The 277,044-nt window shown below is 56.8% G+C and overlaps 10 protein-coding genes across 15 annotated transcripts; 6 read left to right on the top strand and 4 right to left on the bottom strand.

The window, feature by feature from the left end:
* Positions 1–10: 10 nt before the first annotated feature.
* OTOP2 (otopetrin 2) lies at positions 11–8,026 on the bottom strand. The gene is made up of 6 exons (XM_075559448.1): positions 7,714–8,026; positions 7,043–7,179; positions 5,887–5,945; positions 5,370–5,503; positions 2,102–2,955; positions 11–181 (listed from the first exon to the last, which is right to left on the bottom strand). The coding sequence occupies exons 1-6, from the start codon at positions 8,024–8,026 to the stop codon at positions 11–13; spliced, it is 1,668 nt and encodes a 555-aa protein (XP_075415563.1).
* Positions 8,027–9,419: 1,393 nt separating this feature from the next.
* USH1G (USH1 protein network component sans) lies at positions 9,420–12,663 on the top strand. Its single transcript, XM_075559447.1, has 2 exons — positions 9,420–9,583; positions 11,439–12,663. The coding sequence occupies exons 1-2, from the start codon at positions 9,420–9,422 to the stop codon at positions 12,661–12,663; spliced, it is 1,389 nt and encodes a 462-aa protein (XP_075415562.1).
* A 14,142-nt stretch (positions 12,664–26,805) lies between these two features.
* Positions 26,806–48,058, top strand: FADS6 (fatty acid desaturase 6). Its single transcript, XM_075559691.1, has 8 exons — positions 26,806–26,911; positions 27,849–27,976; positions 30,413–30,686; positions 31,760–31,926; positions 43,250–43,430; positions 44,028–44,215; positions 47,416–47,595; positions 47,909–48,058. Exons 1-8 carry the CDS (start codon positions 26,806–26,808, stop codon positions 48,056–48,058), a joined length of 1,374 nt encoding a protein of 457 aa, XP_075415806.1.
* A 4,675-nt stretch (positions 48,059–52,733) lies between these two features.
* FDXR (ferredoxin reductase) lies at positions 52,734–61,784 on the top strand. Its single transcript, XM_075562183.1, has 12 exons — positions 52,734–52,868; positions 53,698–53,795; positions 57,057–57,152; positions 57,272–57,394; positions 57,623–57,736; positions 58,029–58,130; positions 59,228–59,335; positions 59,519–59,603; positions 59,714–59,913; positions 59,999–60,170; positions 61,117–61,287; positions 61,387–61,784. Exons 1-12 carry the CDS (start codon positions 52,796–52,798, stop codon positions 61,515–61,517), a joined length of 1,473 nt encoding a protein of 490 aa, XP_075418298.1. The 5' UTR covers positions 52,734–52,795; the 3' UTR covers positions 61,518–61,784.
* Positions 61,785–68,711: 6,927 nt separating this feature from the next.
* On the top strand, positions 68,712–80,078 carry GRIN2C (glutamate ionotropic receptor NMDA type subunit 2C). 2 transcript variants are annotated; one of them, XM_075559446.1, is made up of 13 exons: positions 68,712–69,104; positions 71,620–72,221; positions 72,494–72,608; positions 73,862–74,073; positions 74,245–74,407; positions 74,627–74,780; positions 75,644–75,769; positions 76,133–76,362; positions 76,721–76,881; positions 77,155–77,342; positions 78,503–78,735; positions 79,023–79,559; positions 79,641–80,078. In XM_075559446.1, exons 1-13 carry the CDS (start codon positions 68,712–68,714, stop codon positions 80,076–80,078), a joined length of 3,552 nt encoding a protein of 1,183 aa, XP_075415561.1. The 2 variants fall into 2 exon arrangements, with proteins under 2 accessions (XP_075415561.1, XP_075415560.1); XM_075559445.1 differs by having other exon boundaries at positions 79,023–80,078.
* Positions 80,079–82,604: 2,526 nt separating this feature from the next.
* Positions 82,605–132,993, bottom strand: SLC38A12 (solute carrier family 38 member 12). The gene is made up of 10 exons (XM_075562181.1): positions 132,872–132,993; positions 132,144–132,264; positions 122,248–122,369; positions 120,171–120,252; positions 119,576–119,672; positions 118,988–119,068; positions 114,829–114,928; positions 114,431–114,536; positions 96,243–96,336; positions 82,605–85,657 (listed from the first exon to the last, which is right to left on the bottom strand). The coding sequence occupies exons 1-10, from the start codon at positions 132,985–132,987 to the stop codon at positions 84,897–84,899; spliced, it is 1,680 nt and encodes a 559-aa protein (XP_075418296.1). The 5' UTR covers positions 132,988–132,993; the 3' UTR covers positions 82,605–84,896.
* Positions 132,994–133,105: 112 nt separating this feature from the next.
* NAT9 (N-acetyltransferase 9) lies at positions 133,106–138,080 on the top strand. Of its 3 annotated transcripts, none has more exons than XM_075559443.1 (7): positions 133,106–133,220; positions 133,803–133,888; positions 135,577–135,686; positions 136,083–136,226; positions 136,916–136,975; positions 137,127–137,218; positions 137,296–138,080. In XM_075559443.1, the coding sequence occupies exons 2-7, from the start codon at positions 133,812–133,814 to the stop codon at positions 137,428–137,430; spliced, it is 618 nt and encodes a 205-aa protein (XP_075415558.1). In that variant the 5' UTR covers positions 133,106–133,220; positions 133,803–133,811; the 3' UTR covers positions 137,431–138,080. The 3 variants fall into 3 exon arrangements, with proteins under 3 accessions (XP_075415558.1, XP_075415557.1, XP_075415559.1); XM_075559442.1 differs by having other exon boundaries at positions 137,124–137,218; XM_075559444.1 differs by lacking the exon at positions 137,127–137,218 and having other exon boundaries at positions 137,219–137,357.
* Positions 138,081–140,212: 2,132 nt separating this feature from the next.
* On the bottom strand, positions 140,213–157,142 carry NHERF1 (NHERF family PDZ scaffold protein 1). Its single transcript, XM_075562180.1, has 6 exons — positions 156,464–157,142; positions 145,343–145,504; positions 144,168–144,321; positions 142,100–142,140; positions 141,272–141,385; positions 140,213–141,066 (listed from the first exon to the last, which is right to left on the bottom strand). The coding sequence occupies exons 1-6, from the start codon at positions 156,890–156,892 to the stop codon at positions 140,860–140,862; spliced, it is 1,107 nt and encodes a 368-aa protein (XP_075418295.1). The 5' UTR covers positions 156,893–157,142; the 3' UTR covers positions 140,213–140,859.
* A 2,503-nt stretch (positions 157,143–159,645) lies between these two features.
* Positions 159,646–229,895, bottom strand: RAB37 (RAB37, member RAS oncogene family). 3 transcript variants are annotated; one of them, XM_075559440.1, is made up of 9 exons: positions 229,824–229,895; positions 174,720–174,830; positions 163,100–163,141; positions 162,569–162,635; positions 162,415–162,467; positions 161,416–161,481; positions 160,762–160,818; positions 160,605–160,681; positions 159,646–160,433 (listed from the first exon to the last, which is right to left on the bottom strand). In XM_075559440.1, the coding sequence occupies exons 1-9, from the start codon at positions 229,893–229,895 to the stop codon at positions 160,328–160,330; spliced, it is 651 nt and encodes a 216-aa protein (XP_075415555.1). In that variant the 3' UTR covers positions 159,646–160,327. The 3 variants fall into 3 exon arrangements, with proteins under 3 accessions (XP_075415555.1, XP_075415553.1, XP_075415556.1); XM_075559438.1 differs by lacking the exons at positions 174,720–174,830; positions 229,824–229,895 and adding exons at positions 164,132–164,242; positions 167,219–167,311; XM_075559441.1 differs by lacking the exons at positions 174,720–174,830; positions 229,824–229,895 and adding an exon at positions 167,219–167,311.
* On the top strand, positions 196,166–202,795 carry CD300LF (CD300 molecule like family member f). The gene is made up of 6 exons (XM_075562460.1): positions 196,166–196,484; positions 198,695–198,806; positions 200,119–200,231; positions 201,656–201,672; positions 202,217–202,345; positions 202,640–202,795. Exons 1-6 carry the CDS (start codon positions 196,166–196,168, stop codon positions 202,793–202,795), a joined length of 846 nt encoding a protein of 281 aa, XP_075418575.1.
* Positions 229,896–277,044: the final 47,149 nt, after the last annotated feature.

Raw genomic sequence — 277,044 nt, 5'->3', positions numbered from 1 at the left:
GCCTGCTGGCTCAGGACAGCACATAGACCTCCAGCAGGCTGGAGACAGCATGCATGCGGTAGAAGATGCCGAAGGGTAGGCAGATGTTGACAATGGCCGCCCAGAGTCCATAGCCGTAGAAGTCCACTTCCAATGTGTTGCTGAAGTGAGGGCGGGCGCCGAAGGCAGGTATGATCCACAGCTGTGTGGAGAGATGGGGCATCAGGGGCAGGCTGCTGGTGCCCCGGGGTCATTCCCGTGGGTTTTCTATGTGGGCCTGCTGGTGCCCGGGTACGGTGAGCTGGGGGTTACTGGGTGGGAGGGGGGCTTCAATGTCTGGGACAGGGCCTAGCACTCTATAAGGAGCTTGGGAAGCTGTGCCCCACGGAGCTTGCTCATCCCTGTCTCGGGCTCTTCCACCCTCTGAACATGGCCCGCTCATGGGGTTTCGTGGGGAGGGGGGAGGAGAGGGTTTGAGTCCAGAAGGAGTGAGGTTGGCTATGAATGACTGGACCTGCAGCTTTGTCCTAGAGAGAGGGGCACGACCAGCAGGGACGGCCCAGGGGAGCCGGTTCTGGGTTCTCATTTCTCTCTACCCCTTCCATGCGCTCTGCCTCTCCCCATTGGGCCAGGCGGGTGCTGCAGCTGGATCATCAGGCCTCATCTTGGGGGCAGAAGGCAAACTGTGTGCCCTTGGGCACCTCACTACCCTCTCTGAGCCTCAGTTTCTGTCCTCCAAAACGAAGGGCCTGGATTTTCCCGAAGGCGTCCCAGACCCCTAGATCAGAAAAAGTCTCCTGAATGGCAAACTGGCCCCGCATGATGGGGTTCCAAACCTGCCTGCTTCTGGTGATTGGGTCCCATGCGTGACTACTCATTTTTTAGTTTTTTAATTTTAGGGACGCCGACCTTGTTGGGAGGCCCCTGTCAGGAGGGCTGCTGGCACATTTTCTCAGGACTGTTCAGGGATGGCTTGACTCTGGGCACCTTGTTCAAGGCTGGGGCGTGCTCATAGTCAGGTTGCTTCAATTCTAGGGGGTCTCCGTCTAAAGACCAAACCAAACTCACGGCCAGCCCCAGGCGATGTCAGCTCATAGCGACCCTGGGGGAGGGTCCAAATGTGACTGTTTTTACACAGGACCACAGCCACTTTCTAGTTCACTTCAACCCCATGGGGCAGAGCAAACTGCCCCTTTGGGTGCTCCGGGCTGTGTGTCTTTATGGGAGCAGCCAGCCTCTCCTTTCTCCCAAGGAGCTGCTGGAGCAATGAGTAATGAGCCTGGGGTATGCTCCGTACCCCACTGTACTGGGAGCAACCGAAACAGAACCCACTGTGCAGCCAGGCTTCCTTCCATGAGGGGTCCAGAGTTCGTGGGGAGACTGGATGGAAAGAGGATGTCGTGTCCCCGTCCCCAAGCTCGTGCAGGGAGTTGGATTGCCATTAGAAGTATGCTCTGGACTTGGACTGTGTCCACTGTGCCCACTGAGTCCATGTTCTTGTCTTAGGGACCTTCCTGGGAGCAGGGGAGGGGAGAGGGGCGGACTCCCTACATGGGGCCTTTCTCTATTGGGATGCTTTGCTATTGGGGCGCCTTCACAAAGAGCAGGCTTTTGCTCTAGGAAGCCGCTCTGGGCTGTCAGCCTACGCGGGCTCACACTTACACTGGGCCTGTTACTTCCTGAGGCTGCTCCCATTATTCTGAGAAGCAGGCAGGTCACAAGTTCCCAATAGCAGTCACACCTCCCACAGGGCAGGAGGGTGGGGGGGATGCAGAGGGAGCCCTTGTCCTCCACATCAGCTCTCCCAGCTCTCTCCCACTTCTGCTGAGGCCCCCCTCTCCCAATAGCATTTCCTGGGACACCCCACCACCACCACCACCACGCCAGATGCCACCTAGATGCCACATGCTGGGATTTCATTCCCTCTGTGGATGCTGGAGGCTGGTGCCTGGCCCACTATGAACCTGCTCCCCCTCCCCAGAGAACTGTTAGGCTCCCCAGCAGGTTGGGGGTCAGGCCAAGAAGCCCCAATAGCCAGGCCTCAAAGAATGCCCAACCTTGGCCTTCCTGCTGCCCCACCGCACCCCGCCACCCACCCCACTGCCCACCACCCCCTACTCACGATGACATTACAGAGCAGGAGGAACAAAGCAATGTCCTTCAGGCACCGGCGCCTCCACTGGCCCTGGGGAGCCAGGATGATGGCCTCTGACTCCTGAGGGCCGGTGGGACTGGGGCCCACCACTCTGGGAGTGGTTGGACAGGCAGGCAAGGCGTCCAGGTGGGTGAAGGCCAGGCCATGGCAGGGCCCCCCATGAGGCTCTTCCATGGGTGGCCCACGGTGGAGGCTCTCGATGATGAACACGTTCTGGAAGGTGTGCTGGGCAATGAGGAGCAGGGCGTGGGCCAGGTTGAGGGCCCCCAGCAGGTCCTTGGGCAGACCCACCACCACGGCCACGATGGAGTAGTAGGAGATGGCGTACTGGCCCAGGGCGGCCCCCATCAGCAGGGCTGCGTCGAGCGTGCGTGTGGGGTTCTTGTGCTGGTCCATGGTCCGGCGGTCTAAGCGGTTGATGACCAGGCCGCTCAGGCTAACCAGGGTCATGAGTCCCAGACAGATAATGTTGAAGCTGTAGTACATGACCAGGGCCTGCTGGATCTGGCTGCCCTCGCCGTTCACCTGGACCTCATAGATGATGAAGACCGCCAGCCCCACCATGAAGAGAAACAGTCCCAGGACGGGGCCCAAGAAAAACGTCTCCCGGAAGAGGCTGACCCGGAAGGGGATGTGGCTGTGGCTATAGGAGGGCACCAACAGCCGGCCCACGTTCTTCCACATGATGTAGAGCATGGTGGAGGCGAAGAGGCTGTACTCGATGTTGAAGGGGTACAGGTAGAAGTAGCCCTGTTGGAACACCTGGCAGATGACCGTGTTACAGGGGCACGGCTCTCCTCCAGCCTGGCTGGCTGAACGGTCTGTTGGGGACAGAGGGACACACACACTGAGCGGTCCTCCCGCCCATCTGAAGGGCCTCCCTTCGCTAGACTATAACCTTCCTAAGAACAGCTGGGCAGAGGGTGGGGGGCGAGGGTCACCACACCCCAAACTCCAACCCCCCTGCTGTCCAGTGGATGCCGACTCAGAGTGGTCTTATGAGGCAGGGTAGAACTGCCTCTGTGTGTTTCTGAGGCTGTCACTCTTTAGAGGCGCAGGAAGCCTCATTTCACCCCCCACCCCAGGGCCTGCTGGTGGTATCGAACTGTCAACCTTGTGCGTAGCAGCCCAACATGTAAACCCACTGGGCTATCAGGGTGCTAAGTTGGCTCTCTCGTTGCTGTCCAGTTGGTTCTGACTCATAGCGACCCTACAAGAACAGGGTAGCCCTGCCCCTGTGGGTTTCTAAGGCTGGGATTCTTCCTGGGAGCAAACAGCCTCATCTTTTTCTGGCAGAGCGGCCGCTAGGTTCAAACTGCTGCCCTTGTGGCTAGCAGTTCAGTGTGTAGTCCATGACACCACCAAGGCCCCTCTCCCATATTCACCAGTGTCCCCCACGTACCCAACGCCTATCTGGCATGCTCATTCACTCCAACCATGTGCCAGAGGCGGTGGGGCCAATAGCCAGTGTCCATTAAAAAACAAAAAAGCTGACCTACAGAAGTGCACGCGCACACACACGCACACACACACACACACACACACACACTCCTGCCCTTCAGAAACAGCCTCAGTCTGCCCCCTTAGTCACGACCTAAGACAGATAAGATCGCGTCTTATGGGAAGGTGACCGTCTTGGGAACACCTCAAGTTCCCCCTTCCTCGAAGCTCTTCACTCCAGACCCTAATCCACCACCCTCCCACCTGAAAGTGAGCCATCATGACCAGGTCCCTCCTGTGACCTCCTGTCCCCCCGGTTTGTTCCACGCCGATAAACATCTTATCTGATATCTGGAGAAAGCCTTATCGAATACCTCGGGCCCTGACAACCAGCCCATGGGATCCCCAGGGCCTTCCCAGCAGTTCTGTCAGGCAGAGAAACTGAGGCTCAAGGAAGCAAGATTGCTGGAGTGGCAGAGCTAGGCACACAACCTCCTGGTAGCCCTGAGGCGGTCCCTTCTCCACAGCCCCTCAGCCCCGCCATGTGAAGCTGACTGTCCCCAGGAATCCTCTGTAGGTGAGGCCCATGGGCCTTTCTCTGCCCTGCTCCACTGGGTCTCCCCGAGAGCCTGGCTCCTACATACTGGGAGGGAGGTATCTTCAGCAAGGTTCAGGCAAAATTCATCATCTACCCTGATCCTGGCTAGTGGAGGGTCTTCAACAAAGACCAGTGGACCATGACTGTGAACCCCATCCTCTCAATATATAAAAACACCCCAAGCCTGCTGTCCTCGGTTCGTACAGGGACCCTGGAGGGCACGGTAGAGCAGCCCCACAGGGTCTCCAAGCTATTACCCACATGGAAGTGCACTGCCAGCCACATCGCTCCCCCACAGAGCCGCGCCAGCAGCGGGTGGGTTGAAACTGCTGACCTTCTAGTGAGCTGAGCGCATCACCACTCCCCCATTTCAAGCCCTGTGACCAGAAGCAAGTGGCTGCCACTCCCTAGGCCAGTGGTTCTCCACCTTCCTAATGCCACAGTGACTCCGTCATCCTAAATCAAAACTCACTGCCGGCAAGTGAGTCCTTTCTGACTCCTGGCGCCCCTAGAGGAGATGGTAGAGCTGCCCGTGTGGGTTCCTGAGACGAACTCTCTCCAGGAGGAGAGGGCGGCTGGTGCTTTCAAACCGCTGACCTTGCTGTTAGCAGTCCAACGGGTAACCACTCCGCCACCAGGGCTCCCTCTATAGGGCAGCTAGGGCTCAGGAAATGTTCCTTATCACCACAATTGCTATTGTTTCTGCCCAGGTGGTGCTGTTGGTCGGGTGAGCCTTGGGCTGCTCACTTCTAGGTCGGAGGTTCAAACCCACTAGCTGCTGCAAGGAGAAAGATGAGGCTGGCTGCTCCCATAATGACTGACGGCCTTGGAAACCCTGTGTAGGGTCGCTAAGGGTCGAAACCAACTTGACAGCAGTGGGCTTGGGCATCTCCTCCCCCAGACCGTCCCCAGGCTTTCACCACTGCACTGCACTGCCCTGCCTTCCCACCCACCCCGCCAGGCTTGATCTCCCTGGGCCTTTCACTCCTGGGTGGGCTGGAGCATGGAGCCAGGCTGCACCCTCAAGGAGAAGGACGATGCTCCCGGATACCCCACTTCCTGGATCATCTACACCTAGACATCTTCAGAGATGGAGCCTCAAGCGGGAGGAGGTCCTGCTTCCCCTTGTGAGACCAACTCTACAAACCCACAAAGCCAAGCCTCCGGCTGCCAGGGTTGGGCCAGGGCGGGACTCACAGTTGGGGCCCAGGTGGTTGTGGGTCACGTTGTTGTGAGAGCTGCTGTAGGATTGAGCCTGGTGCACCGATTCGTCCACCACGGCCGCCATCCAGATGGCCAGGTTGGTAGTCAATGTAAACATGAGACCACACCTGATGAAGAGACAGAGGGTCTTTGGCTCTCGGCTGGACCCTGAAGCGGTGGGAGCTGGGGAGCTATCCTGGGAGGTGGCATTTGGGATTCCAGAAGGCACAGACCCCTGTTGTGACAGGGCAGCTGGGTTTGGAATGAGCCAGGGGATGTCCAAGGACCCAGGTCACTGCAGCTACCTCCCCCCTGGTGGGGAAAGCACATGGCACACTGCACGACACCCCGAAAATGTCCATGTACATGCACACAGGGCATATAGAGGTGGAGCTTAGCTAGCAAAACAGGGGGACCTCGGGTTGGTCCCCCATTCAGCAGCTCCCACAGTGTAGCCTGGCCTTGCAGGGGCCCAAGCACTCAGCTGCGGGCCAGGCGGGCGGGCACTCACCGGGTCAGATCCAGGTGGATGTGAATGCAGTCTTTAGCAGAGACCCACAGAAAGTATGTCTGTATGGGAGAGAATGAAGCCATTGACTCTGTACAAAGACTAACTCCAGACAGCCCACAGCCACGGGCAGCCTTGAGGACTCTCTCCCCCAAAGCCTTTGTGCTAACTGACTGCGTTCCATTGCTTTAGGACACAGGGCAGGGAGTAGCCTCGCTAGACTGCGGGACAGTGCTATAGCATGCGGACTCTCTATTCTTTAAAGGTTTGCCAACCCACCCCCCCACCCGCTAAAACTCGCTGGCCCTTGGTTTTATTTTTATTTGGGGGAGGCAGCAGGGAGAGGGCGAGTCGAGTTTTGACTAGGGAATTCTCTCTTCCTGGGAGCAAGGTCACCCTGATGCAGGGTCCTGTCTCCCGCCCCGCCTCCTCCTCTGTCCCCTGCAAGGTCCAGCTTCCCCGGGCTGCCATTGTGTCCCTTTGGTGTTTGCTGATGCCGGTTGACATCTGTTTTCCTTTTAAGTGCAATTTCAACTCAAAATTTGATTCAGTGAGAACCGGGAGCCTCATTCAAACCCCTAAAATACAATGCAGGAACACGATGCACATACCACTGTCTAAGTGTGTTGACGGACAGTGGTGGGGCAGCTGGAAGTGGGGGGTTGTCTCAGGGGAGGGACCTCACATGGATCATGCTGGGCTGTGAGCTCCTCTGGCCACAAGGCCAGTGATGCCCCAGTTGCATCAGAAGATCTTTCAAGGTGGTGTTTAGACATCAAATCATAGGTATATTGCATATATGTATTTGAACTTTAGAAAATCCCATCTGCAGAATGCCCTCCTCCCTGAGATGGGTGTGCTCTATGGCAGCCAAAGAGGGCACCCTAGGTTCTAAGAGACAGAGGTGGCTGTCACACCTCACACCTGCTCTGTAGGTGTTAACTGTCAGCACTGCTTAGGTTCAAATAAAATCGCAGGTCCCCAAAAGTAGGAGCTCACGCTTGCGATATTACTTCATGACCAAGTGCTTCTGGGGGATGGGCTCGTATGATCCCAGTCCCAGTTCCATGCCCACTGGAGCTGCTTAGAATGGACATGGGGTGTGGCACCTGCGTCCCCAGACCTTGTGGCAAGTACTGGTTCCCTTCTACCCACCCACCTGAACAATGACAAACACGGCCTGGATGACGGGGTGCAGGATCTTGATGACCGACTGGCACTCGATGAAACTGGAGTAGTAGCCAGTCTTGAAGGCGTCCATGACAAGTGTGCAGACACCAAATAGCACCAGCCCTCCTGTGATTCAGTGGGGAGAACAGAGAGGCAGGGTGAAAGGCTTACTGTGTGCCAGCCCTTCCTGGGTGGCCCGAGGGTGGCCAGATGGGTGGACGGAGGAGTGAATGGTTGGCTGGCTGGGCGAATGAATGGAGTGGTGAATGGATATGTGGATGGGTGCAAATAGATGGGTTGATTTGTGGATGGGTGGGTGGGTGTATGATTGGATGGGTGGGTGAGTATTCTGAGAACTCCCATCTCTGCCTTGGGAATACATGGATCAGGGGGATGTTCCTGGCTAGACTCACTCAGTAGCTATCATCTTGTTCCTTCTCTGTTCTCCTCCCAGAGCTCGCTAGTGCCCACTCTTGTCTAATCTTTAGCCATGCACAAAGTGCCTCTCCAACTCCCTCTTCACCCGGGTCCTAGGAGCCCTCTCTTCCTCTTCTGAACTCACCTGGCATCTGCCTCATCCAACCCTCCCGAGGGAACTTCTGACCCCTCCACATCCATGTGCACCCTCTCTCCAGCGCCCGCTGCCCCTGGGACCTGCACCTCGGAGCCAGATGGGGCCAGCATGCACGTCGCGGTAGGGGACGGCGTCGGGGCGCCGCGCCGAGTACAGCAGGTAGAACAGGAGCCAGAGCAAGGAGAGGAGCATCATGGTGGTGAGCAGCGCGAAGACATCCTTGTCATAGACGGCCACCTTGTTGAAGGCGCCGCCCGTGATGAGCGTGCACGCCAGCAGCATCACGTTGAAGGCGATGAGCACCGAGAGCAGGCGCCCCCCCTTCTTCCACACCTCGATGGAGCTATGGCGGGGCGCGGGCAGGACCGTCTTGGGTCCCGAGGCCGGTTCCTCCGACATGGTTGGCGTGACTGGAGACGGTTGGGGTGTCACTGTAAGGGGAGAAGCAGGCACCCCAGGTCACCCTCAGGGTCCTCTGGAGCCCTGCTGCCCAGAGTTGAGAACCAGGGAGTTCCTAGTCAGAGTGGGAACAGAGGGGGGCCATGGTGGAAACCGGGCATGGGGGGGCGGGGGAAGCCAGAGCCTGAACTGGCCCCATTCCAAGTCGGCCATCCCCCCCACCCCCACCCCACACACACTGGCACCCACCTGGCTGGCCGGGGAGCCGGGACTGAGCAGGGGGCCCGGCGCTGGCGAAGGTCTCCTCTTTCCCACGCGGGCCTGGCCGGATACTTTATACCCGGGGGGACTCGGTGATTTACAGCCGGGGGCGGGCAGGCAGCTCGGCTCCATAAACCGCTCAACCCCGCTCACATGATCCATCTTCTCTCCGGGCTGAATTTGGGGAAGTACGCGAGGGAGCCAGATAAGGCGGATTATATTGTATGATATGTATCCGTCAAGGGGCGTCTCCACCCCTAGTCCGGGCACCCAGAGAGCACCCCGCCCTGGCTCCCCGAAGGCTGATGATGCCCTGGAGTCGCCGGGCACCCAAGACACCCTCCCAGTCCCAGCGCGCCGGGGACCTCCTCTGGGCCACGGCCTTGCAGGCCGGACCGCATCCCTCTTCCCCCGACGGCCCTCCTCTTCCTCTCGGGCTGCTGTCCACGGGGTGCAGCGCGCAGCGCGCGGGGCTCCCTGCGTCCGCGCCGCGCGGGGCCGCACCTGCCCTCTGGCGTCGCATGCTGGAACGCAGCTGCCCTACCCCGCGCGAGGTCAGCGACCCGCTGGCCGCGTCCTACCGGCTGCCTGGAGGGGTGCGCACGCCCAGCTCCAGCCCACTGCCCTGGGGTTTGGGCTGCCTGCCCCCACCCCTCGCCAGCCCGCTCCTAGGCACCCCTCCCCAGCCATTGGTTGCTCCTTGGACGGCTGGGCTGGAGAAATCGGGGACATCCTCGGCACCAGGACTCTGGAGGGACTGTCCCAGGCTGTCCCTGATGGACCCTAGGATGTACTGGTGCTGGGCACTTTTGGAGGACGGACAGGACCTCCAGTGGTCTCTCTGCAAGCCGCGCCCCGGGGGTTTAGGACCCAGGGGAAGCCGGGGGCGGCGCCCTGAGCGCCGGAGCATTCCACTCCCCCCTCTCCGCTCCCAAGTCTGGTACTCGGCTCAAATGTCCCTTAGCCGTGGCTCTGGCGCTCTGCATCCTCCGTCTGCGGCATCGGGGCCTGGCGGCCCCGGCCCCGGCCCGGCCCCCAACCCCAGCCCCATGCCCCGACCCTGACCCCAACGTCCTCCCTAGCTGGGGGGCGAGCCCCGAGCCCCTGGCCCGCCCCGTCCACATCGGGCATCATGAACGACCAATACCATCGCGCGGCCCGAGACGGCTATCTGGAGCTGCTCAGAGAGGCCACCAGGAAGGAACTGAACGCCCCCGACGAGGATGGCATGACCCCCACCCTCTGGGCCGCCTACCACGGCAACCTGGAGTCTTTGCGCCTCATTGTGAGCCGCGGGTGAGTGCCCCTCACCCCCGCCGCCTGTGAGAGAGGGAAAGGGGTTCCAGGCGCCCCAGGCCAGGGAGACACAGTCCCCGCCAGACTCCCAGAAGCTTCCCCTTCCCCCCTCCCCCACAGACTCTAGCTGGGACCTTGTGCTTGGTAGGTGTGAGGGGGAAGACTTTGAACTTGAGAGCTGGCTGTGGAGCTAGGAGGGGAAGGAGTGGGATTGGGGAATTCCAGGATTTGGGGGTCACCTGAAGGCAAGAGTGAAGTTGGGTACATGGGCTCAAAGGGCAGGTGGGGCTAGGAAGATGGAGCCCCCAGCGGGGCCTCCCACCCCTCTCTCCCATAGCCTGTCTGCCCACTGCTGGGATTTATGGTCACTTTCTAAAGGTCATGGGCTCAGCCACCCAGGGAGTGCTTTCTGGGCCCCTCCCTCCACTGCAGGCCGCACTGATCCTTGAAGAGGGATTTCTCCCTGCCCTATCCCTTTGGGGTTGTCCTGCAAGAAGGGGTGGTCAGGACCCCAGGAGTGGCTCCCTGGGGTTGTAAAGCTCCCTAGGAACAACTCTGCTGGAAGCTTTGCAGAGACCTGGGGCTGGGGCGGCCTGGGGTGGAAAGGGGTTGGAAGACACGGACAAGTCTGGAGGATAGGGCTGGCCCTGGGGGCAGGCGCTGGGGGCAGGCTCTGGCCTAAGTTTGTGGGGGCTGAGGACCCTTCTTGCCCCTCCCCTCACTCTCCTGGGCCCTGCCCACCTAAGACAGCTGGGCCAGTCAGTTTTCCAGAGGCCTGAGTTGCCTCCACCCCCCACCCCCAGGGCTCACTGTGACCCCTGACCTCCTGACTCCCCTCCCTCAGAGACTCACCAGAGGAGGAGAGGGTTTCCCTTGGTGCCCCCCACCCCAGAGGGCAAGGGCTGGCCTTTGATGGAATATGGGCCAGAGGCCAGCCCGCCCTCCCCACATCAGAGTGTAGGTCTCAGAACCCAGGAGGGCAGCTGAGGGGGCGAGGGAGCTGCTGAAACAAGGAAGTGTTTCTTCCTGGTCTTTGTGACCTCATTAGTGTGGGCAGGGGTTGCCCAGCTCTTGAGGGCAAACTGGGAAGGAACCAGCGCCCAGGTTCCCGCCAGCATGCAACAGACCCAGGGGACAGTTCCTTTGGAGGGGTGTTAGAGGGAGCTGAGTGGGGACACCTGGGCAGTTCACATAGCCTCAGGTAGCCGCCAGGATAGAGCAGATCTGGGCGGAGGGGAGGCTAGCCCTGCTGGGCACTGTGCTTCCACCTCCTCCCTCCCATCCTGGCTGCCCCCACACTCCCCTCCTGGCCCAGGCCAAGGCCCGACACCTTCTTTCACACACCGGCTTGCCAAGCCTGGCCCCGATCCCTGCCGACCTGGCCGGGCCACGACCTGCCCGCGCAGGCCCTGCCGCACTCGGCGGCGGAGCGGCGGCCCAGCACACACCACCTGTCCTGGGCCGGCCCACTCAGCGGGCACACACAGCCGCACTCACCACAAGCCAGCCTGAGACCCAGCCTCGGCCCTGTCCCACCACCTCCCTGGGCCAGCTGCCCGCAGAGCCCCATGAATAATTCACTCCTTTCTCTCGGGGCATCAAATATTTATCCTCTGAGATTCCCAGCCCTCATTCGCTGGCGAAAGCCCCGCCCCAGCCCCGCCCCTTCTGGAGCCCCGCCCCGTAGGTGCCTGGGGCCAGTGGGAGTGGGGGGTTCGTCCCCGCCCTCATTTGACCACACACCTGCACATCCCTGGAATCGGAATTGAGGTCTCAGCCCCATGGGTCTGTAGCGCCCTGGGGTAGCTACGTGGCTCACCTCACTGACCCTCCGCTCCACGTGTCCTCCCCGCAGGGGTGACCCGGACAAGTGTGACATCTGGGGCAATACACCCCTGCACCTGGCAGCCTCCAATGGCCACCTGCACTGCCTGTCCTTCCTGGTGTCCTTCGGGGCCAACATCTGGTGCTTGGACAATGACTACCACACGCCGCTGGACATGGCCGCCATGAAGGGCCACATGGAGTGTGTGCGCTACCTGGACTCCATCGCCGCCAAGCAGAGCGGCCTCAACCCCAAGCTGGTGGGCAAGCTCAAGGACAAGGCTTTCCGCGAGGCGGAGCGGCGCATCCGCGACTGCGCCAAGATGCAGCGCAAGCACCACGAGCGCATGGAGCGGCGGTACCGGCGCGAGCTGGCCGAGCGCTCAGACGCGCTCAGCTTCTCCAGCCTCACCTCCAGCACCCTGAGCCGCCGGCTGCAGCACCTGGCGCTGGGCAGCCACCTGCCCTACTCGCAGGCCACGCTGCACGGCACCGCCCGCGGCAAGACCAAAATCCAGCGCAAGCTGGAGCGGCGCAAACAGGGCGGGGAGGGCACCTTCAAGATCTCCGAGGACGGCCGCAAGAGCGTGCGCTCGCTCTCGGGGCTGCAGCTGGGCAGCGACGTGATGTTCGTGCGTCAGGGTACCTACGCCAACCCCAAGGAGTGGGGCCGCTCCCCGCTCCGGGACATGTTCCCCTCCGACGGGGACAGCCTCTCCCGTGCCACGCTGCTGGCGGCTGAGCCAGCCCACTCGGAGGTCAGCACCGACTCGGGCCACGACTCCCTGTTCACGCGGCCGGGCCTGGGCACCATGGTGTTCCGCCGGAACTACCTGAGCAGCGGGCTGCAGGGCCTGGGCCGTGAGGACGGGGGCCTGGACGGGGCTGGCACTCCGCGGGCTCGGCTGCAGAGCCCCGCCAGCCTGGACAATGACAGCCTGGGCAGTGCCAACAGCCTGCGGGAGCGCAGCTGCCCCGAGGAGCTGCCCTGGGACGAAGTGGACTTGGGCCTGGACGAGGACCTGGAGCCGGAGACCAGCCCTCTGGAGACCTTCCTGGCCTCCCTGCACATGGAGGACTTCACTGCCCTTCTGCACCAGGAGAAGATCGACTTGGAGGCGTTGACGCTCTGCTCCGAACTGGACCTGCGCAGCATCAGCATCCCGCTGGGCCCGCGCAAGAAGATCCTGGGGGCTCTGCGTAGGCGGAGACAGGCGCTGGAGCGCCCACCCGCTCTGGACGACACGGAGCTGTGAGTGCCGTGTGTGAGAACCTCTAACTCCCAGCGACCCCACAGGACAGAGTAGAACTGTCCAGTGGGTTTCTGAGACTGCCACTCGACAGCCCGGCTCTCTCCCACCCAGCGCCTGGTGGTTTCCAACTACCGGCCTGGCAGTTAGCGGTCCAGTGTAACCACCCGGCACCAGGCCTCCTTTACAGCCTCAGGACCCGTGGAGGGTCGGGGTGTTAAGAAAGCCCCATGCAGTAACTCAACGGACTAGTACATAAAATGGGGGCTCTCAAAATTGGTGGCAACCTGAGTTTTATGAAATACGGTATTATGAAGAAAAAAACCCCGGTGTTATGCCCTGCTCCTTCTGCCACAGATAACAAAGTCCCAAGGAGCCTTGGTGGTACAGTTGTGAAGGCATTGGGCTGCTAACCGAAAGGTCAGCTGTTTGAAGCCACCACCAGCTGGCCGCCGAGTGAGACAAAAGATGAGGCTTTCTATTCTCATAAAGAGTTACAATCTCAGAAACCCACAGGGGACAGGTGTACCCTGTTGTATCAGGTACTGACTTGACTTGATGGGCATGAGTTTGGATTTTTTGAGGCTGTAAATCTTTATAGGAGCAGACGGCTCGCTCGCTCTCACAGCAGATGGCCAATGCGCTCTGATGCTTACCTGGTAGCAACACCAGGTGAAAGTAAAAAAGTAACAAACTCACTGCCATTGAGTCAAAGCCGACTGATGGTGACCCTACGGGACAGGGTAGAAGCGCCCCCTGTGGGTTTCTGAGACCGTCGCTCTTTAGGAGGAGAGCAGGAGACCTTGTCTTTCTCCCAGGGAGTGGCTGGTGGTTTCAAACTACTGAAGTTGCAGTTAGCAGCCCAGTGAATAGCCACTGGGATGAACGTAAAACCAAAATGTGGGGGAAGGGCACCATGGTTTCCATGAGATGTTGTCACCCTGGGAACGGCCCCAGAATGATTCTGAGCCCTGCCACCACCCCCACCCTGGGCGCTGAGCTAGCCCTGCAGTGTGAGTGAACTACCCCAATCCCATTAGACAGATGGCAAAGTGGAGACTTGGAGGGTGCAGCGGCTCACCCCAACCTCTTAGCCTGCTCAGGGCTGGCCCCTGGCCTGTGTAGCTCTTAAGCCTGGGACAAGGCACCTCCCCTGGGATGTGGGCAAGGCAGCCAGTAGGCCACTCCAAGTGGCCTAGCCTGCAAGGCAGAGGTCTTACCAGCCAGCCAGAGGCGGAAGCCAAGGCCCCAGCAAGGCCAACAGAGGCAGAGATGTCTCATTCAAAAGCCACCAAAGGTGATCCAGAGAGGACACAGGCCATGTTGTTGGCTCATTCCCTGCCCCAATCCTTGGACATCAGCTATGTGCTGGCAGGTCCCTCCCTTATGGCACCCCCAGCGGGGCCTGCTCCCACCTTGATATCTGTGGCCCTGACTCTGGAGCACTGGGCGTGGGGAGGCAGTCGGGGTTCAAGTTTGGGACACGAGCACCTCTTGCCTGCAGGGAGGTGAGGTGAAGCAGTCAATGCCCCGCCCGAGGGCGGACATTGCGGTCTTCCCAGGACTTCGCTGAGCTCTGTCTCTCTTCCTCCACAGATGACGGGGGCTCCAGACCAAACCAATCGTGAGTTGCCACATCCCGTGGTGGGGCTGCCAGGGCCCCCCACTGCCAGTCCCACAACCCCACCTTCCTTGAGACCAAGGAGCACCGGGTCACCACCCTCAAGAGCCTGCCACACCTGCAGCCGAGGGGAGGCCTGCGGGCACCTGGAGGTCCAGAATGCCGGTCCCAGGGCTCCCGGAGGGCCTGAAGGGGCGAGTGCCCTCTGACAGGGCTTGGAGCCACCCCCAACTGAGCGGCCAAAAGGGACACCTGGCTTTGTGGGGTGGCTGTCCCCATGCACCTCTGTCCCTCTACACCACCCTCCAGCCACTCCCCTCTGCAGGCAGGCTGGTGCCTTATCTCTGTGGACTGTCTCCCATTTCCTCCCCACACAAATGTACCTAGAGGTGGTGACACCAGACTCTTCAGCCAAATGTCCCTTCCTGTCCCTTCCATCCCCCCTATCCAAGAGCTTGGTCGCCTCTTCTCTTTTACCCTCTGGCCACGGCGGGAGCTGGAGTGCCAGGTGGGGTGAGAGGTGACAGGTACCCTGCCCAGCTCACCCTCCCACCTTGCCCTGGCCTCCAGGTACCCCAGGGGGTTGGAGTCACAGTCTGCAGTATTAATGTCCCCAGGCCTGGTGCCCAAGGAAAGACCTTTACCAAATGCCTCCGTGTCACCTGGCTCTGGACACGCAGGGGCTGGGTGGGGCTGGGCATCAGGCAAGTCCAGCAGGTGGACATGGGAGTGGCCTGAAGTCGTGGCTCATCTTGGCTCTTGATCCTCCCCAGGTCCCCAGGGGTGTGTGTGTGTCTCTGGGTAGCGAAGATTGGCTCATTTACCTCATGGTGAGGAAGGGGCCGGGCTGCTGTGTCAGTCTGTGAGCACAGGGTCATGCATGGGCTCACCATGACTCCCACCTCTGTGGTGTGGGGACACCAAGGGAGAGGAATGGGTGTTGAGTTACACTGAGGCAGGGGAACCACTCAGGCCGCCCCCACCATGAATACCATACCTACACCCAGACTAGCCCATCTTTGCTCATTCCAAAGCATCCCCAATCCCTTACCTTCCTGGGCCCCTTCAGGGGGACAGGTAGAGAGACACCTCCCACCCAGGGAATCTCTCAGGCTTCCCTCTGACCTGTCTTGGGAAGCACTCTGGGACACACCTATAGTGGGAATGCGCCCTCCTGAATACCCCCCAGAGCTGGGGTGTAAGGAGCAGAGCCCAGCTTTCTACCACAGGGCACTCAGGGCTTAACTGCCTGCCACTGCCACCACTACGGGAGACTCCCCAGCCCTCCCTCCCCCTGGGCCTGGGGCCACCCCAAGTGCCGATCTTTTCTCTGGCCCCAGGTCCGGCCCCTTCTTCCTGCTCAGCCCCACGCAGGTCACCCCCCTGGGATGGGAGGTCCTGCCATCCCTGCCAAGGCTCAGCCCCTCCCACATTCCCATTATAACTTCAGAGAGAATGTTCTCCATCCTTGTGTCGGTGTCTCTTCCTTTAGTCTCTTGGGGCAGGAAGGGGAGGGGGATGGGGAAGTCCTCTTAGGGCCAGGAGGTCTGCCCCTCTCAGGGAGACCTAGAGTCTTGGACAACCACTGGGCTGGGGCCTCCTCCCATTGCTGTCTCTGCATGGTCCCCCCTCATCCCGGGGCAACCGGGAACTGGCTGGGAGGTCAGCCAGCCCAGGGCAGACCACACCCACGAGAAGATCCACCAGTGGTTCCTGGGGTGTCTGAGGAGAGGGAGTAGCAGACCCCCAGCCCTCACAGTGCAGAATTAGGAGTTGATGGAGGGAGGACTAAGAACTGGGATAATTGTCCCCAGCAGCTGAGCCACAAGGGTGGCCCAGGTTCCAGCTTTATTCCTGGGCCGGCAGTATTTTCTCCATTCCCACTCAGGGCCGGCCTGCCTGGGCTTCTCCAGGGGTGGACACATGCTCCAGGCCTGCCACTCTGTCATTCAGGCCCCGTGCCCATGGCCCTGTCCTCTGGGCCCTGACCTACCCTTGAGAAGACTTCCCGAGTCTTCATCAGTGCCCTGCCCTTGGGGGCAGCCAGATTCAGAAGCCAATCTCTCTCAAGGCAGACTCCTGGGCAGCACCGTGATGAAATACGTGACTGTTAGCCAGAAGGTGGGCGGTTTGAACCGACGGGCCACACGGTGGGAGACAGATGTGGTCGTCCACTTGTGCAAAGATGACCACCAGCAGACCCTCAGGGGCAACTCCAGTCTGACCTACAGAGTCATCAGGACCCAAAAAGTCCTGGGCAGCCATAAGCTTGGTGTTTTTTCCCCCCACCCCCAGGGCGGAGGACCCTCAGCTGGTGGACTTTGCTCGGTGGCGTCCAAGAAAGGCCTGGGGTCATTTTGTTCCCAGGATGATACACCAAGGGCCTCCACCACCAGATGTTCAAGACGGCCCTCCACAACCCCCACGTGACCTGAGCGTCCATCTGAAGGGTGGCTCAGCAACTGTCTCCTGCTCTTAGGGGGCACTGCCCTCCACTTTACAGATGGACACACCGAGGCCTGCAGGAGGGAAGGGGCTGGTGCAAAGTGCTCCTACTGCGGCCACACTTTCCTCATCTCCCGGCGACCCCTGCCGGCCATCTCGGTTACTGCACCCATCTCACGAGGGACCCACTGGTCCCTTGAGGACATGGGGATGAGGAAGCCAAGGACAAGTCTGAGAGTGGGTGGGCGCTTTGGCCCGGAGGCGGAGACTGAGCGGGGACAGCAGAGGCAGGGTCTCCGATGGCTGCAGGAGTCGCACCATTGAAAGCAGGAGGGGACTTATGGACATAAACAGAAGGAGGGACACTTTTACACAGCAGGGCCTCAACCTGCTCCACTAGAGATTTACGGTCAAAGCCAGGGAGCTCCTACCAGTTTAGAATCATTCCTGCTGCTTCGCCTAACCCAAACTAAGCCCACTGCCCTGGAGTCACTTTGGACTCATGGTCACCCTGCACGGCAGGACCCACTGCTCCCATGGTGACCCTCCCCCCGCCCCAGCTCGTCTGTGCCACCCTCGCCAAGGTAAGTCAGGGTTGTATGGGAGGTGACAGGGCCCAGGGGGCAGTCAGGCCTGGGCAGTAACAGCAGTTCCATTTCTTCCCAGCCCTGTGCCTGGGCTGTTATGCAGCCCCTCGGAATCTCCGTCCCCATCTGTAATTGGGTATTCTAATAAAAACATTCGCCTCATACCAGAAGTTGAGTCTATGCTGACTCACAGCGACCCTGTAGGACAGGGCGGATCTGCCCCTGGGGGGTTTTGAGCTCTGTAGGGTCCGGGAGTAGAAAGCGCTTTCTCCCGTAGAGCTGCTCGTGTTTCAAACTGCTGACCTTACGGACGGCAATCCAACACGCAACCGCTAGACCACGAGGGCTCCTTAGTAAGCCGATAGATTATTTTAAAAAACAAGCAAACCCAACCCGACTGTCATCCAGTCGATTCTGATTCATAAGGGCCCTCTAGGGCCGATTAGAACTGCTTCCTGGGGTGTCCAAGGCCGAAAATCTTCACGGAAGCACACTGCCCGGTGGTTAGCAGGCCTGCCCTTAACCCTTCCTGGACCGGGAGGAGTGTGGAGGGATAGGCATCTAAATCGCTCAGCACACTCCCGGAACCTCAGCACAGCAGCTCGCGCTGATCATGGAGCTGGTTGGTCCTGGGACACGGCAGGGGCAGTTGGCCCCCGCCCCAGAGGTGAGTCCCAGTCCCCTGAGAAGGGCTCGCCCTCTCCCTCTTGCAGCCTCCACTGGGTGCACCCCTTTCTGAGCAGCAGGGGGCACTGACAACCCAGCCGGGGGCCAAGGAACGGACGCATGGGGTCAGCTAACCAAGGCTGGACTGCTAGCCCGTGGGAGGGCCCCAAGGGGGGCTGAGCGGTTCTTGGGTTGTCCAAGGAGGGGGAGTAGCAGACCCTCTGGGCCCCATTCACAGCACCCTAATGTTAGATTTCTGTCAACACACTCCCGTCCTCCTCTGAGGTCCAGCGCTGAGGGCAGGTGAGGTCCTCTGGCCAATGAAGGGTCAGAATCAGAGAGAGCTTACATGGCTGCCCTAAGGGCCCACAACCAGCAAGTAAGGGGCCCTTGGGGCTTTCAGTCACACTCCCTGGCCTGGGTCCCTTGGGCTACCCTTCTCTTCACAGGTGAGCTCTCTAGTACTTTCTACTGATGTGCTGCGAGCTTCCAAGGAGGCAGGCTCGCAGTCTTTAACGAACTGCACACGCAGCTGGGTCACCTGGGTCCCGTCTCACAGGCAGAAAGTGGAGGCTCCAGGCAGTGATCTGCCCCACTCCCATCACAGAACTTGTAGGCAGATGAGCCAAGTTTCAAACCCAAATCTCCGTGATGCCAGGCCCCCGTGTGCCTGCTGGTACCGCCTGGCATCCTTCAGTGACCTCTTGGCTGCCCTTGATCTGAGCGAGTACCATGGTCATTCTCAGGGTGGTGGGGGCCTGCTGACAGCATCCCAGTCCAAGCACAGTGACCGTCGGCCCCCACCCGCAGGCCACTGGGGAGAATATGGGTGGGGGCAAGCTGGCGGGCTGCCGGGTCAGAGGTTGTGTGTGTATGTGTGTTCATCCTGACCAGGAGGAGCTTTCCCCTGCCTCCCTCCATGTCACTCTCTGTCCCTGACTCTGGCTCTCCCAGTGGGCATCTCTGGCCGTCTGTCCCTGCCTCCAGGGAGCTCTCAGTCCTTGGGCACACCGTGTGAAAACCCTGAAGATGGGGGCACCGGGACTCTGTGAAGAACGTGGCGTCTGAAAAGGTGGCTTAGCTCCCGTGGTGGCGGCCACTTCTTGGTCAGGTTAGTTCCTTTTCCATGAAATGGAAACTCAGCCGCCTGCCCTGCAGGGTCACTTGCTGGGCGCAGGACAGGCATGAGGACACGTCAGACCTCCCCAGCCGCCCATCATCATAGCGGTGCTGGTCAAATGAAGAAACTGAGGCACGGAGCTGTCTACGCCATGCCCAAGAGCAGGGGTAGGTAGGGCCAGAACCCAAATCCAGACAGGCCGGCTCCGCACCATGTCCCGCCTCCCTGTGACGGAGCCGGGCTGCCGTGCACAGCCAAACTTCACATGTGTGGTTTCAGTTCATGGTTCCCGCCGGCCCAGCAGCGGGGTGGGGGTTCATCCCACTTGACAGAGGAGGAAACTGAGGCCGGAGGAGAATGCTAGCTGGTGGCCCAGGCCCTCACAGCAGCCTTCCACCCGTGGTGACACCACGCACGCAGCTGCGTCCTGTCAGCCTGCTCTTGCCTTCACGGGTTGGTTCTCCCGGGCTTTATTGCTTAGTGACTAAGCCTCATGGGGTTGGAGCCCGAGGCGGGGAAACTTCTGGAAGCCCATTCAGAGCCCCCGGCTCTGATCTAGAGGAAGCTTGTGGTTTCTCATTCCCTCGGTGGCTCTATTCCACCTGGCCCCGAGGGGTCTCACAGACCAGGGTGCTGTGGCCGTGACCAGTGGGGACACCCCCTCTGGGGAAATTGGTGATGTGAAATGATGGGGGAGGGGGGTGTCTTGGAGTTGGTGAGGGAGTGGAGACAAGAGCAGTGGGGGCATTCACACCCACCTACCCCTCCTTCCCCCGCCCCATGGGGCTCTCAGAATCCAAACCACCCTGAGCCTCAGGGCGTGGTCATGTGAGGTGATCCTGACCAGGAAGGCACTGTTGACCCGACCCTTTTTAAGTCACTGTAGCTGAGGTGTCCAGTGCCGGAGGGTCGGCTTGGGGGCTGGGCAGGGGGGCAGGTGTCTGCTGTCCATCCTCCCAGCTGCTCCCTGCTGTCAGCTTCCCAGGACATGGGCCCAGCACCTTCTACACCCCCACAGCCCCCCCACCCTGGCAAAAGCTTCCCTCAGTAAGGGGACCAGAGGGAGAGTGGGGGTTGGGAGAAGGGGCTCAGGCAGTGAAGTAATCTCTCCATGGCCCCCCGCCACTGAAACACCATGCTTGTGGGACTGAAATCTAGGTTTGCAATGCCTGGCAGTCCCCGCTGACCCCACAGGCTTTGCTGAGCCACTGCCCGAGGCCCTCACCTGACCACAGGTACCTCCTCCCCTGAGCCCACCCTCCCCAGGTCAGGAGCGGAGGCTCCGTGGTAGGAAGTGGGGAGATGGGACACGCAGTCAGAGTCCTCCATGGATGTGTGCACCCAGGACTCTGTGTACAGGTGTGTGTGTGTGCTCACACCCATGTGCAGGGGTGTGTGTACCTGTGCATCTGTGTACAGGTGTGTGAACCCATGTATCTTCGTGTGTTTGTGTGTGTGTACATGAGCTGCGGACTCGGCACCTGGCCAGGGATGCTGATGTGTATCTGTGTGAGCGGAGGGCTGGGCTGGGTGGGCCCCAGACTGTTCTGGAAGGCTGTGTCACCGTGAGCTGAGTGTGTCTGTGTTTTATTCTCTTGCCTTGTCCTCAATGCTCTGGGTTTCCCAGACGACGGTGTGTGTGCGTGCGTGTGCATGTGTGTGTGAGTGTGTGCCCGTGGAGAGCTCTGTGACTTTGTCAGGTGTCTATTTTTGGACTCCTCCTCTTGCCTTTTATCTATTCTTAGGACCCCAGTTCCTTGCAACTGAAGGATAGCACTCCAGGCCACCCTGCCTCCGCCACCCCCCCAGTCTGGACTGGCCATGCCCACAGGCATGCCCCTGCCCTTCTCTGTGGTCCGGGTGGCTCCTGAGAGCGGGCATGAGCTGGAGGAGGGGCAGCCCAGAGCTCCAGAAGCCAGGGGGGCACGAGTTGAGGCAACTCTCAGATTCCAAGCACTCAGGGTGCCAAGAGGCCTGGGTGGGCCTGTCCCAGACGGGTGATCCCTTTGAGCTCAGCTCCGCCCCTCACGGAGAAGATGAATTTGCCTGTCCACACCTCCACGGAACATCTGTGACCGGGGGCATTTGCAAGGATTCAAGTGAAGGACTAGGTCGGGCCGGGAACCAAGCAGGTGGCAAAGCAGCGATGGGCAGGAGTCAGGGCAGAGGGAGGGCTCCTGGGCATCCCTGAGGCAGGGACAAAATGACACCCTGCCTGCCCCCGAACACCCCCACCCTTCGCCTGACCAGTAATGCCATGCTGATGACTGGGGAGCCAGCTGGACCCTGTCCTTCCCCTCAGCCTTCAACAGGGAACACGCAGGCACCCCTGCACCCATGGACTGACTCGGGCAAGAAGGGGGGCGGGGAGATCAGGCGAGTGAGCATTTCGACCCTTTCTCACTGGGGGCAGAAGCCCCTCCTGCTGACCAGGGTCACGACCCGTCCACAATGATGGAGCAGTATCAGCCAGGCCACACAATAACAGCACAACTGCCACGCACGGCCTGATGCTCCTGAAGACCACGTCCCGGCGGTGGCGCCCTGAGAGCCACGGGGCAGAGGCTACCTCACCCACTCTCTGCAGAGCGCCCGCGCGGGAGGTGACATCTCTCCCATCCTCTCCATCTCACCCCTTTGAGAAACAGAGGCTCAGAAAGGTGAATCTTCCTGAGGTCACACAGCAAGGACCGGGCCCACGTGTGTCTGAGTCCAGAGCGCAGGGGGCCTCCGCACGGTGTGAAAATCATGGCCCTGCCTCCCCTCCAGCCTGACCCACACCTTCTAGCCTAATCCCCAGGCCCTGGTCTGTGGTGCTGGCAGTCAAAGGGACTGTCCAGGGGACCCCAGCAGAGACCAAGGACCTAAAGAGCTATGAAGCCAGAGCAATGGAGTCGTGGTCACCAGCTGGACTGCCAACTACAAGGCCAGCAGTTGTAATCCACCAGCTGCCGCTCAAGAGAAAGACGAGGCTTTCTACTGCCGTCAAGAGTTCCAACTGTCCCGTCAAGTCCTGTGGGCTCTGAAGCCCTGGACAGCTTTGCTCTCCGTTGGAATCAGCATCATGACGGTGGCATCGGGATTCATGTGGAGAGGCACCCTGAGCCTGAGCCGGCTTTCATTGAGTTTGTTCCCCCCCCATCCCCCCGCAGGGCAGAGAGATGCCACAGAGCCCCACTGATCTTGAGCCAAGTCCCTTTCCCTCCTCCTCCTCCTCCTCCTCCTCCTCGCCACCACTCACCTCACTGCATCCCTGCGGAGCCACGGCCTGAGCCACTGGAGGGCAGGGGTCAGTCTTCAAAGGTGAGACACCAGCAGGTGTGGCCTTGCCCGGTGAGACCAGGGGCTCTCGGGGTACCAGTCCACCCTCTGCTGGCCAGGATCTGAGTCACCACTGGTCAGGCCTCTGCTCTCGAAGCGCCCACAGCCCCACCCCTGGGAATAATGCCAATTGCCTCATGAGCAGGATGGAGCTGGGGCTTTGAAGATTGGGGGTGGAGGCGGGGTGGTGGTGGTGGTACAGCACATACAGGAGGGAGGCAGAAGAGCGAAGGACCCAGCCGGCTCAGCTTGGGGCATGGAGATGGTTACTGTCACAGGGGGTGCCTCCCCAGCCGGCCCTCAGACTTCCAACATCTGCCCTCCACATCCTCGCTGGCTCCTGGGGTTCCCCTCTTGGCCCTGGGCCAGGGCAGGGCTCCTTCCTACCCCACCCCAACCACAACAACAATTAACCCTTGCGAGCCCCAGCAAATAAAGATCAGCATCGCAGGAGGGTGGAAGCCTGCCGCCCTTGGGTGAAGAACCCCAGGGAGTCCAGGAAGACGGAGCCAAGATCACCTCCACACACGGGTCCTTGGGTGGGTGAGGGGGACCCTGCTTGCTGAGGCCTAGGGGCAGGGCACACCTTTAGGTCCAGGTATAGTGTGAGTTGAGGTGACGAAATATTTGCTGGGGCTCGGTACCATCAGGGAGCCCTGGTGGCATAGTGGGTTGTCTACCCATTGGGCTGCTCACCACAAGGTCAGCAGCTCAAAACCACCAGCCGCTCCATGGGAGAAAGACGAGGCTTTCTGTTCCCAGAAAGAGTCACAATCATGGGAACCCCCAAGGGCAGTTCTGTTGTGTGCTTGAGACTCACTCTGAGTCAGAATCCACTCAATAGCGGGGCGTGGGTACGCCCAAGTTGGGTTCAACTTTTAGTGACCCTGTGACAGAAAGAAAGGCCCGCTGGCCTTGTGCTATCACCCCAGCGGGCTGGGGCTGCGTCATTGTATGGCAGTGTGCATTTGTGTGACAGTGTCGGGATGGAATTCAACCTGTCACTCAGGTCACAGCCTGATGTTGCCTCATTGAGGCTGTGGTCTTCTGATAAGGCGAGAAACCGAGAATGTCTCTCTCTGCCCCTTGCCTTCCTGCCTGCTGGGATTCTGCCTGCCTCTAGAGGTGGCCCCATGGGGGCCACCCAACCCTGACAGCTGTTGGCACCCTGCTGTGTTTCCACTCACCTGGGACCCACTGCACTCTGCACCCACCAGCCTAGGATCTTCCTGTCGCCTGCTTCACCTTTCTGGGTCACTGCCCTGCAGCTACGTGAGTCTGAAGAGGGACTTAGGGACGGGCACCGAACTCACAGACTTACGTTAGACTGGCCAGGGATGACTTCTTGATACGGGATTACGTCTGGAGAGCCAGCTCTTGCTTGCACACAGAGGAGTGTCCCTGCATTGGCTTCTCTAGACAACTTGGTCCAGCACAAGGTCTTCTTTCTCTACTGACTTTCCCCAGAGATAAAAGGTAGAGAATAAACATTGACCATTCTGACCGGTTTTTTTAATTACTTTGTTTTTTAAATTGAAGATGAAAAGTTTTACCGTGGATTGGATCAAGCTGTGGATGAACCATTAGAACATCTTTAAATCGCAGTATCTACGGGCAAATGAGATCATGCTCATGTTCACAGCCCTTTCGATGTCTGTCTCCAGTGCCAGTGAAATGCCTGGTGCTTCTTCAGTCTTCCTTACTCTGACTGATTTCCATCGGGCACTTCAGCGGTTTCCCGAACATTCTCAGGCCCCTCACCTGCAGCATTTTTTACAGAATGCTTTTCTCACCCTAAAAAAAAAAAAAAAGCGTCCTCTGCTTTGTGCAGTCCCTCTCGCTTGGTGGCCGCTCTTCAGCTCTCTGTCCCTGAATTCGTCTAGTCTGGGCCCTCGTCTGAGTGGAGTCGGGCACCGTCTGTCCCCGTGTGCCTGGCCTTTCCCTCAGCCCAGTGTTCTCAAGGCTCAGCCAGGCTGTCGGGTGTATTACAAACCCGTTCCTCTCGATGGCTGGCTAGGGGTCCATGATGTGGGGGGTCTGCATTCTGTGTATCCCCTCATTTGTTGATGGGCAACCTGGATGGCTGCCCCCTTTTAGCTCTTTTGCATTAAGCTGCATTGAACATTGTGTGGTAGTCTAGGTAGACTAGAGAAACAAATTCATAGACACTCATATGTATATAAGAAAGATATATACATATATTATATATGTGAATATTTGCTCTATTTTATTTTTAAAATAATTTTATTGGGGGCTCATACAACTCTTATCACAATTCATTTGCTATAGTTTATTGTGCCAGCCTGGCCGATAAACACAAGTAGGATTAACTGAAGGGCAGAGGGATAAATGGCTCGGTGAGCCTCACCTTGGTTGTTCTGTGCCTCAGTTTAAAGGGGTACACTACCTGTGGGATGCCTAGCCTGTGGACTGTGTCACTGTAAGTTGAGGTCCCTGTAAGCCCACACGATTGGAATGTTCCTCTCTGGAGCTGGGGACTGACAGTTGATGACAGTTGGGGACCTGCCTTGCTGTTTGCTGCCTGGGTATATATAGCCCAGCTCCCTCTACAGAAGGGGACTGGCAACTGGCGGCTCTCAAGCCTTAAAGGACTGCTAGTGTCTCACTGCTTTATAATTTAACTGTTAATTTCTTGTATTATCTATCTGTATATAATTTAACGGTTCATTTCTTGTATTATATATCTATCTTTATAAATATATTTATATATAATTATTAGCAATCTGGTTTGTCTCTCTAGAGAACCCTGTCCAACACACCATTATACATCCATTGTGTCAAGCACATTTGTACATTTGTTGACCTCATCATTCAAAAGAGGTTTATATACAAGAACAACTGAATATTGAGAAAACGTCCCAGCCCAGTTCAGATCAAGTCCATAAGTCCGATATTAGCTCATACGTCCGATACCAATCTATAAAGTCCTCTTCAGACTCATGAAACACATGCAATGACGCCAAATGCAGGAGGATCACAAGCCAGTGGGTTGGAGGTCTTGTAGATCCAGTGGCGTAAGCATCTCAGCACTGGCAGGGGTCTCTGTGTGGCTTCTTCAGTTCCAGAGGTCTGGTTGCATCAGGGTAGGTCCATGTGGCTTCTCCACCTCAAGCCTTTGTGGGCTTCCACCTAAGAGTAAAGTTGCTAGGTCAGAGGCTAATCTTCTGGCTCATTGTTTTAGGGGCCGTTGAACTGTTGTCCACAGCCACTAGGACATCATCTCATCTTCCCAGCAGCAAAGCCAAACTCACTCCCATGGAGTCTATCCTGACTCATCACATGACCTGACAGGACAGGGGAGAACTGTCCCTGTGGGTTTCTCGGACTGTGACCCTCTACGGGAGCAGGAAGCCTCATCTTTCTCCCCAGGAGCAGCTGGTGGATTTGAACTGCTGGCCTTGTGGTGAGCAGCCCTGCACATCACCAGTACCTTGTGCACAGTTGTGATTTTCATTCTTTTTTCAATGACCGTCATGTTCTTTCCACTCCCTTCAATCATCGCCTTTTCCTTTCAAGGCCTCGGGATTCAGTGATGTTCACAGAGGAATAAGGGCCTGTCTCTCCCCTAACTGCCCTCCTCCTCCTCCTGCCGGACTCCCAGCAGATGGTAAATGACTGTGGGGCACTGACTGACCAGGCACGGGGCCGGGCCTCTTGGGTCTGTGGTTGCATTGGGAGGGCGGGTTGGGAGGCAGGGGAGGTTGAGAGAAAGCTAAGGAAAGTGGTACGGGGGTCCTTGCTCCCCACCCCGCTGCCCCCAGGGAGCTCACGGTGCAGCTGGCCAGGGGCCAGTGGGCACACAGGAAGACAAGCTGCCTTCCCAGTGTCCACATGGAGGAAGGTCACCCACCCGCCTTACCGGATGCTGAGTCCGTTCCCGACCCACAGGGGCTCTGTGCACAGCCAAAGGTGACACCGCCCGGCCCTGGGCCATGCTCACGAGGCTGCTTCTGTTGGATGCCAGGGTCGCAGCCACTGTGTCCATCCCTCTAGTCGAGGGTCTTCCTCTTTGCTGACCTCTGGCTCCAAGGACCAGCACCACCACTGGTCTGTCGGTGTGTCACACCAGAGCGGCTTGTGTGTTGCTTTGATGCTGGGAGCGCGTCCCTGGGATTTCAGATGCCGGCAGGGTCACCCACAGCGGGCAGGTTTCAGCCGAGCGCCCAGACTGAGCACAAGGAATTGGCTGTCCACTTCAGAAGAAGGAGGCACTGAATGCCTTTTGCGTAGCCTGTACTAAGAGCCAGAAACAAACCCACCTTGTGTGTAACCACCGAGAAGCTGGGGCAACTTGCTCCATCGGCTGGTGCTGTTTATCCTGACGGATACTGGCAGACAATGCAGGCCCTGGGATCCCACGAGCCACCATGGCTACATCAGTGCCTGACATTGCTGAGGCCAGGCAGTTCACGCTGGCTGGGAGTGGCCTGAGGCCAGAGGAAGAGCAGGAGCCTGAGAGCCAGAGTGACCAGCGTAACAGCAGGTGGTCAGTAAAACGGGTTGAATGAAGTAGGGGCATGAAAATAGCTTTTGCAAGCGTTGTTGAAGTTTCCAGAACCCGTGGGGTGAGTAGGGATTGGATGGGGGATGAAAGAAATTATGCTGAGAAGGAAGACATAGCAGTGAGACAGGGCAACACCGGTCTATGGGTCAGAGGTCAGTGAGTAGTTCACGCAGGAGAGAAGGTTCTGGAAGATGCCAGGTTGCACCAGTTAGGACTGAGGACTTAGGCTGAAGATTGACTGCTCGTCTCCAAAGTGGCACGACAACCCCTTTGGGGCACGGGAAGAATCCAGCACTCCTCTCACCCCTTCAATGGCTGTGCTTGACTGCCTGAGTGAAAGTCCCTGTGACCCAGAGAGGTTGAGCAACTTCCCCAAGGCTGCACAGCTTCTAAGTTGGTGTGACTCCAGAGCCCAGCTGTGCTTCTTGCCTGCGCCGTCTTGCGCAGATAGGTGAGGGGTTAGGGGTGGGTGGAGGGAGGTAGGCATAGGGAGGGCGACTGCCAAATATTGCAGCACAGCAGTGCCTGCTGTGGGCAGAGATCAAGCAGCCTGCCCAGATCTGCTCCCTGGGCCCTCCACGCACTGTCAGATGATCCAACAAGCAAGGTAAGCACGGGCGTCCTTGTGCTTTCTTTCTAAGCTGTAATGAACAATTTTGCCTTTCTCACCACATTTAGCACGAACAGCAACGTGGTGCTGAAAGGTTGTGTGCCCACATGCACGGGCCTGAGTGCCACCCCCCACGCTGTGACCCAACTTCCCCTCATTCCCTTCACCGTGAGATCTGCTTTGAGCAGCCAGGCAGTGGAAAGGGGGTGTCGGGGTGTGGCCCGCCTCCAGAGTGTCACCTATGTTCCAGCGTAGCTCTGGATCCTGCACCCAGGGCACCACCACCTGACCTCCAGGGATTCGCCAGCCTCTGCGGCTGGTGGAGAAGACCCTCAGCAGGGTGGGCAGACCCAGTGGCTGCAAGGATGGCCTTTGGCATCGGGATGACCAGGAGCAGGCCATGCTTGGCTCTGTCGTCCAAGAGGTTGCTATGGGCTATGGGGACAGCCTCCTGTGAGCCAGCAGCCTGCCCCTCTGAGCTGTCCATTTTTGGTTGGTCAGCCCCTGCAGCTACCCAGGTCAGGAGATGCCTCCCGCCTGACACCTGACCTATAGACTAGAATTTGTCTGTCTATATCTGCAGGAGCCGCTTTCTCGAGAGAAATTCCTATCATCCATCTGTTATCTGTCTATCTACCCATCCATCCATCTATTAAAGCCCAGGGTTACATGTTGGAATGTGAACCGCAAGGTCGGCAGTTTGACACCTCCAGCCACGCTGCAGGAGAAAGAAAGAGGAGGCTTTCTGCTCCTGTAAGATTTTCAGCCTCAGAAACCAAAGGGGCGTCAAGGCACTGTCCTGTAAGGTCACTAGGTGATGGAATTGTCTCCGTGACAGTAAAAACTACATATCTGACATCACTCGAGTCAGAATGGACTCAATGGCAGTATACAGATGCCAGATTGCACCTCACAGATCTCCAGGGTCGGAAATACTCAGAGAGCAGTTGGTCTTATCCTCCTTCCATGGAGTAACTGGCTGGTTTGAATCAGACCTAGTGGTTAGTGGTCCATCACTTACCTGACAGAGTCGCCTGGCAGATAGATCGATAGACAGACTGATCGATAGATATAGATATGGCTTCCAAAAGTTCATGGAAAACAATATGAAAGGCTAATTGCACCCTTATACTTCAAAGCGTATGCATATAAATACATGATTGATATGTGTATGCTGAAAAGTACACGCCTAACCTTTGCCTAATTGAATGGCACAGCCTGAACACGCCCCAGCTGACCAGCACCTGGATCAAGACACAAAACATCTGCCAGCCCCCGAGGCCCTCCAGTCATTACCCCTGATTTGTCACCATCTTCTCCGATGCGTCTGGCCTGCTTTGGAACTGGATGTGAACGGCACCAGAACTCGGTGAGCTTTTGCCTCTGGTCGTTTGGCACAGTGTTGGGTGTGGACCGTCCGGTATTCCCAGCATGCACATCCCCAGCTGATTCATTCTACCGTTGGGGACATTTGAGCGGTTCCCAGTTTTGTCGGTTGTGAACACTGCTGATCTGATGGGAAGGCTTCTTTCTGTGTGTTTCCTGACGTGTACGCGCAGGTATACACCCAGGACGCGCCCATGTCCAGCTTTGACAACCTTTCCATCTTAAAGGAAAGCATTCCGGGCTCTTCTGTTTTCGCTTTAATCAGCCCTTTTCGTCCAGTGGGATTTCAATCACCCCTTTTGATAGGACTGCCAATCTCAAGATTCGTTTTCCCCAGTAGACTCCTTGGAAGAAAGGGGTCATGGGTCACACATTGAACTGCTAACAAGGTCAATGATTCAAAACCGCTCATGAAGATTTTAGTCTTTCAGATCTAGGGAAGTGGCTCCCCTCTGTCTATGGGGAACCACAAGTCAGGATCGGCTGGATGGCGGTGGTTTTGGTTTCCTGGGATGTGTGTGAGGGATAAGAAGCCAGGTGCGTGAGTGCATGACCTTTTCCAACTCTGGGTGCAGTCTTACCTTTCATTTGTTATCGGTGCAAACTATCCGGGACTTCCTTCTCCTCCAGGCTTCTGCCCTGCACAGCTTAAAGAACTCATGAAGAGAAAGAAGCCCTCCCCAGAAGAGCGTTTCTCTCGGCAGTCGGTGCACTTTCACCGTTCGTCACCAACACCATAAGCCAAATGCGTGCACGTTTCTCTGATCGGCCATAATCAATGTTCGGCTCTCACGCTTGGCTTAGGTGCACCTCTCTCTGTCCCTGTCTCCTCCCTCCCCAGCATCTGCAAGGCAAACAAGAAGGGCCCAGGAGGAGGAAAGGGAGGGGGTGGTGGCTTGTCTTCTGAGGACCAAGGTCAGGGCTGAGCAGAGGAGGCTCCACAGACACTGCCTCCCAGGCTGCGAGGTGGAGCAGGCGGGATCCCAGCCAGACTGTCTGCCCACCTGGATGGGGGACAAGGATGGAAACTTGTCCTTTGCCCAAAGTCATCCAGGCAACACGAGACTGGGGAGCCATCTCCCCATGGGAGTCAGAAGAGACCCCCCTGACTTTCTGTGGGGACTTTCTTGAACGTTCTGCTAACCAAACGGGGTCCCTGCGAGCCCCTGGCGTCAGCTCTCTGGGCAGACACAGAGGACCGCTCTTCTGTCGCTATTCGGTCCACCGACTGCTAAATGCTACTAAGCCAACACTTAGGCAGAGATGTGAGACTACAGCAAACCCAAGTGGGGTGCAGGGGCCCCGAGGGCCGGTATCCCAGGTAGGATGGTCCCCCAGGTGGTCTGCCTACCCACCTCCACCCTGCTCATACCTCCCCTACCCCGCGTATCGGCCCCCTGCGGCCGGGGTCACCCTGGCGCTCGCAGGAGTCGCTTGGGCGCGGGCACCGTGACGCCGGGCGGGGTGTCCCTAGGCGGGCGCTGGCTCCGCCCCGCCCGCCCCCGAGCCGAGCCGAGCCGCCGACGCTCCGGGCTGGGCTCCAGCGGAGCCGCAGAGCCCGCAGAGCGCGGAGCCCATGGAGGCGGCGGAGCCCGTGGAGCCCAAGGGGCGCGGGCGCGGCGGGGTGGAGCCCCTGCCCGGCGAGCTGGAGGCGCTGGTGCGGGACGTGGTGCAGCGCAGCTCGTGGTGGGAGCGGCACGGCGTGGACGGCGCCATCCTCGCGCTCAGCCTCCTCGCCGTGCCGGCCGGTGAGGGCGCGGGGACAGGGCGACAGGCCGGGGTGCGGGGGTGGGGGGGAGGGCCGGGCTGCGGGCTGGGACCTTGGCGGTTCGGACGCCGCGGCAGCGGCCGGTGGCGGCCGCAGAGGGTGGAGCGGATGGGTACCCGGGAGGGAGGAAGGTCGCGCCCTAAACTCCAAAGTCTGGATTCGGGGTGTCCTGCTCCGAGCTCCCAGAGGATCAGGGAAAGGGACTGATGGGAGCAGGGCGCTAGAAGGAAGGGTCGGCGGACTGGGGAGGGCTGGGCGGAGCGGGTCTGAGGGCGGGGCGCGAGCGGGGTGGGGGTGCAGGTCGGGGTGGGGGGAGCGGAGAGGAGTCCGGGCAAAGAAAGGGGGGTTTCTGCCGGCCCCCTCCTGGTCTGCACCCAACACATCCGACCCCCTCCCTGCGCCCAGTGAAGGCACCCCGTGGAGTGCAGACTCCCGGCAGAGGTCCGTGGTGAGCCCTGGGCTCTGTCCCCATCCCAGGGAGAGAGCCTCCAGCCAGAGCCCCCTGCTCAGCGTCTTCAGAAGTAATTTAGGGACAGAACCCTCCAGCACCTATCCTGTTTATATCCATGTGCCAAAGACTGCCACCGACTGAACTCCCACCCAGAGCTCCCTATCGAGCTAGGGTTTCTGCGATTGTAACAGCCTCGCCTTTTCTCCTGCAGAGGGGCTGCTGGCTTTGAACTGCCCGCCTTGGGGTCAGCAGCCTAATGAGTCACTCACAGCGCAGGTAGAGCCTTTTTTTCATGTGAAGGCTGATCATATTGTTTATTTTCTGTTTTTACTTGCTTCTGAGAAATAAAACAGTTTTACCTTTGAGGTTTGCCGTTTTAACCTCTATTGGCCCCAGAGGGAAAGGCAATAAATACAAAGGAATAATTAAATCCAAAACTTAACAGAGTGAGTTAAATCCAGACTTAAAACACACCAATCATTAAAATCTTGCGGGGGGGGGGGTGCTGGTGCCTATCTCCCTGGGGCAGTCCCTGGGCCCAGCTGAGATAGGAGCTGGAAGAAATGATCCTGACGCCCACTTCTGCCCTCCCGGCCTCACAGGGTTCCTGTGTCTGCGGTTTGAGAACGTCCTGGTCTTTGGCCTGGGCATCGTCATCCTGGGGGTGTGCCACTATACACTCACGGTCAAGGGCAGCCACCTGGCCACGCATGGGGCCCTCACTGAGTCCAAGACCTGGAGCAGGATCTGGGAACTTTTCTTTGTGGAGGTGAGCTGGGGAGCCGGCGGTGGAGGCAAGCGTGTGTGGTACATGGGTGTGCTGTGTGCGTGTTCAGGGGTCAGCGACTGCAGCACTCAGCATGTGTCCCCAGATGTGCAGGAGACACTGCCAGGTGTGTGTGTGTGTGCGTGTGAGCATGTGTACCCCCCAGGCCTGCAGAAAGGAGCTGCATGTCACGGGGTACTGAGCTGCATAATGGGTCTGGGCATACACAGCTCCCCTGCACTTGCCACCGGCCCCAGGGCAGCACCAGAGACACCTTGACTGGCAGATCCTGGCCAGAGGCTGCCCTACCCTCTGGTTGCAATCCTCTTTGTTTTCCAATCAGGGTTTAAAATGTGAACTTCAGACAGAGGGGTGGGGAGCAGGGGCCAGTGACACTGCGTCCTAGGTCTGGAGCTTGCCCCTCTGATACCCGGCCATGGCTGGACGCGCCTGAGTGGCTCTGGAAAGGCCCCTCCTCCTGACCCCTGCCACCCAGCTCTCCCTCTTTCTTCCCCTCCACCCCTCCTGCCTGCACCTTCTCACAGTGGACGACCTGGGAATGTGGTGCTTCTCTGAGCTGGTCTCCAGGTCTCTCCCCCTCTCCTTTCCACTTGTGAACCCTCACTGGAGTTGCCACGGTCCCTTCAGAGCGAATTCGGAAGTCAGTTCCAAAAACGGTCCTCTCTGGCAGGGGCTGGTGACCCAGACATTCCCGCAAAGCCAGGTGCCTTGGGGCTGAGCGCAGCTGCTGGTGGCCCCGTGCGGGTGGGAGTTAGCACTGCTGTCCACGGGGCTGTCTCCGAAGATCGCCAGGACTCTCTTCCTCAGTGCCTCTGAGTGGACTGACACCTTTGACTTCTCAGTCAGTCAACAAGTGTGGGAACCTTTCCCACTTTCGGGGGCCATTACCACTCTTAGGGAAGAAGTCTTTTAGTAAGTTTGACAAGATTTTTCAGTAAGTTTGATAAAATTAATTTCTAGAAAGATTCAACCACAGCAGTTGGACAGGAAAAAGTGTCTTACCTCCAACTGTCCATTTTGTCCGTGATCCCTGTCTCGCCCCACCAGCTCACACTTCTCAGCCCTCGTGGTAGAGTGGGCTATGTGATAGGCTGCTCACTGAAAGGTCAGCAGTTCAAAACCACCACCAGCTCTGAAGGATAAAGATGAGGCTTCCTATTTCCGTCAAGACTTACAACCTGGGAAACCCACAGGGGCAGTTCCACCCTGTCCCCTAAGGTCGCCTTGAGTCGGCCTGGACTCGATGGCAGTGAGTTAAAGGTAAGAGGAATCACGGTGTGGTGATCCTCAGGGTCCCTTTCTAGAAACATCCCTGCCCAGGGACCCCTAGCTGTTGGTCCCAGCCAGTCTCCAGCACCTGCCTGGATCGGGGTTACACCAGGTTTGTGACAGGCAGGGCAAGGCATGGGAAGAGCCAGACTGTGCCGGCTGCATGGGCAGCCCCCCTCCCCCCATCGGTGATGCTGCGCCACCAGGGGGGAATCAGATCTGCTTGGATTGTCCCGAGCTGTACTGAGAGGCAGTTGAGGATGAGCAGGTGTTTGGGGTTTTCAGCTGTTTGCCCTCATTAACGCTGCAGCGATTTGATTTTGGGTCCTCACATTTGTGTGTTCTCCCCAGGACCAGGTTCAGAAGGGCTAGACATGGGGAGGGCCGACAGCAGAGGCCGGGGAAGCATTGGGAGAGGGAGGAGATGCTGGGGGTGTCTGTCAATGAGCACCCACTGTGTGTGGAGCGTTGACTGGCAAACCCATCTCTTGGCAAACCTTCGTCCCAGTCGTGAGAAAATGAAAGAAAGAAACAAACAGTAAAACCTCCGGCAGGTAACAGGTTGACCTGGAGACTCCGGCTTGTTAAAGATGGAAAAGTCTCCGGGTGCTGCCCAGTGACTCTGATACCTGGGGTTTGGGAACCCCGGGCTAGAATTGTCTCAGGGCCTGGGGGATCAGGTGTGCTGTGCAGAGACAGGGGGCCAAGACCACTTCTTCCGGGAAACTTTTCCAGATGACTCAGCGGGAGGGTCCCGAGAACCACAGCACATGAGCCCCGTGGGCCCCAGGGAGCCCCTGGGCTGGGTCCTGCCTGCTGCACCCTCCCCTTCATCCTGACCTGGCCTCCTGGGTCTTCCCCTCCTGGCCAGCACTGAGTGCTTTTTGGCTTTATTTGTTGCTGAAAATCCATCAGATAAGTTGGGCAAGTGCTGCGGATTCGAATAAACGACAGCCACAATGAAGTCTTGATAATTTAGGAGAGTCTTTATTTGGTTATAACGGACTGCTAGAATCTAACAGCGATTCTTTGATTGCAGTCCCGAGTCCACATTTCAGTCCATCTTTTAAAGGCAGGAAAACTCATTTGTCCTTTGTCTAAGACTTAAGCAGAAAGCAACATCAGTGTTACCATTCTTTAGGGTTAGGGAGCATTAAGGGTACAGCATTGACTATAACATTCTGATAACTTCAAGAAAGAGCAAGCCTGCATACGAGGTGCATTCCTTGTCACAAAAGAAACAAGACCCAAGGGCCCTTGTCACCGTGGTCTGAGCCCAGTGGGCATGAATGCTTTATGAGGACATAGTCACGGGGCTGGAATGGGTGCACAGGGAGGCTGCTTGCTCGTGGCTGGGGTCCTGCCTTCCTCAAGAATTTGTGGAATTGTGCTGGACAATCTGTCAGGTTCGCAGGGACTTAAAGCCAATCATGAGTATGAATCTCTGCCGGCAGGTATCCTTGGAACAGTCAAGGGGTCGCTGTTGGATCAACGTGATGCCCCTTACACAACTTTTTAGCCACATGCCAATTTCAAAACAAGAACAGTAGTTCTAACAAATTAAAACTAAAATATGTAGTTTGAAGTGTGCCAGTCTTCTTTAAACATAATAGTTTATAAGTGAACAAAACAAAAAATATTTTATATTTTTATCTATGAACGTTTGTAAGCCAGTTACCTTATGCCTTTATTCCCCTCCCCAATTTTGGGCATCCAATTTCTATACTACCTACTTATGTTAACCTCGTGCTTTGAGGAGACAAGCAAGTTCTCTGATGGGAGGAATCTTCATTCCAATTGGAACCTTGTGAGTCCGCATCCATCAGCAAAGTCAAATCAGGACAGGCCGTCCACAAAGTCAGCAACAATATGCACCAGTCCACAGGCTCAAAAATCTTTTCATCTGGACGGGTTTGGGTTAGCTCAATGTGGGTTGCTTCACTTGGCTCCACCAGGGTGCCCATTGGTCTCCTTGCCTTTCACCATGGTCTAGTCACAGTTTATTTTTAAAACAACGTTAGCCTCCTCGGGCTAGGCCATGAGCTTCAGCCAACCCGCTCTCATCTTCTTTAGTTCCTGTGAGCCAGGTGCTCAGGTGTTAGTGACCAGACTGAACCTGTTTCCTTGTTGCTACATTTCTTTCCACTGCCACACAACAAGTGGACCCACGCAGACACCTAGCAAGCATTTCAGGCTGCTTACAGGCTCCTTTTAACGGTCCTAGAGAAGAGTTTCTTTGTGGATTTAATTGGTTTTTTTCCAGCCTTAGGCACAAGCCACTAGTTGAAAGTTTTTTAAAAAACCCAAACAGCCATCTTCACCAGTGTCTGCAAACGTCCAGAGCCCTCCGAGCACTGGGAGGCTGACCCTTCCAGAGCCTTCTTTAAAGATTCAGATCGATGGCTGAAAGCAAATGGGCTTACAAACGTTCTATTCTTTTACTGTTCAACGATCATTTTTATCAACGACTGTATTAATACAGAACTCCCGTGGTCCCGGAGTTCAACGAGTGTCGTTGGTGGAAACCACAGGTCTTGGCAAATGTTACTTAATAATCTGTCTGAGGATGTAACCCAGTCAGGGTGATGTGCACGTAGTTTCGATGAAAGAACACGCACTGCCAGCTTGGCCAGGCCCGTGCACTCAGGAGTCTCAGCAGAAATGACTAGGGCTCTGCCTGAGACTGTCCTTGCAGACAACCTGCTTAAGGTAGACGCACCAAAGAGAATTTATACATTTTTCTAATATGCTGAACTGCAAACACAACTTTTCCCTTGATTGAGCAAAGGTTCTAATATTTTATTGTTATTATTATTAATGCTGTTCTTCTTCCTAAATGTGCATTGATTCCTTCCTAAGGATCACCTGTTCTGAATCAGAACTCTGGTTTTATAAGCTTTAGTGGGGTATGACCTGCTTCTTTTTTATTTTTAATTTTATTAATCAATTAATTTTTACCACTATATGGGTTTTTAAAAAAAATCATTATATTAGGGGCTCATACAACTCTTATCACAATCATACATACATCAGTGTATAAAGCACATCTGTACATTCATTGCCCTCATCATTCTCAGACCTTCTTTTAAGGCCACAACTACAGTCCAGGCTACAGCCCTCTTGCTTGTTTCTCCAGGCATTATAAACCTTTTTAGCAATTCTTAAAAAAAAAAAAAATTAGATTAGTTTTTATTTCCTTTCATGTCCCAGCCCTGCTGAAGCTCAACCCAGCTTTTTTGGGGCCTCGTAGCGAGTGCGGCTGGGACCCTTTGACGGGAAAAGCACCATCGTTATTTGCTGGCAGTCATTTCACGTGGGCGATCAGTTTAGAAAAAACCAAACCAGGGCCTTCCCAGAGTTCTGCAGAGCTGGGGGCGGGGGCGGGACTGGGCGGGGCGGTGGGGACTTTGCCCAAGAAGCCAAAGTAGATGAGCAGGGCTTGGAGCTGCTGCAGAGAATTTTTCATTTTACAAAGAGATTTTGGAGGACAGGTGGAACCAGGGGTGTTACCTAGAACACCCTGAGCTGCCGAGTGCAGAGAGCGATTTGCATCGGCAGAAAGCTCTTGTCCAGAGTGTTGAAGACACTGAGCAGCCAAAGAGTGTGCCCCCAAAAATGACATGCGCATTAACCAAAGATGAATGAGACGGCATTCCATGGGGAAGGAGGAGACAGGCACTTTAGAGTATGGTTATTTGAGCTGGTTTTTAACCCTCTCGGTGCAATGCAGACACGTAGGAGGGGAGCTCCGTTTAAAGTGAACCCACTCAGGTGCTCGCCTGACCTGCAGGTTCTAGCTTTAATTAGATGCAAACACACACCGACATCTATATTTTATATATATTAATTTATGCTAATTAAAAGCCACTAATTCCCTTCCGAAGCTGAGAAAATATAAACAGACAGTTGCCAGAAAAAAATAAACAAAGAAAAACTCCTTTTATAAGCTGAACTTACATTTCTTGGAAGCAAAGAGTAATTACCCATTGAAAGACACCTTCCGGTTCCCAAACCTCTGGGTGAAACTGCTTCAAGTCCTTCCACAAAGACACAGAGCTGGACAGGTTGTCTGTTTTGACCGCACTGCAAAGCAGGTAAAACCTTAGAAAGGCAAAATGCCTTGGAGGCCCCATGAAAAGGACAGCACAAGGTAGTAAACCAGGGAACTGAAAGCCGAACCAGACCTTTTTGTGCATAAGCTGTTTAAAACGTTTATTTGTTTTCACAATAAAAACAAAGGCCAAACGCAAAGAAACCTGCTTCCCAAGGCTTAACCTTTTGCCAAGCGCCCGGCAGGCAGGAGTCAGCTTTATCCAGGCTGCCCCAACCCCAGGTTTGCGGGCAAAACCATTCCAGGCTCTTTAAAAATACCACACAAAGGTTTACCTTTGTGAAACAAAAATCGCTTGGTCCTGATTAAAATTCACTTGCTTTTAGCCAACAATGTAAGCCTGCCCAGAGAAAGCACAAAAATACAACCGAAAGAAACGTTTTGGTCTGTTTGTTGGTTTGTCCAGATGTCCGTCAGTCAGGCCTGTGACTGCGAGGCTGACAGCCGCAACCCAGTCACTGGGAGGGAGGAAAGGAGAAAAGAAATGTGTATATATATATATATATATATTATATACACACACACACATAACTTGCCAGCTCAGCAAGTTACCAGACGCCTCAGCCAGGGTGCTGGTGAGACGGCGTCCAGTCCCCTTGCCAAGTCAAACCAAAAGACCGGTCCCACAGTGGAACTTACCTCCGGAGGAACAAGACTCGGCCAGAATTCCAAAACTCCAGCCTCCCCAGGCAGCCGCTCCACTGGGAAGGTAGGAGTCTGGGGTCCTGGTGGAACCAGGGGGCACTTCCCCTAGGGGTCCCCACTTCCAGGAGCAGCTGCCTGACGGAGGTATCAAGAAACATGGCTTTCCTGGTCAGGGAAGCAATGTTGCGGATTTGAATGAATGATAGCTAGTATATTGTCTTGATAATTTAGGAGAGTCTTTATTCAGTTATAACGGACTGCTAGAATCTAACAGTGATTCTTTGATTGCAGGCCGGAGTCCACATTTCAGTTCATCTTTTAAAGGCAGGAAAACTCATTTATCCTTTGTCTAAGACTTAAGCAGAAAGCAACATCATTGTTACTGTTCATTAGGGTGAGGGAGCATTAAGGGTACAGCATTGACTATAACATGCTGGTAACTTCAAGAAGAGCAAGCCTGTATTACAAGGTACATTCCGTATCAAAACAAACAAGACCAAAGTGGACTAGCTCATCCTGGTTCCCACAACAAGATTAACTACACTATTCCGATTACAACACCCAAGGGAACGATATTGAATCAGAACAAACCATAAAGAGGATAATCGAAACCAATTGTAGTGTCCAGAACCTGGGGACATGGGAGTACATTCTAAAATTAATCCCTGGCGGAGAATTTCCCATAAGGACCGGGAGAATGGGCAGGTCAACTAGCAGGCAGCTTTCTGAGGTGGGAGAGGGGAAGGGGCAAGCTACTTAGCAGCTGACAAAAAAGGAGTTTCTTTTGCTAGTCTGCCTTCCAGGGAAGTACCGGAGCTGGAGAGGTCCGATCCCAGAGGTCTGTGAGCCTCTGGGTGCCTGGATGAAGGGTGTGGGAGCTGGGACGGCAGACCTGGTTCCAACCAGTGGAAGTACCCAAATCGGTGGAAGAAAAGAGCTTCATCACCCACATTCTGAAAACCTCCAGGGGAGGCTCCATGCCTGACCCACAGGGCGTGGGGGGGAGGGCCAGGTCCCAGGAGTGGGAAGGGGATGGAGTGTCTGCGTCTCCTGGGTGGCCTCAGCCGGGCTCGTGGTGTCCTGGCAAGGAGTCAGACGTGGCCAGGCGGGGTGAAGCTAGGTGAAGGGCCCAGCCCAGCTCAGCCCAGCCCCTTGGCTGCCTGACCTTGGGCAAGACAGTCACATCTAAGTGCGAGTTTCCTCATCTACGAAATGGGAGCGATCACATCAGCTCCCTTGTGCTGTTGCTATTGTGGGTCACCATGGAGTCAGTGCGCCCACCCGGCGGCCCGTGGGCGCTCTTTGCTCCCTACGAAACGTGCCGGAGGCGCCAGGGCCATGGCTAGCCGTGGCAGGTTGGTTGCTTTTGTTGCTAGTGGTTTGTTCCTGTTTTTGTTGACTGAGAGGTAGGCTTAGTTGGGCAAAGCTCTACTGAGGTGTGTGTTGGCTCAGCCACCTTGTTCTCTGTATTGTGCAAAGCCTCAGCTTCCTGCCTGGGGCTCTCCAGCATCCTTGCCAACCCCCCACCCCTTCTCCTCTCTGGTTGGGTTCACCCTCTAATGGTGAACCTCAGGAGACACCAGCCTCATCACAGGACGGTCTCGTCCTCACCCCCAGGCTCCTGTGGGTGTTTGGCAAACGCTGCAACCCCCCAGTGACAGCATTGGTCGTCCTAGGCCTTTAGCTGCCAGCCAGGGGAAGGGGGCCTCACCTCTCTGACCCTTTGGGCCTGGGAGGGAGACGGGAAGATGGAGCGGGAGGCATCCACCCCAAGGGGCCCTTATATCTCTCCCAAAGTATCCCAAATCATGCCTGCCTCCCCACCTGGACTGAGTTTTCTGAAGACCCAGGCCCTTTAAGACATACTTTATTCTGTGGGTGGGGAACCTGTGCACTAAAATGCACTTTTACTCGCACACTTGTGTCCACGACAAACCGTGGAACCACGGTCCTGACCATCCCCCAGGGTTTCCTCCCCATGGTCGTAGACTGCCCCGCTTCTTACTCAAGTTTTCCAGTGGCCGCGCTCCGTTGGTGAAGGCCCATCTCCAGGCCGCGGGAGAACGTTCTATCCTCCCTGGTAAGCCCCGGCCTGATGCTTTGAGAACATCTGTCCCCTCCTCCATCCCTGGTCCTTCGTGATGCCCCACACTCAGAGGTCGGGGCAAGGATTGGGTGGGGAGGGCCACCTTGACGCAAGTACACCCACCCCTCACAGGTTCCAAAGGCCAAAGTGTTATGGGGAAAACTGGTGTGGGAAAATGGAGGCTGATCATATCATGACACATGTGCCGGTCCACTTAGAACCATGGCCCAGCACACAGCCCTAACGGTCACGGTCAGCCTTGGTTACTCCTGCCTCACCCCTTGGCATTCAGTACCGCTGGACATGCATGGTGAGTGAGCAAACTGGTCCCGTAGTTGACTTTTCCTATGATCAGAAATGGGAAATGTTGGAAAGCAAGGTAGTCGCTAATGGAGGAGTAGTTGTGTTGAACTTGAGAAGGATTTACTCCCGGGAGGAGAGAGCGTTGGGGCTCTCCCTGGTCGTCTTTCTCCAACACGGAGCTTCCAGATTGACATGGAGCTTCGGCCCTGCTGGCTCCTCGGCTTGATAACGCATCTCATCTCGGACTCTCCTTCTGGACCGGGCCTGCTCTGTGCCGGGAGGCCAGAGTCACGGGCGGGTAGGCAGGAGCCGGCACCCACTGGACTCCAGACTAGGGATGCCATCGCCTTCCCTCTGCTCCCGCGTGGTGGTGGAAACAGAGCCAAGAGCCTGCAGCCTCATGGGAGTACTTAGGGGTCCTCCCCCTAGGCTGGTGCAGTGGGCCATCCATCATCTCTGGAGCCACCTCCCAGACCTCCCACCCAAACCCCGCAGCGTGGTGGTTTCGCAACAGTTCAGCTGTGAGTGGTTTTTAGGTTTGCAATTTGTCTAGAGGGCCAACTCAGCTGGGCCGTACAAAGCAGTCTTTTTACAAAGGCGTCTCCTATTGGGGATGATGCTCCAAAACCCCAAACCAAACTCGCCACCATCAAGTCCCACAGTCAAAGGTCGCTACCTCAGTTGGTGGCCTCAAAGCGAATGTCGTGTAACGTCTGGAGTGGTGCTATAGTTCAAGTTCAACGCATCTTCAGTGACAAGTCTCCTCCCCAGCCCACCCACAGCTGCCCACAGCCCTTCCGGAGGTGATGGAATTGACAGTCTCTGATGTGCCTGCTAATATTTTATTGTACTTTACTGTGGAGCAGGCTTATTAGCCAGGGAGAGAGCGACAGGTGGGAGCCGGAGAGGAGACAGGTGGGTGGGGGCGGGAGGAGGTGAGAAGAGTGAGCAGTCAAGGACAACCACAAGGTCTGGCACTGGCTCGCAGCTGGGCCCTGGAGGAGTCCCTCCTGAGGTGGGAACGAGACAGGAGTGGCGCAAGGGCACCGTGTGCTCTGGGAACAGGCCCTGCAGAGCACTTGTGCCCGCTGCCAAGGCTGCTGGGACTCTTTCTAAACTGCCTGGTGGCCTGGGCACCCTGGGTCCAATGGGCACCTGTTGCTGAGCCGCAGGCCACCGTCAGGTCAGGCGGGGCCGGAGGCCATGCCCTGTACGGGGACAGGCGTTCTGCAGCCTGCCGCGTGCTCTGTCCCTCTGCCAGGCTGCATTGCACCTTCAGAGGTCAGAGGGCTCGTCCCTGTGTCCTCGGCGCCACACGAACGCAGGTGCTGGAGGAGAATTTCCCTGCATGACCCGGCCTCCAGGACTGGACACCTCCTGGGCCGTTTGATAACCTCGGTTCCAGGGCTGCGCTGCTGCCCTTTCTAGAGAGTGCCTCCTCCTCCTGGGTCCCTCCCTGCTGCCGGGTCTGTGCTCAACTCAGCACCGTAGGCACAGAAGCAGGGCCTGGGATCCAGTCCTGGCCTTGGGGCTGACGAGCCGGGTGGCCCGGGGTTAGTCACATGCTCTCATCGGAGCTCAGTTTCTCTACTGGAAACTTGGAATAACACGCCTGCCCCACGACCCAGAGTGCAACTGCACTGTCACGGCAGCCCCTCGTGGCTGAGCTGAGACCTCTGAGGAAGCAGGCCGCTGGCTTTCTGCCTCAGCACACGGAGTCAGGTTAGCCACGCAGAAGTAAGATCATGGCCACTGAGTGCCATGTGGGTCCCTTACAACCCTGGAGCTCAGGGTAGAACTGCTCCCGAGGGGTCTCTTAACGGGAGTAGAGAACCTCGTCTTTCTCCCGCAGAGTGGCTGGTGGTTTCAAACTGCTGATTTTCTGCCATGGGGTTCCTGCGTGAGCTGTTTGTGCCACCTGGGCCCCCGGCTTGGCAAGCCTCTGTAAAGTGGGAAGCACTGAGCCTGGCACTCTGTAGGCACTTGGGGAAGGCTCCCTCTGCCATCTTTGAGAGGTTCGTTCATTAACCGCCAAACCCACCTCCATCCGTCTGCCTGCCTCTTCAGGACCCGATGCTTTATACAATTGATGTATGTATATGTATGGAGTGTGATAAGAGTTGTATGAGCCCCTAATAAATTGTTTAAAAAAAAAAAAAAAAAGAACTGCTCCCTATGGTGGTTTCCAAGACTGCGAATCTGTACAGGAGCAGACAGCCTCGTCCTTGCTCCCAAGGAGCAGCTAGTGGATCTGAACTGCTGACTCGCGGTTAGTACCTACCCCATAGCACCACGAGGGCTCCTTAAAATGCCAAAGTGGGATGCCCTTCACCTCCTTCTGGAAACCCACAGGAAGTAGCTGCACTCAGACATTTAAAAATCCTCTGACCTGGATAAAATAGGACAGGAGGTTTTCATGGGCATGATCATTTGCATACATCTGCATAAGAAACACCTTTCCGCCTCCTTTGCATTCCAATAAGAGTCACCCACCCCCAGAGAGAAGTTAACCTCAGTCTCATGCCTGGCAACCCCCTCCAGGTGCCCCCTTGCCAACTGTCCCCTGAGCCTCCCTTAGTCTCCAGCCTCTGCCCCTCCTGCCCTGCTGTGGGCTCAGAATGCCCAGTGGCCTTGAGAAGACATTCCCCAGAGCAGTGCTGGGGGCTCGGAGCCTGGAGCTCGCTGCCAGCAGTGCAGGGAGCCCTGGGCAGCCCTCAAGCCTTCGCAAGGCTCAACAGACCACAGGGTCTGACTGACTGCCACGGCTCCGCAGTCACGGATTCCTGAGAGGGGATCCAAACTGCCTGCCTCAGGAGTCAGGCAGGGTCTGAGGCTCCCACGGTCCTGCCTTGGTGGGCTGTGCTGACCCCATCCCACCCCTCCCCCACCAGGTCTGCACATCCTTCACAGCAGAGCACACCAAGCTGGGCCATGTGAAATTGCACCACGGCTACACCAACGTCATTGGCCTGGGCGACTCCAGCACCTGGAGGCTGCCCTTCCTCAACCGCTACGTCTACATGTTCCTGGCTCCTTTCCTGATCCCCGTCCTCACTCCGCTGGTGGCTCTGGGTGAGTGCTACAGGGTGGGGTGGGGGAGGCACCTTTCCCTCCTCCCCTGGATCCTGGTAACCCAGTTAGACTGGGTTCAGACTGGACAGAGACTTTCTGAGGCAGCTCGATGAGGTGGAATGAGCTCCGGACACCAAGCCCTGGGCCGAGTTTGAGTTGGCCACCTACTGACTGGTGGTGACCACGGGCAGGTGACGCCCCCTGCCTGGACCTCAGCTTCCCTACCTGCTCAAGGTGGTACGGAAGTACAAATGAGGTCATATGGGGAAAGGGCCCTGTGGGTTTCCAACCCAGCCCCCACAGGCACCAGCTGCTTGGCATTCTCTCCACTGGGTGACGGTTCCCTGTGTGTCACGTGGGTTCATGAGGCACACCTGGGCTCCAGCTCCCAGAGGGCCAGCTCTCACTGGACTCAGACTGGGTGCCCTCTTGGCGGTAACCTGCAAACAGCAAGAAGCTGCCGTGGTGACCATTCAAAGACACTGATGGCACCCACCACGCTGCATCAACTTTCAATGGCCTCAAACAGAAATCCAGACCCCTCCCCAGCCCCTGCCCCAGCCCTGGTGACAGTGTTTGTGTCCTGCCCCTCTGCAGAGCGTTTGAGGGAGGTGGCCCTCGGGACGGCTCTACGGACGCTGAGCTTGATCTCCCTGGGTCTGTACTCTCACTACTGGCTGCTGCTGAACGTGTCAGGCTTTAGGACCCCCAGCACCGCCCTGGCCTGCATGTTTGTCACCAGATCCCTGCTGGCCCACCCATACCTTCACGTCAATATCTTCCAGGTGAGGCCTCCTGCCTGGGAGCCAGGGAGAGGTGGGCAAATTGGGTGCTCTCCAGGGTTCTGAAAACGCATGGTTTTCAGGGATAGAGGCCACGGGAGGGTGCGTTACCACACGTGCATTCATACACACACACACACACACATTCTCACACTTGCACTCACACTTACATACACTCACAAGCTCACATAGTCACACTCACACTCACTCTGACTTCTATGGGCCAGTAGGGAGAACTCAGGTCTCTGGTAAGGAATTTGCTTCTCTTCTACGTGGGCAGCCCCTCACACGTGGAGCAAAACTCGAGCAGGGACCTCCTCACTCCTGGGGACCCTATGCACAATGGCACACACACTGCCTGACCCTGTACTACCCTCACGCCTCGTTTCCACATCAGACCCTTGTACCCACCCCATAGGGCTCCATGACTGACTTATGAAAGGAGATGGCCAGACCTTTCTTCCTAGTCTCTCCCAGGCAGGAGCTCCACTGACTTTCTGTTCAGCACCACCACATGGAAGCCTCCACTGACAGGCAGGTGGTAGCTGAGCAGGAGGTGCATTGGCCAAGAACTGAACTTGGGTCTTCTGCATAGAAGAAGCCCTGGTGTTGTGGCTACACATGAGGCTGCTAACTGAAAGGTCAGCAGTTCTAAACCAGCAGCCACTCCATGGGAAAGGGATGAGGATTTCTATTCCCGTAAAGAATTAGAGTCTCAAGGGTGGGCTGGAAAGGGGGAGCCGATTACAGGGATCTACATGTGACCTCCTCCCTGGGGGACGGACAACAGAAAAGTGAGTGAAGGGAGACGTCAGAAAGTGAAAGACAGAGTGGGGAGCGGGGAGGGAGGGGAAAATAAAAAGAGGACCTGATGCAAAGGGCTTAAGTGGAGAGCAAATGCTTTGAAAATGATTAGGGCAAAGAATATACAGATGTGCTTTATACAATTGATGTATATGTATATGTATGGATTGTGATAAGAGTTGTATGAGCCCCTAATAAAATGTTTTAAAAAAAAGAAAGTGAAAGACGTGACAAAATAATAATAATTTATAAATTATCAAGGGTTCATGAGGGAGGGGGGAGCAGGGAAGGAGGGGAAAAATGAGCTGATGCCAGGGGCTTAAGTGGAAAGCAAATGTTTTGAGAATGATGAGGGCAATGAATGTACAAATGTGCTTTACACAATTGATATATGTATGGATTGTAATGAGTTATATGAACCCCTAATAAAATTATTTTTAAAAAAGAATTAGGGTCTCAGAAACTCATAGGGGCAGTTCTACCCTGTTCCTAAAGACTCGCTGAGTCGGAATCCATTCGATGGCAGTGAGTTTAGAGTCTGCTGCATGGAAGGGGAGGAATCAGACCATTAGCCCTCCAGTGGCCCCTGCTTCCTTCTTTAAGAACGTTGGGAACACAGGTGATTAGGACCAAAGCCCCTGGGTGCTTACAGGGAGAGACCCAAGTGAACTAAAGGTCACCGCAGAGTCCAGAGGGAAGGGCCCTGATGCTGTCAGACCAAGAAGCTGGAGGCCTGTATGGAGACCTGGGGGACAGGGCTGGGAGTTCCCACTTGGGACACCTCCTGCTCCCTGGACCCGGTCTTGCCAGTGCCTACCACACCACCACTAAGCAGTCAGTCTGGACTTGTGTCCCAGCCTGCCGGAAGGGGAGCTCCGGGACAGCGTGCAGCAGGGAGACACTTACACAAACCATGGACCAAGACAAGAGGATGTGCAAGCTGGACCTTGTTTTGTAAGGCAAACGTTAAGACCTGCCCTTCAGCCAGCAATTCTCCACAGGAAGTTATTCTCCCCAAGCCTTCAGAAGGGTTACAAGGTGACCTTCTTGTGACAAATCTAACACCTGGCATTTCAGCATTTGTTACAATCACAACTCAGCGACACTCATTATTTTCCCCACCTGGTCCAACATCACCCCTCTCCGTTTCTACATTTCCCCACCGTCCCTAACGGAAGTGGGGACCATGTAGTATTCGTCCTGTAGTGACTGACATATTTCTCTCAGCATCAAGCAGTCAAGGTTCGCCCGTGACGATGCTGTCAGATAAGCATTGGACTGCAAAGTTGGCAGTTCAAAACCCCAAGCTGCTCCTTGGGAGGTAGACAGGCTGTCTGCTCCCATAAAGTTTCACAGCCTTGGAAACTCTGTATGGGGTTGCTGTGAGTTGGAATCGACTCCATGTTTATTTATTTTTTTTGGGGGGAGAATGATCTTCAGGTGTACCGTTGTGTGGCGTGAATGACAGTTACAATGGCGTGAATGACAGTTACAATGTTGTAAGCCATCACATAAACTGATTTATGTCCAAATCTTTTTCATCACCCCACACAGAAACTTCATACCTATCCAGCAGACAATCCCCCCCTTCTCTAATAGACTGTCTCTGTGGCATCGCCTCATGTGGCGCCCCTGGTGGTGAGAATGGCTCATGCGCCCGGCAGAGCACTAGTGGTGGAGTGAGTTCCCCACGGAGCTAGCTGCATACCGTAAGGTCAGCAGTTCAAAACCACCGGCCTCTCGGTGGGAGAACAAGGTTGTCTGCTCCTGTAGAGAGGTACAGGCTCAGAGACCACAGGGGGCCAATTCTACCCTGTCCGATAGGGTCACTATGAGTCAGAATTGACTGGAAGGCAGTACATTTGTTGTGAACTGGAAGGTTGGCAGTTCAGGCTACCCAGAGGCACCTCAGAAGAAAGGCCTGGAGACCTGTTGCTGAGAGAGCAGCCCAGGGAGGCACGGTCATAGTGATGTGGGAGGGGAACTAGTGTACCCCAGTATCCGAGGGATGCCTGGGAAAGGCCTTCATTATGCACACACGGGGCGAGGGAGGCTAGAGATGGGCCAAGGTCCCAGCCTCACACACAGCCACTCACTCACTGACTCACTCACACTCACTTGCATTCACTCACACACTTTCATTTATACACTCACTCACATGCTCACTCACTTTCACTCACCCACACACACACACATTCACACACGCACTCATCCATATACTCAGTCACTCACACACTCACTCACACTCATCACACACACACACACTCTCTCTTTCTCTCTCTCTCACATCACCCACTCACCCTATCCTGCTGCCAGGGAGGGCTGGGGGGGACCCTTGGTGGGGGTGGGGTGGTCAGGGCTGCTCGGGCCCCGCCCCAGGCCATGCCTGTGTCTTCCAGCACATTGGGCTGCCCATGTTCTCCCGGGACAAGAAGCCCTCCCGAGTGCAAATGATGAGCCTGGGCGTGCTGAACCTGCCGCGGCTGCCTGTGCTGGACTGGGCCTTCGGCCACTCCATCATCAGCTGCCATGTGGAGCACCACTTCTTCCCCCGGCTCTCGGACAACATGTGCCTGAAGGTAAAGGAGGGGCCGGGGTGCGTCCCAAGCCTCAGTTTCCCCGTCTGCGAGGAGGGCGGGAGTCAGTTTCTCTGGACAGTTTTGGGGCGGTCTGAAGAGAAGTGCCGGGGGCGTGCATGGTACAGGGGAGCTGCCTGCCTCCCCTCCCCACCCCTGTGCCTAGGACAGTTGGCACAGGGCTTGGGGGCCCGGAGGAGGCCTGGCCGGAATCCTGCAACCGCCTGAGGGAGGCGGGCCTGCGGGCGTGGGCCTGAGTCAGCAGCAGCCCCGCTCAGCGGCCTCTCCAGTCCGTCCGTCCGTCGTCTCCCTTCAGGTGAAACCTGTCCTCTCCCGGTTCCTGCGAGAGAAGCAGCTGCCCTACCACCAGGACTCGTACCGGGCTCGCTTCTGGCTCTTCCTCAGTCGCTACGAGGAGCTCATGGTGCACGCCCCGCCCATCACCGAGCTGGTGGGACTGCAGTGAGGGCGGGGCGGGCCTGCCGGCCATCCCTGCCCGTGCCCACCTCCCCTGCTGCTCCCGGCTGGGCCAGGTTAGGGCTTGCTGGTCTGGGTTTCAAGGGTGCCTGGGAAAAGGCATTCCGACCAGGCTGCCAACTTGATCTCAGGGTCAAAGAGCTGCATCTGTGCCCACTGCTAGGGCAGAGTCGGGGTGGGCAGAGTCGGGGTGGTGGTGGGAGTGGTGTGTGTGTGTAAAGGGATGGGGGAGAAGAGCCCCTCCCCACCATGCAGGGGGCACTGACAGGAGGGTCAGCCCTGGGCCCAGAGAGTCCCCCCTTGTCGCTGACCACTCCTCTTCTGGTGTCCTGTGAGGCGTCTCCTTAGGAGCCTTTCCCCAGGCCCCACAGGGGGAGTTGTTCAGTCTGACACTGGCCTCCCTAACCCCCCCCCACACACCCCCACCCCACTGCTGGGCTGGGTTCCATCCTGTTTGGAAGAACTGAGGATGTGAGAGGACAAACGATGACCATGACCGGGAGGGGTCAGGGTCTGGAGGGCAGTGGCCTTATAGAAGAGAGGATACAGGAAGGGGGTGAGGGACGAGGAGGAGGGCTTGACCCCGAGGGTTGGCTTGGCTGGGCAGGGGTGGTCTGCAGCAGCATGCGGCCCAGAGAAGCCAGGCACTAAGGAGCACCATTGAGACTCAGCCCAGTCGGGACTGGGAGGCTGGGCTGAGGGCATGCAAGGAAGTGGAGGGTCCTTCTGGAAGCTGAGGGCGGGCCGGGAGGAGGCCAGAGCGGTTCTCCGGGTGTGGCTCTCGGCCCCTTGGCCCAGCTGGCGTCCTGTGTATGTTTGGTAGCACCCCTGGCCTCTCCCCACTAGACACCTAGCGCCGACATCACCACTGAAAATGTCTCGACGTGGCCAAAGGTCCCTGAAGCAGGGCTGGGAACAAAACTGCCCCCCCCATTGAGAACCTTTGGATTTAAAATATGCAAGTCATGTTCTCAGCAGCAAATCGCCATGCTTTTCAGCTAAGTCTGTGGATGGAGGGCAGGCATATGCTGACCATGAAGGGGGAGAAGGTAACGGCCAGCAAATGTGGGTCCGGGGACGGGTGGGTGGAGTCGAGTGGGGGGCAGAGGGACTCTCTAAATCCTGTCCTTCTGGAGCCTCAATCTCCAGTGTGGCCTTAGGTGGCATGGTTGGGACCGTACCATTTGCACACACATGCACATTCACACTCACTCCCCCCCCCCTTATAGCTAGAGCTCTCACTTGCCCCCTCCTTTGCTCCTACAGGACCTGGCGGGTCAGGGCCCCAGCTGTTGCTAGCCCAGGGTGCTGCAGCCTCCCTTACTGCCTTCCCCTGACCCCGCTCACACTTCTGGAGAATGTCCCCTCATTTAACTCTCTTCAGCTGCCCCCTTTGAGCTGCCATCTGTTTCCTGCGGGGAGACTGACTGCTGGAGCAGAGTTGGGATCCAAGTAGCGCTGTTGGGATGGGAGGGCCTGGCAGCCTCTTGCTCGGCGCTGTGAGGGCGCTGCTCTTTTGAGACGCAGTTCATCAAGCTGCTAATTCTCCCATGACAAATGCACTGTCAGGAGGGCCCCAGTGCCTCAGTCCTGGCTCTCATTAAAAACACCCAGATACTTAACCAATGACTCATGGTTATTGATGGGGGCCTGATGAGGAGTGGGCAGCAGCTAGAGTCCCCGGTACCAGGCTTGGTGGTACCACAGGTACCTGGAACCAAGTCACTTCATTGCTTCAAGGCTTGGCTTTCAGGGATCCTGAGGGTGGGGTGGGAACACACAGCGCTTGAGCAGCCCGGCAAGGAGACAAGGTTCTTGGGGGCTTTCTAGGGCTTCAGGGAGGTCTAAGGTCTGATAAAGGGCTATGACCAGTGAAAATAAAAATGACAACAGTCATGAGCTCACATTTACTCTGCACTAGTGGCAGGGGTTTTTACCGACACCATCCACCTCATTTTCATCTTCACAAGTTGGTACTTTTTGTCCTCCTATGTTAAGAAGACAGTAAGGCTCAGAGAGCTTCCATTCCTCAGGGTCATAGGGCTAAGAAGATGTCCGAGAGGGATTCCGACCAGTGTACCCATCTCCAACACCCAGGTTCTTAATCACCAGACTTACTGCCTCCAGGTGGAGAGCCCTGCCTGGTTTCTGGGGTGTCTGACTCTGACCCTCCACGTCCTCTTCCCAAGGGAAGGGACAACCAGTGACCTCATCCTTAAGACACACTTTTTTAAAGCATCCATTACATGTCAGGCACTGTCCAAAGTTCTGGGGAGAAGAGATGAATAAGAGGAGACACCCCACTGCCCACCTTCATGGAATTTACAGACCCTTGTATGAATCGGCAAACCTTCTGTGTACAGAGCCAAATGGTCTCTGTCACAATGACTCAACTCTACTGTCACAGTGCAAACACAGCCATGACAAAATACAGAGACAGCAATGAGCAGGGCTGGGTTTCAGTAAAACTTAGAAATACTCAACATTGAATTATGTGGACATTACATGTGCCATTTTATTACAAAGTTTCTCCCCCGTTAAAAAAAATAGTAAAACAATGCTTAGCCCATTCAAAGTCTCACGCAAAACAACTCACTGCCATCAAGTTCATCCTGGCACATAATGCTCCTATCGGACAGACCAGCACTGTTCCTGTGGGTACCCAAGGCTGCAGGCCTTTCAAGGAGCAGTTCCGCTGGTGGGCTCATTACTGACCTTGCAGTAAACAGCCCAGCACATGACGGACAACATTATCATGTCTCCCTCCAGAGGTTCAAACGCAGATGGGAAGGATTTTCTATATCGATTCGTTTGCCTCATAGGCTGGGCATTAAGCAAAATGACTTGCTGGAGGGAAATTGGAACAGGACTTACTACTCAGTGGGAAGAAAAGGAGGAGGCATATGGACTCCTGAGCTTCTGGCTGAGTTTAATTTCTGGATCTGGAGCGTGATTATGTGAGATAATACATCAAGCTGCTCACATATGATCTGTATGCTTCAATAAAAAGCAATCATTGGGAAAAAAGACAGGGTGCTAAGTAATGATGGGGCAATATAAGGGTGTTGTAGGGACAAGACAGGAACTCTGGTGGCCTGGTGGGTTATGTATTTGGGTTGCTAATGACAAGGTCCGCATTTTGAAACCACCTGCTGCTCTGCAGGAGAAAAATGAGGCTTTCTACTCCCATAAAGATTTATGGTCTTGTATAGCACTGATGAAACACACAACTTTCCTCAAGTTCTTTAATGCTTCTTCCCCCGCACTATTATGATCCCAATTCTACCTTACAGCTAGACCAGAGAATGTACACTGGTACAGATCAGAGCTGGAAACAGGGAATCCAGCACAGATAAACCCCTCAGGGCCAATAGTGAGTAAGCAATACCAGGAGGGTGGGGGAAAGTGAGGGACAAATAGGGGAACCAATCACAATGATCTGCATAGAACTCCCTCCCTGGGGGACGGACAACAGAAAAGTGGGTGAAGGGACAGTGTAAGACATGAAAAAAAAGTGCAAGTTATCAAGGATTCCTGAGGGAGGAAGGGAGGGAGAAAAAATGAGGAGCTGATACCAAGGGTTCAAGTAGAAAGCAAAAGTTTGAGAATGATGATGGCAACAAATGTACAAATGTGCTTGACACCATGGATGTATGTATGGATTGTGATTAAAGTTGTATGAAACCACAATAAAATGATTTATAAAAAATGAAATATAAAAAAGATTGACGGTCTCGGAAACCCTCAACTCATACGCTGTCCTACGAGTTGGAATCGACTCAATGGCAGGGAGAGTCTGGGCGGGAAAAAGTGGGAGCCCTGCCTAGCCTGGGAGTGGAGGGGTACGAGAAGGCTTGTCCATGCAAGTAGGGTTCCACGAGAGGAGGGTGAGGGGTAAGGAACGGGCATCAGGTGTATCTGGTCGGGCGGACGCACGACAACATTCAACATTTTGTTCATCGTGGATTTCTTGCATTACTTTAATTTCATACAAACAATTGCATTAAATTAGGATTTACCGTGATGACTGGAGTTAGTTGGTTCCACGCGCGAGGCGAGGTCCGGCCTCAGTGGAGTGCTTGGCCCTGTGGGCATCACGTCGAGGGTCCCGGCTCTGTTCTCTGGACGTGGACAGACGTCTTCCCTAGCCCCATCCTGTCTCCTCACCTCCGTACCGTAGGACGGCGGGCGGGATAAGACAACCTCACAGGGCTAATATTCTCCCTGACGGAACTGGGCGGATTACGCCGGGGAAAAGCTGACCAGGGTCGCGCCGGGAGTCCCATTTTCCGGGACGGAACTGGACTCCTGATTGGCTGGGATGAAATCCAGCTCCGCCTGTAGGCGACGCCATCAAAAGGGGCGTGCGTGTACGTCATCAGCGAGCGACTAGAGCTTCTTAAAAAGAAAGCGACTAAAATAAGACCCTTCCTAATTGGCTCTCTCCCTTGGAGAGAGGACCCCGATTGGGTAAGAATTTGTGATGTCACGGACGGCCCGGAAGTCCTCAGAGGCGGAGCTTCAACGGTGGGAGGCGGACCCGAGGGCGGGATTTATTCGGGGAGGAGCCGAAACGCGGCGCTCTCTCAGCGCGCGGAAGGCGGGGCTTGGGGTGGGGGCGCGCCCGTGGGCGGGGTCCGGGAAGGCTGGGGGCGGGGCCGGCGCCGGCGCGAGCAGCGAGGCGGCCCCCGCGGTCAGATTGACTTCCAGGCTGCAGTTCCCCGCCATGGCTCCGCGCTGCTGGAGGCACTGGCCGGCGTGGCTTCGCACCCGACCGCCTCTCGCCAGGAACCTCCCGAGTAAGACCAGGCCATCTTCGGGCTGACAGGGAGCGCGGGAGGCCTGCTCAGTGTAGGGGTCGAGGCAGCTCAGGGGCAAGGCTGGGGCGGGGGGCGGGGGAGACTGGGGGTCTTCTGAGGGCGAGTGGGGGAGGGGGTCGGGGTAGGTCTACGCGGGGAGGTGGGAGGCCGCTAGCGGAGAAGGGGACCGTGCGGTCCACAGGTGGGAGGTAGAGGTGACAGAGAGGGCTGAGGGAAGGCAGGGGTTATGCGGGACGACATGGACCAGGTCCGGTTTAGTGGAGAGAGATTAGGAGAGGTAAGAGGGGGCAATGTGGGAGACCCCTCAGATGAGATTGGGGTGCTGTGGGGTTCTCCTGAAGAGGCGTTGCTGGTGGTGTGCCCTGTTGAATGGATTCCGACACAAAATGACCCTGGGGGATCGAGTAGGGCTGCCCCATGGGGCTCCCAAGGCTTAGGGAGCAGACTGCCCCACGTTCCTTCAGCGGAGGACAGAGTACTGTAACCATTGAGCTACCAGGGCTCATGTGCTACCCAGGGAGGAAGGAACCCCAGGAGAAAATGATCAACTCCTGCCCGGGGATGCTCCAGGGGTGGTGAGGGCTGTCGGGCAGACCCTGGTCAGTGGCGTGGTGAGTCCCGAGAGGTGGGGCACTCTGGGTAACGGAGCAGATACAGTAAGGAGCCCTGAGGAGGCCAAAGCCTAGGGGACCGGAAGAGGGGGGCGCAGGTGAGGGAGACGTTTGGAGAGCCCCCCTTTCTGGCGGACACGGAAGTTGGTTTGGGTTTGAAGAGACATAGTTGATCTAACTTTTGCTCCCCTCCCCAGGCTCTCGGCGGCCGTTCTCCACACAAGAGCAGATCCCCCAGATCTGTGTGGTGGGTAGTGGCCCTGCTGGCTTCTATACAGCCCAGCACCTGCTCAAGGTAAACTGCCTGTGGGTGGGCCTATGTGTGGGGCGCTCCACTCGAGCCTCTGCCTTGGGGGAGCGTGTTTGCATCATGGCAGGGTCGGTAGTCAGGGGTTGGTATTGACTGGTGGGCTCCTTGACCATGCACTCTGGGGAGCTGTTACAGGCTACAGGAGCACTTTCCTGGGCCCCCATCTCCCCGCCCCCCTCCGTGTCTCTTCTCTGTCCCTGGGACCCTCTTCCTGACTGCCCTCCCTTTCCTAGCTTTCTGTCGTCTTAGCCCCCTCTTAGCCCCCTCGCTTTGTCCTGTTTCTGCCTGCTTCTCCACTTTCTGCCTGCCTCCCCTCACCAAGGCCAAGGTCTCCGCATTCCAGTCATGGCCTTGCCAGGAAGGGCCCCAAGGCTCTTGGTTGCCCTTGAGACTCCACGTCAGATCTCAGGGAGGGGACACCTCAGCTGATCGAGACAGGAAGTGATGGCCTTGCTTTGAAGAGACAGGAGAATAAACTGATTAGACACTTAAAAGTAGGATGACTACTATCAGTGTGTGCAGGACTCTGGGGTTTCTGGAACCTTTAGTACTAAACCCGGGGCGTCTGGGTGACCAGGGTGAGTGGGTGATCAGTGCGCTGAAAAGTGAGCAGAGCACCTTTTAAGCAGCGGATGTGTTACTTTGGGGGCCATCAAGGTGATGCCAACTCAGCCCGAGCCTGTGTGATGGGAGAACCGCCCGGAAGGGTTTCACCAGGCTGCCATCCCTCCGGGTGCGGATGGCCAGGTCTTTGTCCTGCGCAAGGACAGCCAAGCGCCTGAAGAGCTCACAGATAAGGCTCTGTACGCGGTGAGGTGGGTGAGAGAGCACGTTGCAATGACACACAGGGAGCCAATCCAATAAGGCCGTCAGACTGCTTCCTGGAGGCCATGAGCTGCGCTGTAACACATGGCCTTGGGAGGAATGCAAGGCCACAAGTGATTGGCCGAGGGGGAGGAGGGCGTGGCCTTGATTCAGGGAGCTCCTGGTGACCCAGGAGGGCTTGTGTAAGGAGCACTGTCAGCTGAGCTGGACATTCTGCGTGGGGAGGCCTTTCAGGCAGATGCTTTTGCCAGATGGGTGGCCCTGGGACTGGCCACTGAGGTCCCTTACAATCTGGTCCTTGACACTGGGAGCACCCAAACTAGGGTGCGTGCAGGGCAGGTTTGGAGCAGCAGGGTCACATGGAGTCAGGCACTGTTCATACTTTGTCCATCTCTGGCCCTCAGGAGGACCTGGGAGGCAGGTGTGGCCACCTTTTCACTGAGGAGGCCCCGGGGCTGAGCAAGATAGTTCAGAGTCTCACCAAGTCTGAGCACAGGCAGACGGATATCCGGGGCCCCCCTCTCTAGCAGCCTGCTGGCCCACCCATTGTTTGGAAGACCCTCGGAGAGTGCCCTTGTGATGGGAGGCCACAGGGCAATAGCAATTCAGCAACAGAATTCTTCCCTTCCAGGGTTGATTCCCAGCCAGGCTGTTGGTGGAGGCTTGCGTGTTGCTAGGCTGCCGACTTGATTTCAGCAGAGCTTCCCAACTAAGACAGACTTGAAAGAGGATTCCCGTTCTCTTTAGGCTGAGCTGTAGTCTTTGACCTTCCTCACTGCTGGCTTCCAGTCCACTTGAGTCGAGGCTTGTTAATAAGCCTTCCTCCAACCCTATACCCCTTTCTTCCTGTCCCCCAGCTTCTCTGATGATGGGCCCCCAAACAGATGGAGTAAGTGGGGTGAAGGGATGCAACCCTGCCTCCCACCTTTCCAGATGGTAAACCATGTTCTGTGGGCACCACTGCCTCTTGGTCCACATACAGCGTCCGCAGGAGCACGAGGACGTGCTCTGGAAGTCCCGTTCTTCGAACTGTTATCCACAGTTTGTTATGATCCCCCCTGGCCGGGGCCTTGGCCCAGCGCACACATCGCAAGTGAGCATCTTTCTGAGATTCTCTGCTTGCAGCAAGGGCCACCGGCATCAGCAGCAATCGGCCCTCGTGCCGCATTCTCTTCCGAATCTGCCTGGCAGTTGCCTGGCTGTGTACCGCTTCAGCCGTTTTTGAGTTCTGTCCAGCTTTGTTTACCTGCCTGCGGAACTCATGGGGTTGGTTGGTAATCTCCGCATTCCGTTGGGTCACCTTTCTTTGGAGCAAGCAGGCGCTTCTCTGGAGCTCCTCCAGGCAGTTGGCCAGGCGGTGCCTTCCAGGTTCCCGGGGATGGATGCAGGGGCAGCCACGCTCTGCGTCTGATTGCAGATAGCTTTCTGTTGATGGCCCATCAGAGACTGGAGCCTAGTGTTTTGCCAGGGCCTCCGGTGCAGCCTGGGAAACCCCTAAGGGGCCAGTTCTACTCTAAGGAGGCTCTGAGCCTGAAGAGGAGCCTTGGTGGGGTCATGGTTTCACACTGGCCTGCTAACTGCAAGGTTAGCAGTTTGAAACTACCAGCCGCTCCATGGGAGGCAGACGGGACTTTCTGCTCCCAGAAAGAGCCGCACTCTTGGGAACCCGCAGGGGCAGTTGTGCCCTGCAGTAAAGGGTCGTTCTGCGTCCTCACCAGCTCGAGGGCAGTGAGTTTTGGGGTTTGAGTCTGAATTGACTCCGTAGCAGGGACACCAGTAAGAGCCTAGGCAGCCCCACCCAACAACCCTGAGAGGGAAGTGTGTGCATCAGTTTGCAGAGTGAGATGGAGGCCCAGTGGGAGCCTGGGACTTGCTGGTGTTCTGCCCCTGGTGGATGGCAGAGCCAGGGCGGACTTGCCCTCCTGACTCTAGGCCTGCACGGCACCAGACATGGACGGGACCAATGACTGGTGGACCCAGGGAGGTGGTCTTCCAAGGCCGGCCCTCCTTGTCCCCTCCCCAACAGAGCAGTCTTGAAGAGGGGAGCTAAGGCAGGAAGGAATTTCAAGGTGGCTTTTTCTAGCTCATCAGACTGGGCATTCCTAGAAGCATCTAGAGTTCGGGGCAGGGTTGGCCCCACTGGATAGGAGGGCTTTCTCCGGTACCGCTCCAGGGAGGACATGCTGCGGTCTTCCTTTGTGGCCACATTCCTCACAATCTCGAGGGGCCACCAGTCCTCCTTGAGCTCTGACCTCAGTTTCCCTCCCTGCTTAAGGCACTCTGCTCCCTAGTCTGGCTCTCTGGGCCTCTGCCTCCCCCTGCAGAGGGCAGAAGCCTGCTGGGCCTTCTGCCACCAAGCCAAGCACTCCCACTCTGCCTGGGAGAGGGAGACCACTCGCCAGCTGCCCCCTCTCCCCACAGCACCACCCCCGGCTGCACGTGGACATCTTTGAGAAACACCTGGTGCCCTTCGGCCTGGTGCGCTTTGGCGTGGCGCCTGACCACCCTGAGGTGAAGGTGCGTTTCTCTGGACATGGGGCGGGCATTGGGTGCTCCTCCAGCTGTCCCTGAAACGGCATGGGCATGGTCTCCGATCCTCCACCTCTAATCCCCTCCCTTGGGGGTTGGGGCGGCAGAATGTCATCCACACCTTCACCCAGACGGCCCACTCTGACCGCTGTGCCTTCTGGGGCAACGTGATGGTGGGCAGGGACGTGTCTGTGCCGGAGCTGCAAGCGGCCTACCACGCTTTGGTGCTGGTGAGTGGGGACGGGGGGGTGGGTTGTGGCAGGTTCATGTCCTGGGGCCGAGCAGCAGCAGAGGGTGGGGACTGAAGGGTGGAAGGTGGCAGTGGGGAGGGGTGGGGGTCCTAGCTGCTGGACATAGCTAGGATGGAAGCTCTGGAGGAGGAGCTTGGAGGAGGGTGTCCCTGGCCCTACCCCACTGGCATTGAGGGCTCCGGGCCTGGGCTGGCCATCCCCCTGCAGAGCTATGGGGCCGAGGACCACCAGGCCCTGGGAATCCCTGGGGAGGAGCTGCCTGGGGTGTTCTCAGCGCGGGCCTTTGTAGGCTGGTACAATGGGCTTCCTGAGAACCGAGAGGTGAGTACAGAGGGGCGGGGTTCCTGTTGCCCCTTCCTCCCACCCCAAGTCAGGCCAGGGGCAGTTGTGGCTGGGGGCGGAGGGGCTGATATGAAATAGGAGCCGTTGGGCTGACCAGGGAGGGAGGTCCATTTTGGAGGGTGGTGGAGGGACTGAGCTGAGGCTCCCTGTCGGGGGCGGGGGGCGCTTCCTGGAAGTGTGGAGAGTCAAAGGGGCCTGCTGGGGAACAGCGCAGGACGCTGGGTTCCCGTTAGCTCTGCTGGGGCCGCCCTGTTGAGACCTCTCCCTCCAGCTGGCGCCGGACCTGAGCTGTGACACGGCCGTGATTCTAGGGCAAGGGAACGTGGCCCTGGATGTGGCCCGGGTCCTGCTAACCTGTCCTCAGTACCTGGAGGTGAGTGACACAGCAGGGCCTTGGGGGAGACCTCAGAGAGCCGTCTGTGAGCAGCATCACCCCCAGGCCCCCTGCCCTCCTGCACTGTACTCTGCCCCAGCCGGCATGCTCCGCTCACCACAGGGTCTTTGCACGTGCCCTCCTGCCACCATGGCTTGGGAACCGTCCCCACTAGCCTTTGCCCCAGGCAGCTCTCCTCCACTCCTGTCTTAGTCGCTGTAGCTGGTCCTTCCTCCAGGGAGCCTTCTGGGCCCTTCCGCTCCCTTGTGACCATCCCCACATACCTGCCTCTCCTGCCCCCTGGCACCTCCCTGATGGGTGTTTGGTGAGCGCCTGCCTCTGACCACCAGCAGCTCTGTGAAGGCAGCACCTCACCACCTGCACAAGGAGCCTGGTGGCTCTGGCTAAGCACTCAGCTGCCAACGCAACGGGCAGTGGTGCCAACCCACCGGCACCTCTGCAGGAGAAGGCTGTGGCCGCTTGCCTCCCTAAAGACGTCAAAACCCCATTGTCCAGTCGAACCCGACTTGGATACCCACTGCCCCACGGGGTTCCTAAGGTCACCACTTTATGGAAGGAAGCCAGCGGCGACAGCTTTCTCTCAGGCAGTGGCTGGTGGGTTTGAACTACCGGCCTTTTAAGGTTAGCAGCCAGGTGCTTCACCGCTGTGCCACCGGGGCACAGGCCTCGCAGACCCTTTGGGGCACTTTGACTCTGTCTTGTAGGGTCACTATTGGCTAGCAGTTATGCACTGGGCTGCTAACCTCAGCGTCAGCAGTACACAAGCGCTGGCCACTCGACAAGAGAAAGATGAGACCTGGTGCACCCATAAAGAGTTAGTCTCGGAAACCCTCCGGGGCAGGTCTGCCCCGTCCTAGGGGGCCGCTAAGAGTTGGCATGGCTCCCCGGCAAGGGTTGTGCTTTGGGTGTGGTAGTCCAGTGCTATTAGAAGGATTGGCAGCAATTCTCCATCTGGTCACCAGAGGGAGCAGTGAGGCCACTTGACAATCCTCCCCTCTGGGTTGGACCCCCTAGGGACTCCCCTCCCCTCCCCCTGGTCAATGTCCAGTGGCTTCAAGGCCATCCTTTTGTGTCAGCAAACAGACATCACAGAGGCCTCCCTGGGGGCACTGAGGCAGAGCCAGGTGAAGATGGTGTGGATAGTTGGCCGGCGTGGACCCCTGCAAGTGGCCTTCACCATTAAGGTGCTGGGGGTGAAGGGGGAGCAGCCGGGGATCCCACGGAGATGGGCTCCCCTGGTGGGGGGTGCAGGGTAGAACCTCTGGGAATAGCTGCTCCCTCTGGTGGGCAGTGGGGGGCCAGGTGGAGGAGGGGCGGACTCCAGTGGGCAGCACTCTGGCTCTGACTTTGCCCCCACCCCACCCAAGGAGCTGCGGGAAATGGTTCAGTTACCCGGAAGCCGGCCTGTTTTGGAACCTGCGGATTTCTTGGGCCTCCAGGACAGAATCAAGGGTGAGGGGCCCTGGTCTAGCCCCCCCAGCTCACGAGGGAGGGGATGGTCTAGGCCAGAGAGGGGGTGGAGACCCAGGGGACCACTTGGATGTGCTCTGCACTGCCGATAGATGCCCCCCGGCCGAGGCGGCGGCTGACAGAACTGCTGCTCCGAACGGCCACTGAGATGCCAGGCCTGGAGGAGGCGGCCTACTGGGCATCTGCCCCCCGTGCCTGGGGCCTCCGCTTTTTCCGAAGTCCCCAGCAGGTGCTGCCCTCACCAGATGGGCAACGGACAGCGGGCATCCGGTTGGCAGTCACCAAACTGGAGGTGAGCCTCATGTGAGTAAAGTCCAGCCCCCACCTGTGCGGGCCACCCCCATCCTAGCCTTGCGCTGCCCACTCTCCACCAACAGGGTGTCGGCGAAGATGCTCGGGCAGTGCCCACAGGAGACGTGGAGGACCTGCCCTGTGGGTTGGTGGTGAGCAGCGTGGGGTACAAGAGCCGCCCCATCGACCCCAGCATACCCTTTGACCCCAGACGTGGAATCATCCCCAATAAGGAGGGCCGGGTTGTGGGTGTGCCAGGTGAGAGGGAGGGACGAGACTGGACATTGATTTATGGGTTTGGGGGTGGTGGTGTGGTTATTTCCTGGAACTCATTCATTCACTCATTCAGTCGTTCATCCAGTGGTGCACCCTGGAAATGAGTCTACCCCTGTCCGCCCTCTTCCTGACCCCAGGGAATGCTCCCAGTCCAGCTGAGATGACCGCCTATACATGGTCATTAAGCCATTCAAACATTGCCTGAAGCCTGCTCTGGGCTGGGCATGGGGCAGGGAGTGAAGGTTGGCCAGGCAGCTCCTGTGACTTAAATAACCCCGGTCCACGTCTAGGTCTCGGGGTCTGCCGGAACTAGCCCTGGGCACTCCGAGCCCCTCAAAAGCCCCAGACCAAACAGTACCAACACTGCCATCCCTCCCAGTCGGCTCCTGGGCACATGATGAGGCAGAGCAGGACAGCTGCCCAGGGTCTCCACAGCTGTAAGCCCCACAGGAGCCGGCTGCCACGTCTTTCTCCGAAGGAGTGGCTGCTGGGTTCAAGCCTTGGACCTTTTGGTTAGTAGCAGAGTGACTGAAAAGGAGCCTGGCCACGTAGTGGTTGTGCGTTGGGCTCCAAGGTCAGCAGTTCAAGACCACCAGGCACTCCACTGGAAAAGGACGGGGCTTTCCCCTCCCGCAAGAGTTAGTCGGAAACCCTGTCCTACAGGGTCACTGAGTCAATGTTGACTGGATGGCAGTGAGTTTGGTTTGGGTTAGAGTGCTTGAACCACTGCATCACCGAACCTAATAAGACAGGCATGGAGCAAACAAGCTGAAAGCCTCTTGCTCTTGGAAGGTGGCCCAACTGCCACAGTGGTCCTAGGACTTTGGGGAGGACCTGGAGGGGAGAGAGGATGGTCACATGTGCATGTACTGGGGTGCAGGCTTGCCAGGAACATCCCCAGCACCCCCTTTCCTTTGTTTTCCCACAGGCCTCTACTGCAGCGGCTGGGTGAAGCGGGGACCCACAGGTGTCATCGGCACGACCATGAACGACAGTTTCCTCACTGGTCAGGCGCTGATACAGGACCTTCAGGCGGGGCTGCTGCCCTCGGAACCCCGGCCTGGCTACACCACCATTGAAGCTCTGCTTAGCAGCCGAGGTCAGGCCCCAGGCCTTTCTCTCCTTTGTGGATGAGTGCTGGGTCGGCCTGGAGCGGGGAGGATGAGGGGGTGCCATTGCTGTCTACCTTCTGCCACAGGGGTCCAGCCCGTCTCCTTCTCTGACTGGGAAAAGCTGGACGCTGAGGAGGTATCCCGTGGCCAGCGCGCTGGGAAGCCCCGGGAGAAGCTGACGGACCCGCAGGAGATGCTGCGGCTGCTGGGGCGCTGAGCCCAGCCCTAGGCCCCTTGGGGGAGGGGCCGAGGGCATCGGAGCAGGGTGGCACCTGACACAGGGGTCCCTTGTCCGTGCGGAGGCCTCAACTCTTCCTCCAGTGAGGTTGACCTTACCCGGGTGAGCTTAGCTCCCTACACGAGGCTTAGCCCCTGTGTGGAATGGGCAGGGGTACACGCCAACCTTACTTCCTCCCGCCTCTCCTGCTGGACTGTAGTGGGTCCCTGAGTCTAAATCCAGTTGGAAAATAAACTTCTGCCACCAGGGGCTGTGGGTGAGGTGTGATTTCTTGGCGCCCCACCCCACACACACAGACACACACAAATACACACTGCCCAAGCAGGTCACCTTTTTCTGACTACGGCTCCCCCTCTGGTCGACAGGTGGCGCTGCTGAGCCAGCTCCCTGCTCCCGGCCTCTTTGGGGGCCTGATGGGGTTTGGCAGCCAGGCGGGACACCCACCCTCCCTTCTCTGCTTGACCCTGCTGCTTTTGTGGCCGGCCGGCCTGCCTGCCTTCTGTCCACACTGTGGGCAGCCCTGGGGGGACCCCAGCCTGCCTGTTGATGGCCCCACTGCCTGATCATGCCCCCACACAGCCAGTCCAACTGGAGGGGTCCCCAGGGGAGGAGAGGAAGTAGGGGCGCAGAGACGGGGCAGCGGCTGCACTCAGGCCCCTCCTGTTGCTGGGCAGGTCAGGCCGGGTCCTTCCCACCTCCTGCCCTATCCACAAGCCCTTGAAGACTAACCTTCCTATCCTGGGCGCTTGGCAGCTCAGGAAGGGCGCTCACCCCCTTCATTGGGGGCCCAGGGTGGGCCTCCTTTATGGACTGGGGGCGCCCAGTCAAGGTCGTACAGCCGGTGAGCAGCGGGCTCGAACCCAGGGCCCGGGCGGCTGCTTCCTGTCCCCGAGGGTTGGGCCCGGGTCCGTGTTCCGAGCGCTCGCTCCTGGAGCGGGGCCCGCTGGGAGGGGCGCGGGCCGGGGCGGGGCGGGTCGCGCGGCGCGAGCGCTCGGCCACAGTCGGCCGGCGGCCCTGGGAGCCGGAGGCAGGCGCGCAGCCCGCGCGGAGCAGCCGGGCGCCCGCGGGCCACGGAGGGCGCGGGCCGGGCCAGGCCGCGCCGCGGACGCCGGCCCCCCGCGCCCGGCGGAGCCAGGCGGAGCGCGCCGAGCCCGGGGCACCGGAGCCGAGCCGGGCGGCGGGCTCTCGGCGCGGGCGCGGCGCCCCTTCCCCGCGGTGAGTGGGGGGCGGGCGGCCGGGGGCGCCAACTTCAACGCCAACTTAGGGCTGCGCGAGCAAGGGCGTCCGAGACAGGCGCGGGACAGGGGGGTGGGGGGCCGGCGGCCAGCACCGCTGGGAGGAACGGGAACCTCGGGGACCGGATCTAGGGCCCGGAGTCGGCGGACGAGGGCTGCGGCGAGACGCTTAAGATCTTCGTCTTGGGGTCGCGGGGGGCCCCCTCCTCCTCCTCCCTCGCCAGGCCCCGCGGTGCCGCGGGGAGAGGTGGTGTGGAGGTTGGGTTGGGGGCCTCCCAACTGTTGCTGATGGAAGCCACCTGGCCAGGAGCAGCGCCTGGAGCGGGGTGGGGGTGGGAGGGTGCGCACGGCAGGGTTCCGGCTGGAGCGCAGCGGGATGGAGAGGGCGCAGGTGGGGAGTGTGAAGGGGACGGTGGTGGTGACCTAGGAGCCACCTCCTGCGAGCATGTGACCTCACCCCCACCCCTGGCCTCTGCTTGCGGGAGGTGGGGGTCCCTGTCCACCTCCCTTCTCCCTATAGAACTTTCTCCTCTCCGACCTCAGAAATTCAGCCTGGGCTCCCCGAGGCGACCAGCTCTCCTCAAAGGGTGGTCCCCGCGCCCGGGGACCTCGGCATCAGAGGGCCTGAGAGGAAGGGTCCTGAGACCACTGTGCGCCCTGGGGCTTGGATCCAGATCCCCGACGGTCGGGAAGGCAATCCCGAGCCTCCACTGTGGGACGCCCTTGGTGCCGGGGCCTGAGGTTGGGGGGTTGCGACTGCAGGGGCGTCTAGAAACCCCCAAGGGGCAGCCGGCGCTTCCAGAGGCCGCGCAGGTGACGGAGGCGGGACTGCCTCCTCCCGCAGGGGTCGCGCGCTCGCCCCCCCCCCCAGTTCACCCAGCCTCCAACGCCTGCTCGCTGGGCTCGGTCCCCCAGCTCTTGGGTGGTGGCACCATCCAGGCGGCACGGGGAGGCTCTTTCCCGCCTAACCCCCGCGGGGCGTTAGCATCCAGCCTGTTCTCTGGAAGAGCAGGAACGCAGGGGCGAGCCGGCGGGAAGCCTGGCCTTCTGGGTGCCCGGTTCGCCACCCTGCCTGTTGGACGACCCGGACACCCCGACCCCCACCCCACCAGCACCCCGCCACCACCGCCTGCCTGGCTGGAGAGCGCGGCCCGTGCGGCGTTGGGGGGCTGGGGGCGCAGCGGCGGGGACTTCCGCAGGGGGCAGCTGTGAGACTGGGGGCGCGCAGGCCGGGTGCCCAGTTTGTCCGCCAGGCGGCGAGGCGCGGGTCCCGCGCTCCCCGAGTCGCTGTCGCTGTCGCTGCCGCTGCCACCGCCACCGCATCGCTAGTGTCCTTGAGCGGCGGGGGACGTGGCTCTCGCCGCCCGCGCCCCCTCCTCCCGCAGGGGGAGCCTGGTGCCACGTTCCCTATGAATTATTTATCGCCGGCCTAAAAATACCCCGAACTTCACAACCCGTGTGTAAGATTTTCGGGGGGGGCGGGGCGCCCCCCCCCGGGGTGCGGAGCAGGGGGAACTCCGGATCCCCTTTCGTGGGGGCAAGATAGAGGGGCCGCCATCTCTCCTGACCCGTGGGCTCAGGGTCAGCCCATCTCGGCCACCACGAGGGAGGGAAACCAGACGATGACAGAGGAGGGGCTTCTCTCCCCAGAGGGCTGGGGTTCTGATCCCGGAAGCAGCGGGACTGGTGCATGAGGACGAGCCCTGGGACGAGGTGGCCCCTGGTCTACGAGAGCGAAGTCCGCAGTGCCTGGTGTGGGTGTCTAGCCTCAGGAGCCAGTGGGATTTGGGGGCCAGGAGGAGGGGAAGTTCCGGGCTCTTGTAGCTGCCCAGGCCATTCAGAGACAGGGTGGGAGTCTGGGAGGACGGCCCACAGCCACCCTCCCTAGGATCTTATTGATCCTGGGATTCACCACCACGCCTTCCACCAACGCTGGCCTGGACCCCCCTCTGACCCAGAGTTTTCTCCCCCATGTCCAGAGCCTGGTGGCTCACGAAAAGGACTTGGGCTTTGCTCGGAGGGCCAGTGCACATGCAAGAGGGAGCTAGCTAGCAGGAAGGGGACATGGGGCCTGTCAGAGCTGTAGGAGCAAAGGCTGGGAGTGCTGGGTGGCCAGTGGACTGGCCGGGTGCGGAGGCCCACGGCAGGGAGGACTTTGGTTGTGATCCGGGCGTGTAGCTTTGTCCAGGGGACTAAGATGTCTGATTTCATCTGTGGGCAGCCAGGAGCAGGTGTGGTTGAAGGAAGGGTGCAGTGGGCAGAGGGCAGTTGCAGGGATCAGTGGATAGGGGTTGCAAAGGGGAACACCAGAGGGAAGCCAGTGGGGTGCCTGGGCAGGGCCAGAGGCCACCCCTCCCGCCTCATGGGGTGGCCGAACTCCTGGAACCTTCTCATGCATGTTTGTAGTGCAGAGGCTTGTCCCATCCAGTCCCCTGCCCTCTCTCATCGCCCTGGTCTGTCGGTGGAAGGCGCACCGTGGCCCCGGAGGCCTCGTTCCCAATTAGGGAGAGCCTCTGGGGCAGGGCCTCTCCGGAGGTGGGCAGCATCCATGGTTTTCTTTCTTAAAGTAAAAAGAAAGCGGTGGGATCTTTTGAATAGCCTGTTGGGTTGAACTCCGTCTATCCAAATTAATATGGTCTCAACATGTCATCAAGGCTGCCTTTGACATTCCTTTCTTGTACTGAGTCCTCACAATCAGCTGTATCTTCCACTTAACCCAAACCCCATCGAGGCAATTCTCACCCCTCAAGGCCCTATGGGAGCCCTAGTGGGGTAGTGGTTATGCATTGACCTGTTAACTTCAAGGTCAGCAGTTCAATACCACCCGCTGCTCCACGGGGGAAAGACAAGACTTTCTGCCTCCACAAAAGTTATCGCCTCAGAAATCCACAAGGGCATCCTAACCTGTCCTAAAGGACCACAATGAATCAGAATTGACCCAATGGTTGTGAGCAGGTGAGTGACCCAATAAGACAGAGCAGAACTGCCTCCCTCCCACCCCTGGGTTTCCAAGATTGCAAATCGTTACGGGAGCAGGCAGCCTCATCTCTGTCTTGTCGAGTGCCTGGCGGGTTTGAACTGCCAACTTTCAAGTGAGCAGCCAAGTGCTGAACCCACTGTAGCGCCAGGGCGCCTTGTTTCCGCTTAACAGCGAACCTTGATTTGGAGCGAGCACAGTGCAAGTGAGCAGAGGTTCCATGTGGCTTTGGCTTTGGCTTCCGAGTTGGACAGCACAGACGAGCTCAGTGCGGGGCGGATTGCTGAGGATCAGGGCAGGGCCATATGCTTGGGAGCCGGGGAATGAAGGAGCCTGCAGTGGGTGACATTGCCTGCAGGGACTGGGTGTGGGGGCAGAGATGAGCTTAGAGCAGCTTGGCAAAGGCCGGCATAGCAAGAAAGACTGTACTCTCTGAACCCCGAGTGAAATTCTCTGCCTGGTGGCTGCTCAACTCTGCAAGATTCCAAGATGCCAAACCAAGCTCACTGCTATGAGAGGGGATGCCAACTCACCTCCACCCGAGGGCAGGTCGATCTGCCCCTGTGGGTTTCCGAGCCTGTAACTCTTTATGGGAGTCGAACGCCTCGTCTTTCTCATGCGGAGCTGCTGGTGGTTTTGAACTGCTCACCTTGTGGTCAGCAGCCCAATGTGTAACCCACGGTGTCACCAAGGCTCCCAAGGGCACCACGGGACTAGTATATTCCCTCCCTGCCAAAAAGCTTGTCCTCTTGGCCTGAAACCCCACCATCAGGCAGGCCAGCTTGAGGCTCTGACGATTGCGAATTCCTGGCGATTACAACCAGTCACCTTTGTCCTCCCTGTGAGTTCCGGAGCCTGAGCCATGAGAAGGCCGGCCGTGCTGCGGAAACTGGGAGGGTGGGATATTGACGGGAGGCAAAATCAGGAGAGCAGGGAGGTTGGGGGTGCACGTAGCAACTTGATCATTCATCTTTCCCTAGCTTGTCCCCAGATTGTCACCTCTGCCTTGCATAGCCCCATCCACCTCCCTGGAGGGCAGAGACCGCGTCTTGCCCACACTAACACGCTGCCACGCAGAGCCTAGTATACAGAAGGCGCTCAGCATGTGCTGAGTTAAGATTCTGAATGAAGAGTTCATTTCCTGGTCTCCCTGGGAGGGATCTCTGTAGCAACCCCGGGGCAGAAGTGGTGACCTCCTGGAGTCCCATTCTTCCTCTGAGAGAGACCCAGAGGTCCGAAAGAGCCCTGTGCAGGTGGGCCTGCATGAAACTAGACTTTGCGCAGAGGAAGAAAGAAATTCAGCGGAGGGGCAGAGAGAGAGAGCTAGAGCCTGCTTCCAGGGGAAGGGGCCTGGGACAGCGGTTGGGCAGGGTCCGGAGCAGGAGTGGAGCCTGCTGGCACCTGGGCTAAAGCGCTTGACTGGCTAGCTGCTGTGCCAGCCATTTGAACCCACCCACTGCCCCGAGGGAGAATGTTGTGGGGGGGTCCCCTCTGTCAAGATGGACAGCCTTGGCGCTCCTGGGGGCAGCCCAGCTCTGCCCTATCAGGCACAGGAGTTGGAACCGACTCGATGGCAGTGGGTTTGGTTTTCTGGGAGATGGAGATGGAAATACTAGGCCCCCCACCCCCACCCCCGTGTGTGTCAGAGTAGAACTGCTCCCTAGGGTTTGCCCTGAGTTCTTGGAAGGGGGTGTGATGGGGGGCTTGTCTGCATTTCTGCCCTCTGGTTCCAAGCCTGCCCTGCTGGAGACTCGCTTCTTTGGAAACCATGCGATGCTGCATCCGATGGCCAGCGGGGACCGAGAGAGACACCACTCACACTCAATGGCCCTGGCAGGCTTGGCTCTTGGTCCCTGTCCAAAACGATGAGGTTTAGCTGGACTTCACAGCAGGTTTGGTTCCAAAGAGCCGCAACACCAGGACACGGGGCAGCTGTTCATGTACAAGATGCTTCGGGTCTCAGGTGGCCGGAGCTGTGGGCGAGGTGGGAAGTCACTCTACCCCTTTGCTGGAAGATCAGGGTGGTATGGGGGGCATCCAGGGCCTGGTAGGATCTCGCCAAGGAAGGTCCTACGGCTGGCTCTGTGGTGTTCGGGCCAGGCTGACCCACAGCATCTGTCCTAGTGGACAACTCCGCAGAGACCTGGCACGGCTTAGGTTGGGGCTGCAAGGATGGAGGGGAGGGGGAGGGCATTGGGGATGCAGATTATGAAAGTGACCATACCTGGAGGATGGTGAGGCAAGTAGTGATGCCCTACATAAGGTGCTTGCGGCCCAGCTAGGCTAAAAAGTTAAAAGTTGTCATTGAGTCGATGCCAACTCATGGCGATCCCCTGTGTGTTAGCATAGATCTGTGCTCTTTTGGGTCTTCAATGGCAGAGGTTTGGGGAAGTGCATCTCCAGGCCTTTCTTCCTAGTGCTCCTGGGTGGCCCTGACCCTCCTGCCATGCTGTGATACACTGAGTATATTTGCCATCTGTCCACCCCCCAGGGATGCCCCAATGAGATGGGTCCCTAGGATAATCCCAGGTAAGGAAGTGGGGCTCAGAGAGGTGAAGCAACTTGTCCAAGATCACACAGCAAGGAAGTGACAGAACCGGGGTGCAAACTCAGGTCTGTCTAACTCCAACCCATGCAGACTCTTAAGCACTGGTGTTGGCACTGTGCCCTCCTGGGGCCCAGCTGCAATCTGTGAGTGTCGAGCCAAGCGTGCTGTTCAACAGAGGAGTGGGGGAGGGTGAACACCCCATCAAGGCTCACTCTCCTCCCCAGCCTCTCCTCCGGGACAGCCTGGGGACACCTGCTAATTGTCTCTTTCTGTGTCTGTGGCCATCTCTTTTTCTCCCCTTCCTTCCCCCCATCTCTTTCTTCTGTCTATCCTCTGACTTGGCCTTGGTCTCCTGTCTGTTTGTCTGTTGGTCTCTCTCTGTGCCTGTCTCCCCAAAGGACCTTCCAGTGGACATGGGTGGAGCCCTGGGGCCGGCCCTCCTGCTCACCTCGCTCCTGGGGGCCTGGGCAGGACCGGACCAGCAGGCTGTGACGGTAGCTGTGGTGTTTGGCAGCTCGGGGCCACCCCAGGCCCAGGCCCAGGCCCGTGTCCGCCTCACTCCCCAGAGCTTCCTGGACCTGCCCCTGGAGATCCAGCCCCTGACTGTGGGGGTCAACAACACCAACCCCAGCAGCCTGCTCACCCAGATCTGCGGGCTCCTGAGCACTGCCCGTGTCCACGGCATTGTCTTCGAGGACAACGTGGGCACCGAGGCCGTGGCGCAGATCCTCGACTTCATCTCCTCCCAGACTCACGTGCCCATCCTCAGCATCAGTGGGGGCTCCGCGGTGGTCCTCACCCCCAAGGTGCCTGCCAAACTCATGTGCCCTTTTCCTTTGGGAGTGGGCCGGGCATGCAGTCTGGGGCCAGGAGAGACTGAGGTCCTGGGAAGCTGGCATTGGGTGGGGATGGTTAGGAGCGGAGGCTGGGGTGTGTGTGACGTGGACGAGCAGGGAGAAGCCTGCTGGTGACTTTCCTCGTGACTTTCACAGTTACAGTGTCCGGATGTGAAGGTGAGAGGTGGCCAGCCACCTCTGCCCGGGATGGGAGTCCGGGGAGGAGAGCTTGGTGCACATATGGTGTCTGTCTGTGTTTGTCAGAAACCTCCAGGGATGCTACCAGGGGGGTTACCTGGGGTCCCTGCTCACATAGGGGGATGTGTTGATCAGAGAACTTTCCAGAAAGGGTGACTTGGCTTAGACCTGGAGGATGAGGAAGGGTTGGAGGAGGGGCTCTGGGGGCAGAGTGAGGTGCCCTGAGGTTGGAAGGTGCCTGGGACTTTGGGGGAACAGAGGGAAGGCATGAGCTGCAGAGTGGTCAGCGGGGAGCATGTGGCCAGAGAGGGACCCAAAGCCCTCATCTCCTGAGAAAACGTCTGGATCTTACTCTAAGTGGGAAGCTGAGAGCTCTGCCTGATTTACGGTTCTTACTTTTTGATAGCTTTTTTAAATTAGAGAGAGCCCTGAACATGAAAAGAGTATAACAAAATCCCATGTGCCTGCCCTCCATCTCTGCCCAGCAGGCCCCTTGTCACACAGAGACACCCCCCCGCCCCGCCCCCATCTTGTGTTATGTGAAGCAATATCCTGCAGTGTTAGTCTGGGTAAACTAGAGAAATAAATCCACAGAAACTCATATATGTATTAGAGAGAGTTTTATATGTAGGGTACGTGTACATTCAGAAAGCATCCCAGTCTGACTTAGTCCATATGTCGCACACTGATCCACAAAGTCCTCCTCAAACTCACAAAACACAGGCAATGACGCCGACTGCAGGAGGAAAGCAGAGTTAGTGAATGTGTCAACAACTCAGTGCTAGCAGGGTCTCCACACGGCTGCTCCAGCACCCACGGTTGCATCAGGGCAGGTCCATGTGGTTCTCCTCGGGGATGTCTCGCAGGAAATGAGCCTTGCCAGCTGAAGCAGGAAACTGGCTAAGGCAACTTCACCCTGGTCCGACCATCAGAAAGCAAGAGACCCAAGAACTAGAAAGGCGAGGCTCACAGAGCCATTTATCTCTCAGCCCTTCAATTAACCCCACATGTGTTTATCGGCCAGGTTGGCACATTAAACTGTAACTATCTCAATCTATCCCTTGCCAACTTGGCACCTGTACACAATTCTTTAGCCTAACAATCGCAGTAAGGCCTATTCCAGAGAGCCTTATTCCACCTGTAAATGCTTCTGACTGTATGCCTTCCACTCCGATGGCCACCAGGTTAGCTCCCACAGAAGACGACAAGATAGGACAGAGTAGAGCTGCCCCTGTGGGTTTCTGAGGCTGTAACGCCACAGGAGCTGCCAGCCTCATCTTGGCCTTGGGGAGGGACTGCGGGTTCCAAGTGTCCCACCTTGCAGTGAGCAGCCCAACACAAAACCCCCGAAGCCACGGGGCACAGGGAAGAATTTTCTTTTGAATCATACTTTGCTATGCCTAAGAAAGACTAAACATCATTCAGTCTCCAGTCCGAATCCACACTCCCCTCCTCATCCTCTCAGAAATATCACCGATGTTTCTTTGGAAGTTCGTTTTGCGAGGAACAGGCTCTGTGCCTTGCGATGGGCTGTGACGCCAGCCCTCCCTCAGTCTCTAGACCCCTTCCAAGCGCTAGCTCCTCCTCCACCTCCCTCCCTCTATTTTCCTGCCACGTGCCTGTGGGAAAGAAGCAGGCTCTCCTGGAGTTTCCCCTGATTCCTGATTCGCTTTTGGAAACGCTCCGGACCGGGGCTGTGTGGTGACATCTTGGTGATGGTGGGGGCGTTAGATTTAGGTGACAGAGCTCTCGCGGAGGGGCAGAACTTCCTCACCCCACAAGGCGCCCTGCAGGACCGCGCCTTCTCAGCTATCTCTGGGGCTTTCAAACCCTCACCGCCCCTGAATCCAATGTAGCCGATAATGGGGCAGGAGCAACCAAACTAGCGGCCTATAGGATTCCTTAAAAACAGCACCCACCCCAAAACCTACAGCAAATGAGTCCCCTACAGTGCTCCTTTAAAATCCAGGTGGCTGGGCCACACCCCCAGAGGCGCTGATCCCATAGGGCCGGTATGCGGCCCGGGAATCTGCATTTGCTCTTGAAGCCGCGGACTGGGAGGTCGGGTGGGCCGGGCCTGCATGTTTGGGAGAGCTCCCCCGCGGGGCTCGAACCCGCGCGGTTGGAAGGCCGCTCAGACTTAGGGCATCGGTGGGGCTGGAGGCGTGGCGGCCCGGAGGTGGGCGGGGCATGGAGGGGCTGGAGGCGTGGCGACCCGGAGGTGGGCGGGGCATGGAGGGACTGGCCCCGCCCCGTCCGGCTCAGGCCCCGCCCCGGCCCCGCCCAGGAGCCGGGCTCCGCCTTCCTGCAGCTGGGCGTGTCCTTGGAGCAGCAGCTGCAGGTGCTGTTCAAGGTGCTGGAGGAGTACAACTGGAGCGCCTTCGCCGTCATCACCAGCCTGCACCCGGGCCACGCACTCTTCCTCGAGGGCGTGCGTGCCATTGCGGACGCCGGCCACCTGGGCTGGCGGCTGCTGGACGTGCTGACGCTGGAGCTGGGCCCGGGCGGGCAGCGCGCGCGCATCCAGCGGCTGCTGCGCCAGCTCGACGCGCCCGTGCTGGTGGCCTACTGTTCGAGCGACGAGGCCCAAGTGCTCTTCGCCGAGGCGGCGCTCGCCGGCCTGGTGGGGCCGGGCCACGTGTGGCTAGTCCCCAACCTGGCGCTGGGCAGCACTGACGCGCCACCTGCCACCTTCCCCGTGGGTCTCATCAGCGTCGTCACTGAGAGCTGGCGCCTCAGCCTGCGACAGAAGGTACGCGACGGCGTGGCCATCCTAGCCCTTGGCGCGCACAGCTACCGAAGTCAGCATGGCACCCTGCCTGCCACCGCCGCCGGGGACTGCCGCGGCCACCCGGGGCCGCTTAGCCCTGCCCGGGAGGCCTTCTACAGGTGGGCACCTGCCCAGGGTGGGGTGGGGCGCTTCATGGACCCAGAGGGCAGTGAGCCTGGGTCCTGGCAGTCAGACCCCCTGCAGCTGTTTGTCCTGGGTCAGCTCACCTCCCTGTCTGGTCTGCTTCCTCCTTGAACTTGACAGGGGGCATGGGGCTGGGCAGGATTACTCGAGGGAAAACCCTCTGCAGTAAGAATGGGGTGGTGCTGGCGGTGTGGAAACAGGGGCTGGTGCAGGGCCACAGGCCACCCTGCTTCTCTCCCACTGACAGGCACCTGCTGAATGTCACCTGGGAGGGTCGGGACTTCTCCTTCAGCCCTGGTGGGTACCTGGTCCAGCCCACCATGGTTGTGATCGCTCTCAACCGGCACCGCCTCTGGGAGATGGTGAGAAGGGGCCCTTGGTTCCCAGCCCCCCCCCCCCCCAGCCAGCCGGGAGCCCCTGTGGCCTGCCTTCAGCTAGCTCCCTAGCCTTCAGGTCTCAGCTGAAACTTCTCCTGTGGGAAGCCCTCATGACCCCCAGGGTGGGTGGGGCTGCTCCCAGCTCCTGTAACTCCCTGCCCACTTTTACTACAGAAATCACCCAACACCTTCATCCCACAGTTCTGCTCCCCGAGGAGTAAACTCCTGTGGGATGTGTACATGAATAGAAATCTGGCCGACTGGAGCCGGTGTAGGGAATGTGCGCAAAGCACTCTGAGACTAGAAAGGAGGCACAGGTGTCCGCCCTCCTGGGCCCTGGGGGCGTGGCGTACACGCTTGCGGTTAAACACAAGGCTGGTAGGTCAAGCCCACAGCGTGGCTCAGCAGGAGGAAGACTGGGCCCTCTACTTCCATAAAGATTCTCCAGAACCTTCTTTGATTTGCAGCCAACCATTGACCCCCGTGCCACCAGGGAGCCTTAGAGCTAAGACCCAAACCAAACCCGACCATGAGTCCTTGCCGACTCAGTGATTCTAGAGGACAGGGCAGAGCTGTCTGCCGCTGCGGGTTTCCAAGGCTCAGCGGCTAGTGGTTTCAAACTGCTGACCTTGCAGTTAGCAGCTCACCACATAGCCACTAGCCCACCAGGGCTCCTTCTGTCCACAAGTCCACATAGTCACTCTGAGTCGGAATCAACTGCATGACACCCAACCACAAACAAAGGAAGAAGCTAGGGAAGGCTTCCGGAGAGGGGCCAGAGGTGCTGGGCTTGCAGGGTTGAACAGGAGCTTGCCAAGAGGTCGCACCAGCCTGGTATAGACAGAGGGCATGAGAGAGGGCCCTTATAGGAGCTGTGGTGGGTGCTTGGGATGTGGAGATGGAGGAAAAAGGGGCGATAGGGGTGTCGTGGAGGAAGTGTGAAATGCCTTGAGCGCCCTACTGAGGCCTGGACACCGAAGATCCCGGTAGTTGCAGGGGCTGCAGGTTCAGGTGTGGTCCTCACCGAGGTGCTTGGCTGGCAGAAGTGTGGAGACTGGATGGAAGTTGCAGGGAGGGGCAGAAAATGGGAGCGGACTCTCCTCTTTTCCACCTGCTCCCACCATGGTCCTGCTGGCAGGCCCTACGCAGCCCTAGGTGAGGGAGGCCCCACGGAGAGGCTCCCCCTGAGGGTGGGGAGGGGCTGGACCCCTGGGGCTGAGGTCACTCACCCTCCGCAGGTGGGGCGCTGGGAGCGCGGCGTCCTGCACATGAAGTACCCGGTGTGGCCTCGCTACAGCGCCTCCCTGCAGCCCGTGGTGGACAGCCGGCACCTGACAGTGGCCACGCTGGAGGAGCGGCCCTTTGTCATCGTGGAGAGCCCCGACGCGGGCACTGGCGGCTGCGTCCCCAACACTGTGCCCTGCCGCAGACAGAGCAACCGCACCTTCAGGTCCGCACTCTTAGACGCCGGGTGCTGCGCGTGCATGGGTGGCAGTCATGGATTCTGGCTTATGTTGGGGGCGGGGTGAGTGGTGGGGCGTGTCCCCAGCCCAGGCAGCGGGGGCCAGCTGAGGCCCTGCCTGACGCCTGACTGGTGGTCTCTTGGCGGTGGCGGCCTTAGCGGGGACGCAGCCCCCTACGTGAAGCTCTGCTGTAAGGGCTTCTGCATCGACACCCTCAAGCAGCTGGCCAAGGTGGTCAAGTTCTCCTACGACCTCTACCTGGTGACCAACGGGAAGCACGGCAAGCGCGTGCGCGGCGTGTGGAACGGCATGATCGGGGAGGTAGGCGCCCTGGGCCCCCTTGGGGTGGGGTCAGGGACGTCCCCTCCCAGGGTCGCCTGGCTGTCACTCGGGTGGTCCTGGAGGGAGACCAGCCGTTGGCTGCGATGGCCTCTTGGGTGGCCAGCGGTGGCTGCTGAGCACCGATCACCGCGGTGGGGACGGGCAGCAGACAGGATGGGATGGTGCCCCAGCGGGTCTGACCCCTCCCCTCCCCCACAGGTTTACTACAAGCGTGCGGACATGGCCATCGGCTCCCTCACCATCAACGAGGAGCGCTCAGAGGTCGTGGACTTCTCTGTCCCCTTTGTGGAGACGGGCATCAGCGTCATGGTGGCACGTAGCAACGGCACCGTGTCCCCCTCGGCCTTCCTGGGTGAGCCCCGGGGCTGGGGCGTGGAGCAGGGGTGGAGAGGGTGAGCACAGCAGCCCTGGGTGTGGGGGTGCACCCCCCACAGTGGGTGGGAAGGAGGAAGAGGGCGGAAGGGAAGCTGAAGTTGGACGTTCAGTCTTGGGTTGGGTGGGAAGCAGGCGGGATAAGTTACCTGTCACTGAAGGGGGCGGGAGGCCCTAGGAAGGCTGGGGGTGCTGAGGGTGAAGAAAGTTCAGAATGAGGGGAGAAGTTCAGCAGGGAGCGAGCAGGGCTAACCTGAGGGCAGCCCCCTTTCTTCCTCATCCTGCTGTGTGGCTTTGGACAAGTCACCGGACCTCTCTGAGCATGGTCCCTTGGCCGCCACAGGGCAGAGAGTATCGTTGGCTCTGGAGATTTGCCACTACATCCAAGGAGGACCCACCCCCAGCCCCAGGGTCCCTCTCAGTACAACCGTGCCCAGGCAGATCAGGCAGAACAAGCAGATCACCTGGCCAGGTAGGGGAGTTCTAGAGGTGGGGAGGAGAAGAAGGAGCCAGTGTCTGCCTGTAGCTTGGTGATGTGGCCCTGTGGGATCAGGCTGGGAGTGATGGGGGTGCAGGCTGCAGGCAGGTGGTGGGAGGACAACGGGGAGAGCAGTAGGCATGGATCCTCTTAGGGGACAGGGGAGCCGGGGCAATAGGGAAGTTGAAGGAAGGGTTCTTGGTAGGGCGAGGCGAGGTGAGCCTGTCCAAGCAGAGGAAGGCGGGGACCAGGAGGGCTGGAGAGCCAGCAGCACTTGGGGGTGCTGAGTGTGGACAGAGCTGATGGGCCCCTTTGGGCCACGGTGGGAGGGTTGGGCCCTGAGCTGCTGCTCTGCCGGCACGCAGAGCCCTACAGTCCCGCCGTATGGGTGATGATGTTCGTCATGTGTCTCACCGTGGTGGCCATCACCGTCTTCATGTTCGAGTACTTCAGCCCCGTCAGCTACAACCAGAACCTCACCAGCGGGAAGAGTAAGCGCCACCGGCCCCTGCCTGGAGGAGGGAGTGGGCTGTGGAGGCCCTGACTGGTGATCTAAGAGAGAGAGAGAGAGAGAGAGAGAGAGAGTTTCAGGGCTTGGGACAATCAGATGGGGTGCTGGGCAGTGGAGTTGGAGGGAGGAAGAAAGGACAGGGAGGGCAGGTGGTTGGGGAAGAAGAAGAGAGGGGAAAGGAGAGAGACTGAGACTTGGCCTGGGAGTAGGGGTGGGGTGTGGGGTGAGGGGATTGGCAGGGATGGGTCTGTACCCAGGACAGGACAGAGGCAGGGCCATGGAGGTGGGTGAGCAGGCTCCTGAGGTGTCCAGGTGGGCCCCCGTGACCGCCCCTCCTCCTCAGAGTTGGGGGGCCCCTCCTTCACCATCGGCAAGTCTGTGTGGCTGCTTTGGGCTCTGGTCTTCAACAACTCGGTGCCCATCGAGAACCCCCGGGGCACCACCAGCAAGATCATGGTCTTGGTGTGGGCCTTCTTTGCTGTCATCTTCCTGGCCAGCTACACTGCCAACTTGGCTGCCTTCATGATCCAGGAGCAGTACATCGACACTGTGTCCGGCCTCAGCGACAAAAAGGTTCTAGGGCCACAGAGGGCGGGTGGGTGAGGGGACACCGAGGGCAGGGCCAGATCTTGGGTGAGTGCACACAGGCCAGCTGGGGTGGGGGTGAACAGAAGGGGGAAGCTGGGAGTCTGGTAGGGAGGGGGCAGGGAGAGATGACTGAGGCTCGGCCTATGGAGGGGCCTGGGGTGAGGAGTTTCTCCCTGCCCTGGGACTCAGTTGCCCTAAAACACCCTAGTGCAGTGGCCTGCCCCTCCAGACCAGAGGCTGGGTGCTGGAGATGGGGGTGAGGGTAGGGGGGACATCCCAGGCAGGATGGGGGCAGGGCATCCTGGGTGGCAAGGTACAAGCGGTGGCTGGTCCCTGCCTGCAGTTTCAGCGGCCTCAAGACCAGTACCCGCCCTTCCGCTTCGGCACGGTGCCCAACGGCAGCACGGAGCGCAACATCCGCAGTAACTACCGCGACATGCACACCCACATGGTCAGGTTCAACCAGCGCTCCGTGGAGGACGCGCTCACCAGCCTCAAGATGGGGTGGGCTCCGCCTCCTGTCCTCCGCCCCCACCCCGCCCTCTGCCTACCATCCCACTCCTTAGAGAGGTGGCTGTGGTCTTGTCCAGGACCCGGCCTTGACCTGAGGGATGGCTCCTTCTCTGTCCCCAGGGATGGGGCGGAGTCCTTGGGGGAGGGGCCTCAGAGCAGGGAGAGAGGGTTTGGGCTACACCAGGCAGCTTCTTGTGGCTCAGACCCCTGTCAGAGACCCCTGCCTGGGTGGTCCTTGGGACTGAGGGCTTGGCCTGTCCCCAGGAAGCTGGACGCCTTCATCTATGATGCTGCTGTCCTCAACTACATGGCGGGCAAGGACGAAGGCTGCAAGCTGGTCACCATTGGGTCCGGCAAGGTCTTTGCCACCACCGGCTACGGCATCGCCATGCAGAAAGACTCCCACTGGAAGCGGCCCATTGACTTGGCACTTCTGCAGTTCCTGGGGGATGGTGGGTGCTGGTCAGCAGAGGGGCGGGGCTGGGGGTGGCCACAGAGCCCCAGGCTGGGAGGCAGCCTGCTGATGGCCAGCATTTCCAGGACCTTGGAGAGGGCAGTGGTCTCTGGAGGGGAGAGGGCGGGCCAGTGGGAGAGGCGTGCGCGGCACTAGGAGCTCCTGGAGGGGTGCTGGAGGAGGCACACGAAGGTAGTAGCAAGGAGTCCAGGAGTTAGGAATGGCCAAACTCTTCCTCTAAGACGTCTCCATGATCTCTCCAAGCGATCCCCTCCTCTGCCCAGTGTCCCTGCCCATTTCTACCTTGATATGGTCTTAGGGCACCTGCCTAGCCTGCTCCAACCCAGCTTGCCCTGGGGCTAGAAAGAGCTCTCTTCACAGTCAGCCTGACACCCCGTCACCCCATGTAACTCAGAAACTCACTGCCATCGAGGCCAGGTGGAATCAAATGCCTCTGTGGGCTTAAAAGGCGTGTAGGGACCCTCTAGGGCAGCGGTTCTCAACCCGTGGGTCTCAACCCTTTCATAGGGGTCACCCGATTCATAACAGTAGCAAAACGACAGTTATGAAGTAGCAATGAAAATTGCTTTATGGTTGGGGGGGGGGTCACCACAACATGAGGAACTGTATGAAAGGGTCATGGCATGAGGAAGGTTGAGAACCACTGCTCTAGGGCACATCAAGCTGCCTGTGGGCTCCAGAGACAGCCTCATCTTTCTCATGTGGAGTGGCTGGTGGTTTTGAACTGCTGACCTTGCAGCTAGCAGTCCAATGCATAACTACCATGCTAACAGGGCTCCTCATCCCTTCCCATGGTGGCGAGATGAGGAGAACACAGCAGTGTGCGGGCTGGGGTCTCCTGGGGGCGGCTGCTTTGTGGCTCAGGGTGAGAGTGGTGATGAGTGTAGCAGATAAGACTGACCAGGTCAACAAGCCTGTGCTGGGCACGTGGGTGCAGAGCCCAAGCCTGGCGTTGCCCCCTGCCCACCTGGTTTCCCTTTCTTCCTGCTCAGGGGCCCTTCCCCCATTGCCCCCACTGCTGGGCTGTATCCCAATGTGCTCTCAACTGAGGGACAAGAGATGGTGCCCTGGCCTCTCCTCCCTGCAGAGAAGTGGGGTCCCTCCTGGGGGTTTCTGAGCCCGCCTGCTCCTCCTCAGGGGAGACACAGAAGCTGGAGACGGTGTGGCTGTCGGGCATCTGCCAGAACGAGAAGAATGAGGTGATGAGCAGCAAGCTGGACATCGACAACATGGCGGGGGTCTTCTACATGCTGCTGGTGGCCATGGGGCTGGCCCTGCTGGTCTTCGCCTGGGAGCACCTGGTCTACTGGAAGCTGCGACACTCTGTGCCCCAGACGTCGCGGCTGGACTTCCTGCTGGCCTTCAGCAGGGTGGGTGCCCGGGCTGAGCGCAGGGAAGGGGGCTGTCCTGGGGAGGTGGGTGGTGGGTCAGCAGGGGACATGAGAGAACCCCGGGTTTGGGAGCCCCTGGGTGAGCAGGAGTGGGGGCTTGTGGAATGTCTGGCACAGCACTGGGCACCTGGAAGGCCCTTCACACACATTTCAGGATTTCAGGGCTAGAAAAAAAGCCTGGGACAATAGGGTGTGGCTGAGTGAGCCGCAGTAGGTGCCCCAGTGAGCTTAGCTCACCACAGACCGCCCTCCCTCCCTGTGCCCAGGGCATCTACAGCTGCTTCAGCGGTGTGCAGAGTCTGGCCAGCCCCGCGCGGGCACCCAGCCCAGACCTAACGGCCAGCTCAGCCCAGGCCAGCGTGCTCAAGATGCTGCAGGCAGCGCGCGACATGGTGACCACGGCGGGTGTGAGCAGCTCCCTGGACCGCGCCACGCGCACCATTGAGAATTGGGCCAGCAGCCACACTCCCCGGACGCCCGCCGCGCGCCCACCCACCCCGGGTGCGCCCCCTGAACGCAGCCCCAAGGCCTGGGGGCCGCTGGCTGGGAGCCGCGCCGCGCTGGTGCGCCGTGCCCTGCAGCCTCCCGGCCGCCCCCCGACGCCCGCGCCGCCACTGCCCAACAACCCCTGGACACCGGGCCGGCAGGTCTGGGAGACGCGGTGCCTGGCTCGGGCCGGGCGCCACCCCTGGGCCTCGGAGCGGCACGCTCTGCCGGAGCGCCCGTCTCCTGCGCGCTGTCCTTACAACTCCTTTCCAAGAACCGCCCGGGCGGCGCGCCCCTTCCTCCCGCTCTTCCCGGAGTCCTCGGACCCCGAGGACCTGCCGCTGCTCGGGCGGGAGCAGCTGGCCCGGCGGGAGGCCCTGCTGCACGCGGCCTGGGCCCGCAGTCCCCGCCCGCGCCACGCCTCCCTGCCCAGCTCGCTGCCTGCCGCCTGCGCCGGGCCCACCTGCAGCTGTGGGGACACTCGGCCCGCCTGGGGGCGTCCAACACTGTCACTGCGACTGCCACCCTGCCGTGTGGCTTGCCAGCGGGTCGCGCTGGCCCCCTGCACGCACCGACAGCACGCCTGCCTTCACGCCCACGCGCCGCTCTGCTGGTGCGCAGCTGGCCCTCACCTCCGGCCCTGTGCCAGCCGCGGGCCCTGGCTTCCTGGGGTCTGGGGTCCGCAGAGCCACAGAGACCGGACTCTGGGACTGAGCACAGGCTACAGGGACCGTGGGGGGCTGGATGAGGTCAGGGGGCCAGCCTGTGGGGCTCACAGCTCCGAAGCTGGGCCCTGCTCCTGGAGGCGCTTCTCCAGCCTGGAGTCGGAAGTGTGAGGCCATCAGTGGGGGTGACCGCCTCTGAGCTGCTGGACTGGGCCGGGCACTGCCAGGGTCAGCAGGCAGGCCTAGGCACTCCTGGCTTCTGCAGGAGCTCGGGTGCTGGGCCCTGGTCATTGCAGTGTCACATCCCAACGTAGGTAGGGCAGTTGCTGTCCCCTCCCTGCCTGGAGCTCTAGGGAGTGATGGTGCCAGGTTTGCCAGGGTCACCTCACTCTGGTGTGAGCTGGACCCTGATGGACAGGACAAGGCCCTCTGTGGCCCATGGGGCTGAGGGTCTTCCCATCACAGTGGGGGCATTAAACACATCTTGTACAACCCACTAGGCCCGGCTGCCTCCTTCCGCATCCTCTGGAGGGGCACACCTGGAGCAGGCAGCATCCCCTCTGGGGAGACTTGGCCCCCGTCTGGAAGGGGGTGGAGGGAGCAGCAGCTGGTACTTGGTATTCATCCTGGCTCCCACCCACCCTGGGGCCGGATGTGACAAATGAGCTTCAAACTTGACTCTGGTGGTAGATGGAGGCCACCGTCTCCTTGAACAGAGAAGCTCCTGCCAGGGGCTCTGGGTGTCCTGCCCAGGCTACCTGGGAGACACTGACCATGTCACTGGCTGCTGTCTGCCCCCCTCCTTCTGGGGCACCTGCCCACCTCTTCTTTCATGTTATTGGCCCTGTCTCTTCTCTTCTGAGGCCTTGCTTATGCTTTTCCATGTTTTAACACCCTCTATTGTCTTTTACACCTTCGATCGCAATTTAACACCTCCCCTACCTTCCGGGAGCACAGCGTGGCAAAGGGAGTTAGACAGTGGGCTGTGGACTGCAAGGTCAGCTGTTCAAACCCAGCAGTTACTCCAGGGAAGGATGGCATCGCAATTAGCGTTCTCCGTTTTACTCCTGTGGGTTCCAATATCTATTTGCAAAAGCTACACAGAATTCAAAGCCCAAAGTCACGACTACAGGGTCTCTTAGGGAAGGGGACCCAGTGTAATGCCATACCAGATCCTCTCTGGCCTGCTGCAGCTACGCAGGCTGGGGCTTTGCTGTCTTGATCCAGGTAGCCGGAGGCAGGGCTGGAATGGACCGCTGCAGGAGCTGGGGAGGGGTCCTCCACGGGGGTCCTTGTCCCAGGCTCTTTCCCCAGGAACCTTGAGCTTGCCAGGAGGCCAGCTTCCCTCTTTGGTCTGCAGATGCAGCAGGGCCCCCCAACTGGACGTGTTTCTTGGGTTTTAGGGGAGAGTGGTGGATGGGGTGGTAGGGTAGGCAGGGGAAGTTCCCCAACAGCAAACAGGAATCCCTCAGGGGGATTCCTGAGGTCCTGTTCATGGCTGCTCACCTGGCTGCCCAAGGATCTTGGGCCCCAGGTGGTGTTGGATGCTGGCAAATTGACTTGGATCCACAGTGACCCTATGGGACGGAGTCTTCCCAGCAGCCAGAGTGGGTTCCAGATGCTGACCTTGGCTTTCGCAGCAAAATGCTTTAACCAGGGCACCACCAGGCTCCCTGGCCCCCGTCTGCTCAGTGCACTCACGCTCTCTGCCCCGTGGAGGTGCAGCCATGGGCCGGTCCAGGCTGGTCAACAGCCCATGCAGTGGGAGCTCTGGGGGCAGGCCAGTGCTGAAGAAGGCAGCGCCCAGGACGCTGCTGGTTGCAGCTACTGGGGGTGAGAGGCTTCACCTGCTGTCCCTTCCCCCCAGCCTCCCGCTTGACCCCGTTTCCACCCCAGCAGTGCTGGTGGAAGGCAGCTGCAGGTGGGGCCCAGCTGCTCGCTCTCACTGCCCCCATCGTTCACACCAAGTGCTGGGTTCACAGTAGAAGCAGCCAATTATGGAGCTGCGCCGCAGCTGCCTGGCTCCAAGGAGGGGCCTTTGCTGCTCCTGCGGCCTGTCCCTTCTCTTCTGGAGGAATGCCTTCTGGGGGAGCGGTGAACTCGGCGGGGGGTGGGGGCTCTCACTGCCAGTCTCCAGTTCCTGTGCCTTGTTCCTGCTTCTCCCCAAGTGAGGGCAGAAATCTGCCAACTGCCTGGGAAGGGACTCCAGGCCTCAGCTCCAACTCACTGCACACAGGACTGACCCTCCGCGAGGCAGGGCGCTCACCCAGACGCCAATGCGCCCGTGCCTGCCTCTGGGTGGGGTGCAGGGAGCCAGGGCCCGGTTTACTCTAGTGCTTGAAGTGCTTACCAGTTTGCCCGGTCATGACTGCACAGCTTCGCTAAGGCAGAGTCATGCGTGATCCGTGCGTGGGAAGGGGTGCTGCATGAGCTCCTTAGCGAGGGTCCCCAGGCTCCAGCCTGCCCCCCTGACCAATAGCTGACTTTGGGAGGGGGGAAACAGGGAGCGTCTTTCTCCTATGCCCTTGGTCCCTGAAGACCTCAAGTTCTCTGCCTCCTTCCACAGACAATCGTGGTGGCCAGGCACCCAGCCTGTTTGGGCGTGTGACACCAAGTGGGGGTCCGGGGTGGGAATTGTGTGTCTTAAGTGAGGCTGGTGGCCCTCAGCTCCGAGCATGGTGACTGACTGAACAGGGGCGACAGAGAGACAGAACCCATAAATAATGGCTTTACTGAGCACACCCGAACGGCCGAGTCCCAGAGACTCACCCCATTTTACAGGGGCGGGGGAACAGAGTGTGGCAGTCACAGGGCCAGCACGCAGGGCTGCCTTTAGTCCAGTCCCTTGTGTAGCCACTGCTGCTTCAGCTTGACCTTCGTCCTTTTTGTCCCCAGCCTGTCATTGCCCTGTTGGCCCCACAGAGCCTGCAAAGCCCCTCGGACGTCCTGGGTCTTGGCCTCAGAGGGTCACCTTTCGGGTGGCTGAGGCAGGCACCTGGCTTGCTTCCCAGTCTCCTGGTCCAGGCCTGGCACTGCCACCCTCTCCTTTTCCAGGCGCTGCCTGTGGGGTGGGGGTATGTGGCAGAAACCAGCTCCCCCCTTCCCCCCACCACACCAACTTCAGCTTCTGCCCCCACGTAGTGAGAACAGCTGTGCGGTCCAGGGTCTGGCGAGTGCCCACTGGCCACCTCCCGCCTGCCATCTGCCCATCCAAAGCCTCAAGTGAGGGACTGGCCGGGCGTGGCCGACACGGACAGGTCCGGAGCAAGGTGGAGTGCTGGCCTGTCTCAGGGGGCAGTGAGGGCCCTGTGATGTGGGCGGAGATGCTCTCTAAAGTGACACCCATCCCTGGGCCAGGCTGGCCGTCGGGAGCCTAGGTCCATCTGTAAAGGGGAAACTGGGACCCGTTTCACCAAGGTGCCCTGGAAACTCAGGGCCAGTGGAATGGACACACACACAAAACACGAGCCAGCCTGGGTGGGGGGGGTGCATGTAGTTAGTGGGGGTCCTCTCCCACTTGCTTGGACCCCCACTGGTTGGGGTCTGGGGTTGGAGAGGGCGGCGATCCCTGCAGACTGGTCAGTGGGGAGCTGAGGGCCCTGCAGAGGCAGGCAGTGGTGACCTCCACAGCAGAGGTGGCAGGGCCCAGGTCCACAGGCCAACTGGCTCTGGTGTGTGGCTCATGGTGTCACGTGGACCAACCTGGGCTTGCAGCCACTAATGCATCTTCGGCCCAAACTCGGCCTGGCGCCTAGGGCGGGAGGGGGGTTCAATCGCCCTTAGGCTGCAGGGAATGTACTTGGAGACGGGTGAGGATGGCTGTTTTCATGGAGTTTTCGGTGTCGGCCGGCCAGGCAGCTCCTGGGAGGGCTGGCTGTCTTCATCAACCCTGGTGCTACCACCTTAGCACCCTCGTTCCACGAGCCCCGGGGCGGTGCCCCCTGGGAAAGAGCCCAAGGGCAGGGGGTAAAGCGGCGCATACTGGCCTTCCGTGTGGACGGGAAGACTAGAGGGCATGCATTTGGGAGCTGAAGGTGAGCGGGCGCAGGCTCCAGCAGCAGCCTGGAGGACCTATGTACCCCACGGGCTCCGGGCTCTGCTGTGCACCCCCAGCTGACTTCATCCTCAGGCAGACAGACACCCTTGCCTTGGCCCCAGGAGACCCGGCCAGCCTGCTGCTCCAGGTGCACGGATTGAGACCCGGGTGGGGAGGTGGTGGACAGTGTCCCCGGGAAGAGGGCTGAGCAAGGCACTAACATGAAGAGAGGGAGGTGGGGCAGGGCCCCCCACCCGAGGCAGCTCCAGGCCCCAGGCCAGCAGGGCCCCGAAGGCCCCGGGGCCTGAAGCAGAAGGCACAATAACGACTCAGACGTCATCAGCTTCAACTGTGTCCAGTGCCTGGGAGGCCGCGGGGCAGGAAGCTGGGCAGCGTACTCTCCCCGCACCTCTGGCCCCTCGGCGTGGAGTCCATCAGCACAGGCAGTGCTGGGGGTGCCCCTTGTGAAGCCCCTGTGAGCAGTGGACAGCAGAGGGTCACAGGTCAGGGTTAAACCCAGCCCAGGGGCTGCTGTGACCCCCTCAGCGGGTACACGGCCTGCTGTCCCCATGGCTCCGGCACTTCCTGTGTTCGCCTAGGCGGCCCGACCAGCCCTGTCACCGCAAGTGGGAAGGATGGGAGGAGGCGCTCCTGCTGAATGTGGGGCGGGGGCTGCCTTGGGGGTGGTGGGCTAGTAGTCTCTTACACAGAAGCAGCGCCAGCGCTGTGACCCACCATCCTGGGTGGGGTGGGTGCCAGCTTGCAGCCAAGGCGACACTAAATAAATGAGGACTAGTCCTGGGGCCGGGCTGGCATGTGTGCGTGGGGGACAGGCAGTGGCCTCCCAGTGCCCTGTGTGCCTCGCCTTCCCCCTCGGGGGTCAGGAGGCTCTTCGGTGGCCGGGCAGGCTGAGCCTGAGCAGGCTGAGCCTGAGCAGGGGCGGGGTCCTGCCGTCAGAGCTTGGTCTCGCTGAGGATGATGTTGGCCGTGACGAAGAAGAGGCAGGAGAAGGCCCAGAGCAGCACGAAGCCCACCCAGAAGGCGTGGCGGAAGGGGGATGCATGCTTGTTGGCGGCGCCGGGGCCGAAGGCCAGCCGGATGTCCTTGCGGCAGTGGAAGACCAGGAAGGCGGGGATGATGTACTGGATGCCCGTGCCTGCGTAGGCTCCGGTGATGGCCACCAGGGACTCCAGGTCGTGGGTGCAGAAGGCCACTGCCACGGGGGGCAGCAGCGTGATGGTGGGGAAGGCCAGGCGGTCCACCACCCAGGGGTAGGTGCCGCCCTCGCGGTGGAAGAGCGTCTTCCAGTTGTTGCGCAGCGTCACGGCGATGATGGGGAAGTTGGTGCTGATGGTGAACACGGGGAAGAGGCCCAGGAAGAAGCGCACGGCCGCCACGCTCACGACATCGCAGCGCGCGAAGTTGAGGGTGTACATGTCCAGCAGGCTGTCGCTGCGGAAGCAGAAGATGGCGGTGAAGGACAGGAGGCTGTAGAAGGCCAGGATGAGCACGTAGTCCAGCAGGACCAGCCGCGTCAGGTGGCGCTTGGAGGACACGGGGGTGAGGAGGGATGGCAGGGAGTGCTGGCACATGAAGGAGTACACGCACACGCCGAACAGGTTCCGGAGCCCGGCGGGGTCTGCCAGGGCGGGGCGGCCCTCGCCCTGCCCGTGCCCGATGCGGACCAGCGCTAGCACAATCATGATGGCGAAGGCTGTGGGAGGAGAGGGTGGGGTCAGTGGGGCCAGCGCACCAGCCCCCTGGCCACCGCGATGGGGCTGATCTGCTAGGGCCCTGTGCCCGGGTCACGGGGCAGGTGCAGGCCGGACTGGTGCCTGGGGAAAAAGAGGAGGAGGAGGAGCAGGTTTTGGGGACCCAGGGCCTCTGCTAGGCACACGAGGGGACAGGGACAAGAGCGAGCAGAGGTGTGGCCTGTGCCTGGAAGCTGTCAGTGGCCACTCCAGGGGGCAGGGCAGTGGCTCGGACCCTGCAGCCCCCCTCCAACGGGCACTCTAAAGAGCATGTGGGGAGGGCAGGGCCAGCAGGGAGCAGGCACCGCCGAGGGCCCAACATCACTGCCCGCGGACAAGGGTCCTGGCACCCTAAGCCCTCAAGAGCCAACAAGTTCTTTCCTCCTCTGGCTCCTGACACCGACTGTCCCCACTGCCCAGACCTGCTACTGTGGCCACTCCTGCAGCCCTGGTGTCCCCGCCTCTATTTCTGGAGCTCGCAGCCCTCAGGCACATCCCGAGGCCTCGGGGGAAGCCATGATGGGCCCTGGCACCCCTGGGTGAGGCATGGGCGGGCCAGGAATGGGCACGTGGCCCTGCACTGGCTTTCTATGGGCAACTGCCATTGTCCCCTCAAGCCACCTCAGAGTCCCCAGCCCCCGGCAGGACCACCAGCAGACACCGTGGCTGTTTGTCTTCATCAGCTGGGAGAAGGACCTGGGTAGGGGGTGCGGGGGCTGTGGAAACGGCAGTGAAGTCAGTGACTTGTCCCTGGCTGCTCTCCTGACTGGGGGCGGGCGGCTGTGACGCCCTTGCTGGCGGACATCACAAATCTTCCAGCTCTGCCCAGCCAAGGGGAAAGTGGGAATTGCTTCTGAGTTAACCCTCTGGGGGAGGCAGAAAAGGCTGGCACCCCAGGTGCCTCCCTGCTTCCCAAGGCCAACCCAGGGCCCCAGAGAGCCGAGTCAGCGAGGTGCCGGGGGCAGGAGCGCGCACGTGTGTGTATGTGTGCACACATGCACGAATACCTGTAGGGTACATGCAGCTGGGACACGCACACGTGGTGACGGGAGGGCAGGGACGTGGAAAGGGAATACGAGGGGCGTGTGCATGGGGTGCATGTGTGCGGTGGGGGTGTGTGTGCAGGAGCACAAAGGATCCTGGGGTGGGGGCAGGATCCTGGGGCAGAAAGGGTTACAAAGCCGCTGGGAGGAGTGAGTCCTGAGGCTCACAGGGGGCTGCACAGCCTGCCCTGTTGGGGGGGTGTCCCCTGGCCCAGCACACACAGCGGATGCAGAGCTGTGCTGACCGAGGCCTGTCCGGGTTGTGAGCTCGCTGCCCCACCGTATGGGGCCCGTCCACCCCAGCCTCCAGGCACTGAAGGGATGCAGGCCCTTCCCTGGCCCGGGCTGTTTTCCTGGTCGTGCTGGTCACCAACCGACCAAGTGTGGAGCTGTTTTCAGAGGAGGGACGCAGGCGGCAGCAGACGCTGTGCTGGGGAGCTGTGTCTGCATCGATGGGGAATTGAGCTGCCCCTTTCAAGCCCTGGCTGTGAGGGATGAGTGAACCCACGATGCTCTGAATGGTAACCGCTTTCAACTCAGGAGCCTGGCGGCCGGTGTGACAGCGCGCTGGGCTGAGACCCTCCGGGTCGGCAGCTGGAACACCCCCCACCCCACCCTACCCCCAGCCCTGCTCCTCGGGAGAGAGAAAGACAAAGACGGGGCTTTCCACTCCACAGACCCGGGGACCCTCGGCCCGCTGAGCGTCGGCACCCACTCGATGGCGGTGAGGCCAGGCTTTTAACTCGAGAGCCAACTCCCCGGCCCCTCCAAGTCTTTTCCCTGCAAAGTAAACATTCCTTTGAAACCTCAAGCTGAGCGGGAGGCGTTCAATCGGGATCCATCACTGCTCATGGACTGGGAACCTGTGTGGGCTTTCCTGGACCCCCAGGTGAACCGACCACACCCGAACCACATATGGGTCGTCAGTGCTGTTCACCCATTACTGACAGACACCACTCAGGCGGGGCAAGGGGTGCTGAGGAAGCAGCTGGGGACACCAGCCTCTCCCGGGCGAGGTCTGCCTCTTTCAGGGTTGGCCACACGGCAAACGCTACACACGCCTACCCTCTCCCCGCCCCGCAGATGCAGGGTCTGTCGGCTAGTGAGGATGCAGGGACCTCAAAGTGCAAAGGATCCCTGTCTTTCAAATCCCCTCCCCCAACAACAAAATCCACCCTCGAGGGGGTCTGTGGGGGCCAAGAGATGAAGAGAAGACGCCACTGTGACAATGGTTACATCCTCCTTGGTGGAGTTACAGCCGGGGTCGTCTGGGGTGGGAGGACCGTTCCTTCCCTGTCCCCCCGTCCAGAAAAGAGGGGCGTGAGCCACGTTGAAAGACGCGTGGAGATGAGTCCAGTGGACCACTGGACCGCAAGCATCAGGCTCCACCACCAATTCCGAGACCAGAGGAGATTAGACGGTGCCCGGCCACCACCACCGCCGCCACTGCTCATCATGGCAGGTCCTGGGCAGTGGGGGACCCATGATTGTGCGAGAGACCAGGCTTACTGGTGGGCGAGAGGCTGGTGACACTGGCTAGTGTGACCCTCTAGAACTGAATGCAGCCCTGTGTCCAAACACTCCCTCTCCAGGGCAGCACTGACCTCAGGACACAGCTCAGAGGGTCAGGAGAGGCGGTGGAATGGAAGCAGGGCCTGGGGGTAGGGGGTCAGTGAGGGGACTGCAGAGGATGATCTGAACCAATGATGATCTATTATGATACCCCAGTAAGTTAAGAGAGAGACACCCCACCCCGAAACAAGATGGGGGAAGGACTGCCAGGCTGACGGGACCCCCAGAGACAAGGGCCTTCCCACAGGGCCGACCCAGGGGTCTTGGAGGCCTGGCCCCAGATTTGTTTGTCCAATGCCCTCATCTCTGAAGAAAGGCAGTCCTGCTTGCTAACACCCAAAGAGTAGAGGATACCAGGGGTCCTGGGGAGGCAGTTGGGGGGTGGGAGTAGGCAGGGCTGTTTCTGGAGTAGAAGTGGGGGTGGAGGGCTTACTCAGAGGAATAGCGCATTGACTGTTTTCACTGAAGGCTGCACCCCACTTGCGAGTCCCCCCTTTCACAACCCTGTTAGCAGATTCCTCCAGCATCCTGGGGTGCTGAGCCCTGCCTGCCCTCAGGATGTCCCACAGGGATGGCGGAGCCCCAGTCAGAGCAGCAGTGGTCACATAGGATCCCCCCCAAAGTTCTCAGAGGCCACAGGTCTAAGACCTGGCTCTGACTTGCCAGGGTGAGGGACCAATTCTGCACAGGCCCGGCGAGGGGCGAAAGGAGGGAGCCTGGTGTGGTGTGCCCTACCCTACCCCCGCTCCCCGATGGGCACACGGTGGCCGCTGAGTGTGGAGGAAGGGAAACGCTGCTCTACTCTCCAAGGGCAAAGCAAGACAGGGGTCACTGCAGAGAGGGCAGCAGCGCCGGGTCCACTCTGACCTTCTGATCTGCAGGGAGTCTGAGTCTGGCACGGCGGAGACAGGTCTGTCCCTGCCCGCCCCCCTAATGGACGCTTGAGTTCATCAGTCCTCTCTAGGACGGATTGCCTGTCCCCAAGAGACAGCTGCTTCCCAAACTCATCAGCTCTGATCATCAATCAAGAGGCAACGAGGTGGCAGGCCGTGAGCGGCAGACAGCGGTGGGAAGTGCGGCTGGGTGCGGGGGTCTGCTGTGAGGCCCGGAGGGCCCTGCGCAGACTGCACCCCAGAGGAGCAAGACTTCATGGTGAGAGGCTGTGTGCACGCACACAATCTGCCCCGAGGAGGGGCCTCAGGTCCCGTGCGCAGGGCCTGGTCCTTTTGCTCTCACCTGCCCAGGGCGACCATGGCAGCTCTGGGACCACACACCCAGGCCTGCGCTTCCGGGCGGGGAAGTCACACTTGGGGGGGGGGGTGTGAGCCAGCCCCGTGAGGAGTGGGGGAAGTGTGAGCCAGTCACATGAGGGTGGCTGTGGGCCTCAGAGGCTCAGCTGCAAGGTAGCGAGGGGCAGGAGTCTTCTCTGTGAATAGCTGTGATAAGGGCCGGCCCCCGTTGGGGAGGTGCGCCTGCTTCGTGCAGCCCGCAGCGTCCAGCCGCAGGGTCCACTACGCACTCACGCATGCAGCGAAGGTGTCCGGAGGACCCTGTGCAGTCCAGGCACTCTCCGACGCCTGGTCTCTGCTCCTGGAGCCCCCAGTCCGGGAGGACGGTACAGGGGTCAAACCGGAAATCCAAACTCACCGCCGTGGAGCTGGTGCCGACTAGAGGACAGGGTGGAACTGCCCCTGTGGCTTCTGACACTGTAGCTCTTTATGGGAGTAGAAAGCTCCATCTTTCTCCTGTCAAGCAGCTGGGGGTTTCAAACTGCCGACCTTGCAGTCAGCAGCCCAACGTCCCCATGATGCCACTGTTACAGGCACAGATGAGGGCAAAGGGTGAGCTGGGGTGTGTGCCCCAAGTCCCTTTCCTGTCCGTGTCTGCCTGGACCCAGCTCCCAGGTCCCCCAGCTCTCCCTGCAGGCGGGGACGCGGGAGGCTGGGGTGGGCCGAGGGCTGCGGTCAGCCTTCATGAAAAGCTGAAGGACACGGGAGCCCGAGCTTCCTTGGCCTGTGGTTCTAGGTCCAGGGGACCCCGGGCACTTGTCACGAGGGGGCTGATGTCCACTCTGCTCTTCGGTCATGGGCCCACTGCTCCTGGTCCCGGTGCCCTGGAGGTGCCGGTCTTCGGAGTCAAGACTGAATCTTCGGATTCTTTCTCCATCAGCGCCGAGCCGTGCCGAGGCCCTGGGGTGTTGCCCGCTTAGTCTGACCTCTGCATGTGGCCCCTGTGAAGACTGGGCAGGACCCAGCCCCAGGGCCTGGCTGCTCCCCCACCAGCGGGCGGTTCTGGGCCACCTCTGGAGCCGGTGTGGCAGTGACCCATTCATCACGGTGACTGTGGGGAGGTGGTACTCCCTTCTCCAAGCAGAGAATCAATATGCCAGCGCTGATGATAATGGATGGGGAGCAGCCAGACCGGGGCGGGCTGGCACCACACCTCTCCCCACTCCGGCTGGGCTCCCCTGGAGCAGCAGTGCCTGGGGCAGGGCAGGCGGGCGGGCAGAGAACCCCGAGGGCAAGGCCGCTTCTCAGCTCTCAGAGGCGGCAGCAGGTGACCAGGAGTGACGGGAGTCACTTGGCAGAAGCTGCGGCTGCAGGAAGCCCCAGGGTCCTCAGGCCAAGTGCGCAAGGCAGCCTGGCTGCAGCCCTGGGGCCGGGGGAGGGGGGGGCGGGGGACACCACTTAGACACAGACCTTATCTCGGGGTGCGGACTGGGGAAAGAGCACCCCATAAACCATGTCCTGATGTGGAAATGGGGACCCTGCAGGGCCCCCCAGGTGAGACGAGGGAGGCCACACTGGGTGGGTGGCACAGCGGGTTCCGAGTTGGGCTGCCAACCACAAGGTGGGCAGTTTGAAACCCCCCGCCACCCTGAGGGAGAAAGACGAGGCTTTCTGCTCCTGTAAAGATTTCTGGTCTCAGAAGAGTGTGCACAGGGGCAGTTGTGCCCTGTCCCGGGGTCACTGTGAGTCGGGATGGACTTGAGGCAGAGGTTGGCATCCTCGTGAGAAGAGGTAACGTGTGGGGGAGAAGGTCATGTGCGACAGTGGCCGAGAGTCGAGTGGGCAGCCACAATCCAAGGAAGTTGGGAGTCACCAGGAATCACCAGGCAGGACCCTCTGGAGAGCCCAGCTGGCACTGGGATTCTGGTCCAGAGAACAGATTTCCACTGCTTGCCATTCTCCCTGCCACCGAGTCGATTCTGATTCACAGCGACCCTGTGGGCACAGCAGAGTGCCCCTGGGGGCTTCTGGGGTTGCAGATCTTTCCGGGGGCAGAAAGTCTCACTTTTCTCTCAGGGAGTGGCCGGTGGGTTTGAACTGCTGCCCTTGCAGTTGTTGGCTCCTTTCTCTTCATCTGGAGGCTGCAGGCTTCCTGGCTGAGGGGAGAACTCAGGGCACGAAGACCGTTGCAGATGATCCCATGCTGTTGGCTGGCATCGGCCCGCCTGGGATGTTTCGTAAGAAAGGCCTGGCGACCTGCTCCTGGGAAAGCAGCCCGGAGAGCAGCCCTTGACCCCTGACCCCTCCCGAGTGGTGTCATAATCGGGGGTCTCCTGCAGGGAAAGACGGACGCCGCGTGGCCTTGGAGGCAGGTGCACCTCGTGGCTGAAAGGGACCCAGCCAGAGCCTTGGTGACACAGGGGTAAAGCACCCCATTACCAAGGGAAAGGTAAGCGGATTGAGGGACCCCCCTGAAAAAGACTTGGGAGCCTGGCTCTTGGGGGCCCTGGAGCCGTTCTCCTGCCACACAGGCTCAGGGGGTTGGGCTCCACAGGGCAGCACTCATCAACCAAAGTGGGGGGGTGTGTGAGCAGCCCCTCTCTCAGAGGCCCCAGGGGTCCGCCGGCGGAGACCCTGGTGAGGACGCTCAGCCTCCAGGAAGTGAGAGTGTAAGTCCTTCTAAGTCGCCTGCCCAGTGTCCTCAGTGATGGGGGCCTTCAGTGTGGGGGTCCTTCTCGGGCCTGAGGGGGCCGTGGGGGCAGGGGGTGAAGGTGTCCAGCTGCCAGCTGCTAGCCTGTTGAGGGACTGGCAGGAGACCCCACAGCAGCAGGCCGGGGTCTCCAGGAGGCAGGCAGCCAGCCAGGTGGCCACTGCCAATTCTGGGGACAGGCAACCTGGGACGTGCCCTCCCCAGTGACGGCTTGCTCTTGGGGACTTCCTGCCCCATTGGGAGGGGCTGTGGGAGAGGTGGGCCGGAAGCTTTGAGAGGCAGGCTCAGGTCCATTCAGGACCACTTGCCCTGAGAGGAGGCCAGCGGCTGACCCACTTTGAGGGGAAGGTGGAGCCGACTGGAGCGGGCGGCTGCCTGCTCTGAATCCACAAGCAGGTGGAGGCGGCCCTGTGGGCCCGAGGCGGCCCAGGCCTGAGGCGGCTGCCGCGCAGACCAGCCTTTATTAGAAAGAAGTGGTTTTTTCATAACGCCAAACGGGGCGCCCACGCTGAGCCAGCTGTTCACGTCCCCCAGCATGAGGTGTCTGCAGGAGTGTGTCGGGGCAGCGCTGGTGTGGTAAAGCTGCCAGCCCCTCCTCAACCCCAGGGACAGTCTACGGACAGTGCAGGGGCTGACGTCCGGGAAGTGAGGCCACTCCGGGGGCTGGGTGCTACAGCAGCCCCCAGGCCCTCTGAGAGAAGGGGCCTGGTACTCCAAGGGCCAGCGCCTCCCTGAAGGCAGTGGGGTGCCAGCTGGATGGGGTGCATCAGGTCCCCTAGCTCCACAGTAGCCCTCCCGCACATACAGCCTGGAAGGAGGCAGTCCATTCTGCAGGGCCCACCTGGTGGCCTTGGGACATCTTTGGGGAGCAAGTGAAGAAGCTAACCGTGACGATTCTGACTCACAGCGACCCTGTGGGCAGAGCAGACTGCCCCTGGGGGCTTCTGTGGTTGCCGATCTTCCCGGGGAAACAGTCTCACTTTTCTCCCAGGGAGCAGCTGGTGGGTTTGAACCGCCGCCCTTGAAGTTAGCTCCCATCTCTTCATCTGGAGGCTGCAGTTTTCCTGACAAGTGGCTATGAGGGGAGAAGGCCACGGGACACCCAGTCCACCCAGGGACTCATGAATTGAGGGAGGGGGGGAGATAGGCAAGCGCATCAGTAGGGGCTGGTTGGAAGGCTCTGGAGCACCAGGGACCCTGCTGGGGGGTGGTAGGCAGGAGGAGCCACAGGCGGGAGGCCTGCAATCGTCGCGGCCTCATTTAAACAGATGGCAGAGCCCACCCCTAATCAAGCGAGAGCAAGTTTCTGGCTCTGCACATTTATCCACGGTGCTGCGGCCCCTGGGCTTGCTTCCCCTTCTGTCTTCCAGCCGGAGCCTGCCTGTTACCCTCCCGCATTCCCCCACGAGCTCCCTAGTCATCAGCTTGGGGAAGGCAGGCTATGGGTCAGATGGTGGGGTTGTGGTGGTGGTGGTGGGGCACAGTTGGCTCGGTGCCAGTGCGCACAGCCTGCTGGAGAGTTCTGGAAGGACCGCCTGGGCTGAGCCGGAGCAGAGGAAGCACACCCTTATGGGGTCCAGTCTGTTCCCAGGCAGCAGACCAGCTTATGAGGCCGAATGCGCCCTTGGGGCAGCCGGGGGGTGGGAGGAGGCATGTACACCAGCCTGGGCCCCCATCCTCTACCCGTGCGCACTTGCTCGCTCTCTCTCTCCAAGTCCCTACTTGAAGCCCGGGCCACCCAAGGGCCGCTTTTTGCAGTATGCTATCAGATGCAGTGTTACGGTTTTGGGGCGCTCCCTGGTCCTCAGGGGCTCTGGTGTGTGCCAGTCCTGGGGCACTGGGACACCTGTCTGCTGGGGAAGGGGAGGCCCTGCTGGGAGATGGAATCTCAGGGGCGCGGCACTCCTGTCTTCACCGTGTGACAGACATGGGGTCTCCCCTCCAGTTCCTCCGTCATCAAACGTCAGGGATTCGCACACCAGGGGCAGCTGCGAGCTGGGCAGGCGGCGTGGCATCTGCACGCTGGAGGGTGCACTCAGCTGGGCTCTGCCCCTTGTCTTCCCCCCCGGGGGGTTGTCTCTGGGCGGAGGGGAGGAGGTCTGAGGCTACTAGGAGACTGTGACTTCCCGGGCTGTCACCCTCGGCACAGGCTTATCTCCTGGATCTCCGGGGACAGGAGGCTTGTCTCCCAGCTCAAAGGCAACACTGTCAGGTTGCAGGCACTGCCATCAGCATGAGTGCCGGCGACCTTCCCAGCGCCTTGGTGACTGGGCTCAACCTTGAACCTCCTGCAGTCCTGGGGGAGGGGGTGGGGCTACTGGGTTTGGACCCAGCAGAGGCAGGGCCCTGGGATGGGCCCTGCAGAGGTGGAGGCCAAGTGGTCATCCTGGGGCACGGGGCTGCTGCACATCCCCCCTCTGTCCCCCATGCTGAGAGAGAGCGCAGTCTCCCTCCAAAGCACCGAGTAGCCAGTCCTGCTGGGAGCCTGACTCTGGCGAGGCCAGGGCTCGGACTGCAGAGCCCAGTGGACGCCAGGGCGGTCCTGGGATGCCTTTGGGGTCACGGAGGCCCTAGGTCTGTCTGGTCTCCTGCACTGTGCGAGGCAATCCCTCCTTATTTGTGTATTCACCCCCAGACTCCCCCGTCCTGCCCAGTCCCCTCCTTGTCATGAATGGATGCAGAGTGGACTGGCACACTGCTCAGGCACGGGGCCTGCGGGCGCCACTGACCAGCATTATCCGGGCGGTCATCCCCCCGGAGCGCTGGCGCAGGATCCATCAAGCTGGCAAGGAACCTGTCACCTCTCCCCACCCAGTTCCTGTCGCCTCGGGCGAGTGGGGCGGAGATGGAGACAGCTCAGCTCTGCTGTGGGAGACTCCCCACGCCCCATCACTACTGCAGAAGTGGGAGGGGAAGGTCAGGCGACCCCACAGGCTGGGCTCACCTCAGGGCCCTGACCTACTGCAGGGTCCAGTAGCTGGTCACCAGACAGGCCAGGGCAGCGAGGAGGGTGGAAGGGCCCTCCTAAATGCCCCTTCTCCTGAGGACAAGCAGGCTTTCCAACGCCAAGAGCAGGCATTGGGGAGAAAGGGGTGTTTGGGCCTGTGTTCCCAAGAAGCCGACAAGGACACACTGCCTCCAGTGGACCTGGGCAGTGCCCGCTCCGACACTGTCTGGGTAGCTCATGTGGGCCTCGGTGCCCCTCGGCCCCATGCACGGTCCTGGGACTCAAGATGGTGGCGAAGGAGCAATGCCCACAGTTGGACATCGTCAGAACAGCTGAGCCGGAGGGAGACCAGAGGTCTCGCCGCCCGGGGACCGGCGGTGATACCGATGCAGATGCACAATCAACCTGGGCCTGTGGGCTGAGACAGCAGTCATGAGGTCCAAGGGCACACTGTGCTGGGCAGATCTGCCCTGCAGACCTCTCGGACGTGCACGGAGGCAAAGATGTCCCCTGGAGGGCGGGTGCTGATGCACCCTGACCCAAGCCACAGGGGTTACAATTGCCGCGGACGTCCACAGGGGTCCGACAGCCAGAGACGAAGGAGAGCAGAACGGGGTGCGTGCACGCCAGGAGCCATGGACCTGTCTGGGCAGGAGCGCAGCCGGAGTGCCCTGAGCGGCGAGGAGGGCGAGACTGTCTCCCGTCCTTGGCTGTCAGGGGGGAGCAGCCCCTGGAGAAGGACATCATGCTTGGAAAAGCAGAGGGGCGGCGGAAAACAGGGAGGCGCTCAAAGGGGACTGACGGACGGACACGGAGGCTGCAACCATGCCCCCTCCCACAGCAGCGATGGCATGGAGGCCAAGTGGCCACCACACACCCAACAGGTGTCATGTCTTGGACTTGGGGGCGGGTATGGGTGGTGGGAGGCCCTGCTGGGTCCTCATGCCTGCTCAGTCCCTACGGTGCGGCCCTGAGAGGTACTGAGTGGACCCCCCACCTCCAACCTGTACACACGGTCCAGAGTGGCCGGGCGCTTCTTGGACTCACCGACCCATCGCATCAGCGACGTCAGGATCTGCAGGTACTTGGTCTTCTGGACGTCAAAGAAGGTGAAGGGTCCCAGGAGGAGGGTGAAGATGGCCTGTGGGGGAGGGGGGACGACACACGAGAGTGAGGGCAGGCCACCCACCGCAGAGGCCTAGTCCTGTCTCAGCAGGGCACTGGGCTGGGCCCAGGCTCCCCAGGGTCACAGCTTCCCCTTGGGCACGTTCCAGAGCCAGGGGGTGGGGAAGAGTCAGGGGATCCCCCTATATGCCTCACACTTGACCGCTCTGGTCACTTCTGCTTTCTGACTGGTCACTCTCTAACCTGGCTGTCTACGCACATTCAGAGGTTGGGCATAGACACGGGCCAGGGGCAGAAGGGCTGCCAGACACCGTCCAGCAGGGAAGCCTGCCCGGCAGCCCTGTGACCTGGGGTGGCCGGGGCTCGACTGCTGCTTGTGGGCAGAGGCCGGACGGGTTTCAGCAGAGCTTCCAGACTAAGAAGGATGAGGAAGAAAGGCCTGATGACTTCTCCAAAAACCAGCCAGCTACCAGTCTCCACATGCCAGTCTCCACGTGCCACAGAGACCCAGATGACAGCCCTGTCTGGGGGCATTCAGGAAACAGGGAAAGTGTGCTCCCTGCCCCCCAAACTAATGGGGCCTCATCTTGGCAAAGAGAGGGGGGTGGGGAACATGGGGCTGCCTGAGGGGGAGGGGCTGGGCTTCCTGGTCAGAATACCTGCTCAGGGAGCAGCGGAACTGAAGTTGCCCGTCCAAATTCAGACGGCGGCCATCCCAATTTCCAGGCTCACAGACATTAGGGCCCAGCCCCTTGACAACCCCACTCCCGCTAATGGCGCCCATGCTCGGGGCGGCAGATTCCACTCGGCGTTCAGGGCCCGGCCCTGGGATCTGGAGGATCATGCAGCAGCAGCTGTGTGGCCCAGCCAGTCCCCGTGATGGGCGGGTGGGCAGGAACCCTGCAGAAGGGTGGCTGAGCCTTCCTCCCCGCCCCCTGGGCACGGAGAGCAGGAAGTGGGAGAGGCTGTGACCCCTCATCGAAGCCCATTATCACTGTGCGCAGGAGGCCAGCCGGAAGACCGGAGGGCCTGAAGTGCTCTAATTAGCGGGGCTGGGTGTGGGGTGGCACTTGGCAGCCCCGCCAGGCCTGGGGGGGTGGGTTCTGGAAAGAAGCAGTTTCTGCTGAGGCTCAGGACCCATCCTGCTTCTGCTCCAGAGAGAGGGAGGGCAAGCGTTCCCAGCATACAGGGGGTAGTGTGGGTGATCAGAAAGGGCTCTCTGGGCGAGAGAGAGGTCAGAGGCATACAGTGGCATGTCCACTCCCTCAGGCCCCAGGGGAGGGCGGTTGAGGCCATATGCAGCCGCATCCACAACACACGGGCACAATTCCACTCTGGGTGGCTTCCCGTGCCGACTCCCCATGTGCCAGGAGAGACACTGCCATTTGCCACAAACGGTGCCGGGAAACGGCCCTGCTGGCTTGGGCCCCGATCCCCCAACTCTTGCAGCCTCGGGGGTGCTCCGCCCCTGGCCCTGGAGGCCTCCAGTAGGAAGCAGGGTGCGAATGCCTGCCTTGGGGGGGGGGGGGTAGTGGGCTGCCTGTGAGCGCAGGGAGCCGGGGCCTCACATGGGAGGTCAGGTGTTATCTTGGCAGACCAAGGATGGGTTTCGGAAGCAGGGGTGGCATGAGGGCGGGCGGGTAGGGGGAGAATCCAGCTGCTGTGGACGGGAGCAGATGCTCACCAAGATCCTGGCACACAGGGGGCCGCCTGGGTGACACAGACAGCGGGTGCCCCACGGCTAGCCGAAAGGTTGGTGGTTCGAACCCTCCCGGAGGTCCCCTGAGGACAGGTCTGGCGGGCTGCTTGCGAAAGGTCACTGCAGATGGACTCTGCTGGTTCCATTTGATGGCAGCCAGCGTCACCCCCACAGGGGCCCCCCTTTAGCTCAACCGTCTGGACCTGCGGGAGAGCTCAGGAGGCCCATACCTGCCCGGACTCTCGGTCAGTTCTAGGGGCAGCAGGTCTCCATCTGAGCCGTGACAGCCACGACCAGGTGGGGACTGGGCGCATTCCCTTTTCACGCTCACGAACACTGGCCACCGGGCAGGCTCAGGGCCCAGTTAGGCACATGTGTCCAGCACATACGGACAGCCGGCCACACAGCAGCCCTGCCGTGGGGACGCACACGCAGGCAGCTGAGGGGGGCCCAGACCGAGACGCTGGGCTAATTAAGGAACAGGTGGCCTCTGCAAATTAGCTGGAGTCGAGAGCGACAACAGCCCCAGGAGCGGGCAGGCCGGAGGACGCGGCGGTGCCCTGGCTGCCGGGCACCGAGAGGAAAGGGGAGGTGGGAGGAGAGCGTCCCAGACGGGCACGTGCTGCAGGTCCAGTGCGGGGCGGGCCTGTCTGCCTTCCATAAAAGGAAGAAAGAGAAAGTGCAGAGGCGGCCTGGCCTCCTGGGTCTTCCAGGCGCGCCTGTGTGACATTATAAATTAGCTGGCTCCTGCACAATTTTCCAAACCCCCAAATGCCATCGGTCGCTCCAGACTTGTGCTCGGTCCAAGGACTCTTCTGGCCCAACTCGTACGGGAGGCAGACGCCAGTGGCGGAGGCCATGGGAACCTCTGACCGGGAGAGCAAAGAGGGGAGGAGGTCTTTGGTCTCTAAGGACACCTTCAAACCGGCCTCTGGGAATGGCATTGTGGGCGGGGGCAGGCGGGGATGCATGGAGCCCCCTCGAAACCGCTGGCTCTTGATGGAGACCGTGGGCCGGGACTCTGGGAGGCTGCCAGCACCAAAACCAAACCAAAGTTCACTGCCGTCGGGTGGATTCGACTCTCAGGACCCGACTGGAAAGGACAGACCGGCTCCTGTGAGTTTTCCAGACTAGAACTCACAGGCGGGGCAGAAAGCCCCGTCTTTGAACTGCCGATCTTGTGGGTCAGAGCCTGAGGCATAACCACTATGCCAGCAGGGCTCCTTGGAGAGGGGACAGGGTTGCCCTAATCCAGTGCCTCCGACTGGCAGCTGTGGGGTGGGTGCTAGGCTGCTGGAAGCTACCCCACCAGCAGGGTTTTGATGGTGCTTCCAGACCGGGACTAGGAAGAAAGGCCTGGCAGACGTGCCTCTGACAGCTCGCTGATGGAAACCCTTTGGGCTTGTCGGGAATGGCCCTAATTCACTGGTCTGCACTCTGAGCAATCCACTATCAGGAAGACGTTCGAAGAAGCTGCCTGCCGGGACCAGTGTGGGTGGGCTGCGTGGGATGGCCTCTCAGTGGCGTGGTGGCAACGATGCCGAGAGCTGTGAGCAAAGGCTCGGCCACCCCCAGTCACAGTGGCCCCGGGCAGTCCCAACAGCCACCAAATAGGAGCGCCATGCCGTGTTACTGGAACAAACTTCAAAACAGGACAAAACCCACTGCCCCTGAGCAGATTCCGACTTACGGCGACCCAGGTAGGCAGAGAAGTGGTTTCTTGGGTCTCCAGGGCAGAACATCTCGACAGGGCAGGTGACTGCCTCTTTCTCCTGCAGAGCGGCTGGTAGGCTCCAACCGCTGACCTTGCGATGAACAGTCCAGAGCATCACCCACTCCACCACCAGGGCGGAGACAGTCCCATCTCGTTCTGTTTGCTGGAGCTCTTCCCGTGGGGCCCAGCGAAGACCCTGTGGGCCAAGTCTGGCCCCACAGCAGCTCCAAGAATGTATATGAGGGCCACAGGAGCTACCCGGCTGTGTGCACCCCCAGCAATGGCAACGAGAAGTCGGGGCCCAGCTGTGCTCTCCACTGCCTCCGGGCCCTCTAAGTGCAGCGGGTGGGGGCACACGCCACGGGGGGAAGGCTCCCCGCCACTGCAGCTTCCCCTACGAGGCAAGCCCAGGCTGGCGTTCTGGGAGTCTTCTGGCCCACCATCCACGGCAGGAAGGCACAGCCACGCAGCATCCGAGAGAATGATACCCTGGGGTCAGAGGTCCCAAGAATCGAGGGCCCAACCGCATTCCTGTGCACATCCAGCTTCCCGGGGAGGGGCGCCTCCTGGCTGCTGGTACGCCCCTACTGTTTTGCTAAGTACATTGGTGTGATTTTGGGGGGGGTGTGTGCTCACAGCGCTCGCTGGTGTTTCACCCCACACTTCACAGGCGTTGTTCCGGGACGTGGTCCCCGAAGGAATGGCACCGTGCCGGCTGTTTCTGTCTGCTCATTTTCCCCAGCCCTGCCCATCTCTGATGCTGCTCCTTTAATCTGTCTGGTTGGCTAGTCCACACTCCCAGGTGACTGCCCACCTTACTGTCTGTCCTTCGGCTGAAAGTTAAGGCCGAGAGAGAGAGAGAGAGAGAGAGAGAGAGAGAGAGAGAGAGAGAGAGAGAGAGAGAGAGAGAGAGAGGTTCCAATCTTGAAGTGAGACAAAGTGCCCTGCACCCACAGCAACAAGAGGATGTGGACAGAGGCAGAAGACCGCTGGCTGTTGGGCAACTAGGAGGAGGGGCTTGCTGCCTGCATCCCACCTAGCTGTGGGGAGGGAGAAGGATGGCAGGGGGGCAAGCAGTAGTCAGCGCAAAGGCGCTGCTTCGACCTTGAGCCGAGGGAGAGGGCAGCACTGCCTGGCCGGCCGCTTGTCTCGGAGCCTGCCCTCCTTGCACTGCCTGCTGCAAACTCCAGGCGGGCAGTACCCAGTGTCTGCCCGTTTCTCCCTCCCAGAAAGGGCTCTGGGGCCTGCCATCTGGCTCCCACATGTACCCAGATGGGGTTCCTGGAGCCTCAATGCCCAAGACCGGCAGGCCCACGATAAGGTTGGTGGGTGACACAGCAGCCCCATAAAGCCAGTCATGGAATGCTGGCCTGGGGTCACGCTGCCTCATCTCCCCTAAACACAGCGACATCAGCAGGGGGCTGACCCCGTGCCCCTCACCGTCCAAAATCCAAAAGAATGATTCTCTGAAACCTTCTCTAAGTCGAAACAGAATAAAGTGAAGATGCCGTCACCCCTTGTTTTATATGGGAACACGTTTTGAGCGTTACCAGACCCCCAAAATGGAAGGCCCACTGGTGATGGAGTGGCTACTGGTTGGTCTGCTAACCACATGGTCATTAGTTCAAAACAACCAGCCTCTCTGAAGGAGACAGATGAGGCTTTCCACTCCCATAAAGAGTCACCTTCTCAGAAATCCAGGAGAGGGGCTGCTCTAGCCTGTTCTATGGGGTCGCTGGGAGTCAAACCGCAGGCATTAACACACAGAGCCTACAATCACACGCACACACAATGCTCATGCTGGCCTCCCTTTTCTTCAGGAAACTGGAAATCCGCTTTGGGCTTCTTATGGGGAGTGGAAGTGGGACAACCGGGGTCTTCTTGTACAAGGGAAGTGGCACCCTGTTCTGAGAGGGGTACGGGAACCCCAGACGCAGACTCCCCCCCCCCAAAGGGAACAGCACTGGAGAATGCCCAGGTGGGGAGGGCGGGCTAGACTGTGGGGGTAACCTGGGTGGGATGGGAGACAGGGAGCGTCCTTGACCAGAGAAATGGGGGGGGGCTGCAGGGGAGGCTCATGAGTAGGTGAAACTGGTGACTACAAAGCTGATGATCTCAAATGCACCCCCCCGCCACCTGTCTCACAATTGAAAACTGGCGAACAAACCCCGAGGGGCATAAAGAGGGGGCCGGGCCTCTTCCTCTTCGGAGGTGGACAGTGGGCAGTGGTGGCCTGTGCAGGGGCGCTCAGCCGGGGCCTGTTTCCCAAGAAGACTCCCAGCGGCTCTTGCTGAGCCAGGCTTGGGGTGAGGGGTGGGGAGGGGGAGTTAATTGGGGTTAATGGGAACTCAGCAGGCACCAGACCTGAAGCTGAAGTGAACTTTTGGGGCCCTTGAGGCGTGCTGGAGAAAAGGCTAAAGGACTCTATTTTTAGCTCTCAAGTGGCTCTGCACACGTGGGCCGGGGAGTTTTAATTTTTCCGGCAGAGTTTATGACGGCGTCTGGGGATGCGGCCACAAGAGGGTGGCTGGTACGGAGGCTGTGGGGGGCACTGAGGGAGCGCAGGTTTCGGGAAGGGCTAGGGCTGGGGTCCTGATGTCGCCACTGCAAAGGGGGAGACCCTGGCGAGTTATTAGATCCCCGCCCCCAAAGCACAGTCTGTGTGTCAGAGAGCATAAGTCCCAGCAGCACCCCCGTTACCACAAGCCAAGGGTCCTCCAGACACCCGCACATCCTGAAGCCACACAAGGCCCACCTGCCCAAAGACCTCCGGTCAGAGCTGTTTGCATGGGCGCTCTATGCCCTCTACCTAGGGACCCTAGTGGTGCAGCGGTAAATGCTCGGCTGCTAGCAAAGGGTTGGCGGTTCGAATCCACTAGCCACCCCGTGGTTCAGGGACGTCCCACTGTGCTCTGCAGAGTGGCCAGGACCCCCAGAGGGCCAATTCTACTGTCACGTGGGGCTGCTATGGTCAGAAGCAGCTCTGCTGACCTCACAGTTAGCAGGCCAGTACGTAACCACACCACTGAGGGTCCGAGAGAGGGGTCGGCCTGGGCTAGAACAAGGATGGAAATGCCCTTCACCCTAAAAAGTGCACGGAGGCCCCACCAACCCAGAGAGGGGCGGTTCTAGAACCGACAGTGCTAGAAGATGGTCCAGTTAGAGGCCAGTGAAGCAGGACATGTGCTGGGTAGGCACCGGCCAGCATGAGGCTGTCAGTGCCGGGCAGTTGGGGGGCTGGCTGGGTGGACACGAGCTCCCCAGACTGGTCACGTCATCCTGAGCAGGATGGGCAGGGAGAGGAGCTCGGGGTTCAGACCGAGCCATGGGGCAGCTCTCATCCGGGACCTGACGGCAAGGAGCTGCTGGGGCCCTTGGAGGGCAGAGGGGGCTGATTTTTCTCACCCTCCCCCGCCCCGTCCCCAGCGCTCCGTGGAAAGGCTGTCAGGATTTGACAGCTGATGATCTCTGGGGGCCCTCCCTCAGACCCTCTGCGGCCTTCTAGAGAGAAAGGTACTTTCTGATTGTGTTTCTGGTGCAAGTTTACTCAGCCAGCAAAGATCCCATCGGATGCTTTTTATAGCTAGACAATTTCCAGCCGGCTAGTGGCACGGGCTACGTTTTCTGTTACAGGTTAACGTGTTCTGCCTGTCCTGTGCCCAGTGCTCCAGCTCCCATGTAAAGTGCCCTGGTGGCCCTGTGGGTTAAGCAGAGGCCACTAGCCACAAGGTCGAAGGTTTAAATCCACTAGCCACTCCAGGGGAGAAAGAGGAGGTTGCTCCAGCCAAAATGTTCATCTCAGTGGGTGACAGCGCTCCCTGGGGGTGCTGGAATAGTGTCTCTCTCTCTCTCTGAACAGCATGTAACTATTATGGGTGATCGCGGAAGCCCTGGTCAATAGTTCAAAACCACCAGTCGCTCTGAGGGTGGAAGACAGGGCTTTCTACTCCCATAAAGATCGACAGTCTCAGGAACCCACAGGGACAGTGCCATCCTGTCTTGTAGGTGGCTCTGGGTCAGCACCGACTCGATGGCGGTGAGTTTGGTTCTTTGGAGGGGGCTATCACAGCACAAGGCTTTCATTGCCGGGGCACACGGAGTACCTGTTTTTTTCTGAAAGGAGCGTGGCATTGCCAGCACAGGGGGTTGGCAGGGCCATCGGTGTTCTCAGTGCCACAGGAAAGAAGAGGACACAGGAGAACCCCCTCCTGCTCACCTCCCCGGCCACGAAACAGACCTGTCTTCCCCTGAATCCATACAGACTCCAGGAGCACTGGCTCCTCCTCCCCAAGACCCAGGCATCTCTGTGAGGAGTCTTTGAACACAAGCGCCTCATGAAAGAAGAGTCCTGCCTCGGCTGAAAGGATCGAGGGGGGCGACATAACTCGCCCCAGATCCTGCGATGACATAGAAGTGTCTGAGGGAGCCCTTGTGGTGTTACGGCGCTGGGCTGCTAAACCTCGGGGTCAGCAGTTGGAAACCACCCATCGCTCTTTGAGGGAAAGGGGAGGCTGTCTGCTCCCATCAAGGGTGACTGTCTGGGAAACCCACAGGGGCAGTTCCACCCTGTCCTGCAGGGTCGCTGTGAGCCAGAGACAACTCGGTGGCAGTGAGTTGAGATTAGAACCCGAGTCATCTGCCCAGAGCCAGGCGTCTCCTCCCCAGCCTCCTGCAGCCCAGCTCCCTCGGGAAGGTGGAGGTTGGCCAGGCCCGATGGCACTAGCCTGGCACAGCCATCCCTGCTGCCCCCGCTCTCATTGGGGACGGGCTTCTTTCTCAGCTGAAAGGCCAGATGGTGCCCGGTGGCAGGCAGAGTGCTAAGGAGCTGGTGCCAGGGCTGCAGCTAGTGGATTGGGGGAAGAGATAAATATTATGGAAAATCCACAGTCACGCAACTAATGACCACACACCATCAGATGAGGAGAGGAGAGAGCCTGTGGGCATGAGATTGAGGGGGCCAGCACCCGGCCCACCGAGCATGCGGTTCCCGGGCCTGGGTCTCAGGGAGGGGAGGAGCCAGCGCTCCAGGAGTCTGGAGCAGTTGCTAGTCAAAGGGCTCTGGGGGGGGTCTGCACCCCTGCCCCCGCCCATCCGAACGCAGCGTCTCGCACCCACTCTCAGAGCAACCGACAGGCCCGTGCCGGCTCCAATGGAAAGGTGAAGTTGCACAAGCCCAGTGACAGGGCAGTGGGGTGGGAGACATGGGAACCCCTCCCTCCTGCCCTCCTCAGAGGAAGCCCCCCCCCCCCACCATCAGTCCCAAGCAGCCCGTGCCCCTCGGACTCTGAATCTCAAGAGAGGTGTGTGGCGGGCACACAGCCGTGGAAAGCAATGGACTCTGGGAAAGAAGGTTCCCGGAGGCCGCAGCGGCTGACACCGCTTTGTCTGGCGGACGAGGGAAGTTGCTGGCGGATTCCGAGCAGGGCAGCGGCAGTCAGATCGACCTGGAATGCGATCTGGAAGGCGGAAGCAGAAGACAACCTTCCCCACACACTGTGACGGGCGGGGCCATGCTTCCAGGAGGGGGTGCCGTGGCTGGGCCTGCGGGGGGGGGGGGCTCTGGGTGTGCGAGGTGACACAGCCCGCCTCCCCTGTGGAGAGGTTCACGGGGGCTCCAAAACTCTCCTTGCCCCACTGACCAAACTTTAAAACCCAAACCCAACCTCCTGCTGGCGAGTCTGCCTGGACACACAGCGACCCCCTACTGCTCCCGAGACAGTAAATGTTGATGGTACCAGCCTCCTCCTCCCAACGCCTGACCCACAGCGCCACAAGGGAAGCCCTGTCCTGTCTGGCTGTCATCACAGGGTGGGACAGGCAGCTCTGGAGGCCCAGGGGAGCATTGCTGCCCATCCAGGACAGGCTACAGAGAAACCTGTAGTGAGGCGGGGGGGGGGGCTCTTATGGGCTGCCCTGGCCCTGCCTTCCTCCGCCTAGAAGGCACCAAAGTGACAGAAGGAGCCCCCCCCCCCCCCGCCGGTCCCCATCCCAGCTTCTGCTCTAGCCACGGGAGCCTCTGCAGCGAGGTTCACCCTGCTCCCCTCTGCCCCGTGCCTTCATGCTGGGCGACAGGGCACGCTGCGATAGATACACTGCCTAAGGCCTAGACCGGACCAGACCACGGCCACACATAGACATGAGACATGAGAAATGGGGGCCTGTCTGAGGGGCCATGTGGCCCAGGGACTGATGACAGAGCTCTTATCTGTCCTCACAGGTCCTAAGAAGGCCGTGGGGCACAGGTGGATGGGAGGCGGCACTTCTAAGTGAGAGGGGTGAGGGGTGTCTGGACCAACACCCAGCTCCTCTGCCCGCAGACACCCCGGCAAGACCCTGTACTCCCGACCAGGCTTGAGAAATGACAGGGCTGTTACACTCAGTGACAGTGACACGGAGCTTCCGTAACTGGCTCCCTTGGGTTGCTGGAGACACGCCCTCCCCACCATCCACCCAGGATGCCCCGGGAGGCAGAGGCTGCAGCCCCTGCTGCCTGTGTGTGTAGCGCTCAAGGAGAGGGGCCAGGGGACCACTCGGAGGCCCCAGCGTCCTCCCTGACCCATCCCACAATCCCAACCCCCACCCGCCTTTGCAGAGAGGGTGGGAGGAGGGTGCTGGAGTGCTGGCTGGAGGGCAGGCAAGGGAGTCAGGTGCCAGGACAAGGGAGCCGGCAGTTAGCTCCACCCTCCCTGCTGACGTCCACCCTGGAAATAGCCAGGCCTGAGTGGCAGGCAGGTAGGCAGGATTCTTCCTCTTCCCGGCAGACATGGGGTAGGTAACCTTGGAGGTGGGGAAGGAGGGAACGGGCTCTTGTCACCAGGCTGATTAACGAGCACTGTCAAGTTGGGGACAAGAAGGCACACAAACCGCCCCCTGCTGCCTCCCTCGGAGCTGGACGGAGGGGGCTGCCCCCCCACACCTGGCGCCTTCTCGGGAGGCTGAAGCACAAGCCAAGCACAGCAGCCGCTAGGGAAGTGGGGGGCACCTGTTGGCCCCTGCTCTGAGGTTCTGGAGCAGCTTGGTTCCTCTCTGCTGTCCAAGGGCCTGAGGCCTGCGAAGCAATATGCTGCTAGTTAGGCCAGACTGCGACCTGTGGCTAATTGGCCCCTTGCCCAGAACAGGCACCCAGCATGCAGCGGTCCCTTGGCCCCCGAGCCCCAGCAGGGAGGCCTGGGCCCCTGTACCTGGGCCACGGGGCTGGCAACGGGCCCAGTGGCCAGGTGAGAGGACAGTGGGCAGAGATCAGCCTGCAGGTAAGGGGCTTGGAGCCTCCCCTACACTAGCTCTTCCTGGGGACGGACCCTGGCCATCCCCAAACTCTGAGAGCCACGGTGGAGGAGCTTCCCCAGATCTGGGGCGGGGGTGAGGTGGTCAACAGCTGAGCCATCTCCCTGGAGACCAGGCTCACCTGCCCAATGAGGCTAGGCAGGTCATTACATCCAGTCAATGACCCCTGCCCGTGGCACAGTGATGCCCAGGCACAGAGCAGAATGGGCCTGGTTCTTGGGAAGGGTTTCTGAGTATGGCTGGTTTGTCCTCCACTGCTCTGCGGTGGGTGGGGCCTCACCTGGAGGAGGCGGACTCAGCAGCGCCCTCTGCAGCACCGGGCTCTGCACCTGAAGCCTCCCTACCCCAGGCTCATGCTAATTAACCAGATGCCCTGATTTGGAAGCCCGAGAGCGGCCCAGCTCTGCAGATGGGCCTGGGCCTCCTGCAGGACTTACACCCTTAGGGGTGCTCAGCTCCTTCTTTATCCTTGGGACAGCCCATGGGTCCTCTCTGTACACGGGGTACTTCTCTCCCGCCTGAGGGCAGCGATGCCAGGAGGGGCCGTGCCCAAGAACCTGGGCGTCCCATTTACTTAATGAAACAGCGACTGTGAGGGCCCTGGGGCCTGCTTGAGGACTGTCGGGTTCTGCCCAGAACACACATTACAGAGGTGGAGCCTCGGGCAGCAAGCAGCCAGGCAGACACTGCCTGGAACATACCCGTCCCCCCCGGGGGAGTCTCTGCCCACAGGCACCGCCTTAAAGGAGGCCAGAGCAAGCGAGCGAGGGGCACTGCCCCCAGCCAGGCGGGTAAGGCCAGCTGAGCCAGGAGAGAAAGGCCCGAGGACAGCTGAGCAGGGCAGCGACGGGGGGTTACTTGGACTCCCTTTTCTTCTGAGTGAGGCTTCTTCGAGATGAGGCCCAGGTGCTGGCGTCTGGTTATGCCTTGGGCTGTGAAGGGCAAGGTCGGCGGCTTGGCACCACCAGCCACCCTGCGGGAGAAAGACGAGGCCTTCCATACCCTAAGAGTTACGGCCTCGGAAACCCAGAGGGGCAGTCAGTTCTACCCTGTCCTAGAGGGTCGCCATGAGCCGCACTGACTTGACGGGGGCGGGGAGGGGATCTGGAATGAGCAACCAGGGGCACTGACTGGTTGGGGGCCTTCAGTGCCCTCGTGTGCAGAGCAGAGGGGCGCTGGAGGGCTTTTCCCCGGCGGTGTTCCGCGTGGGCGCAAGTGGGGTCGTTTTTCATTCCTGGCTCAGAAGTGGGCGGTTAGGAAGTGGAGGAGAGGGTGGTTTGAAATGCCAGTCTGGGGTGAGGCTGGGGGCACCGTGGCCAGCGCCAGCCTTGGGGAGCCAGCAGCGCCGGGTTTGAGTCCCACTCACCCAGTACAGGGGCTGTGGCCTCCCGCTCGGGGTCTGCCGGGGACCAGTGGGCAATGTGCACGCACTGGGCCAGAAAAAGCTCGGTGCAGAAGGTCCCCAGCGGGAGGAACGTGCCCTGCAGAGCCCCATTTGGACGCTCCCCAGCTAAATCGGCCGGCGCCTTGCGTGAGCAGAGGGGCAGTGCTGGACCGTCTCTGGAGGCCAACCCGACCCCGACTGTGTTAGGTCAGCTGCCTAGGAAGCCCACCCGACCCCTCGCCTCTGCCTGCTTCCCCCGGGCATTGTGGGCGGGGCCTTGTCCTATTTCTCTTCTCAGAGCCCCACTTAGAAACGCTTCGCCCTCCAAGGCTCACACTGCAAACGCACTCAGGGGAGGAGGCGCTCAGAGAGGCTGCAGGCGGAGCTTACTGAGAGCATGGCCATAGTCTCCCAGTGCTGCCCCCCCCTTCCCCAGCTTGTTTCAGCTATCTGGATTGCCATCTCAAGGCTCTTCTGGAGGATACTGCGGCGGGGGGGTGGGGCATGACAGGGTACGGCACCCAAAGTCCCCCTTCCCGTGTCACTTTGGTCCCTGGGTGGGGTGTCCAGCTGGCTCTGGGCAGGTGGCATTTACAAGGTGAACTTACTACTCTCCCCAGGCAGTGGAGACAGAGGCAGAGAAAGAGGGGTGCATTCTAACAAGGGGAAGAGAGCTTGTCACTCAGCTATCTCCGGAGTCTACCCAGCTCAGGGGTTCCCGACCCTGGGCAGAGCGAGGTGGGGTCCCAAGACCCCCTTGCCTTCCAAGGCTTCTCGGGATGGAGGTGGGACTGCCCAGAGAGACCTCTCTCTGCTCCCCTGACTCTTTCTGCTTTGGGCACAGAGACGGGGCAGTAGGAGCCCAGCACTGTCCTCTGAGCAGGCACGCCTGCCAGCTACGGGCCATCACAGAGGCAAAGCATGGGGCATGATGGATGGCAGGCCTGCTGCCGGCCGACAACACCCACATCCCTGAGAACTGCCTTAGACAGAAACCGGCTGCTCCCGTGGAGCTGGAGGGGGCAGCGTGGGCCCCACGCCCCGCGTGGGGTGGAGGGAGAGTGGAAACAGGGCTGTCTACCCAGGTCTCCTCAAGAAGGGGCTTGGGAGGTCATGCTGGGCAGCCGGGGCTCCTCAGCGGGCACTGGGCACCCTGTGCCGTGCCAGGAGGGCAAACCCCCAAACCAAGCAGGTTTTCGTCGACAGCTCCGGGGGGAAAACACCAGACTGATGGGAGCAAAACCGGCAGCTTGTTCCCGTGTTATTGATTTCCTCGACAAAGCAGCCGACAAGCTAATCCTTTAAAGTCACTCGCTCCAGCCGCGTGCTGGCGCCTTTAGTTGGGGTGCGTGCTACACGCCAGCCAGCTCCCCTCCGGGCAGTGCGTGTACCCGCACAAGCCCCTGTGTGTGGGGAGGGCACAGGCTCGGCGACTCAGCCCAAGGGTCACCCTGTGTCCTGGGACACGAACCGCCCCCCTGGGCCCCACCAGACGTGGCTTCTGGTGTTTGAGGGCAGGTGAGGTCAATCTGCAGCCCAGCCTCTCAGCAGGGCCCTTCCTGCCAACAAGAGGATCCAGAACACAGCTGAAAGCCAACGGCCTGCTCTGGAGCCCCCAGGACTGGAGCGGGGCAAAGTCCCACAAGGCCTCCTGCCTGGCACTGTGCCCCTCTGTGGCAGCGAGAGCCCCCAACGCCCCTGAAATCCTGGTTGCTCCTGACATTTGCCACCACCGAGGGTCCCTGCCCCCTCCCACACAGATCCCAAAGACCCAGAGGCACCTCCTACCCAGAGGCACCTCCTGCCCGGAATGGGTGAGAATCAAGAAATCAAGATACAAAGGATGGCAGTGAAGACCCACTTCTTGGCAGATGCTCCGGCCTGGAGGCGGGAGCTGGATGAACAGACAGAGAATGAAGCGGGGAGGGCACATTCTTAGGACAGGCACTCCATTCAGCACAAGCCCAGCTTGTCACTTAAGAGCAAGGGATGGCCGGGGGAGCAGCAGGGCAGGCACGTGGACGGGCAGGCCGTGCATACACAGGGCATCAGGCAGACAACACCCAGGGGCTGTGTCACCACCACTCTGTAGCCCGCCCCCCCTTCAGACTTGTCCTCAGCAGTGGGGGCTACCCTACAAGGGGACTCAGCAGGCCTGAGATGGGGGGAGGCCCCCCCAAGGCTTTACAGAAGGGACTGTGGTGGAGCCGAGTTCGCAGGGGCAGAGGCACTTGGGGTGGTGCTGAGGCAGAACTGGACGGGAGGAGACTGCAGAGAGGCAACGAGCTAGAAGGGCCCCCTGCCCAGGTGAACTTGACCCCCAACTTCAGCCTGATCCTGGGTTCTAGGAAGGAAGGAAGGCCGACCCCACAGTATGCCCCCTACTCTTTAGAGGGGCCTGCACAGGGGAGTGTGGGAGGAGGTCCTCCCCCTGGGGAGAGCAGGGCCTCTCTTGGGGGCCCCCTGGGCCCCCGAGGCTGTTCTCACAGCTTCTGCATTCAAGGCAGGTGCCAAACTGGGGTGACCTTGTCCTGCGCCAGCTTGGCCAACGAGGGCCCCCGTGCCACACGGACATTAGCGGCCGGGGCTCTGGCCAGGAAAAGCTCTGCTCTACCATCTGTGCGCCCCGCTGGGCATGGCCAGGCCTGCTGAGCCTCCTGTGACCCAAGAGCCTCTGTCCACCTGGAGCGGCGCAGGTTCTAGGCACTGAGGAGCTCCCCCACCCCCACCCCTACGCCTGGGGCTTCCCTCAGACACTCGAGGTCAGGAAGGGGCAGCAAGGCCGGGCCGGGGAACAAGTGGCAGGGCACCAGAGGGGGCTGGGAGTCCCTGGGGCCTCCTGAACACTGGAAGGGTCCAATTTCTTATCCAGTCCCCCCACCCCCACCCCCTGGGGATGGAGAGCCGAGTAAATGCTCAGCTCTTTGTTCTGAGGCCAAGTCAGGGCCACTCAGTGCAGAGTCCTCTCTCAAGATATCGCAGCCGGAGGCAAGGTGAGCTTTCGAGGGAGCCAGGGCGCCCAGCACCTCCCGGCTGCTGCTTCAAAGGAGCTGGACGGGGCGGGGAGGCCTGGGACTGGACGCCTGGCTGCTGAAAGCAGACCCCCGACGTTGGCTCCAAGCGCGCAGATGCCAGCTGGCTCTGGCTGCGGGCACCCAAGTGACTCATGGGCCGCCAGCCTCCTGGCCCCCAGCTCGCAGCAGGCGGGGAGTCTGACTCATGTCAGTTGCTCGGGGAGCACAGATGCAGCTGAGGTGGTGGGGGCTTTGGGAGGAGACTGGGGGCTGGTGGCGGGGCAGGGCATTTCCTGTGCGTGGCCATGCTGACCTGCCCCCTCTCCCCCACCCCCGGTATCCTCATTCTGCAGTGTCTGTCTCACTCAGCAGCAGCCCTGGAAGACACCGAGGGACCTCAGTAAAGTTCAGACTGACGAGAAGCCTGCATCTTCGTGCCCAGGTCACGCCGCCCTGGGACAGCAATGACCGGGCCTTTAGAGATGCCAGCGAGGCAGGCGTGTCCCTCACTAGGAAGGGGCTCTGAGCACCCCCCCCCCAATGGCCTGCTTCCTCCTGCAGCACTTTGGGTGAAGTCTGGCTGGCCACAAAGGCAGGCCGCACGCCGGGAGCCTCTGGGGATGGGAATGGCGGGGCAGGGAGGGACAGGGGAAGGGGACCATCCTCATACCACCAGGGGCCACTTGCTGGGCCCGGGACCCCAGACTGTTTGTTACCAGGGAGCCCTGCAAGCCAGGCTTGGAGAGGTGAGATGCTGCCCCTTCTTGTCCCCGAGTGCTCAGGAGGGAGGAAGGAGACCCCACCTTTGCCAACCCCTCCCTCCTGCCACTTGGCCGATCCCAGCACCTGAGAGCGGGAGGCCTGTAGGGCGACCAGGGCCACCCAATGGGTTGGGGAGGTGGGGGCCACTGCTCTGCAGGAGTCCTGGCTTTGGGTCCCACACCAAGCCAGCTGCCCTTGAGTATGTTTGACACCTGACATGTGTGTTCATCAATGGCGACCGCCTTACAGAAGTCCACCGCCGGGCCTTGCTTCTGAGGCGCCTGTGGGTGGACTCGAACTGCCAGCCTCTTGGTTAATAGTAGACGGTAGATCAGGTTCACCCCGGTCCCCGGGAACTGCGCCCAAGGCTGTGAAAGTGGTGCACACCCAGTAATTGTGCATTGGTTTCCAATCCACCGACGTCGGTGGGCAGGAGGGAGCCTTCCCCAGAGCAAGTATCTGTCAGGCGAGGGCAGTTGGCGAGGGCAGGCTCTGTGTGGAGGGGCAGCCCTTCCCCCTGTAGCCGTGGCAGGCGCGGGTGACAGTGGGCTTCTTGAGTAATACGTGTAATATCCGGGAGACAGCAGAGCAGTTCATTTAGCCTGTCTCCCAGGAGGCTTCCTTCGGTTTGGTCTGAGGATTTGTGAGTTATTGGGACACAGGGAAGTTTATGGGATAAGCAAAGCAACAATTTAATAAGGCAAAATATAGCCACTAAATCATCTTCCAGGCGCATGAACGGCTGCGGCCGATCCTCCAGCTCAGTACCTATCTGCAGGAGGGCCCGGGAAGGGTGACCCACCTGCGGGCCCTGCTGCTGTCCTGGCACCCTGTACATGCCCACAATTGGGGTGGGGTCCACACAGTCAGAGACCCACATGGGTCCTTATCCCTCCAATTGCTCACCACCACCGAGTTGATTCTGATTCACAGTGACCCCACGAGATAGCAGAACCGGCCCCCAGCGCTGAGGCGGTGGCCCCCGTGGCAGTCAGCTGCCCTAACCTCCTTCTGCAGGGCGGTTGGTGAGCTCGAACCACCGGCCTTTCGGTGAGCAGCCCAGCTCAGGACCACTGCACCACCGTCCGTGCTAACATGACACGTGGGCGTAGTGGAGAAGTCAACAGGCCTCTGCCGTGCTAACTCCGTCTCAGCTCTATGGCTGCCCATCTACCTCACAGCTGGGGCCACGTGCCAGGCAATTAGCTTGTTACCAAATTCCCTCCAGGCCTGTGACAGACGGTGAAGTGCCCGACTCTGAGAGGACTGCTGGTAGCTGGAACCCACCCGGAGGCGCCGTGGAAGAAAGGCCTGGCGAAGGCCATAGTTCTGACACCCGATGGAGCAGCCCTGCTGTGCCCGCACTGCAGCACCACCCCCTCCACGGACAGCAGCAGCAGGTGCACAAGGGCCCTTGCTGGATCCTCAGGCTCTGCCCGCAAACCAAGGTCCTGGTCCCACAGCCGGCTGAACCCCTGACACATCGGGAATGGCAGAGGAATTCGAGCCCCTCGGGGGCCCAGACCTCCCGCCCACCCCAGCTCCTCCGTCGGTCTGGGGGCAGGACTGGGAAGCAAAGAAACGTGCCTGCTCGGAGGACCGTCCGGGTTAATGCATCCAGATTCAAAGAGCACAGCTGGCCCAGCTGCCCAAACCTCTGCCAGAAGAGGCCCAGTTAAGCCCAGCTCTGCCCCCGCCGGCCTCTCTTCTGGCCCCCGCCCCCCTGCCCAATTTGCTAAGTGGCCGCATGCCGTGCGGTATGTCCTCTAACACGCCTAAATATGTGTCAGTCAGGGCCGGGGGGACTAAGGGAATCGGAGAATATGCACAGACACTGTGAAAGTCAGGGTGGCACTGAGCCCCACCCACCAAACAGGCAGATAAGGGATGGCCCGGTGGTGAGTCTGTTCCCCGAGAGCTGGCCAGCGTGGCCTTCAGCTCCGGCTCTCCCGGCCCAGGCCCAGAGATTCAGCTTTGTCCTGTCTGCTGGGAGGGCCTGCCGACAGTTGGGGTGCTCTCTGCCAGCATCTGCTGGAGTTGAGGCCTGCCATTCTTGGCTAAGAAAACGCCCCATCCAGATCACCGGTGATGCCGAGCAGGGACACTGGAGGGTGACTTGGTGCCGCATCTCTTCCCGAGAGGTCACCTGAGCGCCGAGGTCGGAGGCGGTGTGTGGGGACCCTGCTCTCCAAGGGCAGGGCTCCGGCAGACCAGAAGGGAAGGGTTATCGCACCGGGCGGCCGGCTCACTCACCAAGTAGATGCGGTAGGCGTCCACGCGGCGGATGGGCCCCCAGCATGGGTCCGTGTCGTTGTGCCTGCTGTCTGTCTCCAGGCCGCAGGAGTCATTGCCTGAGACGCTGCACGAGGGAGGGGCAGGTTCACGGCGGCCCTCTGGTGTCCTCCCGCAGCCTCAGTGGCAGGACTCTGATTTTCCCACTGGGCTGTACCTGGCCCTTGTCCTTGGTGGTGATCCAGTCACCCTCCTTGCTGGCAGCGTGGCCGCGGCCCTGTCCTCCCTTGCCTTACGTTAGGCCTGCCTGAGGTCTGTGCGGATGAGGGTCTTGGTGTCGGTGGGCACTGAGGAAGTGTCTGGGCTGCTGGCCTGGGGACTGGTCTCTGGCGGGATGGGTGGGGCGGGATGACACTCACCAGGTCACCTGCATGAGGGAGAGGGGTACGGCGGCAGCATAGATGGCCAGGTCCCCGTACAGGTACACGATGATGCAGAAATAGAATAGGTTGACGCCCACTGGAAGAAACATGGTGACTGGTCAGGTGGTGGAGAGGGTGCCCGTTCCCTGTCCCCTCGAAGCTCTTGGTTCTCAGTGCTGCCGACTTCGTGCAGGACCAAGAAACCGACCAGCTGGGAGCCCAGCTCCAGTGCACAGAAGGGTAAGGGGGATGCTGGCAGGAGACACAGCTGCTGTGCCTCCCCTGGAGAGGGGCCACGGGCACCTCCCATCCCAAGGACCAGGCACCGGTGTGCATGGGGGGGTGTCCACCCCCTTCCAGCACAGGAAGCTGGGGGTGGGGAAGGAGGACGAGCAGGAGGAAAAAGGTAGAGAAGGAAGAGGGGGAGGGAGGAGGAAGGGGAGGAAGGTAGGAGAAAGAGCAAGAAGAGGGAGGAAAGGAGGGGGAGGGAGAAGAGAGGAGGGAGGAGAAAGAAGAAGGGAGAGAGGAGCAGGAGGGCAGCAGGGGGAAGGGAAGTAGGAGAAAGACAATGGGAGGAGGAAGGGGAGGAGGGGGAAGAGGTCTCTGAACTGGCACCCAGAGCCCTCCTGAGCCCCCAGAGCAGCCAGCAATCAAGGCCCCTGACAAGCGTCTACTGGTCGGGACAGGGGAGGCCAGGCCTGCAGGAGATGAGAGCCAGAGCCTGGGCAGGAGGACACGGGCCTGGCAGGTGCTACAGCACCTCTGCAGAGGCCACTGTCACTGTCCTGGGGGTGGGCCCCAGGGCCCCAGACACCTGGTTCCCAGCGCAGGCCCACACGGTCATCCCTGGTGCTGCATAGTCCACCGCAAAGCCCCCTGGTACAGCACCTCACCCAGGTGAGCACCAGGCCCCCAGCTGAGGGCCTCCACTTTGGGTGGGGGGGCTCCAGGGTCTCTATCTTGGGGAGCTTTGAGGGCCTCCCCCTTGGGAGTGGGGGCTCAGACAGCCCGCCCTAAACTCCCGTCCAGACAGACAGCCGCTCCCTGCTCTTGAGCTGCTGGCTCCTCCGGGGACAGAGAGAACAATGAAGTGACAGCTTCCCCTCACCCGTATCCCAGAGCCTCCAGGTCCCTGGCAGGAAAGCCCAGGACGTGTTAACGTCTGGGCTGTCAGGTCGGCTCCACTCTGAGCATAGGGGGAGAAGACTGGGGCCCGTGAGTTTCCAAGTGGTAGGGGAGGGCCTCGTGTCAGTCACAGAGGCAGGGGTCCCTGGAGGCTGCCTGTCAGTCTGCCTGTCACTCACGCCTGGGCTCCAGAGGAAGCCTGTGCTCAGGCTGCCCGTTAAGCGCAGGCTGCCTTGTCCCCGCCTCCCCTCACCTGCCTGTAGACACTCCAGCATCAGCTCTGCTTATAACCTGCCGTGGACGCCCCGATCGATACGTCTCATGACTAGACACTCAAGGGAGGCTCAGGGACCGGCCTGAGAACAGAGCTGACCTGGCCTGGCCCTGCTGATACGAGGCTCGGGGCTGGACCCCGGGGGAACCAGCAAACTGCTGGCAGAGGGACGTGGCCCTCCTGAAGGTGACGCTGACCTCCTGTGCGTCGGGGAGGGTGAAGAGCTGGGGCTGTCAACCGGCTGACTTCCACCCCCATCGGGGACACCTTCTGATGGTCACGGCTGGGGTTGGGGGTGCTGGGAAACCTCCTGCCACGACACAAACACTCCCACCGCGACTGGCGGAGACCCACAGGCTGACAGAGGAGCCTTCCCTAAAGGGTCCGCCCAATGTGTTCATCCCCTGGTAAAGGGGGCTCGGGCCCTGGACAGTACCAGCTCTTCAGGGGTGCCTCGGAAGATAAGCCTGGCGAGGGATCAGGGCCCTGAGACCCTGGGCAGCCGCTCTACTGGTCACTCCTGGGGCCCGAGCTGGCCATGGACGGCAGTGCCCCACGGATCATCTAGCCCAGGCAAGGGAACAACAAGAAGAGCAGACACTTGGGCCTGGGCGCCAAAGGAAACCAGGGCAACCTTAGGGCACACGCATCTGCTCGGACGTGCAAGGAGCCTGCGTACGGAGGGGGCAGGGCAGGTGTGGGTGCCACCCCCCCCTGGCCTGCACGGTGCACGGTGACAGAAGTGGAACACAGGAAATACGCAGGCCGCAGCGAGTAGCTACACGAACCAGCCTGGCTCCATGAACTCAGACACACCGCCCCCGGTAAAAACAAACTCCCTGCCATTGGGTGCATCCTGACCCCCAGCGACTCTAGAGGATGGGCAGAACTGTCCTGTGCGGGGTCTGAAGCCTCAGAGCTTCACAGGTGCTGGCAGCCTCTGTCTGTCTAGCTAGTGGGTTTGAATCACTGACTGTGATTGGCAGCTCAATGCATGAGCCACTTGGCCAGCAGAGCACTGCCGTTCCCTGATGAGCTCACTCTCATTCAGGGGGCCTCCGACAGATAGACAGACAGACGGCTGACTCACACCACCAAGGAGAAATTGCGTATCACGCCTGTGAAGCAGCACAGTGGGGAAGATTCCAGTGCCTGGGCTCCCTCCCCACCTCCTGGTTCCGGGGTACGCGCCACGTTCAGGTAAAAAAAAGAGATGCCCCTCTTTGCGATGCAGGCACGCACAAGTTCATGCAGGCCCCGCCCCGACGTGCTTCATCGGAATCTACAGGCTCACAGACCATTGCAGGGGTTTCCCAAATGGGGGAATCTTTAATTCTCCATCTCCATGAACTTGAACTTTCTGCAGCCCCCTGGTATACCAGAACCCCTTTGGGGCCTTGTTACACTGAAGACTTGGGCCTGCTCTTTCTGGGGTGGAGAGGCAAATCTCGGCAGGAGACGGGCTGCAGCCAAGAGGGGCTTTAACAGAGGGTCTGGAATCTTCCGTGCTGACACAGCCGGGGGAGAGGTTTACAGAGCATGTCTCTGACCTTTCATGGAGGGGGAATGGACACGTCTGGGCATGAAAAACCTGACTCCGGACCTGGGATCTTCTCAGGTTGTCGCCAAGAGCAGGAAAAGGGGGCAGCAAAACACAAGTCCAACTTGGTTCTTGCAGTCTCAGGCTGGAGCAAGCTGCCTGTGGGCTCCTAGCTCCCTCTGCTGGCCACCGCCGGGAAGGTGCTGGTCAGGCAGCAGCCAGTACAGCCCGCACCCAGACAGAGGGGAGCTGCAGGGTGGGACAGAAGCCATTCAGTGACCATGGGCATCCTGGGTTGGAAAGCTGCTGAGGGGCCGCAGACTCAGTATCTTTGTTCCCAGTAAACAGAGGCTGGTCTTGATTCTAGATCACCTCTATAAACAAAAACTCAAACTCACTACCAATGAATAGTTTGACTGAAAAAAAACCCTCTAAACTTACAGCTGTCAAGTCAATTTGGATTCACAGCGACCCAATAGGGCAGGGCAGAACTGCCCCTGTGGGTTTCCAACACTAAGTCTTTCTGGGAGCAGAAAGCCTCATCTTTCTCCTAAGGAGCGGCTCGTGGTTTTGAACTGCTGACCTTGCTTTGAGCAGCTAAAGGGTAACCACTGGGCCACCAGGGCTCCTGAACTGCATCAGACCCCACAGTAAAGTGCAGGTGGCAATGAAGAGTCACAAGGGGTCCTGGTGGTCCTGCCAGGTAAGCCATGGGCTGCTGACAGGCAGGGGTGTTGGTTCAAAGCCACCAGCCACTAGGGTGGTGAGAAACGAGGCTGGCTGCTCCCGGACAGATTGACAGCCCTGGAAACAGTAGGAGTCGGAAGCGACCATGGGGCAGTGGGCTGGGTTTGCCATTGCACGGGAACAGGACACTGCCACTAGACGGTGGCCTGCTGTGTGTGGCACACGGCGAAGGCGCCTGGGCATGTGGGCACGAGCCTCGCGTGGCCCGGGAACACAAAGGGAACCAATAGTGTGTTCAACGCAGGGGGCCACACAGCGCCTACTCGTTTAAGAACGCAGTTATCTGCGGGGTGAAATTCAGCGAGGCTTGCCCGGACCAGGGGGTCCCTTTCCAGTAGGGGCAGTACAGGTGTCTGAAGAGAGTGGCTGCTTAGATGGGGGCATGCCCTGCCCCTAGGGGCCGAGGGGCTGTGCTGCCCGGGTGAGGAGTGACATGCGTGCGGGAACGGGCCGCAGCAGCCGGCGGGTACCTTTATTGAAGAACATGGAAGCCATCTGTCCCAGCTCTACCCGGTCCGTGATTTCAAAGAGGCTCGAAGATCCTCTCCGCTCTGTGGAGGCAAAGGACAAGGCAGAGGAAGGGGTTGTGCATGGGAAAGCTCAGGGGCGTTCCCATGATGATGAAACCCCATGTGTCTCACCCACTGCAGACAGAGCCTGCTTCAAGGAAACCGGGGTGGGGGCAGAGGAAGGGCCTGGACAGGATCTGGGAGGCCAGGGCAAAGGCAGGGTGTGTGCGGAGAGACTAGAAGTCAGAGCTGTGTCATTCACCCCCTCCCCGCAACCCATGTACACCTGGCTGCCGCTCCTTATCAACTCTGACTTCCAGGGGGGCCCCCCAAGGCCAGAGGGAAGGTCACCAGGCCCGGAGGCAAGGGCCAGTGAGCAGACAGGCAGTGGCATCTAGAAGCCAGCCCCCAGGCTGAAAGTGCCAGAGTTCTCTTGGGTGTATGTGTGCTGGGAGGGGGCGAGGGGTCCCCCAGGGCCTTCTCTGAGAAGACTGGGAACCCAGGGGGTCAAATGCAGCAGCAGGCCCGCCCGCCGGGGCTCAGACTTACGCACAGACAAGATGGGCCGGCGCTCGGCCCGCTCATAGCTGTCCTGGGCGAGGGCGTCGCTGTCAGAGGTGGTGGAGGAGTCGTCCTCGTCCTCCTCCTGGGGGGCAGCGGGGAGGGGAGGGGGTAGTAGATGAGCCTAGTGAAAAGGCCGGAGCGGCCAGGCCACAGCTCTACAGTGTCTTCTGAGCATCCTCTCCAGGGAGTGGACGGCCAGGACTTTCGCCTGTGGGGCTGCTGGGTAGTCCCAATGCCCAACCATTTGGTCAGCCACTGAGCGCTTAACCTCAGAGCCAGCAGGGCTCCCCCTGCCTCCTCGTGCCAGGCTGGAAGGTGACAGACACGCTCAGGTCCTGGCTGTGAAGGAATGACCCAGCCGCCTGGGGTGGGGGGTGGGGGTGGGGGGCCATAGGGGCCTGGAACAGCAGAGGCTGCACCTGCCCGGCTGGGGGCGGCAAAGGGTCAGAGGATCCCCATGCCCGGGATTCTGGTTGATAGTTTTTTAGCCCCGATGAGGGGTGCACAGGACAGTGTGAACAACACCCCCTGCAAGTGGCCATGCTGGGGGCTCAGCGGGGAGCAAGGGAGTGGCACTGACCTTGTAGTTTTCCATCCTCTTCCAGCGGAGCTGGGCGTTGGCTGCGGCCATGGCTTCCACCACAAAGGTCGTGGTCACGAAGCTGAGGGGCCAGGTGTCAAAGGTCAGGGGCCGCCAGGGGGGAGCAGAAACAAAGGCAAGGCCATCTTAAGGCCCCCGCTGACCACTAGGACCCCCGTTCTTGCTTTTGAGAGCTGGCTCTTCTTACAGGCTTGGCACCTGCTGTGCACACCCGCCTAGATCAGAGCTCGGCTTCTGGAGCTGCTGGGGGGCAGAGCGGCTCGGCACAGCTGGTGGGAGGGAGACCCTCAAGGGGGCATTGCGAGTCTGGGTAGAAGTAGACCGGGGGAGACTCAGCCCCCAGATGAGAGGGGCTTCTTTGGGGCGGAGGTGGTGGGCAGGGGGAGCGGGCACTGTAGGAGACAGAGGGGGCTGGGTCTCCATGCAGCCCCCAGCTGCCAGCAGGCTCAGAGGGCACCTCCTGCTCCTTGTCCCAGTGGACGAAGCCCACTCCCAAGTACAGACGCCAGCAGGGGAGCCCTGGCCCCCTCCCTTGCTCGCTGGCCGCCATCACAGCCAGCTCACATCTCGGCTGGCTGGGCCAGGGATTGCCGGGACGTTGGGTAGGAATGGAAAACACCTCCTCTGTACTCTTAGGGACCCAGGAGGCTGGCTCTGGAGTCGACGTCCAAGGGACCGTGGGGACGCCTGTTCTCGGAAGAGCAGGGAGGCCACCTTCCTACTAATGTGACGTAAGGGCACGGGGTGGGGGGGGATTCAGCTCCCTCTTCTGGAAGGCTGGCAACCCTCGGCGCCCAACCTGTGACTTTCCCGCTTCGACCTTGGCGGGCCCAACTCCTTGGGTGGGGAGCGGAGGGGACAGTGGCTCTGAGGGTCCGCCTGGGCCCCTCCAGGAAGGTTGCTCATTACCTCACCCGAGTGACTGTGGCAGGGTGTGGGGCGTCCTCTGCTTTTCCAAAGACAAAGTAAAATCGATCTTAATTAGGGAATAAAAAGACTCCCATGGCCACAAAGCCCTCCCTGACCTTGCTCACACACACAGGGGCCGAGTTAGATGGGGCCCCTGCCTGTCCCGTGCGTTTCCTAGTCACATGGCTGACGGGGCTGAAGGTCTTTTAGAGGAGGCTCCAACTGCACCTGCTGTCCCCTAGGTGATGCCGATGCACAGTGCCCCTGTGCGGCGGCTACACTGCCCGGGTGGGGTCCCGGATTTCCCAGGAGGCAGGGCAGGGGGCGGGGCTTGAAGCCCCAGCCTTTCAGACACCAGCAGGGTCACCCACGGCAGGCAGGTTTCAATGGAACGTCCAGCCACTGACAGATGAGGAGGAATGGCCTTGCTGCAAGTCTGCCTCTGACAGTCTCCGGGCCCCGGCCAGCCCTAATCACGGGCCTGCAGCAGTGGCGGAAGTGGAGCCCCTGGGGGCTGGGTGGCGTTCAGAAGGCACAGTGCTCGCCACAGTGGGCTCAGGTGGACCTGGGCTAGATGACCTGAGACCTGAAGCCAAGTCCCTGAGAGAAGAGTCCTAAGTAGCATCATAGCGTCTCCTCCTGGGGGAGCCGTCCCGAGAATCACCAGCCCCCCTGGGGCGGGAGCCCCTACAGGCTTGGGATGTCACTGCCCCCTGTCATCAGGGACAATGTGGCCCAGTGAGGCTAAGGTCTGTGTGCGTGCATGCATGTGCGTGTGTGTGCCTGTGTGTGTGTGTGTACATCACTTACTTGGTGAACTAGCTTAACCAAATTTGACCCTCTAGCCCGCCACCCCCGTCTCCCCTTGAATATGGTTGGGTTCTCTGATGGGGAGCCTTTCTGGGAACAGGGACCCGTCAGGGACATGGGTGAGGCATGCCGCAGGGCAGGTGAGTCTACCCGGAAGGAAACCCAAGGAGCAGCACCATGTGACATTCCAGAGAGCAGGCTCACCATGCCCACCCGCACTGTGTGACTGCTCGGTCAGCTCCAGACGCCCAGGACCTTTGTACCTGCCCCCACCACCATCGCCCTGCAGGTGACCGAGTTGAGGACTGGCTCTCCATCCCCGCCCAGCCGGCCTTACCTCATGAAACCCAGGAAGATCAGCAGGACCAGGCTGACGAGCCACCCGGCGGTGGCGAAGGCCTTGGGCATGGTGAGGGCGCCCGTACCCACGATGAGGTTGAACATGTACACCAGCCCAACCTGGAACCAACACAAGCCACTGTCAGTGAGTTCCCCCTCACGGACCCTGGCAGCTCTCGGGACGGACAACCCGAGGTCGGGAGGACAGCTGGGCAGGAGGCAGGCTGGGAAGGTGGATGCTGGAGAGCCCCCTGGCAACCCTTGGGCCACTCTCCCACCCCAGGCTTGGTCTACAGCCTCTTGACACAAGGTCTCAGCCACCACCACCATCCCCATGCCCCGTCAGGTGGGTGAGCGCTGCTTGGCCTCACCCGGCTTCCTGTGGGCTGGGCACCCTCTGCAGGGTGCCTCGTGCAAGGGACAGGACTCGGGGAAATGTCCTGCCGCCCTGACCCTAGGGGTGCTGACCTTGCCACTACAAACTTGGGGCTTTGTAAAGTGAGACCACCGGGCCCTGTGACCGTGGCTGCTCTCTCAGAAGAGCTGCGGGGTCCATCAGTGGCCATCCCTCTTCCTGGCTCCCCGTGACACTGCGCCTGCCATGGCCGAGGGGTTCGTTCCTCATTCTGCTCAGCTCACAGAAAGGGGCCCCTACAGCCCCTGGCCCCTTTCACTCGGGGTAACTTTTTTTTTTTAAGGTTCATCCACAGGGTACATACTTTATTCCCTTTTAAAAAATCTCTCTCACTGCCACTAAGTCCATTCTGACTCATCTGTACCCTGCAGGACAGGGCAGAACTGCCCCTGCGGTTTCTGAGACTGGGACTCCTTCTGGGAGCAGAAAGCCTCCTCTTTCACCCTCTTAGCAGCTGATGGGTTTGAACTGCTGACTTGCAGTGAGCAGCCTAACGTGTACCAGCTAGGGCACCGGGGCCACTCTGAAAACCAAACCAAACTCACTGCCGAGTTGATTCCGATTCATGTTGACCCAACAAGACCGAGAGAGTGCAGTTGCCCCGATGGGTTTCCGAGACTAAAGGTTTCCGGGAGTAGAGCCTCATCTTTCTCCAGAGGAGCAGCTGGTGGTTTTGAACTGCTGACCTTGTGCTTAGCAACCTACCTTGTAACCCTCTACGCCACCAGGGCTCCTCCATTTAAAAACAGCCGAGTAATAGTCCAGGTTTCGGATCTACCACATTTTTATACCCATTTATCAGTGAGGGGCTCTGGGGCTGCTTCCCCGTTTCTGCCACTAGGAACAAGGCGGCTGGCTATAAGCATTCGGTGTGGGGAGAGGCCTGCAGTTCTCTTATAGAAAGACGGGTGGCGCTGTGGTTAAGCGCGCCACTGTGGTCTGAAACAGTTGGCGGTTCCCACCCACCCAGGCCTTGGGAGGAGGAAAGTCCTGGTGGCCTGTTCCCATGGACCGCAGCCTGGGGACTCTTAGGGGGCAGTTCTGCTCTGCCCCAGAGGGTGGCTGTGATTGCACCGGGCACATCTGTTGCAGAAGGGCCTCTTCAGAGCATCCAGGAGCAAAGATGTCACGTCGAGGACTAAGGGGTGCCCAACCCAGGCCATGGCACCGTCAAAGCTGGGCCAGGAGTCAGGAAGACTGCAGAGCGGATGCATTTGATGATGGTGCTGCCCACGGGCACCGGCCACACAGAGGACCGCCCGGAAAAACAAGCAAGTCTGTCTCGGACAAGCGCAGCCAGAACGCTCCCCAGAAGGGAAGAGGGTGAGACTGTGTCTCAGGGACACGCTGGAGGACGGGGCGGGGGGGGGGGCTTGAGAAGCCCCTCCGACCTGCTGGACTGACACCTTGGCTGCAGCAGTGACTCACACACGGCGGCCAGCTGGAGGGTGACAATCTCAGGATAGGGGGTGGTGCCCTCGCTTGTCCGTGGGGTGGCTGTGAGTCCGGACAGAGCTGGGACTGCAGCCTCCAGCCATGCCTGCTGATCTAGCTCAGCGCATGCCACGCCCCCTTTTCCTTCCTCTCCCTCAGCACCTCCTGGGTCCTCAGGGGATTTCCAGCCCTGTGAGCACCCACCCGGACCCGGTGCTGGCATCCTGGGCATTCCCCCCACCCCCTGCACAGTCAGGTGGTCTTCCTCCTCCCCTTCCCCCCAGTCCCGCTGCCTTCAGCTGGGCCTGACCGCATCAGGTGTCTTCACTCCCTTCCCCCGGGCTTCCCCCAAACTGCAGCGTGTGGCTCCCAAACCCGTGACCCCGGCCACCCTCTGCTCCTGAGGTCACCTGACAGAAGCTCCCCGAGCCACCCACCCTCGCGCTCCTTCCTGTTCAAAGCCCCCATCCCTGTGCCTGCGCCCTCCGCCCGCCCGCCTGTCTTCCTTCTGCAATGACCTCCTCCACAATGGGGCCCTGGTGGCACGGGGGTTAAGCGCTCAGCTGCCAACCAGAAAGGTAGGTGGTTCAAACCCCCCGGCCACCCCCTGGGAGGAGGACGAGGTGGCTGCTCCCACAGGGTGGCTGTCCTGGGAGCTCCATGGGGCAGTCTGCTCAGCCTATAGCACTGGTTCCCAACCCCCGACCCCTTTGAGGGTCAAACGACCCTTTCACTGGGGCCGCCTAAGACCATGGGAAAACACGTATTTCTGATGGTCTCAGGAACCGAGACTCGGCTCCTCTGTCCATCTCCAGGCGGGTCACCCACATGCAGAGACGCTGCTCTGGTGAGAGAGCAGCTATCTCAGCCTTTGCATTGACTTTGGCGTTTTATACGCAGACTGTCGCAAAATGCAGCGATGTCGTTTACGGTTGTTAGGTTAAGACTGATACCCATGCGACACCGTACATCAAGACAAAATTTCATTTGTCATTAGAAATAGATATTTCACAATATATGATCACATATGGCTTTTGTGATTCATCACTGTGCTTTAGTTGTGTTCAATTTGTAATAATGAAAAGACATCCTGCCTGTCAGATATTGACATGACGGTTCCTAACAGTCGCACAATGACAGTGATGAAGTAGCAGTGCAAAGAATGTTACGGCTGGGGGTCCCCACCACATGGGGAGCTGTGTGAAAGGGCCGTGGCATGAGGAAGTGGAGGATCACTGTCCTACATGGAACCACACGGGCTCACTGGCCCCAGGTTTCCATGCCTTCAGGTTCTTCCCCCGCCGGCTCCCTCAGCCCTCGCCTCGAAGGGGGGCTGCTGGGTCGGAATGGGCTTTAAGGCAGCTCCCCAGGCCATCACCAATGAACCCCTTCTTGGCCAACCGCAATGGCGCCGAGTCCTGGTTTGTGTGTGTGTGTGTGTGTGTGTGTGTGTGTGTTTGTTTGCTCCTGGCTGGCCGTGGTAGCACAGTACATTTCTAAGGGTCCGTTTCGCGACTGTCAAAAACGGGGAGCTCACCGCCTGCCTACTCATCTGTTTCTGACCACTCATAACAGAAGCACAGCGCCCCAGTGCTGGGGACGCCGCCCCGGCTCACATGCCCACCTCCCCATTCTCAGAGACGCACCTGTCTCGAGTTTCACATTCCCCCTCTGCACCGCCCCCCCACTCCCCGACCAGGTGTTGAATTTGTGGTACACCAACGGGGCCCCTTCTCCCAGACTCCAGCAGTTCCCTGACCCCCCGCCCAGTCTAAGAAGACCGGAGCGGTTGTCGTCTTCAGGTGCTGTGAGATGGCACTGACCCCCAGCGACCCCAGCACAACAGCACGAAATGCCGCCTGGTGCCGCAGCATCCTGCACTACCCTTTGGGGGACCGTGGGAGGGAGCAAGGAGGGACTGGGCAGTGGGCAGGGATGTCCAGGCTCCGTGCCCCCCTTCTAGAGACCTCCTGAGCCCAGCTCCCCCAATCTCTGAAGCACCAACACCTCTCAGGCCCCGCCTGCCCCTGTATTTGTCCTGGCCCATGACCAGGCCCCAGGCTCTCCTCCGCCTGGCCTTTGCCTAGCACGGCGCCCTCAGCTGATCAGGGTGCTCCCTGACCGCTCAGCCCAGATTTAGACACCGCCTGCCCCGTTTCGTCAGCCGACAAATCGCAGAGCGGTTATAACTTGTCTGAATCCAGCCCTTGCTCCAGGGTCCTGGCTCAGGGCCTTACTCATGAAAGTCACTCTGAGGGGGGCAGGGGTCATGGAGCGCCGCGGGGCTGGGGAGGGTGCACGGCTGGGTGGGCAAGTCCATGGGCATCAGCCACTGGTCCACCAACAGGGAGTTCTCCCTCCCTCACTCATTGTCACAATATCCAGGGCTCTTTCTTTTTAAAAATAACTCATCTTATTGGGGCTTCTTACAGCTCTTATCACAATTCAAACATCAGTTGTATCGAGTGCATCGTTACGTATGTTGCCATCATCATTTCAAAACATCTTCTCTCTACTTGAGCCTATGGTACCAGTTCCTCTTTTCCCCCTCCCTCCACCACCCTCTCACCGTGTGACCCCTTGAAAAATTATCAATTATTATTATTTTCATATCTTATACCGTCTGCTGTCTCCCTTTGCCCACTTTTCTGTTGTTCGTCCCCCTGGTGGGATGTGTGTGTGTGTTAGTGCAACCATTGTGATTGGTTCCCCCTTTCCTCCCCCCGTTTTCCCTACCCTCATGGTATCATTACTCCCATTACTGTCCCCGAGGGGTTAATCTGTGTGTCGTGAGCTCTTATCGGTACCAGTGTCCATGCGCCGGCATTTGGGACGTTTCCATGTCGTTACTGCATATGTTACAGCCCATCCCTCACTCGCTGACTCATCCTGACCCCACAGTGCAGGGCAGAACCCCCTGTGGGTTTGAGGCTGAAACTTCTCAGGGGAGCAGACACATACCTCTTCTGTCTCCCTCGGAGCGGCTGGTGGGGTTTGCTTATTGTGCTGAACCTGAGGCATCTTGCAGGCTGCCGGGCCCACAGTCCCTGGTCTTCCCAGAGCCCCCGCGCCAGCTCTTCAGCAGTGTCTGTGAAGGTCTCTCACCTAGAGCTTCACGTTTGCTGTGACTTATCTCTGCGCTTTGAGCACAAGTGTCCACGTGCTGGAACAAGCGCCAGGTGACTGGCCATGTGAAGGGACTGCTCAGTAACTCACTTATGCAACGGTCACTGTGTCCATGGGCGGGCAAGGGATGCAAGGGGAGAAGACTGACCAGCAGGCTCTGACCCCGCGGGGCTACATTCTAGTGAACAGACCAGGCCCTGACCCCACAGAGTACACTGTCAGAGGAGAGAGACAGGAAGAGACAAGCCAGCACTCTGGCTGCAGAGACGGCCACCAGGGTGCTGGGATGCAGAATGATGGGGCAGATCCCAGAGTGCCAACCTCAGGAAGGCCTGCTAGGGAAGAAGCCAGGACCCCTATGGGATGAGGAGCCGCCCCCTGCCCCCATACCAGGGCAGGGAGGCGCCCAGGTTCAAAGCCCTAGAGTGGGATGGAGACAGGAATGTCCAGGACTCCGAGGGAGGTGGTGGGTGCACAGTAAGCCTCGGAGGAGCGGGCAGGCAGAGAGGCTGGGGAGACAGTGGGGGCGTGTGCGTGTGTGCTCTAGGGCATCACGGGGCCTGCTTGTTGCTTATAAGCAGCACCACGTAGGAAGGGATGGAGGCCTGCCTTCCTGGTGGGAAGTGGCACTGGTGCCAGCTCTGAGGATGGCTGGGAGAAGGACGTGGGCAGATGTACCTGGGGAACTGCAGGAGTGCAGGCGGCACCTGCCTAACTCAAGCAGCGTGTGGGTGTGGGGTGTCAATGGGAGGATCCCCAGGAGGTGTGGGTTGGTGGTGCTGTGGCCCAGGATGTCCTATGTGGGGGCTGTGGCTGTCAGAGTCTGTCGGCTACACACGTGGAGGGGTGGAGTCCAGCCTGTCAATCAGCTCACAGCCTGATGGTGCCTCCTGAGGGGTATGTATGGCCTTTGTATAAGAGCTGCTGGGACCCCCTCCTTTCTCTCTCTGTGCCCTGGCCTTCCTGCTCGCTGGGACTCTGCTCGCCTCCATGGGTGGCCCCATGTGGTCTGCCTGCCCTGAGAGCTGTTGGCATCCTGCCCTGTTTGCACCAACTCTGGATCCAGGTGACTCCGCACTCACGGGCCTGGGATCGCTCTGCTTCTCGCTCTTGGCCTTCCCGCATCACTGCCTGCAGGGACCAGGGCTCTGGCTAGCATCGGACCCATGGACTTAAGCTGGACTGGGCTGGGCTGCCTTCGTAATACAAGATTACTTGTTGATATAGAGCAACGCTTTCTCACGCAGACGACTGCTGCTGGTTCCGTTTCTCCAGAAGACAGCCTGGCCCAACACGGGGAGGGGAGAGGGTGGCTGGCCTCTCCCCACTAGCTGCCAGGAGCGCCCCGACCCCACAGTTCTGACCATCTAAAAGGCCACCAGACATGGTCAGATGTCCCTGTGTGTTTGGGGGATACAGCTGCCCGCCCTTCTCCCTGAACCTCAGAGAGATGGGGTAAGAGCAGCCCACCCCAAAGAGACACCTTGAATAAACTGGAGCAAACATGAACCCTTCGGAACCCCAGGGAGGCGCTCCTTCGGGACCGGGCTGGGCACAGGGTGGGGGTGGGATGGCAGAGCACAGCAGCCTGGCTCTGTTGCTGCCCTGTAGCTCCACAGCCGGAACTCTGCCCCCTGCGTGGGGCCGTCTACACTGCCCCGCAGCTTTCCCCCTCCTGTCCCTTTATGCTCAGCCAAGGCCACCAGAGAGCACTGGCCACCAAGAGCAGGCAGGCCGGGAGTGGCAGGGGGGCCAAGGGAGGTCAGAGGGAGCCGCGGGGAAGGAAGAAAGATTAGAACCTGCCTTTCCTGGGGTGACATGACAGTTCTGTGGGGCCAGCCTCAAAGTGGTTAGCAGAAAGCTTCGGAACCAAGTTTCATGGTAGGCCCGATAGACAGTAACCCAGGCCCGAGGGAGGGGTCCTGGTGTCTCCGCGGCTAAGGGCTCAGCTGCCACCTGAAAGCACGGTGGTTCCAACCCACCAGCCGCCCTGAGGGGGAGAGGCGTTGTCCGCTGGCTTCTGCAACTTGGAGACACTACATGGGAGCAGTCCCCTGTCCTCCAGGATAGCTACAGGTCATGACTGACTCAGGGCAATGCGTTTCCACAGTGCTGCCAAGTTCAAGGGTGAAGGTTCGTGCCCACCCTGGGAGCCTTGGAGAAAAGGCCCGGTGACCTACCTCTGATGAAAAGCACACACTGAAAGCCCAGAGGGGCCGTGCTCTGACACACTGGGGTCGCTGTGAGCTGTCACTGGCTCAGTGACCACCGCTCCCACACGGGCTGTGGCGGTGGCTGCTCCCTCTGCAACCTAGACCCTTCCCCCTCTCCACCTGTAGCAAGGAGTACTCATCAGGCCAGTTCCCTCTGCCTCACCTCCAGCCCCGCGGCCTCTCCCACAGTGGTGGGCACCTTGTCTGCCCCTGGCTTCCGCCCTGGCCGTTGACCAGGGAAACAACCAGCAGGAGAGTGGCGGGGGCAGCCCCTGGGCCCCGGGCCCGGGAAGCAGCAGCCACGCTTGTCGGTGAGGATCAGCCAGAGGCACTGCTCCCAGCAGCCGACCTTGCCATTGCCGTAGGTCTCGTCGCATCTTCTCTTTCTGGTTTGGGCCACTTCTCTCTGTCAGTGGGGAGAGACGGGCCTGCGTGCCCGAGGTCGGGGCGCACTCCTTGTCCATCCTGTCTCTGCGAGGCTTTGTACTCTGAGCCTCCCGTGAGCCTTGTCTGGCGTTAAACAGGGCGGTGGAATCCCAGCAGAAGCCAAAGGACCGTGGGATCTCCGCCGCTCGCCACCCCCAGCCCTGCCGGGAAAGACCACTGCAGGATGGGGCAACAGCCAGCTTGGGGGCGGCTCTGCCTTGGCAATGGCCAGGTTTGGGGCTGGTGCAGACTCAGGAAGGAAGACTCAGAGTAGGTGCTGCCCGTCCAGTGCAGAGCCGGGCCTGCAGGGCCGGGAATGGCTGAGCGGCAGCACCTGTGGGGAGGGCAGCTCCGACTGCCCTGGGGCTCAGCACAGGAGGCAGATGACCTAGCCCCACCCCTGCTTCCGGTGGGACCAAGAATCATGCTCCCAGGGCTGCAAAGCCCCAGCGAGAGCATGCTGCCTGGGGACCCTTCGGGATGGAGTAGAACTGCTCCTTAGAGTTTCTGAGGCTGTCAGTCTTTACGGAGGCAGACTGCTCTTCTTTCTTCCTCCCTGTGGCTGGGGGGCTTGACCCACACACCTTTTGGTGACCGGTCGAGCGCTCTAACCACCATGCCTCCAAGGCCCCTTCCCAGGCTGGTGGGGTTCAGGAGATTTCGGGAATACATCCTCTCTCCTCTAAACCCAGCCCACTGCCAACTTGTCCCCAACACTGTCCCCCTTTACCCTACACCTCTCTTCATCAGAGGAGACGGGGACACCAGTCCTTGTCTGCGGCCGATGCTGAGTCGGCTTCAAACAGCAAGGACATGCAATGTGGGGCGTGGAGCTGCCAGGCCTCACCACCCCGTTTCCGGTGGGACCATGAGGCGCCAACACCCAGGGCCCAGCACTTTTGTCCTTCCCAAAACCCAGTTGGAGAAAGGATGCCTTTCCTCATCTCTGAGTTTATAGATGTTGTCACAAGAGGTAGGAACTACGGGGACTTTCTGGGCAGCTCAGTGGCTTTGGCACAAAGAAGGCGTACCTAATCCCAGACTGCTGGCCCCACTGTGACGTTCGAGAAGGATCTGGGATGACTTAGAGAAGGGAAGGAATCACCTTGTGCCTGACGGCACAGCCCCTCAGGACACCGGAGTGTGAGAGACTGTTTTTCCAGCCTTGCTTTTCAGAAATGCTTCCTCATCCCGGACACGCCCCCTCCTCCCCCTCTAGAGTCTCTGAAGTCAGCAGAAACTGAACACACATATGCAGCTGCTGACGGCAACGTTCAGGGTTTGAATCTACCCCGTGGCACCTCTGACAAATGAAAACTAACGACCAAACACATCGCTTTCAAGTCACTGCTGCCAACTCACAGCGACCCCATAGGACAGGGTAGAACTGCCCCTGTGGGTTTCTGAGACTGAATCCCACGGGGCAAAGCTCTGGCCTGACACAGAGGGGTCGCCCAGAGTTCCAAGACCCAACTTGATGGAAGCGGCAGTGTTTAAATTCCAGAAAGAGGCTTCTCGCTGGCTTGTTCCCTTAATGCAGTGTGGTTTTCTCTGGGATACATTGTAATCAGTGAGAACCCATCATTTGATGACCCAGGCCTGCACCTCTGGGCTCTGGGCTAGAGGCCCATGACCAGCCTCTCATGACCCAGCCAAGATAAAATGAGCATTTGGGGGGCAGAACACAGGCCCAAGACGGTGAGCCTTCAGGCAATTGCTCTCACAGCACACCCCACCAAATGCTCACCCTGTGGAAGTTCCAGCCTGCTTCTGCGGCCTCTTGCACCAGACAAGACTATAAAAGTTGTGCAATCGAGAGCTCAGCTGAAGACCCGGCAAGCCACACGCTGCTGAGGCCGGCAAAACCCAGAGCCAACAGCTGACGATCACCATCCTTCCGAAAGCCAGTCTCTGCACCCAGGAAGCCCCAAGGCACATCATACACAGGCTAACGTGGTGGCTTCCTACAGAACCATGCGAGCAAAAGCCAACATCGCTGCGACCTCGGAGCGGAAAGAGAATCCCCAACAGGGCACCAGGGAGCTTCTTTTGAGGAATGCCCAGGCTCTGGGCTGGGGCCCATTCCAGGACGTAAAAAGAGCCCAGAGCAGCCACTGCAGGGTGCTGTCCACCTTTCCACCTTGCCCGCGCTCCGATAAACATCTGAGACCAGCACAAACCCTCAGCAAGGCCGCCACTGCATCCAGCTTCCCCCCAGCGAGGACCAGAGGCGACTGGAGCCCAACTGTGGACAAAGACGGTTCGAGGCGTCAAACTCACGTAGGGAGAATAAAGGTCCCCGGTCTCGGTGATTTCCCCAGCCATTTTCCGTCGGGAGGCAGGGTGCCCGCAGCCCAGGGCTCTTCTGTGCAGGGACCCGGCGGCTTGCTGTGGCCACCACCTAAGACAAAAGACCAGGCTTGGTGATGGACCCGGGGGTCGGGGGTGGGGTGGGTGGGCTGGGGAGCACTGGGGAGAGGTCTGCAGCCTCCTGACCCCGCCGCCCCTCCACCTCACGCCCCCTTCTCACAGACACGCGCTGCCTTAATGATCTGTTACTGGACGCGGGGACTGTTGTCCGGGTGCTTCTTTGCGGTTTGTGGGCTCTCCCGCTGTGCAGGCCCGGTTGTGTGCACCGCCTGCGGGTATTCCAGGCGGCTCCGACTTCAAGTGAGGACAGGGGCCCCGAACCCGTAACTCTCCCGGGGCGCGAGAGCCTCCTTCACCCTCAGAGCGACTCTCTCCGCCCCTGAGTCCAGGGGCAGCGGGGCCCAAGGAGCTGCCTGCCCCGCGCCTCCGGTGCCGACAAGCGTTCCCAGGGTCGCCCCTCCAACTCGACTCCTTGCCACATAGCCTCGCCTTTTAAAATCAGGGTCTCTGCTCCTCGCCCCCCACCCAGCCTTCGGTCCTGCCCGGAGCTACCCCATCCCCAGGCCTCTTAACGCAAGATCCCTGCTCCCAGCCTCTCCCTCCCAGAGGAGCCCCGAGTCCCGCGCCGCCCGCCTCACCTGCCGGGCCCGACACCTGCAGCGAACGCAACTCGCCCCTCGCTAGCCCCGGCGTCTCCGGCCGGTGGGCGGCTGTCGGCGCCCAGCAGTCCCGCACCAGCGCCCGCAGCGCGCATGCGCCCGCGCCCGGGCCCCGCCTTTTCCGCGCGCGGCGGGGGCGTGGCGTGGCGAGGCGAAGCGCGCTGATTGGGTGCCTGGCGGGGGCGGGGCCGCTTTGGCCCCCGGCGGCTCCCGTCTGCGTGGCGGAAGTGGGAGAAGGCGCTTCCTTGTGGCCGCGGGAGGGGCGGGCGCGGCGACAGGGGACGCTGGGCTCAGCCCTGCTGCTCGCGGACGTGTCCATCTGTGGGGAGTGAGTGTGAGGCTGGCACTGGACGGGCGCCCGTGCTCGGGGGTCGCGACGAGCAGCCCCTAGCGCCGCACAAAGGGGCGGGCCCGGGGCGATAAACCTGCCCCTCTGGGGCGCGGGGAGGAGCGAGGAACGGAGCCCCTGCGAAGAGGGCTCGTAAATAGATTTAACCTGCGCTGGAAGCTGCGACTTGGGAGGCGCCTCTCCTGGGGCAGGGGATGCTAGTTCTGGGACCAGGGGTGGAAAAGTCTTTTGAATGGGTGTCGAGGACGGCTTAATTACCCGTATATCCGTAACCAGCCCGGTCCACCCTTGCACGGAATTAAACGTATTTGCTAAGATAGCAACACGTTTCTTCTACCCCACTGAGGGCAGCAATACGGCTCCTTAGCGTTGCCTTGGGCTGTAATCTTGACAGAGCTACTGGGACTTTTAAACGGTTGCCTTTTAGTGAGCAACCAAGCGCTTAACTATCCCGGCAATAAGGGCTCGCATCTCTGCTGGGATCTAGCAAGTAGATAACCTGGCTTCCCAACCTAAGTGAGAGGAAACCCGAGTCCTGAGATCTACCTTCCCTGCCCACAGGCTGCCACCATGAGGTTGAATGCGAACACCTTGCTGCAGGGGAAGAAGGTGGTTTTGGTGCCTTACACCTCAGAGCATGTGCCCAGGTAACCATTCCATCCCCATGCATGCTCACCTGCGCCCCCCACATTGAGGACCGCGGGAGCATGTCTTCCCAGTGCAACCCTTGGTTCCCCCTTGAGGCCTGGAACGTGGAGAAAGTGGCAGCAGGGCAGAGGGGTGGAACTTTCCCTGAAGGATGATGATCTCGCTGCTTCTCCCTTTTATCCTCTCAGCTTCCTTTTTGGCTTTTCAACAAGTGCCGCTTTTCCACAAAGTAAACGTGTGTGGAGGCAAGAACAAAACTCAGTCTCCCTCACTGTGGTTGACTGATGTCCCTTGGTGTGTCAGCGGATCTGGGACTCACTGTTACCAGTAAAACAAGAACAACAGAGCCAAACAATCGTTGACACTGAGTCACTCCTGACTCGTGACACCCTGTGTGTCAGAGGGGAACTATGTTCCAGGGAGCTCGCAATGGTTACTTTCCCCAAAGTAGCTCCCCAGAGCTGTGGAGGACTCCAGCCTCTGAATCCCTGAACTGTGTACACCGTCCACAGACTCCAGCTTACTGCCAGCCTGTTCTAAAGTGATGAGCCGTGGGAGAAAGACGGGCTTCCTATTCCCATTAAGAGTTACAGCCTTGGAAACTCACTGAGGGATCATAAGGAGTTACCTTTGGAAACCCCACAGAGGCAGTTCCACCCTGCCCTCCAGGGTCACCACAAGTTGGAATGGACTGGAAGGCAGGACGGTTAGTTGGTAAACCTTTGGGCTCACACATGTTGACATTTCCTTGTTGGAAAGGCCAGGTCTTACATGGTGGGGCTCTAGGAGAGAGTGGTTAGTGATGGGGGTGTCAGTCTCCTCTTGTGAGTTTCTGGTGCCTTTTCTGGGAGGGGTGGGGAGGGAGGTGCCATGGACTTCATCTCAGGGATCCGAGGCTGCTCAGCCCCCTAGGTTGACCCTTACACTAAGCTGGGACGGGAAGCCAAACAAATAGAACAGACCCTTCCCACCTATCTCCTGCAGGGCTCTCCTGACCCCAGGTCTTGTGCGCATAGATCCCTGCCTTAGAAGCAGCCAGAACCCTTTCACTGGGGAGAAAGCCGGGACTTTCTACTCCTATAATTTACAGTCTTGGGAATTCCCAGAGGCAGTTCTACCCTATCCTGCAGGGTCTGTATCAGTATGAATGGACTGGATGGCAGTGAGGTCGTGTGTGTGTGTGTGTGTGTATGTGTGTGTGTGTGTGTATGTGTGTGTTAGAGTGGGTCAGCAGTGTGTACCTACCAGTGGCTCCACAGGAACAAGTTGAAGCTTTCTGCTTCCATGAAGATGTTTAACCTTAGAAACCCACAGAGGGAAGTTCTGGTCTGTCCCCTAGGGTCGCTATGAGTCAGAACTGACTGGCTGGCAATGAGGTTTTTGGGGAGTTTTTGAGCGTCGGCTCCAAGCAGTCCTGGTGGCACTATGGTCAAGTGGTCGACTGCTAATCAGAAAAGGCCCACCAGGTGAACCCACCAGCCATTCTGCAGGAGAAAAGTGTGTCCATCTGTTTCTATGGAACTCTCTGGGGTCACTCTACTGCTCCCCAAGTCAGAATCCAGCCAATGGGTTTGGTTTGGTGTTTGCCCGATGCCACCCGCCGCCCACAGCCTCCAGGCTTCGTCTCATACTGCTTCTGAACCAGCCCTGTGCATCTCCGGCCTTCCTTCCCCCTGTCGCCCTGCAGGTACCATGAGTGGATGCAGTCCGAGGAGCTGCAGCGGCTGACAGCCTCTGAGCCGCTGAGCCTGGAGCAGGAGCACGCCATGCAGCGCAGTTGGCGGGAGGATGCGGACAGTGAGGAGCTGAGCCCCAGGCTGGGGGTGGGAGGGCTCAGGCTCCACACACCTCTCTCAGGGCCACAAGAGCTTCCAGAAAGCCCTGGAAGGTGCCAGAGCCCCCTGGTGCTGCTCTTCTGCCTGCTGGCCATTCCCTGTGGCCCGTGTGTCTCTCCTCTGCCCCCTGTGCCTCGCCTGAAGGGCAAGAGGGGGTCAAGACTCTGGGGTTCTGGCTCTGGCTACTGCTCTCAGTTGCCTCCCCCCCCCTCCCCAGCATATTGGCTGTTTGGAGAAGGCCACGTCTTAGCACACCAGGCTTGTGATGACTCCGGGCGGGGGTGGGGGGCGGCTCTGGACCACCACCCCCTCTCGGAGCCCCATGGGAGCCAAGGGCTGACGGGTCCAATCTCCCCAGAATGCACCTTTATCGTGCTGGACGCGCAGCAGTGGCAAGCCCGGCCAGGCTCCACCGAAGAGGGTTGCATGGTGGGCGACGTGAACCTCTTCCTAACGGATCCTGGGGACCCCACCGTCGCGGAGATTGAGGTCATGATTGCAGGTTTGTTGCCCCCAGGCCAGCACTGCAGGACCTCCAGCTTGCTGGGGGCTGGGGGCTGAGGGGCACAGCGCCTGGGTCTCTGAGGCACAGACAGGGAGTCTTTACCTGCCTGGGGTCCGTAGCCTAGTGGCTGACACCCCTCCCCCCCCCGCCCTTGCCACTTTATTTCCATCTCCCCCTAGGCATGGACTCAGCCTTTGCTTTCAGAGTCTGCACGTCCTTGGGCTGGGGGAGCAGGGGGAGGCCCTTCAAAGAGAACCAGTCTTCACCGTGCCCTTGGAGGGCTTCCGTACCTCTCCCCTACCCCCCCCCCATGCCCGTCTGTTCTCACTGAGGGGAAGGCTGCCAGCCTTGGGGTGCAGTGGTAGGGCTTCTCAACGGTGAGGCCTTGACCCTATCATGTCATCTTCCCCGGCCCCTTTTCTCGTCTGCTGAGACCGTATGGGATGTGTGTCTAAACCAGAGTCCAGACCCAGGGGAGTAGGTGCGGGGGGCGGTGGTGAGGGACTGTTGAAGTGACCCCCTGGGAGTCCTCTACGGTCCCTGGGTTGTCATCTTTCTGAGAGCAGAAATCCAGCTTGTTCTCCCTGTAGCTGAGTGGGTCCCAACTGCTGAGCTCTCTGCCGGGCGCACAACCGTTTGGGCCCGAGGACTCCTTGGTCAGCCACCACTATTGCTGTTTCTTCCAGAGCCCAGCTGCCGCGGCCGGGGACTCGGCACAGAGGCTGTACTCATGATGATGGCTTATGGTAAGGCTGTCCTAAGGTGCTGGGATTGGGGGTGGGGGGAGGAGAGGGAAGGGCAGCAGGTGTCTCCATTACAGACAGAGCCAGGGATGGGGATGGGGCCTGGGCCAGGGTCCTCATCTTCAACGCGCTCTCTGGCCTCCTTGGGGAGGAGTCTCCAAGCTAGGTCTGACCAGGTTTGAGGCTAAAATTGGGCAAGGAAATGAAGCAAGCCTCCACCTGTTCCAGAAGCTTCACTTCGCACAGGTGAGGACGTGATGGTGACAGCTGGGACTGGCAAGGCGGGAAGGAGCAAGGCTGGGGCTGAGACCCTGCTCTCCTAGGTTGCTGTGAGTGAAGTCTTCCAGGAGGTGACACTCCATCTGACCGTGAGTGAGCCCGAGAGGCAGTGGCTGCTGGAGGAGACCTGCCACGTGGCGGAGAAGCCGTACAGAGCCAGCACAGCCGAGCCCCACTGACAGCCAGACCTCCGGCAGTGTCTGCTCCCGTGGTGTCAGGATTGCCTGCTCCCAGGCCGGAGCCCAGCTGCCGGAGTTCAATGGGTGGGCAGGGTCTCACGGTCACTGCTGCTGACCTCTGAATGCTGGGAAGAGCTCTCCTGACCCCTGAACCCTAGACTTGCCCCGGCCTCCCCAGCCTGTGGTGTGGCTGAGCCAACCTCTAGCCCAGTCACTCTATCCGTGGTAGTTACAGTTTCCTATTAGATGCACTGATATAAAATCATATGAGATGATAACAGAATGGAGGGGTGGAGTCTCCCCTGTCCATCAGGTCACAGCTTGATGATCCCTCCTTTTGGTTGTGGGTGAGGATTCAGGGAACTCTCTCTTGACTGCCTTCAGAAGAGGCAGGCCTGTCTCTGCTACACATTCCTGTTGACAAACCACATGGAGCCATGTGAATGGCAAGCAGAGCCCTGGAGACGTGCGTTCCACCGCCACTGGACCCACAGGACTTTCCACCCACCAGCCTGTGATCTTCCTGCCGCTGGCATTGTTGCCTGTGCGACGTGATCCTGAAGAGGAATTCATGGGCTGATGTTGGACTTGAGGACTTGATCTGGACTGGGCTTTTATTGATGCATAATTCTTGATAAAAAGTTCTCTAGAGTGTCAATGGATTTGTTTCTCTAGACTCCGATGGGGCACTGGAGAGGTGCTCAAAACCACTGGCGGAGCTGGGCTGAGGTGGGACCCAGAGATGGGAGCTCTGGAGGAGGGACCCAGAGATGGGAGCTCTGGAGGAGGGACAGGGGCATAGACAGGCTGGCATATGCCCCCCCCCCCAGGCCCTGGCAGGAGTCAAGCACATGGCAGGTGGGCTTCTCCTTTACCTATTCCCCCCACCCGTGGGGTGGGGCAGGGACCTGTGGGAGGCTGACTCCATGGCCTGCAGAAGTGAGGGATGCGCCGCCCTGGAAGCACAGGCGGCTACTCAGAGAGGGGCTCCGCCTTTCATGGTTATTGGGTCTCCAGGTTAGGCTCCCTGGAGGCTGCCAGTCTTCAGCTCTTGGAGCTGCGGTCCCTGGCAAGGCCACAAGGGGGCAGTGAAGGCACAGGCTCATGAAGGCAGTTGCCTGCCTTGAGCAGAGCTGGGCAGGTCAGCCAGACACGAGGTGGGTGACCCCGACTCTTAAACCTGGTCCCACACGTCGGTTTGTGGGAGGTCCAATTCTGAGAACCACGTGGACAAGACCTTCCAGGGCACGGCATGCCTTCTCGGGAACCCAGCCTGTGGGACTCTGAGCTGCACATTGGGAAAAATGGGTTTGATCCTGACTGGGGGGGTGGTGGTGGGGGGAGTGGAAAAAGATTCTCAGGTCACAGCCTGGAAAATGCACCAGAGCAGCTCTGGTCTGCGCCCACAGGGCTGCCCGGAGCTGGAGGCAGAACCAGCCCCAACTCAATGGTGACCAACATCGATTCCACAGAGGACGTCCCAGATGAAGGCGGCCCACCCAGTGGAGGCGGAACCGCACCAGCTCCACTCCCAGCAAAGGACCACACCAGTAAGCAGCAGTCTAAGCCATCCTGCTATTCTCTGGGGCCCCGCACAAGGCTTCAGCTGGCAGAGGTCCCCTAACCCCCAGGAGTGGAGGACATCTGGCAGGGGTGGGGGTCTGGGCAGTGAAGAGCATGGGTGATCACTGGGATCCCCCTTCTCCCCTCTAGTGGAACAGGGAACCAAGATGGTCACGTGGTGACCAGCCCCTCAACCCAGAGCACTCCACGGCCCGCTCATCTCTACTTGTCCCCCTGTCCCAGGAAGCTGGCCTCTGAGTGGGCTCCTCCTGGCCAGGTGGGCAGTGGGCCACCCTCCCTCCCCTGAGCACCTACCTGCTCTTCTTGAACCTCCTGGCCCATGCCTCGAGTCTGACAGGCAATCCTGGCAGGATTCCAGGATGCGGCCAGAGGTGCAGCATGTGGACCCTAAACTGGTTACCCTCTGGGGCACCTGCCCATGGACAGGGCATCTTGCCCTCAGAATCCACTCTATCTCTTTCCCCACTTAGTGGGGATGGGTTTGTTTTCCCCAAAGCCTGTACAATTACTCCCCAATCAGGTCGGTGGCCAGATAAGATAGTGTATCTGGCGCCAGCTCAGGCTGCTCCCGGGAGTCCTGCACCCACTGGCTGCCAGCGGCCAGATGAAAGCCAGGTCCCGCATTCCTCAGCCTCCTGGGATCACACCCCAGCTCTTCCTGGTCCTAGCAGTCTTCTGGGAGGGCTGCCCTCCGGGCAGGGGGTTTCCCCTGGTCCTGCACCTGTATCCACACTGGGCATGTGTGCACATCTCGGATCCCCAGAGGGTCTGCTGCGCTGCCCACCCCACCCATGCTGTAGGTGTGAGCCATGCCCACTGCGCAGTGATGCATAAGGGGTGGAGCCTGTTTTGGTAGACCTCTCCATGGGCACCAGGCAGTGGTCCCCAGGCTCTTTAAAGTGGCTCAACTCCTGCTTCCTAGGCTTTCGGGGTAACAAGGCGCCCCCCCCCAGGGGGTAGAGTTCATGATTCTAATGCAGTGGTTCTCCACCTTCCTAATGACACGACCCTTTAATACAATTCCTCATATGTTGTGGTGAACCCCCAACCATGAAATTATTTTCGTCGCTATTTCATCACTGTAATTTTGCAACTGTTAGGAATCGGGCGACCCTTGTGAAGGGTCGATTGACCCCCAAAGGGGTCGAGACCCACAGGTTGAGCACCCCTGTTCTAAAGGAAGACACGGAGGCCGAGGTTTTCAGGAACCAGTGGAATGTCTGCTGGAGTTTTCCATACAATGGTGGTGCCTGGCCCTGGGGCTGAGTGGGGTGGTCTTCCTCTGAAGTCCTGGTCCCCAGGGGCGGTATGGGAACAATTTGAGGGCCCAGGCACCCGGTTGTGCTTGGCTTTCAACAAGCAGGAACAGTCTCGGGGGGCAGGGAACAGAAAACCCTCTACGTGGGTACTGCACTCTTCAAAAAAAAGAGAGGACCAAACAGATGGCCAAGTCCCGGCTCCCAGGACGCTGGTGCCCCTGAGGTCACCCTGAGCCCTGGGCATTGCCATCAGTCTCCTGATCCACCCAGACCCCGTCACCACGGGGCTGTGAGGGAACGGGCCCGATCTCCCGGGTCCCATGGTCCTGGCTTGGGGCTTGCCCCATTGAGGGGGTGCAGGGGCCACCGGTGGATGAAGCCCCAGGGGGAGGTGGCGGAGTCGGTTTGCTGGTGGGGGCAGCTAGCAAGGCAGCAAACTGCTGGCCTCCCAGAGGGAGGGGGAACGTAGTTCTCTAGAAAAATCAGGCTCGCCGAGGAGGGCAGTGCTGGTGCCGATTGGTGCATTGATTTGGGGGGGTGTGGTGGAGGGGAAGGGGAGAGGCAGGGTGGGGGTCTCGGTGGCTATTCAGAGGTTGCTGAAGAGCTCGTTTTTCTTGCTCCAGTCCATGTGCGGGGCCTGCTTGCTGCTGCGCTTCTGACGCGCCCTCTCCTTGGCCACGGCCAGGGAGATGTTGAAGTCCAGGACAGGGTCGGAGGCGGCGGCGGCGGCGGCGGCAGCGGCTGTGGAGGGCTCTGGGGCGTCCTGCTTTTTGGGACTGTCCTCCGGATTCAACTGTGAGGAGGAAGGGTGGGGGTGGTAGGCAGAGAAGCAGGAGGTCAACCCAGAAGGCCCCCTTGGAGCTTGGCCCAGGACGCCAGGTCACAAGGTCAGAACGTGGCCCGGCGTGTGACCACAAAGGTGGCTGGGGAGCCAGGAAGGCGGGCCGGGGAATGGGCTTCTTGTTACGTGGCCCGAGCTTCCCGCCCCCACAGCCTACCTCTTCACTGGTGTCGCTGGAGGTGGACATCGCCAGGGCTGGCCTGGAGTTCCCAGTGGCCACCTCAGCCAAGGGCTCTGCCTGGGGCTCAGGCGCGGCTTCCAGACTGTTCTCCTGACAGAACGGAGAGGGTGTGAGCTGTAGGTTGGCGGGGGAGGGAGAGGGAAGAGGGCTCCGGAGCCTGCTGGGGCATCTGTGTGGTCACACTCCTCTCAGGACCAGAAGCACCCGGCCCCTCCTCGTCTGGACTCAGCTTTCCCACATGGACGGAAGGCTCTTTGGGGCAGTGCATGAGGAGGCCATCCTGTGACCTTCCCTGACCTCCAGCCCCAGGAGGGCCCAAGTCCACTGTTTCTCCCGATAGGAAGTGGCCATACCAGCTACGAGGGAGCAAGGGGGACAGAAATGCCCAGCCCCAGGTGGAGGTGCCCCTGGGTGGGGAGCAGCGGGGGCCCAGGGCGCACTGCGCAGCCAAAGAGCGAAGGCTTCGGCTTGGCACCTGGCCCTGCCCTCTTGGCCCCAGCCTCCTTTCCAGTCTTCCCGGGCAGGGGGAGGAGTGGCCGAGACTGGAAGCAGCAGGCCCCGCAGTGCGCCTGCCTGCCAGACACTGGAGCTCTGTTCTGGCGGGAAGAATGGACTGTTCTGTACCGTGGGGAGCTGGAGGCGGGGGCTCCTCACCCAGGATGGCGGGCTCCCGGTCCCCACCGCCGCAGTGGAGGCTCAGGAGGGAACCAGGGCCCTGAAGGTTCAACACCCCCCCCAGCCATGCCCCCCAGTCCCTCTCCTCCCCCAAAGGACCAAGGCTCAGAAAGGCAGGGCCAGGCTTACCTTGGGGATCTCCCCATTGGTAAAGGGCTCCGGCAAGGGACCTGGGAAGAGAGAAGGAGTGAGCTGGGCCTTTGGAGAGCGGGGTGGGGGTGGCCTTGACCGGAAGGCAGTGCCTGACTTGGTAATGGCCCCAGTGAAGGACTGTGTGCAGATACGTGTGTAGGTAAGACTCAGGACACCCCTCACTACCAAGCATGCCCTGCTGGCTTCTACTGTGGAAGGAAAGCTCATCATCGTGGGGCCGGCCTTCCCTAAGGACTGGAGCTCAGGAAGGCCCAGTGGGGTGCAGGCTGCAGACCTCAAGAGTCACCTGGGAAGCTTGCTGAGAATACAGATGCCTGGGCCCTGCCCCCAGGGGGTCTGACTCCATGGGTCTGGGAATCAACGTTTTTCCAACAGCTTCACAGAATTGGAAAGCCTGTCCTTGCCCTTGGGGCGCTTCCTCGCTCCCGCTCCCCCCTGCTGACTGGTCAGTACTTGCTCAGCTGAAAAAGGGATGAACTCAAGTCTTACTTGTGAATCTGGACGTCAGGGCGGGTCTCTGGGTAGCCCCTACCCCCACAACCCTGGGGCAGCTGAGGGGGAGAGCACAGGTCTGGGGTTGGCTCAGGAAAGGAGGCCCCCGCGGCCACACGGAGGGTTGGTGGTTCTGCTGCTGGGTCAGGCTTGGTGGTTTCTCTGAAGGCCCACTTAGGAGCCTGGGTGCACAGCAGGTTCAGCGGTGGGCACCGGCTGGGGGGGCAGCGATAAGGCCGCCTGCCCCCGCACAGACAGCCTACCACACCCAGTGGAGCAATTCTGCTCTGGCCCATGGGGCCGCCCCGAGTTGGAGCCAACTCCCCAGAGGTAGACTTGGGGTTCAGCTTAAGAGGGATGTGTTTGGGGCTCCTTTTCTGGGGGACAGTAGGGTGTACCCACTCACTCGCCTTTTCTGTCCCTTTGACACCCACGGTCCGCTCGTCTGGGCAGGGGGTTGGTGGGACACAAGGACTCCCCCCCACCCCCCTGCGCCTCAGCCTGGATCTCCTTTGTGGGGACACCCCAGTTACAAAGGGGGGAGGAGACACTGTCCTGGAGGTGCCCTAAGTGATATGGTGCCGGCCTCTTCTCTGACCCAGATGGACAGATAGACAGGAGGGGAGAAAAGTCCAGGTTCATTCCTCCAGGAGGAAGAGAAGGGGGGTGGCTGGCTTGGGAAGGATGTGAGGAGCTGAGTGTGTCCGGGTTTTGCTGTCTTCTCTGTGCCGGGGTCTCAAGGACAGCCGGGCTACTTGGGGCCTCAGTTTCTCCTTTCACCTAGGAAGGGGTGCCCGGGTTCTTCCAGTTCCCATGAACTCTGCCCGGGCTAAGAGTGTGACCCACTTCCTCTCCTTTCCAGTGCTCCCCACCAGGGACCCACCAGCTGGGGCCGTGTGTGTGTCTCAGGACCGGGGTGTGGGCTGACCCCCACCAACAAACAGGTCCTGCCCATCACAAAGTCCAAGGAGGCTCTGCCCTCCGGACCCATTCAGCCCACACCCCTCTGCCAGGAGACGTCCCTGAGGGAGAAAGTCCCTGCCAGGGAGCAGAGGACAGCTTAACCCCTCCCTGCCTGCTGTGGCAGCCCGCCCCATTGGCGCAGGCTTGGGCAGGGGAAGTGGCAGGCTTGGCAGGGGCATGGTGGGGGTTGGGTAAGCCAGGGGCCTAGGGAGCAAAGGGGGCTGTTGGTTGCTCTCCTGCTCTCCGCAGCCAGTAGGCTGCGTTTCCAGGACAACCTGAGAAAGGGGAGTGGGGCAGGCCTGGGCTGGGCCCCAGGCACTGGACTCTGATCAGACCGAGAAAAGGGCCGGGTTAACCCTTTCCTGAGTCGGCACTGCAGGGACAGGCCGGGGGCAGAAAGTGTTGGGGGGTCCGCCCCGTCTCTCTCCAGGCTGAGCTCTGTCCCATGACTGCCTTGCTAATCCCTGTTCCCATCCTGACCCGACACTGGTCCCAGTGCTCCCCACGTCCCACCTGGAACCTTGAGCAATGACTCAGAGGCCACCAGTCCCTGATGGGGCCAGCTGCCAAAACTGACCCCCCCACTCACCGTCCAGGTGCTCCTGAGATGGGATCACTTTGCACTTCTTAAAGAACTCGTCCGTTTCCTTGTCCACCACCAGCAGCTTGGTCTCATCCCCACTGGCCTTGATGGCCGACACCACGTCCCCATGCTGCTTGCCCTCCATGCAGACCCCGTTCACCTGCGGGGAGGGGAGGGGAGGGGCTCTGGCCACAGGTTGCAGCTCTCAGAAGGGACAAGGGGGACTCTTCCTCAGGCAGCCTGCAGTAGGCCGAGGGGCCCTCTGACTCAACAGTTGGATAGACAATCGGGAAGACAAGGGGCAGCTCCGAGGAGACTAAACAAACCCAGCTGGGTCGGGCGGCTGCTCTGCGGACTCGCCTCTCGCGTGTAAAGCGGCATCTCTTGGACACGCTGCACTTCCAGTTCTAAGACTGCGGCCCGGGCGCCTGCCCAAGTCCTCTCCCACCCTGGAGCACAGCACACGCCACGGTGTCCCTGCAGCCTTCTTGGGCAAGTTCTGTCACCTTCCCTCCAACCCATGTCCGGCATGGAGGCCACTGGGTGTCTGGGGACACTGAGGTAGCTGTGCGTGTCTACCTGGATTGGTGGGACTAAGGCTGCTGGGCGTAGACGAACCCAGAAAGAATGGCACAGGAAAGTCTCTGTCCATCTGTCCACACATCTCTCTGCCCATCTGTCCACCCACTACCCATCACCCATCTACTCACCCATCCTCTTTCCCTTCCTTCCACCTGTCTGTCCATCCACTGACCCAACTATCCAGCACCCACCTGTCCTCCCTACCCCTTCCCCTGCAGCTATCTAGCTAGCCCCTACCTAGCCTCCTTTCCTCTAGTCCAACTGTCCATGCACCTGTTGGTCAATCTATCCATTTATGGGCTAACCAGGCCCCAGGGCCTGTGAGTTCAGCATTGGCTGTTAACCTCAAGCACAGTGACTCAAGCGCACGGGCCATTCCATGGGAGAAGAGCGAGGCTCTCTGTTCCCATAAAGATTTGCAAACCCCGGAACCTCTAGGAGCGGTCTACTCTGTCCTAGATTAGGTTTCTGGGACTTGGAAAACTGGCTTGGTGGCGATGAGTTTGGTTTATGTATTTTGTGCCCCCCTGGGGGCGGTGACCAAGGGGTACAGGCCGTCAGGGAGCCTGGAGGGGGCAGTGAGGACCCCACCCCATTACCTCCACGATGCGGTCCTGGGCTCGGAGCCCCGAGGCCTCGGCCGGCGAGTCTGGGTCCACTGCCCGGATGTACTGGCCAGGCTTGGCCTTGTCACTGTGCAGGTTGAAGCCATAGCCGTTGGGGCCCTTCTTCATGGCGCAGAGCCGGGGCCGCAGCTCACGCTGTGAGGTCGAGATGGGGAGGAAGAGCGGTGAGCCTGTCCCACCTGCCCTGCCCACTGTGAGGAGAGCAGGTGTGGGACCAGCCCAGGCTGGCTGGGCCCCTGAGAAGCTATGGGCGAGGATGCTAGCCCATGACTTGGGGTCCCTGACGGGAGCCCCAACACTGCAGCAAATGACCTTGGAGGCCCAGGGCAGCCTCAGTTTCCCCTCTGCACGGTCAGCGGGGGTGGGGCAAGGCTAGCTCTCAGGTCCTTTCCCTTTTGTGATTCTTGGGTTGATCAATGTTGGTTGGATTTTTTCTTCTCTCTCCTCTTCTCCCCGCCCCCAGGCCCTTCTGGGAAGGAAGACAGAGCAGCACCCGGGGGCTGAATGCCGGTGCAGGTGGAAAATGTCTAGTGTCCCGGACTGCCGGAAGGAGGAGAAAACCTGTCTGGGCAGAAGGAAGGTCAGTCCTCGGCAGAGGCGAGGACTGGCAAGGCTGCCGCTCGTACTAGGGATGTGTTGTCAGAGGAGACCAGGTCCCGGAGAAGGACATCACGCTTGGGCAGAGGAAGGAGGAGGAAGAGCCTGGCTACGATGGGTGGACACTGGCTGCAGCCACGGGCTCAAACAGAAGGGCGATTGTGAGGATGGCACAGGGCGGGGGGCGCTTCATTCTGTTGCTCTGCGTTGGAATCAACTTACCAGTCCTGAACCACCACCAGTGGGCACCTTGGGCATGTATGCCAGGAGGATAGTAGACACCCCGCCCCCAGCCCCTTTGTTCCCTCTCTGCAGGAGGGGAGGCCGGAGCAGCTGTTTCCTGAAGCTGGTTAGCCTGTTTACAGTAAAGCCTTCCCTCTCCCCACCAATCCTCCTGGAAATGAGGTGAGGTGCGGCAGGCCAGCAGGAGGCATAGAAGGGGTCCTGGGCAGGATCAGGGCACCCTGCCAGGAAGACCAGCCGCTCGGCCACCTCATCAGCTCTGGACTTAGCTGAGAGTACAAACAAACAAACAAACAAACAAACAAACAAACAAACACAAACCCAACTCTGCCATCGAGTTGATGCTGCCTCATTCCGACCCTAGAGGACAGGGTAGGGCTGTCCCCTGTGAGTTTCTGAAACTGTAACTGTTCACGGGAGCCCGTCTTTCTCCAGAGGAGGGCCTGGTGGTTTTGAACTGCTGACCTTGCTGACTGCAGTCCAAAGCTTCTGCTGTGTGTAGAGGGGGCACCAACAGCCAGGAGAGGAGCCTGAGGGCTGGCCTCTGAGCACTCAGTCAGGTTCAGCTGCGGAGGTGGTGACAGTCCTCAGACCCACCCACACATGGAGGGGAGGAGCAGGGGAGCAAGTGGGCCAAGGAGCCTGCATCTTCCTGACTTCTAGGTCCCTCTCCACAGCGTTCCCAGATCCAGGGGCTTGGGGCAGGGCTGGCCGAGGCCCAGGCCCTGACCCATGTCCAGCTCTGCCACCCACTGGCTCTATGACCTGAGGCATGTCATTTCCTTCCTGGGCTGCTCCGAGGAGGCCACAAGGTGGTTATCGTAGGTGGGGGCACCCTGTAAAGCCTGACTTTGCCCAGGTGACTGTGTATGGACGGTTAAGTGCAGCCGAGACTTCAGCTTTTGGGGGGTGGGTGCTTGGAAACCCCAATCCCCAGGGGGTAGTGGAAAAGGCAGGGGCGGTGGGTGGGTGGCAGCTCCCACAGGTGAGCAGAGGGAGGGGTAGCCATGACCCTTCCCTCGGAAGCTGGGGCTGGTCCCTTGAATGGGTTCAGGATCACTGAATGGGTTGGTCCCCTGGGGGGTGGGGGGCAGCAGGACAGGGAGGGGGAAGGAGGGCTGGACCTCAATTTGGCTGCTGTGGCCCCAAATCTGAGCTGGGCACCCAACCTTTCACCAGGTTCAAAGTAGGGGTTCCTCAGCCCCAACAATAACCCACAATAAAAGGGAATAGGGAAGGGGGGGGCCCATGGAGCAGAGGGAGCAGCCTCTCCCCAGGCAGGGGCTGCACAGGAAGTGGGGGTGGGGTAGAGTGACAGGCCCTCCCTGCCCTCAGCCTGCTGGCCTGCTCTCAGGACCCACTCCCCAGTCCAGGGATCTGGTTCTGGGAACAAGTGGGGTTCCTCTCCCCTCTGGCTAATCCCACCACAAAGCTGGAGGCCGGGCCTTCCCTCCCTCCCTCCGGCTGGGCTGCCAAAGTGAGTGGAACAGGTCTGACCAGTTGCTGTCACTAAGGGACCAGCTCAGCTTTCTGCCTCAGCTAGACTGAGCTGGGCACCGCCCTGGTTAGCCTGGGAAAGTGGGGGGACAGCCCCCCAAACTCCTGTCACAGTCTACTTGCTCCGCAGTCTCCCCATGGCAGCCCCGACACCCCCATTGTTGAGGTGGGGAAACCGAGGCTTACGGAGTGAGCCCACTGCTTGCTGCCATACTCTAACCTCCTGCTCCCTCCACGAGAGGGTCCCAGTTCCGAGGTGGGGTCTACTTGGAGCTGAGGCTCCTCCGCAACAGGCAGGGGCAGGCCCCGGGCTCAGGGCTGCAGCGCTGCCTGGAGGGAGGGGGCTGGGAGCTGGCGAAACCACAACCTTCCTTCCGGGTGCTCAGGGCCTCCTGCAGCCTGCGTGGAGCTAGGAGCCTGCGTGGGGGCTGGTGGCAGAATGGGCTGGGCAAGGAGGCGGAGAGCATGCTGGGGCTGGGGTGTTCTGGGTGCGCAGGGCTTCCTGCAGCCTGCGTGGACCCAGGAGCCTGCGTGGGGGCTGGGGGGTGGCGGCAGAATGGGCTGGGCAAGGAGGCAGAGAGCATGCTGGGGCTGGGGGTGCTGTCTCAGGATGCCCACTCCAGACGGGGGTTTCTGTGCTGGGGGAGCTTCTCTTAGTGACCCCAAGCAAGCTTCCATCTGTCTTCCGTGCCACTGGTGATCCCACTGCCCTCCCCGACGCTGGAAAGATCCACTGTTCCCCTGGAGGTCACCTGCCTGGGATTCAGGACCCAGAGCTGCCCTCGTCCCCTGGGGTAGGATGGCCAGGTCATTTTCTGACGCATTAGGGACACCTGTCTGGCTTCCTCCTCCCAAGTCCCTGGAGGCGGCCTCCCTTCAGGGGCTTCCCCCTCCTTCCCATACTCCCACCCCGCTGGCCCAGACAGGTTGGGTTCTGCTTGGCTTCTCCCTCACCAGGAGCCACCCAGCTGTCTCTGGAGCTGTCCCTGCCAGCTGCTGAGTCAGCTAGTCCTTGGCCCATCCCAGCTGGAGGAGTGCTGGGTCGACTCCCTGGGAGCGGGGTGGGGGGCAGGGGGAGGTAGGCAGCCCCCAGGCCCATTTGAAGGAAGAAGACGCACTCAGTAGCAGATCCAGGGCTTGGGTGGGATTGTACGGGGGAACACAGCCCCAGAAGTCTACCTGGCAAGGTGGGGCATCCAGGGACAATGGGTGGCCATGCTAGCCAATGGGCAGTGCAGTGGAGCGGGGTGGCCCCAGACTTCCGGACACTCACAGACCTGTGCCCGGGAGACCCTGCCAAGCCAGCTGCCCCAGACCCTTCTCCCAACTTGGATTCTTGGGGCTCCCTTGGCTGCCTACCATCCCACTCAGTGCCAGGGAAGCCCAAACCCACCCCGAGTGGCCGCCCCGTCACCTCCGCCCACACAGCCCTGGGAGTGGACGGCGGGCCGGAATTCAATAGGCGCCATCAGCAGCCACCTGGACAGCCGGAGAAAGTCGATACCTAATCCCAGCGACCGTCTCTGGGGAGTAGGCCCAGAGCCCCTCCCTGCTGGGGGGTGGGAGGGTGAGGCGCTGGGGGCTGCCACTGGCTGGCTCGGTCCCTCCCGGCCATGGTGATGGGCACTATAGAAACTGCTGGCCAAGTGTTTCTGCTTCCGCAGGCTGCTGTGGGAAGAACCCCAGCCAGCTCCTGGCTCTCGAAGGGGTGAGTAGGAGCAGCCAGGGAGACCACTGGGGGTTGGGGGCGAGTCACAGAATCCCCTAGTCATCCCCACCTTCCCCACCACAAGGTTATCCTGCCCCAGCCCAGTGAGGGCCCTCACGTATACAAAGAGGGTGGCTGACCTAGGGAAAGGAACCAGCCCCTTAAGTGGGGTGGGCAGGGCCCCAGTGGTACAGTGGGTTAATCACTGGCATGGAAGGCAAGGTCAGGAGTTCAAATCCACCGGTGTGTCTGTCACAGGAGAAAGATAAAGCTGTCTGTCTAGAGGGACCCTCTGAGCCAGAGCAGCCTCAATGACTGGGTGTGGGCCGGCAGTAAGAAACATCAGACAGTCACAAGGGACTTGGGGGCGCCGGCTTGGGTTTGGTGCTGGCTCTTGCCAGGAACCAGGATGGAGAGGGCTGGGTCATCGGGTGACATGTAGCTGAGCAGCATGGGGCACTGCACTGAGGGAGGGCTGGGGAGTGACCAGAGCTCAGACCACTGGGCAGGTGTCCAGAGCACTGCGCACGAGGTGTCCTTGCCTCACCCTAGGTGAGGGACAAAGGGCTCCGCTGCCACCTACCATGTGGCCCTTTCACCTAGCATCCCCGTCCCCATGGCCCGTGTGTGTGGAAGGGGGTACTTTCTGAGCCCCGCAGAGTGAGAACCAGCAGGGAGAAGTGGGCTAAAGTGGAGGCTGCTTTTGACACCTCCACCCTCAGGTCCTGGGCCAGGCTCCCCTTTTGGCCGGCAGTGAGTTTCGGTTAGGACTCCCTGGGGCCGGGAGAGCCTGGGATGGAGCAGGCTGGTACCTGGGCTGGTGCCGGGCTGGACACCATCCAGAGCTGGCAGCTCCTGTCTGCTGGCATCCCTCCTCACTCCTCCACTCCCCACCCGGTGGGTGCCGGACTTAACTCCTTATGGGCAGCCCTAAGAGGCTATGTGAGGACCATCATGGGACTTCTGACACTGGGGCTTGACCCCTAACTATTAAACAGCAGGTGCTGCATATTGGCCTCTCTGGGTCCTAGTGCCAACAGCTAATGTGCTTAGCTGTTACGGAAACGTTCGAAGTGCGTGTCTGCCACCCAAGGTGCCTCAGAAGAAAGACGTAGCAATTGGCACAGTAACCACGGCAGAAACCAGTCGCTGGAAACCATGTCCATCTGTATGGTGTCACTGGGGCTGCTGTGGGTTGGAATCACCATTTTCTGAGCGCTTCCCATGCGCCACATCGAACCTGATGGTCACCCTGCTAGGTAGGTCTGCTCCCCCTGTTTCACAGACAAGGACACAGATCCAAAGGGATGGAGTGATTTGGTCATGTCCAAGCTGATTAAGGTCTCCTGGTCCCTCTGTGGCTTACGCGTTGGCCGCCAACAGCCAGGTCAGCAGTTTGAAGCCCCCCAGTGGATCGGTGGGAGAGAGGAAGCTGTTAGAGTCACAGCCTCACAAACTCACACGGGCAGTTCTGTCCCGAGTGGGAACTCACTTGATGGAGTGAGCTGAGTGTTTAACAGCTGAGGGGAGAAGCCGAGATTTGAACTCAGATCCAGAGCAACAGAACTCCCAAGACTCCAAACTCGGAGGGACCCTACAGAGGACGGGGGGTGGGGGGGAAGGGGGTGTCTGCCCCTGTGGGTTTTCAAGACGGCGGCCACTCTTTTATGGGGGTAGAGCCTCATCTGCTCCTGCAGCACGTGCAATAGAAACACAAGGCCCACTAGACGTGTGGTTTGAATTTTCTCTAGCAGCTGCATACAAGAGAAAAAGAAATAGGGGAGATTGTATTGTAACATCCCTCGGAACTCGAGATTTCCTAAGTACTATCATTTTAACGAGTAATCGGCTGGGAATAAAAAGCAACCACTCACGAGCTATTTTACATGTTTCAGTTTGGACTAAATCTTCAAAGTCTGGTGTGAATTTCACAGCTGCAGCCTCTCTCAGCTAGGACATTCCAGGGGCTCAAAAACCCCTTGGGGCAAGTAACTGTGGCACCAGCACTGGGCAATGCAAGGCTGGAGAGGATCACTCTTAGCTACTTTGCTGTCCGAGTCCCAAACCTGCTCTCCTAGATCCCCGCTGCCTTTGCAGTTTGAAGGGGGCACTCGTGACCCCCCCATAGGCACAAGCAAAACACTGAGACTTTCACCACAGAGACATTGAAACTCTGGCATGCCTTGGTCACATGGCTGGTAGCCAGTGAGCGGGCTTGTGACTCGGTCACCGAGGGGACCCGGGGCCTCAGGAAACCTGCCCACTGTCCTTTTCCATGGCACAAGACTGTGAACATTGCCCAGGGATGGGTCTGGGGGCAGGGTCAGCCCGTTCTTGGCTGCGAAGCAGGGGCTCAGCCACGCCCAGACTCTAGAAGGGCTCTTTGTGCAACAGGGGAGTGCACAAGTCTACTAGAGGGGGCTCTTGGGGACTCAGTCACCGGCCCGGCCCAGCCCCTGAGAAGGGATGGCAGTAGGAGCCTGCTGGGTGCCAGCTGGGGCCTGGGCGGCTATAGGACAGAACAGACCTGCTCTGTCGGGGTCCCAGGAAAGTCGCTTCACAGAAGGCGACAGTCACATCTTTCACTAAGAGCAGCTGGTGGGTTTGAACCCCTGACGTCGGGGCTAAAAGCTGAACACTTAGCCACAATGCCACTGGGGCCCAACTCCCCAGATCCCTTACTGAAAAAGATGGCCCTGACGCATCCCCGAACCAGGCAGGCAGACACCCGCTCCAGCTGGGGAGCCGGGCCCTCAAGCAAAACCCAATCACGAGGCCAAAGGGACATGCAAAGGCCCTGGGATCAGAGAAAGCAGGCTCACCAGCGGAGACACCACGGGCTGCTACCTTAACTGGCCATGCCTCAGTCTCCGGGGCAGAGAACGGGCCCAGCCCTGCCTCTGAGGGTGGCCCTTTGGGTGAAATGCGCTGCCCACTTGCCCGTCCACAGGCCCTAGGAGGCGCCCTTTGTAGGGGGTTCAACTTACAAAACTGTGGAACAGCGACACCCGATTTGCATGGGTTGTGTATATCTGGGATGTAACTGTATCTTTATGGCACAGGGTGGGGCCGCTGGAGTTTCCTTCCCACATCGGGCCACTGCACCTCAGAGCAGGGGAAAATTGGGGAGCACCGGTTTTTAGGGTGTGGAGCCTGGGTCCCCCTGGTGAAAGGTCTACAGCACCGATAAGATGTTGGCTGGACTCCCTCCCAGCTTCCCCACCCCACCCCCCAGGGCCTAGGAATGGGAAGTGAAGCCCCTTCCTACCCCGGGACTACTGAGGGGCTTTCCTCTTCCCAGCAAACGGAAACTGAGAACCAGGGGCTGCTCTGTTTTGCTGAGAAGTTAAAACAAAACAAAAATCCAATGCACAGCGACTCTACAGGACAGAGCAGAAGGGCCCGGGAGGCTGTCCGTCTTTACTGACGCTGACCACAGCATCTTTCCCTCCCTCACGGAGTGGCCAGTGGGTTCCAAGAACCGACCTCTGTCTGCGCTACCAGGGCTCCTTATAGGAGGAAAAAGCCCCCCAAGAACAGGAGCCAGCGGCGCCCACGATCACACAGCCCGTCCATTTCAAACCGAGGCTGGTTTGGCCTCTTCCAAAGCGCCAGCTTTGTACCAGTGAAGCAGTGCTCCCTAGGGAGGAGGTCGGTTGGCAGGCTGCCAGCTGACTCTGCCCCCACCCAGCCTGCCATCTGGGGTGTCTGCATGGTTTGTAATCTTGGATTCGGGTGCGTTAGGTCTGGTGGGAACCCACACCACGCTTAGACACACAGACACAGTCTCTCTCTGTCCAATCCAACAACCCTGCAGAATAGGCGCTTGTGCCTCATTTCATCCGAGTGGAAGCTGAGGCTTACGGGCAACGATGATCGTGCCTTCCAGGATCCCAGAGCCAATGAGGGGCAGTGCCGAGCTTCCCGGCCCCAAAGGTCAGCCTTCCAAGAATGACCTTAAAGTGGAAGCTGCTAGGGGGCACGCAAGAGGCACGGATAGGTGCCATCTGGATGTTCCACTCCATCTGGAACTCCTCTCTGGGTGTGACCCAGGTGCGTGCAGGGCCAAGTGTGCTGGGCTGAGGTCACTTAGGACAAAGGTCCCTAACAGCTGTTTTGCATCCACTCAGTACTTCAAAACGCCCTGCTCCTGCACTTGCCCGGCCAGGGCGAGTCTCCAGGCAGGCGTGGGGACTATAAAACACCAATCAGCCTGCACTGCTGCCCTTGGGACTAGTAGAGGAGAAGGTCATGAACTGGTGATGAAAGGACAGTCAGGAGGTGGAACAGGGGGCCCTGGGCAGAGAAGAGCCAACTTCCCTGGATCTGGGAAAAACGCTGAGGGAGGGGGTGGACCAGTAGGGTGTCCCCCACAGAGAAAGGGTCAGAAGGGTCCCCAGGCTGAGAATCATCAGTAAGAGGACTCGGGGTTCTTGGGTGGGAACACGTGGGGGCCGCCCGGTGGTGTGGGGTCCTGGTAAAGCTGTCTATTGCTATTCAACAGCAAGAACCGCTGAGTCAGCACTTACTGGGCCGCGGAGCCAGCACACGATGCCTCCGGGTGACTGGAACATGCCTTGTGAAAACACAGAGGGGCTTGGATATTAACTGTATCCAACTGCTTCTTGAGTGGGCACTTGGTGCCCAGCACTTTGCCTTCAGGCAGGCTTCCTCCCTCAATCCCAGCGACCCCAGGAGGTTGCTGGGCACCCCCAGTTTACACAAGAGGAAATGGAGGTTTAGAGAGGTTAAGTAACTTGGCTTAGGGTGGCCCAGCTAGAACTGGTGAGCTGGCTCAGGCCTGCCCGGCTGCCACCGTGCGCTGGAGAGATGGGTGCCAAGCCCAGTCTTAAGGCTTATCCTGTGACTGGTGGTGAATGGAGTGGGTGTTGGGGGAGGGGGGATTGCCGCTGCTTGGCAAGTGTCAGTCAAAGACGAGGACATGCAGGTGGCATGCCTCACCCCTGTTTTGCACTACTGACCCTGGCTGGCCTCTGTGGCAGGATGGCACCTATGCCCACCACTATGTGGGCACCAAAACACTGAAACCGTTTCACCTTAGGAGAACTATTGAAAAGAACTTCACCATTATTGGGCAAGCCAGCTCAGGGGCAAGCTTCCTGGTAAAACTTAATCAGTGCTTTCTACAGAGAAGGGCTGCCCTTTAGGGAAACAAAACAAAAGCCCCTGTGTAACAATGGGGCTGGTCGCACAGAGCTGTGACTGCCCAGACCTGGGCACAGCTCAGTATGGACAGATCTGTGAAGTCCTGGAGTCCTATTCCACAGGTGGGAAAACCGAGGCCCACAGAGTGCCCGTGATTTGCCTGCTGACCTGAAACACCAGGAGGCCTGGTGGAGGTCTCCCCATGATTCTCTGGAGTTGGTCTAGCTGCCTTATCCTGATCTGGCAAAGCACACACAGCCGCAGGTTGGCCGAGTGGGCATCTGAGCAGGAAACGGGGAATCCGTTTCTGGGCTCACCTCAGGCCGGAGAGCGGGCAGCCTGCAGGCTGCCTTTTCAGATTGTGGGTGTCATGTCGAGCCTACACGTACCCGGCGGCAGCAATGCCAAAGGGCAAAGGGAGAGCTGGCCAGGACTGCCACGTGGGGGAGGGGGAGCAGAAAGCGGCACTTGTGCAGGTGCCAAAGTTCAAAATACAAAAAGATGGCAAATCCATGTCTCAGTACAAAGTTCATATCGACTCCGCCTAGGTCCAGGGGCCATTGACCCTAATTCTCGGGGGCCACTTTGCTAAGGTGCTCCGCACACCCGCCACCCCACCCCCACGCCAGCTTGGCACAGGCAGGAAGTGGGAGCCTGGTGGCCCTGACATTCCCAGCACCCAGCTCTGGCTGGACAGGACTGCTGGTGACCTCATTTCTTAGGCTTCCACCAAACCAGTTGGCCCTCTGGGGCTCCACCTTCCACCTGGAACCTAAGTTGTGTCCTTTCCCGTCCAGGAGGCTCCTTGCTGGCAAGGCGGCCACGTTGGCCACCAGCTGCCACCAGGAAGAGAGTGCTGCTCCCACAGTCTGCACCCTGGGGCCTCCCTCTTGCACTCCCAGGGGACAGGAGACTGGGAACAACAACTCTTAGTTTGCCAGCTGCCCCTCCTGGTGCAGCTGATCCAAACACGGAAATGCCATCCACGGTGCCCCGGGGGACCCGCTAGCTGTCCCACGGCTGGGCTGGGCACGTGCTAGAACGAGTGTGTCACCTGCCCATGGGGCTTAACTCGCCATTTTCTGGGGCTGCCCCTGCCCCCACTCACTCCCCACCAACCATCTTTCACCTTCTCAAGGCCGCGCTTACTCCTCACATTCCTGAGGATCATAAATCCCCCGACTGGGTGGTGGAGCCGCCGCCACCCCCAAGACGCCTCCGCGCCTCCTCCCCGCATCCCCTCCCCACCGCCCTGGGCTGGGAGGCGCTTCCTCCCTCCTTCTTAGAAATCACAGCGGACTTGGGGAGGCGGGTGAGCTAAAGGGACTCGCACCAGCCGGGATGGGGCCGCGGGGCGCCAGAGGCCGGGTGCGACCCTCCCGGCCAGGGGTCAGTGTTTCCGCGCCCAGAAGGGGTATTGTTACTCCGCCAGCTTGGAAGCCGGCGCAGCGCTCACGGTCACCCCAGCTTCACCTTCCAGTCACTGTGGGGTCGCGGCGAAAGTGGCCCTTCTGGGGTCCTGGGGCCCGCCCCCGACCAACTGCAGGGTGGGCGTGGGGGAGGGTGGGTACCTTCCCCAACTAACCGGGGCTTCCGCGGAACTGGGGCTCCCACGCGCTCCCTGTCCCACTTTCAAAAGCAGAAGGGACAAGAGGTACAAAGGGCACAGGAACTAGTTTGGGGAGGAGGCTGGGGGTCGCGCCCAAGCTCGCCTAGCAACAGCAAATGCGTTGGGGGTGGGGTGGGGTGGGGGGAGGGAGTAGCGGCGGAAGCAGTGGGCCCCGGGCTGCTAGAGTTTCGGAAAGGCGCGGGCGCGGGGCGGGCGCCGCCGGGGTCCACCCCCACCCCGCCCCCGGCTCGCCACCTCCCGGCCCCGCACCTACCTGCTCCGCGGGGCTCCTCTCGGCCTCGCGGGGCTCGCTCTCGCCGCCAGCCCCTGGTGCCTCGGCGGCGGCCGGCCCAGACCCCTCCTGGGCGCGCAGCAGCTCCTCGCGTACCTGGACGCCCAGCTTCTGCAGCTGCTCGTCCGCCTCGGGGTCGACCACCAGCAGGCGCACGGCGTTGAGCGCGGAGCGGATGCGGCTCACCACCTGCTGGTGGGTTTCCTTCTCCACGTTCTCGCCGTTCACCTCCACCAGCCGGTCGCCGGCCAGCAGCCCCGCCTTCTCGGCCGGCGAGCCGGGCTCCACCAGCCGGATGAACTGGCCCACCTTGCCCTTCTCCCCGTGCAGGTGGAAGCCGTAGCCGTTCGGGCCCTTCTCCAGGCAGCAGAGCCGGGGCAAGGGCGCCCCGGGCGCCGTGGCTGCGCTCATGTCGCCTGGCGACGGCTCAGCGGCGCCACGCGGGGGGTCCGTCAGGGCCAAGGACCGGACGGCCAGCCCTTTCCCCGCCCGGCGAAGCTGGGTGTGCGGCGAGAACTCCCGCGCCCGCCCGGGCGGAGCGAACAGGTGTTCCCGCGGCGGCGGCGGCGGAGGTGGCGAAGGGCGCGCACTGCCCGAGCCGGGAGAAGCGCGGAAACGAAGCTTCGCCCCGCGCGACTGCGCGTTCCAGAACCGGCCCCGGCCCCTTACTCCGGAGGCGTGGCTGTGCCAAGGGCGTGGCTGCTGCGGGCCAATCAGGATCAACGAGAGGGGGGCTCTCGGGCCGGGTGAAAGCCGTCGACCAATCGGAGAGGGTGAGGGCGGAGCCTGTGCTCGGCGCGGCGCCCCGCGGCGGGCGAAGAAAGCCGCTCAGGAAGTGGAAGTGTTTGTTACCGAGTGGCCGGAGTCGCGCGGGAGGGCGGGGACCTGGCGAGTTCCTGGTACTGGGAGGAGGGGCCGGAGCCTCTGTTTTGGCTTCCCTCCCCTAGGATGGGGATGGAGGCGACTTAAGTCTCCGGGAAAGGACCCTTTAGCCGCCCGCGTGCGGCTGCTTGGAGTAGAGGCGTTGCCGGGGTAACCGTTCCTGCTCCGGCGGCCAGGTTCCAGCGGCGGCTTTGCCAATGAGACCGGCGACCAGCTCCGGCCCGACAGTTGTTTGAGTGAGGAGTTGACTCGTCTACTCCAGGACCCGCTTAACGGGCGCAGGCTCGAATCCTCGCGGGAAGGGCTGAGGCTCTGCGGGCCTCGGCCCGGTGCTTAGCCCCTGAAGCCGGGCCACTGTCTGCAATGGCGCCCGCGATGGGCTAGGGAAGTAGGGTGGGGAGAGTCAGGTAACGAATCTCTCTGGCTTTCTTCCAGAGGAGGAAGAGGAAAAAAACCCAAAACCCTGGCTTCTTTCAACAGAGAAATAAAAAACAATTAGAACTATAAGATAAGCCTTCTTCCAGCGCCCTCTTGCCAGGCCACAGGCTCTGTTACGGAGCTGAGACACCTGGGATGGTCCCTGGTGGGTCCAAATGGTGGGTCCTAAAACTCATTGGCCCCAGCTCACCTGGCAGTGCTGCGGAAGAGAGCCCCCGAGACCCATTTCCACAACAAATGCGATTGTATTGGGTGTTATCAGTCGTTTCTGACCCATAGTGACTGTATCTGTATCGGGCAGGGCAGAACTAGCCAGGTACCATTAGGTAAGCCTGTTCAAACTCACAAGGCGCTCACAGGAGAAAGAGGAGGCTGTCTGCTCCTGTTAAGATTTATAGCCTTGGAAACCCTCCACAACACAGGGTGGCTATGAGTCAGAACAGACTTGATGGCAGTGGAAGCTGGATGGAGGCAGCTTGTCAGCTCTTATCCCTAGTGGCTGGTGGATTCAAATTGCCCACCCTGGGGTGAGCAGCCAAGCATGGAACAAGCCCCCCGGGGTTCTTTTCCATCAAGGTCTCTCACTGCCACCCAGTCATTCCTCACTCATCTCATCGTGCCCCTATAGCGTGGGGGGTAGGGGTAGGGGGAGAAACTGTCCCTGTAGGCTTCATCGACTGTAAATCTTTTCTGAAGTAGACGTTTCTACCTCACAGCCACGGTTGGGTGGTTTTAAACTTATGAGCCTGTGGTCAAGCAGCCCAGTGTATAACCACTAGGTCAACAGGGCTCTTTGAGGTCACCACGGAGAAAACCTTCTGGGGCAGTTCACTTCCTTAATGCTGTGGGGTCACCCTGACTCAGCAGACTCCGGATCCCTCTCTGTGTGTGTGTATTGGTGACGGTTCTCCCAACTTGTAACAATAGTCCCTTCCACATGACCCTCCCCCACTCCCACGCAGACACTTCTCCACCCCCGCAAATCTCAAAGAAGCAGTGGACAGGGTGTACTTTCCAAAATACTGCAATTTAATCCGGACGAAGAAAAGGCAAAAAAAATGCTAGCCACCCAGAGCAGCCAGCCCACATGATTACATGACCTGTGTTCTGCCTCTGCCTTGGGGACCCCAGAACCTGGTAAGGTCAGATTCCTCCCTGCTGTGGCTGGGAGAGGTCACCACAGAGAGTGCTTCCTTATCAGGCCCAAGTGAGAACCGGCGACTGGGTGCAGAGAGCAAGGTTTCTGCTCGGCAAGCCAGGGTTGCAAGCCATGGGGCATTTCGTTTCCCCTTCCTGCAGCGCCCCCCAGGCTGAGAGCGGGAATGAAGATGCCTCACCTGTCCATTTCTAACCACTGGGCCACGGCTTGGGGTGGGGGTGGCGCGGGTGAGACCTTGGCCCTGCAGAAACTGCTCGGTGACCTTCCACTCCACCCCAGACATGCCCATCTAACTACCGTATTCACCTAAGTTGGACGGAGATGAGTCATCTCAACTTTGGTGTCAGTCTCAGAAGATCCGGAAAGGCCCTGAGTGGTCAGAGATGAGGTGGGGCTTAGAGGTTAGGAGGATACAGGTGAGGAGAGGGTCCCTTAGGGGGCCTGCTTCCCACCTGCAGCTGGGGCCAGGTGTTTCTTTATAAAATGCAAATGCGGCTCTTAACTAAATGAAGCACCCGGGTTGCTTGGAAAACACCCTGTGGGTTTGAGTGGCTCTGGACAAGAAGCAAACCTGATCCCTTTTCTGATCCTAGGTGTCTGCCCAGGGGATAAGGTAGAAAAATGGGTCGGAGGAACGGTTCAGGAAGGAGGGGATTCCCTGGGATCTGATGTCCACAGAAGAGGAACCAAATGTCCCCAGGTGCCGCCAGGTGCTTGTCTGCTGCATGGGGCAAGGTTCGTAAGGCCAGGATGTCACCCAACAGATTTGGATCTCAGGTACTGCTCTTCCCGCCCCCCAGGGAGCCCAGCCTTCTCAGACCACATCTCTTCTCTTCCCTGAGTCTCTGGTTCTGCTTCCAGCACAAGGACTCAACTTACTGGGAAAGATGGATCCCTGGGGAGGTGGTAGAAACGAGAGGGCTGGGGATCTGCACAACCTCTTTCTAGCCAGTCACCTGCCTCGCCTCAGATATCAGGTAGCGCTGCACTGGTGCCTCCTGCTGTTGGGCGGGAGCATTGACACCTTTGTCACTGCTCGGAGGCAGATCCAGCCTCTTCACCTGTCCTAATCCCAGAGGCTAACCAGGCCCCAGCCTCTGTTTTCTGGGGACCCTGACACCCACTCTCTTTCCGTCTTAAATCATGTTACATTAAGTGAACTAGACCTCGTTTACCCTCCCCCGGCAGCAGGGAAGCTACAGGAAGTAGGGTAGGACCGGAGGCGCGCTTGCTCTTGGAAGGGGTTTGGGCCCCAGGCTCCCAGCTCTCAATCCCATCCCTCAGCCTCTTGGGAGCAGACTGGGTGCCGAAAGAGGGCTGCATGCGCTGGGCCTCCGAAGCCGCTGCCCCACCCCGCCCATTGGCCATCACACGAAGGCACAGCAGCCAGACCGCTTCTTCTGGGACTCGATGTAATCTCGGATCTGGAAGCTGGGTTCATCTGCCTGCTGCCGGGCCCGGTATTTCAGCTCTCTGGAAGCCGAAGACGCAGTGGTCTGAACTGGGAGTGTGGGGAAGACAACACCCCCGCCCCACCGCTGCACCTGACTCCCTGGGACCTTGGGGTGGGGTGGGGTGGAGAACTCTATGGGGTTCCCAGATGGCGCTGCCTACCCATGAGGACCCCTTCCCTGCTGGGCTCACTTGGCAATCGCTAGAAAGGCTAGCTCCACGTTCATGCCCGTCTTGGCGCTGGTCTCCATGAATGGCACTCCGTACTCCTGCTGGGGAGGGCCTGTGCTCAGAGCAGGTTGCCTTTGTCCTTCCCGCCACTGACCTCACCCCATAATCAGCCACTTACCCTGGCCAGCGTCTCCCCGTCTTCAGAGCGGATCACCCGTTCACTGCTCACGTCCGCCTGGAAGCCAAAATGGGTCGCTCTGGGAAAGGAAGCCTTCACCCCCAACCACTGGCCCTTCTCATCCTGCACCTCGCTGGCCTGTCTTGCAGCCCAAGAATAGACACGGTATGCCCTGGCCTGCCCTCTGCTGGTGGTCTGCGGGACTGAGAAGGCAGTTGCAGAGTCCCGCTAGCAGAGGGGTGTGTGATTGGCTTGGGGGTCAGAGTGTCCCTGGCAGGGAGAAGGGGAGTGTCGCTGCTTGGCAGAGCATGTGGTGGCCCAGCCCGAGAGGGGTGACAGTGGTTGGGGCGAACCCATTTTAGCCTTAGCGTGCATCCCCCACCGTGACACTAGTCACTATGTTGACAATGGCCTAAGGAGCTGAGCAGTCATACCCTTCTCTGGCAGTGTACTAGTTTTCCTTGAGAGTGGCCATTTCCAACCTTTCAGAGGTAGATGCGCTGGCCTAAAGCTTCCAGATGGGTCTGACCTCTGAACTGGGACTGATGGGAAAGTGTCTTAGTGGGAAGAATGTACAGGGAACACACTGGGCTGATGCTGCAGCATTGGAAGAGAGGGTGCAGGGTGGGCTGACCCTGCCAGGGAGCCACTCACCTTGTTGCCTAGCAACATGATGACCACATCCCTGTGGGCATACTCATGGATCTCGGTGAGCCAGGCCTGGGGGGGAGGGGCAGAGGGGAAGTTGAGCCAGGGCAAGACTGAGGCCCAGGCCCATTCCCTCCTCCCTCACCCTGCCTCTGGTTTCCTGCACTGCTCTCTGCCCCCTGAACATGAGACCCTGCACATTCCCTCAGCTGCATTTTTATCCAGACCTTTTCTAGTCTCATCTTTACCTACAATACACAGCTCAAGCCTGACTGCCCCTAAGTGACTTTCCTTGATCCCCTAGCCCACAAAGGCCCTCCCCACCCCAAATGCACTGTGACACGTATTTCTAGGGAAGATAAAGAGGGCACTGAAACGACCTTTCACCAACGGGGCAGAGTGCCCTGTTGAGGATTTGAAAGATGCCTAAAGGCTCAGTGGTCCAAAGTACCGTGATTGACTAGTAATGTCTGCCATGACCGTGGGTTTGGAGAGGGCAGCCTGAGTGCCATGGGTTTGCCACTGTGATCGATAAGTGATGCCTGCCATGCGCAGCATGCGGGTTGCCCATTGCAACATGAGTATTGAGGGGCAGTCACTACTTTGTCTGGTTCTGCCCTTGTCTCTCCCTACTAGTAGTTTGGCGGGGAGGACACAGCCACTCGTCTGTCTGAGTCACTTCCTTGTAACCCAGGCTGAATGTTTGTGTACATTTGTGGTTAGACTCTCTTTCTGGTCCCTGTGGGTAACTGACTCCAGTTGAGCTGGAGGCTTTCTGAACACCTATGATGTAAAACACCCCCATGAGCTTGAATCAGGGTGATCCTGCTGGCCTTCCACGCCCAAGTGTCCACAGCAGCTTGTAGGCCTGACGCCGGAACCGCCCATTCAGGTGCTTTCTACTTCAGAAGCCGCAGTCTTGCATGTTCCACCCCCTCCCACACTGACCTGCACTGGGTGGTGAGCTGGGGGCCCGGGGGTGGGTGGGGGTGGGGCAGAACCTACCCGGATGTTGTCAAAGGATGACTGGTTGGTGATGTCGTACAGCAGGAGCAGGGCTGGAGGGGGAGAGAGAGCACGGGGTGGGGGAGAGGGAGACTTGGAGCAGAAGGATGGATACCAGGAGGGGCCCTTGGAGCAAGGGAGAACGAGAACGTACCCTGGGCATCTCGGTAATAGGCGTGCGTGACGCTGCGGAAGCGCTCCTGCCCTGCGGTGTCCCAGATCTGAGAAGGAGTGCAGATATGGGTGGGGGGGTACATGGGGGCGGGGGAGGGGGGAAGACTATGCCAGGTGGAAGAAACCCAATTCATAGATGTGTATGTGTGCCTGTGAGAAGGTGGGATGGTTTCCTTCTCTGGGTTTTCAGGGACTTCAGGGCGGGTGTCAACCTTGAGTTCCCAAGCTCCTCAGGCAGTCTCCTGCTCCCCGACCTTGAGCGGATGAGTGAGGCCTGGGAACCTGGGGCAGAGGTGGGAGCAGGATGGGCTGATCTGAAGGCACTTGGGAGCTGCCTTTGGTCTCAGAGAGGGTGCCTGGGAACGGCTTTTTCAGCAGCTATCAAACAAAAGCCATTTCCTCTCCGGTGCCCCACAGGAAATTGCCCCGGTGGAGGGCGGGCTGCAGGCCAAGTGTGGTTCAGGGTGAGGAGCCCAGGGCAGGCTCACCATCCTCGCAGACCCCATCTCACCTGCAGCTTCACTCGAACACCGTCCACGGTTACCACCTTGTTCTGCAAGAGAGAGAGGGGGCGGTGCCAAGGGACAGGGGAGTGGGTGGGGAGGTGAGGTAGCTTGGCTCCTGAGCTCTGAGGACATTTGACCTTGTGCTGGGCCTGCTTCAGAGCTTGAGGAGATGGGTCATTGTTATCTGATGGCCAGGTTGCTCCATCAGGCCAGTGGGGCCCCTTTGCCCAGGCATCTCCACTGGGGGACCTCTCTTCTTGGGGTTCCGACTGGTCTTCTCACAACTTGGCAGGGCAAGGGGAGCCTGAGGATCTGCTGGCTGTCCGGAGGCTCAGCAGACACTGGAGTCCCTGCCCCTCCCCATGGCAGTCTGCCTCTCCCCAGCTCAGTCCTGTCCCTGCCACCCAGCTCAGAGACAAGGTGCCACCTGGAAGCCCAGGGGGATGGGGAGTGGGGTGCGATTTCAGTGGCTGGGCTCAATCTACAGGGGCAGCCTTCCTCCAGCTCCTCCCTCCTCCTCCACCAAGCTCCAGCACCCTGAGAGAGAGGTATACATCTCCATAGCCCCCAAGCAGCCCCAGGGAAACCACGCCCCCTACAGCAGCTCAGATGCAGATGTGCAGAGAGGGGTCATCAAGGTGACCAGCTGCTCTCTCCTGCATGGCCAGTCCAGCTCTGAGACCCTGGCCAGTGCCAGCTGGTCTTTGGAGGCCTTGCCTGTGGGTCCCAGCTCAGGGGCTAAGGAGCCTCCGAGGTCCAGGACCCTGGCTCACATGGTGGGTGTGGGGGTTGGACACCCGCTCTGGGCAGCCCATCACCCCTTGGAGGGGAGGGAAGGAAGATTTAGCCTTTCATTTCTCACAGCTGTTGGTGGGCCTAGGAGCCCACCAGGGCCAACTCCTGTAACCCTGCTGCCTGCTTGGTTCCTGAGGGAGGGAGCATGCCTAGTGCCCCCTGGCGGTAAACCACAGGAGCAGGAGGGGCCGCACTCCTGAGCCCAGTGCTGATGGGGGAGGAGGAGCCTGCAGGCACCTCACCCTGAAGTCTATGCCGACGGTGGCTATGAAGGTCCCGGACAGGAAGGCCCCGTCTTTGAATTGGATCAGGAAGCAGGTTTTGCCGACGCCTGAATCCCCCAGGAGCATCACCTAGGAGATGGAGCAGAGGCAGTTAATGGGGGCTCAGGGTAGGTAGGGGTCTGGGCTCACAGGGAAAGCGATCCTGGAGAAAGGGGTGTGTGTATGTGCAGGGAGAATCTGTCTTTGCTGGCCCCTCCAGTGCACACTCCTGGGCTGAGCCCACCTCCCCACTGAAACAAGGTCTTGGCGCCAGCAGGTGCCCACAGGTGGCTGAGAAAAAACTTCTGCGTCTCTGTGGTTTTCATCTAGTGGCATTCACCCATACCATGCCAGGACCCTGCCCTGTTTGAGAGCTTGGCCTTGCGGGGATGTGGGTGGGCAAGGCAGGGCTGCCTGGTGGGCTGTGCAGGACTACTGGGTAAGTGTAGAGTGGATGAGGACCCTGGAGCAGCCTGATGCTGTGGTTGGCACCAGTATAATATTCCCAAACGACTCCAGTCTGGGGTTTTGGGGTCACAACATCTACTTGGAAGTTTCTAATGACATTTTATGGTTGTGAATTAGGAAAGGTTACACTTTATACTGAAGTGAGGAGACATTTAGTCTGAAATTCCTCCAGCCGCATGGTCCTAAGTGGCTCAGAGTCTGAAAATGGCAGCCCAGGCAGGTCACCGAAGGTAAGGAGGGCAGTGAGGGTGACACCCCTTCCCTTTGTTGCCTGGTCAGTCTCAGCTCGTCTCCTCTGGGTGACACTGAGGGGCAGGGGAGGGAAGTCTTTGACTAGTCCTCCCTTGCCAGTGGGTCTTGGCCTGGTCGGAAATAATTTTTGAGACGCCGGTCTTGACAATCAGAGTCCCTGGGAGGTAGTGCCAATGATTTAAGAGTTCAGCTGCTAATGAAAAGGCTGGCGGTGCCAATCCACTTTGGAGGTGCCTCAGAAGAAAGGCCTGGAAGATTCCTGAAAACCGATGGAGCATAAAGGGACTCCTGGGTAATCACCACGTGGTGGGTTTTTTTTTGGAACTTGACAAGAGAGCCTGGAGGTGCTAAGAGGCCGGGGGTGGGGTGGGGTAGAGTCGAAGGTGTGTGCAGGCTGGGGGTCTGGCTTTGGGAAGATCACTCCCTTGTGGCATTGTGTCCATGTGGCTGGAGAAGAGGCAGGGTCACTCTGCAGTTGGGCTCTTGGTTGGGGCCCACGATGTTGACATGAACCACTGAGACTACCTGGGCCAGTAAAGGGAAGGCCAGGGTGGGTGGGCTGGGGGTGCTCCCTGCCTGTGGCCCCATCCCTGATCTCCAGCCCCATGGTCTCCTTCCAGGAAACTTCCAGACTGTCCTAGAGCTAGTCTCTGGGGACAATCCTGGGACAGGGGATATCAGGGAAGACACTCCTGCAGATGCTGATGACCAGGGGGCCGGGTGGCAGATGGGGGGGGGGGACAGGTAGTGTTCTGGAGGCTGCCCCTCTCCCTGGTTCCTGGTCCTAGCCCCCCCACCCCTAGCCTCAGCCCTGATGGCAAAGGGAGGGAGGGAGGGTGGATGGGAGGAGGGCAGGCAAAGGAATGCCTGTGTACTTTACAGATCACAGCTGCCTTCAGCAAATGAGGGTGCCCCCACCCAGCCAGGCAATGTCCCAAAGACACCACCGCCCAGGCAAACAGCCCAGCTGGCTGGTGAGGCACGGAGGCCAGGCAGGCGGTCCCACCAGCCTGGGGTTGGCCCTCTGAGCTCCCCTCCCCTCAGGGTGCAGGGGCCCATTTCCGGCCACGAGCCCACACAGGCCGCCTATCTCAACGGCTCTGGACGGCCGACTTGCCCAGTGGAGGCGGGGCTCCTAGCGTGTGAGCCCGCGTGGGGAGGAAACCCGGGCACAGCAGGTCTCCTTCAAGGTCAAGCAGCGGATGATACCGGGCAGCCCCTGTCCGGCGACGCCCACTCTAGAGGGGACACAGCCCTGGCTGAGTGGCCTCCCTGCTAGCGCTAGCCCATCTTCTCTGTGCGTGCCCTCTTCGAGGCCCTGAGGAAGGTGGGCCGGGCCAGTGCCCTCCCCCCTCCCCTGCTGCAGCACAGGGCAGCCCCTCCCTCTCCCCAGGTGAAAGTCGCTCCAACTGTAAGCATTCCTGGGTTTGCTTCCAGGCTGGGACCACCTTCCTTCGAAGGAACTGGCCGGAGGGGACCGGGGGACCTTAAGGGTTTTCAGGTCGGGGCGCAGGGACACGAGCGCCCCACCACTGGCCCGCAGCCCGCGGAGTCTCCAGGCGGCTTCTTCTCTGAGCCCCGCCCCCTCCCCCCTCCCCGTCTTAGGACGGCGGTGCATTGGGCACCCTGCTCTGCCCTATGGGGTCTCCACGAACGGATGGCTACGGCTGTTCATGGGTTTGGGGAGGCACGAGCCCGGCGAGTGGTCGGGTGGACTGGGTCTCATGGGGACCCCCTAGCGTAGAGTAGGACTTCCGCATAGCGTTCCAAGGCTGCGTTCTGCACGGAAGCCGCTGCGGGATTCGAACCTTTGTCGCCCAAGCTCTTAACCATTTGCACCACGGAGGCTCCTCGGCCCAGCCGTCCAAACGACAACAACAAAAAAAAACCCCAAACCCAACCCATGGCTGTCCAGTCCAGCCCGAGTCAAAACAACCCGTGTAGGAAGTAGAAGGGTCCCATAGGGCTTCCCAGGTTCCGAGTCCACGGAAGCCCACTGCCACCACTTGCTTCCTTGGCTTCGAACTGCCAGCCTTCTGATTTTCAGCCGAGCACTTAGCGACTGCGCCACCAGGGCTCTGGGCTTGGACCTGGGGCGGCGCTCAGTCCTCCCCACCGTCCTCGCCCCGCTCCGCCGAGCCAGCCCCCTCCCTAGAGGTTGGGGCGCTCCCAGGGGCTGTCCTCCTTTCTTCCTCCGGGGATCCGGCTGGCCGCTCCGCAACGGACGCATCAAGAAAGGGGGTGGGCGGGGAGGGCGGGGGGGGGGTCTCAGGGACAAGGGCGCGGGGAGGGGCGACCCTCGGAACCGGCATGGCGTCCCCGGCGCTAGGCGCAGCGCTCACCCACCTTGCCCGTGAGATCGTAGCTCGGACTGCAGGGCGGGGAGCGCTCGGGGGCCTCGCCATCCCGGGTGGCCGCTGCGCCAGGCGTGCCCGGCATGTCCCTGGACGAGAGGTGAGCTGGGCCGGCGGCCGGCTGGCAGAGAGCGCAGGGCCGGCCCCGCCCCTGGCTCCGCCCACTCCGCACCTCCCACCCCGGCCCAGGCAGCGACCCTGTAGACTCCTCCCCACCCGCCACCCTCGACGACACCCTCCCTGCCCGGGCGCGCAGGGCCAGCACCCTCGGGATGGCGGGCAGTCCCTGAGAACACTGGCCTGGCTCAGAGCTTGGGGGCCACATCCAGCCACAGGACCACCCCCGCACACTAGGCCACCACAGCAGGGAGTGGATTCCCTTGGGGCTCTGTCCTGGGAGACCCTGCTCTGCCCACTGGGAAGGTCTGCCTGTTGGGACCAGTCCGCCTGCAGTTGCTCAGCGCGACCGGAAGGCGGTGCTAGAGTCCCAGCCAGCAGGTGGCTAACAGCTGGCCCCTGGCCAGCTAGCTCTCAGCTTGGGGGCTTTTTTGAAGGCAGGGCCTAGGCCCTTAGCTAGCGCACCCTAGCCGGAGTCCATCTGAACATATTAATTTACCTACCCATATTTACCTAGGCGCATTTGCCCTGCCTGCGATTTCCCGGCCCGGACTTTGTGCCTTCAGCATCATTACCGCTCATTTCCCCTTGACCCGCTAGGTTGTGCCCAGCAAGTCCCTTCCCGGGAGAGCCTTCTCATGCAGACTTCCGGCACCCACCTCCCAATCCTGCAGGAAGCGTGGGCTTTTCTCTAGGTCGACCCCCCCTCCCTTTGAGCACTCTGAACTGGAATGACCCAGGAAGGCTCTTTTAAAGCAGAGAACCCTGCAGCCCCAGGGTGGGCTAGGGTGGGTGGGGAGTGTCCCCCATAGCAGGGTCCAGGGATACCTGGCTGACCTGTGTCAGCCAGTCAATCGCCCCTTCCCCCACCCCCTTCCCCCACCAGTCTTTCCAAGTGAATTCCAGTGCCCAAGGCACAACAGGGTGGACTATGTCACAAAGGGGTGTGTGGGGAGGGAGCGGGACCCCTGCAGCCCTTTTACTTAGGTGTTGGGACTGGGTGGCTAAGGGTTACAGGTGACTCCAGGCGAAGGGTGGCAGTCTTGGGGCAGTTGGGCTCTGTCTGGCAAGGTGGCTGTCTTGGGGGGGTAGGTTTGGTGGGCTGGTTTGCAGGCCTTGGGAGGACAGACTCTGCGGGCACCAGCTGGAGCTATTTTCTGGTATCTGGAGAAGAGTCCAGGGCAGGGACAGAGCAAGAGGCTTGGGCCCCTGCTTCCGGAGGCAGCATGCCTGGCCCTCTGTGAGGTATGTTCTCTGCAGGGAAGCACCAGGGACAGAAGCAGGGGCTGTAGCCCTCAGACATGTCCCATGCGGGCTGCTGGGGGCCTGGTTTCAAATCCCTCAGCACCCAGGCTCCCGAGGACTCAAGCATGCACCCTCAGGGATGAGGGTGGGGGAGGAGGGGGAGTGGGGTGTGAACCAGGCCAGCCAGCGGGTGGGCAGCTGTGTTTGTCTTATTGGATCCACAGGACCCTCTTGGTCCCGTGGCAGTCAGAATGGGGAAGGTCACACAATGAGGTGAGAGCTTCCCAGAGAATTGAGGAAATGAGACCCTTGCCACGCCACCGCCCTTAGGGCCCAGTTGACCACCGCCTTAGGGCCCAGTTGACCGAGGGGGGAAGTCTGTGCACATGGTGGGGGGGCCTCTTCCTGGAGGGTACTTAAGGACAGCCCAAGGGCATCAGGACTGGCTGGGCCAGCTGCGTCTGTCCAGGGCACGGCTCTGCAGGGAGGCAGCCTGTCCTGGAGGGAGGGCCTCACCCCAGGAGCAGGGCTCACCAAGGGACAGGGGCCTTTTAGACAGTTTCCAGGAAAAGGCTCATCTAGGGCACGGCCTTGGAGAAATTGAGGCCTCTTGACCTTTCAAGCTGTGTGTGTGTCATGGTGGCCCCCTTCTCTCAACACACACACACACACACACACACACACACACACACACTGACCTCGCCTCCTAACACACACAGGTGAAGTCACCCAGAAATGTACACACATCAACTCCCTCACATAACACATCATTCCCTCACATCATACCACACACACACACACACACATTCCTCAAACCACACTGCAAACACACACAGCTCACACCTCACACATTCACTTCTACGGTCCCCCATACATGCATGCCCTTAATTCACACTGAAAACACATAGCTTTCACTGTACATACACGTTAAGTCATGCCACAAACATACAGATGTCACCTCCATCACATAACAGACACCGTCCTTAGCATATCACACATAGACCTCAACACACACACACACACACACACACACACACACACACACACCTCACATCAGGCATTCTCAAACAACAGCCCGCAGGCCACATGTGGCCCACTGAGGACATTTATCCAGCCTGCCGGGTGTTTTTGCCCTGTTTATTTTTTTACTTCAAAATAAGATATGTGTAGTGTGCATAGGAATTTGTTCATAGTTTTTTTTTAAACTATAGTCCGGCCCTCTGACGGGTCTGAGGGACGGTGAACTGGCCCCCTGTTTAAAAAGTTGGAGGATCCCTGTCTCGCATCATAACACACACTTTTCATGTCACCCACAAACACACACAACTCAAGCTACTGACACACAAGCTTCGTATCACACACACCACATGACATCCTGTGACACACACATCACACCATACCACTCATGCCTTGAGCCACACCATAGAGACGTACACACTTTCTACCGGACCTCTCCTTCACATAACCATGCCACAACCACACCCGTGCCACGCTGCACCACAGACGCGCCTCACGTCACACCACAAACACACTGCATCCCACACCACACCGAGAATATTTTCCGTCATACCACAAACATGCATCCTACATCATGCCACAACACACCCCCTCGAGACCACAGATCATGATGTCAACACAGGCTCCAGAAACACACCTCTCAAATGACCCTCTTACACATACACCTCATCTAGCCCCAAATAGACATGTTCCTCTCCCCACACCATACTTGCCGGCAGTTCACATCAGCCATAGACCATGCTTCCCCTTGTGGTTCACTCGCTGCCAGAGAGAGGATGTCCACTCCTAGCCGCCCTATGGGACAGGGTAGAGCTGCCCCCGTGGGTTCCGAGGCTGTGGCTCTTTGCTGAAATAGACAGCCTCCTCTTTCTCTTGAGCAGCAGCGGCTGGTTTCGAACTGCTGACCACATGCTTAAAGGCCCAATGGGTAACTCATTACATCTCCAGGGCTCCCCTCATGGCACACACGCCCTTCATGTTCCCTCCAGCTCACGTCATCCCCACGTGCACACATTACACATAATCCAACACAGCACTCTTGCAACGACCCCAGTAAGTCTCACGGTTCCCAGTCCCATAGCTCACAGAAACCCAAGTGGGGCGCACACTCCACAATCTCCCAAACACAGGCGCCCCACCCCCATCACCCATCAGCCGGCCTCATGGCAGGTGGTGGACGCCACACGGAGACTCCCTGGGTGCTCAGGGGAGGGACCCAGTGTGCCACCTTGGAGCTCCAGGAAGTAACAGGGCACACAGGCATCCCGGAAGGGCACTCCAGGTGGCGGGGCAGGTGTGGGCAGTGTTGGGATGAGGAGGGGTGCGTGAGCAGCCTGGAGCTGCCAGGATGAGACCTCAGCTCAAGTTCTCAAACTGTGGTGGGGGGCCACCTGCCTCAAAGGGCAGAATCTGTACACCCCCACCCCCTCCCCCTGCCCCAGTCCTATGGAATTGGCACCTGTGTGGGTGGGCTCAGGAATCCACATTTCAGACTAGCTCCTCCCGCCTCTGCGATTCTTATGTGCACTGACGGAGTGTGTGAAGACCCTTTGGTTCTGGACCCTCAGAGAGATGACGGACAGACAGACGGATTTAGACTCTCTTTGGTGGGCAGTAGGGAGCCACGGAAGGCTGCAGGAATGGGAGCAGGGGCAGAGCGAGGTGTTTGGAAGATGGCTGTTGCAGCGGTGTTTAGACACCCCTGAAGAGGTTGGGGAGACTGAGGCAAGACGCTACCAGGAGGGCCCGAGCTGTGTGGAGGAGGGGCTGGCAGGAAGATGAGCCTGTCTGCTGGCAGGCCCTGAAGGCAAGTCGCCCGAGCTGGTGATGGAGGAGTTGGGGAAGACCTTGATGTGAGAGGCAGCTAGCAAGGTGACCGGTGACGCCATGCGCTGCTTTCCACAAGGTGGGCGGATCAAGCCCACCAGCTGGTCCTCAACAGCTGGGGAAAGATGCGGCTGTCTGCTCCCATCAAGATCTACAGTCTGGGAGACCCCCAAGAGCAGTTTGACCCTGCCCTACAGGGTCCCTAGTAGTCGGAATTGGCTCGAGGGCAGTGGGTTTCGGTTTTCGGTCACCCAGAACCTGAGCAGGTCCCAAGGGTTGAAGGCAATGGCCCGGAGCTCCCAGGAGCTGACCGGAGGGCATGCATCAATTACCCACCCGCTCCCCTCTGTCTCCTGCTGCCTGCCAGGCTGTACGCCACCTCCGAGCTGGCTCAGTGGGAAGGCACTGGCCCTTTGCCCTCAGGCATCAGCACAGGGGAATTCTGGGCGGGAGCCCAGCGCCATCCACGGGACACTTGTAAATTGCCAGCAGCGAGTAGTGTTTACATCTTGGACGGGACAGATGGTGGGCCCTTGGGCCACCAGGAGCCCAGCGTCCTCCAGCCCTGATGCTCACCGAGACACAGGATGCTTGAGCTGTGTGCTCTGAACCGAGGGAGAGAAAGAGCCGGAATGGAGGGTCCCTAACATTGCATAGAGTGTCTGGCTGGTGCCAACAATTCACACGCTCAGCTGCCAAACCCAGAGGCTGGTGGTTCCAGTCTGCCCAGAGGTGCCTTGGAAGAAAGAAGACCTGGTGCTCGGCTTCTGGAAGGTCAGCCACTGGAGCACAGTTTGGCTCTGACACCCCTGGGGGGATTCACATTATGGCAACTACAGCTGTGGCCTTGGGTGCACGGTAGGGAGGGGGCCTGCAGAGAGCAGGGGGCTTCAGATTTCTGGGCACGCAAGTGATACCCAGGACTCCCTCCTGTCCTCAACACGAGCCCCAGAAAGCCCGTGGGGATGCGGCTGCCCTTCATCACCCTCGTTGGGGTGTCCCTGGGTGTGTCCCATCTGTGGAGCAGGGCAAATGCCCCATTCAGGGTTCCCGGTGCCCCCATGTCCAGAAATAGGCTCTCAGGCCTCCATTGAGCCCAGCCTTCCCGGTGCCAACTCTGTGGACTGGAACCAAGCAAACAGTGGGGGACTCTAGAAGGACCACCCGAGGAGAGAGGGGGGAAGGGGCCAGGCTGACCTGTGGGATGCTCTCAGCCTCGGTGTGACCACACCTCCTTCTTCAGGGGATTTTCTTATCATTTGCAAAGCCCAGAACCCAAACCCATTACCTCTGATTTGATTCTGACTCACAAGCACCCTATCTACACCGCATTTCCCGGCCTGTCAGTCTTCACGGGGACAGATAGCTGCATCTTTCCTCTGCAGATCAGTTGCTAGTTTGAACCGCTGACCTTGTGGTTAGGAGTCCAACTCTTAACCAACGGCACCACCAGGGCTCCCTGTTCTTGCTGATTTAGTGACAAAATTCAGTGGTCTGTGGCATCTGTGGATCGTGAACCAGAGTCCTCACCCCTGCCCCTACATCCCACCCACGCTTTGCCCTCTGTGGAAAGACGTGAGTGGGTGAGGAGACCTGGGGGCTGAAGGGACTCAGCCTGCTCTTCTCGGTCCCCCCCTGGAGGAGCCCAGCTGGCTCCAGACACCCTGGCTCCAGACACCCTGGCTCTGGGACACCCTGGTCAGGCTCTTCTGTGGGACAGTTACTAAGAAACCTGGTCCTTCTTGGGCCCTTGGTGTTCCTGGCTGAGATCCACTTTCTTTCTTTCTTTTTATATTAATTTGTCATTTTATTGGGAGTTCTTACAGATGTCAAACACTGTAATTCAAAGAATTCAAGTGTACTTGTACAATTGCTACTCCAGTCAGTTTCAAAACATTTTTTTTTCTTTCTTGAACTCTTTGCTACCAGCTCCCCTTTATCCCCTTCCTCCCCCACCCTTTTCCCCAGGACCTCTGTTGTCATTGTTTTATATATATATATAGATATATATATACACATACATACACACACATACACATATATACATATATATATATTTCCACCTGAAGTTTTTTATTTGCTCCCCTTGAGTAGAGATCTACAGTTATTATTTCTATCAGCTCCCCCTCCCCTCCCTCCTCCCCCCTGTCTTCCCATATCCTCTGGGAATATTACTCCTGTTGCTGTTTCTATAGGGTCATCCATCCTGGCATTGCTGCATAGAACGATCTTACTTATATGCCTGAATGTATACGTAGGCCTAACGATTAATGAGGTGAAACATAAGCCTTAATAGTAAGGGGAGGAAATGTTAAAGACCCAGGGGATAGTTATGTGTTTTATCAATGCTACAACACAGCCTGACGTCCTCATCCCCCCCGCCCCCTGCCACATGGCCCCTCTGTGAGGGCCTGTCCAATTGTCTTGCAGGTGGGCTTTGGGTCTCCGCTTGAGACCCACTTTCTGAGTGTTCCTCTCTTCCTCCCAACAGCACAGCACTGTGCAGACCTCTTTGGCCCTGTGTCTACTTGGCCTGAGTTTGGCTCATAGACACCCGTGCTGCCTGAGAAGAGACGCTTGCTTTTCCTCATCCTGGAGGTTCTGGAGACCCCAGGGATACCCCCACTGCTCCTGACACTGTCCAGGAAGGAGATCCTCTAGATCTTCCAGGAGGTCAAGGGTCACTGAGCATGGAGGGGAAGGAGGCTGTGTGGAGGAGGGAGGACTCCTTGGTTTTCAATGGAGTCCTGGTCAAAGGACGTTGAAGAAGCGTGCCCAGGGAGAGGCAGAGTGCTACAAGCTGAATGTGAACCCTCGGCCTGCCAGTTCCCCAAACCATGTGGCAATGCTAAGTCTGGACTGGGCTTCAAATCTTCAGCTGGCCCCTTGCCCCTCTGGATCCCGCTTCCCTGGAAGGCCAGCTAACTCCTTGGCTTGCTGGATTCTGTTGGGATTCAGCTATTTGGGAGCCCCAGAAGGAGAGTGGGGCACAGGCAGTTGGAAAGCAAGGCGGCAGCAGCAGGCATTTAGTGTTCTGGCTGCCTTCCTGCTCCTTCCACTGGAGGGGGAGCACTTGCCATTGATCTGTCTGCCTCTGGTACCAGTGATGGTCCCCTCCCCTCCTGCGTGCCCCTCATGCTTCCCAATATCCCGTCTACACCTTGGGGATCATCATCTCAGACTTCCCACGAATGATCTCAGGTGAGTTTCCTGCTGGGAGCCTGACAGCTACACACCGGGCCCAGAGCCCACCCAGCCTAGAGTCGCCAAGGGCAATGGGTGCTTACTGTGAATCCGATGCCCACGGTGGCTGAGAAGGAGCCCGGGATGAACTTGCCCTGGTCGAACTGAACAAGCAGAGATGTCTTCCCCACGCCACTGTCGCCCACCAGGATAGTCTGAAATTGCAGTAGAGAAAAGGTTAAGGGCCAGCTCCAGGCATAGGTTTCTGAGACATCATGTGGCAGTGGGTGGGAGAGGGTGCTTTCTAAGTTCACACAGACATATACACATGAACTCTTGATTTTCTGTTGTGTACACTGAAGAAGGCAAAAAGGCACTGAGGAAATCTTGTTCCAAACTAAGATAACAAACATCTGTGGTGACCATGACAATGAGGCTCACAGACTTCCCAGCCAAGTCAAGTCACGCCAACCCAACCCAACCAACCCAACCCAACCCAACCAACCCAATCTAACCAATCCAACCCAACCTAACCCAGTCTAACCAGCCCAACCCAACCTAACCCAGTCTGACCAATCCCAACCCAACCCAACCCAACCCAACCAACTCAATCCAATCCAACCCAACCAACCCAACTCAACCAACCCAACCCAACACAATCTAATCAACCCACCCCAAACAACCCAACCTAACCCAGTCCAATCAACCCAACCCAATACATCCAAACCAACTCAACCCAGCTTAACCCATTCAGCCCAACCCAACTCTACTCTACCCAGTCAAACCAAGTGCCATTGAGTCCATTCCAGATAATGGCACCCTCAGTGGTACCAGAGTCGAGCTGCACTTCATGGGATTTTCAATGGCTGTGCTCTTTCAGAAGTAACTTGCCAGGACTTTCTTCTGAGGTGTTCCTGGGTGGATTAACCTTTCTGTTAACAGTGAGCTCCTCATAGCACATGCTGACCAGGAGAGGATACGCCCACTTAATCTTCCTCCCTGCTTTCCTTCACTTGGACCAGACCTGGCCCATGGTCTCTCCTGGCTCCCATCTGCTTATCTCATAGGCATTTCTCCTAATAAAATGCTTGTGTGTTGCATTGCATCCCCTTGCGATATCGACTTTTAGGGAGACCCAGACTGATGCTGTGTTCATGGGGATCCTAGAGGGGAAAGTCCAAGAAAAGTCTGCAGAGCGCCTGGGTATGTGCTCACACTGGGCCCTCGACCTTGGTGGAGAGGACTAGATTTCAAAGAACAGCACAGATTAGAAAAGTGAGAGGGAAAGTCATTTTGCTCTGAGTGTCTTAGGGGCAAGAAGTAGGAAGAACATTATTCTGGGAGTCCAGGAGAAATATATGAAAGAAAATTATGATCAACAGGGGAAACATTTGCAGCCAGAGGCTCATACACAATGAATGGATGAATGAATGATTGAATGAATGAATGAGTGAATATATGACCATAAAACTTCTCAAAGGCAAGACTTAAGGGTAATTGGAAAAGCTTGGGAAATACAGCATTTAGCTGGACTTGCAAAAATACAGCCAAATCAAGATTACTGAGTCAATACTGGGTCATATTGACCCCTTACAGGGGTTCAGAGGCTGTACAGCTTCATGGGGGCAGTAAAGCTTTATCTTGCTCCCAAGGAGCAGCTGGTGGGTTTGAACCACCAACCTGGCAGTCAGCAAGTCCAAGGCTTACCCGACAGCAATATAGAGACATAAAAAGAAAACACAAAACAATGATTAGCGGTGCTACCTTAGGTCAAGTCTATGAACTTCAGCTTCTCAACTGTTTTTGATGGATCTGCCTGAATCCACAACCATAGATACACAGGGAGCCCTAGTGACAATGATTAAATGATTGGCTGTTAACCAAATGGTTGGCTGTTCCAATCCACACGCCAGGAGAAGAAGACTCAGCGACCAGCTCCTGTCATGATCACAGCCTAGCAAGCCCTTTGGAGAAGTTCCTTTATGTCAGGCGGGATCAGTACGAGTCGAACATTGACTTGGGTGGCACCCAATATTAGCGACCCAATGAGGTTTCTCTCGCCATCCAACAGCTGCTGGGATTTCCCTGATGTTTCGTCACCTTAGCTCCAGATTTTACTACTTGTTGCTGCTGCTAGGTGCTGTCCAGTCAGCACCAAGCCACGGCTACCAGATGGACAGCAGACGCAGTGCCGCCCAGTCCTGCGCCATCCTCCCAGTGGCTGCCATGTCTGAGCCCATGGCTGCAGCCACGGGCCAATCCCTCTTATTAAGGGCCTTTCTCTTTTCCGCGGACCCTCTGTTACCGAGCAGGATGTCCTTTTCCAAGGACTGGTCTCTCCTGCGAACACGTTCAAAGTCTGTGACAAAGTCTTCCCCTCCTCCCTTCTAAGGGGCATCCTGGCTGCTTGGTTTGCTCTGCTGGCAGCCCGTGGTCGTTTCAGTATTTTTCACCCCCCCACCCCCTAATGCAAGAGCATTCACTTTCCTCTGGTCTTTTTTATTCATGGCCCAGTTTTCAGGTGCATATGAGGTCATTGCAGATACCATGGAGTGAGAACAAAAAATCATATCAATGTGAATGGGGGGAGTGGTGCAGAGTGGAGACCCAAAGCCTATCTGTAGACAATTGGACATCCCCTTACAGAAGGGTCCAAAGGAAGAGACAAGTCAGTCAGGGTGCACTATAGCACCGACGAAACATACAACTTTCCTCTAGTTCTTTAATGCTTCCCCCCCACTCCCTACTATCATGACTCCAATTCTACCTTACAAATCTGGCTGGACCAGAGCATGTACTTGGTTACAGATCAGAGCCGGAAACACAGGGAATCCAGGACAGATAAATCCCTCAGAACCAATAATTAGAGTAGTGATACCAGGAGGGTAAGGGAAAGGTGGGGGGAGAAAGAGGGAAGCAATCACAATGATCTACATAAACCCCCCTCCCAGGGGGATGAACAACAGAAAAGTGGGTGAAGGGAGACGCGGACAGTGTAAGAAATCAAAAAACAACAATTTATAAATTATCAAGGGCTCATGAGGGAGGGAGCGTAGGGAAGGGAGGGAAAAAAATGAGGAGCTGATACCAAGGGCTGAAGTAGAAAGAAAATGTTTTGAGAACGATGATGGCAACAAATGTACAAATGTGCTCGACACAATGGATGGATGGATGGATTGTGATAAGAGCTGTACGAGCCCCCATTAAAATGCATAAACAAGGAACAACCATGGTGTGGTAGTTACATAATCTCCTGTCAACTTGGAAATGGGTGGAGTTTAGCCTGTCAATCAGGTCACAGCTTGATGACCTCATTTGGAGGCGCCATGGGGATAAATACCTTCCTGGAGGTGGGACAGACACACAGACACACACTCTTTATATTCCTGCTGACAAAACACATTGAGCTACGAAAGAGCCCTGGAACTGGAGAGCCACATGGAGATGTACACCAGCGTTGAATGCCTCCATCACCACTGGGTCCACAAGACCAGCGGTCCTCAAACTTTTAAAACAGGGGGCCAGTTCACTGTCCCTCAGACCCATTGGAGGGCTGGACTATAGTTGTGAAAAAAAAACTATGAACAAATTCCTATACGCACTGCAATTATCTTATTTTGAAGTAAAAAACCAAAATGGGGCAAAAACACCCAGCGGGCTGGATAAATGTCCTTGGGGGGGACCGTATGTGGCCGGCGGTCTGTAGTTTGAGGACCTCTGCCCAAGACTTTCCGCCCACTGGCCTCTGATCTTCCTGCACTTGGCGTCATTGCATGTGTTTCATGAGTCTGAAGAGGGCTTTCTAGATTGGTGTCAGGCATATGGGCTAATATCAAACGCCTGGACTTGATCTGGCCTGGGCTGGGATGTTTTCTCAATGTTCAATTACTCTTGTATATAAAGTTCTTTTTTAAAGATTTAAGGCAGTGAATGGTTCTCAACCATCCTAATGCCGTGACCCTTTCATACAGTTCCTCATGTTGTGGGGACCCCCAAACATAAAACTATTTTTGTTGCTACTTCATCACCGTCATTTTGCTACTGTTAGGAACCAGAATATCAATCTCTGATATGCAGGATGTATTTTCATTGTTACAAATTGATGATTTTACAGTACATGATTTTACATTTACTCAATAATTATAATTCATGAAGTGTCATTTTGCCTCCAATACTGCTGCTTTTAATACATCAGCTGCTCTCTACACAACGGCTGCTCTCTACACAGTAGCTGCTCTCTACACAGTAGCTGCTCTCTACACAGTAGCTGCTCTCTGCACAGTAGCTGCTCTCTGCCCATGTGTGACTGGTCCACATCGGTACATTATGGCACCAACTCTAGTACATACACCTGTATTTGTATGGGGTGGATGTGATGGAGTTGGTGCGATGACATCATCACGCCAGGTACTCATATGTGGGTGTATCTGCATGTGGGCGGACCCGCATGGAGACGGATAGAGGAGCAGTGTCTTGGTTCCTAACATCATGGGAAATATGGTGTTTCAATGGTCCTAGTCGACCCCTGTGAAGAGGTCGTTCGACCCCCAAAGGGGTCTCAACCCACAGGTTGAGAACCGCTGATCTAAGGTATAAATCTGACCTGAATAGTTAAAACGTTGTCAATAGATCCCCCTATGATGTAGGCTGGACCTGATCTGGTTTCCAAAATTTTCAGTGTTTTTGGTTTATATTGTCTTGTTTGGTTTTTGTTTGCTCATATTAGAGTGTATCTCAGAGGGGTTATGTCCATGGAGGTCACCATCTTGAAGGTGGGTTATATGCTTTTTCATTTTTCTATATATAAAACCCAGGATTGATGAACCAAGAGGGACAGCAAGTAGAATAAAGAGAGGAAGTGGGGATACAGAGGTGGAGGGCAGGTACAAAGGACACGATGTCTAAGAGACCATGTAGAAAAAGAATGTTTGGAAACTGATTGTGCTAACAGTTGTACAATTCTATTCGACGTGATTGAAATATGGACTTATATAATATATGTATTAAATCCCAACTAATAAACATAAATAACCAAGCAAGCAAAAAAAGAGAAAGCTCTTTCTTATATACATATGAGTGTCTATGAATTTGTTTCTCTAGTGAGCCGACTCACACACATGGCTGGGTCAGGCGCACCTTAATCCTTCAGGTCACCTCCGGCTTTTCGACACTCCCTGTCATGTGATCTCCAGCTTCATGTAGATATTGGAAGCCATGTTTCCTGCAACTAACCCTTCCTCTTTGATTCCACTTTCGAGAAGCTAAATGCCACCTTCCGGCCCCAGAGCTTCCTCTTTCCAGCCTGTCTGACCAAGGTTCTAACCAATGCTCCTGGGTCAGCCTGGCCGCCAGCAGATCAGAGTTCTTGATTCTTTTTTTTCCTGAAACCAGGCTGCTTAGGTCTGTCTGTGGACTTGACCCACTTCCGAAAGGTGTTCGAGGTGACTTAAAACTTCCACCACCAACAAGGCCAGGAGATACAAATAGAAGGTGTATGTGTCCGAAAATCCTGCAGCCTGGAGTGGCTGGGCAGTCACTCCCCTTGGCCGGGCCATTCGATTTTCGACGTCCTGGTGATCCGAACACCTCGGTGAACAAGACGGAGTGTGTGAGACAAAGGCAGCGAGAATATTTTTTCCCACCGCAATTCTAAGACAAATCAGTTATGTGACCTCTTTCTGGTTATGATGATTATTATGGTAAATAGACACATAACAAAACATCCGCCCTTTTTTTGGAGGGGGGTGCGGGATAGGGGGAACCTGTTCAATTCAGTGGCATGAATTCTGTTCATCTTGTTCTTCAAATACCACCACTCCCTCCATCCGGACATTTTCCCATCACCCTGAACAGAAGCTCAGTCACCTCGAAGCCATGAGTCTTCCTGGCTCCCTCCTCCTTCCCTCCCCTCTGCCCTTAGGAGCCACTAATAGACGGAGCTCTTGCCACAGGACCGGTTCTAGAGATTTCATGGGATGTGGATTCTCTCATAAGAGACCCTGACTAACAAATGGGCCAAGAGTGATTTTGCAGACGAGGCAAACCATTTCCGATAGCTGCCGTATCGATCCTGATAAAAGCAAGGCTTGCTGGCCAGAGTACTCAGGGCCCCTCTCGGGGCGGGAGCTGTGCCAAGGTCCAGTACGCTCTTTCTTGCTTTGCTGGCGCTTGGGAGGCGTGGAGAGTGGTGGGGGTGGGGGGTGAGGCTCAGGGATGGCCTTGAGAAAAACCTCAATGAATGGGGCGGTCAGCACTCCCAAAGTGGCTCTGAACACCAGAAAAAGACCCATGGACCCGCCTGCAGAGGAGCAGAGAGGCACTGGCTGATGGAAACAACCTCCAAAGAGAAGCCACGGAGGGGAAATAGCTGAGACACATGTGGCCACCACTCAGAGGCACGGGGCCACGTCTCCCTGCTCGATTCTCAGGGGATCCTCCCCAGGCTGGGCGCAGTACCTGAGGGCTGGGCCACACGCAGGACTTCTAGCAGCTCAGGGGCCGCCCCCCCTTGCTGCTCCACCAGAGCCACCAAGCTCCTTCCCTGTCTTCTAGGGCTGCCCATCCCTGGATGACTCTGCCGTGGTCCCCTGGGAGTGTCAGCTTCTCTGCTGGCCCTATTTCTCCGTGTCGCTGTCCAGAATGCCCCGCGCAGAGGGTGTGCGGGGGAGGGCAGAGGGGACCAGAGGGGGGCGGGGGACCGAGCCCTCCCCCATCACCGATCTCACTTTATGGCTGGACATATTTGAACTGAGAGGCCACCTTGGCCACATCCTGGAACGAAGGCCCCTTATCAGCGGCTGATTTTCTATGCAAATACCACCCTGCACACCTGCTTCTTCCTGATTCTGGGGGCGGGTGGGGGAGTCATGCCCCCCTCACTGGCTCACCGACCCCTCACGATGTCCCATGGCATGTGTGGCACTGAGCGGTCGTGGGCTCCAGGTTCCAAATAAGAAAATGACCCAAATGGCTTCTTTCCTAACGCACCGGGGTCCCGACGGTCTGCTGGGATCCTGCTGGGGAAAGGGAGGAGGTAGGCGATAGACAGAGTTGCCAGACAGAGGACACTAAGACAGGCCACGACGCTTCTTTCCGACTCAGCAAACATTTTCTTACAAAGATGGGGCACGAGTGGGGGTGGGGAGGGCAATTGTTACTAGGGTGAGCTAGTCCTCAGGGTGGGGTCCCCTTAGTGTAATCAACTCAAAGACCCTGAGATCTGGCCTGGTGAGCTGGGTGCCACAATGGGACTTTCCAGTGTGTTCTCTGGACACGTGTCCCTCTTGTCCGTTGGACCAGTAGCTCCCGGCTCACAGCCCACTACTCATGGACCTCTTCTCCGTAGTGTAGGCTTTCTTTTCTTTAATTGAGGACTCTTTAATTATCATTGGGGATTAGGTACGTGGGGAGTTCCTCTGCCGACTCTTTAAAACAATTTTTAATCGTTTTATTAGGGGCTCATACAACTGCTATAGTTTATTGTGCCAGCCTGGCCGATAAACACAAGTAGGATTAACTGAAGGGCAGAGGGATAAATGGCTCGGTGAGCCTCACCTTGCTTGTTCTGTGCCTCAGTTTAAAGGGGTACACTACCTGTGGGATGCCTAGCCTGTGGACTGTGTCGCTGTTAAGCCCACATGATTGGAATGTTCATCTCTGGAGCTGGGGACTGACAGTTGATGACAGTTGGGGACCTGCCTTGCTGTTTGCTGCCTGGGTATATATAGCCCAGCTCTCTAGTGTCTCACTGCTTTATAATTTAACTGTTAATTTCTTGTATTATCTATCTGTATATTATTTAACGGTTTATTTCTTGAATTATATATCTATCTTTATAAATATATTTATATATAATTACTAGCAATCTGGTTTGTCTCTCTAGAGAACCCTGTCCAATACAACAATTCTTATCACCATCCATACATTACATCAACTGTAAAGCACATCTGTACATTCATTGCCCTCATCATTCTCAAAACATTTACTCTCCACTTAAGCCCCGGGCAAACAGACAGATAACCATCCCAGGTGGGACCCAAACCTATAATCCCTGGTTTAGGAGGCCAGTACCTTATCCATTAGGCCACTGGGGTACAGCTCCTTTGCTGACTCTTAACCCTATATCCAATGGTTCAAACCAGTCCCCAACCCCCATCCCTGTGTCCATCCCCTCCCCCAACTCCTCTCTCCCCTCTCACACAGCCTTCCAGACTTCTCGTCACCCAAGTCCATGCCAGTCAGTCTGTTGGTCCATCTTCTCCCCTGCTCTGCCTCCCTTCAAAACAGACACGCAAACAAACCAACAGATTCCCAAACTCAAACTTCACGCCATCGAGTCAATGCCCGATCACAGCGACTCTATAGGACAGGGTAGAACTGCCCCTGTGAGTGTCTGAGACGGTCACTCTTTATGGGTCTAGCAAGCCCAGCCTTTCTCCTGTGGAGCGACTGGTGATGTTGAACTGCTGACCTTGAAGTTCGCAGCCCGATGTATACCCACCGCGCCACCAGGGCTCCGCCGAGTGAACCTCCAAAGTCTGTTCCTTTTGGTGCCTCAGCCTTGGCCTTGGCTTTTATCCTGAGGGAGTGGCCTCATACCATATCTGTCCCTCTGTGGGGGACTCACGTCACTCAGTAGAGGCTCTTCAGGACCAGCCATGTTGTAAGGTGCTTTGTGGGCTTACCACGGTTTCGTGGCGAGGCCTGTGTATGGACCAACATTTCTTTATCCATTCTTCCACCGAGGGGCTTCGGGGCACTTTCCAACCGCTTGCTCTTGGGAGCAGTGCAGTCAGGAATGTGGGGGTGCATATTTCTCTGCTGGATGACTTTTCCACTCAGAGGGCATGTGTCCAGCAGCGGTGTCCCTGGAGGGTGTGGGATCCCTAGTTTCAGGTGCTTGGGGTGCCAGCATCATCATCTTGCCTTCCACCATGGCTGTACGTGTTGTCCAGCTCTGACACCCCCCTGATCGCTCACCCTTTCATTCCAAGCTTATCCTCCGGGGTAGTAACATTGGCCCTGAGTCTCCCACAACCCCGTGGGACTGCTGACCTTTGGGGCTCTCTAGAATCTGGCTCCACTGGAAGTTCCAGGGCCTGGACTTCCCAAGACCCTTCTGGTGGAGCTGGGCCTCCCTCCCCGAGCCTTCCCACCAGGGAAGAGGTTCAGACAGGAACTATCCAGGAACGCCGGGTCTGTGTCGGTAAACACTCAGACAGCGGAGAGGCTGCCCAGTTCCCTTTTTAGAGAGGACCCCACAGAGTCTCCCACGAGGAGGCCTTTCTCAAAAGCTCCTGGTCCCCATGACTTCTCGCGCCGTTCACAGCCCCGCCACTTCACCAGTCCCACCTACTTCCTCTTTTCGGCTTATTCACCAGTGGGAAGTGGCTGCAAGAGGAAATGCAGAGCTGGGGTGACCGAAAGCAGAAGGGTGGGATGGCCATGGGGCTGGGTTTGTTGCAGGCGCTGGAGGACAGGCTCCGCCTGGGCGCTCCTGGGAGCAGGAGAATGCACCTGCTGCTGCTCTTTCCCCTCCTCTGCTGGCTTCCAGGTGAGCGGGACCTGGGTCTACATCCTCCAGAGGCTGTACGAAGGAGGCCCTCACCGGGGGGACAGGGACTCCGTAGGAAGGCGGCTGCCCCAAATGTTAACATGGTTTCTGAGTAGTTTTTCTAAATCCATCCATCCCTCCCTCTCTCCCTTAGAGCTTACAATCACCATTGCAGAAATACTAGCATCAGGCATACTTCCTGACAGTACCGAATGGGCAACCTGACTGCTGCTCCGGGCAGGGCAATGCCCCAGGAAGAGCTGGTTGCTCAGGACTGCGGGTGAAGCTGCACCAAAGCTGCCCTTTGCAGGGAAGGGGAGGAGGACGCGAGTGTCGAGGCCTGGGCTGTAGAGTAAAGCGAGTTTTCCAGGCTTGGAGGGAGAGCTGAGTCTAGATAGGAGGGGCTGAAGGAAATGCCCGGGGGATCAGAGAAGTCAAGAAGAGCTGGGCTTGGTGGGAGCAGAGGGTACGAAGTGGGCAGAAATGGAGGGTGAATTAACCTGTATGATGGCTGTTATTTTGATGAAGGAGAGAGAGAGAGAGAGAGAGATTTCTGTAGCTCCTGAGTGTCAGGGGGCCCAGGGTTCAGCTCAATCATTGGCCTTTTCTCTTCTCTTTGTAAGTCCCTTCTTGGTTGCCCTCATCTTTTCTCTTGGCTTTAAGTAGACTTTCTATGTAGCTGACTCCCAGTTTTGTATTCCTAGCTTGAGCATTTAGCTGGGCTCCAAAATCTTATATCCCCCTGTCTGCTCAGCATCTTCCCTTGGATGTCTCCCATAGGCATTACAAACATGTTCTGGCCCAAAGCCCATGTTTTCCCCTTCCCTCTCAGACCCCGTCCTCCCCCAGGCGCCCCCATCTCTGTGTGTGGCAATTCCACATCACAAGTGCGCACGCAAACCGGGGGGCGGTGGTGGTGGATGGGGGAACATCCACCTCTCTCTCCCACCTCCCTACGAGGACCCTTTGGAAAGGTGAGTCAGACCATGCATGAGCAGATCCACACAATGTGTCATGTCTGTATCACAGGCTATGGTTCAACAATGAAGAGAAATAAAGTCCTGGCCCGTGCTCCCCACTGATCAAGTCTGAACGTGCTCTGTTCAATCGGCCATTTTATATCATTCTGGGAATATGAAATATCCAGGTAGACAAACCTATAGAGATGGAAGCTAGGTGGGTGACCGTCAGGAGTGTGGAAAGTGACCGCTGCGGGATACTGTTTTTTTGGGGTGGGGTGGGGGTGGGGGATGTAAATGCCTGGAATTCTATTCAGGTTCTGGCTGCACGGTTTCGTGAATCTGCTCAAAACCGCCATGTTGTACACCGTGAAAGGATGAATCACGCGGTGTGTGAATTCTGTACTGGTGAGAACAAAACGAAACAAAACAGGACAGGGGATGGAGATTGGGAAGCAGTTGAACTCTGCTGAGAGTAGGTTCTGGGTAGCAGTCGATAAGGCTCTGCAGGGGATGTTGGGGCACGACGAGGCTTTCCACTGTAGAGAGCTACCGTCCTGGAAAATCAACAGTGTCCAGTGTTCTGCCCTGTCCCACAGGGTCACTGTGAGGAAGAATCAACTTGATGAGAGAGAGAGAGAGAGAGAGAGAGAGAGAGAGAGGCCCCCAGTGGCATTTTGGTAAGTGCTGGGCTGTGAAGCACAATGCTGGTCGTTCACACTGACCAGTCATCTATGGGTAAAAGATAAGGTCCTGTCAAGGTCTAGTTAGTCTTAGAAACCCAAAGGGGCAGTTCTAGCCTGTCCTCTCTAGTCACGTGTAGTTGGACCTGACTGGCTGGCGGTGGATTGGGTTGGTTTCTGGAGTCGGCTGAGGGTGCTCCAGAGAAGGCAGGCATAGAGGAGGCCTGGAGGAGGGGAAGGAGTGGGGTCCGCAGGCCAGGGAAGACTCCGGGCACAGAGATAGCAAGTGTGGCCCTCCGCGTTGAAGAGGAGCTTGACCTTGTCGTGCGTGAGGAGCACGATCAGCGTGACTTGCTCACGTGATGTGTTTCCACCCGGCCTGGTTGTCATCCCCCTCTGGGAACAGGGTCTCACCCAATAAGCACGGCGGGAGAGTGAAGAAGCCTTCCCCATCGTTGTTTACCACGTAAGACAAAACAGGGGATGCAGTAAGCAAGCACAAGCCAGCCCCTGCTTCTCTTGCCTGCCGGGTCAGCTGACAGTGGTCAGGGAAGTCAAGGGATTCAGCTAGGATCCCAGGGCTGACCGAGTCAGCACGGGGCTGGCTCATGGCCGCTGAGCCCAGAGTTTCCATGTCGAAATAGAGAAGGCTGCCTTTGGGTGCAGTCGTGTCGCGAGAGAAAGTGACCCGGCCAGGAGTGTGCACAAAGGTGCTTTTCCCCCCTGTCTGAAAATGTCACAGTGAGGAGACAAGCTGTGTGTGTGTGTGTGTGTGTGTGTGTGTGTGAGAGAGAGAGAGAGAGAGAGAATGTGAGCGTATACGTGTATGAGTGAGCATTGATGTATATGTATGTGTGTGTGTGAGAGAGAGAGAATGTGAGCGTGTATGTGTGTGTAAGTGAGCATTGGTATGTGTGTGTGTGTGTGTGTGTGCATGTGTGTGTGTGATTGAGGCTGGAAGGGTCTGTCAGAAGCTCACCGGGAAGCTGGCGGCGACTGGTGAGTGTTTCATGAGGTTCCAGGTGACCCGTGTGAACCTTTGTGACGTGGCTCCCTTGTCTGTCAGCATGCTGAGCATCCTCACCTCCACTCCTGTGGGCTGCTTGTCCATGGACCATCCTCTGGTGGCTTGTGTGTGACTGTGGTGCGTAAGCTTTATCTGGCGTTTAAAGCACCAGCAGGGTCGCCCGGGGTGGATGGGCTTCCGGATGAAGATGGCCTGGGAAGAAAGGCCTGGGGGTTTACTTTTGGGAAAAACAGAAAACAAACCTGGCCTGTGAAAACCCCACGAACAGCAGCGGGCTGTTGGACGATCCAGGGCCGGGAGGCACTCAAAATTTAGCTGAGGTTAGAAGGGACGCCTCCTCTTTATAGACTGACCTTGGTGACTGACCTTGGGTGGAGTAAAGCTCTCGGGGTCTTCATGAGCTCTTATGACATGACTCAAAATGAGCAGACCATCCACTAGTCATTGGAACCCAGAGTGCATAAAGCAGGAGTCCGGGAAAATGGGAAGCTGCCGGAAGTGAAAGGGGATCCTGGAAGATGAACATCTTACGTGTGGTGGAGTGGAAACGGAGTGGCCGTAGGCATCTTGAATCAGAAGATCGTATGGACCACTATGGCCGGGGCGACAGGAGGAAAAGCACTGGGGCCACATTCATTGTCGGGAGGAACTTCCCACAATGCCTCCGGAAGCAGAGAGCTGTTGGGACGGGCCCATCTCCAAGAGCAGTGACCGCATTGTGGTCCTGCTTCTTTGTTTCTGCCACTGACCTCACTGGATAACAAGTTGCACACAGCTTTCAGGAATTAAAAAAAAAAGAATGACCATTTCCTAGGACAATTATTCAGAGTTCCTCACCACCCAGGAATACAAAGACGGAAGAGTTTTACTAGGTTCTGCAGATAGAAGTTAATCCAACATGACAATTCCTGGCCCCTGGAAAGTCAGAGTTGGAAACAAAGTTGAGGGGTCAGTAGATGGCAGATAAGGGCCTTGGTGAGAGAAATGACCATGGAGACCTCTTGCTAGGATTTTTCAAGACAAAGGACCCCTTCACTGGATCAACCTTTTCTCAACAGCACAAACCGAGACACGACGCCTGTCGGCCTTGTCATTTAGAACACACAGGAGTCACAGAGCACAGCAGGGATGGGGGCAGGCTGTGGAACAGCCCCCCCAATATCTGACCTGCAAGTTCAAAATGCAGCTGAAGGGAATGAACGCCCGTCACGTCCACGAGAGCCCAGCATCAACCTTGAGTGCCTTGTGCCTGAATTTAGAGACGGAATGGATGGATGCACGGAGCCCCGAGGACCGAAGGCCAGAGACCCTGCGACGTGTTCTTGAACGTCGTCCAGCTCAGGTGAACAGGACGATGAAGTACAATCACCGAAAAGGTGCTCACGAGGACAGAGCCGAGCCGGACGATGTAACGCTCAGAGGCCCGGGGTTAGAGATCGGGCTGAAGAAAACGCTGGGCATGTCTCCCATTGAAAGATCAAAAAGCCAACCCCACTGCCCTTGAGTGGAACCTGACACACAATGACCCTGTAGGACCGAGGGGACACTGCTCGTGGGGGCTCCTCAGACGACAAATCTGTGTCACAGACTGACAATCATGCCGCCTCATTGAGCTCCCTCACAGTGGCTGGCAGATTTGAACCCCGGACCTGGCACTTCACAACCCAATGCTTAACTCATCGTGCCACCAGGGATCTCAAATGAAAAGAACCGAAGGAAATGTTCAAGTCTCAAGTTACGGCATGGAACGATTCCCTGGATGAAAATCCCTAGGAGCCCTCATGGCGCCGTTGGGCTGAGAGGTTGATAGTTCAAACCCGCTAGCCAGGATGCTGCTGAGAAGCCAGGATGGCGAGACTTGGTCTCAATGACTTGGGTCATGTTAGCAGGAGAGGCCGGTCTCTGGTTCGGGAGCCGGCCAGTGACAGAGAGGAAGACCCTGCGGGAGCTGGGGTCTTTGCCACCGTGTTTGCAAGGTGACCACAATGGGTCCCACGGCACAGGGCTCCGTGCTGTCCTACGTGGATTGTTCTGGGTCAGAGCTGACGCGGTAGCACCGATCATTGACAACAGCTGGGCGGCTTTATTTCTGGAAGCTCTAGGGGAGGAGCCACGTCCGGAGGCCTCCTGCACGCCCTGGCTTGTGGCCCCTTGTGACCGCCACCGATGCTTCCCTCATCATCACATCTCCTTTTCTGTCTCTGACCCTTCTTCAAAGGAGCCCACCTGGACCACCTACCTACCTGAGCCCACCTGGACGACCCAGGATCATCTTGTCTCAAGAATCTTAATACAGCCACACCTGGATCACCCACATGAGCCCACCTGGACCATCCAGGATCATCTTGTCTCAAGAATCTTAATACAGCCACACCTGGATCGCCCACCTACCTGAGCCCACCTGGACCACCCAGGATCATCTTGTCTCAAGAATCTTAATACAGCCACACCTGGATCACCCACCTACCTGAGTCCACCTGGATCACCCAGGGTCATCTCCTTGTCTCAAGAATCTTGATACAGCCACACCTCTAACATCCCCTCTAGAGCAGCAGGCATACTCTGGAGATCAAAGCATGGGTACCTATGAGCACGAAGAAGCCCTGGGTTTAGCACTGGGCTGCTACTTGCAAGATCTGTGGTTCAAACCCACCAGCTTCTCTGAGGCAGAAAAATGAGGCTGGCTGCTTTCATGACTCTCAGCCTTGGAAACAGCTGCTAGGAACTCTCAACTCAAAACTCACTGCTGTCGAGTCGATGCCGACCCACAGCGACCCTACAGGGCAGGGTAGAACTGCCACTGCGGGTTTCTGAGACCATGACTCTTTATGGGAGTGGAAAGCCCCATCTTTCTCACCAGGAGTGGCGGCTGGCGGTAGTGAGCTGCCGGGCTTGCGGATCACAGCCCAGCACCCCCCCCACTCTGCCACCAGAGCTCACGCAGTCCAATTGGAGTGGGGGTGTGTTCTGCTGACGGCACCACTGAACACCCCTGTCGCATCACCCGTTTGCTGGTGTTGCTTTGACACAAACAGGACACACGCACACACACACACACACACACACACATCTCAGCGAGGCTCTCTGAGACAGCACTCGGCGGCACAGTCCCCAGTCCACCTCAGCCCGTGGTCGCACGCAACAAGTGGGCACTGTCACTTCAGATCTCTTCATTTTCAAGAGCTCTGCATCTTCTGGCGAGACCTCTCAGTTTTCTAAACACTAGCTGAATTGGAAAAATACCACCGCCACACCGCCACACCGCCACACAGCCCGGCTGCACCATCGCCCTTTGCTGGCTGATGCAGGGGCTTCGGGCTCCCCTGCAATCTGTTTTCAAAAAGCAAGATTCTTTCAAAAGCTGGCTTCGTCAGACGTCGATTTTAGAGATAGACACTTTGCAAAATGAATTTGGTCGCTCTCCACTCTTCTTTGATCTGGGAGCCGAACACACGCACGGAGGGGGGCGGGGTTCTGTTTCTCATCAGTCTCTGCCCTTAAGTTGATTCTGAGCTCACAGTGACTTTACAGGGCAGGACAGACCGGCCCCTGCGGGCGGGACATGGGAGTAGAAACTTCCATCGGAGCAGGGAGGAGACAAGCCAGTCAGGGTGCAGTAGGTCACCGATGAAACATACAACTTTCCTCTAGTTCTTTAATGCTTCCCCCCTCCCCTTCCGCCCCACACTCATGACCCCAATTCTACTTTACAATTCTGGCTAGACCAGAGCATGCAGATAGGTACAGATAAGAGTTGGAAACACAGGGAATCCAGGACAGATGAACCCATCAGGACCAATAATGAGAGTAGCGATACCAGGAGGGGAAGGGGAGGGTGCGGGGAGAAAGTGGGAACTGATCACAATGATCTACATATAACCCTCTCCCAGGGGGATGGACAACAGACAAGTGGGTGAAGGGAGAAAGCGGACAGTGTAAGACATCAAAAAATAACAATAATTTATAAATTATCAAGGGTTTGTGAGGAAGTGGGGAGTAAGGGAGGGAGGGGAAAAAATGAGGAGCTGATACCAAGGGCTCAAGTAGAAAGCAAATGTTTTGAGAATGATGGGGGCAACAAATGTACAAATGTGCTTGACACAATGGATGGATAAATGGATTGTGATAAAAGTTGTACGAGCCCCCAGTAAAATGATTTAAAAAATAGAAAAAATTAAAAATTCAAAGTATCCTAAAACAAAATACTATGCAAGATTTGAAGAATTAAAACTTAAAAAAATTCCCCATTGCTGTGCTACGGAGCAGTTGGTGGATGGGAACCGCCAACCTTGTGGTTAGTAGCCCAATGCTTAACCCACCGCGCCACCAGGGCTCCAACTCTGGCTCTGGCAGGTACCCCACATTTCACTTTATTTTACTGTTGTTTCTTCTCCCCCTTTACCTGCCTTCTTCCCTTCCTCCACCCTCTTTCCTCCTACAGGGGGTTTCAGACTTAGTTGGTTACTTTCAAATTGTTCTAAATGACTTAAACGGCAAATTTCTTCCTCTGACTTCCTTGGGCTTAGTTTGCGATGTTCCCTCTGCCCCCAAGATGCTGAGTGAAAGACGATGAGAACATATTTCTTTCTAAAATGTCAGGAGCCCCTTCAAGGCTATGAGCAGACGCCCCCTCCTGTGGTTTTTCAGCTGGTCTTTTATGGAAACTAAGTTATTGAAGGGACTTCGCACCCCATGTCCCCCACCCCGACCGACTCCTCTTCTCCCCCTTCTGAGCCTCCCTCCTCCCTTCCACCCAAGCCAACACCTGCCAGCCTTCTAGTCTGTGCTTCGTCTTCCCAGCCCAGCCCTCCCCGAAGGGAACCTCTGGAGCCTGTTCCCTGTGTGTGGAAGTATTTGCCTTGGATTTTATCCTCCTGTGATTGACGTACGTCACTCAGCATCATGTTCTCCAGGTCCATCCGGGTCGTGAGTTGCTCTGTGGTTTCAGCATTGGTTTTTAGTGATGCACAATGCCCCCACACTGTGTGTGTGTATGCACCGGTGTCTTCATCCGCTCTTCTACCGAGGGGCTTTTATTGTGAACAGAGCTATGACATGCACGGGGTGCCTCTGTGCGCCCGGGCTACGGCTCTGCCTTCTTTAGGGGGATGTGCCCAGAGGAGGGATTGCTGGCTCCTACGGAGTCTCTATTCCTGGTTGCTTCAGGTGGCACAGACAACTTTCCACAGTGGCTGGACATATGTAGAGACCCACCAGCGGCGTGTGACCGTTCCAGTCTCTTGGCACGCTCTGCAGCCTTTGCGGCTTTCTGGCTGGGAGCTGCTTGGCCACTGTCCGTCTGCGATGCTCTCATCCTTGTTCTGACTTTTGCATCTCCCAGATGGCTAAGGATCTGAGCACCTCTTCCGGTTTGTTGGCTATCGGGGCGGCATGTTTGGTGAGCTGCCTTTAGTTCATTCCTTTGCCCACTTCTTAACGTGATGGTTGATTTTTTTACTGAGGAGCTGCAGTTTTCTATAAATTTTATATTTTAGTCCATTGTCTATTGTATCATTGCTAACAACCCCCCCCCCAATCTGTGGGTTCTTTTTAATTTTTTGGTGGAATCTTTGGATGCCCACATGTGTCTTATTTTTAGTAGGTTCAAGTCATCTACACTTTTTTCTTCCACCGCGCATGCTCCTTTCGTGATGTTGGATAGTGCGTTTGTGTCCTGCAGCGGGGCCCTTTGTTTGCCCCTTTCCTCACTGATGGTATTTACAGCCGTGGGATTGACAGCCATCTCTGATCCGTCTGGAGTTCCTTCATGTGCATGGGGTGAGGCATGACCTGTCTCCTTCTTCTGCCCATGGAGATCCAGTTGTGCACACACCATTTGCTGAAGAGACTCTTCCTCATTTGTAGTTCTCGCCCCACCACCACCTGGGTGGAGGATCAGTGGCCTGTAGGTGGAAGAATTGATTCCTGGGTTTTCTATTCTGCTCCATAGGCCTATGAACCTATCCTTGCTCCAGAACCAGGCTGCTTTGACTATTGTGGCTTTGTAACAGGTGTTGAGGTCGGGTCGGGAGACGCTTTCTATTTTTATTCTACTTACGAAGTGGTTTGCTTACCCTGAGTTTATTCTCTCTTCATATAAAGTTAGTCATTTGTTTTTCCCAGTTCCCCAAAGTGTGGAGTTGGGATCTGGATTGGAATTGACTGTATTCACAGGTCGCTTCGGGTCATATGGACACATTCACAGTGCTAAGCTTTTCTGTCCATGCACATGGAATATTCTTTCATTTGTGTAGGTCTCTTGGGACGGACTTGATGGGACCTAACACCGCCATGAACCGTTGGTTTCTTGTCATCGTGTTCTGTAGTTTTCCTAGGACAGGTCTTTTGTTTCTCTGGCTAGGTTTATTCCGAAGTACTTCATCTTTACGTGATTACTTTAAAATGTTTGAATTCGGAAGACCGAAGGAGAATCCCTGTCTGACCGGTGGTGCTGGCGGGAACACTGAAAGAACCACAGGCTGCCGAAAGAACAAACACATCTGTCTCAGAAGAAGTGCGGCCAGAGCACTCCTGAGAGCCAAGGATGGTGAGACTTCAGGCTCACGTACATCAGACATGCCGTCAGGGGAGGCCAGTCCCTGGGAAGGATACCACGCTGGGGGAAGCAGAGGGGCAGCTCCAAGGGGAAGACCCTTGACAAGATGGACGGACACAGTGGATGGACACAGTGGCTGCAACAATGGGCTCCAACACAGGGACACTTGGGAGGGAGGCACGAGGCTGGACAATGCTCCGCTCTGTTGTGCTTTGGGTTTGCTATGGCCATGCAGCACGATGGTAACTATCAACAACAACAACAACATTAAAAATTTTTTTGTGGTGGGGCCACTTACAGCTCTTATCACGATCCATCCATCCATCCATTCATTGTATTAAGCACGTTTGTACATTTGTTGCCATCATCCTCAAAATATTTTCTTTCTACGTGAGTCCTTGATATCAGCCCTCATTTCCCGCCCACCCACCTTCTCCCATGAATTCTTGATAATTTTTAAATTCTTTTTTTTAATTTTTTATGTCTTACATCGACCGCTGTCTCCCTTCACCCACTTTTCTGTTGTCCATCTCCCTGGGAGGTAATTGTGATCAGTTTCCCCTTACTCCCCTGCCACTTTCTCTTCCCCTCCTGGTATCGCTACTCCCCATATTGGTCCTGAGGGGTTTGTCTGTCCTGGATCCCCTGTGTTGCAAGCTCTTTTCTGTACCGGTGTATATGCTCTGGTCTAGCCGGATTTGTCAGGTAGAATTGGGGTCCTGATAGTGGGGAGGGGGGAGCATTAAAGAACTAGAGCAGTGGTTCTCCACCTTCCTAATACTGCAACCCTTTCATACAGTTCCTCATGTTGTGGTGACCCCCCCAACCATAACATTATTTTCGTTGCTACTTCATAACTGTAATTTTGCTACTGTTATGAATTGGGCGACCCCTGTGAAAGGGTCATTTGATCCTCAAAGGGGTTGCGACCCACAGGTTGAGAGAACCACTGAACTAGAGGAAGGCTGTGTGTTTCATCAGAGCTCTACTGCACCCTGACTGGCTTGTCTCCTCCTTGTGGCCCTTCTGACAGAGGGGTGTTCAATTGACTACTGATGGGCTTTTGGGTCTCCACTCTGTCCTCCCCCTCATTCACATGGATATGATTTTGTTTTGTTTTGGGTCTTTGATGCCTGATACTTGATCCCATCAATACCTCATGATCACACAGGCTAGTGTTTTTCTTCCATGTGGGCTTTGTTGCTTCTCAGCTAGATGGCCGCTTGTTTATCTCCAAGCCTTTAGGACCCCGACACCATATCTTTTGATAGCCAGGCACCATCAGCTTTCTTCACCACATTTGCTTATGCACCCCTTTGTCTTCAGTGATTGTGTCAGGGAAGGTGAGCATCACAGAATGCTGGGCTATTAGAACAAAGTCTTCTTGCTTTGACGGAGTACTTGAGTGGAGGCTCAATGTCCAACTGCTACCTTAATACTAAACCTATAAATATGCGCACATAGATCTATTTCCTCCTCATCATCATATATAAATGTATTTACATACGCACATGCCTGTATTTAGGCTCTGTAAATTCCCTTTGCCTCCTGGTTCTTTCCCTTTATTTCCTTTTACTTTCCTCCTGTCCCACTATTAAGTTTGGCCTTCATTCGGGTTTTGGTAATTCTTCTTGGCTCTATTGCCCTTGATCGAGCCCCCCAAAGCATCCTATGCCCTCCTGGCCATCGGCTTCAGATCACTTGTCCCTCCCTTGTCCCTGGGTTTGAACAACCACATTTTAAGGGACAGTTGTTTCCGTGATTCTTTTTCAGAGTTCTCCTTCGCACCCAGGAGTCTGGTCATCCCGTTTCCCAGCACATGGCTGAATCTTGTGATTGTTCCCAACAGTCTTTGGGGTCCCCTCTTTGGGGTTTTCTACAAACAAAATCACAGCTTATGAACACGGCGAGAGCATCACTGCTCTGCCCATTTGGATTCCCTGGATCTGTTGTTGTCTCAGAGTTTGGGCTAAGGCCTCCAGCAGATGTTGAATATGTTTGGTGGTACGGGCCTCCTTGTCTGGAGGTAACAAACAAACAAACAAACAAACAAGCAAAAGAACCCCTCCCTTTCATCGAATCCATTCTGACTCAGAGAGACCCTATAGGGCAGGCTAGAACTGCCCCTGTGAGTTTCTGAGATTGTACTCTTAACAGGAGTAGAAAGCCTCATCTTTCTCCCACGGAGCAGCTGCTGGTTTAGAACAGCTGACCTCCTGGTTAGCAGCCCAACATGGAACCACAATGCCACCAGGACTCCTTCTGTTTGGAGGAATGCCTTAGTTTTCCCTGTTGAGCGAGATGTTGGCTGTGTGTTTTTGCTAGACGGCTTCTATGGTGTCCAGTGCCAACATTTTTGTTTCTTTTGAAATCTGCCCTTATGTTCCTTAGAGAATGGATGGAGTGCTGGTGGCACGGCGGGTTAAGCACTGGTCTGCTAGCCACAAGGTCCATGGTTCAAACCCTGCTCTGCAAGAGAGATGAGGCAGCCTGCTCCTGTAAAGATCTAGTTTGGGGACTCTGGGGTGCAGTTCTCCCCTGTCTTAGAGGATCCCGTTCAGACTCAACAGCAGTGGGTTTTTACAAAAGTGAATTGAGAGTGGAATGTCGAAGAACCCAACGCCTGTCTTGTGGAAACCATATTCCTTCCTCGGCCATTAATCCATCAATGGGCTCTTGGAGTGGGGGCTGTCTCCTCTGCAGAGGGCCAGGCCCTCGCACAGCGTGGGAGGTGACAGGGACATGGCTTTGTGTTTTCCAGGCTCCTGTGCCATGAGGGGTCCAAGTGCAGTGAGTGGCCCGCAGGGAGGCTCACTGTCTGTGGAGTGTGGTTACGATGCAGCGTTGAAGACCTACAAGAAGTGGTGGTGTCGAGGGGCAGTTTGGGGTAGCTGCCAAATCCTTGTTCAAACCACTGGCTCAGAGCAGAAGGTGAAGAAGGACCGAGTGTCCATCAGGGACAATCATAAAAACTTCACATTCACGGTGACCATGGAGAAGCTCAGGAAAACTGATGCAGATGTTTACTGGTGTGGGATCGAGAGAACGGGAATTGACGATGGGATCCGGATGACAGTCTCAATTGGCCCAGGTAAGACTGCGTGCATGTGAGGATGTGTCTTTCCGGGCCTGCTCAGTTCTGGTCCCTGAGGACTCTCGTCAGTGACTGAACTGTGGCCAGGCCAGAGGGTGGTTGAGCCCTGGCTGTCAGTGAGCTCCACTTGGGTTTGGGGCCACTGTGTCAGGTTGGGAAGGCTGCTGAGGGTCCCCGGGTGGAATGAAGCCTCTCTGGGCACATTCCCCTCTTGGCCCAGCTCAAGCTCTCACCCACAGGGACCGTTTTCCCCGGGATCTGGAGACTCCAAGCCAAAGCTTTCTGGGGACTGCCGCTGCCCAGGTGTGGCTGCGCTGTGGAGGGCTGGGCTGGGGCCTCATTTCCTCTTCGCACCCTGCACCCGAAATCCAGTCTCAGGGGGAGACGGAGGTCCTTCCGACATCTGGACAGGCCCCATGGCCAAGCAGTTGCTCTCTTGGGTGCCCCAAACCAAACCCCACTGCCTGCGATCTATGCCTTCGGACCTAATAACATTCGCTTCTAAGTTCTGAGAAAGTCAGCTCAGAGGTCCCAGTGCCGGGGCTGGAGTTGGTCTTTGTTGGCCCTGCTTCTGCTGACCCTTGGACAGGCAGCACGGGCCTTCAGGTCACGTGGGGTACCAGCCAACAGACCCTCAGACACACCTGCCCCTATGATGCCTGCTGCCATTGGCAGCATGCAGCGTGGACCACGTCTGTCTTGTGGAGCAGTGGAGAGCCACATCCAGCTCAGTGCCTTGCCCCAAGTAGAGGCTCTTCTTAAAATTATAGCTCTGTTAGAACCACCCCTGCCCTGAGAAGTCACAGGTGTAGGGCTTAGATTTCTGGCCCCATGTAAGCTGCCATTCTGCCCATGTTAGGCAGGGTTCTTCTAGAGCAGTGGTTCTCAACCTGTGGGTTGTGACCCCTTTGGGGCTCAAACGACCCTTTCATAGGGGTTTCCTGATTCACAGTAGTAGCAAAATTACAGTGATGAAGTGGCAACAAAATTAATTTTATGGTTGGAGGGTCACCACCACATGAGGAACTGTATTAAAGGTTCGCAGCATGAGGAAGGTTGAGAACCACTCTTCTAGAGAAACAAAATCAGGACAGTTATGATTTTATATCTCTATATTTAAACTGTTCCACAGAAATGAGTTGGACTGAGCCCTCTGTACTGCTGTGTGGACTAATTAGCTGTTATATTCCTTCGTGCTGTATAAATCTCTATATATATCTAGATATAGAAATAGATGATATAGATACATACAGATATAGACATAGATATATACATATATACAACACGAAGAAATATAACAGCTAATTAGTCCACACAGTAGTACAGTTCAACTCACTTCTGTGGAACAGTTAATATACTGGAAGTCCTTCAACTCATGAGGGCTGCTGGGTCCAAGGTCAAGGAAGCAGACAGCTGAGTCTTCCCTTGGGCAATGCAGGCAGAGTCTGCCCACGGGCAGCAAACAGCAAGGCGGGTCACAACAGTCAGCAGCTCAGCAGCTTAGGGAAGCAGGCTCAGATGGGATATCAAACTCAAGCAATGCACAGTGACCGGATCCACCAGCCTTAAGCTCAAGCGATGTACACACCAGCAGCGTGGAGAAGCAGGTCTCGAAGGAACCTCAAACTCTAGTGACAGGATCCAGGGGTTGGCTGTCCCACAGGTAGTGTAGCTCACAAGCTGAGGCAGAGAACTAGTGAAAGCAGCTGCACGTTGATCTGATCACCAGAGAGTGAGAGAGAGGTGGGGCTTGCTGAGCCATTTATCTCTTTGCCTTCCAATCAAACTGTGAACTGATTAATCCCACATGTTCCTATTGGCTAGGTTGGCACAGTAAGCTTACTGATCACACCGCCCTCTCTTGGCTGGATTAATAAGAGAGGAGCACACATGGGCTGACGCATTGTCAGAAGCAGTCAAAGGGTTTCAAGTCCAAGTACACTTAAGCCACCCTTGACCTGAGACTCTTCCTGCAGCCCCTCCAGCCCTCCCAGGACCCGGTCAAGGTCCACTCTGCACCTGTGTCCAGCTCCCCCTGTTTCTGAGGCCCTCGAGGTGCTCAGAAGATGGGGAGATAGGAGAGACCCCACCTGCAGCCCCACTGCAGGCTTTTCCAGTCAGGGCACCCCCCAGACCCCAGGCTCAGTGCCATGTGCAGGGCTGGGTGGGGCTGAGGGTGAGCTATGACATCTGCTCTGTATGACAAGCACCAACCACAGTGCCAACCACCACCACCGCGACCACCAACTCTACAGTGCCAACCACCCCAGAAGAGACCACAGCCTCCGCCGGTATGACCAACCACCTCTCCGATGTCAGGTAAGCCAGCTCAGATCGGGCTATTCCCTGTGACCCATTTGGCCCCAACTGTGCCTATGCGGTAAACTATTGCCATCCCAGGTCTCAGTTGCAGCCGGGGCTCGGACCTTGCGGCTCTTTCAGGGTCCTTCTAGGCCCTACGGACCCCTCCCCTGGAGCTCTGTGCAGTTGGTAGGTCTGTGGATTGGTTCATCCAGGCAGCCGTGCTTCTTGCCTTTTGCACAGTGCTAAACTCAGCATTCCTGGGTGTCTGTCTCCCCCTGTGTGTGCATGTGTGTGTGTGTGTGTGTGTGTGTTGGATCTACTCTTCCTGTGTTTCAGACGTGATTAGATGGAGAACCCAAGCTTCCTGGGTACGATCCCATGAACACAACAAAGAAAACTCGATTGCCAAAGAGGGTCTCTTCCTATTTGCTGGCATGTTGTTGTTAGGGACCTCCTAGAAACCTTGTACACAACCGAGCCAAGCACTCGCCAGTCCTGTGACCTGCTCACAGTTGTTGTTATGAATGACTGCTCTCGGCCATTCAACCTGTCCAGGGGCTTCCTCTTTCTCACTGACCCGTTGTGCAAGCGTCCTTCTAGCCCTGGCAGACCCTTCCCCTGGAGCTCCGTGCAGTTGGTAGGTCTGTGGGTTGGTCCCTGGGGCCTTCCTCTTTGTCACCGACCCCTACCGACCAAGGAGGATGTCTTTCTTCAAGGACTGGTCCCTCCTGATGACATGTCCATCCTCACTGCTCAGGAGCATTCTGGCTGCACTTCTTCCCAGAGAGATGGTTCATGTCACAGTCCTTGTCAGCACCATGTTTCAGAGGCACCACGTCTTCCCTGGTCTCCCTTGCTCCTGGCAAGGAACAAATTGAAAATGCCATGGCTGGGGTCAGGGGCGCTCGAGGTCTCTGCTCTCTGAAGCTTTCGCCAGGTCTTTTGCAGCCGACTTGCCCAGGGCAATTCATCCCTGGCCTTATTGGCAGTTGCTACCGTGGGCTCTTCTCGACAGCTTCCGTCTCTCCTCTGCTCATTACGGTGCTACCCGCGGTCTGGCTGCGAGAGATTTTGTTTTCTTTCATGTATTTTTTGGGAGGCAGAATTCAACCCGCAGCAGAGGGCAGGTGTAGGAGCAGCGGATCTCTTAGGCCTGCCGGCACATCAGCGCGTGGAAACACGCCTCTCTCTGTTTCCCATTTTGGAAGACACCAGGAGTGGGCCTGCCCTGAGGCTGCGGAGCGAGGGCCGCTCCCACGTGGGGTCGGGCCCAGAGGGGAGAGCGGGGGCCCTGGGTGCGGGGACTTCCTCCTGCTGCTGTTTCCAGGAGGAAGACCCAGATGCTCATCATCCTCCTGCCCAGCGTCTGCGCTGGCTTCCTGCTTCTCCTGGCCGTGGCCTCCCTTGTGGCTTGGAGGATGACGACACAGCAGAAGAAGGGTGAGTGACCTGGTCCGGGCTGGGCTGGGTGGAAGGGGGTGGGGCCAACGGCTGGTTTTGCCATCTCGGCCCATCTGACCCAGGAGATTACCCGCAGGGTCTGGAAGGGGCACTGGCCGCTGCAGCTGGGGGCAGGAGTTTGTGGGTGAGCCCCACAGGTTTGGGTACAAGCCTCCTGCTCAGCACATTCTGCTTCCTGGTCTCGGATCTTGGTGGTAAGGGCGCCAATGGTCTTAGGGAGAAAGGCCAGTCGAGGGTGCTTGGCTCCTCCTTATCACAGAATCCATTTGGGTGCTATGGAGATGCTGAGTCAATATGGGGAAGGGGGGTACTCTGTCTCCCCCACACACATAGGTGAGCAGGTACAAATGCATGTACAGCTACACACGCGTACATACACATGCATACACACATGCATGCACACACATCCGTGTCAGCACACATGCAAGTTCACAAACACACCTGCAGGACGCCACTTTGCACCTAAGACCACGACCACCTCTGCCACCACCAGCAGCTGAAACCCGAAATGCGTGTGCCCACACGGGGACACTCACAGCGAGTAACACACACACACACACACACACACCTTTGGGTTGGATCAGAAAGGCTGGCGGTGGCCCCGCTGCTTTTCGTTTCTGCCCTCAGCCCTGTCCCAGGCCTGTCCCTTGCTGTCTGAACTGGTCAACCAGAGGCCAGCCCGGAGCCCGCCCTCTGAGGTCGTGACATTGGGCCTCAGTCTAACCCTTTTTCTGTCTGGTTTCACTTCCACATTCTCACAAGCTCTCCCCACCCCCGACCTGCGTGCCACCAGTCCACTGGAACCTAAACTCTCCTGAGGCAGGGATGGGGTTGGTTGGGGGAGCCTGACCCATCCCCCCCTGACCCCGTTTCCTCCCAAAGAACATGCCCATGACCCCAAGTTCTGAGTCATCCCTGTTCTCTGAATCCAGAAACCCAAACCCAGGGAAACCCACTGTGCTTCCTGCTTGGCCCCTAAGCAGGAGGGGGGGGGCAGGTGACAGGGGAAGGCCCAGAGGGCCCAAGAAATACAGGAAGGAGCAGCAACCCCTGGGTGCTGAGGGCCAGCCGAGAAGTGGCGGCATCATGGGCAGGGCTTGGGGCAGAAGGCTGGGCTCCTGGGGAAGGTGATTCACCCCTGAGGAGGAGCGGGTGGCTGCATGGCTCTGTGGTGTGGGTAGCAAGTGCGGTGAGGTCTCTGGGGAGTTCGGAGAGGGCAGGACTGATGTCACGTAGCTTGTCATCTGAGGGGTGGGAATGGCCACTAGGAGCCCAGTCTCTGGACCCGGAGCTGGCTTCCACCTGGTCCTTATGCCGGTCACTCCCTGGACTGGGGTCCCGGAGGGCTTGGGATGGGCTTTCTAATGCTTGTGCTTGTGCTTGTCTTTCAGCTGCTGGGACAGGGACATCCATAGAGCAGGTAAGAGATTGCTAGGTTGGTTCTGCCGCAGTGTCCCTCACGCCTGTTTCCCAGGCACACAAAGGTCCCAGCTGGACCAGAGCACGCACACTGGTACAGAGATGAGCTTACGACACAGGGAATCCAGGACAGATAAATCATGGGAGTAGCGATGCCAGGAGGGTAAGGGGAAGGTGGGGGCAGAAAGGGGGAACTGATCACATGATGGCGGCAACAGATGTGCAAATGTGTTTGACACAATGGATGCATGTATGGATTGTGATAAAGCTGTAAGTGCCTCAGTAAAAAGATTAACAACAACAACAACAACAAAAAGATTCTCCAAGGCAAAAAAAAAAAAAAAGATCCCAACCATGGGCTCTAGCTCTCTGGTCTCCATATTCTGCAGGTCCTAGGCAGGGTGGCTTGGAGGAGGGCTGGAGGGTGGCGTGGCAGGGGGTGGGGTTGGGACTGGGAGAGAGGGGGTCCCAGGGGTGCAGAGAGAACAGAGGAAGGCCTGGCCCCCACCTTCCTCCTCCTCCCTCCTTTCTCCCTGGTGCACCAGCCCCTGGAAGACGACATTTGCTATGCAAACCTGACCCTGCCCCGCAATGGCACCTCCAGGAAGAAAGGCTCTTCCAAGTCTGTGGCTTCTGCCGGGGCCGGCGAGGTGGAAGTGGACTGCATCACCATGGTGTGTGCTCGGTGGCGTGCGCCCCTCGGGGGGGGCCATGCAGAGGGCCTCCCTGGGTGCTTGGAAGTGTCTGCTCAGCAGGCCTCAGCGATGGAGACGTGGTGGTGGGGGGGCAGTCAGACGTGGTCTGGGTTTTACCTGCAACTGCCCTGGCAGCTGAGGGGGGGAAACGCGGTGTGATGGTTGAGAGGAGGGCTGGGGGCTGGGTGTTAGCAGGTGTGGAGCGTCTGTCCCCTCTAGCGCTTCCATGGGCAGTTGGCCATCCTCTCTGATCCTTCGCTATCTCTGTCGCAGGACCCTTTCCCCAACGAGGAGGTTTCCTACGCGTCTCTGTCCATGAACACCTTGGACCAGGAGCTCATCTATAGCAACATGTGCCTCCCGGGGGCCCCCAGTCCCTTGGAGAGCCACGAGGAGCCCACGGAATACAGTGCCATCAAGAGGGCTTAGTGGCCACTGTGGGGCTCCCTTTGGGACCTCACAGGATCCTCACCATGGCTTGTCCATTCTTGCCTTGACCGCCTTCTGCCCCACGTCCCCTCACCAGGACCAAAGGGTGCCCGTGCTCTTGGTCCGATGCAGCCAGCGTCATTCCCAGCTCGGAACGGAAGCTAGAATGGGAATCTCTCCTCCTCCACCCTGCTTGGGAGGGGCGGGAGGGATGCCCTGGCTGTGTTGGGCATGAGGATGATGATGGTGATGATAGATAGCCTTTATTTATTGCTTATCACATCTACGTAGTGGATGACATAATGCCCCTCCCCCAAGACACCTGCCTCTGTGACTGCAATCTTTTCCTCTTTTTTAAGAATCATTTTATTGGGGGCTCGTACAATTCTTATCACCATCCATCCATCCACCCATTGTGTCAAGCGCGTTTGTACATTTGTTGCCATCATCATTCTCAAAACATTTGCCTTCTACTTGAGCCCTTAAGATCGGCTCCTCATTTCCTCCCTCCCTCCCCATTCCCACCACCCTCACGAAATCTTGATAATTTATAAATTATTATTATTTTGTCATATCTTACACTGTCCGCCATCGCATAATCTTGTGACATAATCTTATGCAACAAAAGAGCCCGTGGTGAGAGGCGGGAGAACTAGTCTGGATTATCAAGGTGGGCCCTGACATGCCCACAAAGGGAAGGGGGGTGGGAAGGTCGGACCAATGCAGAGAACCCGAAGTGAGGATGTCAGCAGAGACTTGGGGTGGGCGGGGGATGCTGCCAGAAGCCTTGGAAGACCAGGGATGGATCATCCCCCACCCAGTCCACTGCCTTTCGGGCCTTGGCCTCCAGGCGACAGGAGAATCAACACGTGTCGTTTGGAGCCGGCCTTTGCGCTGATTTGCTGACTGCCAGCGCCCGCTTGTCCCTCAGGTGGTCCTCTCAGCAACCTCGGGAGAGCGTGCTGTGCTCACTCCGTTTGGCCTTGGGGGGCCCGGGGGGGGGGGTGTTGAGAGCAAGAGGGGCTCTGTGACTCGGAGCAAGGTTTCTCTCGAGCAAGCCGATGGAATTTGAGTTCCCACATTTTGGCGTCAGAATCTGAAGTCTAGGGTCTGAACCTGGACAGTGAGTGTCCAGAGGAGTGTGTGTATGTGGGTGGTGTGTTTATGTGGTGGTGTGTGTGTATGTAATGTGTTGTGTGTGTGTTGTGTGTATATGTGTGTGTTTTGTATGCATGTGTGTTGTGTGTGTGATGTGTGCATTTGTGTTGTGTGTACTTGTTATGTGTGCGGTGTATGTGGTATGTTGTGCATATGTGTGTTGTGTGTATGTGTACATGTGTGTTGTGTGTATGTATGTGTATGTGGTGTATGTATATGGTGTGTGTTGTGTGTGCATGTCGTGTGTATATATGATGTGTGTGTTGTGTGTGTATATATGTGGTCTGTGGTGTGTATATATGATGTGTATGTGTGTGTTGTGTGTGTGTGGTGTGTATGTGTATGTGTGTGTGGTGTGTGTGTGCACTGACAGACGCCGGCCTGTTTCCTTTGTTCCCAGGCCCTGGTGCTTTCTGTCCAGGAACTATCCCGAATCCCATGTCATCTCCTTGTCTCTAGTCCAAAGAACCTAGAACCCATTCTTCTGAACTCCACTCCAGCCGCTCCAGTGACCCCGAGAAGCACAATCCCAGGCTCTGGGCATAACCTTCTGGGGGTTTCCTTCCCTGGCCCAAGAGGCCTGTGCGGCTCCATGGGTCCCTGCCCCCCTTCAGCCTGACCCCTGACCTCTCTCTCTCTCCCCACCCTGCTCCATCAGACCAGCTTTTCTCCTGGAAGGGGAGACTTCCGCCCTTCCCAGGTGTTGGCCCTTGCTGCTGCTGCTTTGTGGAATGTTCTCACTGGAGAGCTATGAAAAGTTCGCTTCTTTTCTGTCATCTCAGCTTCTACATCCCCCTGAGAGAAGGGGCCCCTAGTGACTGACCACACCCTAGCTGGGACCCCGATTCTCTCCGTCACATGTCCCCGTGCTGCGCCCTTCACGGCGATGTGTTATCTTGTGAACTTAGTGTCCGCTGTGTGAGCTTGTTCTGGGCCTTTCCATTGACCGAGAGCTGCCTGTGTGCTTAGTGCCAGGTGGGTTCTCCAAGGACTATTGATTGAAGGAACAAATGAATGAAAGCATGAACAAATGAATGAATGAATGAATAGATGGGTGGGTGGCCCAGGAGGTTCAGTCTTAGGAACACAGGACAAGCTCATAGGAGCATAGAGATCTAGCTGCTTCCCCTGGGCTAGGAATCCTGGGTTCTGGGACCCAAGGACTTACAAGACAGGAGCATGAAGTAGAGAGACTACTCCTCTCCTGGTGATCAGGGGAGAAATGAGGAGCCTGGTTTTCTTCCAGACTTGAGGGCAAGGGCCTGTTACTTGACTTAGGCCTAGTTCCCTGGGGCTGGGATGAAGTGTCAGGAAATGGCGCCACGACATGGAACAATCGCACTACCAAGCTAACGACCACAGGCCTCATGGTTCACAGGCAAGAGGCCCAGCAGCTCCGGGAGCCTACGGACGTGTTTCCTGAGCCAATATGAGTGTGTTCAGTTCTGCAGTGGAGCGAGAGGTTGAAGGTGGTAATCTAATGGTCAGTGGTTCAAACCCAACCAGACATGCGCTGGGAGAAAGGCTTGGGATCCACTTCTAAAAGGATGGTAGCTCAGAAAACTCCCTGGGAGAGTTCTCCTTGGTGGCACGTTGGGGTACCATGGGCCAGAATCAACCCAACAGCAATGTTTTTTGATTTGGTCTTTGAATCAATATGACCTGTGATTTACCTAACTCCTCCCAGCCCTGGACACCCCAGGTAGAGCCAGGGGAGGTGGCATCGGTGGAGGGACACCCCAGAATGCTGCTGCTGCTCCTCAAGGCCTCAGCAGTGACTCTAGAAACATAACCATGTTTCTGTCCTGGGGGGATTTGCAGAGGCATGTAAACTGGTCCGGTCAGAGAGAGGCTGCTTTGGACTCAGGCTGTTGGAAGACTCACAGCAAGAGGTGGCTGCAGGGGGATCTTTTAATGGAAACGCTCCAAGCAGAGATAAACTCGACCGAGCCAACTGGCCAGGGAACCACGGTGCCGCGCTGACCCCTAGGTGCGAGGTTGCTTTATGTCTGAGTTTTTCAGCAGCCAGCCCCAAATGGAATCTGTCAGTGCGTGCTTGTGTTGGATAGTTGTGGCAGTTACACAATCTTGTGTCCACTTGAGGACATTAAGAGTGCAGGGGTAATTTACAATTTAACAAGGAGTCAGGAGGGTGGGAAGGGGGAGGGAGAGAAAAAAGAGGGGCTGATACGCAGGGCTCAGATAGAAAGTAAATGTTCAAAAAATAAAGACGGCAACATATGCACAAGTTTGCTCGATCCAATTGATGCACGGGTTGTTATAAGAACCGTGCGAGAGGGGCTGGCCCCAATCCCAACCACGTGGACAGCCCTCCCTCCTTCCAGGAGAATGGACTTCAGGGGACAGCACTGAAGCTACAGCTCAGGGAGAGGGACATGTCTGATCAGAGCACACGGGAGCAAATGAAGAGGGAGGAAGGGAGAGTGGAGCACATCCTGGCCCACCAAGTCTTGAGGACGATATCCCTGCTCAGAGAGGCCAGTGCACAGAGAAGACCATAAGGCTGGCCCCACTATGAGACACGACATCCCTCACTGACCCATAGCCCTACAGGGGACAACACTGGAGACACAGTGTGGGAATTGCACCTGATCAGATCCCACCACACCGAGGCAAAACACTAATGGGTGTGCAACAGAACAGCAAGGGGAGCAGAGCAAGGATGTTTTGAGGGAATCCCTAAAATAGACTTTGGGGCCATGGTGTGGCGCCCCATCAGACTCGACCGGAAAACACTCCTAAAGGTCAACAAACAGACTTTGAACTATTTACAGGCTTTTCTTTCTTTCTTTAAAAAAATATTGTGTTTTTTGTTTTCTTTTGTTGCTTTGTTTTGCTCTGTCTTGCTTTGGTGCATGTTATTATCTCTGCAGGTCTATCTAGACAAGATAGGCGGGATTAACAATCTGGAGAAGAAAACAACGGGACTGACAGTTCTGGGGGGACATGGGAGAGGGGTGGTGGGGAAAGGAAGTGGCATTAACAAACCCAGGGACAAGGGAACAAAATTGGTGATCCAAAATTGGTGGTGAGGAGGGTATAGGAGGCCTGGTAGGGCTTGATCAAGGGAAATGAAACTGAGAGGAATTATTGAAACCCAAATGAAGGCTGAGCATGATAGTGGGATAAGAGGAAAGTAAAAGAAAATAGAGGAAAGTACTAGGAAGCTAAGAGCATTTATAGAGGTCTAAATATAGCCATGTACTTATGTAAATATATTTGTATATGAGGATGGGGAAATATATCTATGTGCATATATTTATAGGTTTAGTATTAAGGTAGCAGATGGACATTGGGTCTTGACTCAATTACTCCCTCAATGCAAGAACACTTTGCTCTATTAACCTGGCATTCCATGATGCTCAACTTCCTGACATGATCGCCGAAGACAAATGGGTGCATAAGCAAATGTGGTGAAGAAAGCTGATGGTGCTTGGCTATCAAAAGCTATAGTGTAGGGGTTTTAAAGGTTTGAAGGTAAACAAGTGGCCATCTAGCTCAGAAGCAACAAAGCCCACATGGAAGAAGCACACCAGCCTGTGTGATCACGAGGTGTTGAAGGGATCAGGTATCAGGCATCAAAGAACAAAAGAATCATATCATGGTGAATGAGAGGCAGTACAGAATGGGGACCCAAAGCCCATCTGTAGGCAACTGGACATCCCCTTACAGAAGGGTTGCGGGGAGGAGACAAGCCAGTCAGGGTGCAGTGTAGCAATGATGAAACATACAACTTTCCTCTAGTTCTTAAATGCATCCTCCCCGCCCCCTCCACTATCATCCCAATTCTACCTTACAAATCTGGCTAGACCAGAGGATGTACACTGGAAACACAGGGAATCCAGGACAGATGGTCCCTTCAGGACCAGTGCTGAGAGTGGTGATACCGGGAGGATGGAGGGAAGGTGGGGTAGAAAGGGGGAACCGATGACAAGGATCTGCATATAACCTCCTCCCTGGGGGATGGACAACAGAAAAGTGGGTGAAGGGAGACATCGGAGAGTGTAAGATATAACAAAATAATAATAATTTATAATGGATGTTTGTATGAATTGTGATAACAGTTGTATAAACCCTGAATAAGATGATTAAAAAAAGAAAAGAGCCCCCAATAAAACAATCTTAAAAAAAAAAGAGTGAAGAGATGGAGTCCAGCCTTGTCAATCAGGTCACAGCCTGATGATACTGCCTTGTGGGCGTGGCCTTCTCCTGAGGATTCTGGGAACTTCCTCTTTTCCTCCCTGGACAAGGGCCGCACATTCTCGCTCTGCTTCACCTTCCTGTTGACAAGCCACATGGAGCCATGCTGATGGCAGGCATAGCCCTGGAGAGGCTCGACCGCCACTGGATCTACAAGACTTTCCACTCACTGGCCTATGATCTTCATGCATTCTGCATAATTTTTAGGGGCTACATGAGTCTGAAGAGGAATTTATAGACCAATATTGGATTTATAGGCTAATAGCAGACTTTTGGACTGGATCTGGACTGGGTTGGACGTTTTCTTCATATGCAATTACTCTTTGATATAAAGCTCTCTTTTACACACATATGAGAGTGTGTCGATGAATTTGTTTCTCTTGTCAACCTGGCCTAACACAATACTACAACAAAACCAGGCAACCATCAAATCCACCAAGCAACCAACCAACCAACCAGTAGCCCTTGACTTGACTCCAACTCCTGGTAAACCCACGTGTTATAGGGCAGAATGGCTCCGTAGGGCTTTCTTGACTGTAGACACTAGGCAACTGGTTTTCAGGCCTTTATTTCTTTTCTTTTTTTACATTTTATTAGGGGTTCATACAACTCTTATCACAATCACACACATCAGGCCTTTATTTCATTGTACTACTGGGGGAGTCTGAATTGCCAACGGTTTGTACCTCATGTTGGGTCATAAGGAGCTTCTCATTTTTTTCCTGGAAATATTTACCGCCATAGAGTGTAGTGATGAGTACAACCAAGGAACTTTGGATGTGAATCTAGAAAGATAGGGGCGATGAGAACTTAACTCAGGTTGGCTTGACTAGAGGAGCCGGTTGCCTCTGCCTTTATCTGGACGGTGGGTGAGGCTTGGAGATGGAACATTCTGGCGGAGCTGGGGAAAGGAGCTTATAAAGATTGATCCACACAGATCACGGTTAATCATCTTAGTCAAGCTTTTGAAAATGGTGTCTACAAGAGAGGGATATTGTTGGAGATGATGTTTCGTTTTTAAATCATTTTATTGGGGACTCGTACGACTCTTATCACAATTCATACATCCATTGTGTCGAGTACATCTGTACATTTGTTGCCATCATCATTTTCAAAACATTTTCTTTCCACTTGAGCCCTTGGTATCAGCTTCTCATTTTCCCCCCTCCCTTCCCCAGGCGACGATGTTTTTATCCCAAATCTGGCCACCTGGAAACTCACAGGGGCAGCTCCACCCTGCCCTTCAGGGTGGCCATGAGTCGGCATCGACTGGATGGCAGTGAGTTTTAATTTTTTTTGACTGATGGCTGGCTGAAAACAGATATTTCCTTGTCCTGAGAAATAAGAGTCATGCTGCATAGGTATTTGTGAAACTAGTCCAGTCAACTCCAGAGCCGAACAGATCGGATTATTTCCAACTGGTGGTCCTGGCGATTGGTTATGATCACAGACTCAGCCTCTCCTTCAGCCTGTGGGAGACCAGGGTTCAGTTCCCAGGCAATGACCATAGGAACAGCTACCGTTCATCTGTCAGTGGCATCTTGTGCCTTGCCATGGTATGGAACAAGTTTCAGCAAGGCTTTCAGACTCAGGTGAAAACCAGCCGATGAGTGGGCCACAGTGGTCTGATCTGAAGCCAGTCATGGGGATAGTGCAGGACTGAGGGGCCTTTGGTTCCATTGAGTGTGGGGTCACCTTGACTCAGGCCAAATTACAGTGGCTACCAACAGCACTCGTGTTTAGAAGGTGCTGGGGGAAGTGGGCAGGGATGGGGGAAGGGAAGCAAATTCCTGTCATTGGTTGGAGAGGAAGTTATTTCCTAATATTTATAGATTTGTATCTGAGCACTGTCTCAGCCCTCTCCGAGAGAGAGGTCAGCTGGGCTTCTCGGGGCTGAGTGAGGATGGCATTTGCCCCTCCGCTCTATGGTTTCCAGGAAAGCATTCTGCTAAAACAAGCTCCAGGGTATTTAAACACTCGGACCTGATGGAGTGACTAATAATTTACAACTCATCTAAGCTACTGGGCTTTCCCTCTTTTGGTTTTTGAATTATTCATATTTGGAGATTCTACTTTATAAGAACGGCAGGGCTCGACCTCGCCTTTTGGAGAACTAGGTGAGCGGTGTTGACTTCTAGAAGCCAGAGCGTGTTTGGGAGTCAGAGGAAGAAGGGAAAAGGTCCTGGTCTGATAACTCCCAGATTACATGGCTCAGCGAGATGTGGGGTAGTAGTGAGGCCAAAGGCTGTCTTTGCTCAAATAGCTTGAGCGAGAGTTTGTCTTAGGTTAGGTGTCTGGAGAAGCAAAACCAGTAAAAGATGTATCTCAAGAAATTGGATCACATAATTTAGAAATAGCAAGTTCCAAGTCTGGGCGTCAGATGTCAGACTGGAGGTGTCTGACTCTCTCAGCTGAAGGGCGTGACAACCCCCAACCAGACAGGTCAGATGACAGGCTTCTGGCTGCAGAGGTGACTGAATCTAAGGCCTGCAGGTGAGATGACAGGCTGCTGAAAACTCCTAGGATTGACAAGCAGGCAGGCAGGCAATACAATAGACTGTTGACTCAAGTACAAAGAACTAGAAGTTGATGAGCCAGATGCAGAGACCCAAACCCATCCAAAAAAGCAAACAAGCTTTTCTACAGTGTCCACTTGTATTGGAAGCAAGCCACACCCTCAATGTGATATCATGGAGGATTACTGGATCTCAACTGCCAAATCTGGCCTAGCGAAGTTGACACAAAACCGTAATCACAGAGTTCCAAGCTGCTCAGGTTTGGGAAGGGCCCGCCTGCCAGGTTCTATTCATCTCATGTACCAATCATTCGTTTTTGAGTTGAGAGGGACAGGTATGGTGGCTAGCCTTTTATTTTATTTAGTAGGTGCATTCCTTGCCATCCCTGGGTGGCACAATGACTAGGCATTCATCTACTGTTACGGATTGAATTTCATCCCCCCAGAATACGTGTTGTCAATCCTAGCTTCTGTAGATGTGGTTTTAATCCAATTTGGGTCGAGGTAGTGTAGAGTGTTTCTTCAATCAGTCTCTTTTTGACATATAAAAGAGGTGAAACAAACAAGCAAAAGAAGCAGAGGTGGCGGAAGAGAGATGCCCAGCCACATGAAGATTGCCCAGAAGTAGAAGCTCTAAGAGACCAGACACTTCTTCCAACGCCCAGAGAAAGAGACCCTACCAACGAGCTGGCACCCTGAATTCTAGCAACAGTCTGCTGGCTCCAGCCTTCCTCTGGGATGTTTCTGCTATGGCAACACTAGGTCATGGAGGCAGCTGTTATCCAGTTGGAACCAACCCAGAGCTGCCTTTTGAAGACAGGTCTGGAGAGGTCCTTCAGGAAGATCCCAACCTTGGAAACCCTGTGGAGCAGCTTGCCTCTGCCTCCATCAGGTCTCCATGAGCCAGGCTCCACCTGCCCGTCCTTACCCATGAGAGTCAGCCGCCAGTGGATGCACTGAGCATGTCAACAGGAACACGGTTGGCCAATCTGAGTGTACACAGAAATAGAGCCATGAATTCTACAAAACCGAAATGGAAGGCTTTGGAACGACTCCATGCGAGCATGTCATTAAGAGAAAAATTGCTGTCGAATTAAGAGAGGGCGAGACAGCTCGATGAATCATCCTTAATTGGATTGCGTTCTTACCCAATGTAATTGGGGTGGATAATTGCTCAGTTCATTGAAAAATTGGTTAAGGACCATAAAAACTCTTGAGGCATTTTCTTTGGATTCAAAATACCTAACTGTATAGTAATTTTCATGTGGACGGAAGACCCTCGGGTCTGCTGAAAAGGAGATCGCCTTCCCTGCACACACTTCCTATTTTACAAACGTCTTATAATTAGTTCTGGTTTCTTTAAAATAGAAATTCTAGACGTTTATGAAGCAATCTGATTGCAAAAACCTTCTCGGTGTTTATGATTTTCCTCGTAATCTCTGACAGTTGTCTCACCCACTCTCAATTTGACAGTAATTGGAAAAAGAAAGTACATACTTAACATCGAGTTTTTCCAAAGCACTTGATGTCATTTTTGGGTAGAAATCATAGTCATATTTCCACTGATACTGAGTCAATATTCTTCCTGTTGATACTCTTCGTTGATGAGTTTGTGGGGGAATTCAGTAGGTGCCCGAAAGCCAGGTAACAGGCACAGCATGCTCGTGTACAGACATGGCTAATTCTTGTCTGAAACTGCAGAAGTGACCAGACTTTCTAAAGAACTTTCCAGCTCTGAGGCCTCGCTGTGCTCGGGCTGCTTCACTGAGATGGAAGTGTTTCTAGTTGACGTAGTCAACTGTTTACGTGAGGGATTGAATTGATTTTTCTCTGCTGGGTCATCTGCTATTATGATCACGGTATCTCTGCTACCTCCCACAAGGTAGAAGCGGTCAAGGATTTCGTCTTGTTCCAATCCACCATCAATGCTCATGGAAGCAGCAGCCAAGAGATCAAAAGATGCGTTGCATTAGATTCACCTGCTGCACAGAGCTCTTGACAGTATTCGAGGATGAAGGGGGGCCTGACCCAAGCCGTGGCCTTTCCCATGGCCTCACAGGCACGTGAAGGTTGGACACTGAGTAAGAAAGACCGAAGAAGCATCGCTGCATTTGAATGGTGGGTGCTGGGGAAGACAGTTGAAAGGACCACGGACTGCTCAAAGGACAAACGGATCTGTGTTGGAAGAAGCAAGGCCAGAGTGGTCTTTGGAGGCAAGTAAAATGAAAGAGACACCAGATAAGATAAAGCATCTAAGTGCTCACCTCTGGGACCATCATGACTCCAGGAGCCAGATCCAGAGAGAGAGAGAGAGAGAGAGAGAGAGAGAGAGAAGATATATTTCCAATCAAGGCTTATATACACTCCAGGGGCGTGCAAGCCCCCCTAATTACAGGTAACCACATACATAACAAAGTGGGCTGTACTCTAACCCCACAGGTTCCCGAGCACACTGGAGGAGTCACCTGACACCAGGGTCGGGCAGGAGAGGGGGGGTGGCTGTCTTCAGAGCCCAGAGAGCAATCACACATGTCTGCCCCTGGAGTGGCAGCGCTGTTATGGGACAATATTAATTATGAGACTGTGATTGGGACTCACCTCTAACTCATAAGGGTGAAGGCCTCCCTCCCCGCCAGGAACCTAGCCTGCCAGGCTGCTTAATACATGAGAATAAAGTATTCATCCGTAGACACTCTCTTCCCATTATCTGCGTCCACAGGCCGGAATGGCAAGACTTTGTCTTACATACTTTGGACATATTATCGGGAGAGACCTGTCCCTGGAGAAGGATATTGTGTTTGGTGCAGTGAAAGGGGTGGGGAGGCGAAGGAGGGGAAGGCTCTCACCAAGACAGATCGACACAGTGGCTGCATCAGGGGGCTCAGGCCTGACGCCGTGAGGAAGGGGCACGATTGTGCAGCGTCTCGTGTGAGGCACACGGGTGCACACGGGATAGCGGCCCTCCCTCCTACCCGTGTGGTCCAGCCCCACCTCCCCAAAGCCTCTAACAACCCTGTTTGGGAAGATACTGAAGAGCGGGTAGTTACTGAGTCCTGACCTACACGGATTGGGCAAAGGGCCCCATCTATCATTGCGACCCCCGGCACAAGTCCCTTCCATTATGACCTCATCCTCATTGGCTCCATTTGCAGCAGCTGCAGCGGCAAAGGGCACTTTGCTGGAGATACCCTTGGGGGCGGTCCAGAATCCAGGGCGTGGGGCTAGCAGGCCTGCCAACAGGACCGCACAGAGCACCACCTCGGATGCTCACTAGTTTCCAGGGTGAACATCAGCGCCCAGGACTTCCCCAGGCTTCCTTTCACACACCCCCCCCTTATCACCCCGGTCTCTTGCTGAAGACCCAGATACCTCCAACCTCACCCCCCCGCCACGGGGCAAGATCCACTCGCTGGCAACGGGTCTTTTAAAATTTTTATCATTCACCAGGTCTTTTGGTTTTCATTTTAAGGGATGAAATACCCGGTGAGTAGATGCGGCATGTTTATATAATGGAACACATGGGTCAGAAGAGGAGCCCTGGTGGCAGAGGGGTTATGCATTGGGCTACGATCTGAAAGGCTGGCAGTTCGAAACCACCACCCGCTCCTTGTGAGAAAAGATGAGGCTTTCTACTCCCTTAAAGAGTCACAGTCTGGGAAACTCACAGGGGGCAGTTCTACCCGGGCCTGTAGGCTTGCAGTGATCGCCCTCGACTCTGTGGCTGGGAGTTTGGTTTCCAGTTTGGCGATATCTCCCATAAAGTGGTGAGCCAGTGCCCAGGGCGGCTCTGCCTTCTTAGAGACCTGGTGCTGGATTTTGTCCCTCGGAATGAGGCCACATGGCTCCTTCGGTTTCTGAGACTTTAAATTTTGATAGGAGTAGGTAGTGTGGCTTTTCTTTCTCCCTCAGAGCATCTGGTGAGTCCAAACAGCTGACCTGTGGTTAACGCTTCTCTGTGTAATCCACTCCGCCACCGGGGCTCCTTGGGAGCTTGTTAGAAAACCAAGCCCTCGGCAGCGGTTGGGGCCAGAATGAATCATTTCATTCTGGCTTTGCTGTATCTATTCTGAACCACCGGGAACCCAGGGGCCATAGTGGTTCTGAGTTGAGCTGTGACCGCAGGGTCTGCAGTTCAAAACCACCGGCGGCACCGATGGAGAAAGATGGGACTTTCTACTCCTGTGCAGAGCTACAGCCTCAGAAACGCACCAGGACATTCTACCCTGTTCTAGAGTCACTATGAGTCGGCCTGGACTCTCAGGCAGCCAGTTTGGTTCTGATTTTTCAAACAAACAAAATTTCAAACAATTTAGCAGAGGGTGAGAGTTTCCCTGCCAGAGGTGCAAAGGGTGGCAGCCCACGGCATTGGCCACGCTACCCAGTGTCTGTCCTCTGGACATTGGAGGCAGTTGCAAAGTTTAGGTCTTATGTTCTCAAACATAATTGGGCCTACTGCTTGCTTTTCAAGAGAACAACAACAAACACACACACACACACACACACACACACACACACACACCCTCAGCACCCGCTGGCAATGAGCAATTTTTGTGCCATAATCCAGGATAAAGTGTAAATCTGTGTTTGCAACCTTAGCGGTTACATGCTGGGCAGCTAACTGAAAAGCCAATAGTTCAAACCCACCAGCTGCTCTGTGGGAGGAAGATGAGGCTTTAGAGTTACAGTCTCGGAAACCCACAGGAGCAGTGTTGGTGAGGCAGACTGAAGGAGGATCGATACATTTGAATTAGGACGCTAGAGGAAAATTTTGAAAGTACCATGGACTGCAACCCCCCCCACCCCCACCCCCCCCCAAAAAAAGATCTGTTTTGGAAGATGTTACAGCCAGAATGTTCTTCAGAGGCAGGATGGTGAGACTTTGTCTTCCGTGCTTTGCACATGTTGTCAGGAGAGACCAGCCTCTGCGGAAGGTCAAGTGGAGGGGCAGAGAAAAGAGGAAGGCCCTTGACGAGGTGGATTGGCACAGCAGCCGCAACAATGGGCTCCAACCTAAAATTCACTGTGAGGGTGGCACCGGGTGCCTACGTAGGGGGGCGAAGAGCCTGAGCCCACCTGCCGGCACCTCCCAACCACAGCGGGGTCTCTAGGAGTCGGGATCTATCGTGGTGCATCTGATACGGGATTGTTCTGACACCTTGCAGGGGGACAGCGTGGCCACTTTGCGAAATACTGGCTTAGACGGTGCACCTGTTTCAAAACTTCCCTCGGTCTTCGCAAGAGTGCCGCAAAAGCAGAAGGCCTGGACCTCAGAGACCCCGGGCTCCTTGCGTGGAAACACTCTGCTGTCTGGCGGGTGGGAGGCAAAAGAAGATCAAGTCCATGGAGATAAAGCCCCCCAGGACTGAGCTTATCTTGTAGTCACTGTCATGGAGTCCATGCGGACTCACGGATACCTTGTAGGATAGGGTAGAACTGCCCCTGTGGGCTTCCCAAACTGTGACTCCTTCGCGGTGGAGAAAGCCTCAGCTTTCTGAGAGCCGGCTGGCAGTTTCTAACCACCGACCTTGCGGGTAGCAGCCCAACTGGTCACCACTAGGCTACCAGGGCTCCTCTTCTTACAAGGCAGCAAGGGGCAGTGACAGAAGTGAGAAGAGAGATTAAACCAGGGATTAAACCGGTGCAGTCTCCAGGGCAGTAACCGAGCTGTCTGGCCTTCGGTTATTATCCTGCGGTTGGGCTCTGATGGAGGCCAGTCCCCAGGCGATAAGGATGCTCAGCTCCCTTGGCTCCTGAGGCCCATGTAAGGGGGACTCCTTGCATTTGGCCACCGTGAAGGTTGTGTTTGAACAGGTCCCAGGGCAGATTCAAGCAGGGTTTGTTTTGAATCTGTTTTGTGAATGAACCCGCCCTCCCAATTAGCATGGATTTTGTTTGGAGATTGTTCCGGGCTGGGCGGAGCCTGTTGCCAGAGCTCTCTAGCACAGGGAGATGGCAGTGCTGGGGAGGGGCGTGGGCATTTCCAGTCCCAGTCCCCCGTCTCTGTGGACAGTGGGTCTGGGGCAAGGAAGTTTCTGGTGACTGGCGAAGTGGGGTGTGCAGGGTCCATGTTCAGACATCCTGGCGGGGGTGGGGCTGGGAGTTGACCTTGGGCATTCACTTCATGTCTTTTGGGATCAGTTTGCTCTGCTGCAAAATAGGGGGTGGCCAAAGGGGGCATCAGCCCTTGATTTTACAATCATGGCTTTCTTTTCGGAGACGGGGGAGACTCCGCGGGAGAATTCTCGCCTTCCATGCAGGAGAGCGCAGTCTGATTTCTGGCCAGTGGACCTCAGACTCGGTGCCACCCATCTGCCACTGGACGCCTGCGGGGCGCTGTGACTCTGAGCAGGCTTCCGTGGAGCTCCCTGACTGAGAGCAGGCTGAGCCTACTGGCAAAACACTCTGAAAACCAGTCCGTGAAAACCCCCTGGTTCACGAGGGTCTGAGTCCCAACTGCTGGTGGGGGTGGACGGGCAGCACCCCCTCCCGCTGTGCTTGGGGCGAAGTCACTTCTGACTCAGCGATTCCATGCGCACAACAGAACAAAACACGCCCAGGCCTGTCCCAGCTCACAACTGCTCGGATGTTTGAGCCTATTGCTGCAGCCTCTGGGCCAATCCATCTGGTCCCGGGTCGTCCTCTTTTCCCCTGTGCCTTGACTTTACCCAGCACGATGTCCTTCTCCAGGGACTGCTCTCTGCTGACAGCACGTCAGCGTATGAGCGATGAAGTCTGCCATCCTTGCCTCTGAGGAGCATGCTGGCTGTACTTCTTGGAAGACAGATTGGTTGGTTCTTTTGGCAGTCCGTGGTCCTTTCAATATTCTCTGCCGGCACCATAAATCCGATGCAGTGTACATTAAGCAGGTAGTAAAAAGAGCAGCTTCCATGATTCATGGAGAGCCCCCAACACAAGCTTGCTCTTTCCCAGGACCTTCCACTCCCTGCTGGCCCTGCCCATGGCCCTGGCTGGCTGCTCTTCTGAAGGGTACTGCCGGCCCTTGCCAGCTAACACCGTGGCAGTGACAGCGCTGGCCTTGCAGGAGGGGGGGCGAACTGCTCCCCACTTTGCCATTCTGTCCAAAGCCTAAGATAGTCCTTCCTGGGTCCCTGAGCACATCTGAAGCCAGGTGTGATGTGAAGCCAACAGGCCGAGAGACACCCCAGGGAAGGGCTCAGAGCCCATAGCCCACACCTGTTCCTGCCTTGGTGATTGGAGGTCTGGCTTCTAATTTCCAGGCTCCAGTGCAAGATCCAAACGCAGGACGCTGTGCTCAAACATGATTATGAATTGCACGGTGGGGACGGTGGCGCATTATACCAACGTGGGGCTCGTCTAAGTGCGGGTTCCCTGTGGCTAGCCAAGATGCGTGCCATGAGGCAGGTGACATTTCTGGACATGACTCATCTGCCCGCATGTGGCCGTCGCCTGCCCATGCCCCACCCTCTACTGGAAAAACCCAGGCAGCCTGGTCCTAAAGGAGGCGGGAGTGCTTTTACTCCTGTCCCTGGAAGATTAAAGGTTAAATTATCTGTCTCCTCCAGGGAAAACCCTGGTCCCACCCTCAGGGTGTGGTCTGATGCCATGACTCCCATCAGCCAATCATATCGTAGGTGACCATCAGTCCACTTCCCAAGTCCAGTTACAATATCACCATGACAAGTTTCATCAATGTCTTCTTCAGTCACTCCTCAAAGACACTCGGATCCAGTCTTACCCAGGAGCCAGCCGCTGTTTTTGCCTGGCTAGCCGGCAATCCCCGTGACCCCCATTTTCCTCGGAGACCCCTCCTCCTCCACTCTCAGTGGGACTGACTCCACCATCAGGGGCGGGCGTGTGACCCAAGCTGGCTGAAGTCATTCAATTTATTCCATCCCGCTGGCCATCGTGATTGCTACCGGGATGGCTGCGTGACCCAATGGTGTCCACTGAGAAGTAGACCTAGGATTTGAGTTGAAACTAGGAAGTGGGAGGCCATTGCCTGGAGATGGTGGTCACCTGGCCTCGTGAAGAGAAAGCTTACATGGAAATAAAGTCATTCCAGAGGGCGCGGGACATCGTGCTTGGAAAAGCGGAAGGCAGCGAGAAAGAGGAAGGCCCTCAACGTGATGGATTGACCCAGTGGCTGCAACAATGGGCTCAAATACCCACTGTGAGGATGGGGCAGGGCTGGGCAGGGTCTCATGGTTCTCTAGTCCATGGGTTGCAGTGAGTCAGAATGGACTTGGAGCACCCAACAACAACAACAGCAGACAACAGCAGAGGGAAAACACTGTTGAGAGAGAGAGTGAGATTGAATCACACTCTGAGTCACTCACTGGATCCAACTGGGCCGGACGCCATCAGCATCCCTGGGCTTCCTAGTTACACGAGCCAATCGATCAATCAGCCTCATGACTTACCACGATTTAAATTGGGTTTTGGCATTAGCTGATCTCCGGGAGAAAGATGAGGCTGTTGACTTCCATCAAGAGTTACAGTTTCGGAAACCCACAGAGGCAGTTCTACCCTATTCTAGAGGGTTGCTATGAGCTGGAATTGACTCAGTGGCAGTGTGTTTGGAGTTTCTTGGATTTATCAGGATTTAAAGGCAGTAGGAGCCCTTGACACGTTGTCAGGAGAGACCAATCCCTGGAGAAGCACATCATGCTTGGCAAAGAAGAGGGGCAGCGACAGAGAGGAAGGGCCTCAGTGAGATGGACAGACACAGTGACTGAAACTGTGCAGATGGCACAGGACTGGGCCGTGTTTTGTTCTGTTGTGCAGAGGGTCCCTCCGGGTCGGAACCGACTCGATGGCACCTAACAACAATTGGATGGGATGCCCAAGGTCACACAGAACGCCGACGTTAGAGCCAGGACAAAAGCCAAGTAATTTTACTTCCCAAGCCTGGTTCTCATCCTTAGCTCATGGCTGGGCCCTGCATTAGGGGAATCAGCGGGCAGGGCAGGCAGAGGGTGGACAGGGTCAATACAATGTGCTCTCCTTGCTGTATGTGCGACGCTGTTTTGACATCTGGGGACGACCTGGTTGCCCGGGGCATAGAGAAGTGAGGGTATTATAGGGTGTAAACGGAGCTCAACTGGCCTCTCCCCCTATGGCTCCCCCCCTCATCTGCTCAAGTCTCTCTTCATGTACCAAGGCACCTTCACAAGGAAGCAGGGCCCTGGTATTTGTGAATTTGGGTGAATGATTTTTAAAGCTCCAGTCACTGGCAATGCTCGTGGGAGAGGCTCCTGCTTGGCTTCTGTAGCCAGGGCTCAGCCACCTTTGGGGACAGATCTTTCCTCTGGCCTCTCCTCAGAAGTGCTCTGCTGAACGTCCTTTTCTGGATGTGCCCTGGAGAAATTCCTGTCTTGAGGGCCCAGGGCCATGCTGACCTTCAGAAGTGGGGCACTTCCTGGACCTGTGGGCTTTAAAGCCCCGAGGGTGAATCATTCCGTGGCAACTCAGAACCTGGCAATCTTACAGTCAGTTGCAAGCATTTGACCTGGTCCCACAGGGCCCGTCTCTCCACCACAGGCAACTGCAGGTCACCGGCTTCTAGATCAGTGGTTCTCAATCTTCCTAATGCAGTGACCCTTTAATACAGTTCCTCATGTGGTGGTGACCCCCCAACCATGAAATTATTTTCGTTGCTACTTCATAACTGTAATTTCGCTACTGTTATGAATCGGGTGAGCCCTAGGAAAGGGTCATTGGGCCACAAAGGGGGTCTTTAGAATCTAAAGAGTCTCCATAGGCATTGAGGCTCAGGTGCCACATGGGGCTGAGGTCAGATAGGGGTTGAGTTGTCTGTGCCAGCCTTCTGGCCCACCCAACCATCAAGACTCTGCTTTGTGGGGGTGGGGAGTGGGTCTTGTCCTTGGGAGCAGGTACAGGGTGCTCAGCAAGCATTTGCAGAACCAGATTTTAGGATCCTCAGCCAGAAATGTCAGACTTCAAGGGGGGCAGGTGGGTTGAGGGTACTAATAGGATGTGAGGAAAGGGCCCCAGTCCCCCCTTCTTTCCTCTTTGCATGGTTCTCACTCTTGAACCCCCAATCCCTAAGGCCCCCATGATCATCCCAGTAAGGTGAGATGACACCTCTGGACATAGGGGTGGGGCTACAGAAGAGGAAACATACCTGACCCAGATCCTCATTTTCTGTAACCAGGTCAAGGCCAGGCCATTCCCCGGCTCAGTGGTAAGTGGCTTCTCAAAGAGCACAGGAAACATGAAACCGGAGAGAAAGAATGCCAAGCCCCCAACTAGGCCACAGTCAGATACAGGTGGAAGGGATGGGGCCCTGGTGAAGAGGACCCAGGGAGGGGCTAAAGGTTCCAACAGGGTTGTAGCCTGCTACCAGACCATGAGCTTGACCTCATGCAAGCTTTGACTCCTCCAAGGCTCCTTTTCCTGGACCTCATGCTCAGCCAACAGTCTCCGATGGTAACGTGGCTTGACATCAAGGGCAACGCATCACTCTTGTGAGCTTGATTACCACCAGCTGCTTGGAGAGCCGGCTCCTACAGAGCTGGGCGCACCCCAGAATGCTGTCAATACCCTGCTTTTGTTGTTAGGGGTGCTGTTGAGCCAGTTCCAGCTCCCAAGGACCCCCTGGACTACAGAGTGAAACACCGCCCGCCCGGGCCTGCGCCCTCCCCAGTGTTGTAACCACTAGTCAGCCCGTCTCACGGAGGGTCTTCCTCTTCCCACTGCCCCTCTACTTTACCCAGCACGACGTCCTTTCCCGGGGCCGTTCTCTCCTGATGACCACGTGTCCAGAGTAGGTGGGACCAAGTCTCACCATGCTTGTTGCTAAGTGGCATTTTGGCTGTACCCACCCTCCAATTCTCTAAGACAGTGGTTCTCAATGTGGGGGTCACGACCCCTTTGGGGGAGTCACCCGATTCATAACAGTGGCAAAATGACAGTGATGAAGTAGCAAGGAAAATAATTGTATGGTTGGGGGTCACCACCACACGAGGAGCTGTGTGAGAGGGTGGCAGCCTTAGGAAGGTTGAGGACCGCTGCTCTAAGTGATGACAATTCACGAGCCCCTTGTGCTCTCTGGACTCCGTTCTTCTGCATTTCCAGCTTGTGTGGGTTCCGATCGGCGCTCAGCCCTGTAGTAGGAGAACGCCTCAGGCAAGTCTCTTAGCCCTGCTGGGTCTACTCACTTTAAAGTGATGTAAATGCTTAGAACAGTGCCTGGCACAAACCGCTCCATAAGGGTCTGCTAGAATTAGCTGAGTGCCATAATACATTCTAGCAGGGCCTTAGGCGAGCAACTGTATGTTTTCCTGGTCTTGGTTTCCGATCCGTGCCTCTCACGGTTGCCACTGAATCAACTCTGGGTCCTTGTGTGGCACAGGGTTTTCAATGGCGGAGGTTCTGGAAGGAGATAGCCAGACCTTTCTTTTGAGGCATCTCTGGGTAGACTTGAACCTCCAACCTTCTGGTTAATGGCGGGGTTCCTGAACCCTTTGCACCTCTCAGTTCTCCTTCCTTTCTGTGCAACCAGTCATCATAGCCTGGAAAAAGGAACGCCAGTGCCACACTGGGCTGCTCACCAAAGTCAGCAGTTTGAACCCACCGGCCGCTCTGCAGGAGGAAGATGAGGCTGTCTGCTCCAGTGGGGCTGACAGCCTCAGGAACTCAAGGGGTCAGCTCTACTCTGTCCTCTAGGGCCGTGATGAGTTGGAATCGACTGGATGGCGGCAGATTTTGAAGAATAAAGTGTCATGGCATATATTAAAGAGGTCCCCCCTTTGTACGCTCAAAACTGCTGCAAACACTGAGTTTGTTGGCTCCCTCTAGACTGTGATAGAGAGACGACTTCTGTACTCAGTTGGTGCCTTTCCATCTGAGAAGGGGGTGGTGGTGGGACCGAGCCAGGTTTGAAACTGCCGCTACAGAGGGGAGGGGTTCTTGAGGGGCTGGAGGAGGTCTACCACCTCATCAGAACCCAGGCCGAGCCAGCTTTATTTCTCACAAGGGTTACGTGCTTCTCGGTGGGCGAGGCTGGGGAGGAGCTGCCGGCAGGAGGTGCTGCCAGCTCCTGACTGCTCCCCGGGGAAATGCGTCTGGCAGCTGCTGTTTCCCGAGGCAGCTTTGCTGCCGGGCCGCAGTGGATGGGCTGCCGGATGGGCAGAGCCCTGGTGGCGTGGTCAAGGTCAGCAGTGGGGGCCCCTCAGCAGCTCGGAGGGAGAAGAACAGGGGCAGTCTGGTTCTGAAAGAGATGCAGCCTTAGAAAGTCTACCGGGCTGTGGTACTAGGTCCTATAGAACCTCTGCGAGTGGGGGCCCACTAGATGGCATTGAGATTCCAGAAAGGGAGCGGAGGGGAGGGGCGTGGACGTCAAATCCAACTAGGGGCGGAGAGGGAGGGACGAAGGCCTGCAGCACAAGATCCGATGAGACAAGAGTATCTGACTCCTGGCTTTGCCAACAGTTGGGGGGAGGAGGTGAGTGAGTGCGTGTGCGTGCATGCGCACGTGCGTGCGTGCGTGTGTGTCTGTGCAGGGCAGGAGACTAGAAAGCAAGAGGAAATACATGCTTCAGCAGAACTTGATTCTAAAAGCATGCCAACGGCACTTGCAGAAGCGCGAGTTCTTAAAGAACGCCACCCACACTGATGGCTTGAAAAATGGGCCACTTATAAACAGTAATGCAAACAGGAAGGGAGGGAGAGGCTTCGGCACTGAGGAAAGCAGGAGCCAGTTGCTGGTGGGGGGGGGGGCAGGGGGAGGGGATGACTCTTGAACCCCAACCCCTGCTCTACTCAACAGTTCTATTTTAATCACCAGTCAGGACCTGGCTGCCTCCACGTTGGGTGGGGCGGCTTAGGGAGGTGTTGTTCACGCTGGCTTGGAGCACTCCCAGTGGGCCCTGGCTGGCTAATGGGAGGCTGCTGCCAGCTCGCGGCTAAGTTCACTAAGGGGCTGTGATCTTCATTTTCACTCGCCGTCTCCAGGGACCCCGGGCTTTGCCTGAGGAGCGGGGAGGAAAGCGAGGACCGCTGGGATGTGTGGAGAGCCACCTCCCCAGCCCGGGCCTCTCCAGCACGGTTGAGTTTCCTGCCCTGAAATGAATACAGTCTGAGCGTCCTCCCCAGAACAGCTTCTGGGAGACGACCCCACTGCACAGGTGGTACCGGCTACAGGGAGTCTCAGCCGTTTTCTTTCAAAAGCCCCCAAACCGAGTGAAAAAAGGAGACCTGCTGCCCAGTGGATCCCAACCCACAGCAGTCCTACGGGAGGGGAGACCAGGTCCTGGAGAAGGACAACCTGCTGGGTGAAGTAGCTGGGCAGTGGCAGAGGAAGGCCCTCCACGCGATGGATGGACACTGGCTGCAGCCAGGGGCTGGCTCACACATGACAGCTGCTGTGAGGACGGTCGCGGACCAGCGGCATTTTGCTGTTGGACGCAGGGGCTCACTGCGCTGTCATGGTACCTAGCAACAATTGTATGGAAGCGGCTGACCGCATCTTTTACCCGCAGAGTGAGTGTCTGGGGGGCTCGCACTACCCACGTGTCCTTTAGCGGCTCAGTGCTTAACCACTAGGGAGCAGTCACCAAACCAAACCCTCCAAAAATGTCACCAAATCAAACCATGCAAACCAAACTGTGGTAGTTACGTAATCTGGTGTCAACTTGCGAAGGGGTGGAATCTAGCCTGTCAATCAGGCCACAGCTGGATGACCTCATTTGGAGGCGCCAAGGAGATAAATAGCTCCCTGGGGGTCAGAGACACACAGACTCACTGCTTGGTCTTCCTGTTGACAAGTTGCTGATGGTAGGCAGAGCCCGGAAGCTGGAGGAGCCACGTGGAGACCCACACCAGAGCTGAGCTGCTTCCACCACCACTAGATCCACGAGACTTTCCACCCACTGGCCTGTGATCTTCCTGAATTCAGTGTCATTGCATGTGTTGCATAAGCCTGAAGAGGAATTTATAGACTGGCATTGGACTTATGGGCTAATATCAGACTTATGGACTTGATCTGAGCTGGGATGGAATATTTTCTTTTCCTTCTTATTTTGGGTGGGTGTGGCAAACAGAAAGATTTCTCCCAAGGCGTTTCCCCTAAATAGATGTTAGACTTAACACAATGCTTACAATTAATGGTGAATGATTGTGAAGTTATCTCCCTGAAGGCAGCCTGGTCCCTGTAGGTGGGGCTTACACCCTACTGATAATGGTTTCTATGGAGAGCCAGAGAACAGGTCAAACTGGCTCAGTGACATCCAAAGTTAGGCTCCACCCTGAATCTAGGGTCCACTCATCTTGTCACATGTGTACCCCCAATACCTCCCCTTCCTATTGCATGGATATCCCTAGATTGTCCCCCTCTCATTGATGTATTACCTATAGTACAGCCCCTTCCCGTGACATATGTCTTATTAGTGAGCTTGCACACCCCCCAAAGATGTATAAGCCTTGGTTAATAATAAACTCTCTCTCTGGCTCCCTCTCCTTTCCCCTCCGCTCTTCTGGTCCCCTCTCCCCTCTTCCATTTCCCCTTGTCCTCCTTCCCCTACTCCTTTATCCTGCCCTCTGGTCTCCCATCTCCACGTGGACCACCACACGGGGCTGAGGGGAGCATGCTACCATGAAATGTGTCTGACTCCATTATTTCAATCTCTCTTCTATCTCTCATGCTCTCTATGACTTTATAATTATATATATACAATTGCGCCTATCAAACCCGAGATTACTTGTGGGGGGATGGCCCCTTCCCCCACAGGTGGGATGTTTTCTTAATCTACAATTGCTCTTATATATAAAGTTCTTTCTTATACACGTATGGGTGAGTGTCCATGAATTTGTTTCTCTAGTCAACCCGGACTAACACACAAATGAAACCAAACCATCCAAACCAAGCCAAATAAAAAACCCAACCCAACCCAACACAGATCAAACCAAACCAAACTAAAAAAAACAACAACATATCAAACCATCCAAACCAAACAAACAAAAAAAAACCAACCCAGCCCAAATCAAATCAAACCAAAATGGACCAAACCAAACCAAACCAACCACACAAACAAACAAACTCCAAACCCACTTCCCTCAGATGCGTTCTGACTGATGGACGCACAGGGCAGAGTAGAACAGCTCCCTGGGGGCTCCACGGCTGCCGTCTTTACAGCAACATTGAGTTTCCACTTGCTCCTGTGGGGCGGCTGGTGAGTAAGCAGCTCACTGCCTCCCTCCAGGGCTTCTAAAATGTCCCTGTGCACTCCAGCTTGCAGGGGAGCATGCTTGGAGAGGACAAGTCTGCAGAATTTGGAGGCTGAGTTTGAGACATTGGACTGAGTCACAGTCACCTCCTGCTAAGGTTATTTCAGACAGAGAGCCTGCACCACTCCCTAAGCCAGCTGCCTGCAAATCCGCCCAAGGACTCCCTGACAATCACAGATGGCCAGGGATGTCATGAGCACTTTGTTTATTTCTCCTCGGCCCTCCGGAGCGAGCCAGTGAGGCAAACACTGTGCAGGGAGCAGCCAGCTTTTCTGAGTTTTCTTGCTTATCCCTGAGCCGACGACAATCTGACCAGAAATAGAGCCAAGACTCTTGATTTGAGAGTAAACTCTCTCCACCAACCGGGCATGGATTTTCCCCTGGAATATGATCTTTGGACCAGGAATTTGTATCCCATGAAAGTGGTTTATGGGGAGAATTATGCCCCTGAGGGGTAAACAGGGTCATGGGACACACAGCCACATCCATGGACAGAGGGCCACGATTTTTGTGGATTGAATCATCTCTTCCTGGTAACTTTTTTTGGCCTGGGAAGTAAAATGCCGCTGTATTAGGGGACTTCAAAAAGTTCATGGAAAAACGGAGAGTGGCGTTTTCCTGCGGGTTTTTGGAAGCCCCTTTGCATCAGTCCTTTCTCTTGGACCAGTGAATGGTGGCCCTGCATCTCTGACAACGGCCCGGCAGTTTCTCAATGCGCGGACGAGGAGCAGGGGCTGCTGAGCTTGCTTGCTGTTGCTAATAGAGACTGCTGTGTTGGTTCTGACTCAGTGGTCCCATGTACAACAGACAGACACATCGCCCAAGCCTGGGCCATCCTCACAACTGTTCCTGTTTGGGCCCATTGTTGCAGCCACCGAGGCTCAACCCACTGCTGCCAGGTCAGTTCTGATCCCTACTGACCGTGTAGGACAGAGTGGAACTGCTTCAGAGGGTTTCTGAGCCTAGACATCTTTTTGGAAGCAGACGTCTCATCCTCCTGAGCTGCGGCTGGTGGATTTGAACTGCTGCTCTGGTGGCTTGTAGCCCAAAGTATAATTCACCGCACTCCCAGAGCTCCTTATTTTGAGGCTTACCCAAGAATATCAAGCTCACTGCCATCTAGTCGATGCTGACTCATAGTGACCCTAGAAGACAGGGTAGAACTGCTGCCTCTGTGGGTTTCAGAGATGAACTCTTTATTGGACTAGAGAGCCCCATGTTTAGTTAAAAAAATCATTTTATTGGGGTCTCGTACAACTTTTTTCATAATCCATCCATCCATCCATCCATCCATCCATCCATCCATCCATCCATCCATCCAACCCTCCATGTATCAAGCACATTTGTACATTTGTTTCCACCATCATTCTCAAAACATTTGCTTTCTGCTTGAGCCCTTGGTATTGGCTCCTCATTTTCTCCCCTCCCTCATGGACCCCTGATAATTAATACATTATTATTATTTTGTCATATCTTACACTGTCCACCACTTTTCTGTTGTCCACCCCTCAGGGAGGAGGTTATATGTAGATCCTTGTAATAGGTTCCCCCTTTCCACCCTATCCTCCCTCCACCCTCCCAGTATTGCCAGTCTCAGTCCTGGTCCTGAAGGGATCATCCACCCTGGATTTCCTGTGTTTCCAGTTGCTCTCTGTACCAGTGTACATGCTCTGGTCTAGCCAGATTTATAAGGTAGAATTGGGATCATGATAGTGGAGGGGGGTGGGCAGGAAGCATTTAGGAACTAGAGGAAAATTGTGTTTCATTTTTACTACCCTGCACCCTGACTGACAGGCCCATCTTTCATCTTGAGGTTAGGGATATAGAGATCACTAGATGAGCAGCAGACAATGAAAGTGAAGGGCAGGTGCAAGAGAGGAGGGGGGAAGAGTGGCTGTTACCTGCTTGCCATCTCGGTCTCGTAGAAGAGGTGTTCGAGCTGGGGCAGAGGGACCGTACCTTGTACCATAGAGGCCTTCGGCGCTATCCGCCCTAAAAGTTTCATTTTCTCCAAGCCCACCTGGATGACAGTTCCTGTCTTTCTCCCCGTCTTGCTGCTCCAGAGGAGACAGACTTTGGCTTAGCAGCTGTTCGCCTCTCTCAAAACAAGAGAGGCAATGGTGAAGTGCTCCCTCTGAGTGCAGGTGTCCGGGAAGTAGGACGGAAGCATTAGATTGGAAGTCCTTTTGTGTTGGTTCATTAGCACCTGGCCACACCTCTCCTTCATTTTCTCAGAGCCTGAGACCAGAAGGCCCTGGCACAGAAAGAACCCACCCCCCAGGCCGTTCCTGCATCCTGGAAATAGCTTGCATTATTGCCCTGGATGGCTCTTAAAGGTGTACTGGTAGCAGGAGAGGGCCTAGAGCTACTTCAGGACAAGGGCAGTCAGATTGTTCACATGTTTTAAATTATGAAGTTGCATCAAAATGATTCAGATTTCTGAGAAGAACAACAACTCTATTTAAGAACTCTACGCATGTGATGGGTGAACTCAATATCTCCAAGCAGCTCCCAGCTTCTGGCCCACACACCAGGACACTTCTAAGAGTTGCTTGGGTCCATCTGGGTCATCACCCAACTCTTGGACTAGATAAAGTACCATCCAAGGTGCAGGTGCTTTGCACCAAGTACATTTGAATGACAGATTAAAAAAAATCAAATCACCCCCCTGGTCTCATCTCCCACAGAAAGGAGATAGTCTTTAACTTAGGGAATGAGGACCAGGATGTTTGAAAGATTTTTTTTTGGGGGGGGGATAGGGGGTAGGGTTATGTTTCATGATTTTTTTTTGGCATAGGGGGTAGGGTTATGTGAACGCATTCCCATGGGGTGCTGCCTGTGGGATGCGGACGGAATGTACAAGTGTTTGCAAAGGTCTCTGGGTCTCAGGCTACTCTCCTCACAAAGCTGCTTCATCCTTTTTGGTAAGACTCAAGGGGAGACCACCCCCCTTAAGTTGCCCAGGAGCCCACAATGTGTACTTTACTTCTGTTCAGGGGCAGGGGATCAATGCAGCTGGATGATTTTAAGTTTGTGATGGTGGTGCCGTGGGATACACATTGGGCTGCTAGCCACCAGGTCACCGGTTCAAATTCACGGTCCAGCAATCCACAGCAGAAAGAGGAGGTTGTCTGCTCCCATCAGAATCTAGTCTCAGAAACCCCAGCTAGAGTTGCTATGAGTTGGAATTGACTTGATGACACTGGGGTGGGTCTTGGAGTTGGGTACATAGCAGGTTTAATCACTACAGCCATTCTCGGGCTGCTTCTTATATGCCAGGGACTGTACCGTGTGCTTAATGTGACACCACTTAACATGCCCATTCAAAAGGCAGTAAGATGACCTCCAGAGGGGTTACTCTGTTCTACCAACAAGGGGTTACTCCTTTCTCCCAACAACTGCTTTAAGAAGAGACCTACCTGCTGTGAATCGAGTTGCATAAGAAACTTGAACGAGGGAAGAAATGGAGGCTGTTGGAGGCATGAAGTCAGTAAAAGCTTTGAGGAAGCTCCCGAGCAAGGCACCGTGCCAAGAGGGAGTCTGGTTGGCACACAACAGTTTCTCTTTGCTACAAATCCTTCCGGTCTAGTTCCTCCCCAAGTTGGTGAGGCATTCAGACTGGTGACCACTGCCACTAGACCTCGGGGGTGGGGGCTGGAGCTTGGGAAGGAGGTCAGGGCAAGCAGGAGCTAAAACAGGCGGGGAGGAGGGAGTGGATGAGAAACCCCTCCCTCCGTGCCCTCGCATCTTAGTCTTGGGCAGCCAACAGGACCGAACAGCCGGAATGCTCCGGGACCACAGAGACAGGCTAGTTTCTCTTTAAGGCCCAAGCAAAAACCTGGGGCACCTAAATACTCACCTGTGTCGGTGGGATGGAGGGGGAGGAGGGCCGGAGGAGAGTCTTACCTTATGCAAGATGTGCTCCTGGAAGTCCGGGCGAGCTCCCCCCTGGTAGGAGTCGGGTCTCTGCAGGTCCATGCCGGACTTGTAGCTCGCGGTCCACCCCGCTCGCCCCACGCTCTGCGTCAGCGCTCGCAGAAGCCGCGTCCGGGCTCCGCTGGGTGCGGCAGGCTCCCTGAGTCCCGCGGGCCCGCCCGCATCCGGGTTCAGCACCGGACAGCTCCGCAGGGACCGTGGCGCGCCGACAGGAGCGCAGCCTCCCGGGCGCGGCGTTTCAGCACCACGGACAGCGCCACCGCCCCGCGCGCCTGGGAGCCCACTTCTTCCCGCCCGCTTCCCAGTGCCCTGTCCCGTGACTCCGGTCTCCGGAGGGCTCGGCCGCCCCAGTGCGTTCTCTGGGCCTTGCGGTCCCGGGTTCTGCTTCTTCCCGAATGAAGGAGCGTCCCGGTCACATTACACAGCTCGGCTCCCTTCCCGCGGGTGCGGAGCGTCCTGCGGCGCTGGCGCTGCTGCCTTGTCGGTCCCTGGACAGTTTCCTTCAGTGCGTACGTGGATGACGGCTTTAGAGGTCGCTGAAGGCCTTTGAAATATTATGCAACAATTCTGCTCCACTGCAATTACCCTACCTTTTTTAAACACGAGAAAACTTAAACGATCTCAGAGAATATGAATGATTTGTCTCAGGCATCTGGGTGGGGGCAGGGGAAAAGTCAAACCCAAGTTGAATGCTCCCTTTCAACCTCAGCCCTGGCTTGTTCCTTTATGTCCATATTGGTTCCAAGGTCTCTGGTTTGCAGACTTGCCCCTGGCTCATCACATGGGGGATAACCGAAGGCCACAGGCTCAGTCCCCAACGCCCGTGGGGCCAGTCTTGCACTCCCCTATTCCAGGGGCTAACTCAAGTTTGCCAGGTGATGTTTAGAGAAGCTAGCCAAGGCTCCCCCCCCCCCCGCCACTATCATCAAGTTTATTTCCCAGGGCAAGGGGCAAGAGCTTGAATTAGCCTTTCAAAGATGCACATGGTCCCTGCAAGGTTAAGGACGCTTGGTCCATGGGAGGCAGGTTGGTGTCTGCGTTAAAGAGGCTTGGCTCTGAATATTATTAGATGTGTATCTGTTGGGTACGTTACTCAACCTCCCATTGTGTAAGCGCCCCAGGAAACCAAGCCACTTCCTGTGGAGCTGATTCTGGCTCATGGTGACCCCATGTGTTTCTCAGTAGAAGCACACTGGGGAGAGTTTTCAATGCCTGGGACCCACTGGGAGTCGATGGCCAGGACCTCCTGCTGCATGGCGTTGTTGTGCGGGTATAAAGAGTTGACTCACGCAAGAGCCTAGATGATACCTGGCATATACCGAGAGCTCAACAGACGCGAGCCAGTATTCCGTCCAGGATCCCTGGCGGTTAAAACAATAGGCCGAGAACCAAATGTTTCAACCAGCCACTCCGATGGCGAAAGATGGGGCAGCCTGCTTGAACATATTGACCTACTTGGAGACCCTCTGTCCTAGAGGGTCACTGCGAGTTGGCATCGACTGGATGGCAGTGACAAGAGCATGGGAAGCCCTGGCTTTCTCCTCTAAACGTCTCAGGGGAGTCCTGTTGCTATGAACCCCATCTTTGCAGAGTTGCATTAGCCCCTGGATTAGGGGAATGCGAGACCGCCCACCATGGACAACGGGGGTTGAGACTGTGGCTTCTGGAATATTCCCCATTTGATGACCCTGGTCCTCAGCAGACAGCTGGCTGACTAGGAGCAAGTCCGAGGATCAGTGACCTTGTAGGCAATATCAGCATAGCGATAAAGAGCCAGGCTAGAGTGGAAAGAATGCATTTTACTCCTGGATTTGATTTTTTTTGCTATGTTCTTAAGATAAATCATGTGTACTATCTGGTTTGTTTCAGATTTCCCATGTTCCAAATAGGTAGAACAATTACGCCCATCTCACATGGTTTTTGTGAAGCGTCAATGAGACTACGCATGTGGAGATCTTTCTTCCGAAGTGTGAATCAAATTCCACGTGGGAGGTATTATTATTGTCTCTGTATGGGGTACTTCCTGCGAAGAGTCATTAAAAGAACAAAGTCCAGGAGCAGAGATTTTGTGTGGAGGAGATTCTCACTCGACCGATGGTTGTGGGTCTTTCAAAAACTTGCCCTTGTGAAGTAGACGAAGGTCACAGAGCAGATAATCAGTTTTACATTCAACATCCACACACATTTTGCTTCGTCGGTTCATCCCTCAGTGTACTGCCATCTATTTCCCTTCCCCCTTCCTCCCTAACCCTCTGACACGTGATGCTGTCCTTTTGATCTCACACGGTTGGTTATTCTAACGTGGGGAGAGTGCAGTTCCAGACCGGAAGGATGGCTAAGGAACATCATCCTGGGGTTCCACTAGTCTCTGATCAGTAAGCCTGGTATCCTTTTTGTTTTACATATTTCCCTTATTCTATCCAGGACCTTCTAGTGTCACCCTTTTCAGCGCAGTTGGTGACAGTAGCCACAGGCACCATCTAGTTCTTCTGGTCTCAAGGATGTGGACACAGCTGTTTGGTGGTCCATGAGTCTGTTGGATTAATTGTTTCCATAGATTGACTTTATGGTTGCCATTCTCAACCTAAGACAGCCTCTAAAGGAAACTGAAATGTGGAAAACATGACTCGGAGTCTCCTTTAGGTGGGCCCCCCTCCCCCCCCTCCCCCCCGCTCACCTCCCATGGAGAAGTTTCATAGATCTCATTACATTCTCAAAGTTGCCTTTACTCAAAAAAGTGAAGGACCGACAGCTTAGGGGACCCTCCCATGTCCACTTTCTCCTGAACTTGATCACCCCCTGACTGTGCTAGAGAAGAAGGTTCTGGAAGCTAGTGGTTGCTTTGCCCTGATCCTTACATATCTTTGAAGGGCTACCATTTCTTAGCATCTGCTTCTGAACCCTGAAAGTTGGAGAAGGAGAGTGTTCTAGATATCCCAGTGGAATCTGCCTTTCTGATGGGCCTGTGTCTCTTGCCTGGACTCTTTGTGTTACATGGCATTTGAAAACCCCATTGAGTGTGATTGACTAGAGGGGCTACTCTTCTCTCTCGAGAACGAGACTCTAGATCTCCCCTGAAGAGAAGGTCTTCGTTGTGGAGCAGGATCTGGGCATCGTTCACAGGATTACACCATCCCTCTCTGCCAGTGCAAGGAGGAGCTCTCTCTCAGACCTTTACTGTGCGATCCTGGTGGGCTTCCTGAAGGTGAAGCCCAGGAGAGTGCAAGGCCCTCTTAAGACTGTGGTCCCCAGGAGCTGCTTGCGCTCACCTTAGTTCTCCGTCAGCCTCCAGCAGTTCCTCAAACTTCCAATTGAAGGGTTCCTACCAGTTCAAGGCTTCCATGGTTTATGCTCTAGGCAAGCAGATGCTGGCTGGTGCTTTCTGAAATTCACTAGGTTTCTGAGGGGCAGCCGCTCCTGAAACCTCAGCTCTCTGATGGATCTGAGAATAGTCATTGGTTTTTAGTTTGTCAATGTTTTCTTGTTGAAAGGATGGAGCGGTGAGTTCCAAGCTCTTTGCCTGTCAGAGCTCAAACCACAAGACCGTGATTCAGAAGTAGAGTGTTATCTCTCCTGGGACAAAAGATACGAAAACAAAAATAACACAAAACTCCGGTCTCGTGTTCTGGCTCCATGCCTTACCTTCCAGACCCTTTGGTAACAATTCAAAGGAAGACAATCATTTTCAAAGACAAGTTGTTCCCCCAGGAATTACATTTTGGGTTGGTGTCTTTCTGAAAGGAGCTCTGGTGGTGTAGTGGGTAACATGTTGGACTGTGAATAGCAAGGTCGGCAGTTTGAAACCACCAACTGCTCAATGGGAGAAAAATGAGGCTTTCTCCTCCCATCCAGCGGTCTTGTCTCGGAAACCCACAGGTGCAGTTCTCCTCTGTCCTATAGAGTCAATATGAGCCAGAGATGACTTGATGGCGATGAGATCTTCCTGAGGGTTGGGGGTCACTCAAGCGGCATTGGCCAGCACATTTGCAGGTCATCTCCTGGGATGGAGACTCATTTTATGGGGCTGCTGGTCTACATTTTTAGAAGTGACACTTCTCTAACACCATCTCCAGGCTCGGAGGAGGGTCTTGTTTGGAATGCGGACTCTCATATGTGGTGCTCTGCCAAGCAGAGGGTGGAGAGCTGGGCACGTCACAGCCAGCTCTGCTCTCCACTCTTCCTAGCCCTCTGCTGGAGCAATGGTGTCAGGTCGTACCAGGGCATGTATGGTTGTTCTCATAGTTTTTCTGTCAACTTTTGGTTTCAGGGTGAGTGGATGTCTGTGCTTCTTTTTAGGTCCCGGGACCTTCTTTATCTGCATATTTCATTCCTTCCCTGCTCTGGGACTCTCAGCACCAGGGGGGTTAGGCGTGGGGTCAGTCGGTAGCTTTCCGTTTACAGTTTCCTCATTTGTGGCTTGGAATTCACCTTTTTATTTTAATCATACTTTCTGTTCTTTCCAGTGAGTTGCTCTCTACCAGTGTCTCCTTTGTGGATGCGATTCTGAAGAAGCAGATGCTCGTATTTCCACAAAGAAGCTTTAGGCTCTTGGAGGGTTAAGCGTCACTGCAGTGGCTTTCTGTTCCCAGGCCTGACGCGGTGTAAGCTAGCTAGGGGAAAGCACCTTCGCTATTTTTAGTTTCATTATGAAAAAAAAAATTCGTCTAAGTAGTAAATGCTTGTCAGGAAAAAGTAAAATGGAAGGGCTTGTGCCACCTTGTACTCCCTCCTTCCTGGCCTGCTTCTCCAAGGCAGTTTCTGCCTTCAATTCCCACAGGGCTCATAGGAACCCTGACGGGGCAGTGGTTAATGTGTTCGCTGGTAACCCAAAGGTTGGCAGTTCAAGCCTGCTAGCTGCTCCCTAGGAAGAAGGTGCAGCAGTTTGCCCTCGCAACGATTCCAGCTGTAGAAACCTACGTGGCCCTTCTAGTGTGTTCTGTATGAGTTGGAGTCGACTCAGCCATAGCGGGCTTACCAGGTAACATTGCATTGATCATTGATGAGGATTTTCTGTTGATTTCTACCAGGCCTCTCTTTCCCTCACCTTCTCCCTCTAGTTTTCTCAGGATTTTCCGTTCTCCCGCCGGTCAGTTCTATGGCTTCATGCAACGAGTGTCAACCTCCATTCCTTGCCTCATTGATGTATTGATCGAGTCCCTGTCTTGGAAGATGGAGATTTAGCATCCCTGGTCTTCCCTTCCCTTCCCTTCCCTTCCCTTCCCTTCCCTTCCCTTCCCTTCCCTTCCCTTCCCTTCCCTTCCCTTCCCTTCCCTTCCCTTCCCTAGCTTCTGACAGATATATGTGAAAACAAACAAAAACAAACCACAGGCTTCTATTCTACAATAACTTTAGATTGACAGGAAAATCACAAACACAGTCGAACTCTTATATACGCACCCCCGCCGCTAACTCCTGACCCTGGTGCCTTCGTTGTAACTCATTAAACAAGGCTGGTACGTCACCATTAACTACAGTGCCTCCTGTCTGAGTATGCCCTTAATTCTTACCAAACATTCTTACTCCCCGGATCTGACCTAGACTATCACATGACGTCTCATTGCTATGCCTCCTGTCACAGCCCTATAGGCTCCGCCTGTTTTTCACTTTCCTGGTTTTTGATGACTTTGACAGCCCGAGAGGTGTTTGTAAGATGCTTTGTAGAAAGTCCTTCAATTTCTCTTATGAGTCTCCTTAGACTGAAGGCTGTGTTTTTCTTGAGGGCGGGTGGATGGGGGAGGAAGACCCCAGAGAATAGTCTTCTCAGTGCATGCTACCAACATGCCTCATTGCCGATGTTCCTAAAGTACTCACCTGACTGAGGTAACCTTTGTCAGGCGTAAGGACGGTGCAGGGACTTCCCTTCGTCCATTTCCGGGCTGAGCTTTGGGAGGAAGTCCGTGGGAGCAGTAAGAGAGGCCTACACTTGGAGAGTGAGGGGCAGGGGTGGGGGTGGGGACAGTAATCCGCTGTCTCCTTGAAGCGGGAGTAGCTCCCTAAATCATTTGGAATTCTCTACTGGAATGTTCTCTTTTGCCAACCATTTATTTATTTGTTCAGTCCCTTATTTATATCCCTATGGCCAGATGGAGATTTAATACATACTTTGGGTTAAAACCCAATACTAATAACAACAACAACACACCCCAAATCCATTGCCGTCCATTTGTATGCCAACTCATGGTGCCCCTGCAGAACATGGTAGGATGACTCCATAGGATGCCCATGGCTGTCCATTTCCATAGAAGCAGACTGTCTGTCACCTCTTTGTCCCATGGAGTGGCTGCCGGGTTCCAACTGCCTTTCGGTTCGTAGCGGAGCATGAACGACTTGCACACCAGGGCTTCTCATTCATACTAACGTTATTTCAGTTTTTGCTCCCCGCATTCCAGCTTGGGTCACTGGGAGTGCTTCCAGCTGGATCGCCCGTGTCTCTGACATCCGCCAATGAGTTTGTTTAGGGGCACGTGTGTTTTTCCGGCCCCAGAAGCACCTTGCATAGTCCCTGTCCCAACGCTAGCAGCAGCCTCACCTCTGAGGATTCTTCCACTGGAGACTGGCGTTGTAAACAAGGCCTGCTTGCTCGGTGCGCGCGTTACTGCCACGCTGTTGTCAGGTAACCTGCTTCTCTGACGGGGTTGCAGGGGGTAGAAATCACAGTCGTTCCCGTGTCACCTGCCATCCTTTGTTGGTCGGTCTGTTCTGAAGTTTGAACCTCTTCCTAAGCCCCCAGTGTTTACATGGCTAGATGAGGAAAATAGGATTTATATTTGCAGATGCAGGTGGCACACTATGATTACATTTTTATTGTGATTTTATTTTATTCTATTTTTACTTCACTTTCAAAGGTTCCTAAAATCAACTCAAAGCTCCCATTTTCTTCGTTCCCATTGCTTCACTCTGTGGTTGACCTTTTTGCTCGTTACCCGACATTTGCGATTGCTTTTTGTCCTTCGTGAATACAGGGCATGTGTGGCTTTTCAATATATCCAGCTTCTCGCTCTTTCGAAGCCACGTCCTCTCTTTCTTGAATCTCAGCGACTTCTCGTTGGGCCATGGACTGGTTGCTGTGTCTTTCATGACTGTCTTCATTTCCATCCCCCTGCCCTGAGTTTCTAACTGCTTGCAAACACTGAATTCCGAGTCTTCACCCTCTGCGCATTTTGTAAATGCTCATTCTGACTGGAGTGTGACCCTCCCAGCCACAGGGCTCAATCTTCCTGCTCTCACCTGAGCTGGTGGCTTGCTGGACTGTAGAACAGTCGCTGTTTTTAGCAGGTACCATCCAGTTGGTCCTGACTGAGGCAAAAGAGAACAAAGCCCTGCCCGGTCCTGAGCCTCCTTCACCACCGTTCTCATGGCTGCAGCCAGTGTCCATCCGTCTCCTCTCTCTCCTTCGCGGCCCCTCTACTTTAGCAAACACGATGTCTTCCTCCAGGGATTGGTCTCCCCTAACAACGTGCCCCCAAATGTGTTAAGACAAAGTCTTGCCATCCTTGCCTCTAAGGAGCTTTTTGGTCCTACTTCTTCCAAAACAGATGGGTTTGCTGTGTCGTGATAACGCTAACATTTTCCTCGGGCTCTCGTGACGCGTGCCTTCCTCTTTTCTAGGTGACCCTCTGGTGTGAACTAAGTAGTCAGGGAGGCCACTTGAGAATGGACGTAAGTGACTTCTCACAGGGCGGCTGAAGGTGGCCTTTCTGAGTCTTTGCATGTCTGGAACACACGTTCATGCTACTCTGTGTTTGGACCGGATTCCAAGTTGATGACTTATTTCCTGAGAACCTTGAGAACATTTGTCATGGTCATTTAAGAGTGGGGAAAAAAAGAGGTAGCTTTGCTGATGGAAAGGGTCGCTAACAGGAACTCTATTGCTTTTCTAATTCTTCTACCTTTGGAGATGACCTGTTCTATCCTATTTTTTCCTTTGGAAACTTTTAAGATCTTGTCTTGATCTTTGTTTTTTTTGTGTGTGTTCTTTTTATAAAACCGCACAAGTAATTTACCTGATGACATTTATTGTGCAGTGAACTCACTCAAGCAAGCCCACTGCCATCCATCCGGCCAATGCTGACCCTTGGCCAGCCTGCAGAGGGCTCCTGAGGCTGGACATTTATCTTGACGGGAGCAGACGTTCTTATCTTTCTCCTGCAGTGGCTGGTGGGTTTTAACTGCTGATCTTGTGGCTAGTGGTCAAATACCAAACCCACTCACAACCACGGATCCTTGGATAGTCACTCAAACCAAACTCACTGCTGTCGAGTTGAGTCCAACTCATGGAGACCCTATAGGACTGGGTAGAAAAGGCCCTGGGGGTGTCCAAGACTGTCACTCTGCGGGAGTAGAAAGCCTCATCTTTTGCCCTTGGAGAAGCTGGTGGTTTCAAACTGCTGACCTTGGAGACCATAGCCCAACTGTAACCACTGTGTCATCCTTTTAATTTGATGACGTGTTATTATTTTCTGATGCTTCTTGCATATTCCTTTGGCTGTCTTTATTTAGTCTCATATTTTCCACTTCTTCATCTTTTTGTCTATGAACTAAGCTATTTTCTTACAATGCACTTAGGAGTCTTAGCAACCATTTCTTCTTTTTTTAGTTTCTAAGGTTCTTTTGCTGTCCATTTCTTTTTCCATACTGATGGGGGACGAGGGGGAAGAGTTAGCCGGCTGTGAACCAAGATACCAGAATATCATTTAAGATTTGGCTTGTGAAAAATCCAAAATACTGCAGTAAAAATTCCCTTTCAGCTCCATCAGTAGGGATGTTCTAGCCCAGGAAGATGGTAACAAAAACAGCATGCAAAAAGCATCCCCCCTGAGGCCAGGAAGGACCTTCCAATTTAGATAAACAAGGGTGCTCGAGGCCTCAGGGCATGATGGTCTGATGGCCCCTGGAGAAATGTAGGCATACAAAATTTTCCACCAACCTTGCAAAAACGTTTCTGTCACATGTCTTAGCATATCAATAATATCCAGTGATCATGATACAACCCACTTTAGTCACATAGTGAGGTGGTTAGTTTATTGCGCCAACCTGGCTGATAAACACATGTGGGGTTTATTGAAGGGTGGAGAGATAAATGGCTCAGTGAGCCTCGCCTTTCTAGGTCTCAGGTCTCTTGCTTTCTGATGGTTGGACCAGGGTGCAGCTGCCTTAGCCAGTTCTCTGCTTCAGCTGGCAAGGCTCACTTCCTGCAAGACATCCCCAAGGAGAAGCCACATGGACCTACCTTGATGCATCCTGGTTGCTGGAGCAGCCATGTGGAGACCCATGCCAGTGCTGAGATGCTTATATGTTCACTGACTCGACTTTCCTCCTGCAGTCGGCATCATTGTGTGTGTTTTGTGAGATGGAGGAGGACTTTGTGGATTTGTGTTGGACATATGGATTAATGAGTAAATGTTGGACTTGTGGGCTTGGGCAGCACTGGGTTGGGATGTTTTCTTGATGTGCACTTACCCTTTATATAAAACTCTCTCTTATACATGAGTTTCTGTAAATTTGTTTCTCTAAAGTCCCCAGACTAACGCAAACGCACATAGTTTAAGGTATATACCTTGCTTGTTTTTACTGGATTTTCAAAGCAGTTTGGAAGGAACAGCCTCTTACTGTTTTCCTTCTGTCTCGTCCTTAGAATTTCTTGAATCAACCTGGTCTCTCTGTCGAGTTGAAACGGTGAGAGGCCTTCCTGGACCCTTGCTCCTGCACCAGTGCCTTTGTTTTCTGGAGACAGTACATTTTCAAGTCTTTCCAAGTGCGTTCAGATTTCTTTCCTGTTCTTTATCTCTGCTTTGGGAAGGATCAATTTCGTCATTTATATTGGTTTGCTCTTTCATGTTGCAGATGTTTCCCCCTTAAATGTCTGGGAATTCTTGGCTGGTGATGAATGAGGTGTTAGGAAGGCTGACAAAGGTATCTTTAGGTGGGCACGGTTTGTAGCTGGTTAATCTTTGAGTGAATGATCAGGGAGTCCACTGGTAGCCTGAGCCCTAAACCTAGAATGGTCAAGCCTTTTATTGGGAGAGGGTCTCCATCACCATCACCACCACCTCTGAGTTAATGACCACTCATGGTGACCCCGTGGGCAGAGAAGAACTGCTCCAGGGGGTTTCCAAGGCTGTGGACCTTCACGGAAGCAGACGACCACATTTTCCCCCTGGGGAGTGACTGGTGGGTTTGAACTGCCAACCTTTCTGTTAGCAGCCCAATACTAACACACCGTGTTACCAGGGATCCTGTTCTGGGAGTGCTAACACCTTTACAGCTGCTCTAGGAGGCCCTGGACTAGATATAACTAAAAAAATAACATTTGTTGTGCGTTTACTATAATGTCAAATTACTATGTTAGGGAAATGGCCTTCCACAACTCTAAAGTCGGTATTCCTACCCATTTTACAGAAGAGGAAACCAAGGCTTGGAGAGTTTTTAAAGGCTTACATATCTGGTTGGCATTTGAGCCCAAGGGCCTGTGACTTCAGGCTTCCCACTCTTAATCAAGACCAGTGGTTCTCAACCTTCCTGATGCCTTGACCCTTTCATACAGTTCCTCATGTTGTGTGACACCCCCCCCCAACCAGCACATGATTTTTGTTGCTACTTCCTGTCATTTTGCTACTGTTACGAATCATCATGTAAATATCTGATAGGCAGGATGTATTTTCATTGTTATCAATTGAACAACACTAAAGCATCGTGATTCATCCCAAATGCAATGTCATTATATATTGTGAAGTATTTATTTCTAATTAAAATAAATGAAATGTTGTCTTGAAGCATGGTGTAGCATGGGTAACAGTCTTCACGCTGGGTACTCGTATGTGGGCGTATCTGCATGTGGGCGGACGCGCCTGGAGACGGTAGAGGAGCGGTATCTCAGTGCCTAAGACCATTGGAAAGATGTGTTTTCCTATGGTCTTAGGTGACTCCTGTGAAAGGGTCATTCAAACCCCCAAAGAGGTCACGACCCACAGGTTGGGAACTGCTGATCAGGACTTTCTGGACTCTGGGGTTTGGAGTTGAGACTAACTGGCACCTTCATCTAGGGTCACTAAAGAAGTAATCTGCAAGCCAGAGGAACAAATGGGAATCCGGGGGCCCTGAGAGTCCCCGGGGCAGAACAGCAGAAAGCCGTCCAGAGTAAAGTCCCTGAGGCTCTGGAGGCTGCACAAAGTTGGGGTGCAGGAAGGGTGAAGCCTTTGTGGCATGGAAAGGTCCACCAACACCGCTCCTCTTCTGGAAGGCTTGCAGGGCGCTCGTGGCCACGCCTTGGGTTCCTGGCACGAATGAGAGGTGCACTGCAGGGAAGGAGCCGCCTGCATGCACAGTCCCCTGCCCTGGCTCCCCTCCTTCTGGCCTGGATAGGATGAAAGTCGTGAGTCATACTGACCTCAGAGGAACAATGGTGCTCTGGCCTCTTGGTGAATTGTCGTGTTTATTGATTCTTTGCCGGGCGCTGTGGATAAATACAGGCATCCCTCTTTCATAGCATTTCACAGACATCAAGTGTGAAAACGTTTACACATGAAGGGCCGTGGCACTCCTGCCGCACACAAGTCTACTGATGCCACATGCCCGACGCCGTCTACTCACTCGGAGTGTCTGTGTCGCAGGCTGGTCATGGTCATAACATTTCAGGCTTGTTCTATGATGGTTTCACGTGGGACAGATGGGATGGTTGCAGACTATGCCAACTAGATGCTCCAGGGGAAGGGTAGAGGCAGCGTTGAGCCTACCAATTGTGTCCCAGCAGCCTGACGAAACCTCCTGGGTGTCATCAGCCTTTTTGTATAAGAGTAGAGACATCTGGGGAAGTCAAATTCTCATCGTCTCTTCGCCTTCGGCTGGAGCTGGATCTTGCATCTGGTTCCTCGTTTTTCCTGTGGCGCCTCCTGCTGAGCCATCAGCAGACTACGGACTGTGGATTCATCCAGCTGACCTCAGACCTCTGCAGCCACCGCCTGTGACCCCCGGCTGCCTCTGCTTCATCACCTTGGTCTGCTTGTCAAAAGAGACCAGGCCCTGGAGAAGGACATCATCTTGGTAAAGTTAAGGGGTAGCGAAAAAGCGGACATGCCCCCCCCCCTCCCCGAGATGGATGGACACAGTGGCTGCAACCCTGGGCTCAAACAAGGGCAGTTGTCAGGATGGCGGTGCAGTCAGTGTTTTGTTCCGCCATGCATCGGGTCGGGATTCTGTGGCCAGGCGTTAGAATCACCGCGACCGCACCTGATAATCACCAGGAGAAGGAGACCCTGCAAAAGCTGGATGGACACACCGGCTGTAGCAACAGCTCCACGATAACCATGGGGATGGTGCTGCCGAACTGGGCAGTGTCTTGCTCTCTTTCCCTGGGGTCGCTTGCTATGCCTTGGAATCGACTTGAAGGCACCCAACAACAACAACAATTAAATTGGTGTTTCCCTGGCTACTGGATGTACAACTGTTCCCTACAGATCAGTCAGCACCAGTCAGCCCACGCTTACCTGGCTGACTGACTCCCTCGTCCCAGCCTGGGATTGTACGTTAGAACCGAGGCTTTGAGTCTGTAGGAGAGTGCCGTGGGAGTGGGAGAGAGCCAGATGCCAGCCAGACCTAGACATGAAATCATGGATGTGGCCCCCCGATGGGCCATTGTTCAGGACAGGTTAATAAGCCAGCACTAGTAAGCCAGTGTTTAACCTGCTTATTGTGTCATCTGAGACTGGACTGAGCATGCAGCTGGGACCAGGGGAAAGCCAGCCCCCCTGCACTCATCCCCCAAACACACTGGGTCAAAGCGCTTTTGAGGATGCGGTTGGGTGGAGGGGGAAGGGTGCGTAACCTCCAAGTGCCCGACGGCACACGCAGGTTTTTAATTCAGAGAGAACATTCCTTTACACGGAGTATTTTAGGAGTGGGAACAGATGGAAGGTCTTGTCTCATCTACCTGCTCTGAGAAGCAGGCGAAAGCAAGGGCAACAAGCCTGAGCTCCCCAGGGGCAATGTGACAAAGGACAGGGCGTTGTGACAGTCAGGTGAGTGTCAGCAACCCAGAAGGCTCACAGTCACCTCTGAGGTGATGTCCCCGTGCCGTGGGCATGGCTGGCAGGAGGATGCCCCTGCTTCCCAGGACAGGTCCCCAGACTGGGACTTTTCCCCTGTCTCTTGGCGGCCACTCTGCAGCTACAGCGTGCTGGTCTACCAGCTGCGGAAGGGCTGTCTGTCAGGTGAGCCACGGCTGCAAGACACGCTAAATAAAGTCAGCCTGGAACAAGCTCCCAGAGTCTAGCAGGCCTCTGTCTGATACATCCCCAAGTGATTTCACAACCCCATTGTCTGCCCACCCACTGTGGGCCGTGACGAAAGGGGAGACTCAGACTGCAGCAGATTGGACAGTATGTTGCTAGGAGCCATTGAGTCAGCTCATCCTGTGCACAGCAGGGCGAGACATTGCCCGGGCCTGTGCCGCCCTCACCATGGCTCTTATGTCTGAGCCCAGGGTTTCAGCCCCTGCATCTGTCCATCTCGCCGAGGGCCTTCCTCTTTTCCGCCGTCCCTCCACTTGACCAAGCACGCTGTCCTTCTCCAGGGGCTGGCCTCTCCTGACATGTCCTAAACACGGGAGACAAAGTCTCACCAGGAGCATCCTGGCTGTACTTCTGCGACAGATCTGTTTGTCCATTTGGGGGTCCACGGTACTTTCAGAGTTCCTCGCCAGCACCCCAACTCAAGCGTAGTTGTTTGGAATGGGTTTAATGAAAAAGCGAAGGGCTGTTTCTGAAGGTCTTCTTCAAGGTAGGCTTTGTTCTCTTGAGAGGCTTCCAGGGAGTCTTGATAGGAGTAGACAGAGAAGTGGCAGGAATAGGAGGGTGACCGCTCTTCTTCGGGGAAGGCCCTGAGCGTGGGAGGGACTGGCGTGTGTTTTCACATCCGTTCCCTCTGGCCATTTGACACCTGCATGTCCCATTCCCTTCAGTGAATGGATGAGAGCGCACCTTTGGGTCGTTGGTGCTAGGATTGTCAGGGCCCTCGGCTGCGTTGCTGGGGTTGGGGTGAGCGAGGACGGCTAGACTTGGACTTGTGGCTTTGGACACATCAGGGGGAAAGCCCGACCTCTGGAGAAGGACATATGTATGGTCAAGTCCAAGGTCAGCTCAAAGGAGAAAACCCCTCCATGAGATGGACTCACCCGACAGCCTCAACAACGGGCCCCGGGACGTCAAAGATCATGAAGAGCGTGCCGGGCCGGTCAGTGTTTCAGTCGGTCCTGACGCATCCAGGGCAGCCACCAAGGACATGGTGACAGAGACAGTTTCTAATAGCCCACAGTGCGGGCATTCCGCATGATGCTTGCTTCTGGGACGGGGCTGCATGCAGAGGGTTTAGACTCAAGGGGTGTCCCCACCATAAAACCGTGCGGCTGAGGCAGGGGGTCTGAAGCTCACCTCTCCTATCTCATCAGGTACCACTTCTCCATCCTTCTAAGCTGCTCAGGAATCACATCCGCAGTTGGCCTGTCCACATCTTCAGCTGGATAGGAGTGGTCCTATCCCTCTGCTGACACAGCGCTGGACAGACCGCTCATGGCCCTCACGCTGTCAGACCCTCTGGCGAGCCTTCTTGGCACGTTCTGAGGCACAAGGGGGCTGTTGGCTACTCCTTCCTCCTCGATCCCGAGACCCTGGGCTCTCCTGGTCCTCCACCTCGCTGTTTGTCACTTCTTCATGCCCCTTCCTGGGACTCTGTCTTTCTTTTCGACTCTTTAAATCTCACTTTCCCCAAGGTCCTGTAACCCTGCTCCCGGCATGTCTCTATACACGCTGAGTGATCTCAGCACTTACGTAATTTCAACTTCCACTTGTAGGCTGATGACTCTCAGAACTTGCTCCTCAGTTCAGAACCGTCCCCTATTATCCGTCGGAGCTGTTATCTCATGCATGGCTGCAATGGAGGCGTGGCGGTGGGGGCTGCTGCTAGCTAGACGGACCAGCGGCGCTGGGGAGAGTTGAAGGGACCAGGAGTGGGCACCTGCCCCAAACCAGGCCACTCTCAGTCCTTCGTCGCCAGAATGTTAATTTGCTTTTCACCTGAGATGCAAGAAGTGACTCGGGCTTTCTTTGGAGGTGAAATTCATTCGATGGGAAATGGATGATGGAAGTGGTCATCTTTCTCTTCTCCTGAGGTCAGCGGTCCAGGAGGAGAGAACAGAACCCACAGGGGAGATGGAAGAGCGAGTCTAGGGGGTGTTTGGGTAGCTAGTGTCTGTGGTGCCCGAGGTCAAGCCTTTCCCTTGGCTGTCTTCTTCAATGGTGGCTAATGAGACACAGGAGCAAGGCGTCCTTGGTTGCCAGTCTACTGTGGCTCCGGGACTTTGCTTCGTGTTGTAGAGATGGCTTCTGGGGCATTTCCGTTGACCACAGAAGCTCTGGATTTCCCATTGTCCCCGAGATGTCTCACGGATCATGTCTCACATGGTCATCAATCACTGGCAAGCTCCTGCACGGTGCCAGGCCCAACAGGATGCACTTTATTGATCTCTTCATTCAGTTTATGGATTAGGTGGAAGGCAGGTGAGAGATTTCCCAGAGTCCACCCGTTTCGGCCTCTGGCCTGTTGGTGGAAAACCACCTCTTCATTCAAACATCCAGTAGACGTGGGAATCATTTTGTGCTTTGGAGTTCATTTGTTTGGGCTTGCAGGGATCCCATGTTTAACAGAACCGAGGCGAGGTTGGCCCAGGACTGGGCAGTGCTTTGTTCCGTTGCTACGCGATGTTCTTAGGTGGCGCCGAGGTGCCTCCGACACATCACAACTCCACTGCAACAGAACAAAACAGGATCAAAACACCGCCCTGCCCTTTGACCACCCTCTTAAATGGTGTGGTGTGTGAGCCCACGGCTGCAGCCCGTGTGTCCGTCCATCTCCATGAGGACCCTCCTGTTTCTCACTGCCCCTCCACTTTACCAAGCAGGGTGTCCTTCTCCAGGGACTGGTCCCTCCCGGCAACTTGTCCAGAGCATGTGAGACGAATTCTCCCCATCCTTGCTCTCAGGAGCACGCAGGCTGCGCTTCTTCCCAGCCAGCCAGGTTTGTCCTTCAGCGTTCTTCTCCAGCCCCATCATTCAAATGCACCCATTCTTCTTGGGTCTTCCTTTCTCAGTGTGCAACGTTCACAGGCGTGCCAGGAGACGGGGCACACCACGGCTGGAGCCAGGCACACCTTAGTCGGCAAAGTGACCTCGTGGAAGACTTTAAAGAGATCGTCTGCGGTTGACCGGCCTGCTGTACTACGTTGGTTGATCTCTTGACTGCCGCCTTCGTGGGCACTGGTTATGGATCCCAGTCAGATGCGACCCCTAGAACTTGAATCTTGGTGTATCATGATGGTGCTCCCTGCTTCGGCTGGAGGACCTCTTTCCTCCTTCCGCCAGGAGAGCAGTTGCTGTCGACCAATTTCAAACCCGTGGCAACCCCATGTGTGCCAGAGCCGAGCTGCTCCAGAGAGCCCACACCTTGGGCTGTGAACCACAGTGGTGGCTCAAAACCACCAGCCGCTCTGTGGGAGAGGCGGCTTTCTACTCCTGTAAGCAGGTACAGACTCGACAACCTGCAGGGCAATTCTACTGTCCCGTAGGGCTGACAGCAGTGAGTTTTTTGGTGTTGTTCTGAGAACTTCCCCATAAGGATTTTCCAGGTGGATCTCTCGAGGAGATTGCCAGACCTTTCTCGTGAAGCCCATGGAGGATGGACTTGAACCTGCAACCTTTTGGCTAGTATGCAAGCATGCTAACTGGAGGCAGCACCTGGGATGTCATTAGACATCAGATTTTTATTTCTTCAATTTGTTCTTTGGAGTCATTTTTCTCTTTTTCTTTTAAGAAAATTAATCATTTTATTGGGGGGCTCTGACAAATCTTACAACAACCCATCATTTAGTGGTATTAAGCATGCATTGCCATCAACATTGCCCAATCAATTGCTTTCTACTTGAGCCCTTGGTATCAGCAACTCTTTCCCCCTCCCTCCCCTCCCACGCTCGTGAAACCTTGATCATTTATTTATTGTTATTTTTATTTCATGTCTTACCCTGTCCGTTGTATCCCTTCACCCACCTTTCTGTATTCGTCCTTCTTGGGGTGGGGTCTATATATCCAACCTTGTGATGGGTCCCCCTTCTCTCCCCCTCTCCCTGCCCCCACCATCCCCGTACCCTCATGATATCGCTCTCCCCCCTACAGTTCCTGAGGGTTTTATCTGGCCTGAATTCCACGTGTTGACAGCTCTTATCTGTATTGGTGGGCGGACTCTGAGAAGTCAGATTCCCAACCTCTCCTGACTTCACACCGGCAGCACCTCCTCCTCTTCTGTTCTTTTGCACAGCGCCCGCCAGGGGGAGCGCACCCTCCAAGCCCTGGCCTGCCCTGCTCTGTCCTCCTGCCCTTCCCCCTGCTCTGGCCTGCCCCCCTGCCTTGTCCTGCCCCCTGCCCTGCTCTGCCTGCTGCCCTGCCCTGCCCGGGCACGGGCCCATGGGGGCTGCCTCCCTGCCTTTGAAAAAGGCCACTGTATCACGAAACCCACTGTGTCGCCCAGCCCACTCAGACTCCAAAGTGGAAGCCTCCACGGCAGGGCAGAGTTGTCCCCGGGGGTGTCCAAGGCTGTAACTCTTTATGGGAGCAGACAGCCTCATCCTTTCCCCTGGGAGAGGCTGGGGAGTTTGAACTGCTGAGCTTGCGGTTAGCAGCCGGGGGGCGGGGGGGGGGGGGGGGCGGTGATACGCACTGCAACACCAGGGCCCCTGTAAGGATTCATAGCCTCTGTAGAGCACAAGTGCCCAAAGTATGTGTTGTATCAAACCCTTTTCAGAAAAAAGGGCTGACTCAGCTCCCTCCCTCCCCCTGCCTGCCCTGAAAAATCTTTTTTTGTCCACTGTAGCCTCTGATCCAGGATAAAAGGTAGGTACCGGGTTTTCAGTGTTCCAGCACCCTCCAGAGGCTGTATCACCAACTGTGGAAATAGTGCGCTATGGGGTTTCTGAAGCCGTAAATCTTCATGGGAGCAGACCATCTCATCTTTCTTCCCTAGAGCACCTGGTAGGTTTGAACCACTGGGGTGGTGAGCCAGCCCAACACCCAGCCGGCAGCACCCCCACCATCACTACCACCACCATCACCACCACGACTACCACCACCACCATCACCATCACCTCCACCACCACCACCACCACCACCATCACCTCCACCACCACCAGCACCATCACTGATAATACCACCATCACCACCATCACCATCACCACCACCTCCACCTCCACCTCCACCACCACCACCACCACCACCACCACCACCACCACCACCACCTCCACCTCCACCACCACCACCACCACCACCTCCACCACCTCCACCACCACCACCACCTCCACCACCACCACCACCACCTCCACCTCCACCACCACCACCACCACCACCACCACCACCACCACCACCTCCACCTCCACCTCCACCACCTCCACCACCACCACCACCACCACCTCCACCACCACCACCACCACCACCTCCACCTCCACCACCACCACCACTACCATCACTGATAATACCACCATCACCACCACCACCACCACCACCACCACCACCATCACCACCACCACCTCCTCCACCACCACCACCACCACCACCACCACCACCACCACCACCACCACCACCTCCACCACCACCACCTACACCACCTCCACCACCACCATCACCACCACCACCTCCACCTCCACCACCATGACTAACACCTCCAACACCTCCACCACCATGACTAACACCACCACCTCCACCTCCACCACCACCACCATGACTAACACCACCACCTCCATCACCACCACCATGACTAACACCACCACCACCACCATGACTAACACCACCACCTCCATCACCACCACCATGACTAACACCTCCACCACCTCCACCACCATGACTAACACCACCTCCACCACCATGACTAACACCACCACCTCCACCACCACCATGACTAACACCACCTCCACCACCAACCACCATGACTAACACCACCACCTCCACCTCCACCACCATGACTAACACCACCACCACCAAATCAAACTCTGGGCCATGGAGTCCTCGACTCCTAGTGACCCTGCAGTCCAGGGTAGAACTGCCCTCTGGGTTTCGGAGCCGACTGCTTGAGAGCGAGATGACGCTAGCAGGGCTCCTACAGCTCCTGCGTGGCGGCAGTTAGACGCTGTTGACTTGGTTCCCACTCTTAGCAGCCCCAGGGCAAGAGGATGAAACACAGCCTGTTCCCGCACCAGCCTCACACCGTGCTTCGGTTTGAGCCCCTGGTCGCAGCCACTGTGTCCGTCCATCTCATGGAGCGCCTTCCTCTTTTTCACTGCCCTTCCGCTTTACCCAGCCTGACGTCCTTCTGCAGGGGCTGGCCTCTCCTGACAACATGTCCAAGGTAGGTGAGTCGAAGTCTGGCCATCCTTGCCTCTAAGGAGCGCTTTGGCCATGCTTCTCCCAGGAGAGCTCGGGGTTGTCCGTTTGGCAGGCCACGGTACTTCCGATATTCTTCTCCATCCCCATAATCAAAGGCACCCGTTCTTCTTCGGTCTTCCTTACTCCCTGTCCAGCTTCCACAGGTCTATGAGGTGACTGAAAATACCGTGGCTTGGGTCAGGCCACCTCAATCTTCAAAGTAACCTTCCTTGCTTTTCCACACCTTGAAGACGTCTCATGCAGCAGATTAGCCCATTGCAGGGCACTGCATAGCACCCACAGTACCCACTTTATTTTATTGGCACGGCGTGTTCCTGAGGCAATACACAGACAGCACGCAGAGTGTTTGGTAAAATCATGGACACCCTTCCCCCAGACTGAGTTTCCCAGAAACGGGTAGCTCTGCGAACAACTGTACCCTCTAAAAGCACAAACCGCCCATTTCATTGTTTCTAGAACCAGAACAGACTGACCTGGTACAACGAGCAGTCACGTACGCCCCACTGAGCAAAACTGCACCTTACGTCAACTCTCCAGAAGCTTCAACAAGTGGGGGGGGGGAACCCCTCAAGCGCTCCCCTGGGGCGGCTTCAATAGCTCAATACCCTGAGTTGCTGAACCTGCCTGCAAGCTTCTCACAAAAGCCTGCTTCTAAAACTTTGTCAATTGGATCATTGGTTCTGTTTCGCGCCCCAATAAACCTTACACAGAACTGTGTCTGGTAACAAGGAAGCATAGAGGTTAGTCATGATTTGGGCTCCTGGCTGTGGTTGGCTGACCCAAGCGGAAACACCACGAGTCTGGGGTCGATTACCCAACAAAGCAAGGTAAGCACAGGCTGACTGGTGCTTACTTTGATCTACGGAATGTTCATTGCAGATGAGTGAGTCAGCACCGTGGGACATACCTTGCTTATTGGCTCCTTGGGCTGAGTCAGAGATTTGAGAAGAGGCGTGGGAAAGTGCTGTGGGCTTAGAGGAGGGACAGACACCAGCCAGACCTGGGGCGGAGCTGCATCTTGGATGCCGTACGGAAGTATGCTCAGGGAAGCCTGTGCTCACCTTGCTTGCTGGGTGGCCCGAGCCTGGCCCTGCTGTCCTTCTGTCTCATGGTCTCTGAACGGTGCTGGGCGTATAGCGGGCTCTGCATGGTCACTGTCTACAGCGCTCTCGCAGGGCTCCCCAGGCGGGCTGAGCAAATCTCCTTGGGTATTTGTTTGCTCAGTCACTCAGCAGCATTGCACAGGGCCTCTACAAGGGCACTGGGTGTTGGGGATCCGTGGGGATACTCTTCAGGCTTCCAGCCAGTAAGGGGCCCCCGAAGTTGCACAATTGAAGGTGCGCAATGAATGTCCAGTGACAACCGTGGCAGAGGAAGGTTCCGTCCGTGCTGCTCCAGGAGCTTAGACAGGTGTGGTCTCACCTGGGGCCCAGGCACTCATCCCGCCACTGCCCTCACCTGGTCCACGCCACCATCCTCTCACACCTGGATGGCCAGTGAACACGTCAAAGCCTTCCTGCTCCGTTGGTCAGTTTCCAGCCAGGCTGGTCCTTTTGACCCGCGGCCTGCCCCACGTCACTCAAGGTAGAAGCCAACTTTCCACCAAGGCAGACAAGCCCTTGAGTGACGCCTGTCCATTTCCTCTCAGATGGCTCTCACCTCCTCCCACGTCTGCCCTCACCTGTCCCCTCCGGTCACACGGCCTCTGCAGCAGTCTGCTTGGAAGCTGGGCCCCGGCAGCCTCAGGGAACCCTCATGTCTCTGGCACTAACCCATCACCTTGAGACAGACCCTCCCTGATCTATAGCAGAACCCGCCTTCCCTGGTCACCCCTCCTGGCCTTCTTTTCTTCAGTGTACTAGTCACTACCCATCACCCGGCATGCTTCCTGTTTGCTTATCGGCTCCCCATGGAGGCGGGCGCTTTCTTTTCCCTTGTGCCCGGCAGAGTGGGTTGAGGGCAGAGTGGGTTGTTGGGATCAATCCCAAATCCCTTTGGATGCATTTGGTCTTTCTCCTAAGAGGCCTGGGAAGCTCTTGAGACTGGTGTTTCAAATCTGCATAACAAAGGGTGGCCCTGGGCAGAGCCCCTGGAGGCCACTGAGGGACAAAGGTCGTTTGGGTGAGGCTGGTGGAAGTGGAGAGAGATGGACATATGGGCATGCCTTTGGGAGGCCGTGTGAGGAGCCCTGGGGAGGTAGTGGGTATGTGTTGGGCTGTGAACCTCCAGGTCAGCAGTTCAAAACCACTGGCTGCTCCGGGAGAAAGAGACTTTCTACTCCCACGAAGAGTGATAGTAGAGAAGAGAGCAGAGGAGAGAGCATCAACTTTCTCCCATGGAGCAGCTGGTGGATTTGAACTGCTGATGTAGCGTTAGCGGCTCATCGAGTAACCACTACGCCAACAGGGCTCCCTTAAGGCACCAGAACAAACCCCCAAACCAAACTCACTGCCTCGAGCCGATGCGTGGCCACCCGCGGGGACACGGAAGAACTCTCCCTGGGAGTTCCTCACTGTCACTCTGGACAGGAATAGCCAGGCCTGTCTTCCTCCCAGGGAGTGGCTAGTGGTTTCGACTGCTGGCCTTGCAGCTCGCAGCCCAACCACAGCATAACCACGGTCGGAAGACGATAGCCGAATCACAGCCTCACCAATCCGCCGCAGGGCTCCTTCCCCAAATGCTCTGTTTGCACCAATTCTGCCTCATGAGCCTGGCAAGAACGCCCGTTCGTTCGTTCACAGGACAGCTAGCGCTGGGATGGGCCCCTTACTCCCCATTTGGCCCGTGCTGGGGCTTTGGGCCTAAAGAAGTCTCAGGAAGTGAGGTTTGACGACCCCTTTTCTATCTTGCTAGGTTGGCTTTGTATGCTTCTTTAGTTACAGAGAAGAGACAGGTTTGTTTTTTATTTTTGGTGGGGGGGTTTAATTTGCACCTGTTGTTGCTGCCAGGTGGCTGACATCTCCATCATCCAGTCTGAGAACTACAAGGCAAAAACCCGAACTGAAACACGCACCTCCCTGGACCACTCCCCACCCTCACCCTCACCCCCTACCCCCCATCCCTGGTCCCCGAAGCCCAGGGACCTAGGTTGTCCCTCCAGTGCTAAGGTCCAGCCAGTCTGCCTCCTCTTCCTCTCTGCCAGCCTTCTCGGCTTCGAGCCCAGGGACTTGGGCTGGATTTCTCGGGGCGAGTGAGTGTGCCACCAACTTGTCCTGGGACTGGAAGGTGGGTTGTCTTTGGGAGCCGTCTGAGGAGGTGCTTCAACAAGCACCCCCAGGCCGCTCTCCCCAGCCGCAGTGTTTTGGGCACCAGGCTCTGAGCACACGTGGAGACTGCCCCCTGGTTGTCTGCTCTGCTTCTCAGCGTCTTCCTATAAAAAACAAACCCCAAACACCCAGCGAATAGGCACTGATTGGGGCGTGAGCGGAGACCACAATGAGGGGCGGAGAGGCAGGAAAGCAGAAGTGGGCGAGTGGAGCTAGATCTCTGCAGGGGAAGCAACCCAGTCCACATGGAATGACTGCGCGGGGCAGAGTGGTTGTCCACGGGCAGGACCATGCATCTGGTGTTGACCGCCTTCCTCTTCTCTCTCCTGAGCGCCTGGTGCAGAAGAGTTGCCGGGGCAGATGGTACGTACCAGGGCAAAGCCGTTCCCGTCCTTTCTGGGGCCGTGTGCGTGCGTGCTCTGTGGAGATGCTGGGCGACACGCGTGCATGACTCCAGAATTCCTTCCCTCCACCCATTCTCCCCTGCAGAGAGACGGGAACACCTGTTTGTTTGTTTGTTTGTTTTCCCCTCAGCAGCAGACAGAGCAGATTTTGTGCTTGGGACTCAGTAGGCTGTAGACAAAGCGAAGATGATGGTGACAAGGACGACCAGTCTTAACTGCTGTCACCGATGCTTTGGCTACAACATTTCTAGTGGTTCAACGTAGTAAATGGAAAACAGATCAAAGAATAGAAACCAAGACACAGTAATATTCAGATTTCTGTAGCCCAATGCATGTCTTAAAAAAAAGAGAGAAAAAGAAACTGATTTCATTTTATACTTAATTCTTTTTTTTTAAAGTCATTTTATTGGGGGCTTGTACACCTCTGATCACAATCCATACATCTATCCATCGTGTTGAGCACATTTGTATGTTTGTTGTCATCATCATTTTCAAAACATTTTCTTTTTTCTTGAGCCCTTGGTATCAGCTCCTCATTCCCCCCCCTCCCTCCCTTATGAACATTTGATATTTGTAAATTGTTATCATTCTATCATGTCTTACACTGACCGATGTCTCCCTTCACCCACTTTTCTGTTGTCCATCCCCTAAGGAGGGGGTTATATGTAGATCATTGTGATCAGTTCCCCCTTTCTCCCCTTCCTTCCCCTTCCCCTCCTCGTAGCACCCATGCACATGCTCTGGTCTAGCCGGATTTGTAAGGTAGAATTGGGGTCATGATAGTAGGGGAAGGAAGCATTAAAGAACTAGAGGAAAGTTGTATGTTTCGTCGGTGCTATACTGCACCCTGACTGGCTCATCATTTCCTTGTCTCCCTTCACCCACTTTTCTGATGTCCGTCCCCCTGGGAGGGGGTTATAAGTAGATCATTGTGATCGGTTCCCCCTTTCTCTCTCCACCTTCCCCTTCCTCTCCTGGTACGGCTACTCTCCATATTGGTCCTGAGGGGTTTGTCTGACCTGGATTCCCTGTGTTTCCAGCTCTTATCTGTACCCATGTGTGTATTTAATTCTAACATATATAATTATAGTATAAAATATACTGAAAAAATTTAAATATAACATTAGTTGGGTTTAACTATAAAAGTATTGTCAAATCTGTCTTATTTATCTGCATACAGCAAGGACCGGCTTTATATATGGTTTTGTTTGGTATTTTCCCAGCATCGACATCTGTACGGCCGGGTGCTTCAAAGTCAGGACAAAAGGTTACTGAACCTGTGTGCATTTTGCACACTCCACCTGTACCTAGACTGAGGGGTCGGTGAGGTAGTCAGTTTATTGTGCCAGCCTGGCCGATAAACACAAATGGGATTAATTGAAGTGGGGAGAGATAAATGCCTCGGCGAGCCTCGCCTTTCTTGTCTCTCGCTCTCTGATCATGGGACCAGTGTGTGGCTGCCTTGCTTGTTCTGTGCCTCAGTTTGCAAGCTACACTACCTGAGGGACGCCTAACCCGTGGACTGAGTCGCTGTAATTTGAGGTTCCTTTAAGACCTGCTGTCTGTGCCCAGATAGCCGGAATTTCTCTACAGAGGACTACCTGGCGGCCCTCAAGCCTTGAAGGACTGCCAGTGTCTCACAACTGTCTCACGAGAGGAGACACTGTACCGCTTTGTAATTGAACTGTTCATTTCTTGTGTTATCTATCTATCTATCTATCTGTGTATATATATATATATATATATATAAAATTATTAGCAATCTGGTTTTGTCTCTCTAGAGAACCCTGTCTAACACAGTCGGTTAGGATAGGTAGCCTTCTGTGCTTTGAATGGCTGTCAGAATGAAGGACACTTGACCTTTTGAAGTAGTTCCCGATACTATGGGCTCTTACAGGTCACTGGGAGCTTTCCATTCACCAAATCATAGATTTTACCAACCGCAGACTCGGTGGGAGTCAAGGCAAGGTCTTTGCTGGGGACCCCGCGAGTGTGGGTCCCATGATGCAGCTCACTCGTTCCTCACAGCCAACTTTGTGTGCGAGGAACTTGTTCTACCTTCTCTTTATAGGGGAGGAAACTGAGGCTCAGAGTATGTTTCCCCAAGGGCGCACTGGGACGATGGAAAGGTTTAATATCGCGTGCACGTGGGTTATTTGGAGATTTAGAAACGGATGCATCATGAAGCACGGTACGACCCCCAGGTCTTCAATGTTCAGTGCACTCAGTTGTCATGATCCAGTTACGGTGGCTGAAAAGAGGCCATCAAACATTTGCATCCTGGGCAAGGCCCTTGTTTCTCCTTCCTCATCAATTCCCACCACATCCCATCACCCAGGGGACCACTTTCTGTAACCTTTCCCTTTTGGTCTGGCTTCTTCCACGCACACGTGAGAACTTTGAGATTCATGCGCGTCGTTTCTTGTGGTAGCATTTCTTGCCCCTTTCTGAGTAGCTCCCCCATTGTGCAGTTGTACCACTAACCTCGAGGTCCACAGTTCGAAACCCACCAGATGCTTCGAGGGAGAAAGATGAGACTTTCTATTGTAAAGAGTTACGGTCTCGGCGACAGTTCTTCCCTGTCTGAGAGGATCCCGGTGGGTTGCAATTGACTCAGTGGCAGTGAGTTTGGTTTTTTTTTTTTTTGGTATTTCCCTTTTGGTGGATAGGTATGCGATTTCCGGTTTGGGGCTGTTATGAACAAGCGTGGCAGAAACACTCTGGTACAAGTCTTTCTGTGGATATATATTTATGTTTCTCTTGGATGCAGTCTCTGAGAATGGAGCGGTGAGTCGTAGGCTAGGTGTAGGTTTGATTTCAGCAGCCCTTGACGGTCAGTTCTTCCAGCCGCTGAGCGGCTAGCACGCTCACCGGCGATGTGGCAGTGTCCCAGGGGCTCCGCGTGCTTCCTACCGCTGTTCAGTGGGTTTGTTTTTGACTTTTGTTTTCCAGTCATCCTAGGGGGATCGGATGGTGTCATCGTGGCTTTGTTCTGTATCTCTCTCGCGATGAATGTCGAACACCTTCCCCTGCGCGATAAGCCATTGATGCATCTTCTCCAGTGAAGCATGTTAGCATCTTCTGACTTCCTTATTTTCTTTTCAAATTGAGTTGCGTGGCTCGACTTCTTTCTGGGTGATCTTGCAGGGTCCCCACAGAGGCTACATGCGAGTCCCTTGTGGTGCTGCGGCTGTGCTGGGGGAGCGCCACGCTGACAGAGGGGCCTCCCGTACAGAGTCATGGCCTCAGACCCCGACATGGGGCCAGGAGGAGTCAAACGTAGAGTCCACGGCGCTGCGTTCTCTCTTTTCAAAATCCACTGTGAGGTATTTGTCACATGCGTGCTTTTCCCTCCGAGCTCCCGCCTTGCTGATTTATTTCCCAAACAGCGAGTGGCTGAGTAGACCAGGTATATCTGGTTGGAAGCATGCATGCTGTCCTGTTTCCCCATTCAGCTTCGCGTCTGTTGTGCCTTAGGGAATAGTTCCCTACTCCAAGATTGCCCAAGTATTTACTTAGCTTGGTCCTAAACGCTTGATGACTCTGGCTTTGATGTTTAGCTGTAAGATCCGTTTTGCGACTAAGGTGTCCAAACGGATTTCTGTACCTGCAGTGACGTGGAGGTGCTGGTTTATTAGAAATACAGCCGAGCGCTTGTTCGAAGCGGGGATGGCAGGAATCAGCTGCCTTACTCTGCATGTCGTCCTTGTCAGGCGCTGCTGAGTTGCTTCCGACACACAGCGACCCCCGCACAACAGAACGAAACACCGCCTGGCCCCACGATGTCCCCACAATGCTTCTTAGGCCTGAGCCCGTGGCGGCAGCCACGGGGTCCAGCCATCTCAACAAGGGCTTTCCTCTTCTTTCACCGTTCCTCTTCTCCAGGGACTGGTCTCACCTGGCAACCTGTCCAAAGTCCCTGAGATGAAGCCTGGCTGTCCTGGCTTCTAAGAGGCTGTGCTTCTTCCCAGACAGAGTGGTTGGCTCCTTTGGCAGCCCGCGGTCTGTTCAATATTCTTCGCCAGAGGTCATTGATAATGCCGGGCCTTGGGCCAAGTGCAAGCCATTAGGAAGGACCCCTCACTGGCAAAGGGCCTCACGGTCGGTAATGTAGGCGGTCAGCAAACGCGAGGGGACCCCTGCACGAGCTGGATCGCCCCGCCAGCCACCGTGATGGGCTCTGGCCTGGCAGCAAGGAGAGAGGGTCTGGGACTGAGTCACACCTGGTTCTGTTATACGTCCTACCAACAGCCAACCCAACAGCCACTGAGAGCAATAGCAAATCCTGTTGCTCAGCATCCTTGGTTTAAATCAAGCGCTTCCTTTCTCCGGCAAATTCCTTTGGTATCGTGGTGGAAAATATGCTCATCATGGATAGGGGAGTCTGGTCCCGCACTCTGTTCAGTTCCATGGATCCAGCCCTGCTCATAGATAGATGTGGGGGAGATCACATCCTCATCAGTGACCACAGATGGCCCTGAGCGTCTCTTGTGGCTACATCTCACTTGCCTACCGCCCTCTGTTTTCCAGGACATTTGCTCCATCCCAGGAGCCCTGGTGGAGCAGTGAGTTACTCGTTGGGCTGATGGCTACAAAGCCAGCGGTTCAAAACCACCAGCAGGAGAAAGATGAGGCTTTCTACTCCCATAAAGAGCGACAGTCTTGGAAACCCAGGGGCCGTTCCACCCTGTCCTATAAAGTGGATATGCATTGGAGCCAAGTTAGTCACCCATCACATGTGCCCATGAGCTCACACAGAAACTTCTGTGGCTCTGGGAACCGAAACTGTAGGGTGGCATTGGGGGGAATTGCACAATGTTGAGCAATGGGTCGAAGCTCTGACTTGAGTGCTTTTGTTGATTCTCAAACCAGAAGCTCCCTTTGTCTGGTTGACTCTGCACGTGAGTGAGACTCTGTGGGTGATCTGGGTACTTGGATGCTAGCAGGGGGTGGGGTGGAGGCTGCTGTGGGATTCACCATCCAGAAAACTGGGTTTTGCAGGGATCTCTTGAGCCCTTCCAGAACCGGAAGTGGTCCTCTGAGTCCTGGGTCCAATGTCTCCTGAGATTCCCAAACGACTCAAGAGAACCACCAGTCCAGAGTCGTCTCTGAGCTCAGTGTCTCTAGTCACGGAAAGCTGGGGGTGGGGCGCATCTGCTCTTTTATCTCGGCAGTCGACAGGAGCCCAGGGCGCACTGGCGGCGGAGAACTCAGGGCTTCGAAACAGAGGGATGTTGGTTTGAACGCTGACTCTCCTGCCTCCTGGCTTTCTGATCTCTGATCAGTTGCTTAAACCTGCTAAGCCTCAGTTTCCTCGTCCATACAATGGGGATGACAACTGTACTTTCTTCACAGGGTTATTGTCAGGATGAAATGAGCTACTAATAAATGCAGTGGACATCCCTTGATCAATGCAGATGATTAGTACAGTTATTAACAAATATTGACCAGACCAGGGTGCAGCATAGCACCGATGAGATACACAACTTTCCTCGAGTTCTTTGTTGCTTCCTTGCCCCCACTATCATGACCTCAACTCTATCTTACAAGTTGGATTGGACCGGAGCATGCACACTGCTACAGATGAGAGCCTGCAGCATAGGGGATCCCGGATAGATGGGCCCTCAGGGCCAACGAGGACAGTGGGGATGCCAGGAGGATTGGGGGAGGGTGGGAGGAGAAAAGGGGAACCGGTCAATCTAGAACCCCTTCCTAGGGGGACCAATAGTGGAAAGATGGGTGATGGAGGACAATGTAAGATATGGAAAAAATGGTCTACAACTTATCAAGGGTTCATGAGGGAAGGTGGCTGGGGGGGGGGAAGAAATGGGGAGTGGCTATCAGGGGCTCTGGAGGAATGTATGGATTGTGATAAGAGATGTAAGAGTCCCAATCAAGATATTAAAAAAATAAGGAAAGACAACAACAACAACAAAGTTTGGGACAAATGATTTAAGACATTGACTACGCATATTTAAAGAGCCCTGGTGGCCTCATGGTTACATACATCATGTTCCATCCAAGGTCAGCAGTTCAAAACCACCAGTGACTCCGAGGGAGAAAGAAGAGGCGTCCTACTCCCACAAAGAGCTACAGTCTCAGAAACTCACAGGGGGCAGCTCTACCCTGTCCTGTAGGATCGCTGTCTGACTTTGGTTTCGGTGCCATAATGGTGAAGTGCTTGGCTGCTTCTCAAAAGGCCGGCAGTTCGAATCCACAGGCCACTCTCTGTGGTGTGCTCCTGACGATGTCGCCTAGGAAACTAGAGACCATGGGTCATGATGAGCTCCATGGTGCCCATCGAACACGATTCTCCCCCAGCCCACATGGGGGCGCCGAGGACCAGAGAGTTGACGCCACGCGGCTGGTAGTGGTCCAGGCCCACAGGTGCATTTACCTGGATGCCCTGGTAGCCCCTGCGGCGCCTCCTGCTCCTTGCCCTGGGATCTGGTTTGGTGCTGGAAGCAGGGGAAGTCAGGCAGAGGCCGGCTTGGTTCCTCCTCTCTCGCTGCTTGTTGGGAGCCTGGGCACGCCGCGTGTGTGCGTGCGTGTGCATGTGTGCGAGTGTGTACACGGCGCGCGGGTCCCGGGATGCTGAGCGCACTCACCATACCTGCTCTGTGACTTCTCAGTGGAAGGCCCTGTCCAGGAGAGCGGGCCCAAGAGAGGCGTGCTGACGGTGCGGTGCCGCTATGAGCCCGGCTGGGAGCACTACGTGAAGTACTGGTGCCGGGGAGCCGTCTGGAAGTCCTGTGCCTACGTCGTCAAGACCGCGGGCGACGAGCGGGAGAAGTGGAACGACCGGGTCTCCATCCAAGATGACCACAGAAGCCGCACCTTCACCATCACCGTGGAGGACCTGCGCGAAGGCGATGCTGGCTCTTACTGGTGCGCCGTGGAGAAGAGCTTCACCGACCTGGGGTGTCTGGTGCAGGTCACGGTGGGCCCGGGTAGGAGGCCCTTGTGGTTCATGTGCATCCTGAGCCTGTCTCTTGTCTCTCTCTGAGAGTGTGCGCCACTGTGCCTGTGCTCTGTGCACTGTGTCTTTGTGCTGTGTGTCTACGTGTGTATCGTGTGTCGTATGCATGTTGTGTGTTGTCTGTTTATATGTGTGTCTACGGTGTTTTTTTGTGTCTGTTGTATGTGTGTTGTGTCTATGGTGTGTGTGTGTCTGTTGTATGTGTGTTCTGTGTCTCTGTTTATGCATAGTCTGTTGTGTGTGTGTCTGTGGTATGTTCCTTGTGTGTCTGTGTGTGTCTGTTGTATCCGTGTGTTGTATGTGTTGTCTGTGTGTCTGGGCTTGTGTTGCTTGTCTGTGTGTTGTGTCTATTCTGTGCTGTTTGTTGTGTGTGTATGTGTCTATTGTATGTGTGTTGTGTGTTTCTGTAGTATGTGTATTGTAGGTCTGTGCTGTGTGTTTTGTGCATCTGTTGTCTATGTGTGTGCGTTGTGGATCTGTGTGTGTGTTCCGTGTGGGTCTGTTGTCTGTCTGTGCTGCTGTTAGCTTCACTATCCGTTTTCTTGGCTAACCTGGGTCCCTGCCGAGCATGGCGGACACCTGCCTTCTGGGGGCCATTGTGGGCTTCACGCGGCTCTTCAGAAGATGAGAGGGCAGTTGCAGAGAGGGGGATGCTGCCCGAGCTGCGCTCAAGCCCGAGCTGAGCTCAAGCCCCAGCTGCCCCTCATTCGCAGGGCCTGCGATCCTGATCCAAGGACATATGTCCTCTGACCTTGTTTCTGGATCCGTTAAGTGGGTTCATACATGAGGCCCAGCTCATCGTGGCGGGGGACTCGAGGAGAATGCCCATCTGATGCCCACAGACCACTTTCCATCAGAGTCTGTCTCAGGTGTTCCCATGCTCCATGTGGCAGGGGGTAGGGGTGGCCCTTCACGCCTCAGGGGTGGCAGTGGAGGGCATGCACCAACTCTGTGAAGAACCAGCGGGAGCATTGTGTGCGTGTGTGTGGGTGTTGTGGTCAGGAGAGAAGACACTGACTTGTCCGCTTCCTTTCCTTAGAAATAACAACGGTGCCCATTGTGACCACCACGGTGCCCATTGTGACCACCACGGTGCCCATTGTGACCACCACGGTGATGGCGGAGCCAAACGTTTCGACACAGGGAGAGCCGAGTTGGGCGGGAGAGCTGTCGCTGACGTCGGTGACGGTCATGACGCCTGGTTTCTGGTGCGGCTGCCTTGCTTGCCTTTGAATTTCCCCGCCCTAGATGCTCGGAGAGGGTCAGTCGCGTTGTTTTTAGCGAGGACCGCTGCTAGGACACCCAGGCCTGCAGGCATCTCCGCCTTACCGCTTAGCTACACCGATCAGAAAGCGCAGACTGCTGGGTGATTACCTTTACAAGCCAGCGGGAGAGAAAGCCAGCCATACCTTGGTTTGTGGCAGGAACTCTGCAGGTCCTTATGGCACCAACACAAAGCATTTCCGGCCAAATCAGCGAACCTACAGGAGATCCTTCACTGGGGGGAAATCTATTGAAAGCGGCCAGAAATTAGACACCAAGTGGAAAGCAGTCACAAAACAAATTTCCAGGAAAAGAGCAGACGCCTGGGAGCCATGGCTCTTGAGAGGAGGGGCCATCCTGACCTGGAGCCTCTCCCTCTGCGGATAACAGAGGCAGAAGTGCTAGAAGTCACGTCGTCTTCTAACTGGGAGCATTATCTGCTGACTGGTTTGCAAGGTGGTTCTCCTGGGGCCTGGGCAGCCAATGAGAGAGAGAGAAGGGACAGTGGCTTTGAAGTAGCTGCTTCCCTGATGGGAAGGTCTAATTTTAGACTATTTCTCACCTGGTAGATCTCTCCTCTGAGGAGACACACTAAAAAACTCATCGTCGTAGGGTTGATTCCGATCCCATAGCTACCTTATGCAGGGTCCCTGAGGCTGCCCGTCTATGTGAGCAGACAGCCTCATCTTTCTCTGGTGGGTTGGAACCACTGGCCTTTGGTTAATGGTCCAACGCTTACCTGGCAGCGCCACCAGGGCTCCCTATAGCTCCCTAAGTCTTGTTACTGGTCATCGATTTGACCGTGGTGCACGGCGACAGCTATGTGGAGGGTGGCACTCCATGGACCACTGTCATTCCAGGGGCGTTGCCTAGGGGGCCACAGCGGGGATGGAGGGCGCGATGGGGAAGCAGAATGGAGAAGTTGCTCACTGCCTGTCCCTGTGTCCCTCCGACAGGTCCCTTTTCTTCAAACTTCCCTCCCTGTTCCTGATTCTCCTGAAGGTACCGCTGCTCCTGAGCCTGCTCTGTACTTTGGTCTGGGCCAACCGGCACTAGAAAGACTGAAGCTCTCGGCACCAGCTTGGAGGACGCTGTGCACCAGCTCCTCCCTTTGGGGAGATGGAGGAAACAATGCAAAGCCCTGATTTGTCTAGACCCTGGGCCAAGGATGACCGGTGAAGGCCAGCCCCCACTGGGTGGTGCCGAGGGCAGGAGCGTGGCTGTACCCCTGTGGCGAGTGAGGTACTACACGGGGACGCCAGACTCAGGACTCTGCTTGCTGCCAAACCAGCAGGACCGCAGAAGGAAGGTTTCCACTTCCCTCTCCAGGCGTAAGACCTGAGGTCCTGGACTTACACAGGGGTGGGGTGTTGGGGGGCTCCCTGGGGCAGCATGCCCACTGACTTGACTATTACATGTACCCATCACCCGTCTCTTTCCTTTGTGCCTGCCCCCCATCCCCTGACCCCTGCCAAGGCCGTGCACTAGGGACGCTCACCCACCTTGTTGAATAAACTCACCAGAGGAAGGACTGTGGCTGCCTTATTCTTTGGGTCTCTAGAGCCTGCTTAGCCATCACATTCCTGTGGGAGGCAGGTGCCGGTCCTCACCTGAGTGTTCACCTGAGGGAGTGCTCCATACCAACCACCTCACTCACTGCCAGAGTCAATTCTGACTCGGGGCGCCCCAGTAGGGCAGGGTAGAACCATGTGGGTTTCCCAGATGGCAGATCTTTACGGGAGTGGAAGCCTCCTCTTCCTCCCAAGGAGCGGCTGGGGTTTAAAACTGCCGACTTCTTAGTTCGTAGCCCAATGTGTAACTCCTACACCACCACCAGGGAGGGCTCTTCTACCTGAGTACTGGAGAGCAGGAGCTAGCTGCCCTGCCATGTTTTCCCAGTGAAGACTGGCGCCCTAGCTGGAGAGCCATGCACCCTGCGGCCCCCTGGTTTAGGAGCCGATAGGAACCAGTGGCAGTAAGGTCCTGTCAACATCCCGTTCTTGGTACTGAATGTCTGTCCCTAACGGAGTCTCACTCAGTGCTGTCTGACAGCGCCTGACTCTGAGACGCCCCCTTCCCCCATATCCTAACTCCGGCTTTTGTTTTCTGTGTATTCCTCTGGTTGCGGTCATTGCCGCAGTCAGTGCCGATTCGTGGCCCTTGGACTGGTAGTTGGTGATTGTGTTAATCTGGGTGGACTAGAGAAACAAATCCAGAGACACTATATGTGTATAAGAAAGAGCTTTACATACAAGAGCAATTGAATATTGGGAAAACATCCCAGCACAGTTCAGATCAGGTCCACAAGTCCCATATTAGCCCATATGCCGATACCAATCTACACATACCTCTGCAGACTCACGAAACACATGCAATGAAACCAAATGCAGGAAGATCACAGGCCAGTGGGTGGAACATCTTGTGGATCCAGTGGTGGTGGAAGCATCTCAGCACTGGCAGGGGTCTCCACATGGCTCTTCCAGCTCCAGAGCTCTGGCTCCATCAGCGTAGCTCCATGTGGCTTGTCAGCAGGAATGTCTCCCAGGGAGAGTGTGTGTCCCACCTCCAGGGAGGAAGACAGGAGTTCCCAGAATCCTCAGGAGAAGGCCATGCCCACACGGAGGCCTCATTGGCTGCAATGTGATTGACAGGCTAGACCCCACCCCTTCACTCAAGTTGACAGTAGATGATGTAACTGTCACAGTGCTTAATCATTCGTATCATCCAGGGTCCCCCACTTCCTCGCTGCTTTCCCCGGACGCTTCCTGCACCTTTGCAAACAGTCCCTGGAAGAAATGATCCCAGCTGACCGTGTACCTGTCCACTGCTTCACCACCTTCGCCCACCTTGGATCCCCAGCACTTGATGTAGAACCCCATCAGATGGATACCACATAACGTGCTAAAGGCTGTGGCCACACTGTTCCTAACACTTGCTCTCCGGAAATCTAACCTCCAGCCCTGCAGCCAGCTCAGCATGATGCTGTCACGCATACAGAGACGTGTCTCCTCTGCTCTCTGGGGAGTTGTGTTCCTTTATCAAAGACCAGTCCCTTTTAATGATTACTGCGAGCGCCCAAGACACACTATTTCCATTGTCCCTAGCAGTTTTCTTTCCCCGGCTGCCGAACTGCCGTGGTCCCCAGGATGCCACGGAGGACCAGCAGATGGACCAATGGGTCCAAGAAAGAGACCGCGGGCGTGGTAAAGAAATGGAAGGCTTATTTCTCTGGAGAGCTTGGGACGGTGGAAACAGGGCAGCCAGCTCAGCAGCCGCCTCCCCCATTTCGGCAGAAGAGAGCAAGCAGTCCCCCAGTGATCCCGGCCCAGCGGGGTGCGTCCTCAGCATTCCGTGTCCCAGGTCAGTGGTGGGAGGGCTGTCTCCAGCAGGAGGAGCAGGGTGGGTGGGGCTGGGCAGGGAAGATGGATGGGGACAGGGAGGCCCTGGGCAGACACTATGGGCATTGGCTGGGGAAGGCCTTTAATTTGGTGTAACCAAAGCTTATGACAAGCATGATTGAATGTGACCATTACTAGGTCCCTTTGGAGACATGATGCATGTTGGTTAAGTGAATGAAGTTAGGGACCCTCAAATTGTTTGACACCCTCCACCCAGTTTAAAGTAGGGTTCTTACCTTGGACACAGAGAAGGATTCCATGAAGCGCTAGACAAAATTCAACCTGTCTTTTTCTTGCTTTCTTTCTGGGTTGATGATCCATAGCTTTCAGTGGTCCTCCACCTTCCTCACGCCGCGACCCTTTCATACAGTTCCTCATGTTGTGGTGACCCCCCAACCTAAAATTATTTTCATTGCTGCTTCATCACGGTCATTTTTTGCTACTGTTATGCATCGGGTGACCCCTGTGAAAGGGGTCGTTTGACCCCCAAAGGGGTTGCGGCCCCCAGGTTGAGAACCACTTCTCTAAGGGATCTGCGATCTCTCACCCTACCAGAAAATTTCTGACCACTGCTCAGGGTCCCCTTGGACCCTCGAGTCTCCCACCAGCCCTGCCTGATGTCGATGTGGAGATTCAGGAGTTGCCTCGGCTGCTTTGGCTGAGCCCAGGCATCCTGTTCTCCACCTCAGGCCCTCCTTATGGCACCACCGGCTCTTCAGCGTTCCAGACCTTTCTGGTGCAGAGCCCTCTCTACATTCTGGGCTCTCCCTAGCTGTGGGTCCCCCAAAGGCTGTGAAGCGCTGACGCAGACAAAAGAGAGGCAGTGCTGCCCAGAGGGCATCCCCCACTATGTTGAAATCTGGGGAACAGAGGGGAAGGATCAGTGCAGTGAGGAAGTGACTGCGGGCATCGAGGCAAATGAAGCCAGCTGGGAGGGGCCATGGCCACCACCTATGGGAGCCAGCGCTCCAGTCCCTGCCTAGTCTGTGCTGAGCGGGAGTCTGCTAAACACCCCGACACACCACCCGTGGGTGGAGGCGAGGGCTTGGCTTGGGCTGTGAGCGCGGAGCCTCGAGAAACGCTGAGGTCCGTGACACCTGGGGGAAAACACAGTGCGAGTGGCTTGTCCTGCTCTTGCTGTCAAGTGCCATCGAGTCGGTACCCACCCATGGCGACCCCTCTGCCCACCAGGACGAAACACTGCCCGTCCTGCACCATCCTCGCCATCGTTCCTGAGCTGGGGCCCAGGGTTGTAGACCAGTGTCCGTCCATCTTGTCAAGGACCTTCCTTTTCGTTCGCTGCCCCTCCACTTGACCAAGCACAACGTCCTTCTCCAGGGCCTGGGCTCTCCCGATAACGCATTCGAAGTACGTGAGTGGCCCCCCTTTCCTTCAATGGCTTGGTGCGTACCCCATCAATGATGACCCAAATCTGGAGACCTGGATTCCAGTCCTGGCTCTGCAGCCCTTCCACAATGTGACCTCGGTCGCCACTTCCACGTCTTCAGTCTCCCTGTCCAATGACGGGGTCCATTCAAATGGCCCCGTGAAGGCCCTTTGCCTCTAGAGCGGCCCTCTGACTCATGTCCGTGCTAGTAAGTAATTCATCAGTGAGTTGGCCTGGGGACTTCTGGCTGGCCGGCCGGAGCCCAGTCACATTGGTGGGTCCTCTCCAGGCCAAGTGGGGACAGCGGGTGGGGCGGGGGGGGCGGGTCTCGGGCTGTGGCACACATGTGGATGGGTTCAGAGCACCCTTACCTACACGTGGCCTGGGGCAGGTTACCTGGGAGTGCTGGCCCTCGGTCCCCTATCAGGTGGCCCCTCCCTTGCAGGGGCTGGTGGTTTCAAACTGCTGGTCTTGCAATTAGCGGGCGAACGTGTAACCATGACACCACCAGGCCTCCTCTGACTCAGGGAGAGATGGGGGGAAGTGGTGTTGATGGCAATCCCCTGCCCTGTCCTAAGCGCACATTTCCAGTAGGGGTGAAGGGGAAGGGCATGCCCCAAGGGGCAGCCGGAGCGCTGCCGCATGCGCAGTCCTGCCGGAGGAAGGTTTGTCTTGTTGCCAACGGCTGCGCACTCGCCCTCATTCTCAATGGCCGAGCCCCCTGGCCCCGGGGCAGCTCTGTTCCTGATGCCCTGGGTCCAGAGAGAGGGACTCAGGCGGCTCTTTGGTCAGCCCTCCCTACGGCCCTGGGCTCCTGTGACCTCGCAGGAACGCTGGGGTGCCAGGGGTCCGGCAGAGCCGGTGGCTGTCGCCAGAACCGGAGACCAGGTCGAGTCGAGAAACTGCAACTCTATTCTTGCAGGTGCTCCCGGACAGCTGCCCAGTCTCCCCACGAGCGGTTTCCGAGTTCAGTCCTGACCCCACAAGTTAATAGACAAAACACAGGCTTATTTATTGTTTGTTTTTAAACAATGATTGCAGGAGGAAATTAGCAGATGTTTAACAATCACAGAATACAACGGATACTTTAAGAAAGCAGGTTTTTCAAGGATCACCAGGAAATTATCTATGCTGACATTTCTCCAGGGCCATTAGACACCACCCTCCCCACAAGCTTCATGCACCCTTTTTAATCCAAATTGGGGTGATGTTTCATGCCTGCTACTTACGCACCTGACCTTGTCAGCCTCCTGCCCTGGGTTGGAATATCCCTGCTGATTAAGCTTAAAAGGAACTTTCACTGTAAGGCGGGGACTGTTACATTTTGAATTTTTAATCAATTAAATCTTAAATTACACTCTATTTCTAGTATTGATTTTCCCTGTATCCGTGGCAGTGTGGGTGAGGTGTCGGGCTGCTAATTGCAAGGTTGGCGGTTCAAATCCGCCAGCCACCCTGGGGGGGGGAAAGACGAGGCTGTCTGCTCCTGTCATGATTTATAGGCTGGGCAAACTGTCGAGGGTCTCTGAGGGGGCTGGACTCAATGGCAGTGGGGTTGGTATGGATTTAGGCAGGCCTATGTCCTCATCCAAGTTTTCGGGGAAAGAAAAATATTGAACAGGTGAAACTCAAGGATCCTTGGTGGAGGTGTGGTTTTGGGATGGGCTGCCAACTGCATGGTTGGCAGTGTGAAACCACCAGCCTTTCCTGGAGAGACAGAGGAGGCTCAGTACTCTCGTAGTCAGTCCGTCTAGAAACCCACAGGGGCAGTTCTACCCTGGCCTGTAGGGTCGCCCAGATTGGCCATCGATTCGATGGCAGTGAGTTCTTTGGAGGTAAGACCCAATTGCCCTTGAGCCTCCAAGGGCAAGCACGGATTCCTTCACATGGTCTCTCTCCGCCGGGACAACACACATGGCTGCCCTGGCCTGCCCCTGAACTCCCTGAACAGGTGTGACCACGGTCCAGTAGCTGGTGAATGTAGCCCTTGCGGTTTGAGAAATAAAACCTTTTTACAAGTTTATTAACAAGGCAGTGGGTCTCTCCACTCTGGCCACACCTGCAGGAAGGGTCTCCTTTTCCATGGCTTATGGAGGGGTCTCAGGAAGGAGCTCCGAGTTGAGGTGAAATGAGATGATCAGGGACAAAGCCTGCAGATCAAGGGCACTGCCATCATGTCCATTCTGACTCACAGCGACCTTTAGGACAGGGCAGAACCGTTCCTTGAAGCTTCGGAAGCGGGAACCCTTCACAGGAGCAGCCAGGCTCATCGTTTCCTCCTCAGGGCGACCAGTGGGCTTGAACTCAGGGCACCCCAGCTGGGCATGGTGTGGCCGACCCCTCCGTTTGAGGAGTCTGCAGACAGAGAGTTAACACAGCAGATCTCTTTGACTCTGTTCTTGTTCCTTTTGGGGAGCGCCTGGAGCCTGGGCAGTGACCCTTGGCCACAGTCTGAGCAGGAAGTGCTGGGATGTTCCCAGGGGTACCGATGAGTGGAGCTATTCTGTGCCCCCGAGACAGGGGGCCAGGCTGCACCAGGCTGTCAGCGTTGTCTGAGGTACCCATGAAGATTCGCGAGGCATACCTGGTGCCTGGTTTGGGGGGTCTGCCCAGTGGCTGATTGTGTAGTGACTTGGCCAGCTCTTAAGACTGAAGCGGACTTCCCGGGGTGGAGCCAGTGTCCGTGGGTTTGGCCTGTGCCTGGGAGCCTGGAGGAACCGGGTGCGTGAGAGGCCGGGCCTGGCCCCTCGAGCCTTTGCCTGTGTCATCTTTTTCCTACAGTTCCTGTGCCGAATCCTTTGCTGGAATAAGCAGTCGTCGGGAATATAAACTTCCCGTGGAGTCTGTGAGTCTTTCCAGGAATCACTAAGCGAGTCAGTGATCACTTTGCAGAATAGAGTGAAATGGTGTTCTGATTGGGGGTGGGGGTGGGGGGTGGTCCAGAGAGGAGCTGGGGGTGAAAGAGCAAGGGAAGGGGCTCTATTTGCCTCTCCCCAAGTTCCATTGTCCAACAGATCAATGGCACCCTGAAAATGTCCACAAGAGCCATGGTGACCCCGTGGCCAAGTGTTCAGATGCTGACGGAAAGGCTGCCGGTTCAAACCCACCAGCCACTCTGAGGCAAAATGATGAGGCTTTCTGCTCCCCAAAAGATTTACCGTCTTTGAACGCCCAAAGGGAAGTTCTACTCTGTCCCCTAGGGCTGTGGTGAGTCAGAATCAACTCGATGACAGTGGCTTTTTAAAAGATGTCCCTGGCGGGGAGATAGGGGGAACTGATCTCAATGATCTATATATAACTCCCTCCCAGGGGGACGGACAACAGGAAAGTGGGTGAAGGGAGACAGCGGTCAATGTGGGACATGAAAAATAATTTATCAAGGGTTCATGAGGGAGGGGGGAAGGAGGGAATGAGCGGATACGAAGGGCTCAAGTAGAAAACTATTTTGAAAGGATGATGCAACATGTGTACAAATGTGCTTGACACAACGGATGGATATATGGGTTGCGCTAAGAGTTGTAAGAGCCCCAATAAAATGATTTATTGACAAATAAATACAAGATTGCCATCCTGGATAGCATAGCGGGATAGCATCATGGGAGATGGAGTCTCCGTGAGTCAGAATCGTCTCGACGACTGCGGGTTTGTGAAATTAAAAACATTAAAAAAACATATCTCCACATCCTAATCCCCAGAACCCCGCAAAGGGACTTTACAGATGCCACTGAGTTAGAGATCTTGAGAAGGGGAGAGTCGCCCGGCCCCCCTTGGGCCCATTGTAGCCGCAGAGTCCCTGAGAACAGTGGGGAAGGTCTGACTCAGAGAAGGGGGTGTGAAGGCAGAAGCAGAGTGAATGAAGGGGGTGCAAGCGGTCTTTAAACCCCCAACCAAACTCGGAGCCATCGAGTTGATGCCAAATCAAAACTAGAAAACAACAACAACAACACCCCAAACAGCGAACGAGATGCTCCCTGGAGCCTACAGAGGGAACACAGCCCTGCGGGCACCTTGGTTTTAGCCCAGGTGAATGGATGTCAGACTTCAGACCTCCAGAACGCATAGGGATGGTGCATGAGCGGCAGGTGTCTCTGCCGGACTCGGTGTACTTAGGTCTAGGAAGCTTTGACTGTGAAGGATGAGTCAGAAACCACCCCCAAGAGGGCCTGAACTGTGACCATCGTGGGCGGGTGTGCCCAGCAGGGTAGGGACCCGGAGCTAGGCCAGCTGCGTCTCTGAGAACTAAGAGCATCAGGGGCCTTGCGAGCTAAGTGTGGGACCGCTAACTGCAGACAGAGGCTGTCTGCGCCTGTGATGGTCCAGAGCCTACCGGGCTGCTGTGAGCTCATAAAATGGATTTGATAGTAGGAGTGGGTGTGCTTCCCCCCTTTTAATCCATTGTGAGATATTTGCAATCCATGTCCCTTTGTCCTGGCCTCTGCCTTGCCTATCTGTTTCCTAAACAGTGAGTGAATGAGTAGGAAATGTTGACATGTGGGAGATTTGAATTGCGAAGGAATCCGTTCTGTCCTATTTTCCTTTGGCACTTGGTGCACACAAGAAGGAAGGGTTAATGAAGGCAAGCCAAGGGGAGGTCATGCTTGTTACCAGCTTCATTTTCCGTTGCCCTCTCCATTGACCAGAGGAACAAACACACCCGTCTTGGAGGGAGCCCACCAGGAGGGATGGGGAGACGGTCTCGTGTCCTCTGGACATGTTATCAGGAGGGACAGGTCCCTGGAGAAGAACCTCATGCTTTGGAAAGTAGAGCGTCAATGACGAAGAGGCAGGCCTCCATCCGGACCCATGGACACGGCAGTGGCTGTGGCCATGGTCTCAAACATAGTAACCATTGTGAGGCTGGTGCAGGACCGGGCAGTGTTTCCTTTGCTGAATCTAGGGTCGCTGTGGCCCACAGCTGACCTGACGGCCCCTGAGCAGCCACCGTCTTTCACGCGGCGTTGTCTTGACTGTCTCTGCAGCAGCGGTTCTCAGCCTTCCTAACGCCACGGCCCTTTCATACAGTGCCTGGTGCGGTGGTGTGTCAGGGGAAGCCAGCCCCTAACACATCATTACGGGTCCGGTAGGCACAATTGTATAGCGATAATAAGTAAGAATCATAGTAAAGTCATAGAGAGCATGAGAGATAGAAGAGAAATATTGAAATAAATGGGGTCAGACACAATTCATGGTAGCATTCTCACCTCAGCCCCACTCGATGGTCCACGTGGAAGGAGAGAGCGATCTTTAATGCTAGCCCAGGCTTTTTATATTCTCTGGGGACATGCAAGCCCCCTAATTACAGGTGAGGACATCCGTCACAGGGAGGGGTTGTGCTATAGGTAATACAGTAATGGAAGGGGGTGGTCTAGGGACATACATGCAATAGTAAGAGGAGGGACTGGGGGTATACATGGGATTAGATGGGCGGATAACTTAACTTTGGATGTCACAGAGTCAGTTTGGCCTATATCCTGGCTCAACTGATGGAGATCATTATTGGTAGGGTGTGAACGCTTGTTCACAGGCCTCAGGGAGAGTTTATTGTCCCCAGCAGCAGGGAGCTAGGCTTACCCTGTAGTCTGGTAACTAACTGCCCTCAGGGAGGATGTCTGTAAGCCTCTGACCTCCCCCCACAGCGGTGACCCCCCCCAACCATAAAAATATGTTCGTTGCTGCTTCATCACTGTCGTTTTGCTACTGTGATGAATCGGGTGACCCCAGGTTCCGTTCCACCCCCAAAGCGGTTGTGACCCACAGGTTGACAACCTCTGCTTGAGCGGCAGATGATGTTTAAAAGAAGTCAGGATTAGTGAAAGCAAGTCAAGGTGATGTCATGTTCCAGGAAAACACAAGCAAACAAGCAAAAAAGCCCTGGTCATTTCCATCTGAAAATCAGCCAGTCGGATGGCGATGCGTCAGGATCAACCCAACGGCAGTGAGTGAACTTGACACAGTTTTACTTCGATACCCACAGCATTGAGTCGTCCCCTGGTTAAAATGCACTCAATGGCAGCTGAAAAAAAAAATTGGAGCTGAATTTGGAGTCTTTTATCTACGGGCCACCCATCCTGGCATGAGAAGACGGGAAGGAGAGGCCCAGCTATTTGAACTTGGAAACTCGCTTGCGTCTCTGTATCGCCCCTGCCCAGGCCCTTCCTCTTCCTGCAGCTGCTGCTCCGGGGAGCCCTGTCCTTCGGAGCCTGGCTGATGCAGCCGGAAGAGTGCGACCCGCTCTTCAGCCCCCACCGAGGCTTCCTGTCCAGGGGTCAGCCCTTTTCTGCTCCGGGCCCTTTCCACCTCCTCCCTAGCCTGGCTGACCGACAGTGAGCCGAGGAGCCTTATCTCCTGGGTGTGAAGCCTCTTTCCTTGGCTGCTCCCCACAAATACACCTGTTCCAGGGGGTCCTGTGAGGGCCCCTGGTGGGGCTGGGAGGCCAGAGCTCGGTCTGGGAGTGGAGTGGGTATAGGCAGTGGGTAGATGTCCATATGGCAAGGTCATTCCATACGCTTGCACGGTTCAGCCTGTGGCTTTAGCTGACTAGGCTCTGGAGTTGTGGGGTTGGGGATTGGGCTTCCTCCTGTTCGGGTCCCCAGCCCTGGGTCCCCTCTCTAGGTTGCTTTCCTGTGTACTGCACTGACATGTCCCAAAGGATGACACAATAGCCCCGGGGGGTGTGAGCTTGCGGAGAGGACCCCTGGTTTTCAGGACCTCTCTGAGCCTGTTTCCTCATCTTTGAAGTGAGGAGAATGCGCTTCCCCGATGGTTTCGGGGTGAGGCTTAGAAATAGAGTAAGGCCCTAGCGCTAGAGCTGTCGTGAAGAAGTGCCCTGTCCATCTGCCGGGGAGCTGCCATTTGGTGTTTCCCTGAGATATGTAAAGTCGGCCTTCAAATCCCTTGGGCATGTGGGCAGCTGGTCACTCTGCTGTCCACTGGGATATTGGATCCGCCACTCACAGCCAGAGAGACTTGCCCAGGAAGGGAGGCCCACACCCTTCAGTGGTTAAGCAGAACCCGCTGACCCAGCCACCAGCCTCTTCCCCAGAATTTCTACAGGAAGTGAGACAAATCTGTGATGATTTCCACTTGGAGAGGCCCGGATGCTGGCTTTTATTAGTGAAAACAAACGAAGTCAGACGTACCTTCGTTCCAATAGTCCTCTCAGGATGACCACCACTTTGGTAACACCCACTGCCAGCTCGTCAAGTCTGACCGACAGCAGCACGACAGGACAGATGGAAGTGGCTTGGGCGGTTCCCAGACTGGACGTCTGAACGAGAAGAGAGAGCCTCATCTTTCTTCCTCAAATCAGCTGTGGGTTTGAACTACTGCCCTTGAAGTCAGTAGCCCAACTCGTAACACGGACAATCCCGATTTAGAAATACATGCTAAAGTGGTGGTTCTCAACCTGTGGGTCGCGACCCCTTTGGGGGTAGAACAACCCTTTCACAGGGGTCACCCGATTCATCACAGTAGCAAAATGACAGTGATGACGTAGCAACGAAAATAATTTTGTTTGGGGGTCATCAGGACGTGAGGAACTGTATGAAAGGTCGCAGCATTAGGAAGGCTGAGAACCACTGTATGAAAGTTGAACTGATGTTGCTGTCTGCCACGATTCCCCTCATGCCCTATACCCACCTACTATAGTTCCCTGACATGCTGTTGGTGGTTAATTAGGATCTTTCCCATGTTTCGCTTACATGGGTCCCCAGTTCCAGTTTTCTCTTAGCGTGTTGTTGCTGTTGTTGTCACGTGCCATCGAGCCGGTTCCGACTCACAGGGACCGAGGCCCAGGAGAAGGAACCGCTGCCCGGTCCTGCACTGCCCTCACGCTGCTGCTGGGTTTGAACCCATGACTGCAGCCCCCTGGCCAGGCCATCTCATGGAGAGTCTTCCTCATTTTCACAGACCCGCTACTTTATCAGCATGATGCCCTTTCTCAGAATAGATTATGAGAAGTAGACTGATTGGGCAAAGACCAGGACCCTTTTCCGAGTTCTTCAGACACGTTGCCACATTGCTTTGTGGCCTTAGACCAGGGGTTCTCAACCTTCCTCATGCCTCGACCCTTCATACAGTTCCTCATGTTGTGGTGACCCCCAACCATAAAGTTATTTTCACTGTGACTTCATCACCTGTCAGGGGAAGCCAGCCCCTAACACATCATGACGGGTCCGGTAGGCACAATTGTACAGTGATAATAAGTAAAGATCATAGTAACATTAGGAGAACATGAGAGATAGAAGTGAAGTATTGAAATAAATGGAGTCAGACACAATTCATGGTAGCATGCTCACCTCAGCCCCGCTTGATGGTCCACGTGGAGGGAGAGAGCCATCTTTAATGCTAGCCCAGGCTTTTTCTATTCTCTGGGGACATGCAAACCCCCTAATTACAGGTGAGGACATACGTCACAGGAAGGGGTGGTCTAGGGAAGTATACACAATAGGAAGAGGAAGGATTGGGGTATACATGTGGCAAGATGGGCGGATCCCAGGTACAGGATGGCAGCCTAACCTTGGATGCCACAGATCAGTTTGGCCTGTTCCCTGGCTCAACTGACAGAGACCATGAATCCATTGTCTCTAGCAGCAGGGAGCAGGCCCACCCCTGTGTGGGGAGACAGCAGTCTGGCAGGGACTGCTTCCAGGGAAGATGCCTGTCAGCATCTGACCCCCCAACAATCACTGTAATCTTGCTGTTGCTATGAATCGGGCGACCTCTGTGAAAGGGTCTTGGACCCCCAAAGGGGTCACGACCCACAGGTTGAGAACCACTGCAAATACGTTGACCGCTAATTGTGCATGGGTCGCCCACACTGTTGAGCCTGGACTTATTGCCTTTATGAAGTATGACATGCATCTTGGGTAATTGGGAAAGTGCCATGCTTTTATTATTTGAATATATCCACGTGTTTGAGTTCTAATAAAGCCACACAACATTTTTCCGTCCCTGCGGAATATTAGCTCCATCTATTTTGCCTTTTGTGAATCGGAGGTTTATGGCCTTTGACGATTTTTCCTTCGGGGTCTCAGTATTTTCCGTTTGGATTTATCTAAGTTCTCTGTGTAGCAATTTTTTTGGGGGGGTGGCACACTTGTTTCAATAAATTTCATGTTGCTGTTTGTCTTTCAAAAAAAATCACTCTGCTATTTAGAAAGCGTGTGCTACTTGGATTTGAAATTCTGCCTGGGCAGGAGGAGATCTTGGAGCTGGCTGTCAAAAAAGACCAATTTCCCAGCAAGCCCACCGCCATCCAGTCCGTCCTGACGTCTCCACTCAACGCCGGTCTCCAGGGTCCATCTTCCCGGGGCAGATGCATGCTCTTTCTCCAGGGACCAGCTGGTGCGTTTGAACGGCTGGCGTTGGAGTCAGCAGACCCGCGTCTAACCCCTTGGGGCTTCCACATTCCACAGTTCAGGTTGCCCACAATCTATTTCCATCGCGAATAGACCAGTGTGGTGGCGTTGGCTCTGACTTACGATGACTTCCTGTGTGTCCCAGTAGATGGATGCTCCCCAGGGTTTCTGATGACCCATTTTCCGGAAGTAGAGCTCCAGGCCTTGTTTCCCAAGACACCGCTGGGTAGAGCCAAACCTTCCACCCTCTGAATAGACTCTCTCCTTCGCCAGAAGCCCTCTCCGTTTCCCCTCTGAAGAGCTCCTTGAAGACTACTGTCTACCTTCCCTTCATGGTCTCTCCTATGCTTCCACTTTCATTGGCTCTTTTACCATGTCCGTCTGGCTGCCCTTCCCGTGGCTGTACAGAGGCGTTCTTGCTTGGGTCCCAGCAGCCTCCCTGGGGGCCAGCGGCAAAGGCATCTTCTCTCCTCCACTGACTCAATCTCTCAGCAGCACTTGGCTCCGCCCACCACGTCTTCTTTCTAGAAACATGCTCCTTTCTAGTTGCTTTCCCAGTCCCTGGGTTCCCTCCTGCCTCACTCTTGTGTTGCGTGCGCCCCGGGGAGGAGGGGGTGTGATGACAGCTCCTGGCAGTCCCACAGGACAGAGCAGAGGAGCTGCCCCGTAGAGGTTCCTGGTCTGTAATCTTCACAGGTCTTCCCTCCCCCGGAGCTCCTGGGGGATTTGAGCCTCCATCGGCCATCCGCAGGGCTTCTACTGCTCCACCAGCCGCCCCTTCCTCCCTGCCTCCTCCCCCTCTTGATCCATAAAGGTTGCAGAGCCCCGCAGCTCAGTGCCCAGCCCCCAGCCCCCGTCTCTTATTCTCTCAGGCTGGCACACGTTTTCTGCAGTGCGCCCGAGGGCCACCGCTCTCGACTGGGCAGCTCTACGATCTCAGCCCTCCTTACTCAACTTCTCCGTCGTAGCCTGGACGCTGGCACGGTCTCAGCAAAACGTGGATGTTAGAAATGTTGATTGAGCACCATTTGCACGTGTCATGGTTTCTCCTCTTTGGATTCCCCCCAAACCATTGACAAACGTGAGACCCCCTCCTTAACTCCTGCTGAAGTGGTCCGTAGCTGTCACTTCACGTGGTGACTTCATGCACCACACAGGAATGCAGCCCAGTCCTGAGCTGTGGGAAACAGAAAGATTTCTCCCAAGTCGTCTCCCCCACATAGATGTTAGACTTAGGACACTGCTTGCAGCTAGTGGTAAATGATTGTCAAGTTACCTCCCTGAAGGCAATCAGTTGTCAGACTACTGTCTGGTCCCACCACAAGTAGGGCCCACTCCCTGCTGTGAGGGACAATGGGCTACTTCTCCCTAAAGGCTTAGGGCCATCTGTTTGGTCCCTGTAGGGTGGATTTACACCCTACTGATAATGGTTTCTATAGTGAGCCAGAGAACAGGTCAAACCAACTCAGTGACATCCAAAATTAAGCTTCCTCCCTGAATCTAGGATCCGCGCATCTTGTTTACATGTGTACCCCCAATCCATCCTCTTCCTATTCTGTGGATACCCCTAGATCACCCCCCGCCCATTACTGTATTACCTAAAGCACACCCCTTTCCTGTGACATTTGTTTTCACCTTTAATTGGGGGACTTGCATGTCCCCA

Source organism: Tenrec ecaudatus, chromosome 10 (assembly GCF_050624435.1).
Source record: "Tenrec ecaudatus isolate mTenEca1 chromosome 10, mTenEca1.hap1, whole genome shotgun sequence".
NCBI classification, from domain to species: domain Eukaryota; kingdom Metazoa; phylum Chordata; class Mammalia; order Afrosoricida; family Tenrecidae; genus Tenrec; species Tenrec ecaudatus.
This window is presented reverse-complemented; position numbering and strand designations above follow the sequence as displayed.

Bases quoted from the DNA above. Each gene is read 5' to 3' on its own strand.
- GRIN2C (XM_075559445.1), top strand. From the start codon at position 68,712: ATGGGTGGAGCCCTGGGGCCGGCCCTCCTGCTCACCTCGCTCCTGGGG. The intron at 72,609-73,861 runs GTGAGAAGGGGC...CACCCTCCGCAG, and splicing joins GGCACCGCCTCTGGGAGATG to GTGGGGCGCTGGGAGCGCGG. The intron at 76,882-77,154 runs GTGGGCTCCGCC...GCCTGTCCCCAG, and splicing joins CTCACCAGCCTCAAGATGGG to GAAGCTGGACGCCTTCATCT.
- FADS6 (XM_075559691.1), top strand. From the start codon at position 26,806: ATGGCTACATCAGTGCCTGACATTGCTGAGGCCAGGCAGTTCACGCTG. The intron at 30,687-31,759 runs GTGAGGGCGCGG...CCGGCCTCACAG, and splicing joins CCTCCTCGCCGTGCCGGCCG to GGTTCCTGTGTCTGCGGTTT. The intron at 47,596-47,908 runs GTAAAGGAGGGG...GTCTCCCTTCAG, and splicing joins CGGACAACATGTGCCTGAAG to GTGAAACCTGTCCTCTCCCG.
- FDXR (XM_075562183.1), top strand. From the start codon at position 52,796: ATGGCTCCGCGCTGCTGGAGGCACTGGCCGGCGTGGCTTCGCACCCGA. The intron at 53,796-57,056 runs GTAAACTGCCTG...CTCTCCCCACAG, and splicing joins CAGCCCAGCACCTGCTCAAG to CACCACCCCCGGCTGCACGT. The intron at 57,153-57,271 runs GTGCGTTTCTCT...TTGGGGCGGCAG, and splicing joins CTGACCACCCTGAGGTGAAG to AATGTCATCCACACCTTCAC.
- OTOP2 (XM_075559448.1), bottom strand. From the start codon at position 8,026: ATGTCGGAGGAACCGGCCTCGGGACCCAAGACGGTCCTGCCCGCGCCC. The intron at 5,946-7,042 runs GTGGGTGGGTAG...TCTCCCATACAG, and splicing joins CCGTGTTTGTCATTGTTCAG to ACATACTTTCTGTGGGTCTC. The intron at 5,504-5,886 runs GTGAGTGCCCGC...TCTCTTCATCAG, and splicing joins ATCCACCTGGATCTGACCCG to GTGTGGTCTCATGTTTACAT.
- NHERF1 (XM_075562180.1), bottom strand. From the start codon at position 156,892: ATGAGCGCAGCCACGGCGCCCGGGGCGCCCTTGCCCCGGCTCTGCTGC. The intron at 145,505-156,463 runs GTAGGTGCGGGG...TCGACCTCACAG, and splicing joins AGAGGAGCCCCGCGGAGCAG to CGTGAGCTGCGGCCCCGGCT. The intron at 141,386-142,099 runs GTAAGCCTGGCC...CCGTTCTGTCAG, and splicing joins CCAATGGGGAGATCCCCAAG to GAGAACAGTCTGGAAGCCGC.
- SLC38A12 (XM_075562181.1), bottom strand. From the start codon at position 132,987: ATGCGCGCTGCGGGCGCTGGTGCGGGACTGCTGGGCGCCGACAGCCGC. The intron at 120,253-122,247 runs GTAAGGCCGGCT...CTGGCCCCTCAG, and splicing joins ATCTTCCTGGGTTTCATGAG to CTTCGTGACCACGACCTTTG. The intron at 119,673-120,170 runs GTCAGTGCCACT...GCTGCCCCCCAG, and splicing joins AGAGGATGGAAAACTACAAG to GAGGAGGACGAGGACGACTC.
- RAB37 (XM_075559438.1), bottom strand. From the start codon at position 167,311: ATGCCGGGCACGCCTGGCGCAGCGGCCACCCGGGATGGCGAGGCCCCC. The intron at 162,468-162,568 runs GTACGTTCTCGT...CTCCCCCTCCAG, and splicing joins CTATTACCGAGATGCCCAGG to CCCTGCTCCTGCTGTACGAC. The intron at 161,482-162,414 runs GTAGGTTCTGCC...CCTCCCCCCCAG, and splicing joins CATCCTTTGACAACATCCGG to GCCTGGCTCACCGAGATCCA.
- CD300LF (XM_075562460.1), top strand. From the start codon at position 196,166: ATGAGGGGTCCAAGTGCAGTGAGTGGCCCGCAGGGAGGCTCACTGTCT. The intron at 196,485-198,694 runs GTAAGACTGCGT...CTGTATGACAAG, and splicing joins GACAGTCTCAATTGGCCCAG to CACCAACCACAGTGCCAACC. The intron at 198,807-200,118 runs GTAAGCCAGCTC...TGCTGTTTCCAG, and splicing joins AACCACCTCTCCGATGTCAG to GAGGAAGACCCAGATGCTCA.
- USH1G (XM_075559447.1), top strand. From the start codon at position 9,420: ATGAACGACCAATACCATCGCGCGGCCCGAGACGGCTATCTGGAGCTG. The intron at 9,584-11,438 runs GTGAGTGCCCCT...TCCTCCCCGCAG, and splicing joins CGCCTCATTGTGAGCCGCGG to GGGTGACCCGGACAAGTGTG.
- NAT9 (XM_075559442.1), top strand. From the start codon at position 133,812: ATGAGGTTGAATGCGAACACCTTGCTGCAGGGGAAGAAGGTGGTTTTG. The intron at 136,227-136,915 runs GTTTGTTGCCCC...TGTTTCTTCCAG, and splicing joins GATTGAGGTCATGATTGCAG to AGCCCAGCTGCCGCGGCCGG. The intron at 137,219-137,295 runs GTGAGGACGTGA...CTGCTCTCCTAG, and splicing joins AGAAGCTTCACTTCGCACAG to GTTGCTGTGAGTGAAGTCTT.